General features: G+C 39.4%; 3 protein-coding genes and 2 pseudogenes across 5 annotated transcripts; 2 read left to right on the top strand and 3 right to left on the bottom strand.

The window, feature by feature from the left end:
- Positions 1–93,310: 93,310 nt before the first annotated feature.
- On the bottom strand, positions 93,311–111,456 carry AMER1 (APC membrane recruitment protein 1). Its single transcript, XM_081794103.1, has 2 exons — positions 111,263–111,456; positions 93,311–100,137 (listed from the first exon to the last, which is right to left on the bottom strand). The coding sequence occupies exon 2, from the start codon at positions 100,041–100,043 to the stop codon at positions 96,582–96,584; it is 3,462 nt and encodes a 1,153-aa protein (XP_081650229.1). The 5' UTR covers positions 100,044–100,137; positions 111,263–111,456; the 3' UTR covers positions 93,311–96,581.
- Positions 111,457–124,478: 13,022 nt separating this feature from the next.
- ASB12 (ankyrin repeat and SOCS box containing 12) lies at positions 124,479–256,986 on the bottom strand. Of its 3 annotated transcripts, XM_081792929.1 has the most exons (11): positions 254,741–256,986; positions 254,453–254,626; positions 249,915–250,006; positions 246,618–246,780; positions 238,604–238,761; positions 232,961–232,996; positions 232,637–232,805; positions 231,208–231,307; positions 182,020–182,133; positions 125,226–126,075; positions 124,479–124,796 (listed from the first exon to the last, which is right to left on the bottom strand). In XM_081792929.1, the coding sequence occupies exons 9-11, from the start codon at positions 182,050–182,052 to the stop codon at positions 124,663–124,665; spliced, it is 1,017 nt and encodes a 338-aa protein (XP_081649055.1). In that variant the 5' UTR covers positions 182,053–182,133; positions 231,208–231,307; positions 232,637–232,805; positions 232,961–232,996; positions 238,604–238,761; positions 246,618–246,780; positions 249,915–250,006; positions 254,453–254,626; positions 254,741–256,986; the 3' UTR covers positions 124,479–124,662. The 3 variants fall into 3 exon arrangements, with proteins under 3 accessions (XP_081649055.1, XP_081649056.1, XP_081649057.1); XM_081792930.1 differs by lacking the exons at positions 182,020–182,133; positions 231,208–231,307; positions 232,637–232,805; ... (4 more) ...; positions 254,453–254,626; positions 254,741–256,986 and adding exons at positions 127,161–127,319; positions 131,166–131,506; XM_081792931.1 differs by lacking the exons at positions 182,020–182,133; positions 231,208–231,307; positions 232,637–232,805; ... (4 more) ...; positions 254,453–254,626; positions 254,741–256,986 and adding an exon at positions 131,166–131,506.
- On the top strand, positions 218,803–218,927 carry LOC145714813 (U4 spliceosomal RNA; annotated as a pseudogene).
- LOC145713982 (protein kish-A pseudogene) lies at positions 229,815–231,195 on the bottom strand (annotated as a pseudogene).
- A 14,444-nt stretch (positions 256,987–271,430) lies between the features above and the next one.
- On the top strand, positions 271,431–271,892 carry LOC145713781 (profilin-2-like). The gene has a single exon (XM_081792616.1). The coding sequence runs from the start codon at positions 271,431–271,433 to the stop codon at positions 271,890–271,892; it is 462 nt and encodes a 153-aa protein (XP_081648742.1).
- The last annotated feature ends 16,466 nt before the right edge of the window (positions 271,893–288,358 follow it).

Raw genomic sequence — 288,358 nt, 5'->3', positions numbered from 1 at the left:
AACAAAAAAGAGCACTGTGTTTAAATAATACTCTGTACCAGAATATAAACACATTAAACAATTCCAAGCAAATCTGGCCTGGATGAAGTGGGCATTAAGATCCTAAGGGATCTCTGAATAAGCTCCACCAAACCCAAAAGTTCAAAATCCCTAAGCTTGAGCATAAGAGCTAATGAAAGGTGACCTTTCAGCCCAAGCTTCTATTCTTAGACTTGTGTATTAGGAGCAACACTTCACAGAAGACTATGCACGTGGCTTGCTTCTGCACTTCATTTAGATCTCTCTGTATACATCACCTCCTCAGAGAGAACTTTCTTGACCACACTGTCTAAAATACTAAGGTTCTGGGGCGCCTGGGTGGCGCAGTCGGTTAAGCGTCCAACTTCAGCCAGGTCACGATCTCGCGGTCCGTGAGTTCGAGCCCCGCTGTCAGGCTCTGGGCTGATGGCTCGGAGCCTGGAGCCTGTTTCCGATTCTGCGTCTCCCTCTCTCTCTGCCCCTCCCCCGTTCATGCTCTGTCTCTCTCTGTCCCAAAAATAAATAAAAAACGTTGAAAAAAAATTTATAAAATACTAAGGTTCTATCTATGAGTTATCACTCACTGCTCAGATCATACTGGGCCACATTATGGGCAGAAGGAAATGACACAGCCCCTTGCCCTCAGTGTTCCTACAGTTTGCTCTCTCTTTCTCTGACTCTCTCTCTCTCTCTCTCTCACACACACATACATCAAGCAAAATAAGACAGCAGCTTATTAGTACTAAATGATATGGTCCAGCCTAAAAGTGTTATAGGGGTTGACAGAATAAACAAAGAAAGGGTCTCAGAGGTGGAGCTAGTTAGATTTCTTCAAATAGAAAGTGGAATATGATAGATGCACTGAAAGATGAGCAGGAATTTAGGTTTAGGTGGAGGAGACTGTACTAGAATCTGAGCAAAGAGTTTGGACCCTGGAGTTATTTAGTCTTGGGTTAAAAACTGGACTCTTATTTTTACTACCTATATGTACTTTGGGAACTTGCTTTGCCTCCCTAAGCCTTTATTTTCATACATAAAATGGAGAAACTAATAGTATCTACTTCATAATGTGGTTGTGAGTTTAAGGACATGGTAAAGCAGTCAGAAAATCTTACCTATTGTTGCTCTGATCTTCCACACTTTCTAACATTGTTTTCTGTGACGATTTCACTTATCATGACAGCCCCACTCCAGCCACCCTAGGGTTCCTAAAGACACATTTCCACTGTGTAACCCCACACAGGTCTGTCTTCTTGGGAAAATACCTTGGGTTATCAGTGTTCTTTCTGTTCTCCCCTCTTCTTCAAATCTGGCCTGGCCTGTATGCCTTTTACACATGGCTCTATTGCCTAGCTCTTTGATCTGATGAATTAATTTCTAGTGAGAGATCAATATTTTTGAGCTTCCCATCAAGTTTATTTATTTTTTAAATATAATTTATTGTTAAATTGGCTAACATACAGTGTTCACAGTGTGATCTTGGTTTTTGAGGTAGATTCTCATGATTCATCGCTTACATACAACACCCAGTGCTCACCCAACAAGTGTCCTCCTCAATGCTTATCACCCACTTTCCCCTCTCCCTTGCCCCCTCATCCACCCTCAGTTAGTTCTCTGTATTTAAGAGTCTCTTATGGTTTGCCTACCTTCCTCTCTGTTTCTAACTATTTTGTCCCCTTCCCTCCCCCCATGGTCTTTTGTTAAGTTTCTCAAGATCCACATATGAGTGAAAACATATGATATCTGTCCTTCTCTGACTGACTTATTTCACTTAGCATAATACCCTATAGTTCCATCCACGTTGCTGCAAATGGCATGTCTTCATTATTTCTCATTGCCAAGTAGTATTGCATTTTATATATAAACCACATCTTCTTTATCCATTCATCAGTTGATGGACATTTGGGCTCTTTCCATAATTTGGCTATTGTTGAAAGTGCTGCTATAAACATTAGGGTACATGTGCCCCTATGAATCAGCACTCCTGTATCACTTGGATAAATTTCCAGTAGTGCTATTACTGGGTCATAGGGTAGTTCTATCTTTAATTTTTTGAGGAACCTCCACACTGTTTTCCAGAGCAGTTGCACCAGTTTGCACCAACAGTGCAAGAGGGCTCCTGTTTCTCCACATCCCTGCCAGCATCTGTAGTTTCCTGAGTTGTTCATTTTAGCCACTCTGATCGGTGTGAAGTGGTATCTCAGTGTGATTTTGACTTATATTTCACTGATGATGAATGATGTTGAGCATCTTTGCATGTGTCTGTTGGGCATCTGATGTCTTTAGAAAAGTGTCTATTCATGTCTTCTGCCCATTTCTTCACTGGATTATTCGTTTTTTTGGCTATTGAATTTGGTAAGTTCTTTATAGATTTTAGATACTAACCTTTTATACAATATGTCATTTACAAATATCTTTTGCTCATTCTGTTGGTCGCCTTTTAGCTTTGTTGATTGTTTCCTTTGCAGTTCAGAAGCTTTCATCTTGATGAGGTCCCAATAGTTCATTTTTGCTTTTAATTCTCTTGCCTTTAGAGATGTGTCGACCAAGAAATTGCTGTGGCTGAGGTCAAAGAAGTTGTTGCCTGATTTCTCCTCTAGGGTTTTGATGGTTTTCTGTCTCACATTTTAGGTTTTTCATCCATTTTGAGTTTATTTTTGTGTATGGTGTAAGAAAGTAGTCCAGTTTCATTCTTCTGCATGTTGCTGTCCAGTTCTTCCAACACCATTTGTTGAAGAGACTCTTTTTCCCATTGGATACTCTTTCTTGCTTAATCAAAATTAGTTGGCCCTACATTTTTTAGTCCAATTCTGGGGTCTCTATTATATTCCATTCATCTATGTGTCTGCTTTTGTGCCAATACCATACTCTTTTGATGATTACAGCTTTGTAGTAGAGGCTAATGTCTGGGATTGTGATGCCTCCCACTTGTGTTTTCTTTTTCCATATTACTTTGACTATTCAGGGTCTTTTGTGGTTCCACATAAATTTTAGGATTGTTTGTTCTAGTTTTGAGAAAAATGCCAGTGCAATTTTGATTGGGATTTCATTGAATGTGTAGATTGCTTTGAGTAGTACTGAAATTTTAACAATATTTTTTCTTCCAATCCATGAGCAAGGAATGTTTTTCCATTTCTTTGTGTATTCTTCAATTTCCTTCATAAGTTTTCTATAGTTTTCAGGATACAGATCTTTTACATCTTTGGTTAGGTTTATTCCTAGGTATTTTATGGTTCTTGGTACAGTTTTAAATGAGGTCGGTTTCTTGATTTCTCTTTCTGTTGCTTCATTCTTGGTGTATAGAAATGCAACCAATTTCTCTACATTGATTTTGTACCCTGTGACTTTGCTGAATTCATGTCTCAGTTCTAGCAGTCTTTTGGTGGAGTCTTTTGGGGTTTCCATGTACAGTATCATGTTGTCTGCAAAAAGTGAAAGTTTGACTTCTTCTTTGCCAATTTGGATGCCTTTTATTTCATTTTGTTTTCTTATTGTTGATGCTAGAGAGAAATAATTGATAACGACCTCTTCCCAAGTTTTTTTTTTTTTAATATGACTCCTAGACACATAATACTGATCCCCAGAGGCATGTAGAGAAACCTGAGATTTTCCAGAGAGGCTACATATTTCAACATTGGGGTCATGCCCCTGCTGAGTTCCTAGGGACCTATAAGGGCATTGCATTCCAATAACTTCTCTGAAAGACCCCCCTCCAGCTGCTCTTTTCAGGCTATAACTTACTTGCCTCTATTTTCTCCTTTTATCTGTTCTGATTTGGTAACCCAGCTTGGAATAGTTTACTTTAGCACTTCTGATTGTAAACCCCATAAGCCACTGTTGTTCAGAAACCATAAACTCCCTAGCCCAACACCAATATCAGGCCTATATTCCTCCTCGGCCTAGACTGAGCAGAGGAGACACCATAACCTTCAGGCAGACCAGAGTTATGTCTTGTGATCTCCCACTCAGCTTTATTAATTATTCCTTTAAGTCAGATGCAGCAAGCAAACTGTACCATGCTACAGAACTCTCTGACGAAATTGTTCTTGCCCAACCCTGCACCTAAGTAGAGGGTAGCGACAACATTAGAAAGTACTAAAGATAAAAGGTAGCACAAGATATGGTACCTGAAAATGTATCTGGAGTAAATTTTATACGATTAGCGTGGCTTCACCCTATAGCCATTATGAACCAAAATCAGAGGGTATTGGGTTTCTGTTCATGCTAGGAGTTGGCATTTTCCAGGAATTTTTTTTTCCTTTTGGATGATAATCATGACCTACCTATTTGACCCTCAAACAGATGACACACTCATAACAGCCATATAAACAACAATAATAAAAAGAAATAAAACTCACATGGAATTTATTCTGTATGGGGCACTGTACTAAGTACTTAATTATTCATTTGGTATTCACAATTACCCTAGGAAGTAGGCACTTTTATCATCATTATTATCTCCCTTGTACAGTCGAGCAAACTGAGACACAATGAGGTTAAGTTACTTAATCAAGTTCACATACCTAGCAAGTTGTAGAGTTGGGACTAAAAATCAAACAGTGTAATTTGCTTAGCCATGGTCATAATCTCCTAACCTACATAGCCTCTCAACTCTGGCCTCACATGTCCATGAAAGACTCATTAACTAAGAGCCAACATAAATGGACTTACAGAATGAATTGACCAAAGGTTTGTTGAGCAGAGGAACTCTCAAGGCTAAATTACAAGTAAACTAGTATTTCACTTAACATAAAACACTGTATGAGTTTTGGTAGTGAGTGTCTAAGAATTTGTCCATTTCTTCCAGGTTGTCCAGTTTGTTGACATATAATTTTTCATAGTATTCTCTTATAATTTTTTGTATTTCTGTGGTGTGGTTGTGATCTCTCCTCTTTCATTTGTGGTTTTATTTATTTGGGTCCTCTCTCTTTTCTTTTTCAGAAGCCTGGCTAGGCTTTAATCAACTTTGTTTATTCTTTCAAAAACAAATCTATTAGTTTCATTGATCTGTTCTAATGTGTTTTTTTTGGGGGGGTGGTTCTATATCACTTATTTCTGCTCTAATCTTTATTATTTCCTTTCTTCTGCTGGCTTTGGGCTTTATTTTCTGCTCCTTTTCTAGCTCCTTTAGGTGTAAGGTTAGGTTATGTATTTGGGATCACTCTTGCTTCTTGAGACAGGCCTGTTTTGCAATGTATTTTCCTCTTAGGACTGTCTTTGCTGCATCCCAAAGGGTGTGGACTGTCGTGTTTTTATTTTCATTGGCTTCCATGTATTTTTAATATCTTCTTTAATTTCCTGGTTAACCCATTCTTTCTTTAGTAGGATGTTCTTTTGCCCTCATGTATTTGAGGTCTTTTCAAATTTTTTCATTTAGTTAATTTCAAGTTTCATAGCATCATAATCAGAAAATATGCATGGTATGCTCTCAATCTTTTTCTACCTGTTCAAAGCTGATATGTGAAACAATTTGTGGTCTATTCTGAAGAATGTTCCATGTGCACTCGAGAAGAATGTGTATTCGGCTGCTTTCGGATAAAGTGCTCTGAATATATGTGTTAGGTCCATTTTGTCCAGTGTGTCATTCATAGCCATTGTTTCCTTGTTGACTTTCTGCTTAGATGATCTGTCCATACCTGTAAGTGGAGTATTAGAGTCTCCTACTATTATTGTATTATTATCAATTAGTTGCTTTTTGCTTTATGTTTTTTTTTTTGTTAATTGATTTATATATTTGGTTTGTTTCAAGTTGGGGCTATAAATATTTACAATTTTAGCTCTTCTGGATAGACCCCTTAATTATGGTACAATTCCTTTCTTCATCTCTTGTTACAGTCTTTGTTTTAAAATCTAGTTTGGATGATATAAGTATGGGAACTCCGGCTTTTTTTTTTCTTTTGATGTCCATTAGCATAATAGATGGGACTTCATCTCCTCACTTTTAATCTACAGGTGGCCTCAGGTCTGAAATGAATCTCTTGTAGGAAGCATAAATGGATCTCATTTTTTAAATCTCAAACAGGAATAAGCAGAAAGTTTGTACAGACCTATAACAAGCAAAGAAATTGAATTAGTTATAAAAAATCTCCCAAATAATGAGTCCTAGGCCAGATGGCTTCCCAAGGGAAATCTACCAGGTATTTAAAGAAGACATTAATACCTATTCTTCTCAAAATGTTCCAAAAAATATAAATGGAAAGAAAACTTCCAAACTCATTCTATGAAGCCAGCATTACCATGATTCCAAACCCAGACAAAGATTTCACTAAAAAGGACAATTACATATCAATATCCCTGATGAAACTGGATGCAAAAATTCTCAAGAAGATACTAGCAGCTCGAATTCAACAGTGCATTGAAGGAATTATTCACCATGATCAATTGGGATATATTCCTGGGTTGCAAACCAGGTTCAAAATTCTCAAATCAAACAATGTGATACACCACATTAATAAAAAAAGGATAAGACCTATACGATCCTCTCAATAGATGCAGAAATAACATTTGACAAAGTACAGAATCTTTTCTTGATAAAAACCTTGAAAAAAGTAGGGATAGATGAAACATTCCCTAACATCATAAAAGTCATATGTTAAAGGCCCACAGATAATATCCACAACTAGGGAAAACTGAGAGCTTTCCCCATAAGATCAGGAACATGACAGGGATGTCCACTCTCACCACTTTTGTTCAACATAGTATTGGAAGTCCTATCCACATCAACCAGAAAACAAATAGAAATAAAAGGCATCCAAATTGGCAAGGATGAAGTCAAACTTGCCTTCTTCACAGATGACATGATACTCTACATGGAAAACCATAAATATCCATCAGAAAAGTGTTGAGAGCTGATACATGAATTCAGCAAAGTTGCAGGATATATAAAATCGGGTGCATTTCTATACACCAATAATGAAGCAGCAGAAAGTGATATCGAGGAATCTGTCCCATTTACAATTGCACCAAAACCCATAAGATACCTAGGAATAAACCTAACCAAAGAGGTAAAAGATATGTATGCTGAAAACTATAGAAAGTTTATTAAAGAAATTTTTAAAAGACACAAATAAATGGAAAAATATTCCATGCTCATGGATTGTAAGAACAAATATTGTCAAAATGTCGATACTTCCCAAAGCAATCTACATATTTCATGTAATCCTTATCAAAATACCACCAGCATTTTTTACAGAGTGAGAACAAACAATCCTAAAATCTGTATGGAACCAGAAAAGACCCTGAATAGCCAAAGTAATGTTGAAAAAGAAAACCAAAGCTAGAGGCATCACAATTCTAGACTTTAAGCTGTATTACAAATCTGTAGTCATTAAGACAGTATGGTAGTGACACAAAAGCAGACACACAGATCAATGAAATATAACAGAAAGCCCAGAAATGGACCCACAAATATATGGCCAACTAATCTTTCACAAAGCAGGAAAGAGTATCTAATGGAAAAAAGACAGTGTCTTTAGCAAATGGTACTGGGGAAAATGGACAGCGACATGCAGAAGAATGAAACTGGACTACTTTCTTACACCATACACAAAAATAAATTCAAAAGGGATGAACGACCTAAATGTGACACAGGAAACCATCAAAATCCCAGAGGAGAAAACTGGCAGCAACCTTGGTCACAGTAACATCTTACTTGACATGTCTCCAGAAGAAAGGAAAGTAAAAGAAAAAATGAACTATTGGGACCTCATCAAGACAAAAAATTTATGCACAGCAAAGGAAACATTCAACAAAACTAAAAGGCAACTGACAGAATGGGAGAAGATGTTTGTGAATGGTATTTCTGATAAAGGGCTAAGGTACCCAAATATTTACCAAACTCAACCCCCAAAAATCAGTAAAAATGAGCAGAAGACATGAATAGACACTCTTCTAAAGAAGACATCCAGATGGCTAACAGAGATGAAGAAGATATTCCATATCACTCACCATCAGAGAAATACGAATAAAAACCACAATGAGATACTACCTAACACCTGTCAAAATGGCTAAAATTAACAACTCAGGAAACAACAGATGTTGACGAGGATGTGGAGAAAGTGAACACTTTTGCACTGTTGGTAGGAATGCAAACTGGAAAACAGTATGGAGGTTCCTCAAAAAATTAAAAATAGGGCTATCCTATGATCTAGCAATTGCACTACTAAATATTTATCCAAAAGATACAAAAATACTGATTCAAAGGGGCACATGCACCCTGAGGTATGTAGCAGCACTATCAACAAGAGCCACATTACAAAAAGAGCCTAAGTGTCCATAGACTGATGAATGGATAAAGATGTGGTGTATATATACAATGGAATACTATTGGGTGATGAAAAAGAATGAAATCTTGCCATTTGCAACAACATGGATGGAACTAGAGGGTATCGTACTAAGCAAAATAAGTCAGTCATAGAAAGACAAATATCATATTATTTCACTCATGTGTGGAATTGAGAAACACAACAGATTAATATAGGGAAAGTGAAGGAAAAATAAGATGAAAACAGAGGGAGGTCAACCATAAAATACTTTTTTAAAAAACATTTTTTAATGTGTATTCATTTTTTAAAGACAGAGAGACAGAGCGTGAGTGAGGAAGGGGCAGAGAGAGGGGGAGACACAGAATCGGAAGCAGGCTCCAGGCTCTGAACTGTCAGCACAGAGCCTGATTCAGGGTTTGAACTCACAAACCACGAGATCATGACCTAAGCTGAAGTTGGATGCTTAACCGACAGCCATTCAGATGCCCCCATAAGAGATTCTTAAAGGCAGAGAACAAACTGAGGGTTGCTGGAGGGGAAATGGGTGGGGTATGGGTTAAATAGGTGATGGCCATTAAGGAGGACACTTCTTGGGATGAGCACTGGGTGTTATATGTAAGAGAAGAATCATTGGCCCCTAATCCTGAAGCCATGACAATACTGTATGTTAACTAATTTGAATTTCAATTAAAGATATTTAAAAACCTTCATTTAAAAGAAGGAGAGAGGGGCGCCTGGTTGGCTCAGTCAGTTGGGCATCCAACTTCGGCTCAGGTCATGATCTCCCGGTCCGTGGGTTCGAGCCCCATGTCAGGCCCTGTGCTGACAGCTCGGAGCCTGGAGCCTGGAGCCTGCTTCTGCCCCTCCCCGCTTGTGCTGTCTCTCTCTGTCTCAAAAATAAATTTAAAAATTAAAAAAAAAAACATGTTTTTAAAAAAGAGAGAAAACACTGTAGTGTCCAAGAATATTCATATCCACCAGATCTACACCCATTTGCACATACTTAATGTAAAGAGTCCTTATCCATTAAGTCAGGCCCGCACTATGCTAGTGGATTATTTATGCTGTCACACGTTCTTAAATCAAAGAGCATTTATTTCTCCCAAATTCCACAGTGCAGATTAGTTTCACTCCAAATTAACCTTAGTTTTCACAGTATGACATATCTTGGATTTTTAAGATCCTTTTACTCAATAAGTTTATTATACATGTACCATGAGCCAGACACTGCATGTAGTACTGGGCCAGAGATCAGTGCAATAGCCCCAACCCTAGGAGTTAATGGTGTGTCCACACCTCATGTTGAGCACCATGGGTCCTAGGAGAGGCAAAATTTGAAAACCCCAGGAAGGGACCCCTGGGTAGCTCAGTCATTTAAGTGCGCAACTCTTGGTTTCAGCTCAAGTGAACCTTAAGGTTTGTGAGTTTAAGTCCCACATCAGACTCAGTGCTGACAGTGTGGATCATTCTTAGGATTCTCTCTCTCTCTCTCTCTCTCCCAAAAGAAATAAACAAACTTGAAGAAAAAAGAATGTTGTTTAAAAAACAAAGGAAAGAAAGAAAGAAAGAAAGAAAGAAAGAAGAAAGAAAGAAAGAAAAAGGAAACTCCAGGAAGGCAGACTTCTGTATCTGCAATGCCTAGAATATGTTGGGTGCCCAAGTATTTTTTCTTTCTTTCTTTCTTTCTTTCTTTCTTTCTTTCTTTATTTCTTTCTCTTTCTTTCTTTCTTTCCATATTTATTTATAATTTAAATTTTAATTAGTTGACATACAGTGCAATATTGGTTTTAGGAGCAGAATTCAGTGATTCATCATTTAGGTTCTAGGAGTAGAATTCAGTGATTCATCATTTACATACAACACCCAGTGCTCATCACGAGTGCCCTCCTTAGTATCCATCACCCATCTATCCCATCTCCCTCCCACCTCTCTCTGTCAACCCATAGTTTATTCTCTATCATTAAGAGTCTCTTGTGGTTTGTTTCAAACAACTGTTTTTAATGAATGAGCAAGAGCACGATTCAAATGAAATTTTCAAAGTTGTGGTTTCTGTTTATAGAAAACTTACAGTATAACTAGTCAAATATCACATACAAAAAAGACAATATTTATCAAAGTTGATTAATTGACAACCACCGAACTAATGACAAACTAATTGACAAATATAATTCAATTGATTCTAAGGACTTTTATAGCTACACTTTTTTGTTCTCAGAACAATTATGAGATAGGGAGAGACAGGAATTTTTCTCTCTAGGACATAAGTGGAGAAACTGAGACCTAGAGACATGTCGAGTCCAAGGGATTTCAGATGTCATTTATGCAACCACTAACACTGCTCCAATGTCCTTCCCCTATCTCACTCCACAACTATTTGCAAATACTAAATACTGAGGACAAAATTCCTCATTCCACAATGAGGGATCCAAATTAACTCCATAGCATCTCTGACAAGTGATCATTCAGGCTCTGATAGATACATACAGGATTCTATTCACACCAACTGGACTGCTGATCTTTTACTCAATGCTTGTCTTAGTAGACAAATCCTCATTATATGAGGCTGAAGTTTTCCTCTCTATAAACTTCTCTGAGTTCTGGTTTCTACAAATGAGAGAGAAGTGTCTCTCTCTCCTCTATATGCTAGCCCTTGAAATAAATAAAGGGATGTGTCCAAGGTCACTAGAAGTCCTCCCATTCCCACCACCCACCTTATAACTTTGAGACAACAAATATCCTCCCATAGAAATCAGTGATGAGATTCATTCAATAAAATATTTTCTGAGCATTGTGTTAATTAGAGCTCTACCCTCTAAGAGTTGCCAATCTAGTAAGACAAAAAGAAATATAAACTGTTGTAATGTATAGGGTAATTAATGAAATACCTGAAATGTAATGCAGATGAAAGGGAGCTAAAGAGACTGTCTTTTTTCCGTTGGATATTCTTTCCTGCTTTGTCAAAGATTAGTTGGCCATACTTTTGTGGGTCAAATTCTGGAGTCTCTATTCTATTCCATTCTATTCCATTCTATTCAGACAGTCTATGTGTCTGTTTTTGTGCCAATACCATACTCTCTTGATGATTACAGCTTTGTAGTAGAGGCTAAAGTCTGGGATTGTGATGCCTCCCACTTTGGTCTTCTTCAAGATTACTTTGGCTATTTGGGGTCTTTTGTGGTTCCATACAAATTTGAGGATTGCTTGTTCTAGCCTCAAGAAGAATGCTGGTACAATTTTGATTGGGATTGTAATGAATGTGTAGATTGTGTTGAAGTGTTAACATTTTAACAATATTTATTCTTCCAATCCATGAGCAGGGAATGTCTTTCCATTTCTTTATATCTTCTTCAATTACCTGCATAAGCTTTCTATAGTTTTCAGCATACAGATCTTTTACATCTTTGGTTAGATTTATTCCTAGGTATTTTATGCTTCTTGGTGCAATTGTGAATGGGATCAGTTTCTTCATTTGTCTTTCTGTTGCTTCATTGTTAGTGTATAAGAATGCAACTGATTTCTGCACATTGATTTTGTATCCTGCAACTTTGCTGAATTCATGTATCAGTTCTAGCAGACTTTTGGTGGAGTCTATCGGGTTTTCCATGTGTAATATCATGTCATCTGCAAAAAGTGAAAGCTTGACTTCATCTTTGCTAATTTTGATGCCTTTGATTTCCTTTTGTTGTCTGATTGCTGATTGCACTTCCAACACCATGTTAAACAACGTGAGAGTGAACATCCCTATCATGTTCCTGATCTCAGGGGGAAAGCTCTCATTTTTTCCCCATTGAGGATGATGTTAGCTGTGGGCTTTTCATAAATGGCTTTGATGATGTTTAACTATGTTCCTTCTATCCCGACTTTCTTGAGGGTTTTTATTAAGAAAGGATGCTGAATTTTGTCAGATGCTTTTTCTGCATCAATTGACAGGATCATATGGTTCTTATCTTTTCTTTTATTAATGTGGTGTATCACATTGATTCATTTGCGAATGTTGAACCAGCCTTGCAGCCCAGGAATGAATCCCACTTGATCATGGTGTATAATTCTTTTTATATGCTGTTTAATTCGATTTGCTCATATCTTATTGAGAACTTTTGCATCCATATTCATCAGGGGTAATGGCCTGTAGTTCTCTTTTTTGGCTGGGTCTCTGTCTGGTTCAGGAATCAAAGTAATGCTGGATTCATGAATGAGTCTGGAAGTTTTCCTTCCATTTCTATTTTTTGGAACAGCTTGAGAAGGATAGGTATTATCTCTTCTTTAAATGTCTGGTAGAACTCCCCTGGGAAGCCATCTGGTCCTGGACTCTTAATTTTGGGAGATTTTTGATAACTGATTCAATTTCTTTGCTGGCTATGGATCTGTTCAAGTTTTCTATTTCTTCCTGTTTCAGTTTTGGAAGTGTGTGGGTGCTTAGGAATTTGTCCATTTTTTCCAGGTTGTCCAGTTTGTTGGCATATAATTTTTCATAATATTCCCTGATAATTGCTTGTATATCTGAGGGATTGGTTGTAATAATTACATTTTCATCATGATTTTATCCTTTCAGGCCATCTCCTTTTTCTTTTTAGAAGCCTGGCTAGAGGTTTATCAATTTTGTTTATTTTTTTAAAAAAGCAACTCTTGGTTTCATTGATCTGCTCTAGTGTTTTTTTAGATTTTATATTTTTTATTTCTGCTCTGATTTTTATTATTTCTCTTCTTCTGCTGTGTTTGGGGTGTCTTTTCTGTTCTGCTTCTATTTCCTTTAGGTGTGCTGTTAGATTTTGCATTTGGGATTTTTCTTGTTTCTTGAGATAAGCCTGGATTGCAATGTAATTTCCTCTCGCCTGTAACTTAAAGTCTAGTTTGTCTGATATAAGTATGGCTACTTCAGCTTTCTTTTGACTTCCAGTAGCATGATAGTTCTCCATCCCCTCACTTTCAATCCGGAGCTGTCCTCAGGTCTAAAATGAGTCTCTTGTAGACAGCAAATAGATGGGTCTTGTTTTTTTTTTTTTTTTTTTTTTTTTTTTTTATCCATTCTGATACCCTATGTCTTTTGGTTGGAGCATTTAGTCCATTTACATTCAGTGTTACTATAGAAAGATATGGATTTAGAGTCATTGTGATGTCTGTAGGTTTCATGCTTGTAGTGATGTTTCTGGTACTTTTGGTCCTTGCAACATTTCAGTCACAGAGTCCCCCTTAGGATCTCTTGTAAGGCTGGTTTAATAGTGATGAATTCCTTCATTTTTTGTTTGTGATAAAGGTTTCTTTATCTCTCCTTCTATTCTGAATGACAGACTTGCTGGATAAAGGATCTTGGCTGCATATTTTTTTCCATTCATCATATTGAAGATTTCCTGTCATTCCTTCTAGCCTGCCAAGTTTCAGTAGATAGGTATGCTACTACTTTTTTGTGTCTACCTTTGTATGTTAAGGCTCGTTTATCCCTAGCTGCTTTCAGAATTCTCTCTTTATGCTTGTATTTTGCCAGTTTCACTATATGTCATGCAGAAGATTGATTCAAGTTACGTCTGAAGGGAGTTCTCTGTGACTCTTGCATTTCAATGCCTGTTTCCTTCCCCAGGTAGGGCAAGTTCTCAGCTATGATTTGTTCAAGTACACCTTCAGCCCATTTCACTCTCTTCATCTTCCTCTAGAATTCCTATGATACGGACATTGTTCCATTTGAGTGCATCATTTAATTCTCTAATTCTCCCCTCTTAGGATCCTGTGTTTTTTTTAATCTCTCTTTTTCTCAGCTTCCTCTTTTTCAATAATTTTATCTTCTAATTCACCTCTTCTCCCCTTTGCCTCTTCAATCCGCACTATGGCCATCTCCGTTTTATTTTGCACTTTATTTATATCATTTTTTAATTCCTCATGACAATTTTTTAGTCCCTTGATGTCTGTAGCAATAGATTCTCTGCTGTACTATGCTTTTTTTCAAGCCAAGCAATTAATTTTATGGCTATTATTCTAAATTCCTGTTCAGTTATATTGCTTAAATCGGGTTTGATGAATTCATTAGCTGTCGCTTCTTCCTGGAATTTCTTTTGAGGAGAATTCTTCCGTTTTGTCATTTTGGCTAGTTTTATGTCCCTTATGCATTTTAAAAGCTTGTTGTGTTCTCTGCACCTTCAAGAACTGCTATATTAAAGGAGAGTCATACACTGTCCAGGGCCTGACCCTTCAGGAGGTGTTTTGTTCAGAGATCGGTACTTGCTGTTGTTGTGACTTTGGTTATCCTACTCTTAGTGATATTTTGGACCCTCCACCAGGCGTGCTTTGATTTGTTCTTTGGAGTAGCCCTATCTTTTTTCTAGCTTTCCCATTTTCTTCCTAGTAGATTCAGTCTCTTTTCCTCCCAGGGTCTGTTGTTCAAAGTCCTTTGGCTTCTGCATTTCTTTGTTTGAGAGTCGTGGGAAGTATGGATCCCCTTACTTCTCCACCATGTTGGCCACCCGCTGATATTGTTTTTTAGTTAAGGTTTTAATTTTAATTCCACTATTGTTAATATACACTAGTATATTAGCTTAGGTGTACAATATAATGATTCAACAACTCTATACATTAATCAGTGTTCATCATGAGTGTATTCTTTAATCCCCATTAACTATTTACCCATCACCCTGCCCACCTCTGTTCTTGTAATTATCTGTTTGTTCTTTTTAAAAGTTATTTATTCATTTATTTATTTATTTATTTATTTAGGGAGAGACAGAGAGAGAGAGTGAGAGAGCGCATGTGCGAGTTGGGGAGCCAGAGAGAGAGGGAGAGAGATAGAGACTTCCAAGCAGGCTCTGCATTGTCAGTGAGACCGTGAGATTATGACCTGAGCTGAACTTGGACACTCAACCAACTGAGCCACTCAGGCTCCCCAGTTTGTGCTTTATAGTTAAGAGTCTGTTTCTTGGCTTGCCTCTCTCTCTTTTTCCCTTTTGCTTGTTGGTTTTTATTCTTAAATTCCACATATGAATGAAATCATGTATTTGTTTTTCTCTGATATTTCATTTAGCATTATACTCTCTGGCTCCATTTATGTTGTTGCAAATGGCAACATTCTCTTTTTATGGATGAGCAATATTCCATTGTATATATCTATACCACATCTTTATCTGTTCATCTATTGGTGCTGGGCTGCTTCCATAATTGAACTATTGTAAATAATACTGCAGTAAACTTAGGGGAGCATGTATGCCTTGGAATTAGTGTTTTTGTATTTTGGGGTAAATAGTTGTGTGATTATTAGACTGTAGGGTAGTTCTATTTTTTTAATATTATTTATTTACATTCAAGCTAGTTAACATACAATGCAGTATTTGTTTCAAGAGTAGAACCCAGGGATTCATCACTTACATATAACACCCAGTGCTCATCCCGACAAATGCCTTGCTTAATGCCGATCATCCATTTAGCCCATACATCCATCCACCTCCCTTTCATCAACCCTCAGTTTGTTCTCTGTATTTAATAGTCTCTCATGGTTTGCTTCCCTCTCTGTTTTTATCTTACTTTCCCTTACTTTCCTCTATGTTCATCTGTTGTGTTTCTTAAATTCCACATATGAGTGAAATCATATATTTTTGATATCATATGAATTATTTCACTTAACCTAATACACCCTAGCTGCATCTACTTCATTTCTAATGGCAAGATTTTATTTCTGATCACTGAGTAATAGTCTATTGCATATACATACAATATTTACATTTGTTGTATCTTCTTAATGGATAGACCCCTTATTTATGATATAATGTACTTCTTCATCTCTGTTAAAGTCTTTGTATTAAAATCTTGTATTTTTTATATAAGTATGGCTACTCTGGCTTTCTTTTGACCTCCATTAACATGATATATGGTTCTCCATCCCTTCACTTTCAATCTGTAGGTGTCTTCAGGTCTAAAATCTGTCTCATAGGCAGCAAATAGATGGATCTTGTTTTTTTATCAATTCTGATACCCTATGTATTGATTGTAACAATTATTCCATTTACATTCAGACTGATTTTTGAAAGATATGAATTTAGTGTAATTGTTTTACTTATAAAGTTGGTGTTTCTGTTGATATCCCCTGGTCCTTTGTAGTCTTTGTTGCTTTGGTCTTCTTTTTTTCTCCAGTCAGGGAACCCCCCTTAAGATTTCTAACAAGGCTGGTTTAGTGGTCACAAATTCCTTTAGTTTTTGTTTGGGAAACTTTTTATCTCCTCCTTTATTCTAATTTCCAGCTTTGATGGGTAAAGAATTCTTGGCTGCATATTTTTCTCATTCAGTACATTGAATATTTCTTGCCATTACTTTCTGGCCTGCCAAGTTTCGGTGGACAAGTGTGTTGTTAACCTTATGCTTCTATCCTGGTATGTTGAGGACATTTTGTCTCTAGTTGCTTTCAGAATTCTCTATTTTATCTTTGTATTTTGCAAGTTTCAGTATGATATGTCATGGTGTTGACCTGTTTTTGTTGATTTTAGAGGGAGTTCTCTGTGCCTCTTAGACTTGAATGCCTGTTTCCTTCCCTACATTATGAAAGTTCTCAGGTATAATTTGTTGAAATACACCTTCTGCCTTTTCCCACTCTTCTCCTTCTGGGACTCCAATGATACAGATGTTGTTTCATTTTATGGAATCACTAAGTTCTCTAAGTCTCTCCTTGTAATATAATAGTTTCCTTTCCCTCTTTCTTTCAGTTTCATTATTTTCCATAATTTATCTTCTATATCACCTATTCTCTCCTCTGCCTCTTCAATGCTCATTGTGACTGTATTCTGTCAGTTTTGCATCTCAGTAACAGTATATTCTATTTAAGCCTAACTATATCTTAGGTCATTGATCTCTGCAGCAAGGGTTTCTCTGGTGTCTATTCTTTTTTCAAATCTAACTAGTAATATTATGACTTGTTCTAAATTCTTATTAATATATATTTCTTATATCTGCTTTGAATAAATCCCTGGCTGTGATTTCTTCTTGGCCTTTCGAGAAGAATTCCTCCATCTTGTCATTTTGTCTATGTTTCTGTCTTTTGTGTGTTTTGAAAGCTTGTTATGTTTCCCACACCTGAGAGTAATGCTATATTAAAAAGGGATCGTTCGGGGCGCCTGGGTGGCGCAGTCGGTTGAGCGTCCGACTTCAGCCAGGTCACGATCTCGCGGTCCGTGAGTTCGAGCCCCGCGTCAGGCTCTGGGCTGACGGCTCGGAGCCTGGAGCCTGTTTCCGATTCTGTGTCTCCCTCTCTCTCTGCCCCTCCCCCGTTCATGCTCTGCCTCTCTCTGTCCCAAAAATAAATAAAAAACGTTGAAAAAAAATTTAAAAAGGGATCGTTCATATGTGAGGGTTATTTCAACAAACAAATCAAATCTCACCTAGTTAAAGGTCCAAACACTCCACACGGCAAGCAAGGAGGAGCTCAGCAGAGGACTGACTAGTGGGAAAAAGCCACCAAACTGCAACAGGAGAATGTACACAGCATGCACCAGAAACACTTCCTGAAATTTCAGTCCCTGGACAGGGTAATTATATTTTTAGCTTTTTTTGAGGATCCTCCATACTGTTTTCCACAGTGGCTGCACCAGTTTGCATTCCCACCAACAGTGCACAAGAGTTCTTTTTTCTCCATATCCTCACCAACACTCGTTGTGTCTTGTGGTTTGGATTTTAGCCTTTCTGAGACTTATGAGATAATGTCTCATTGTAGTTTTAATTTGCATTTCCTTGATGATGTTGAGTAATGTTCAGCATCTTTTAATGTACCTGTTAGCCATTGTTCTTAATTTTAGCAGGTAATCCACCTGAATAGGTTAAGACAAATAATTCTGACCTGCCTCTGTGGACTGGTTCTAATGCCAATTTAAAGTGTTTGCAATATTATTAAGTTCTGCCCCATGTCTGTGCCACTCAGTGGTCATGATGGTATTTAGGTGGACATCAAACTTCTCAAAGCCTTTACTGTGTTTGCAATTTAGGATCATATCTATACACACAAAGCTCTGGGTTAAGACCATACAATTTATGGGATAAATTTCCTGAACTCCTCTCTATGATTTCTACAATACATTCTAGATCCTAAGAGCTCCACTTCCTGGTTTTCAGAGAAGTAGCATGTGTAGAGGCAACTGGGTGGCTCCGTTGGTTAAGTATCTGACTTCAGCTCAGGTCATGATCTCATGGTTTGTGAATTTGAGCCCCATGTTGAGCTCTGTGCTAACAGCTCTGAGCCTCGAGCCTACTTTGGATACTGTGTATACCTCTCTCTCTGCTCCTCCCCCACTCAGGTTCTGTCTGTTTCTCTCTCTCTCAAAAATAAACATTAAAAGAGTAAGCAGTTTGTGTTAAAAAAAAAACATAGGGAAATCACTGCTCAATAAATATCCTGGTTTCCTTTCCCAATATTCCTACTCCCATTTACTTTGTATTCTCAGAAACCTGCTGCTTCATTAAGTATCTATTGGGTTTTCAGTGGGAAAGACAAAAATCAGTGGAAAAGACAGAATGGAGTATACTTAAACCATCTTAATTGGAACCATAAGTTGATAGATCTTTAACAGGTAAAAAATATAGGGTTTGGTGATGAATTAAGTGTAGGATATGAGGACTAATGAAAGGTTTCTTTGGTATACATCAATGTTTCTGTCATGAGTGACTTGATAGTGTTATCATTAACCAGGATAAGAAGTTTTAATTATAACAGCTTCAAGAAAACAAGCTGCACATTAGCAAAATGGTTCCAAGCTCTTGTTTCTTCATAGAAATATTGAAAAATTAATCAGAAACTGTCTGCATCAGGCTTTTCAGGGTTTAGGGAAAAAAATAAAAGGATTACAGCACCCAAGTGAATTCTGAATAAAAAACAGGCATCTTCAAAATGGCAGGGAAGTTTTGTGGCATTTTTAGTCACTCTTACTCCCATTCACTCTCCAATGTGGCTGTGATTTTGGTCTCAAAGGAGTAGAAGTCTGGTTCCCAGTTTCCTCTCATAAACCATAGGGAGCAGAGAAGATTATTTATAAACTATTGTGTAAGTTTATTCTAACCTACATGGGGGGATACCTGAAGGATAGATACAAGATGCTTACTTGATTTTACCTAATTCAGAACTCAAGTGGAAAAATTAACAGACATTGCATGTAAGAGCTGAAAAGAAGACTATAGACCCTCAGACATATGGAACAAGAGATTATGGCTGGTACATAAAATAGACTATGTAAGGCACAGAGGACATCTTGAAGTGACACTTTTTGGGAAATTAGGACATTCAAAAGCATTCATATGTATGGATAAATTTAGAAAGTGATGCACATGTCCAGGAAAGATAAATACACAAAAAAGACCAGAGAAGACCCTAAGTAGGGTGATCCTTAGATTCAGAGCAAACCTAACTGATTTGTAGGAATGACACAGCACAGGACAAATTCACAATGACTGTGAGAGGTTTGTGTATGTGTGTGTTTAATTCTTTTTTGTTTGTTTGAGCTCTTGGCATTCAAGAAAATTTCTGTCAAAACATAGTGAAACAGAAGCTACAGGAACAAAGACTTCACTTATCACACATATTATAATCTGCAAAAAAGGCTTGAAGAGTTTTTAAAAAGAAAACTACAGTCTTCACTAATTGAATATTTTTTAAAAAGAAAACCATGGGGATGGATGGTGATCTGATGTCCAGATCACCACATAATAGCCAAATGCCAAATTTTCAATGACATAAAAAACAAACAAAATACAACAACCCACAAAGCACAAGAAGACATAAGAAAACAGGCCCATTAAAAACAACAACAACAACTGACAGAAACTGCCATTGTGGGAGACCCAGATATTAGACATACTAAACAAGACTTAAAATGACTATCTCATATATGCTTAAGAACTACAAGAAAGCATGAAAAAATAACTAAAGAAAATCAGGAAAATTATACATATATATGTATATATATATATATATATATATATATATATGGAAAAAGAGAGCGAGAGAGCGAGAGAGAGAGAGAATATCAACCAAGAGATAGACATTATTTTAAAAACTACAAATCTGGAGCTAAAAAGTAAATAATGAAATGAAAAATTTAATATAAGGGATTAACAAAATGAGGAGAGAGAAAAAAGAAACAATCAACTTGAAAAGAGGTCAAAAGGCACAGATAGCAGGAAAAAATGAGCAAAAAGAAAAAAAGGAAAATGAACAGAACCAAAGAGCCACATAGGACCCAACAAGTGGACAAACACATTAATTATGGAAGTCTCAGAAGTAGAAGAGAGAGAAAAAAAGCAGAAAAATTATTTTAAAAAATAATGACTGAAAAATTTCTAAATTTGGGGAACTATAAATCCAAGAATCTCAATGTTGCAATTAAGATAAATTCAGAGACCCACACAAAGTCACACTTTAGAATCAAAGGGTTGAAACTCAAAGAAAAAAAAGAACACTGAAAGGATGATAGAAGTCACTTGCAAAGGGGCCTCTATAAGATTAATATTTTATTTCTCAGCATAAAACTTCAGGCCAGAGGACAGTACTTAAAGAAAAAAAAATAATTATCAACTGAGAATTTTATATCCAGAAGAAATGTCTTTCAAATGTAAGGGAGGAATTAAGATATTCACAGTAAGCAAAAGCTGAGGGATTTATCACTAGACCTGCCATACAACAAATACTAAAGGAAGTCCTTTGGGTTGAAATGAAAAGACTCTAGGGGCACCTGGGTGGCTCATTCATTGAGTGTCCAGCTTTGGCTCAGGTCATGATCTGTCAGTTTGTGAGTTTGAGTACCACATCGAGCTTGCTGCTGTCAGCCTGTCAGAACAGAGCCTGTTTCTGATCCTCTGTCCCCCTCTCTGCTACTCCCCCGCTTGTGCTCTCTTAAAAATAAATAAATATTTTTTAAAAATAAATGAAAAGATGCTAGATAGTAAATCAAAGATCCATGAAGAAAGATACCCCAATAAATGTAAATAAATGGTGAAATATAAAAACCAGAAGTGGGCTAAGATGAAAGAAGAGAAAGGAAGTTTTTTTTTTTCATCTCTCATCACTGAAATGCAGCCATATCAGCACTAAACCATCTTGCAACTAGAAAACTGATTTGAGGATTAACACAACAATCTGCCAATGTGAACCACAGAACTCAGAATGTATGTGGTGCAGAGAGGTGAACTGAGGGGTGGAGAGAGAAGCCAAGTAGGGCAGGGAGCTATTTTTGCTTGAAGAGTGAGGACAGAGATGGGGGCAGAGTATGGGAAAAGCACCCCCCCACACACACATAGAAAGCAGCTGGAGAGAAAGTGGAAGAGCGGAAATAGCCATAAGGGAATGAAAAAAAGGGAGAAAGGAAAAAGGAGAGGTTGTAAATTCCATTAAGACTCTATAAACAGGGGGAGTACAGTGTCTAAAAATCTGCAGCTCAATACCTTGTGATGCTCTGGTGGGAAGGACAAATCCTCAGGAGCAGAGAGCAAGGTCCAAGGGGTCCTTGGGAAACACAGAGAGAGGTGGTTCACCTACTGGCAGGATATTTGGTAGAGGCTGTGTGGCCTCCCCACAGGCAAAGGTCCCACCAGACCCCAGAGAATGACCACATTCTCTGGTGTTGAAGCGGGACATTGGGGGTGAAGCCTTGTACTAGATGTGTGTTGAAATTTGCCCCAATCCCTGAAATGCTGCTGCTACATGATCCCATGAACTTTTTCTGGGACAGGCTGGCACCCGGCCAAAGTGTCTGGGCATTGGCAGTGGCAGGGTTTCATGAACACTCCTGGGGGTGGGCCAACACCTGGGCTTTGCTCAGCAAGACTCTCCACCAGAGGGTCAGAACAGATTAAAGCTGCAGTCCCTCAGAAGTGAGGGGTTGGGAAACGCAGCCCCCCCAAGATAAAAACTGGGAAGAAAGGAGCTGCCTGGCATACTGAAGCCTTGGTCACAGACAGTGTAGAAGTGGGGAGTAGGTGGAAGTCATAGAAAAAGGAGGGGTGCTTGATTGCTGGTCGGGGAGATCACAGAGTTCTGCTACTAGAGACTCAGTAGCTGGGTGATGCCATTTTCACTGCTCCCGTGCATGCACATACATGCCTACATGAGCCACAACAACCCACCCCAGTAAACTAAGCAGCACGAACTGTGGAGAATGTAGCTGTTACACTAAGCCACACCAAGCTGGATCAACCACGCTCTTGAGGAACACAAGTCCCTCCACCTGCTTAGTTTATGGACTATAAAGTGCTTCATAGTTCGACCTCTAGGGGAAACTGGATGTAAATTCAATTATATTTCATTCTGTTTGCTGGTCCATCTATTCATTTTTTTCTTTACATTTTCTTATTCTTGAATACATAAAGAAAGAAACATTTATTTTTATTTTCCACTTTTATTAGAAATATTTTTCTTTAATTATTCTACTATGTTTTTTACTTTTTTGTGAACTCATAAAATTCTATTTTACTTTCATAATTTTATTCTATTTTATTGTATTCATTTTTTTAAATTTTCATATGTTTTCCTTTTTTCCTTTTTTTTCTTTTCTTTTATTTCCCTTTTTTCTCTAATCTATCAAGCTTCTGTCAACAACCAGACCAAAACACACCTAGGCTCTAGCATCCTTTATTTGATTGTTTGTGTTGTTTATAATTTTTTTAATTTTTATTTTTTTAATTTTTATTTTATTAACTCTTTTTCTTCCTTCCAAATGATGAACCAAAGGAATTCACACCAAAAGAAAAAAAACAGGAGGAAATGACAACCAGGGACTTAATCAACACAGATACAAGCAAGATGTCTGAACCAGAATTTAGAATCATGATAATAAAAATACCAGCTGGGGTAGAAAATAGATTACCATCCCTTTCTGGGAAGATAAAAAAGTAAAGCAAGTCAGGATTAAATTAAAAAAATGCTATAACTGAGCTGCAATCTTGGATGGATGTCATGGTGGCAATGATGGATGAAGAAGAGCAGCAAATCAGCAATGTAGAGGATGCACTTTTGAAGAATGATGAAGCAAAAAATGGGGAGACTAAGGCAAAAGAGCACAATATAAGAATTAGAGAACTCAGTGACTTATTAAAAAGGAATAACATCAGAATCATAGGGATCCCAGAGGATTAAGACAGAGAAAAAGGAGTAGAAGTGTTATGTGAGCAAATCATAGCAGAAAACTTTCCTAACCTGGGGAAAGACAGACAACAAAATCCAGGAAGCACACAGAACTCCCTTTAGATTCAACAAAAACTGATCATCAACAAGGCATAACGTACTCAAATTCACAAAATACTCAGGCAAGGAAAGAGTCATAAAAGCAGCAAGTAAAAAAAAGGCCTTAACCTACAAGGGAAGACAAGTATGCAGGATAGGCAGGATATATTCAATGTGATGAATTAGAAAAATATGCAGCCATAAATTCGGTATCCAGCCAGGCTGTCATTCAAAATAGAAAAAGAGATAAAAAGTTTCCCAGACAGAAAAAATTAAAGGAGTTTGTGACCACTGAACCAGCCCTGGAAGAAATGCTAAGGGGGACTCTCTGAGGGAAGAAAAGACAAAAAAATAAAACCAAAGAGACAAAAAGCAACAAAGACCAGGAAGGACCAGAGAACAACACCAGAAACTTCAACTTTACAAGTAATATAATGGCAATAAATTCATATGTTTCAGTACTCACTCTAAATGTCAATGGACTAAATGCCCCAATCAAAAGACACAGAGTAACAGAACGGACAATAAAACAAGATCCTTCTGTATGCTGTCTACCAGAGACCCATTTTAGATGTAAAGACACCTTCAGGTTGAAAGTAAGGGAATGGAAAATCATCTATCATGCTAATGGTCACCAAAAGAAAGCTGAAGTAACCATACTTATAACAGGCAATCTAGATTTTAAAATAGACTGTAGCAAGAGATGAAGAAGGGCATTATTTCATAATCAAGGGGTCTATCCACCAATAAGATCTAACAATTGTAAACATTTATGTTTCAAATGTGGGGGCACCCAAATATATATATCAATAACAAACATAAAGAAACACATTGATAATAATACCTTAATAGTAGAGGACTACAACACCCCACTTACAACAATGGATAGATTATCTAAACAGAAAGTGAAAAAGGAAACAATGGCTTTTAATGATGCACTGGACTGGATGGACTTAACATATATATTCACAACATTTCATCTTAAGGAGTAGAATACATATTCTTCTCCAATGCACATGAAACATTCTCCAGAATAGATTGCATACTGGGACACAAATCAGCCCTCAACAAGTACAAAAAGATTGAGATCATACATGCATAATTTCAGCCACAATGCTATGAAACTCAAAATCAACCATAAGAAAACAAATTGGAAAGATAACAAATACACAGTGACTAAAGAACATCCTACTAAAGAGTGAATGGGCTAACCAATAAGTTAAAGAGGAAATTAAAAAGCACATGGAAGACAATGAAAATAACACCACAGCCCAAAACCTCAGCAACGATGGTCATAAGAGGGAAGTATATAGCAATCCAGGCCTTCCTAGAGAAGGAATAAAAGTCTCAGATACACAACCTAACCTAACACCTTAAAGAGCTGGAAAAAGAACAGCAAAAAAAAAAAAAAAAAAAAAAACCCAAACCAGCAGAAGACAGGAAATAATAAAGATGACAGCAGAAATTCGTGCTATTAACACCAAAAAACAAAAGCAAAAACAAAAACCACAGCAGAACAGATCAATGAAACCAGAAGCTGGTTCTTTGAAAGAATTAAGAAAATTCAGGGGCACCTGGGTGGCTCAGTCAGTTGAGCGACCAACTTCAGCTCAGGTCATGATCTCACGGTTTGTGAATTCGATCCCCACATCGGGCTCTGTGCTGACAGCTCATAGCCTGGAGCCTCCTTTGGATTCTGTGTCTCCCTCTCTCTGCTCCTCCCCCATTCATGCTCTGTCTCTCTCGGTCTCAGAAGTAAATAAACATAAAAAATAATTAAAAAAGAGAAAGAATTAACAAAATTGATAAACCCCTAACCAGTCTGGTCAAAAATAAAAAGGAAAGCACCCAAATAAATTAATCAAGAATGAAAAAGGAGAGATCACAACAAACACAGCAGAAATAAAAATAATAAGAGAATGTTATGAGCAACTATATTCCAATAAAATGGACAATCTGGAGGAAATGGACAAATTCCTAGAAACATATACACTACCAAAACTCAAACAAGAAGAAAAACAAAATTTGAACAGACCCATAACCAGTAAATAAATTGAATTAATAATCAATAATCTCCCCAAAAAACAGAGTCCAGGGCCAGATGGCTTCTCAGGGGAATTCTACCAATCATTTAAAGAAGAGTTAACACCTATTCTTTTGAAGCTGTCCCAAACAATAGAAATTGAAGGAAAACTTACAAATTCATACTATGAAGACAGCATTACCTTGATTCCAAAACCAGACAAAGACGCCACTAAAAAAGAGAACTACAGACCAATTTCCCTGATGAACATGGATGCAAAAATCCTCAACATGATACTAGCCAACCTTATCTATCATTAAATAATGCATTAACACAATTATTACCACAACATGGGATGCAGGGATGGTTCAATATCTGCAAAACAGACAATGTGATACATCACAACAATAAAAGAAAGAACAAGAACCACACGATCCTCTCAAAAGATGCAGAGAAAGCATTTGACACAATACAGCATCTTTTCTTGATAGAAACCCTCAATAAAGTAGGAATAGAAGAATCTTACCTCAAGATCATAAAAGCCATATATGACATATCCACCGATCATATAATCCTCAATGGGGAAAAACTGAGAGCTTTCCTGCTAAGGTCAATAACACGACAGGGTGTCCACTCTCACCACTGTTACTCAAAATAGTATTGGAAGTCTTAGCCTCAGCAATCAGACAACACACAGGAATGAAACTCATTCAAATCGGCCAGGAGGAAGTCAAACTTTCACTCTTTGCAGATGACATGATACTCTATAATGGAAAACCCCAAAAAATTCTACCAAAACAACCTGCTAGAATTTATCCAGGAAATCAGCAAAGTTACAGGATATAAAATCAATGCACAGAAATCGGTTGCATTTCTATACACCAATAATTAAGTGACAGAAAGAGAAATCAAGGAATGGATCCCATTGACAATTGCACCAAAAACCATAAAATACCTAGGAATAAATCTATCCAAAGAGGTGAAAAATCTATACACTGAAAACTATAGAAAGCTTGTGAAAGAAATTGAATAAGACACAAAAAAATGGAAAAAGATTCCATGCACCTGGATAGGAAGAACAAATATTGTTAAAATGTCAATACTACCCAAAGCAATCTACATATTCAATGCAATCCCTATCAATATAACACCAGCATTCTTCACAGTTCTAGACCAAACAATCCTAACATATGTATGGAACCAGAAAAGACCCTTAATAACCAAAGAAATCTTGAAAAAGAAAACCAAAGCTTGACGAATCACAATCCCAGACTTCAAGATGTATTACAAAGCTGTAATCACCTAGACATTATGGTACTGGCACATAATCAGACACTCAGATCAGTGGAACAGAATAGAGATCCCAGAAATGGAACCACAAACATATGGCCAACTAATATTTGACAAAGGAGGAAAGAATATCCAATGGAATAAAGACAGTGACTTTAGCAAATGGTTCTGGGAAAACTGGACAGCCACATGCAGAAAAATGAACCTCGACCATTTTCATACACAATACACAAAAAGAAACTCAAAATGGATGAAACACCTAAATCTAAGAGAGGAAGCCATCAAAATCCTAGAGTAGACAGCAGGCAAAACCTCTTTGACCTTAGCCACAACGTCTTACTCAACATGTCTCCGGAGGCATGGGAAACAAAAGCAAAAAAGAAGTATTGGGACCTCATCAAAATAAAAACCTTCTGAACAGCAAAGGAAACAATCGGCAGAACTAAAAGGCAACTGAGAGAATGGGAGAAGATATTTACAAATGACATATCAGATAAAGGGTTAGTATCCATAATCTGTAAAGAACTTACCAAACTCAACACCCAAAAAACAAATAATCCAGTGAAGAAATGGGCAAAAGACATGAATAGACACTTCTCCAAAGAAGACATCCAGATGGCTAACAGACACATGAAAAAATGCTCAAAATCACTCATCATCAGGGAAATACACATCAAAACCTCATTGAGATACCACCACACAGGTGTCATAATGGCTAAAATAAACAACTCAGGCAGCAATAGATGTTGGCAACTATGCAAAGAGAGAGGCTCTCTTTTGCATTGCTGGTGGGAATGCAAAATAGTGCAGCCACTCTGGAAAACAGTATGGAGGTTCCTCAAAAAACTAAAAATAGAACTACCCTACAACCCAGCAATTACACTACTAGGTATTTATCCAAGGGATACAGTATGCTATTTTGAAGAGCAAATGCACCCGATGTTTATAGCAGCACTTTTGACAATAACCGAAGTATGGAAAGAGTCCAAATGTCCATTGACAGATGAATGGATAAAGAAGATGTGGTATACACACACACACACACACACACACACACACACACAATGGAGTATTACTCAGCAATCAAAAACGAAATTGTGCCATTTACAACTACGTTGCTGGAACTAGAGGATGATACTAAGCAAAATTAGTCAGAGAAAGACAAATATATGACTTCACTCATATGAGAAATTTAAGATACAAAACAGATGAACATAAGTGAAGGTAAGCAAAAATAATATAAAAATGGGGGGGACAAAACATAAGAGACTCTTAAATATAGAGAACAAACAGAGGGTTGCTGGAGGGGTTGTGGGAGTGGGGAATGGGCTACATGGGTAAGGGGAATTAAGGAATATACTCCTGAAATCATTGTTGCACTATATGCTAACTAGGATATAATTTTAAAAATTAATTAATTAATTTAAAAAATAAAAGCCAGCATTATAGTACCTTTGATTTCTAAATATACTGTTTATTTTCTACATGATTTAAAAGACAATAGTATATGGGGTGCCTGTGTGGTTCAGTCAGTTAAGTGTCCAACTTCAGCTCAAGCCATGATCTCACAGCTCGTGAATCAAGCCCTGCATCTGTGCTGTCAGCACAGAGCCTGGAGCCTGCTTTGGATTCTGTGCCTCCCTCTCTCTCTTTCCCTCCCCTACATGTGCAGTCGCTCTCTCTCTCTCTCTCTTTCTCTCTCTCAAAAATAATAAACCTTGAAAATTTAAAAAAAAATAAAAATAAAAGATGATAGTATAAAAATAATGATAAATCTGTTATTAGGCACATAATATGTAAAAATGCAAATTGTGATATCAGTAACATAAAGTGAGACAGAGCTCACCTCCTGTCACTGACACATCAAGGCTACAGCTACATATAATGCAACTCATTCTGAAAATAACCTGAAAACTCCCAAAAAGAAAGATTTTTGAAAGATTATAAGAAAATACTATGAAAAATTGTATGTCAACAAATTGAAAAACCTAGAAGAAATGACTAAATTTTTAGAAACATATGTTTCTAAAACTGAATCAAAAGAAATAGAAAATTGAACAGGTAATTACTAATAATGAAATTGAATCAGTATCCAGAAAACTCCCAACAAACAAAATTCCAGAATCAGATGGCCTCACAGGTGAATTCTACCAAACACTTAAGAATTAATATTAATTCTTCCCAAAATATTCCAAAACAAGAAGATGAAGTAAGTTTCCAAATTCATTCTACAAGGCCAGTATTACCCTGATACCAAAACCAAAGACACATTATAAAGAAAGAAAACTATAGACCAATGTTTCTGATGAACATAGATGCAAAAATCCTCAACAAAATGTTAGCAAAACAAACCCAACAATACATTAAAAATTATTCAACACAATTAAGGTATTCACGTGTATTTCAATATTTGCAAATCAGTCAATGTAACACATCACATTAATAAGTGAAAGGATAAAAATTATATGATCATCTCAATAGATGCAGAAATAGCATTTGACAAAGTATGACATCGGTTAATAATAAAAAATCTCAACAAAGTAGGTTTAGAGGGAAAATATCTCAACAAAGTAAAAGTTATATGTGAAAAACCCCCAGCTAACATCATACTCAATGGTAAACAAGCAAACAAAAATCACAGTTTTTCGACTGCTAACTACATAAAGAGAAGGCCACATTGAAAAGTGTAGTAAGGGAATAGATGCAGTCAAGAACCAAACCCCCAGTATAAGGACCCACAAATAGGAAGTGACTACAGATGCAAAGGTCCCCCTTGAAGAGTGAGGGGATCAAGCACCACATCAGGCACTCCCAGGCCTGGGGGGCTGCACCAAAAGGATGAGCTCCCATAACATCTGACTTTGAAAATGAGTAGGGGGGGCACCTGGGTGGCTTAGTCGGTTAAGCATCTGACTTCAGTTCAGGTCATTATCTCATGGTTCGTGGGTTGGAGCCCCATATCAGTTTCTGTCCTGACAGCTCAGAGCCTGGAGCCAGCTTTGGATTCTGAGTCTCCCTCTCTCTCTGTCCCTCCCCTGCGTGTGCTCTCTCTCTCTCTCTCTCAAAAATAAATAAACATTAAAAATTTTAAAAAAGAAAAGAAAATGAGTGGGGATTAACTCTAGGAGAGTGGGAGGGCTATCGGAAACCAAGAATTTTCTCTTAAAACTCCAGTGTGCTATATCACTCAGTCTGAGACTCAACACAAAGGCAGCAGTTTGAAAAGCACCAGGGTTATACATAAAGGAGATTTATTGACTAATTTTATGGCATGTGTCAGAAGGATCTGTAGGAGCTTTCTGCTCCTAAATGGAAGTACTGGCAGGCACCATTTTTTTGCCTTCATTTAGCCTGGGTGCCTAGATGCTTATGGGAACCAGTTCTAACATTCCCCATCTACTTTGTTATCTCTGTTTGCTCCACTCCAATGCTCACCTGCAGGACTGCCCTACCCAACCCTACAGCCCTGGTGGATGCCCCATCAAAAAAGGCTCCTACACCCAGTGAGCAGCCTAGGTGAGGACCAGTATTCCCCCAAAACATCTTATGCCCCTGGGATTGGGGAGAGCCAGCCCCACCCACAAGCATGCCTACAGCAGATGTGGCCAGGTCTCTGAGACAGCTGTGTTCGACTAACTCTGTCAACCAACATACTACAACAGCTATAGCAGAATCACTCAGCCAGCTGTGCTGGGAGCTAGCCCCATCCACTAATGTAATCACAGTAGTTGCAGCCCAGTGAAAACAAGAGAGTACACACAGCCAATACAAAGGACACCCCCTGGAGCACCTGGTTCTGGTGACAAGAGGAATTGCTCTATTGAGATCCACAGGAAACCTTTTAAATAATGTCACTACATTCAAGACCAGGAGATATAGCTGATTTATCTAATATGTAAAAACAAGCATAGAGTCGACAAAATGAAAACACATGAGTATGTCCCAAACAAACAAATAAAACTAAAACCTCAGGGAAAAAAATGATATGAAACAGAGATAAGCAAAGTCTGATAAACTGTTCAAACTAATGGCCATAAAGATAATAGAATTAAGAGAAGAGTGAATGAATTCATAGTTTCAACAAAGAGATAAAAAATATAAAGAGAACCAATAAGAGCTGAAGAATACAATAACGGAAAGGAAAACTACATTAGAGGAAATCAATAGCAGATAAAAGGATGCAGTAGAACAGGTGACCAACCTGTAAGACAATAATGAAAAGCAGCCAAGCTGAACAGCAAAATGAAAAAAAAAAAAGAATAATACAAGTGAGGATATACTAAGGAATCTGTACAATAACATCAAGTATACTAACATTTGCATTATAGGGGTCCCACAAGAAGAAGAGAAAGACAACGGAGCTGAAAACCTGTTTGAAGAAATAATAGATGAAAACTTCCCTATCCTGGGAAAGGAAACAGGCATCCAGGTCTAGGAAGCACAGACAGCCCCAAACAACACAAACTCTAGGATATCCAAGATGCATGATAATTAAAATGTCAAAAATTAAAGATAAGGAGAAAATATTAAAATCAACAAGGGAAAAGCAAATATTTATGTACAAGAGGGACCTCATAAGGCTATAAGCTGATTTTTCAGCAGAAACTGTGCAAGCAAGAAGGAAGTGGCATGATGTATTCAAAATCTTGAAAAGAAAAAAAAAACAATATTATTCTATCCAGAAAGATTATTGTTCAGAATTGAAGGAGAGATAAAGAGTTTCCCAGACAAATAAAAGTTAAAGTAGTTTGTCACTACAAAACTAGCCTTACAAGAAATGTAAAACAAATTTCTTTAAGCAGAAAAGAAAAGGTCATAACTAGAACTAAGAAAATTGTGAAGGCAAAAAATTTCACTGGTAAAAGCAAAGATATAATAAAGGTAGTAGATCAAACACTTAAAGAGCTAATATAAAGGCTAAAAGACAAAAGTAGTAAAATCAATTATATCTAAAAAAATTAAAGAGATTACATACAATAAAAAATGTAAAATATTATATTCATGAAATGTAGAGGTAGGTGTAAAAATATAGTTCTTTTAGAATTTGTTAAAACTTAAGCAACCATAAATTAAATATAGACTGCTATGTAGATAGGGTGTTATATATAAACATCATGGTACAACAAACCAAAAACCTATAATAGACACACAAAAAATAAAGGGAAAGGAAATCAAGCATAACACTAAAGAGTTATCAAATCACAAGAGAGGAGAGCAAGAGAAGAAAGGAACAGATAAGAACTACAAAAACCATGAGAAAACAATTACAAAATGGGAATAAGTACATGCTTACCTATAATTACTTTAAATGTAAATAGTTTAATGCTCTAATCAAATGATATAGAGTGATCGAATAAATAAAACATAACTTGTCTATATATTGCCTACAAGAGACTCACTTCAGACCTAAAGATATATACAGACTGATACTGAAATAAATAGAAAAAGATATTCTATGCAAATGGAAGGAAAATTATTATATATACCATATATGCCCTATAAGTACAGGGTAGCAGTACTTATATCAGACAAAATTGACTTTAAAATAAAGATCATAACAAGAGACAAAAGAAGGTATTACATAATGATAAAGGGATGAATCCAACAAGATATAACAATTGTAAATATCTATTCACCCAATATAGAAGCATAAAGCCAATATTAGCAGACATAAAGGGAAAACTTGGCAGTAACACAGTAATAGTAGGGGAATTTAGCAGCCCACTTAAGTCAATGGATAGGTCATTCAGACAGAAAATTAATAAGAAACAGTGGACTTGAATAACACATTAGACCAGATGGACCTAACCAATGTATATGGAACATTCCATCAAAAACTGCAGAAGACACATCGTTTTTCAAGTTCACATGGAACATTCTCCAGGACATTATCACATGTTAGGCTAAAAACAAGTCTCAATAGATTGAAAAAGATTGAAATAATAGTAAGCACCTTTTCCAACTACAATAATATGAATTTAGAAGTCAATTAAAGAAAAAAAACAGAAAAAACACAAGCATGTGGAGGCTAAACAACATGCTATTAAAAAAAATGTATCAACAAGAAATCAAAGAGGAAATAAAAAAAAACACCTGGAGACAAATGGAGATACAATGCTCTAAAATCTTTGGGATACAGAAGAGAAGGAGTCAACATGGTGGAACAGCATGGAAGTTTTTTTGTGTGTCTCGTGTCCATGAGATACAGCCAGACCTGAGGATCTGCACAACCTGAACCACAGAATTTAGCAGGTATACAACATGGAGAGGTGAACTGGGGGAGAGAGAATCCATGGAGGGCAGGGAGCTGTTTTTGTGTGCAGAGAGAGGATGGAGACGGGGGTGGAGGGAGAATACGGGGAAAGCACTCCCCCCAAAAAGCAGATGGAGAGAAAGTGGAAACGTGGAAACAGCCACAGGGACCGAACTAAAAAGGGAGAAAGGAGAAATGAGAGGGTTTAAATTCCATTAAGACTCTATAAACAGAGGGAGAGCAGAGTCTGAAACTCTGCAGATTGATACCTGGAGGTGCTCTGGTGGAAAGGGCAAATCCCCAGGAGCAGAGTGAAGTCCAGAGGTCTTTGGGCCACACAGGGAGAGCCAGTTACCCTGCTGGGAGGACACCTGGTAGAGGCTGTGTGTCTCCCCCAAAGGCAAAGGCACCAGTGGACCTGGGAGAACAACCACATTCATTGGTGCTGGAACAAGGTCGATGGGGGTGAAGCCTGGTGCCAAATGTGTGTTGTTAATTGCCATAATCCCTGAAACACTGCTGCTACAAGATCATGTGAACTTTTTCTGCGGTGGGCTGGCAGCCAGCAGCAGTCCCTGGGCATCAGCAGCAGCACTGTCCCATGAAGGTTCCTGGGTGCAGTGGGCACCCGGCCATTGCTCACTAAGACCCTCCTGCATAGAGACAGAATGGGTCAAATATGCAGATCCTCATAAATAAGGGGTCGGGAAAAACATCCGCATCTGAGATAAATCTCAGGAGGCAGGTGCTGCCTGGGGCTTGGTCATGGACAATGTAAAAGCGGGGAGTGGATGGAAGCCAAAGACAAAGGACGGGTGCATGATTGCTGATCAGGGAGAACAGAGTTCTGATACTAGAGACTGGGTAGCTGGATGAAGCCATCTTCAAAACTCCTGCACATGTGCACACACACCTAAAAGCGACACAGCAATCCACCCCCAATAAACTAAGCAGCACCATCTAGTGGAGAATGGAGCCATTTCCACTAAGCCCCGCCAAAGTAGGCCAACCTCACTCTTCAGGAACACAAGTCTCTCCACCTGCTTAGTTTACAGACTATAAAGTGCTTCCTAGTTTGACTTCTAGGGGAAAACGAAGTAGTTTAGGTCATATTTCAGTCTGTTTGCTAGTCCATCATTCAATTTTTTTCCTTTTTTCTCTTTTTCATTTCTTTTTTTTTCTTGAATACAGAAAGAGAAAAAAATTCATTTTTATCTTCAATTTTATTAAAAATCTTTTTATTTAATTTTATTCCACTATATTTTTTTAATTTTGTGTAATTTTTTTCAAATTCTATTTTACTTCCATCATTTCATTGTAATTTACTTCAGTGTAATCATTTTTTTTAATTTTCAAATAATTTCCCTTTTTTTTCTTTCCCCTTTTTCCTCTAAACTATCAAGATTCTTTCAACACCCAGACCAAAGCACACTTAGGATATAGCATCATTTATTCAATTTTCTATCTGTGTGTTTGTTTTCATTTTTTAATTTTAATATTTTTAAAAATTTAATTTCTTTACCTCATTAATTCTTTTTCTCCCTTCAAAATGACAAAATGAAGGAACTCACCCCAAAGGAAAGAGCAGGAAGAAATGGCAGTTGGGGATGTAACCAACACAGATACATGCAAGATGTCTGAACCAGAATTTAGAATCATGATAATAAGAATAACAGCTGGAGTCAAAAATAGGTTAGAATCCCTTTCTGCAGAGATAAAAGAAGTAAAAGTTAGTAAGGATGAAATAAAAAATGCTATAACTGAGCTGCAATCTGGAATGGTTGCCACAGCGGCATGGATGGATGAGACAGAACAGAGAATCAGTGATACAGAGGAAAAACTTATGGAGAATAACGAAGCAGAGAAAAAGAGGGAGAGTAAGACAAAAGAGCATGATTTAAGAATTAGAGAACTCAGTGACTCATTAAAAAGGAACAACATCAGAATCATAGGGGTCCCAGAAGATGAAGAGAGAGAAATAGGGGTAGAAGTGATATGTGAGCAAATCATAGCGGAAAACTTTCCTAACCTGGGGAAAGACACAGACATCAAAATCCAGTAAGGAAAGAGGACTCCCATTAGATTCAACAAAAACAGACCATCAACAAAGCATATCATAGTCAAATTCACAAAATACTCAGGCAGGGAGAGAATCATGAAAGCTACAGGGGAAAAAAAGTCCTAAATCTACAAAGGAAGAAAGATCAGGTTTGCAGCAGACCTATCCACAGAAACATGGCAGGCCAGAAAGGAGTGGCAGGATATATTCAATGTGTTGAATCAGAAAAATATGCAGCCAAGAATTCTTTATCCAGCAAGGCTGTCATTCAAACTTTAGAGAGGGAGAGGGCCAAACCATAAGAGGCTCTTAAAAACTGAGAATAAACTGACAGTTAATGGGGAGTGGGAGGGAGGGGGTGGGTGGATGATGGGCATTGAAGAGGCCACCTGGTGGGATGAGCACTAGGTGTTGTATGGAAACCACTTTAAAAATAAATTTCATATTAAAAAATAGAAGGAGAGATAAAAAGTTTCCCAGACAAACAAAAATTAAAAGAGTTTGTGACCACTGAACCAGCCCTGCAAGAAATGCTAAGGGGGACTCTCTGAGGGGAGAAAAGATGAAAAAACAAACAAAAAAACAACAAATAAGTAAAGAGCAAAAGCAACAAAGACTAGAAAGGACCAAAGAACACCACCAGAAACTCCAACTCTACAAGAAACATAATGGCAATAAATTCATATCTTTCAGTACTCACTCTAAATGTCAATGGACTAAATGCTCCAATCAAAAGACATAGGGTAACAAAATGGATAAAAGAACAAGATGCATTGATATGCTGTTTACAAGAGACCCACTTTAGACCTAAAGCCACCTTCAGATTGAAAGTGGATGGAGAACTATCATTTGAATGGTCAACAAAAGAAGGCCAGAGTAGCCATACTTATATCAGACAATCTAGACTTTAAAATAAAGACTGAATCAAGATGTGAAATGGCATTATATCATAATTAAGGTATCTATCCACCAAGAAGACCTAAAAATTATAAACCTTTATGTGTCAGATATGGGAGCACCCAAATATATAAATCAATCACAAACATAAAGAAAGTCATTGATAATAATACCATAATACTAGGAGCCTTCAACACCCCACTCACAGCAATAGAAAGATCATCCAATCAAAAAATCAACAAGGAAACAATGGCTTTGAATGACCAGATGGACTTAACAGATATATTCAGAACATTTCATCCTAAAGCAGAATATACATTCATCTCCAGTGCACATGGAAAGTTCTCCAGAACAGACCACATGCTGGTACACAAATCAACCCTCAAAAAGTACAAAAAGATTGAGTTCATATCTTCCATATTTTCAGACCACAACACAATGAAACTCGAAATCAACCATAAGAAAAAACTTGGAAAGGTAACAAATATTGGAGACTAAAGAACATCCTTCTGAAAAATGAATGGGCTAACCAAGAAGTTAAAGACGAAATTAAAAAGTACATGGAAGCCAATGAAATTGATAACACCACAACCCAAAACCTCTGGGATGCAGCAAAGGTGGTCATAAGAGGCAAGTATATAGCAATCCAGGCCATCCCAAAGAAGGAAGAAAGGTCTCAGGTACACAACCTAACCTTAAATCTTAAAGAGCTGTAAAAAGAACAGCAAATAAAACCCAAAACCAGCATAATACAGGAAATAATAAAGATTAGAGCAGAAATTAATTCTATAGAAACCAGAAAAAAAAAAAAACCGTAGAACAGGCCAATGAAACAAGAAGCTGGTTCTTTGAAAGAATTAACAAAATTGACAAACCACTAGCCAGTTTGATCAAAAAGGGAAGGACCCAAATAAATAAAATCAAGAATGAAAGAGGAGAGATCACAACCAACACAGCAGAAATAAAAACAATAATAAGAGAATATTATGAGCAATTATACACCAATAAAATGGGAAATCTGGAAAAAATGGACAAATTCTTAGAAACATATAAACTACCAAAACTGAAACAGGAAGAAATAGTAAATTTGAACAGACCAATAACCAGTAAGAAAATCGAGTTAGTAATCAAAAATCTCCCCCAAAAAAACATGAGTGCAGGGCCAGATGGCTTTGCAGGTGAATTCTACCATACATTTAAGGAAGAGTTAACACCTATTCTCTTGAAGCTGTTACAAAAAATAGAAATGGAAGGAAAACTTCCAAACTCTTTCTATGAAGCCAGCATTACCTTGATTCCAAAACCAGACGGAGACCCCACTAAAAAGGAGAACTATAGACCAATTTCCCTGATGAACATGGATGCAAAAATCCTATACAAGATATTAGCCAACCGGATCCAACAATATATTCACAGCAACCAAGTGGAATTAATACCTGGTTTGCAGGGCTGGTTCAATATCCACAAAACAATCAATGTGATTCTTCACATCAATAAAAGCAAGGACAAGAACCGTATGATCCTCTCAATAGATTCAGAGAAAGAATTTGACAAAATACAGCATCCTTTGTTGATAAAAACCCTCAAGAAAGTAGCAATGGAAGGATCATACCTCGAGATCATAAAAGCCATATACGAAAGAACCAACGCTAATATCATCCTCAATGGGGAAAAACTGAGAGCTTTCCCCTTAAAGTCAGGAACAAGACAGGGATGTCCACTCTTACCACTGTTATTCAACATGGTATTGGAAGTCTTAGCCTCTGCAATCAGACAACACAAAGGAATAAAACTCATTCAAATTGGCCAGGAGGAGGTCAAACTTTCACTCTTCACAGATGACATGATACTCTATATAGAAAACCCAAAATATTCCACCAAAAAACTGCTGGAACTGATTCATGAATTCAGCAAATTTGCAGGATATAAAATCAATGCACATAAATCGGTTCCATTCCTATACACGAACAACGAAGCGACAGAAAGAGAAATCAAGGAATCGACCCCACTTACAATTGCACCAAAAACCATAAAATACCTAGGAATAAATCTATCCAAAGAAGTGAAAAATCTATACACTGAAAACTATAGAAAGTTTATGAAAGAAATTGAAGAAGACCCAAAAACATGGAAAAAATATTCCATGCACCTGGATAGAAAGAACAAATATTGTTAAAATAACAATACTACCCAAAGCAATCTACATATTCAATGCAATCCCTATAACACCAGCATTTTTCACAGAGCTAGAACAAATAATTGAAATAGAGATATTAAAAAAATACAAAAGGCCAACAAAGTAAAAGCTGCTTTTTTGATAAGGTAAACAATTTTAACTGGATTCATCAAGAAAAAAAGAAAGTAATCAAATAGATAAAATCAGATATATTAGTGAAGAGAAATAACAATGCACACCACAGAAATACAAAGGATTATAAGAGACTATTATGAAAAATTATTTCCCAACAAATTGGACAACTAGGTAGATGTATATACATTCCTAGAAACATACAACCTTCCAAGATTGAATCAAGAAGAAATAGAAAACCTGAATAGACCGATTATTAGTACAAAACCAAAATAAATCAGCAATCAAAATACTCCCAACACACAAAAGTCCAGGACAAGCTGGCTTCACAGGTGAAATCTACCAAACATTTAAAGAAGAGTTAATACCATCCTTTTTAAACTATTCCAAAATATAAAAGAAAACCTTTCTTCCAAGTTCACTCTACAAGACCAGCATTACTCTGCTACCAAAACCAGACAAAGATAATACAAGAAAAGAAGAAACATACAGGTCAATAACCCTGATGAATATAGACGCAGAATTCCTCAGCAAAATATTTGCAAACTGAATTCAACAATACATTAAATAGAACATTCACCATAATCAAGTGGAATTTATTCCAAGGATGCAAAGTTGATACAATATTCACAGATGGGTAAACATAGTACACCACATTAACAAAATGAAGGCTAAAAATCATATGATTATCTCAATAGATGCAGAAAAACAGTAGACAAAATTCAACACCTTCTCAAAATAAAAAATCTCAACAAAGTGGGTTTAGAAGGAACGTATCTCAACATAATAAAGGCCATATATGACAAACCCACAGCTACCATTATACCCAATGGTAAAAACTGGAAGCTTTCTCTGTAAGATCAGAAACAAGACAAGGCTTTACACTCTCACTACTTTTATTCAACATAACACTTGAAGCCCTAGCCACAGAAATCAGACAGGAAAACTATATAAAAGACATGCAAATTGATAGAAATATGTAAAACTCACGATTTCAGATGACATGATGCTAGATAAAAAAAAAAAAAACCTAAACATTTTACCAGAATGAATGAGTTCAGTAAAGTTGCAAGATACAAAATTCATGTACAGAAATTGCATTTCTAAACACTAATAATGAAATAGCAGAAAGGGAAATTAAGAAAAAAATCTCATTTACAATTTCATGGAAAAAAAAGCTAGAAACAAACTTAACCAAGGAGGTGAAAGAACTGTACTCTGAAAACAATAAGACATTTAGGGGGGATCTAAAATGGCAGTATAGTAGGAGGTCCCTATGCTCATCTCATCCCTAGAGCACAACTAGATAACTAACAAATCATTTTGAATACCCATAAAATCAACCTGACTACTGACAGAACAATCCGAACAACTGGAGGGAAATAAGAGGCCACACTGAGGAAGGTAGGAAGTGCATACAAGTGGTTTGGAAGAGAAACAGATCATGGATGCTGCAGAAGGAAGGGAACCCTCGTTGAGGAGAGAGGCTAGAGAGAGAGAAGCAAACAGAGGAAAGCACAAGTCCCAAAGCCACTGGGTAGGAAAGTAAGAAGGGCTGAATTTCATGAGTTTTTGTAACCAGAACGCTCAAAGACTGGAGTATTAAAGGTTGGAAGGCTTGGATGGGATAGGGTCCTGAGAACACTGCCATACTCCCGGAGAGAAGTCATACAAGCAGCCCCTGGGTAGACTGCACAAATGAGGAGAATTTAAGGTTCACAGGGAGACATTGTTCACTCTCCATGGAGAAAATTGTGAGAGGTGGTATTCCAAGAAATGCCTCTCCAGGGACAAAGGAGCTGGTGGACAGAATTTCTCTCTCCTCCCTCCACTGCATAGACACAGATCCACTTGCTGAGAGCAGCTAACCAGGACACTGGCTGCCTAGTTTGTGTGCTATAGGTCCCATGACCCTGTGTTCTGAAATGACTGCCCTTCCAAGTTTCGCCTCCATCAGTCCTAACATGGTAATAACCTCCCCCAAAAGATTAGCACAGTCTCTCATCACAGAAAATATCTAAATTTTGGAGTTTTAAGCATCATCAGGCTTGGCTTAGTTAGAGCCCAAGGAGCACTGTGCTTCTACTTGAAGGCATAGAGCCTGGAGACAGGCAGGCAGCATTAAAATGACGATCTGAAAAATGCCTAGGGCACATGGGGGAAGATTATTCACTCTTTTGGGAGTGCTTTGCTGAAAGCACCAGGCAAAGAGGCCCCTAACTGGGGACAAAGAACTTGCCTTGTGCCGTTTCCCTCCCTGGCCCCTCAGCGTAAACAAGCTTAATTAAACAGCACAGCACCAACACTGGCTGCCTAAACTTCTACCACAACCTACCTTCCCTGCACTCTTCCAGTACAACTTCTATTAGGCAAGTGTGCTTAACGACCAGTACAGCAGGCTCCTTCCCCAGAAGACCAGCAGAAACCCACACACAAACATGTCTGTTTATCAGAGAGTTCTGTAAGACTTCAGGTCTAGGAAGCAGCATGAAGTGTCACTTAACAAGCAAACCAGAGCACATTTAGTTAAAACTTGCCACAGCTTGGCCAAAGTCCAAACACTTCCCACTTCAGGCAAGTAGAAACTCTGCAGACAACTAGCACGAAGGATAGAGCAGCCAAAACATAGCAGCAGAGTGCACACAGCACACCAGAGACACTCCCTGAAGGCCCAGGCCCTGGACACTATATTACCTCTTCCTCCTAAAACCATGACACTCAGGAGCAGGAAACTTAACAGGTTATTCTAACACAGAGAAAAAGACAGAGACTTAGAAAAACTACCTCAATAGAGGAATTCATCCCAAAGGAAAAACAAGAAAATGTCACAGCCAGAGACCTAATGGAAACAGATAACTCTAATGTACCTCATAGAGATTTAAAAGGAATGATCAAAAGGATATTCACTGGGATTGAGAAAAGAATGGAAGACTTTATGCAGGCCCTTACAGAATGGATAAAAGAGTTAAAAGAAAATCAGGAATGAAAAATGCAATAACTGAGATTCCAAACAAATTATATATAATAAACACAGGATGGAAGAAGTGGAGGAATGAATAAGTGATATAGAATATAAAATAGTGGAAAATAATGAAGCTGAACAAAAGAGAGCAAGAGGAATTATGCATCATGAGAATAGACTAAGGGAACCCAGTGACTCCATTGTATGTAATAACATTCATATAATAGGAGTCCCAGAAGAAGAAAAGAGAGAAAAGGGGGCAGAAAATGTATTTGAGGGAATAATAGTTAAAATCGTCCCTAATCCGAGGGAGGAAATGGACATCCAGATCCAGGAGGCACAGAGAATGCCCATTAAAATAAACAAAAGCAGTTCAACACAAAGACATGTTACAGTTAAACTTGCAAAATATACAGATAAAGAAAAAATCCTAAAAGCATCAAGACAAAAGAAGTCTCTAACCTCCAAAACAGCACCCATAAGTCAACCTGCAGAGCTCTCAACATAAACTGAGCAAGTCAGAAGTGAATGGCATGATATATTCAACATTCTGAATAGGAAAATCTTGCACCAAGAATACACTATCTATGGGGCACCTAGTTGGCTCAGTTGGTTAAACATCTGGCTCTTGATTTTGGCTCAGGTCATTATTTCACGTTTTGTGGGATCAAGCCCTGCATTGGGCTCTAGCTTGGAATTTATTCATTCTCTCTCTCTCTCTCTGTCTCTCTCTCTCTGTCTCCACCCCTCCTCTCTTTCTCTATCTCTCTCTCTCCTTCTCCCCACTCTCTCTCTCTCTCTCAAAATGAATAAATAAACATTTAAAAAATAATACACTATCCAGCAAGGTTATCATTCAGAACAGAAGGAGAGATCAAGAGTTTCATGGCAAACAAAAACTAAAGGAGTTCGTGACCACTAAACCAGCTCTGCAAGAAATATTAAAGGGGACTTTTTCAGTGGGAAAAAAACCCAAAAGCAATAAAGACTAGAAAGAAGCAGAAAAAAAATATCCAGAAACAATGAGAAAACAAGTAATACAAAGGCAGTAAATAAGTATGTCATTAATTACTCTGAATATAAATGTAAAAATGCTCAAATTAAAAAGACATAGGGTGTCAGGATATTTACCCTATAAATGGATGTCAAAAGAAAGCTGATTAGAAATACTTACAAAGGAAAAACTAGATTTTAAACCAAAGACTATAACAAGAGATGAAGGAGGACACTATGTCATAATACAGGGGACTATCCAACAAGAATATCTAACAATTGTAATTTGTGCCACAACATGGAGGACCCACATTTATTTAAAAAATTAATAACAAACATAAAGTAACTCAGTGATAATAATATAATCATAGTAGGGGATTTTAACACTGTGCTTGCAGCAATGGAAATATCATCTTAGTAGAAAATCACCAAGGAGGGGCGCCTGGGTGGCTCAGTCGGTTGGGCGTCCGACTTCAGCTCAGGTCACGATCTGACAGTCTGTGAGTTCAAGCCCCGCGTCGGGCTCTGGGCTGATGGCTCAGAGCCTGGAGCCTGCTTCCGATTCTGTGTCTCCCTCTCTCTCTGCCCCTCCCCCATTCATGCTCTGTCTCTCTCTGTCTCAAAAATAAATAATAAAAAAAAAAAAAAAAAAAGAAAATCACCAAGGAAATAATGGCTTTGAATGACACACTGGACCAAATGGACTTCACAGATACATTCAGAACAATTCATCCTACAGCAAGATAATACACATTCTGTTCAAGTGCACATGGAACATTCTCCAGAACAGATCACATACTAAGTCACAGGTCAGGCCTCAACAAGTCAGGCCTACAAAAGATCAACATCATACCATTCACATTTTCATACAACAACACTATGTATGGCACTTGAAGTCAACTTCAAGAAAAAATTTGGAAAGACCACCAACACATGGAGGGTAAACAATATGCTACTAAAGAATGAATGAGCCAAACAGAAAATCAAAGAAAAAAATTTTAAAAAATGTATGGAAACAATTGAAAATGTAAATGCAGCCCAAAAATTTGGGATACAGCAACAGTGGTCATTGGAGGAAATATATAGCAATACAGACCTACTTCAAGAAGCAAGAAAAATCTCAAATAAACAACCTAACCTTACACATAAAGGAGGTAATAAACTAACATTAAATGTAGGTTAAAGACAGGAGAAGAAAGTAAATTATAAAGATTAGAGCAGAAATAAATGATATAGAAAGTAAAAGAAATAACAATGCAAAAGATCAATGAAACAAGAAGCTGGTTCTGTGAAAAAAATAATAAAATTGATAAACCCTTAGCCAGGTTTATCAAAAAGAAAAGACAATGGAACAAAATAAATAAAATCACAAAGGAAAGAGGAGAAATAAACACTACAGAAATACAAAAAATTATAAGAGAATCTTATGAAAAACTATATGACAACAAATTGGAAAATTTGTAAAAAATGGATAAATTATTAGAAAAACATAAATTACCAAAAATGAAACAGGAAGAAATTTAAAAAAAATGAACAGACTGATAACTAGCAAAGAAAATGAATCAGTAATCAAAATTCTCCCCACAAACAAAAGTCCAGGGCCAGGTGGGTTCAGAGGAGAATTCTACCAAATATTTAAGAAAGAGTTAATACCTATTCTATATAAATAGAAATTGAAGAGAAACTTCCAAATTAAATCTATGAGGCCAGCATTAGCCTGATACCAAAACCAGACAAAGACCCCAATAAAAAGGAGAACTATAGGCCAATATCAGTGTTGAACATGGGTGCAAAGATTTTCAACCAAATACTAGCAAACTGAATCCAATTGTACATTAAATGTATCATTCAACACAATGAAGTGGGATTTATTCCTGGTTGGTTCAATATTCACCAATCAATATGATAAATATGATAAAGCACAATAATAGATGTATAAAAAGGATGTATTTTTGATAGATGTAGAAAAAGGATTTGACAAGTACAGCATCCATTCATGATAAAAACCCTCAAAAAAGTAGGTTCAAGGGAACATACCTCAACATCATAAAGGCCATATACAAAAATTCCACAACTAATATCATCTTCTATTGGGAAAAACTAAGAGCTTTTCCTCTACAGTCAGAAACAAGATAGGAAGGTTCACTCTCACCACTGTTATTTTTCATAGTACTAGAAGTCCTAGACTCAGCAACCAGACAAGAAAAAATATATATAAAGCACCCCAAATAGGAAAGGAAGAAGTCAAACTTTCACTATTTGCAGATGACATGATATTCTGCATCCAAAAAACTAAAATCCAAAAGACTCCACCAAAAAACTACTAGAACTAATGCACAAATTCAGTAAAGTTTCAGGAAATAAATTCAATGCAGAGAAATTGGTTGCCTTTCCATATACCAATTACAAACTAGCAGAAGGAGAAATCAAGGAATCAATCCCATTAACAGTTACACCAAAACCCATAAGATACCTAGTAATAAACCTAACCAAAGAGGTAAAATATCTGTACTCTGAAAATGATAGAACACTGATGAAAGAAACCAAAGATGACAAAGAAATGGAAAAACATTCCATGCTCATGGATTGGAAGAACATATTACTAAAATGCCTATACTATTCAAAGCAGTCCACACATTTAATTCAATCCCTATCAAAATATCAAAAGTTTTTTCACAGAGCTAGAACAAACAATCCTGAAATTTGTATGGAACCACAAAAGACCCTGAAGAGCTGAAGGAAACTTTAAAAAGAAAAACAAAGCTGGGGGTATCACAATCCCAGACTTCAAGTTACATTACCATCAGTGGTGCCCAAGACAGCATGGTTCTGGCACAAAAACAGACACATAGATCAATGGAATAGAATAAAGAACTCAGAAATAAATCCACAACCATATGGTCAATAACCTTCTGCAATGCTGAAAAGAATATTGAATGGAAGAAAAACATCATCCTCAACAAATGGTTTAGGTAAAATGGACAGCAACATGTAGAAGAATGAAACTAAACCACTTTATTATACCATACACCAAAATAAATCAAAATGTAGTAAAGACCTAAATGTGATACAGGAAACCATTATAATCCTAGAGGAGAAAACAGGCAATAGCCGCTTTGATATTGGCCATAGCAACTTCTTACTAGATGTGTCTCCTGGGGCAAGGGAAACAAAAGCAAAACTAAACTATTGGGGCTTCATAAAAACAAAAAGCTTCTGCACAGTAAAGTAAACAATCAACAAAATTAAAAGACAACCTTTGGAATGAGAGGAGATATTTGCAAATGACATATCGTATAAAGGGCTAGTATCCAAAATCTATGAATAACTTACCAAACTCAACACCCAAAAAGCAAATAAACCAGTTAAGAAATGTGAAGAAGACATGAATAGACGCTTTTCCAAAGAAGACATGCACGTGGCTAACAGACACATCAAAAGATGCCCCACATCACTCATCATCAGGGAAATACAAATCAAGACGAGAATGAGATACCGCCTCATACCTGTCAGAATGGCTAAAATTACCAACACAGAAACAACAGCTGTTCGCGAGGATGAACAGAAAGGGGAACGTTCTTGCACTGCTGGTGGGAATTCAAATTGCTGCAGCCACTCTGGAGAACTGTATGGATGTTCCTCAGAAAACTGAAAGTAGTTTTTCCTTTCCCAGGTAGGCTCCCACTTTGTCTCCGGCGTGTGGCCAGTGGCTGTAAGAGGAGTCCAGCTGGGGCAGGTTAGAATTGCTGCAGCTCCATGAGCTCCTGAAGCAGAGACGGTGGAATCAGAGGGCTTAGGCAACTGCCTATTTTGCCTGGTTGCATTGTGGAAAGGTGAAAAGATCCAAGTTTACTACTGATAGTTCTGTGTTAGATCATCCATTAAAAGGAACATATAGGAGGAGCAGCCCATTAGCAAAGCAGAGCCCCCAAGTATGGCTTGCAAAATCGGAGGGGCCAGGTGGAGTGTGTTCAGACAGTAAGCGAGAATTAACATCTGGAAGGTCATAAGCTAACATCTCTGCTCGGAGACCAGGAGGGCTACAGGACAACGGGAGGGAGAGATGTTGAGCCCCGGAAACAGAGCTCAGGTTGGTGGGGAACAAAGGTGCTCCCCAGCGCCATCTCCCTTGCCCATCCCCCAGCCAAAATTCCAAAAGGAACCAGTTCCTGTCAGGGAACTTGCTTGCACGGCACAAACACCCAACACTGTGCTTCTGCGGATCCATCCCTCCGGCAGCGGATCTGACACACTCCCATTGCCACAGGGCCCCTCCTGAACTGGATCACCAAAGGAAAAGTGAGCTGAGCATGCCCCTCCCATCCCTGTGCACCTTGCCTATCCACCCCAGCTAATACGCAAGATCCCCAGCACCACAAGCCTGGCAATGTGCAAGTAGCGAAGATGGGCCACACCACCCCACAGTGAATCCCGCCCCTAGGACAGGGGAAGAGAAGGTACACACCAGTCTGACTGTGGCCACAGCGGTGGGCTGGAGGCAGACATCAGGTCTGACTGCAGCCCCCCCCCACCAACGCAAGTTACTCAAGACAGCACAGAGGAAGTGCCCCGCAGTTCTGCACCACTCCAGGGACTCTCCAAAATGACAAAACAGAAGAACTCCCCTCAAAAGAATCTCCAGGAAATAACAACAGCTAATGAACTGATCAAAAAGGATTTAAGCAATATAAAAGAAAGTGAATTTAGAATAATAGTCATGGGAAGATGGCGGCGTAGGAGGACGCGGGGCTCACAGCGCGTCTGGCCGATCACTTAGATTCCACCTACACCTGCCTAAAGAACCCAGAAAACCGCCAGAGGATTAGCAGAAGGGAGTCTCCGGAGTCAAGCGCAGACCAGAGGCCCACAGAAGAGGGTAGGAAGGGCGGCGAGGCGGTGCGCGCTCCACGGACTGGCGGGAGGGAGCCGGGGCGGAGGGGCGGCTCGCAGGCCAAGCAGAGCCCCCGAGTCTGGCTGGCAAAAGCGGAGGGGCCGGACAGACTGTGTTCCGACAGCAAGCGCGACTTAGCGTCTGGGAGGTCATAAGTTAACAGCTCTGCTCGGAAAGCGGGAAGGCTGGAGGACAAAGGGAGGGAGAGCTGCTGAGCCCCCGGACGGCAGAGCTCAGCTTGGCGGGGAACAAAGGCGCCAGCGCCATCTCCCCCGCCCATCCCCCAGCCAAAATCCCAAAGGGAACCAGTTCCTGCCAGGGAACTTGCTCGCTCCGCGCAAACACCCAACTCTGTGCTTCTGCGGAGCCAAACCTCCGGCAGCGGCTCTGACTCCCTCCCGCTGCCACAGGGCTCCTCCTGAAGTGGATCACCTAAGGAGAAGCGAGCTAAGCCTGCCCCTCCAGCCCCCGTGCATCTTGCCTACCCACCCCAGCTAATACGCCAGATCCCCAGCAACACAAGCCTGGCAGTGTGCAAGTAGCCCAGACGGGACACGCCACCCCACAGTGAATCCCGCCCCTAGGAGAGGGGAAGAGAAGGCACACACCAGTCTGACTGTGGCCCCAGCAGTGGGCTGGGGCAGACATCGGGTCGGACTGCGGCCCCGCCCACTACCTCCAGTTATACACCACAGCACAGGGGAAGTGCCCTGCAGGTCCTCACCACGCAAGGGACTCTTCAAAATGACCAAACGGAAGAATTCCCCTCAGAAGAATCTCCAGGAAATAACAACAGCTAATGAACTGATCAAAAAGGATTTAAATAATATAACAGAAAGTGAATTTAGAATAATAGTCATAAAATTAATCGCTGGGCTTGAAAACAGTATACAGGACAGCAGAGAATCTCTTGCCACAAAGATCGAGGGACTAAGGAACAGTCACGAGGAGCTGAAAAACGCTTTAAACGAATTGCAAAACAAAATGGAATCCACGATGGCTCGGCTTGAAGAGGCAGAGGAGAGAATAGGTGAACTAGAAGATAAAGTTATGGAGAAAGAGGAAGCTGAAAGAAAGAGAGATAAAAAAATCCAGGAGTATGAGGGGAAAATTAGAGAACTAAGTGATACACTAAAAAAAAATAATATACGCATAATTGGTATCCCAGAGGAGGAAGAGAGAGGGAAGGGTGCTGAAGGGGTACTTGAAGAAATTATAGCTGAGAACTTCCCTGAACTGGGGAAGGAAAAAGGCATTGAAATCCAAGAGGCACAGAGAACTCCCTTCAGACGTAACTTGAATCGATCTTCTGCACGACATATCATAGTGAAACTGGCAAAATACAAGGATAAAGAGAAAATTCTGAAAGCAGCAAGGGATAAACGTGCCCTCACATATAAAGGGAGACCTATAAGACTCGTGACTGATCTCTCCTTTGAAACTTGGCAGGCCAGAAAGGCTTGGCACGATATCTACAGTGTGCTAAACAGAAAAAATATGCAGCTGAGAATCCTTTATCCAGCAAGTCTGTCATTTAGAATAGAAGGAGAGATAAAGGTCTTCCCAAACAAACAAAAACTGAAGGAATTTGTCACCACGAAACCAGCCCTACAAGAGATCCTAAGGGGGATCCTGTGAGACAAAGTACCAGAGACATCACTACAAGCATAAAACATACAGACATCACAATGACTCTAAACCCATATCTTTCTATAATAACACTGAATGTAAATGGATTAAATGCGCCAACCAAAAGACATAGGGTATCAGAATGGATAAAAAAACAAGACCCATCTATTTGCTGTCTACAAGAGACTCATTTTAGATCTGAGGACACCTTTAGATTGAGAGTGAGGGGATGGAGAACTATTTATCATGCTCCTGGAAGCCAAAAGAAAGCTGGAGTAGCCATACTTATATCAGACAAACTAGACTTTAAATTAAAGGCTGTAACAAGAGATGAAGAAGGGCATTATATAATAATCACAGGGTCTATCCACCAGGAAGAGCTAACTATTATAAATGTCTATGCGCCAAATACCCGAGCCCCCAGATATATAAAACAATTACTCATAAACATAAGCAACCTCATTGATAAGAATGTGGTCATTGCAGGGGACTTTAACACCCCACTTACAGAAATGGATAGATCATCTAGACACACAGTCAATAAAGAAACAAGGGCCCTGAATGATACATTGGATCAGATGGACTTGACAGATCTATTTAGAACTCTGCATCCCAAAGCAACAGAATATACTTTCTTCTCGAGTGCACATGGAACATTCTCCAAGATAGATCATATACTGGGTCACAAAACAGCCCTTCATAAGTTTACAAGAATTGAAATTATACCATGCATACTTTCAGACCACAATGCTATGAAGCTTGAAATCAACCACAGGAAAAAGTCTGGAAAACCTCCAAAAGCATGGAGGTTAAAGAACACCCTACTAACGAATGAGTGGGTCAACCAGGCAATTAGAGAAGAAATTAAAACATATATGGAAACAAACGAAAATGAAAATACAACAATCCAAACGCTTTGGGATGCAGCGAAGGCAGTCCTGAGAGGAAAATACATTGCAATCCAGGCCTATCTCAAGAAACAAGAAAAATCCCAAATACAAAATCTAACAGCACACCTAAAGGAAATAGAAGCAGAACAGCAAAGGCAGCCTAAACCCAGCAGAAGAAGAGAAATAATAAAGATCAGAGCAGAAATAAACAATATAGAATCTAAAAAAACTGTAGAGCAGATCAACGAAACCAAGAGTTGGTTTTTTGAAAAAATAAACAAAATTGACAAACCTCTAGCCAGGCTTCTCAAAAAGAAAAGGGAGATGACCCAAATTGATAAAATCATGAATGAAAATGGAATGATTACAACCAATCCCTCAGAGATACAAACAATTATCAGGGAATACTATGAAAAATTATATGCCAGCAAATCGGACAACCTGGAAGAAATGGACAAATTTCTAAACACCCACACTCTTCCAAAACTCAATCAGGAGGAAATAGAAAGCTTGAACAGACCCATAACCAGCGAAGAAATTGAATCAGTTATCAAAAATCTCCCAACAAATAAGAGTCCAGGACCAGATGGCTTCCCAGGGGAGTTCTACCAGACATTTAAAGCAGAGATAATACCTATCCTTCTCAAGCTATTCCAAGAAATAGAAAGGGAAGGAAAACTTCCAGACTCATTCTATGAAGCCAGTATTACTTTGATTCCTAAACCAGACAGAGACCCAGTAAAAAAAGAGAACTACAGGCCAATATCCCTGATGAATATGGATGCAAAAATTCTTAATAAGATACTAGCTAATCGAATTCAACAGCATATAAAAAGAATTATTCACCATGATCAAGTGGGATTCATTCCTGGGATGCAGGGCTGGTTCAACATTCGCAAATCGATCAACGTGATACATCACATTAACAAAAAAAAAAGAGAAGAACCATATGATCCTGTCAATCGATGCAGAAAAGGCCTTTGACAAAATCCAGCACCCTTTCTTAATAAAAACCCTTGAGAAAGTCGGGATAGAAGGAACATACTTAAAGATCATAAAGGCCATTTATGAAAAGCCCACAGCTAACATCATCCTCAACGGGGAAAAACTGAGAGCTTCTTCCCTGAGATCAGGAACACGACAGGGATGCCCACTGTCACCGCTGCTGTTTAATATAGTGCTGGAAGTTCTAGCATCAGCAATCAGACAACAAAAGGAAATCAAAGGCATCAAAATTGGCAAAGATGAAGTCAAGCTTTCGCTTTTTGCAGATGACATGATATTATACATGGAAAATCCGATAGACTCCACCAAAAGTCTGCTAGAACTGATACATGAATTCAGCAAAGTTGCAGGATACAAAATCAATGTGCAGAAATCAGTTGCATTCTTATACACTAACAATGAAGCAACAGAAAGACAAATGAAGAAACTGATCCCATTCACAATTGCACCAAGAAGCATAAAATACCTAGGAATAAATCTAACCAAAGATGTAAAAGATCTGTATGCTGAAAACTATAGAAAGCTTATGCAGGTAATTGAAGAAGATATAAAGAAATGGAAAGACATTCCCTGCTCATGGATTGGAAGAATAAATATTGTCAAAATGTCAATACTACCCAAAGCTATCTACACATTCAATGCAATCCCAATCAAAATTGCACCAGCATTCTTCTCGAAACTAGAACAAGCAATCCTAAAATTCTTATGGAACCACAAAAGGCCCCGAATAGCCAAAGTAATTTTGAAGAAGAAGACCAAAGCAGGAGGCATCACAATCCCAGACTTTAACCTCTACTACAAAGCTGTCATCATCAAGACAGCATGGTATTGGCATAAAAACAGACACATAGACCAATGGAATAGAATAGAAACCCCAGAACTAGACCCACAAACGTATGGCCAACTCATCTTTGACAAAGCAGGAAAGAACATCCAATGGAAAAAAGACAATCTCTTTAACAAATGGTGCTGGGAGAACTGGACAGCAACATGCAGAAGGTTGAAACTAGACCACTTTCTCACACCATTCACAAAAATAAACTCAAAATGGATAAAGGACCTGAATGTGAGACAGGAAACCATCAAAACCTTAGAGGAGAAAGCAGGAAAAGACCTCTCTGACCTCAGCCGTAGCAATCTCTTACTCGGCACATCCCCAAAGGCAAGGGAATTAAAAGCAAAAGTGAATTACTGGGATCTTATGAAGATAAAAAGCTTCTGCACAGCAAAGGAAACAACCAACAAAACTAAAAGGCAACCAACGGAATGGGAAAAGATATTTGCAAATGACACATCGGACAAAGGGCTAGTATCCAAAATCTATAAAGAGCTCATCAAACTCCACACCCGAAAAACAAATAACCCAGTGAAGAAATGGGCAGAAAACATGAATAGACACTTCTCTAAAGAAGACATCCGGATGGCCAACAGGCACATGAAAAGATGTTCAACGTCGCTCCTTATCAGGGAAATACAAATCAAAACCACACTCAGATACCACCTCACGCCAGTCAGAGTGGCCAAAATGAAGAAATCAGGAGACTATAGATGCTGGAGAGGATGTGGAGAAACAGGAACCCTCTTGCACTGTTGGTGGGAATGCAAATTGGTGCAGCCGCTCTGGAAAGCAGTGTGGAGGTTCCTCAGAAAATTAAAAATAGACCTACCCTATGACCCAGCAATAGCACTGCTAGGAATTTATCCAAGGGATACAGGAGTACTGATGCATAGGGGCACCTGTACCCCAATGTTTATAGCGGCACTCTCAACAATAGCCAAATTATGGAAAGAGCCTAAATGTCCATCAACTGATGAATGGATAAAGAAATTGTGGTTTATATACACAATGGAATACTACGTGGCAATGAGAAAAAATGAAATATGGCCTTTTGTAGCAACATGGATGGAACTGGAGAGTGTGATGCTAAGTGAAATAAGCCATATAGAGAAAGACAGATACCATATGGTTTCACTCTTATGTGGATCCTGAGAAACATAACAGAAACCCATGGGGGAGGGGAAGGAAAAAAAAAAAAAAAAAAAGAGGTTAGAGTGGGAGAGAGCCAAAGCATTAGAGACTGTTAAAAACTGAGAACAAACTGAGGGTTGATGGGGGGTGGGAGGGAGGGCAGGGTGGGTGATGGGTATTGAGGAGGGCACCTTTTGGGATAGCACTGGGTGTTGTATGGAAACCAATTTGACAGTAAATTTCATATATTAAAAAAAATAAAAAATAAAAAAAAAAAAAAAAAAAAAAAAAGAATAATAGTCATAAAATGAATCGCTGGGCTGGAAAACAGTATACAAGACATAAGAGAATCTATTGCTACAGAGATCAAGGGACTAAAGAACAGCCAGAAGGAGCTAAAAATGCTATAAATGAGCTGCAAAATAAAATGGAGACAACCACAGCTCAGATTGTAGATGCAGAGGAGAGAATAGGTGAACTGGAAGATAAAATTATGGAAAAAGAGGAAGTTGAGAAAAAGACAGTTAAAAAAAATCCAGGAGTATGAGGGGAAAATTAGAGAACTAAGTGATGCACTAAAGAGAAATAATATATGCATAATTGGTATTCCAGAGGAGGAAGAGAGAGGGAAAGCTGCTAAAGGTGTACTTGAAGAAATAATAGCTGAGAACTTCCCTGATCTGAGGAAGGAAACAGGCATTGAAATCCAAGAGGCACAGAGAACGCCCTTCAGACATAACTTGAATTGATCTTCAGCACGACATATCATAGTGAAACAGGCAAAATACAAGGATAAAGAGAAAATTCTGAAAGCAGCTAGGGATAAACGTGCTCTAACATATAAAGGGAGACCGATAAGACTCATGACGGATCTCTCTACTCAAACTTGGCACACCAGAAAGGAATGGCAGGAAATCTTCAATATGATGAACAGGAAAAAAAAATGCAGCCGAGAATCCTTTATCCAGCAAATGTGTCATTTAGAATAGAAGGAGAGATAAAGGTCTTCCCAAACAAACAAAAACTGAAGGAATTCGTCACCACTAAATCAGCCCTACAAGAGATCCTAAGGGGGATCCTGTGAGACAAAGTATCAGAGACATCACTACAAGCATGAAACCTACGGACATCAAAATGATTCTAAACTCATATCTTCTATAATGACACTGAATGTAAATGGACTAAATGCACCAACCAAAAGACATAGAGTATCAGAATGGATAAAAAAAACAAGACCCATCTATTTGCTGTCTACAAGAGACTCATTTTAGACCTGAGGACACCTTCAGATTGAAAGTGAGGGGATGGAGAACTATTTATAATGCTACTGGAAGTCAAAACAGAGCTGGAGTAGCCATACTTATATCAGAAAAACTAGACTTTAAATTAAAGGCCGTAACAAGAGATGAAGAAGGGTATTATATAATAATTACAGGGTCTATCCATCAGGAAAAGCTAACAATTATAAATGTCTATCCACCAAATACAGGAGCCCCCAAATATATAAAATGATTAGTCAAAAATATAAGCAACCTTATTCACAAGAATGTGGTAATTGCAGGGGACTTACCACGCTTACAATAATGGATAGATCAACTAGACACAGAATCAATAAAGAAACAAGGACCCTGAATGATACATTAGATCAGATGGACTTGACAGATATATTTAGAACTCTGCATCCCAAAGCAACAGAATATACTTTCTTCTCGAGTGCACATGGAACATTCTCCAAGATAAATCACATATTGGGTCACAAAACAGCCCTTCATAAGTATACAAGAATTGAGATCATACCATGCATACTTTCAGACCACAATGCTATGAAGCTTGAAATCAACCACAGGAAAAAGTCTGGAAAACCTCCAAAAGCATAGAGGTTAAAGAACACCCTACTAAAGAATGAATGGGTCAATCAGGCAATTCGAGAAGAAATTTAAAAATATATGGAAACAAACGAAAATGAAAATACAACAATCCAAATGCTTTGGGATGCAGTGAAGGCAGTCCTGAGAGGAAAATACTTTGCAATCCAGGCCTATCTCAAGAAACAAGAAAAATCCCAAATACAAAATCTAACAGCACACCTAAAGGAAATAGAAGCAGAACAGCAAAGACACCCCAAACCCAGCAGAAGAAGAGAAATAATAAAGATTAGAGCAGAAATAAACAATATAGAATCTAAAAAAACTGTAGAGCAGATCAATGAAACCAAGAGTTGTTTTTTTGAAAAAAAACACACAAAATTGATACACCTGTATCCAGCCTTCTCAAAAAGAAAAGGGAGATGACCCAAATGATAAAATCATGAATGAAAATGGGATTATTACAACCAATCCCTCAGAAATACAAGCAATTATCAGGGAGTACTATGAAAAACTATATGCCAACAAACTGGACAACCTGGAACAAATGGACAAATTCCTAAACACCCACACACTTCCAAAACGCAATCAGGAGGAAATAGAAAGTTTGAACAGACCCATAACCAGGAAGGAAATTGAATCAGTTATCAAACATCTCCCAACAAATAAGAGTCCAGGACCAAATGGCTTCCCAGGGGAGTTCTACCAGATGTTTAAAGCAGAGACAATACCTATCCTTCTCAAGCTATTCCAAACAATAGAAAGGGAAGGAAAACTTCCAGACTCATTCTATGAAGCCAGTATTACTTTGATTCCTAAACCAGACAGAGACCCAGTAAAAAAAGAGAACTACAGACCAATATCCCTGATGAATATGGATGCAAAAATTCTCAATAAGATACTAGCAAATCGAATTCAACAGCTTATAAAAAGAATTATTCACCATGATCAAGTGGGATTCATTCCTCGGCTGCAGGGCGGGTTCAATATTCGCAAATGAATCAATGTGATACATCACATTAATAAAAGAAAAGATAAGAACCATATGATCCTGTCAATCGATGCAGAAAAAGCATTTGACAAAATTCAGCATCGATTCTTCATAAAAACCCTCGAGAAAGTCGGGAAAGAAGGAAGATACTTAAAGATCATAAAAGCCATTTATGAAAAGCCCACAGCTAACATCATCCTCAATGGGCAAAAACTGAGAGCTTTTTCCCTGAGATCAGGAACACGAAGAGATGTCCACTGTCACCACTGTTGTTTAACCTAGTGTTGGAAGTTCTAGCATCAGCAATCAGACAACAAAAGGAAATCAAAAGCATCAAAATTGACAAAGATGAAGTCAAGCTTTCGCTTTTTGCAGATGACATGATATTATACATGGAAAATCCGATAGACTCCACCAAAAGTCTGCTAGAACTGATACATGAATTCAGCAAAGTTGCAGGATACAAAATCAATGCACAGAAATCAGTTGCATTCTTCTACACTAATAATGAAGCAACAGAAAGACAAATAAAGAAACTGATCCCATTCACAATTGCCCCAAGAAGCATAAAATACCTAGGAATAAATCTAACCAAAGATGTAAAAGATCTGTATGCTGAAAACTATAGAAAGCTTATGAAGGAAGTTGAAGAAGATATAAAGAAATGGAAAGACATTCCCTGCTCATGGATTGGAAGAATAAATGTTGTCAAAATGTCAATACTACCCAAAGCTATCTACACATTCAATGCAATCCCAATCAAAATTGCACCAGCATTCTTCTTGAAGCTAGAACAAGCAATCCTAAAATTCGTATGGAACCACAAAAGGCCCCGGATAGCCACAGTAATTTTGAAGAAGAAGACCAAAGCAGGAGGCATCACAATCCCAGACCACTACAAAGCTGTAATCATCAAGACAGCATGGTATTGGCACAAAAACAGACACATAGACCAATGGAATAGAATAGAAACCCCAGAATTGGACCCACAAAAGTATGGCCAACTAATCTTTGACAAAGCAGGAAAGAATATCCAATGGAAAAAAGACAGTCTCTTTAACAAATGGTGCTGGGAGAACTGGACAGCAACATGCAGAAGGTTGAAACTAGACCACTTTCTCACACCATTCACAAAAACAAACTCAAAAATGGATAAAGGACCTGAATGTGAGACAGGAAACCATCAAAACCCTGAGAAGAAAACAGGAAAAGACCTTTCTGACCTCACCCTCAGCAATTTCCTACTTGATACATCCCGAAAGGCAAGGGAATTAAAAGCAAAAATGAACTATTGGGACCTCATGAAGATAAAAATTTCTGCACAGCAAAGGAAACAATCAACAAAACTAAAAGGCAACCAAAGGAATGGGAAAAGATGTTTGCAAATGACATATCGGATAAAGGCTAGTATCCAAAATCTATAAAGAGCTCACCAAACTCTACACCTGAAAAACAAATAATCCAGTGAAGAAATGGGCAGAAAGCACGAATAGACACTTCTCTAAAGAAGACATCCGGATGGCCAACAGGCACATGAAAAGATGCTTCAACGTCGCTCCTCATCAGGGAAATACAAATCAAAACCACACTCAGATATCACCTCACGCCAGAGTGGCCAAAATGAACAAATCAGGATACTATAGATGCTGGAGAGGATGTGGAGAAATGGGAACCCTCTTGCACTGTTGGTGGGAATGCAAACTGGTGCAGCCACTCTGGAAAACAGTGTGGAGTTTCCCCAAAATATTAAAAATAGATCTACCCTATGACCCAGCAATAGCACTGCTAGGAATTTACCCAAGGGATACAGGAGTGCTGATGCATAGGGGCACTTGTACCCCAATGTTTATAGCAGCACTCTGAACAATAGCCAAATTATGGAAAGAGCCTAAATGTCCATCAACTGATGAATGGATAAAGAAATTGTGGTTTATATACACAATGCAGTACTACATGGCAATGAGAAAGAATGAAATATGGCCCTTTGTAGCAACGTGGATGGAACTGGAGAGTGTTCTGCTAAGTGAAGTAAGCCATAGAAAGAAAGACAGATACCATATGTTTTCACTCTTATGTGGATCCTGAGAAACTTAACAGGAACCCATGGGGGAGGGTAAGGAAAAAAAAAAGAGGTTAGAGTGGGAGAGAGCCAAAGCATAAGAGACTCTTAAAAACTGAGAACAAACTGAGGGCTGATGGGGGGGTGGGAGGGAGGGGAGGGTGGGTGATGGGTATTGAGTAGGGCACCTGTTGGGATGAGCACTGGGTGTTGTATGGAAACCAATTAGACAATAAATTTCATATATTTTTAAAAAAAGGAACATATATTGTAAGGTAAGTTGGTGTTCTGTATTTCCTTGAACATTTATTGTGATTCAAAACATTTTACTAATTTTTCCCCAAGAGATTATTTGTTATAATGAATCCAAATTCATTTTTTATTTGAGAAAAAAACTGAAAATAAAGCTACCTTACAATCCAGCAATTGAACTATTAGGTATTTACCCAAAGGATACAAAAATACTGATTCAAAGGGGCACATGCACCACAATGTTTATAGCAGCATTATCAGCAATAGCCAAAGTATGTAGAGATACCAAAAATACATCAACTGATGAATAGATAAAGAAGAAGTAGTACACACACACACACACACACACACACACACACACACATACACACACACTGTAATATTACTCAGCCATCAAAAAGAATGAAATCTTGACATTTGCAATGACATGGATGGAACTAGAATGTATTGTGCTAAGCGAAATAAGTCAATCAGAGAAAGATAAATACCATATGATTTCAATCATATGTGGAATTAAAAAAAAAACAGATGCAAATATGGGAAGGGAGGGCAAAAGAGGAGAGAGAGAAAAAAACCACAAGAGAATCTTAAAAATAGAAACTCATCACCATTTAACCCATCCCCACATCCACCTCCCATCCAGCAACCCTCAGTTTGTTCTCTGTATTTAAGAGACTGTTATGGATTCTCTCACTCTCAATTTTTATCTAATTTTTCCTTCCCTTCATATGTTCAAATGTTGTGTTTCTTAAACTCTATGTATGAGTGAAATCATGTTATTTGTCTTTCTTTGACTTATTTTGCTTAGCATAATACACTCTACTTTCATCCACATTGTTGCAAATGCCAAGATTTCATTCTTTTTCATCACCAAGTAGTATTCCACTGTGTGTGTGTGTGTGTGTGTGTGTGTGTGTGTGTGTGTACACCATATCCTCGTGATCCATTCATCACGAGATGGAACTTTGGCATTTGGGCTCTTTCCATAATTTGGCTATTGTTGATAATGCTCCTATATACATTGGGGTGTATGTGCTCCTTCAAATCTGCATTTTTGTATCCTTTGGATAAATAATTAGTAGTGTAATTGCTGGGTTATAGGGTATTTCTATTTTTCATATTTTGAGGGACCTACATACTGTTTTCCAGAGAGGCTGCCCCAGTTTGGATTCCTACCAGCAGTGCAAAAGTGTTCCACAAAGCTGTAATACAGCTTAAAATCCAGAATTGTGATGCCTTCACCATTAGTTTTCTTTTTCAACATCACTTTGGCTATTCAGGGTCTTTTCTGGTTCCATACAAATTTATTTTATTATTTATTTTATTTTATTTTATTTTTTATATATTATATTTGTATTTTTTATAAAAAAATGTTTAATGTTTATTTATTCTGAACCTGGGATCATGACCTGAGCTGAAACCAAGAGTGGGACACTTAATTGACTGAGCTACCAAGTGTCCCTGGTTCCATACACATTTTAGAATAGTTCCAGCTCTGTGAAGAATTGTGGTGTTATTTTGATAGGGATTACATTGAATGTGTAGATTCTTTTGGGTAATATCGACATTTTAACAATATTTCTTCTTCCAATCCATGAGTATGGAATGTTTTTCCATTTCTTTGTGTCTTCTTTAATTTCTTTCATAAGCTTTCTATACTTGTCAGTGTACAGGTGTTTTACTTCTTTGGTTAGGTTTATTCCAAGGTATCTTATGGTTTTTGGTGAATTTGTAAATTGGATGGATTCCTTCGTTTCTCTCCTTCATTATTGCTGTATAGAAATGCTACCAATTTCTGTATGTTGATTTTATGTCCTGTGACTTTGCTGAAATCACGTATCAGCTCTAGCAGTTTTTTGGTGGAGTCTTTCAGGTTTTCCATGTAAAGGATCATGTCATCTGCAAAGAGTGAAAGTTTGACTTCTTTGCTAATTTGTATGCCTTCTATCCCTTTTTGTTGTCTGATCGCTGAGGCTAGGACTTCCAGTATTATGTTGAACAACAATGATTAAGAGTGGATAGCCCTGTCGTGTTCATGACCTGATTTAGTCACTTTTTCTCTGTTGAGGATTATATTAGCTGTGGGCCTTTCATTTATGGCTTTTATGATGTTAAGGAAAGTTCCTTCTATCCTTACTTTGTTGAAGGTTTTAATCAAGAATGGATGCTATATTTTGTCAAATGCTATTTCTTCATCTATTGAGAGGATCATATGATTTTTATCCTTTCTTTTATTAATGTGGTGTATCACATTGATTTATTTGAGAGTATTAAACCAGGTTTGCAGCCCAGGAATAGATCTCACTTGATCATGGTGAATAATTCTCTGAATGTACTGTTGAATTTGATTTACCTGTATCTTGTTGAGAATTTTTGCATCCAGGAAAATCAGAGATATTGGCCTATAATTCTCCTTTGTCTGGTTTTGGAATCAAGGTAATGCTGGCTTCATAGAATGAGTTTGGAAGTTGTCCTTCCATTTCTTTTTTTGTTTTTTTTTTTTTTGACCAGTTTGAGAATAATAGGTATTAACTTTTCTTTAAATGGCTGGTAGAATTCCCTTGGGAAGCCATCTGGCTCAGTACTCTTATTTGTTGGGAAGTTTTTGATAACTGATTCAATTTCATTGCTGGTTATGGACCTGTTCAAATTTTCTATTTCTTGCTGTTTGAGTTTTGGTTGCTTGGTATATAACTTTTCATAGTATTCTCTTATAATTGTTTGTATTTCTGTGCTGTTGGTTGTGATCTCTCCTCTTTTATTCATGATTTTATCTATTCATGATTATATCTATTTATCTATCTATCCGTGATTTTATCTTATTTTCTTTTTGATAAATCTGGCTAGGAGTTTATCAATTTTGCTTATTCTTTCAATAAACCAGCTTTCAGTTTCATTGGTATGTTCTGCTGTTTTTTTTCTGTTTCTATATCATTTATTTCTGCTCTAATCTTTATGATTTCCCTTCTCCTGGCTTTGGGCTTTATTTTCTGCTCCTTTTGTAGCTCCTTTAGGTTTAATATTAGATTATGTATTTGGGACCTTTCATGCTTCTTAAGATAGGCCTGAATTGCAATGTATTTTCCCCTTAGGACTGTCTTTGCTGTATCCCAAAGGGTTTGGGCTGTCATATTTTCATTTTCATTTTCTTCCATGTATTTTTAACTTTCTTCTTTAATTTCCTGTTCACCCATTTATTCTTTAGTTGGATGTTCTTTAACCTCCATGGTTTGAGGGCTTTCCAAATTTTTTGTTGTTGATTTCAAGTTTCATAGTGTTCTGATCTTAAAATATATATGGTATGATCTCGATGTTTCTGTACCTGTGAATGGATTATTTGTGACCCAATATGTTATTTCGAGAGTGTTGCATGTGTACCCAAGAAGAAAGCATATTCTACTGCTTTAGGATGAAATATTCTGTATATGTCTGTTAAGTCCACCTATTCCAATGTGTCAGTCAAAGCCATTGTTTCCTTGTTGATTTTCTGCCTAGATGATCTGTCCATTGTTGTAAGTGGGTTATTACAGTCTCCTACTATTTTTATATTATTATCAATGAGTTTATTTATGTTTGTTATTAACTGATTTATATAATTGGTTGTTTCAAGTTGGGGTATAAATATTTACAAGTATTAGCTCTTCTTGATGAATATACCCCTTAATTATGATATAATGCCCTCTTCATCTCTTCTTGCAGTCTTTGTTTTAAAATCTAGTTTTTTTCTGTATCAATATGGCTACTATGGCTTTCTTTTGCCCTCCATTAGATGATAGATGGTTTCCATCCCCTAGCTTTCAATCTGCAGGTGTCTTTAGGTCTAAAATCATTGTCTTGAAGGCAGCATATCGATGGACATTTTTTTTCTATCCATTCTAATACCCTGTGTCTTTTTATTGGAGCATTTAGTCCATTTACATTCAGAGTGATTATTGAAAAATATGAATTTAGTGCCACTGTGTTATCTGTAGTGTTGATGTTTCTGATGATATTCTCTAGTCTTTTGAAGTCTTTGTTGCTTTGGTCTTTATTTTTTTTTCTCCATTCAGTGAACCCCCCTTAGAATTTCTTGCAGGGCTGGTTCAGTGGTCATAAAGTCCTTTAGTTTTTGTTTTTTGGGAAAGTCTTTATCTCTCCTATTCTGAATGACAGCCTTGCTGGATAAAGGATTTTTGACTGCATATTTTTCCTATTCAGCACATTGAATATTTCCTGTCATTCACTTCTGGCCTGCCAAAGTTCAGTAAATAGGTCTGCTACTAAACTTATGTGTCTATCTTTATATGTTAAGAACAATTTGTCAATGGCTGCTTTCAGAATTCTCTCTTTATCTTTGTATATTGTTTCACTATGATATGTCATGGTGTTGATCTGATTTTGTTCATTTTGAAAGGAGTTCTCTGCCTCTTGCACTTGGATGCCTGTTTCCTTCCCAAGATTAGAGAAGTTATCAGCTATAATTTGTTCAAATAAACTTTATGCCCCTTTTTCTTGCTCTTCTTTTTCTGGGGTCCCTGTGATATAGATATTGTTTCATTTCATGGAATCACTTAGTTCCCTAAGTCTTCCCTAGTGATCTAGTAACTTCAGTTTCCTCCTTTTTTCAGCTTCATTATTTTCTATAATTTTCTATTTCACCTATTCTCTCCTCTCCTTCTTCAATCCTCATTTACACTGTATCTAGTTTATTTTGCATCTCAGTTATAGGATTTTTTAAATATATCTGACGAGTTCTTAGGCCTTTGATCTCTGCATCAAGTGTTTCTGTATGCTTTTTTTTCAAGCCCAAATAGTAATCTATGACTGTTGTTCTAAATTCTTGTACAGATATATTGTTTATATATGTTTGAGCAAACCTCTGTGATTTCTTACTGACCTTTCTTTTTGGGGAGAATTCCTCTGTCTGGTCATTTTGTCTAAGTTTCTGTCTTTTGTGTGTTTTAATTTTTTTTTTTTTTTTCAACGTTTTTTATTTATTTTTGGGACAGAGAGAGACAGAGCATGAACGGGGGAGGGGCAGAGAGAGAGGGAGACACAGAATCGGAAACAGGCTCCAGGCTCCGAGCCATCAGCCCAGAGCCGGACGCGGGGCTCGAACTCACGGACCGCGAGATCGTGACCTGGCTGAAGTCGGACGCTTAACCGACTGCGCCACCCAGGCGCCCCCTTTTGTGTGTTTTAAAAGCTTGCTATGTTTCTTGCACCTGAGAGTACTGCTATATTAAAAAGGTGTTATACACTGTCCATGGCCTGGCATCAGCAAGTGTTTCTGGTGTATGCTGTGTGCACTCTGCTGTTGCATTTTGGCTGCTTTGGTGCTTTGGCTTGTCAGTCGTCTGCAAATATCCTCCTTGCTTGAAATGGTGGAGTGTTTGTACCTTTAACTAGGTGTGCTTTGAAATTTTTTTAAGTAACCCTGGGGGAAAAAGGTAGCCTGATCCCAAGAAGAGAGAAAAGGAAATGGAACAAAAAGAAAAACCACAGAGTATCAAAAAAATATAAGGCTTATTCCAAAGAAAAAGAAAGGAAAAATAGGAAAAAAGGCAGAAGAAAAGAAAAAGTAAGGAAAAATAAAAGAATAAAAAAAAAGCCTGATCCAAAAAAATTGAAAAGAAAACAAAAAACACAAAACAAAATAAATAAGGAACTATAATCCTGATTCCAAAAGAGGAGTAGAAAAAGAAGGGGAAAAAAAGAGTTGTTTATTAGTGCCAGTAGGGTATGGGTATGGCTGTGCTGGTCTAGAGGAGAGGCTGGCTGTGTTGACTGAGTCAGTGTTGCCTCAGTAAATAAGCAGTTGCCAGGCACGGAGGGGTAGGATTTGGTGTAAGTGGGTGTTTTCTCCACTGGGAGCCACTAAGTTGCTCTCCAAAGTCCCACCATGTTGGCATTGGGGGGAGGGGGTAATGCTGCCACCCCAACAGCTCATCCCGACTGGGCATCTCAACCCCCTCTGTTCAGGAAGCCGTCACAGGATAGCAAGGGAAGTCAGCTTGCTCTGTGCCAACATTCTCTTGCATTTTTTAATTTGGTGTGTGGCTAGGATTCAAAACTCAAAATCTCAAAGGACCCAGCATGGGTCCTCCGGGGTATAGCCTCTCTACCCTGCTGATGAAAGGCCTTTCTTTGGTTGGCACTTTCAGGGTCCTTTGTCCTTGGAGAGGCAATAAACACCCTTCCAAATAGTACTGCAAGAAGGTCAATGTTCTTTCCTAGTGCACCCTGGAGATCAGAGACCACTACACCATGCTATGCACCCCAGGGCCAGCTCCCTTTTCCCCATTAACATGCACCACACCTTTCGTCTGGAGAAAGTCATTCACTTTCAAAACCTCAGAGTTTGTACTCGAAAAGCTGTTTGCATAAAAGAACTGGGACACTCAGTATTTCTTCTCCACAGTACATGTTCCAGAGAGGCTTTCCTCTTGTGCTAACTTGATGTCACACTTTCTCAGCTTCTCTCTTTCCCCTTTCTGTCTCCATGGAAAGGGTTTCCTCCCCTCCATTGTGCCACCATTTTTCTCTCCCCCAATTCACATCCATGCACCTTGCATCTACCAAACTTTCTCTTTTCAAGTGTGGAGATCCTTCTGCCACTCCACAGATCAATTTCCTGAGTTTTTCAAGTAATCTGATGTTAATATAGCTGTGTTTAAGGGAGAAGGAAATCCCAGGGTCCCCCTGCTTCTCTGCCATCTTAACTCCCTTTCCCTGCCTGTCATTTTTTTTAATTTGGTTTCATACGTCTTTGTTCTTCCATTGCTGTGTATTTTTAGTTAAGTGATACATTTTTAATTCCCTCTGTAATTTAATTTATTACATGTTTTTGTTTTATTTTCTTAGAGATTTGTCTAATGATTAGAAATAATTTTTATTAATACCAACTTTAATAGTTTATAAAAATTTTGTTCCTATATCACTTCATCTTCCTTCCATTATGTTACTATCAAAAATTACATCTTGGGACGCCTAGTTGGCTCAGTTGGTTAAGCATCCCACTTTGGCTCAGGTCATGATCTTGTGGTCTGTGAGTTCAAGGCCTACATCAGGCTCTGTGTTGACAACTCAGAGCCCGGAGTCTGCTTCAGATTTTGTCTCCCTCTCTCTCTGCCCCTCCCCTGCTTTAACTCTGTCTCTTTCTCTCTCAAAAATAATTAAATATTTAAAAATTACATCTTTATACATTATGTGACTATAATAGATTTATAATCATAGATTTATACTTACTGCTTTATGCAGCTGCATTTATGTCACATAGGAATAAAACTTCAGAATTTCTATTGGTTTCTTTTTATAATTTCTACCTATGTTTCTATAATTTACTTCTTCAGACATGTTTTTTATTCGCCATTTGAACATATTTAAAATATGAATTTAAAGTATTTGTTTAGCAAATCTCATATCTAGGTTTCTTCAGGGACAGTTTCTATCAACTGCTTTTTATCCTCTGTGTACAGGCCATACTGTCTTTTGTCTTTACATGTCTTCTATTTTTTAAATTAAAATTTGGTATTTTAAATAATGTAATGTGGCTACTCTGAAAATTGGATTTTCCTTGCAATTGTTGCTGCTTATGGTAATTGTTGTTCGTTTGTGTGTTTTTGTGTCTGTGTGTGAATTTCATGTGCTATTTTTGTAAAGTTTGTGTGTAGCCACTGAAGTCTCTGTTCAGTTTGCATAGTGGTGAGATAATGATTAGACAGCAATTTCCTCAAATGCCTGGAATCAATAAATACCCTTAATCTGTGCCAAAGGGTGCTGTATGTTGGGGCATGCCTTCAACATTCAGCCAAGCAGTTTAAAACTGTACTTAACTTTCAGTTCCTACTTGTATGGAGCTTCAAGATCAGCTAGAGGTGAGATCCTAGGACCTTCTCAGGTCTTACCTGAGTATTCACAGAGCCCTAGGTATCTGTGTAGCTATCTAGAGCTTTAGGAATACATTGGAGCTTTCGAAGTCCCTATGTACATCTCATTCCTCAGCTATTCCTTTAATCTTTTGGTTAGTCTACTGTTTGGAATAGACATTACCCATTATCTTGGCAAGTTGTCTGTGATTGTTTTCAACAAACACCTGCCCCCTCCAAGAGAGAAGTTTGTTTTGTCTTGTTTTGTTTTGTTTTATTACTGAGATCTGAGTAAGTCTTGTAAGGGGGATCTTTCGGAAACTACCAGACAAGTGAGATAATAACAATTATTTGACAATAAGGCCTTTTGAGAGAGGCTGCCTAGGTATTTGGCACTGCGGGCTGTTATTTGTTAAGGTTATTGAGTAATAAGAGTAGAGGCTAGAACTAGGATAAGTTAAAGTACTACAAAGCTCACTATTCTTTTTTTTAATTTTTTTTAACGTTTATTTATTTTTGAGACAGAGAGAGACAGAGCATGAATGGGGGGGGGGGGGAGATGCAGAGAGAGAGGGAGACACAGAATCGGAAGCAGGCTCCAGGCTCTGAGCCATCAGCCCAGAGCCCGACGCGGGGCTCGAACTCATGGACCGCGAGATCATGATCTGAGCTGAAGTCGGACGCTTAACCGACTGAGCCACCCAGGCACCCCCAAAGCTCACTATTCTTAATGAGATTTAGTTGTATTGTTTGCATAAACACTATCTGGGTGGCTGAAAGCCTTTGATTAACTTCCTGTGTTCTGAAAAAGTTCATTCTGAAAAATTTTACCCAGGCTTTACATTGCCTTTATGGAGGAACACATTTTTGGAGGTCCTTACTGCCCACCCTTTTAGCTGACATTGTCCCATGCAATTACCCTTTGAATTGATTGAGAAGAAGAAATAAACAAATATGTAATTATGGTGTCTATTGTTATTACTGATATAGTTACATTTATTGGTGTTCATTTTTCATGTGGATTATAATTAGTATCTGGTGTCACTTTTCTTTCAGCCTGAAGAACTTCCCTCAGTATTTTTTATAAGGGATGTCTTCAAGCAATAAATTATCTCGGTTTTTGTTTTTCTGGGAGTGTCTTAATTTCTCCTTCATTTTCGATGGATAACATTGCTATATATACAACCTTGTTTAACAATTAATTTTCTTTATTTATTGAAGTATAATTGACATAAAATGTTATTAGTTTCAAGTGTATGACATATTGATTCAACAATTCTAAACGTTATTTTCATTCCACATTTTGACTATGTCATCCCACTGCCTCCATAGTTTCTCAGAAGTCAGCTGTTTTCCTTCTGATTTTCCTGTGTATGATGAATCACTTTTTTTCTTGCTCTTTTAAAGAGTCTTTCTTTGTCTTTGTTTTTTGGAGGTTTGATTATAATATGTTTTGGCTTTTTAAAACTTATTATACATAAAATTCATTTATCATCTTGGATGTACAGATTAACGTTTTTTAAATCAATGTTGGGATAATTTCAGCTATTATTTTTTTTCAAATATTTATTTCTCTTTCTCTTTCTCTTTCCCTTTGCCTTCTGGGACTCCCATTATGTGTACCTTTGATGGTGTCCCACAGGCGTCTTCATTCTTTATTTTTATTTCTCCCTATTCCTCAGACTAGACAATCCCAATTGATCTATTTTCAAGTTTTTTCTCTCTTCTGCCAGTTTAAAGCTTCCACTGAACACCTCTAATAATTTTTTCATTTCAGTTATGTAACTTTTCAACTCCAGAATTTTCATTGGTTCTTTATGAGACTTCCATTCTCCTTACTAACAGTCTCTGTTTAGTGAGACATTTTCCAGTATGTTTCTTTAGATCTATGAACATATTCAAAATAGCTTATTTTAACTCTTTGTCTAATAAGTCCAAAGTTCTTCCTCAGGGACAATTTCTATTGAACACTTTTCTGTGTATAGACATTTTTTGCATGTGTCATGATTTTTTGTTGAAAAATTGGCTTTTTAACAAATATAATGTGCCAACTCTGGAAATCAGATCATCTCTCTTCCACAGGGTTTGTTTTTGTTTATTAGTTTAGTGGCTTTCCTCAACTAACCTCTTTTATATATATGGCCACTGAAGTCTCTGCATGGTTAGCTTAATTGTCAGATAATAATTGGATAGAGATTTCTTTAAGTGACTGGATCTAATTTGTTTTTCAGTTGCTGCCAAGGATCTCAGTGCATATGTTAGAGCAAGCCTTCAACACTTAAGCAGGTAGTTTTCAATTATGCCTTAGTTTTCATGTTCAGCATGTGAAAACCCTCATAATCATCTAGAAGTGAGAGATTAAGGAATTTTAATGTCTTTCCAGTCAAATAAGAATACAGCATAAATAAAACATAAAATTTAAAAAAATTCAATAGAGGAAATCAAAAAAACCAAAAGGTTGTTCCTTGAAAAGTTCAAGAAAATTGGCCAACCTTTGCCTCGAGTGACCAAGAAAAAGAGAAAACTCAAGTTACTAAAATTAGGAATAAAAGAGGGGACATTAGTGCCAATCTTACAGAAATAAGAAGAATTATAAGGGAATACTATGAAAAATCATAAGCCAAAAATTAGATAATCTAGGTGAAATGGAAAATTTTCCATGAAGACACAAAGTACTGAAAACGAGTCAAGAAAAAAAAATAGAAAATCTGAATAAATGTGTTACATGTAAGGAGATTGAATTCATAATCTAAAATCTTATCACAAAGAAAATCTTGGAATGATGTGACGTTCTTAGTGAATTCTGCCAAAAGTTTAAAGATGAAGTAATATCACTCCTCCATAAACTCTTCCAAAAAAAAATGGAAGGGACACCTCTCAACTTATTTTATGATGCCAATACTGATATGATACAAAACTTAGATAAATATATCTCAAGAAAATAAAACTACAGATGAATATCTCTTATGAATATAAACACAAAAATTCTCAAAAAATACTAGCAAGAAAAATCTAGCAGCTTATAAAAAGATTTACACATCATGTCAAAAGTGGAATTTATTCTAGAAATGAGAAGTTAGTTTAACATACAAAACATCAGTCAATGCAATACACCATATAACAAAGGACAAACAACTATCAAATGATCATCTCAATAGACACAGAAAAAACATTTGACAAAATCCAACATTTTCATGACAAAAACATTCAACAAGTTAGGAATAGAGACTTTCTCAAGCTGATAAAATACATCCACCAAAAAACCCAGCTAACATAATGCTCAATGGCCTGCTGAGGAAACAGATAAAACATCTAGTATATAGAGTGGTGAGAACTGGGACTAGAATAAAGGTTGAAGCCATAAGATAGAAGGCTTTAAATGCCAAGTTGAAGAAGTTAGTCTTGATTTCATAAGCAATAGTGACTTCACAAGTGGCATGGACTGAGCAGCTGGGTGATTTCTAAAGAACATTCTGGTGGCAGTAGCTGAGAGTAGAGGTATAGAGCTCAATGGATGCTAGGAATAAAGGCCTGGCCTAGGACCATGGCAGCTGAGATGGATAGGAGGGGCTGTATTCAGGAGATATTTAAGAGATAGAATCAACAGAATTCAGTAACTGATTAGATATAGATACTGAGCGAGAGAAAAGAGACAATGACAACTCTATATAAGAGTCTGACTGGCTGGTAATGTCATTAACTAAAATGTTGAATTCTTTTGGCTTCAGGAAATGGAAAGAGGCAGTATAGCATCATCTGTATATCAATCTTTTGAGACATAAACACTATTACTCTGTTGATAGGCACATTTATTTTCTCAAGGCAAAATTCCTTCCACATTTCCTCATAGAATTTATTTCCAACTGTCATAATTATTCTCCTTTTATTTTCTCTGGATATCCTCTAATTTCTGTCACTCTCAGAATGCAAGACACAAGCAGAGTGGTGAGGGTGGAGTGAAGAGAAATAGTGAGAGTGAGGGAAAGAGAAAGTATATGTTCAGACAATAAGCCTACAACATAAGGATATGGCCTGAATTTTAACCTTTAACTTAGAGGAGACAATGAAACTAAAAATATTTGGTTATCTTACTCCATCAGTACTATGGTTTTCATGTCAGAGCTTTCTCTATTTTGACAAGGAATCAGAGTAAATAGTGGTTTGGACCCTTTAGGGTTAAGTCAAAGACCTAGGAGTTTGGGGCCTAACTCCAGCTTAACCTCAGATAATATAAGAGGTCATGGGAAATCTTCCATTCCAGGTACTCTTCACTGCTATAGATGACATTCCATTAGGTTGAACCATATGAAATTGTCAATACTTGGCTATTTTTGACTGGCACAAATAGCAATATCAGATGGTTCAACTTAGTACCTTTATCTATTATAATTATGTGCTTGCTTACCTTACCACTTTTCCACATTGTATGCATGTATACTCACACACACACACACACACACACACACACACACACACACACTAGATTGGCAGCTCCAGTTCTTGATATCTGAGGGAAAAAAGGCCGATATTTGCAGTGTTTGCTGATTTTCCATGGTGGGTACTACTCTCACCATTGCCTATTTTGTCTAACAATGTGTTGTCACTGAATGGGGAGTTGAAGAGATGTGCACAATTTGCTTTTGATAGCTGGTACAAGCTGGCTCTAGCATACCACTGTTTATTTCCACATATCTTTATAGTACTAAGTTCAGAATCTCAGACTTAGCATGAGAGCAGTAATTGCTTGTCAATTTGAAAGTACAACCTCTTCCTGAAGAATCCAAGCTACACAGATAATGGCAGTAATAATGACAGACATGCCCCCTTCCTTTACAGTTTTCCAAATACTTTTTATATCCATTTCATAGAAGTGATATAGGGTAGGAATTCATATTCTTACCAAATAGAGGAAGAAGCTGAGGTTAAGATGGTGGAGTAGTGAGACTCTGGGCTGGTCTCATCCCTCAAATACAGCTAGATCAATGTCAAATCATTTGAACACCTAGAAAATTGATCTTAGGTTTAACAGAACAGTCTGCATAAGTTGAGGGAGAGAATGCAGCAAGTATGTGGTACAAAGAGGTGAATTGGGGGGTGGGGGGGAAGAGACTTGGTGCCTCCCTCAGAGGGAAGGGAGCCATTTTCACAGAAAATAGAAAGACAGAGGGGGAGAGAGCACAGCACATCAGGTTCACTCAAGAAAACACTCCCCCTAAAAGCAGGTAGAAAGAGTGAAAACACGCAGAGGGGACTCCACAAAAAACTATACCCCAAAACCATTGATGGAGGAAAAAGGAGAGGGTTTTAATACTGCCAGCTTTTTATAAATAGCAGAGCACAGAGTCTGAAGTTCCAGAGGTTAGCCCCTGGTGGTGCTCCAGTGAGGAAGCAGGGTGGATTCCCCAGAGCATGCAACATATCTGAGAAACCCCTTGGTCTCATGGGGAGAAGCAGTGCCCCTTCTTGGAATGCATTTGGTAGAGGTGATTACAGCCTTTCCATGGGCAAAACACCTGGCAGGCATTATCAAGTCACCATGTTCACCCATATAGGAACAAAGAAACCAGCTGAGGGTAGCAAATGCTGGCGCTGGCTCTGTGTTATGATTTACCATAAACTCTAACCTGCCACTGCACGGTGGCATGACCATTTCCTGGGACAAGCCAACCCTGGCCACTGTGTGACAAGACCCTCTCCCAGATCACTGGGCATCAAAACCACGGGGGTGGGGGTGTGGTGACTGAAGTGTGCAGGTTTGAAACACAGCTGTGCCTGAGATAAAACTCTGTAGAGAGGCACTTCCTGGTAGGTGGACAGCGGACAGGGGGAAGGTGGGAAGCTGACAGAAATGGTGGACACAGGAGGGGTGATTGATCACACATCTGGGAGGGCCTGAGCTTCCCACTCTAGGACTACAGAGTAGGGTGAAGCTATTTTCACCATTAGCCCACCAACACTGATAGACCTCAGTGAGCTAAACAGTGCCACCAAGTGGAGAATGGAGCCATTACAGGAAGCCCTGCACCTGGTGCCCTCCAGCACATCTCCACTAGGGCAAGTTTCCCTGAGAATCAGAGCATCAGGTCCCTCTGCCAGAAGACCAGCACAAATACCTTCTACCTGCTTAGTCTACTGACCATAGAGTGCTGCAATGTTTCAGTAATAAGGGAAACTGGATCTAGCTTCATTTGGATTTTTTTGTTTGTTCATGTGATTTTTCATTTTTGTTGTTTTTGTGGTTTTGTTTTTGTTGTTTATCTTTTCTTTTGTTTCTTGGATATAGAAAGAGCAAAATGTAAAATTTGTTTTATATTTTTTTATTTATTTTTCTTTCTTCTTATCTCTTTTCTCTTTTTTCTATCAAGCATCTCTTAACAAGCAGACCAAAGCACACCTAAGATCTAGTTTACCGTATTGATTGTTTAAACGTCTTTAATTGTTATTTCATTCTATTTTTATTGTTTTTCTTCCTCCAAAATGATAAGATGGAGGAAATCGCCTCAAAAGAAAGAACAAGAAGAAATGATGGCCAGGGACTTAATCAGTGCATATATAAGTAAGGTGTCTGAAATAGAACTGAAAAGAACAATTATAGGGGCGCCTAGGTAGCTCAGTTGGTTAGACGTCCAACTCTTGATTTCAGCTCAGGTCATGATCTCATCATTCATGTATTTGATCCCTGCATCAGGCTCCACACTACCAGTGCAGAACCTTCTTGGGATTCTTTCTCTCCCTCTCTCTATGCCTCTCCCCTACCCTTCTTCTTTCTCAAAATAAACAAATATACTAAAATAAAATAAAATAAGACAACAATTATAAACATACTATCTGGGCTTGGAAAAAGCATAACACCAGAGAATCCCTTTCTGTAGAGACAAAATAACGAAAATCTAGTAAGGCCAAAATTATAAATGCTATAACCGAGATGCAAACTCAAGTGGAGGCCATAAAAATGAGGATGGACAAGGCAGAGAAGCAAATTAGCTCCATAGAAGATAAAATGATGTAAAATAATGAGGCTGAAACAAAAGCGAAACAAAGGTCAAGGAACACAAAGGGAGACTTAACCAAATTCAGTGATTTGTTAAAACATAGTAACATTCATATAATGAGTCCCAGAAGATGAGGAAAGAGAAAAGGGGAAGAAACCTTATGTAAGCAAATTATAGATGAAAACTTTCCTAATCTGAGGAAGGACACAAACATAACAATCCAGGAAGCACAGAGAACTCCCATTAAACTCAACAAAAGCTGGCCATCACCAAGACATATCATAGTCAAATTCACAAAATACTGAGATGAGGAAGAATCATGAAAGCAGCAAGGGAAAAAAGTCTTTAACCTACAAGGGTATCTACAAGATCAGCTATGCATCAGGTCTGTCCAAAGAAACTTGTCAGGCTAGAAAGGAGTGGCAAGATATATTCAACATGCTGAAGGGAAAAAAAAATATGCAACCAGGAATATTCTATCCAGCAAAGCTGTCATTGAAAATAGGAGGAGAGATAAAGAGATTCCCAGACAAAAACAAAACAAAACAAAACAAAAAGCCAAAAAGTCAGGAGTTTCTGACCACAAAACCAACCCTGCAAGAAATTTTAAGGGAGACTCTTTGAGTGGAAGGGAAAAAAAGCAACAAAGACTGGAAAGGACCAGAGGGCCTGACCAGAAAGACCAACTCTACAGGTAATACAATGGCACTAATTCATATCTTTCAATAATCACTCTGAATGTAAATGCTCCAATCAAAAAACATAGTGTATCAGAATGGATAAAAAAAGACCCATCTATATGCTGCCTACAAGAAACTCATTATAGACCTAAAGACATATGTAGATTGAAAGTGAGGGAATGGAGAACTATCTGTCATGCTAATGGTTGTCAAAATAAAACAGGAAGTTATTTCATACATATTTCATAAAAACTAGATTTTAAAGGAAAGACTGTACCAAGAGATGAAGAAGGACACTGTATCATAATTAAGTGGTCTATCCGTCAAGAAGATCTAACAATTGTAAATATTTATGCCCCCAACTTGAAACACCCAAATATATAAACCAATTAATCATAAACATAAAGAAACTCATTGATAATAATACCATAATAGTAGAGGACTTTAATACCCCACTTACACCAATGGGCAGAAAATCTAAGCACAAAATCAACAAGGAAAAAAGGGCTTTGAAGGAAACACTGGACTGGATGGACTTAACAGATATATTCAGAACATTTTATCTTAAAGCAGAAGAATACACATTCTTCTTCAGTGCACATGAAACTTTCTCCAGAATAGATCACATACTGGGTCACAAATCAGCCCTCGAGAATTACAAAAATATTGAGATCATACCATTCATATTTTCAGATCACAATGCAATGAAACTTAAAGTCAACCAGAAGAAAATATTTGGAAAGCCCTCAAATACATGGAGGTTAAAGAAAATCATACTAAAGAATAAATGGGTTAACCAGTTAATTAAAGAAGAAATAAAAAAAAATACATGGAATCAAATTAAAATGAAAACACAACAGTTTTGCAATTCAGGCCTATCTCAAGAAGCAAATACAAAACTTAACCTTACAATTAAGGGAACTAGAAAAGGAACAGCAAATAAAACCTAAGCCAGCAGAAGAAGGGAAATAATAAAGATTAGAGGAGAAATAAATGATATAGAAACAACAACAATAACAACAACAACAACAACAGTAGAACAGATCAATGAAACTAAAAGCTGGTTCTTTGAAAGAATTAACAAAATGAGTAAACCACTAGCCAGACTTACCAAAAAAGAGAGGACCCAAAGAGATAAAATCACAAGTGAAAAAGGAGAGATCACAACCAACAACACAGAAATACAAACACTCATAACAGAATACTATGAAAAAGTATATGCCAACAAATCGTGTAATGTCGAAGAAATGGATAAATTTCTAGAAACTCACAAACTACTAAATGGAAACAGGAAGAAATACAAAATTTGAACAGACCCATAGCCAGCAAGGAAATTGAATCAGTAATCAAAAATCTCCCAAAAAAGGGTGCTGGCCCAGATCCTTCCCAGCAGAATTCTACCAGATATTTAAAGAAGAATTAATACTTATTCTTCTCAAACTATTCCAACAATTAGAAACAGAAGGAAAAGTTCCAAATTCATTCTATGAATCCAGCATTACCTTGATTCCAAAGGCAGACAAAGGCCCCACTAAAAAGGAGAATTACAGGGCAATATCCCTGATGAACCTGGATGCAGTAATTCTCAACAATATATTAACAAATTGAATTCAATAGCTCACTAAAAGAATTATTCACCATGATCAAGTGGGATTTATTCCTGGGCTGTATGGGTGGTTTAATATTTCCAAATCAATCAACATGTTACACCACACTAACAAAAGGAAGGATAAGAACCATATGATCCTGTCAATAGGTGCAGAAAAAGCATTTGACAAAATACAACATCCATTCTTGATAAAAACTCTCAACAAAGTAGGGATAGATGGAAAATACCTCACCATCATAAAGACCATATATGAAAGGCTCACAGCTAATATATCATCAATGGGGAAAAACAGAGAGCCTTTACCTTATGGTCAGGAACAAAACAAGGATGCCCATTCTCATCATTACTATTTAACATAGTACTGGAAGTCTTAGCCTCAGCAATTAGACAACAAAAAGAAAAGAAATCCAAGTTGGCAAGGAAGAAGGCAAACTTTCACTCTTCACAGACAACATGATATTTTATGTACAAAATCCGAAAGACTCCACAAAAACAAAAACAAAAAAACTGCTAGAACTAACACATGAATTCAGCAAAGTCACATGATACAAAATCAATGTGTGCAAATCTGTTGCATTTCTATCCAATAATGAAGCTGCAGAAGATAAATCAAGGAATTGATCCCATTTGCAATTGCACCCAAAATCATAAGACAACTAGGAATAAATGTAAATAAAGAGGGAAAAGAACCAAACTCTGAAAACTATAAAAACACTTATGAAAGAAATTGAAGAGGACACAAAGAAATGGAAAAGCATTCCATGCTCATGGATTGGAACAATAAACATTGTTAAAATGTCTATACAACCCAAAGCAATCTACACATTTAATTCAATCCCTATCAAAACACCACCAGGTTTTTCAGAGCTAGAATGAACAATACTAAAATTTGTATGGAACCACAAAGGACTCCAAATAGCCAAAGCAATTCTGAAAAAGAAAAACAAAACTGGAGGAATCACAATTCTAGATTTCAAAACTGTAGTCATCGAGACAGTATGATACTGGCACAAAAACTGACATATACATCAGTGGAATAGAAGAGAGAACCCAGAAATGGACCCACAACTACATGGTCAACTCATCTTTGATAAAGCAGCAAAGAATATCCAGTGGAAAAAGATAATTTCTTCAACAAATGGTGTTGGGAAAACTGGACAGCAACATACAAAAGAAGAAATGAGCTTTCTTACACCACACACAAAAATAAATTCAAAATGGATGAAAGATCTAAATGTGAGACATAAAACCATCAAAATCCTAGAGGAGAACACAGGCAGCAACCTCTTTGACCTTGGCGGCAACAACATCTTATTAGATATGTTGCTAAAGGCAAGGGAAAGAAAAGCAAACATGAACTATTGGGATTTCATCAACATAAAAACTACTGTACAACAAAGGAAATAATCAACAAAACTAAAGGCAGCCTATGGGAAAGAGAAGATATTTGTAAATGACATATCAGATAAAGGGTTAGTATCCATAATCTATAAAAAACCTATCAAACTCAACACCCAGAAAACAAACAACCCAGATAAAAATGGGCAGAAGACATGAATAGACACTTTTCCAAAGAATACATCTAGATGGCTAAGAGACACATGAAAGGATGTTCCACATCACTCATCATCAGGGAAATACAAACCAAAACCATTAAGAGATACTACCTAACACTCGTCAGAACAGCTACAATTAACAACACAAGAAGCCACAGGTGTTGGATAGGATGTGGAGAAAGGGGCACCCTCTTGCACTTTTGGTGGGAATGCAAACTGGTGCAGCCACTCTGGAGAACAATATGGAGGTTCCCCAAAAACACTAAAAATAGAACTGCTCTAAGACCCAGAAATTGAACTATTAAGGATTTACCCAAAGGATAGAAAAATGCAGAATTGAAGGGTTATATCCACCTCTATGTTTATAGCAGCATTATCAACAATAGTCAAACTATGGAGAGAGCCCAAATACCCATCAACTGATGAATGGATAAAGAAGAAGTGGTGGGGGCGCCTGGGTGGCTCAGTCGGTTGAGCGTCCAACTTCGGCTCAGGTCACAATCTCGCGGTCCGTGAGTTCGAGCCCCGCGTCAGGCTCTGGGCTGATGACTCAGAGCCTGGAGCCTGCTTCCGATTCTGTGTCTCCCTCTCTCTCTGACCCTCCCCCATTCATGCTCTGTCTCTCTCTGTCTCAAAAAATAAATTAAAAAACATTAAAAAAATTTTTTTTTAAAAAGAAGTGGTATAGATATAGATAGATAGATGGGTAGATAGATAGATAGACAGATAGAGATAGATGATAGGTAGATAGATAGAGGAATATTACTCAGTCATCAAAAATAATGTTATCTTGCCATTTGCCATGACATGGATGGAGCTAGAATGTATTATGCTAAGCAAAATAAGTCAATCCAACAAAGACAAATGCCATATGATTTCACCCATGTGTGGAATTCAAGAAACAAAATAGATTACCATATGGGTGGGGAGAGAAGACAGGGAAACAAACCACAAGAGACTCTTAATGATAAAGAATAAACTATGGGTTGCTGGAGGAAGGTGGATAGCAGATGGGCTAGATGGGTGATGGGTACCAAGGAGGGCACTTGTGATGAGCACTCAGTGTTTTTATAAATGCGGAATCACTGAATTCTACTCCTGAAACAAATAATTCACTGTATGTTAACTAAAATTAAGAAAAAAAAAAAAAAAAACCCTGAGGCCCACAGAAGTGAGAGGATTGCCCAAGGTCACACAATCATGAACAAACCAAAACCAGAAAGGCAGGTCTCATATATAACTACCAGGAGAGCAGGCAGACACTCCTCCTACTGCTGGGCTCTACTCACTGAAACTCAGGTCCACTTTGACCTATAGAGATGATACTCACTGATTCTTGAGCCAAGGGATGGGACACTACAGAGCATTTCTATCAACTTCCCATAATCACTCTGAGTAGTGGCTGCCATGAGCATAACCAGATAAGGAGGAAGCCACATGAAGCCATCTGTATTTTGTATGGTCCTCTGCCAAAGCCAAGAACATGCTCAGCCTTGGTATTAAGAAAGAGACAGAGAGACAGAGATAGGGAGAGACAGAGAGAGAGAAAGATAGAAAAAGGCCATTAGACAGAGAGAGTTCAAGAGATTGAGAGACTCAGGCAGAGAAACAGACTGAGGAGTTGAGAAAATCAAGAGAGCGAATTCCTTTAAGCATGGCAATTTTTAAAAATTTGCAAGCACATACACACATCAAAAATAAAACTCTAAAGTCACTGTGTCTAATGACTGGGTTGTCACAGTGTAGGGTCTTGCTGCTGGCAAGTACAAATGGCTTTTCACAGGTTCCTCACAGACAATCAGTGCCAAAGTATTTGAATAATGTTACCACCTTGCATTTCTATAGCCTTTTACAATTTCTAAAAAGTTCTCTCACATCTGGCATCTACTGCATTCTCCAGTAGGAAAAAATGAAGACTGTCCCCACTGTAGCACAGGACTGGTGGGAAGGAGGCTGCAGGCATTACTGGTCCCAACTAGGTGAGAAAACATGCTCAAGGCTGGGGAGAGACCTATCAAAGTTCTCAAGACTTGCATGTTAAACACTGGCTGTTCCCAGCACAGGACTGCCCCAAGCCATTTTTTCAACTTCGAGGTGAGCAGAGTCCCTCTTCAGCTTAGCCCACCTAAGCCTAGCTCCAGAAGTGACAATTAGAAATACCCTATAAATGCTTGACTTTAAGGCTGGGCTACCCTGAAAGCAGCCCTCAAGGTAGGGACCCTGAGGAAAGAATTTGGTGAATCCTCTGTTTGCACCTTGTATGCAGATACAGCTCAATTGCCAGCACAAAAAGCTGATGGAAACTCATAAAAGCCTAGCCAGGCACCAAGAACCAGCCATTATTATCTCCTTCCCACTCATCTATTTGATCCCACTGTTCCTCACTTTCCTCTTCATTTTGCACCTGGGCTTCTCTTGACACCTTAGGCTCCTTACTTGGATGATGGTTTTACTCCCGATTATGCATCTTAGACCTGAACCTGCTTGTTCAGGTACAGCCTCATGCAGGTATTCTGGCTCCAGGTGTTTACAATTTCTGGTAAAAGAAACACTTGCCACCCATTATCTTTGAAGTCTTCATTCCCACCTCTTCTTGGGGTGAGACATTGGACCATGAGCCTGGATATTGACAGCCTTGGCTCTTCTGGGACTCTTGTGTACAGCCACTAACAGACACTCACAGAACTTAACAAGAAAAGCATGATGGGACCCATAATATTACTTTCCAAGTTGCTGAGGTCTCCACACATGGTGACCAGGTTAACTGGATTCTCTCCTACTACAAGGCCCACACCTACTAAAAATATAAAGTGAGGCTGCCTATGTGCCAGGGATACAACGCACAATGACAGCTAAGATTGTCCATCATATGGGCAGGGCCTGCATGGGCCAGACACTGGACAGAGGCTTTATGCATATCATTGCTAATTCCCACAAGTATAGATTATTTCTTCCATTTACAGATAAAGATGTTGAGGCTTACAGAAAGTCTCACTTATTGATGGTCACATAGCTGTTAGTTCTAGAGTCAAGAATAGGACCAAGGTCTGTTTGACTTCAAATATTTAAAAAAATTAGTTTATTTATTTTTGAGAGAAAGAGAGAGCAGGTGGAGGGTCAGAGAGAGAGAGAGATAGAGGTAGAGAGAGAATCCCAAGAAGGTTCCACGTTGTCAGTGCAGAGCCCGAAGCAGGGCTCAAACCCATAAACCATGAGATCAAGACTGGAGCCGAAATCAAGAGTCAGATGCTTAACCGACTGAGCCACTCAGGTGTTCCATTGACTTCAAAATTCTTAATACCCCTCAGACTCTAACAGAATTCCAGGAGTAATGACAAAGGGCCTGTGAATTTGTTCAAAGAGTTCACACTTAGCACACTAAAATGAATGGAAATACCTTCTCTGTGGTGATAACTGTTTAATGTTTGTGAACAAAGATTTTTTTCAAAAATATTTTCAGTGTTAAAAGGATATTAGAGGACATCAAGGAAAGCAATCTCTCCATACCCCTCTGCGTAAGTTAGGCCACACTTGAGAAACTGTGTCTTGTTCTGAGACCCACACTTGAAGAGGGCCACAAACACTGGAGTGTGTTCAGGAGGGAGTAGAGAAGGCTGGGGAGGGGGCTGAGATCCAGGACACATGAGGAAAGTTGGAATGGCCTAGAACTGTTTGTCCTGGAATGAGATGACTTCGGGTGACATAAGACAGATCACATCAAAATCTGCTCCCATCTAATTCAGGACAAGAGCCAAAGTCTTTACAATGGTCTAGAAGGCCCTTTTCCAACTCCCTAATCCCAACATTACCTCTGTGACCTTATCTCCCATGACGTTCTCCTCACTAATTCCACTTTATCTACACTGTACTCCTGGTTGTTCCTGGTATACATTATCTGCTCTTATCTCAGGGCTTTATTTAGCCCCTCTCCCAAATGTGACCTGCTCACTGAGTCTCTCTTGACCATTCTATTTAAATTGCAGCCTCAACCTCCTGTCTCTCCTCCTATACTTTATTTGTCTCCATTGTACATATCACCATCTGACATACTATGCTTTGTTTATTTATTTGGTTTATTGTATGCCCACCCTCCCGCAAAAACAAGTAAGCCCCATGAAACTAGGGGTGTTTATCACTCTTGTTCATTGTTGCACACTCAGCACCTAGAATAGAACCAGGAATATAATAGATACTCAATATTTGTTGAACCAAATAGCACAATCTCTGCCTTCAGATCTGGAAGTGTTGTTATAGGACAGACAGTAGATAGAAGACAGGATCCATGTGGTTCCAAGGAACTAACCTATGCCAATAGCAGCATATAAGAAAGAACATATTAGTGGATGGCTGCATACAAAAGAATGACACTGGACCACTTTCTAACACCATACACAAAAATAAACTAAAAATGGATTAAAGACCTAAACATAAGACCTGAAACCATAAAAATCCTAGAAGAGAACATAGGCAGTAATTTCTCTGACACTGGGCATAGCAACATTTCCCTAGATATGTCTCTTAAGGGAAACAATTGAGACTATTGAGACTATGTCAAAATAAAATATTTTGCACAGTGAAGGAAACCATCTACAGAAAAAAGTCAATCTGCTAAATGGGAGAGGATATTTGCAAATGATATATCCAATAAGGGGTTAGTACCCAAAAAATATAAAGAACTTGTACAACTCAACACCAAAAAACAAACAATCCAATTGAAAGATGGGCAGAGGACATGAATAGACTTTTTTTTTCAAAGAAGACATACAGAACAACAATAGACACATGAAAAGATGCTCAACATCACTCATCATCAGGGAAATACAAATCAAAACCACAATGAGATATCACCTCACACCTGTGAGAATGGCTAAAGTCAACAACACAAGAAATAACAAATGTTGGCAAGAATATGGAGAAACAGGAACTCTTGTGCACTGTTGGTGGGAATATAAATTGATATAGCCACTGTGGAAATAGTATGGAGGTTCCTTAAAAAATTAAAAATAGAAATACATATGATCCAGTAATTGCACTACTAGATATTTATCCAAAGAAAACAAAAACACTAATTTGAAAAGTTATATGCACCTCCCTGTTTATTGCAGTATTTTTTACAATAGTCAAGATATGGAAGCAACTTATGTGTTCACTATAGATAAATGGATAAAGACGTAGTGTATATGTATAATGGAATATTATGAACCCATAAAAAGGGTGAGTTCTTGCCATTTGTGACAACATGGATTGACCTTCTAGGTATTATACTACGTGAAATATGTTAGACTGAGTAAGACAAATACCATATGATTTTACTTATATATGGAATCTAAAAACAAAATAAATGAATAAAAATATAAATCCAGAATCAGACCTATAACTATAGACAACAAACTGATGCTTGCAAGAGGGAAAGGGGGTGGGAGATTGGATAAAATGGGTGAAGAGGAGTGTGAGATGAGGCTTCTAGTTATGGAATAAATAATGCATGGGAATAAAAGTTACAGCATAGGGAATATAGTCAATGATATTGTAATAGTGTTGTATGATAACAGATGGTAGTTATACTGGTGGGAAGCAAAGCATAGCATATAAAGATGTTGAATTACTATGTTGTATACCTGAAACTAATGTAACATTGTGTGATAACTTGGGAAAATGAATAAAATTTTACACCATAAGATGGCTGATGGGACTAAAATAGGCTCTGGTCTCTGGCTTGGAGGCCCCACTTTTGGGTTCTTCTTGCCCTGTTTGCTGCACACACGAAAACCCGCCACAGATATGGAAGCTGACAAATATTAATTACCCTTCTTCCCTTCATTCGGAGCTCAGATCTTTGGAGAAACGGGTCACCTCTGAGCCCACCAGTGTTAAATAAATCTCTGATCCACCAAGATCTCCAAGTGCCGCTTGGTTTTTCCACCAGCGTTCCAGCCTGGTTCCATAATACATTTGGTTCTCTGACCAGGAAAACCAATTGCGCTGGCCCATTGTTGCCACCAGTTTGGGAGAATGGCGAGGAGGTGACAGAAGGAGGAATCACAAGGGAGAAGGCACGCCCAGCCTGAATTTTGGCATTCTCCCACTCAGTTGCTTCAGGCCGGCCCCACTCCTCTGTTCCTGCTGGACTCGAGGAGACTTGGCAGGTGAGGACCTAGACCTGACATCAGAACTGGTAAGACTGGGGCCCAATCTAGTCAGGCCCACTCACAAGAGTGGAAGGGGGACCTGATCACTCCCTGGAGACCTCAGTGGTCTCCCAGGTAGGAATTCTGTGGGAGGGAATGTAATAACCTCTGGTGTATATGTGAGTGTGAATGTGCGACTCAGTCTAGCTTGCCTGCTGAGTTAGATTCTGTGGCTCCACGGGCGGGCACCCTCAAGGTCCCCAAAAGCCAACGGAGTCTGAGTGGGCCCATCTGTGATTCCGAGGTGAATGGCACACATTCTGTGGTGGCATCGGAATAGTTTCCAATCATAAGTCACAAAGCTGAGACTTATGGCTAAGTTCAGCTAAGTTCCTTCAGGATACAGCCAGATGGGCATCTGACTGGTCTCCTCATTAGAGGGGCACCCCTATCCCACTGTCTGTCTTTGTTACTACACCTCACGGGAACATTATGGGGTCAGGACAGAGCAAAGAAGGGGTTTTGGGAGACTATGGAATTAAGATACCCCCCGGCATGTTAAGGACCCTATGTGAGTTAGAATGGCCCACTTTTGGTGTAGGAGGGCCCTCTGAGGGAACCTTGGATGTCCCAGTGGTTCGTTGCATCTTGCATGTTGTCTCTAGAGACCCAGGTCACCCTGATCAATTTCCATACATCGACTCCTGGCTTGAAATTGCCCAAAATCCTCCGCCTTGGGTGCAATTCATCCATAGCAAGCAGAGCCAGGCAAAGGTTTTAACTGCTTTATCTGGAGACTCACCCAGGGAGCCAAAGAAGCAACCCACCAATCCCCTAGTGTTTGGAGGAGACCTGGAGGAAGATCCCATCTTTCTGCCACCTTATGACTCACCGGGTTCCCTTCTCCCTGCCCCTGAGCTTGAAACTCCTCCCCCATCTGTCTTTCCTCTGCCACTACCGCAGCCCATCTCTCCTCCCTTCCCAGACTCAGAGAACCCTCCCCCACAAGGACCAGTGGCCAGATTGCACGTTGGGCCAGGCACAGGCACTCTCCAGTTGCCGGTCTACATCCGCCAGTACCAAGAGGCTCTCCTCCAGGGGATCAGAGCAGGGGCTGAGAAGCCCATGAATATGCCCAGCAACAAGGGGATTCCCCCGGGGATTATTATTAGAGGCTATGCGAGGCTTACACCCCATTTGCTCCAGAGGCACAAGAGAGCCAGGACAAAAGGACAGGAAAGGTCTAGCCGCCCAAAGGGGGGAGGCCCAGAACCTCCTTAGTAAGGGGTCAATGAGCCTACTGCAAGGAAAAAGGACATCAAAAGAATAAATGTCCCAACAGGGGAAGTCCCAGAAACCCAGCCAATATCAGGAGGAACCTCGAGAAGGAGACCTTATTGGTCTTGCCAAGATAGAATCAGACCAAAGGGGACACTGCCTCTCTCTCCCTGTTCCTCTGCCTAATAGATGTGAGGGATTCTCCCTTATTTCCCAGGTTAACAACTTAATTGGAGCCAACTGTGGTTAGTCTACCTCGGGATAGGGACTTTAAGGAATGTTCCCAAGCAGTTGCTGAAACTCTATTTGTTTCTGGGAAATTCCCTGTCTTCTCTGGCCTGATGTGGACTCCATATTTCCACTTTGGTGGAAAAACCATGGCGTCTGCTCCTCTGAGTTAAGGTTTTGAATTAGGTTTTCCTTCTCTGCCTTCTACTGGCACCTTGCCTCTTCTGCCTGCCCCTCCCCCTGCTGTTTCTGCACCAACTTGGGTGTGATATACATAACTGGTTCCTATACCCACCTCAGTGCTTCAGGCACCATTGGCTCCTCCTCCCATCCTCAAGGTCAAAGAGTAAAGTGTACCCCCTTGGACATCTAGGTCTTTTCCAAATAGGATGGAGTGAACATAGGTTTGTGATTTTAACTTCTTATTGCAGAGAAATTAAGGCTATTTGGACCTATTGGAAAACATGCTTTGTATTTAATTGGTTCATGAATTTACCATCTAAAAAAATTCTGGTGTAAACACGTCTCAGTTGGTTACTAAGTCCTCAATTGGAGACTAAGGTTTCCTAAGAGTTAAAATTCTGCTATGTGTACTTAAGACTGATGGAAATAAGCAACCCATATGTAGGAAAGTAGGAGGTATGTAAGAAAGATATAAGGAATGGAAATACATTTTTGTTAAGGGTAGAAGAAAGTAATTTTGTCCTAAATGAGATTGGTTTTTTGGAGAGAAATGGCTTTGGGGCAAAGTTTGAAGGCAAAGGAAAGTTGTAGAAGGTTCATGGAGATCTTTGGAAAGGAATTTTGTGTGTGCTCACGATGGACTAAGGTTGGGATGAATGGAATTTTAAAAGTTCACTGGTATAAGGTTGAAATTCTGCTTTTCTCTCTGCTCAAATGACAAAGTTTTCTTGGACTGTTGATCTGCTCTTGATGAGACAATGCAAACAAAGGTTTGTCTTCTGGGAAAACCAAAGTTTTAGGTCTCATCTTTATCAGGTCTTTGATTCTTTAGTTAAAACTTTTCAATGTTAAAGGATCTAGGTTTTGGTAACAACTATATAATGCTACACATTCACCTTTAGGATCTTTTATTGCCACCTTGGTTGAATAAAGTTTTAACATTTGTAATAATCTGTAATCCTATTTAGGATGTACTTATAACTTCCTAAGGTTTTAACAAACTTCCCAGGATTTGAATGGTAAGTGAAGTCTTTTTGACCAATTAGGCCCTTTTATTTGGGATGCTAAGTTACTTGGAAGATCACGGTCGTACCATGGTAAAGCTTAGGTTGCATTGCACAGGTAAATGTTGTAACTGCCAAAATAGATATGCAATTCCTAAAGTTTTAGTGTTTTGGTATAAGGTCATCACTTAATATTCTGATTACTTGAAGTGCTATGTGTCACAGAAATAACAAATTTCTTTGTCAATTGCATCATAATGAACTCTCATCAGATCTTTAACAATGTCTATTTCTGAGATTTTGTCATTTATAATTGTTCTTATTCTCTCACAAAACGTGTTTCTTTTTCAAGGAGATTTACAAAAAGGACTTTGGGGACAAATAGAGGTATTCAACAGCTTTAAGATTAATACTAAAATGGGTGAGAATTTCCAGAACTAAAAAGCTACATTCAAATTGAACAAGAATTAGGAACATGGGATTAAGTGAACTGAGGGAGATTATAGTTTTGTGATTCTTGTTGCAAATATTGCTGGTTCTCTAATGTTTCCTCTTCCAGACTAAGGAAACTTTCTCTTAAGATATCTATGATATACAGAAATGTCATATGCATTTGTAAACTGCAGAATTTATCTTTTCTCTCTACATAACTCCCCTGAAATTCAAAAACTCTCAGTGAGTATTCTTTCTTTCATGGCAATTACAATTGTTTGCATAAGTTCAATAAGCATCTATTCATCTTGTAACAGGTCAGCATTGGAAATACTGATTATTTTACCAAGGCTTTGACTGGAATGTCATATTTGAGAGTGACATTCATAGACTCCGATATGGCCAGGCAGCTTTAAGGAACTAAGGTTGGCTTTATGAAACATGGAGCCATAAAGCCCCTTGGAAATGTTGGCCTGATACCTTGCTTACAGAGTTCCCGGCAGCCTCACCAGGTGAGTAAAGAAGGTCACTTCCTGGTGGGTTCAGGAACCTCAGGATATCTTGGGGATCTCATGAAGAGGAATTCGCCCAATTCCACAGGTATTGCAGGCCTGTCTGACGGCAAGTATTTGGCGTGGCTTCTGGCCTGGAGAGGCTACTAAAAGTTCAACCCAGAGATTCCTTATAAAAGATTCCAGCAAAGCAAACTTTAAAAGATCCTCATGATCAATCGCTATTCTTGTAAATAATTAGGCCTGGTTTGTTAAGCCTGGACTTGTTCTACAAATGCATTGGTCTCAATTTGGCTGTCTCTGGAAAGGGGGATTTTTAGAGAGAAAAACTATGTTTCCACAATGTACCTATAGGGATGTTAAATTCTAGTTCTGATTGTCTGTAAATGTTTGTTGTTTGCCTAAACTAGACAACTGGAGGTAAACTTCAGAAAATTTGTCATGGTATTTCATGTGTAGACAATCTTCTGTGCTTGTTATTCTGTGGGGATAATAATAAGACTCCATGGACATGTGATTAAACAACTGGAAAACACGGTGGATCTCTAAATATGCAAACCATATCTTCCCTAAACCTGATCTGACAGTTACCAGAAACCCGCCCCTTTCGAAAACTTGGAGGTGGACTTTACAGACATACAACCAAATAGTGGATTCAGTTTCAGGTATCATCCCATGGGTCCACCACTCCAGAGCTAAGAAGGCCAACTCAGAGGAACCCTCAACCTGGCAAAGTGATCCAGATCCAGTCAACCCGCTTAAATTGACCCTCAAAAAGACACTGATCCCTGAGATCTCCAGCCCTGCTCCAGCCACACCCTGGAAGTTGGCTGGCCTGTGCACAGCAGAAACTTGAGGAATCAACATATGGACTGAGCCCAGGGGTTCGGATGCAACTCTGCCAGCCCTTGCCCCTTAGTGGTGTCATAGCCCTGATCTTGCTTCTTGCTGTTGGGCTAATAGAGACTGCACCAACAAGCTGGATATGGAATGGATGGCAGACTCCCTGGTAACCTTACAAAGCCAAATAAACTCCCTGGCAGTAGTGTCCCTCCAAAATAGGTGAGCCCTCAACCTCCTCACTTCAGAAAAAGGAGGGACTTGTATATTTCTGGGGGAGGAATGTTGCTATTTTGTAAACCAGTCAGGGATAGTCAGGACTAAGTTTAAGGAACTCAAGGAAAGAATTCAACTTAGACAACAGGAAAATATCAGTCAATGGAGAGGATGGGATCTCACACACTGGGCATCCTGGCTCCCTGCCCTGGCAGGGCCCCTCCTTTCCAGAATTTTACTTGTGACCATCGGCCCCCATATACTAAATACCCTGGTACGTTTTATTGAAAACACTGTTGCTCACCAAACTGTAGCACATATCTTAGCCCTGCGAGGGTACCCACCCCTAGAGCTAAAAAGTGATGTCAAATAAAAGATTTTTTTAAAGGCATCAAAGGGGGGAATGTTGGGGAAATCAATAAAATTTTACACCATAAGATGGCTGATGGGACTAAAACAGGCTCTGGTCTCTGGCTTGGAGGCCCCTCTTCTGGTTCTTCTTGCCCTGTTTGCAGTGTGCACAAAAACCTGCCATAGTTATGGAAGCTGACGACTATAAATTACCCTTCCCCCCTTCATTCGGAGCTCAGATCTTTGGAGAAACTGTCTCCTCTGAGCCCTCCAGTGTTAAATAAATCTCTGATCCACCAAGATCTCTGAGTGCCGCTTGGTTTTTCCGCCAGCGTTCCAGCCTGGTTCCATAACAAACTATACTTAAATAAAGAAAAAAATAATTTAAAAAAGAAGGCACATCCTAGGCATTAAAACTTCCCCAGGAATCTATGCCAGTGGAAGTGAGAGGAAAAAGGACAGCTGGTGTAGGAAGAATTTAAGCATCAAAAAGTTAAGGGTAAGGAAAGGACTGCAGTTTGAGATTCTATGTTCTCCAAGACCCTCATTTACAGATGAGTAATCTGAAGCTCTTAGAAACCACCCAATTTTCCATCAGTTGCAGACAGAGCAGAGACTAATGTCTTGGTGTCCTGAATTCTAGGATAGTGATTTTTTTTTTTCAATAAGGCAGCATTTTTGTGGCAGAGTAATTTCTGGAAATACATTTGTTTGTGTCTGTTGTTCCTCTATGTCCTCACTCCCCATTCCCCTGCACCTTGGTGGTAACCAGGTTCTTGACAGACCTCTTTCAAGAGGGATTTCAGCATAGAAAGCAGAAGCAGGCTGAAGTGACCAAACCTATCATTCTTTTATAAAAGCCTAAAACCCCCATTGAGAACATACTGTCATAAAGGAGAAGGAAGAGGCACTGAAAAGCCCAAAGAGAAAAAAAAGAGAGAGAGAGAGATCCCTACCTCTCCCAGCCCCACCTAGAAAGGAAGAGTCTGGGAGCACTATGAACTCAAGCACTACATAGTGTAGTTCCTCAAGGATGGAGGGAGATGCCTCTAATGTACCCAGAGGGAGGTAGAATTTAAGTCCCTAGGGCTCTCAGCTTCCCCTCTCCCACTGCTGGTATAGAAGATGAGGGTGTCAGTGGTGATTGGAATAAGTTAGAGATTAGTTGCCCTTGCCCTAATTTCTTGGTACCACAAGTGCCCCCTGAATTCTAGTGCCACACTTGAATAGGCCTCCAGTCACAACTGACATGGAATTTTCTGCTTCTCTGTTAGGATGGGATGGGGAGTTTGAAGTCCTAATTTAGTTACAAAACAAAATGAAACAAAGCAAAATAAAAGGAATACTTATTGCCTACATACATCTGAGTTTATAGACAGAGATAGATGCACATTCCATTTTTGTTTTGTTGAAGAACATTACTTTTAATCATGGCATTTGTGGCCAGGCAGAGCACCCATTTCCTGTTAGCAATGGGTACTGCACAGGAGCCCTTGGGAAATCTCATCAGATGTTCCACGTACTAGGAGAACAATATAGGAAATGTGCTCAGGTATCCTGAGAGAGAAGGTGGAAAAGCAAGAAACTGAAAAAACAGAGAACAGCCTTCAAGAGTCCATCAGATGGCAGTTATTGAATGAGACTATTTCCCACTGTGGCCATTAAGTGGTTTATAATTAAGTAACTCTTCATGAGGCGGTGCTCCAATTGATGGTGGAGGTCTGAGAAGTGGGAGGCCTGTTCTCCAGGCATCTAAGTGCTCATGTTTATTGACTCACTCTGCTATTCATCATATTCATCTTGTTCAGCCTTTCCCAGGCTGCTTATTAGCAGGTTTAAGTGGGCCTACCTGGCTGGGAACAATTCTCAGAGATCCAAGTCTGGGGGTGGGAGTGGGGGAAGGGAGTCCCTCCCTGGACTGACAAAGGCCTCTGATCTTGGCTTAGAGCTGGGAGATCTGCCTGGACACAGTGGAATAAGAAGGTATCCAAAGGTCTCCTTCAGCTTTAGGATGCTCTCACTTTGGGCCTGCTGCTGGGGGCATTTCTGGGATCCACCATGGCCATCCCTGATGGGCAGCTAACTAGAAGCTTCACTACAAGTGTGATAGGAAATGCAGGAGATTTAGAGTCCAGTTAGCTGGCTGTGTGAAATTTGCCAAGGGTCTTAACCTTTCTGAGGCTCAGTTTTCTCATCTTAAAATGTGCATAACAATAATGTTAACCTCATAGAGTTAAGGTATGGATTACACAAGATAGTGTGGCACATATCAATGATATTATTAATTCGGTGTTTGAGGAATTATTAATAGTAATCTTTCTCTTCCACCACATCTTCTATCCCTACCTTCTCTCTTTCTCACTTTGACTCACAGTCAATGTTCTGTATTACCAAGTCATTTCACTTGTCTATGGCTCCATTCCTACCTTGGTAAAGTGGGGATGAGATCATCTGCTCTGCCCACCTGTTTCAGGGGCCTTTTAAAAAGATAATGGAGATGGAAGGAAGTTGCAGATTAGAAAGTGCTACCCTCAGGTCGCTTGCTTTTATTAGCTAGGTCTGAATCCCAGAAGCCATGCAGCTCAGCTGAAGTGTAGGAATTATACAGAGAAAGAACGTGGTCAGTAAGGCCCAAGCCCGATGTGGGTGGGGACAGTGGGGAGCTAGCAGCTTGTCTGCAGCATCCCCCAAAATGCTTGTACAAAGGTATCTAATCTGTTGGGTCTACATATGCTCTAAACAGAAACTAAGAACAAAGGCAGTCTGTTCACTAGGTACAACCCCAGCCCTTAAGCAGACCAAAGAACAGCACTGGAGCTGATCAAGGTGGTTTCCTTAGTTATCTAAGGAAGGTATTAGGAGGTTACCTCCACCAACATCCCCTTCCAGTATTGCAAAGGACTCCCCAGAGGATCACAGTGAAGGCAGACATCAGTTACAGCAGAACGGGAGGAGCTCTTACCAATCATCTTGTTCAGCAGGTGCAATGTACCAGAATCATGTGGGGGCACGCACCACAGAAAAGAACTCCACTCCAGGCTAACTGAGCTAGAAGGGGGTGGGGAGTGCTGAACTTTGGCAGTTGAAAAGGTTCCATGGGTTACTCTATGGTAGCCCAATCTTCTGACCTGCATATGGAAACTAGTCTAGTCAAATCTATGCCCATGCCACCCATATATTGTTGATGGAGAAACTGAGACTCAGAAGAAGAGTTTTGCCCAAGCCCAGCTGATGATGAGGGATGAAAATTAGGGCAGAAATCTAGGCCTCCCATACTACACAACCCCTTGAATTTCCATTGGATGTAATAAGGTCTTCCTAGATCTTGCTCCAAAATTTCTCTGAACAACCATGGCCCTCTTCCTTCCATGAGCAGTCCATGACAGAGAATTCAACTTCTATGAATTATTAACTCCCATTCCAGGAGGTTCTCTTGTTTCTCTCATTAAACTGCTTTTATTTTGGCTTTTCTTGATTCATGAGGTACTGGGGGCCACCAAACTTTTCTGCTAGTCTGGGAAAGGATCCCAAGGGGCTTTCTTATGTGTCTTTGGCAGCACAGTCTACAGTCTATAGCAGTTTCAAGCAGCTACTATTTCAGACCTTCTGGCTTGGACATGGCAATTGGGAAGAACTCAAGGGAGCCCACTAGCAGGTGTCAGAAGCCCTTTCTTATCAGGAGCGAAGGGTGAGACACATGCTTCCCACTCAGCCCCACACCTGAATAGGTGGAGCAGGCAGCTGCCCAGCCAGTATCTCTGTCCATAAACTTGGGTAAAGAATGCCTGCCATTCCTGCAGCTTGGCTGGAGAATCCCACCATTTAGACAAATCCTTTTCATGAAGCCATCAGTAGTAGGTCCACACCTCTACCTCCTGGCTGATGGAGATGCCAGCACACTTGCATGAACTGAGGCCAGTTTTAGAAGTGCTAGTAAACCCCTGGAAGTTCTCAAAATGTGCAAAGTGTGATGGAGAGTTTACCAACACAGCATCAGAGAGATGCAGGCATGACTTGGATAAAGAACTGAAGTTTCCTCTACTTTTAGTTTCAGCTCTGGCTTCTATTTCCCCTGCTGGGTGATTCCCACCCCCCATCAACCTCCTTGCTTTCTCCATTTCCCTTCAAGGCTAAACCCAACAACCATGGGTCATGGCATGCTGCTGTGGAACAAACCAGAAAAATTCACTTTTTTTTGACTGGGGGGGGGGGTTCTTCTTGAACCCAGTTTATTAGCATTCAGCAAAAGAAATATATATTATTACAAATAGGCAGTGTATCAAGATATCCAGGTGTCAAGGAGAGCTAGGATTGGAGAGGTCACAATCCAGACAATCCTGTGATGTCTCAAGGAATAGGGAAGGGGAAGCTAGGGTATTCACAGGGGCCATGCTCCCCATTTTACACTGGGAGAGAAAAAACTCTTATACATGGGGTGGGGATGTACTGCAGTTACCAATTTCTTCCCTCTGTCCTCTAGCCATTTTATTTAATGTGACCTAAATATACATTCCTGGTTTCTTCTACACCCTGCCCCTATATACAGCAGGGGAAATAAGCACCAATAGTAACAAGAATAATAATTAAATAAAGCCCTGCCTCTCAGTAGGCCCAACCATCACACATATACATGCCACGTGGATTTTCTTCTTTGGAGTGACTGTAGGATACAAAAGTGGGAATCAGACCAGCAAGCCATCACCCTGATGGTCACTGTTCCCCGAAATACCATTTGTATGTGAACTGGAGCAGGACAGGGCAGGAGGGGATGGTGATAGGGGGATAAATACCCCCAAAGCAGCAAGAGGGGTCAAGGAGTTTCCCAACATCTCTTCTGGCAAATGTCACAATCAACTGAGCTCTTGGGAAGTCCCATGCAAGGATTTCCTCAATGAGATGTCTAATTCCTAGTGGTTAAAGCATCATTGTCCTCTGTCTCCCCAGCTTCTTAGGGAGAAAGGACATGATAGAAACCCCATGTCCTTCCCACTGGGTGGAAAATGCCCCCAAAATGCTTCCTTTGGAGAAACTCAACATGGCAAATAGTACAACATGGGTACTCTGATTTCAAAATGAAAGCACAAAATATAAAAAAGGAGGGAGAGAAAAAGAGGGAGAGTGAGAGATGGGTACTTTCAAAAGGTCTACACATGGGGAAGGGGCAGGGCCCAAAAGAAAAAATAAAGCCATAAAACAATATGCTATTTACCAGGTTCCTCATGCCTGAAACATCTGGCATTTGTCATAGTACCTGGGCATATTTGCCGTTCCTGTGAAGGAGGGAGGGGGTGGACAGTAAGATACATTGGGGTGAAGGGAGAGGAAAGAGGGAGGGCCCTAGGCAGTTGAGATGCCAGCCCTCTGCACAAGCAGCAACAATTTTTGTGTCATCTTTGTTTTGTTTAAAACTATAAACAGCACCGCTTAAAAATAAATCAGAAAAGAACAATTGATAAACATTGTTTTCCATGAATATAAAATGCAAACAATACAAAAATAGATAATTGACTTTTGATATATATATATATATATATATACATATATATATATACATATATATGTATATATATATACACACACATATATATACATATATGTATATATGTGTGTATATATATATATATATATATATATATATATATATATATATATATAAAACAACTCGGATGCAACATACACATGGGTAAACTTGAAGTCTCCCTGCTAAATCCCCCATGCCTCCCTCTAGCTATTGGGCCCAGGGGCCAAGGGCAGGTGGCATGGTGGCACTGGGAAGGGTGGGAGAGTTGCTGGCAGCAGGATGACAGGAACACACCTTGGGTGTAGGAAGCTACTTCCCTGCTTGGTACAGCACTGAGGAGGGAGAGAGACTAGTGTTGACCAAAGTCTTTGGCCCAGAAGATTCATGGACAGGTGCCCAAGCTGAGTGCCCCAAATCAGGGCTTCCTTGAAGGCACTAAATCACGGAGAGACTGGTGGCCCTTAAAGAAGCCTGATAGGTGACCTTCTCTATCCACAATCATTGTTTCTCCAAGGACTGGTCTCATCTGACAATTCTCAGGATCAGAGCTGTCTGGTACTAAAAGAGCCTTCTGGGTAGCAAGATGATGGCAGACACCTCCTCTCAAGTCATATCTTCCCATGAAATCACATCCACAAGCATTATCCCAGGACCTTGCAATGCAGATATGGTATTCATCTGGTCACAGCCTAAGAGATTTGGACTTGACATCAACACCTTTAATAGTCTGGGGCATATTTGCTGTCAGTCAAGCAAGCACTAGTTATCTTTGGGAAGAGGCCTGGAGTTTGATTGGTTCTCCCAGTATCACCCTGTGCTGCCATTCCATGTCCCCAGCCATATCTTCCTTCCTTTTCTAGGCTGTAGCTGGTATTTGGCCACAAACTGCTTGGATCCAGAGTGAGAGTCAAAGGAGCATGCTTCTGCAGCCATGCACCTTGACTATCCCACTTCTGGTGGTGAGTATTGTGTCCTTGGGCTGGCTAGGACACTGAAAGGACTTGAAGGCAGTAATGTCCAAACCATGAGGTGTTGCTCAGTTCTAGGCCCTACTCTGTGCTATGTGACCTTCCAAAGCCAAGCAATGTGTGTCAGGACTATGACTTCTCCCCTCAGGGGCAGCATGTCTTGTTGCCCTCTTTTCACTGAGGGCAGCCCTCTGCCCTTGGCCAAAGGCTGACCACCTACTTTTTCTTTTCATGGGCTGGTGGCCCAGTAGACTCTGAAGGCTGGTGATGGCTCTACTACCTGCTATGGCCAGCACAGTCCACATACAGATAGGAGCTTGAACTGCCCTGAAGGACAAGCAGAGAGAGAGGAGGCAAGTAGCAGGGTTTCCCTTGTTGTAAACGCATTTGGTGTACTTTCTGCCAAACAGCCAGGCCTACTTCAGCCCTACCCTCCCAGGGAAACTTCGGTAAAAGGCCAAATGGTTGGAATTTGGGCATTTCTCTTCTGGAATGCTGTGCTTGGGGTGAGGAGGGCCTTCCTCATGCTCTTTCTTTCTCTAACTCCATGAGGGATGTATTTCTTCACAATACAGACAGAGTTAGCCCGAAGAGCTGGTCTGGGTCTCTTGAGCAGTGCTGTTGGTGTCATGCCAACTTTTGTGGTGCTTCCAGGTGTGTAGCTTCTATCAGATAGATTTACTCTTTGTGGGAAGGAGCACTACCAACCCCAATCTGAGAAATGGTGACAAAGACCAGCACAAACACATTCCTTGGCCAAGGGGAAGTTTCCCATAAAGTCACCTTGACTCAGGGGGCCAACAGCCTCTGTTCCCAAGAGCCCTGTTGACCTTCTAACAGGCATGGAGATAAGCGGAGCCAGGGTTGGGGGGCAAAGATTATAATTTGGGTCAACACAACCAGGCAAAACATGTTCTATATTCTATTTCCAATAAAAAAATTAAAAGGAACCCTCTCTTACTGGTGATTAATGAGAGGTTGAGCCAGGTTAGATTAGCCTTTTGCAATGCCTTCCTGACAGCAACTCTTCCACACCAGCATTTCCAAGCTAGTTAAACATGAAAACTGTGGGTACAGAAGGGAGTGTACCATTCACTCCATATAGGGCTGCAATTCCCATGCAAAACAGAAACCTGCAGCTTGGCAGAGTGAGGACAGATCACAGTCTTTCCTCTCATGAAGGTCAGTCCTTTGAGGATGCTAATTGGAAAATGAAAGTTCTTTAGAGAGACCAGAACAGCAGCCTAGATGCCTTTGGTATCCTGTCTCTTGGGAGTGCTAGCCTGGTGCCTCTGAGCCTCTTTATAGCAACCAAATGAAGGGGTGGGCAAGGCTTAAGGAAATTTTGCTTTTTGGGGAGAAGGAATTTTCTCTTCTAAGAAGCTAGGCTTCCTTGAGCTTTGTAATGTCTAAAATTCTCCCCTGACAACTGGGACAAATGGAACTCCTTTTCCTATTCTTCCCCTGAAACCCACAAAAAACCCAACCCCCTATAGCCAAGCTTAGTTTAGGTTACTTCTCTCCCTGTGTCTCAATTAAAAGACTATGTCCCTTGTGATGAGATTATGAAAATTTCCTTTGGATACAAAAAAAAAAATCAAAAGTGTCTGCAACTCAGGCAGTCACAAGCTTAAGAGAGGAAGAAGGAAAAAAAATCCTATCATTCCACAACTCAAGACTTATGGCAGTATCTACGACAGAACCCTATTTTGCCTTCTGTTTCCAAATGGATGAATTTGATCACTCCATTAAGGGGATTAGAATTTTTTCCTTCAACCCAAGTTATCATAGGCCACGTTAAAAGGCCCCCATCTGGTTACGATGCCAAAGTCTACAGCAATAGGCAGTAAGACACATGCTACTTGATCCTCTCTAAGGGCAGCTAGCTGGGGTGAACAGATTATATAATCATCTGATGTAATGGTGGCAGCTATGCCAAGACTGAAGGGAGTGGGGGTGGAGAGGATCTGTACCATTATTTCACATTGTTAATAGCAAACAAGCCCTCTGTCCTTAAGTGGGAAGCAATGCAGACCTGGCTGCTCATCAGTGGTGCATCATTCACTGTGTGTAGGGGGGGTGGCAGGGATATTAACGGGTCAGCCTGTGTCAAGGATGCATGCTATGTATATAATCACTAACTGGGCAACTGGAATAGTCACAAAAGTACAGCATCTCAAATCCTGCATGGGCAACAAGAAACCCCAAAAGGGAAAACTGGAGCACAGAGCAGCAGTAGCCTCCCAGGGCAGATGTACTCAAGCTGAATGTGGCCACAGATTGGCAGAAGAGGGAAGTGGGAAAACAAAGCCAAAAACTCATAGGAGCTTTCCTTGGCCAAAAGGATTTTCAAGTTAAATAGCAACCCCCACCCCCCACCCCTCTGCTCAACCCCTGATCCCCAATCACATGCTTAGGCCCCATGCCCCTACTCCAGAATAGATGATGACTACTCAGCTAGGTTTCCATTCACAGCAGTGGAGGAGTAGCTGGTGGCGAGATAGGCACCTTGCTCAGCCCTCTCCTTTGACAGGTCAAGGCTGGAAGCCCTGTAGTGAATGGGTTGAGGCTGTTGGGGCTCAGGCTGGACCCTGGACAGCTGAGGGATGCCATGAGTGATGCCCACAGGCTTGGCCTGGGACAGAGGGCTGGGGTTGAAGCCTCCAGAACTGGAGGAGCAACTGGGCTCATCAATAGGCAACAGCCTATCTTGAGGCCTGGCTCTCATACTCTGAGAGGCCTGTGGCTGCAGGTTATAACAAGGGACCATGGGAAGTGGTAGGTGTGAAGGCCGAGCTAGCTGAGGCCTGGATATCCCAGGTACCCTTAGCTCTGGCCCTGATACTGAGAGCAACATTGACATGGCCACAGGAGGTATGCAACAGGTTGTCTGCCCATATGGAGATGGGCCAGAAGACTCATCCAATTGGCTGGGACTTATCCAGGCAGGGCCTGGCCCCATTGGGAGAGGACAGGGAGCCCAGGCAAGCCAGTCGTAGGCCGCTGGTGGTTCAGTATAAAGGGACAAAGGACTGTCTCGTCCCCATTCTTCTCCTTCCCCCTCCCCTCCTCCTCCTCCTCCTCCTCCTCCTTCTTCTTTTTCTTCTTCTTCTTCATTTGAATCTTCCTGCTGAAACTGAAGCTCATCAGACACCGTGTATCCCTGGGCCAGGTGGGAATTTGAGAGCTCCAGCTCCAGGGTCTCTGCAGTGTCCAGAGAGCGGCTTCTCCTGTTGAGGGCCATGGCAGCAGGTGGAGGTCGAGGGTGCATGCCAGGCAGTCCCAAGTACCGAGGGAGACTGCTCACACCCCAGGGCAGACCTTGGTAGAATCGGCTGTGGTAGTTGGTGAATGTGTGTTTCTGGTAGTAGCCCAGCTCAAAAGCTTCCAAGGAGGCTGCAAGGTCTTCATCATTCTGGAACTCAGGATTCTCTTCACACTTGCCTTCCCCATCCCGTTCCACATCAGCAATGTCAAAGGTCACCATAGGGGGTAGCTCAGGGAGGTTTTGAGTGAAGGATGAGTCAGAGTCAGAGTCAGAGCTGCAGGACATGCTGGAGAAGAGGTTTCCACTGCTGGTGAACTCCACAAGGGCCTGTGAGAAACTCACAGTGGCATTCCCTTCCTTCTCAACCTCTTCTTCCTCTGGATCCTCAGGGGGTGAATAAGTAGGGTAAGCCTTCCTGGGAGATCCTCCAAAATTTGCTTCTTGCATGTCTGGCTCAAACATAGCATCACTTTGGAAGAGCTGCATTAGACAGGTACTTTGATCTTTCTTGGAGCAGATTCCCTCAAAACGTTTCTCTAGAGGACGGAAGTCCCTCCAGTCTGGTTCACTGCCTGCAGTGGTAGGGAAAGCTGAGGTGGTTCCCCGGTGGGAAGTCTGAGAGGCCCCTGATGTCCCTGCCACTAGGCCCATCACTGATGGGCCTAAGGGCCTCATCTGATATTCCATGATGGGCTTCTCTTGCCAGGCCTGAACCTCCCGGACTTGAGCCTCTTGAGCATGGGCCTCTCGGGCATGTGCTTCCCTAGCACAGGTCTCCCTGGCATAGGCCTCTCGGGCTTGGGCCTCTTTGACATGAGATTCTCGGGCATGGGTCTCCCTGGCATGAGTTTCTTGGGTATAAGACTCCCTGGTGTGAGCCTCTCGGGCACGTGCCTCCTGAGCCTCTTGGACCTCGAGCTGCTCTCGCCGAAGCTCCCAATATAACAACTGTTTCTGGATGGTCACTAGCCGTTCTTCCTCTGTCTCCATTGCCCCAGGTGGCCGAGAGGAAGAAAAGGGCTCAAAGTTCAAGAAGGGGTCAAATTTTTCAGAGCTGCGACCATGGAGGTCATAAAGACAGTCATCCAGAGGTGGGGAGGCCTCAAGACTATCATCTGGCTCATAGAACTCATACAGGGCATCTCCACTGTAGCTATCTCGGGGTAGGCAATCCCTGCGGACAAGCCCTAAGGTCTCACCTGAATCACCCTCAAATCCAGGTGTTGTGGAGTCATAATAACCCTCATCACTATTGGGGGCAGACTCTTGCTGGTCACTCTGAGGAGTCAAAAGGTCCCCAGGGGCTAAGCCAGGATAAGATCGAACTGAGTCAAGGAGCATGTATCCATGCTCTCCTGGAGATGTGATGGGATGGTAGCCTAAATGCAGATTGGGTCTTGGGTACATCTGGGCACTTTCCCACAGATACTCTAAGTCATAATCTTCTTCCTCCTTGACATCCTCTTCTTCTTCCTCTAATTCTACCTCCTCATCCTCCTCTTCTTCCTCATCATCATCATCTGGCAAGGCCATCTCCTCCCCACCTCCTTGGTAGGTCACCAGGCAGGAACTTCTCTTGGTCCCATCTCGATTTGCCCTCTGGCCTCCAGAGGCCATGCTGTCTGTCATACTGTCCATGTCCTGCTCAGCTATGATGTCACCACAACCTGTCAGTGAGTCAAAACTTTTCAGGGATGTGACATCTCCAAACAGGAGGCTCAGCTGGTCCCCCACAGGGCCATTTGGTGGATTTACCTCTTCTGCTACCAATTTCTCCCCTGTTTTTGGACTGTGGGGCTCCTCTGGGCCACTGGCTTCAGAGGCACACTTGGACTGCAGAAGTGCTGAGGTAAAGCCCTCCATGGGTTTTTCTGTATCTTTACAAGCTGTCTTCTCAGTGACTGCTGGAGAAGACTCTGGTACTAAAGAAACTTTTGACTCAGGGGCATCTTGGGTTTTGGCATTTTCCTTTCTGCGGGCTTGGAGGATATCCCCAGCACAGGGCAGAAGGGCTGAGCTTACACGTTCATGAGGCCTGGCTCTGGCCCCTTCAGACCCCTTGGTCCCTAGCTTATTTTGTTCAGCCCCAGAGACCTTGCTTTTCCGGTGACGGCGGATACTGCTGAAAAAACCTTTCAGGCCTTTCTTTGGCTTGGGCACAGAGGGAACCTTCTCAGTCCCAGCTTTGTCTGTCGCTCCAGCCACAGATGTTTTGCTTTTGGAGCCTGTCTCCAAAACCCCATGGGCACTCTGGGAACTGGGAAGTTGGCAAGGTGATTCAGGCAAAGGTAAGGCAAATCTGGTTCCTTCACTGACAATGTCTTCAGGGCCATGGGCTGCTTCAGTCAGGCCATCAAGGGTCTTGCTCTTGCTAAGACCCTTCTTGGAGATGCCTTTCCCAGAACCTTTGCTTCGCCCCCCTCCAAAGAAACTAGGCAGGGTACAGATACCCTTCCTGCCACCAAAAAGTTTCATGGCAGTTTTCTTCAGCCTACCTGGGCCAGATGAGGGTGGCTCTGACACTGGCTCTTCTGTCATCTCAGCTGCATTGTTCTTGGCTCCTTTCTCTGCCCGTTGGTCCTGGGTGTCCATAGAGGCTGCTGCTCCCTTGGCCTGAGAAGCTTCATCCTTTCCAGTCTCCATGGTTATGGGGACAACTCAGGTATGTTCAGCTAAAAAAGCAGTCCTTTGGCTTCCAGGCACTGTTATCATCCGTCAGGAAGCATCACAGTTGGACCTAGAGGAGATGAGAGAAACAAAGATAGAGAGAGTGTACTGCTAAGCAAGCGTCCAGGCTATGTTTGTTTTCACAGGTGTCTTTTATTTCAGGCTTAAGTGGAACAAGAAAGAAAGTAAAAGAAAATGTATGAAAAACCTTAATGCAACCCATATGGTTGGCTTGCTGGGCCAGCCTCCCCTGGGCCCCAAGGCAACATAACCCTGAACAACAGGCAGCCATCACCCCAACCCCTCACTAGGTCCACTCCCTTCAGGCCACCCTAAGCTCAGGAGAGCACTGGGCAGGAGGAACTGCAGTTGTGGGAAATGCCCAGTTGTGCTATTGACTGCAGGAGTAGTTATCAAAAGGGGTAGGAAGGGGGAGGTAGGAAAGGCAACAGGAAGGTCAGCTAGGATGACACAGAATTTTTGCCAAACAGCCCATTCAGTCCTAACTGGGCTCTTCAAGATTCAGGCCTCAATTTCACATTAGTCTGGGTTCTCACAGATATTTTTCGTGGGGTTAGAAAGAAAAGTAGACCTGAAGTTCCACTTCTTCCCCACAGGCTCCCTAAATTGTAGCATGCCCATGTTCAGACTGTCAGAAGCCCAGAGTAGGAGCCTCACAGGCCCACATTCCAGAGCTATAATCCAGGATCTGCTAAAAAGGCATGGTGGCCTCTGGGCAAGGCACTCTATGGACTTCAGTACCCTTGGTCCAAAAGGCCCAGCAATACTTCCCCTTCATAGTGGTTATGTGAGGGGTGGGTCTAGGTCAGACTCTCTATTGACTGTCCTACTGGGAAAAAAATAATGTGGTTCTTGGTAACTGGAAACCCCAATTTCCATTTTAGAACCATGAGGCAAACTATGTCTTCTCTACTCCCCTCATTATTTTGGCTCCCATCTAGTTCCCTATCTAGAAAGGGAACTCCTTGAAGACATAACTCCACGTGATTCACATTCCTGGTCTGTAAGTAAGGCTCTCAATAGCAATTAAATAAGTAAACCTGGTACAAGGCACACCCTTCTGGTCTAGGCTCCCAAATTCTCCAAATATCCAAATGCCACAGAGATGGAATAAAGACTATCCATCACACACACCCCAACACATGTCCCCCACCCCAAGTCTGATATATTCATTCTAGTGACTGAAGCTGGTTGACAGATGGATCAGTGACCAGCCTGCTAAAACTCATGACCTCTCCCTGGAAAGTTCCTTACCACTGTTTCCCTTCTCTGTAGGGTAGCCACAAGCAGACAGGGAGCTAAGGAAGGAGGGGAGGCAGAACAACTGCTGGGAGCCAGAAAGAGACAGACAAGCATTGCTGGTGTCCCTGGAGTAGTTTGCCAGCACATCAGCCCTGTAATTGGTTGCAACAGTAATAAGACTCACACATTCACCTGCAGTAGAAGACTAGGGACCAGCTTTGGGGTGGAGAGAGACTGGTAGCTAACTAGCCCCTGAAGTCATTGGAAGAACCCTCCTGGAGCCCTGATCCTGTCCTTCAAACATGAATTTTGCTCCCTGTGCCTTGCTTGACTTGACACTTGAATCATCAGTGTGATCCCAACTCCCATCAGGAGCACTCTGCATAACTGAAATATTAAACTTGGAGCAAGATAATGGCTGGTTATCCAGAAAATAGAAGAGAAAAAAATATCTGATCCCTTCTCTGCAGAGATGTGTATTGTCATTTACTCAGTTTTTTTTTCCTAGATGACATATTTTTACATGATATTGTTTTACCTCAGCCCTGCAACTGATAGCCTTACAATAGACAATGCCATCCCCCACAAATATACAATCATGCATACACACACAACCACTCAGAGTCCTTTCCTCAGGGGTCATATGGGAATAGGGGCCCTATCATCTATGTGAATTCCACACTTTTCAAATAACAGATTTTGTTTCAGCCCTGAAATTATTGACAGTGTTGTCATTATGGTGCTAGACATGGAATAGCAGGAGTGGAGTTGTTTATGAAATTGTATTCCCCTCTGTGGAATTTATGAAACAAACCTCTTCTGAACATTTGGTAAGTGATAGACATTAAGCTCAGTTCTACAAGGTAGCCAGTGCTTTGGGGGGAGTTCCTAGGCTAATAGGGAGAGGGTACTATATATAACAGTCTGAAGGCACAACATAATACAAGCCTTAAAGAAGAGCCCCCATTATTGTTTAAGATGCATGATGGAGTATCATTATTTATACCTTGTTATCATACCCCACTATAAATCTGAAAAGCAGAAAGACACCCCCCTGGGTTCAGAAAAGCTGCATTGAGGAGGAGGCATTCAATCTAGGCTTTTTCAGACAGGATTGAGTAAAAATGACAATGATTTAGAGGGAGGGATGAAGGAGACTAGTAAGTGTGGCTGGGCATGAAGGAAGACCAAGGGCCAAGTGAAAAACCTCATGGATCCAACCATCCTTGTGGATAGAAGGCTGAATTGTCCTGCTGGGTTTAGGGATGGAATTCTTATGAACAGAGAAATTCTGCACATTGAATCTTAAAGAGAGCTGCTTTTCAGAACCTTGATGCCTTGGCTGGAGGGAAATTCCTAGGGCCTTCTCTTACCTTTGCTATTTTGCTTCTCTGGGGTAAAGGCCAGCATACTACTTTCTACATCATTTACTTCCCTGCCACAGGAATCTGCAATGTGTTGTGGAAGAAGACATGGGCTGCAGGGCTGGGTTACAGACCATGCCAGGGGACTCTGAACAAGCCAAGGTACCCCTCTTAGGCTTGGACACTTGTGACATGGAGATCACTACAGTGGTATGAGAATTAGATGGGATAATGGACACCACACACATTTTGTAAAGTGCAGTGCAAATGAGAAAGATTGACATTACTGTTATTACCACCTTCCAGGTCAGATCCCACTTTCTTAGGAAATAGCAGACCATGTATAAAAGGCCACTTATTTGGGTAAGGAATTCACTGTGGGGAGCCTTAGGGACCAGCTGCCTTGGCCATGCTAAGGAGGAGCCAAGTGTGAGGGGATTTTAAAGACATGAGTGTGGTTTTATACAAAGTCCTCTGTGTATGTGTGGTGGGAGTAGGTGAAGTAGGCAGGGATGTCTCTGGGACTAGGATTCTCTCCCCCCAGCTTCAGGCCCTCCTCCTAACTAGGACCAGGGTCATTTTTGCTGGAAAGGACCAGACTTAAAACTGTGTTGCCTCCCATTTCCCTGCCTTGTCCCTCCCAGGGCCACAAAGCTCCCCACAGATACCCATAATGCCTTAGGTTTCACAACCTGTGTGGCTAAGTTTCAGGTGGAATGTTGGGTAAGGGAACACTCTAAGGCTACTCTGTGGTCCCTCGCAGGGGCTGTTTATTGCAGTTGCTACTATCATTGGTAGGGAGTGGGCTGTGGCCATCTCTGCTCTCAGGCCCAGCCTCAGGCCATGCTGGGACCAGTGGAATGTTGGCTATTAGGGCAGAGATTCTTTCTTCTCCTTTCCTCTCAAAACACAAGCAGGATACAAGCCACAAACTTGCCCCAGGAACACTTCTTAGTGAGAAGGAAACAGCTGCGGCCTGAGCCTTACATATTTTGCTCCCAGCTCAGCTTCCTGGGGCCAGCTGGGCCAACTTAGAATTCAGGAAAGAAGTGTGTGGATTCATGCAGTAGCTCCAGAGGCATGACCTCAACCACTCATAGTTCTCATGACTTCCACCAAGCAGTATCTGGGGCAAGACTACCCTGGGCCCATCTTGCCCATGTGTGTGGGGGGGTAACTAAGGAGGGAGTGATGAGGATAGGGAGCACCCCCCCAAGAGTCAGCCAGTTCTGCACTATAATCAGCTCTGCCTACCTGGGGGAAATCTAGAAAGTTCTTTCAGTTTCCTCACCTGGAAAATGAGGCTACTGAGAGTGTCTACCTCTTAAAACTATTGTAAGGAACCACATCAATGTATTTAAAGTACCAAATAAAATTCATTATATAACAGAGGCTCAAAAACATAGCAATTAATTTTTAAAATATTTTCTTCAAACTATACTTGGACAATTTCTAGAGAAACTACCTCAGTCAGGATTGAGAAGGGTATACTCCAGGCCTTTATGGGTAAGTCACCAAAACTCTTTGGGTCTCAGTTGCCCCAAATGGTAAATGAGGGTGACTATGTAGTTATCTCACAGGAGGCTTTAGCTACTCTTTTAGCCAAACTCAGGGACCCAAACTGTTGCCTCAAGTCAGCTATTGGCTAGTAACTCTGGATTATCTGGGAATTTCAACTAGCTAAGTTCCATAGCATAGGCCAGAAAGGTCAACAATTCAAACTCAGCTAAATGCACCAATACCAAAGGAAATGCAAATGAAGTGTCCTTCACCTAATCATGGCACTTACCAGTTTACAAAGCACTCCCCACTCCCTCATCCCCACCTTGGCCCTTCTTAGCAATCTATTAACCAGTCTAGGTGGGAGGTGGTAACTCCTTGTCACAGAGAAAGAAATTGCCTAGGCTTGGGAAAAGCCTTACCTAAGTTCACACAGTAGGATGGTGACAGAGCCACACCAGCTCCCAGGCCTCTGCAATCCTTATCCCAATGCCATTCTACTGCACTGTGCTAGCTACCAATAGAAGGAGGAAGACTGAGTGCAAGGACTGTGAAGGTTGCCTTCATACCTGAAAGCCGTCATCTCTCCCTCCCATCCCCTGTCCCAGACTAGCTGAGCTTTCTCTGAAGCATTTCCAGTCCTCACTTAACTTCTACTGTTTTGGCCCCACCTAGCACATTCCAGAAAGCTTGCTGACTTCAGAATCCAAGGGCTGCCAATCCAGTCTGTTGCTGCTCTCCTCATCAGCAACTCCATCACCAAACTGTGGAACATGTTCTTTTACTCTCCTTTTCCTTTGGAGATAAGTTTGATGGGCCAAAATAGGTTCAAACAGAAACATGCCATTGGGGACAAAGATGCAGATTTGAGCTATAGTTTAAAGGAAATGACCTATGAGATGATCTGGAACTTGAATCACCCATTTCTAAAGCCCACAGCCAAGGTCCACTCTTAAAACCTTTGTTACCTTTAAGGAGCACCTCCTCTCAAGAAGGTATTCCATAACCTCTAGATGCAGCACAGACCCCAACATGGACCCTCTCACCTTGGCTCCCATTTGCCCACTACCAGCCCCTCAAATGAGTTAATGAGTTAACATACTCAGCATAGGGTAATTCATTCAGGCAGACCTCAGTCTGTTCATTTCTCTCAAATGGACCCTCCTTCGTCTTATAATCACTACAGCTAGCACAGAGCAGAACCTCAAACAACATTGGTTCAACTGAAATCTAATTCAGCTGGAGTTTTTCAGCCCAGAACTAAAATGCCAGCTTCATCCCTTACAGGTAATAAGGTTCGAGAAATTGGCCTAAAATCCCTGAGACTCAAATGCCTTACCTGGAAAATAAAGAAAATGCTACCTATCATGTAGGATCACTGCAAGTATTAGAGATGATAAATGGAAAGGGTAAAATACTCTCTAGTTACTGGCAAATATTCAGTAAAAGGCCACTTGCAGCCACCTTCACCACTCCAGCTCCTCAGCTGCCAGCCCATGTCCTTTGAAGATGACACAAGCCTCTTGTCTGAACTCCCTCTGGTCCTTCCCTGCCACAATGCAGAAATCTCACCCCTTGCCTCTCCTTCTTCCATCTCCTCCACACACTTGCCAGATTCATTTTTACAACCCTAACTTCAGAGCACCACTCCTCTACTAAATTATTCCACACTGCCTACAGGATCAGGGCCAAACCCCTTTACCTGACCTTCAAGACTCACTCTTCCTGCATGCCCCTTGCAGTTCCCTAATCTCACTTCTCTACCCAAATACACAGGGACTTCTCTAGTCTGGGAGATATGGTCACCAAGACACTACTTCTCCCTAGAAATTGGCTTTACCAGTGAGCCTTCTTGATGCCCTACTTTCTCCTTAGGCTGCTGAGGTTCCCTGCCCATTTGCCTACAATGATGGGGTCTCTGGGAGCCAACTTGCTACTCCCCTCTCAGGCTCCCAAATTTCCTTAGAGAGGAATATATCTGAGGTGGGTGCCATGCCTAGATAGTAAGGCTTCTACTATGTCAGTACTAACCCAGCAAGGGTGACACTGGAGACCGGCGCCACCACCCTCCACCCAGTTCAGATGAAGAATAAGAGAGCTAACTCCATGGAAACAGATGTGACAAGGCAGCCAAAGCCTAAAGAGGAACATTTGAGCCAAATGAACAATGGACACCCCTGACTTTCCCATGTGTTCACTCCCCTATATATATCATACCCTATGTGAGAGTCCAGGTAAGAAAACTGAGGCTTGGGAAGGGATCAGAATCAGTGCACTTAGAGGAAGAAAGTTTGAATTGAGTGCTTTATGCTCCTGTGTAACCTTGAGCAAACCCTTTCCTTGTTCTGGGCCTCAGTTTCCCCATATGGAAATGGGAGGTTGAACTAGGGGTCTGCTTACCCCAGGCTGTGTAAGAAGCCAGGAGAAGGGTAGACCTATGACCAGTTTTCTAGTGGCTGAAGAGGAGGCATGGTGGGAGCATGTGATTTTGGGGGTCCTAGGCTTTAGTGGGAGGCCTGCATGCCTAGTTGGTTGGGCTCAGTCTACCACTTCCCTATAGCCCAGCCTCATTACTCATGCCTCCCTCCACAGAATCCCACCCAACATTTTACTTTTTCAAGATGCACTAGGCCTGGCCTGCAAATATTTCTTCTATGTCCAGAAAGGAGGGGGAACAGAACTGGTCTGGCCCAGCTCTCTCTCCCCTGAGAAGAGTTGCAGCCCCCAGCAGGGAGGGCTGAGGAATGCTGTCTGAAGAAGCTGGGTTAGTACTTGCTTCGATGCTCACCAGGGAAAAAAATAAAAAATAAAACAAAACAATAACCTGTAGGAGATGAAAGCATTGAAGGCTCTACAATAAGAACTGCATGTCAAAAGGTCACAAATGTCTCTGCAGCACCACTATGTCTGCCTCTGCTCCCACCAAGCCCCCTTGTACCATTTTCTCCATTGTCCTTGTCATCCCCTAATCCCGAAAGGGAAGGTATGGGGAAGCAATGCATCCTCACCCAGTTGGCACCTGCACCTCCGCAGCGGTTCTGGTTTCCCTAACTTTCTTACTAGAGTTACATTTACACATGCACAGGTTTGAAAAGACCAAGGAGAGGAGATGAAAAGCTCTGTATTATTTAATTCAGAGAACAGAAGTTGGGGGTGGGAAAAATGGTTTAATGCCCATGAAATCTCCAATGGTTTGTTAAGCAGTAGCAATGATGGCCAGCTGCCCCCAACACACACACACACACACACACACACACACACACACACACACACACGTCTGTGCCTGCACACAGGTTTATGTATAGCATGACAGGTTCATATTAGCTTCGAAAAAAAAAAAATTCCTGGCAGTGTGAGATGCATGACCCAGGAATGAATGACACAGGAATGAATGCCTCCTGTGGAGGCTTTACCTTTATTGCCTAGTTTATCTGCCTGGACTGAATTCAAGGCAGAGGAACTGATGGAATAACACTGGGCATGTCCTCTTCTAGCCTCCAGTAGCCTATCTGTAAGTGAGGGGGCTGGAAGCCCCTTTTCCCTCCTTGATTCCACAAGCAACCCAGTGACCTGCCAGGCTGTTATTTATCTCATTTCCTTATTCCCCTGAACCAGCAGAACAGGGCTGCCTCCACCCCCTACACACACATACTTTCAGAGAGTGTAACAGTTCTTGAGGAATTTTTAATGCTTCCACTATACTAGGAGAGAATCACTGGACTGCCAACTTCTTCCAACTACCTCTCCTCCTTCTGAAACTTTCAATCCCCAACAGGCTCCAGACCAAGACTAAGAAGCAAAATAGACATGAAAGGGGAGGTAGAGTTCTCCAGAGAGGGCCCCAAGCTAAACCCAGCACCTTCTCACTCTTGAGGAATGGGTGAGGTGAGATTAGAGGTTGGTTAATGAGATTTTTGTGAAATGGAGGCCACTGGAGATAGTAGGATACAGTGTAAGAGTCCCTGTACAGGAGGCAGCAGCCTATCCCTAAATGCTGTGTGACCTTAGGGAAGTCCCTGTGCTTTCCAGGACTCAGGATTCCCATCTTGTAAGCACAGGAGTCCAAGCCGGTGCTCCCTGAAGGCCTGTCCAGTTGGAAGTTTGGGCATCAGCAGAGATCTGGGGGATACTTAGCCTCCACCACATTTGTATGTAAGCTCTAGAAACCCTCCTTCAATTTCACCCCCTGCAAGGCTGAAGGGAAGCCAACATGATACAACTTTCCTCTAGAGATAGCCTGCCCCTCAGTTCTATGTCCAGACCTAAAAGTGACCCCTTACAGTCCCAACTTACAACATGTTTCCAATCTCTAAGGCCCCTTTCTAAAATCCCATTTTATTATGGCATATTTACACACACACACACACACACACACACACAAATATCAAAACCTCCCAATGTTCCATTCTTCAATGGCCCCTTCCCCCATTTCTCCCAAGATCAGATCCCCATTCCACAGCCTGGCATTTGGTAATCTCCATCTCTGGGCACCAACCTCCTCTCTACCTTAAAGCCATAGAATCTCAACCAGAAAAGACTATATCACATCTCTCAGCCTGCCTACCACCCACCCACTCTCATTCCTAATTTTGCTTTTACCACTACCCTTTGCCTAGCCAAACCCCTCTACTTTCTGAAAGCTTCCAGAGTGATCCCCCTATATATACAGATTTCTCATCTCTCTCCACAGTACTTTGCCTCTAAGCTCATGAATCAGCAATCAAAGATATGTGCAGTCTGGGGTCTGGGCAGTCAAGATCTTGAATTTGTTGTTGAAGGGAAACATCATTATTTTTTTCTTATAGTTGCAACCCATTGCCCTTCTCCATTCTCATTAGGCATACTCAATAAATATCTTATCCTTAAGTATCATTTCTCTAATCACTTTCATATATCAGGACAAGTACATCTTGGAGAAGTAAAAGTCTTCTTGAAAGCTTGACAAAGACAGCAAATCCTTCTGGAGCATTCATAAACTGCTCTGCATGGCTAGGCTTTGAGGGGGTTATGGCTGATTTCAAGGTTTCATTTATCCCTCTGAGGGGTTCTGAGATAACCCAGAAATCCATGATATCAGGGAGACAAAGTAGAGGCAGGGAAACTTAATTATAATTTGACTTCTATTCTAATTTAAGTCTCCAAATGGCCAAGGGACACAGGGAGCCTGGAAGAGTTTTGAGAAAGAAGAGGTTATCATGGGTTTAAAGAGACAGGCAAAAGAGACACCCAGGAGAAGGTGGACCCAGAGCTGAGGCCTGAGAGGGAAAAGAATTTGGGCAGTGTAGGGTGAGTGGGTTTGGGTGTGAGGAGGGGAGTTATATAAGGAAGATATATTAGGTGGCTGTTGGTTCGAGGCAAGGCAGAGAGCATGTCCAGGCCTGAGCTGGAGATGCCCAGCTTCAAATAGAGGGTTGGTTTCTGTTGGTGCCTGGTCAAAGTGGGAAGATATGACTAGAGTGTGGTATCTGCAGTCCTAGCTGGTGTCACAAAGTTCCCAGCTAGCCTTTCCTCAAGTGAGGGATTTAATCCTCTCAAATACCCAGGCTTTGCAGCCCACAGTGTTCTCCACCCTTAGAGGCTGGTCAAAGGTCCGAGAAGAAGAGCCTGCCAGGCCCCTTGGTCACTCCCTCCTTCCAGTTCTTCAGAAAGGCCTAGAGTTTATTGCCAGAAGCATATCCTGGTGCAGTGACTGAGCTGTGGGTGGGGCAGAATGAGGGAAGTTGCACTGGGGGAGAAGGCCCTGCTAAAATGCCCTTAGGTGGGGTGGGGAGTCCAATAGCGCAGTGCCCTCCACCTAGCCCATACCCATGCCAATGCAGCAGGCCAGCAGAGCCAAAGAGTGAAATGTTTAGGTGCTGGAGAAGACTCCCTTTGACCCCATGGGCCTACTAGCCTGACCAAACCGAGGCCTGCTTTGCAGGGCCAGTCCAGTGGCTACCTGGGCACTTAGGCTGTGGAGTGCCTGGAGGGCACAGCCCCTCTTTGCCAGGGAGCCTAGGCAAAGTCCTGCAGTCAGGTGGTCACCAGTGTCAGAGGTGTCTGCAGCAGACAATGACAGCGGCTCACAGGCTGGGTATTTTAAGTAACTGCGAAGTTGGAGGGTTTGGCTGTCTCTTTAGCTTTCTCGCACAGACCCAGACGGTACGTTCTCTACTACAATAATTGCTCCCTTGGCCTCTGGCACATAAATACCCCGCTAACACCACGTTTATCGCTATTTTTAAATGGGCGGCAGGAGAGAAAAAAGCGGCCAGTTCTCTCTTAGGGGATAGGAGGTGAGGCGAGGAGGGAAGACAAAGCGGCCTTGCAGATTTAACCCAAGGACTAGTTTGAGCTGCAGCTCTAACCTACGGTCCAGCAAGAGCTCCGTTGCCAGCCCCCTTGTCCGCGGGGGCGGGCGCCAGATGCGCCTGGAGGCCCAGCAGCAGGGGGTGCGGCTGGTTGGGGCCGCAAGGCTGAGGTTCCTAAGTGGGCAGCCCACAGGCCCAACTGAGCTCCTTGGCAGAGGAGGCACACAGTGTAGATAGCCCAATCCACGCCAAAGCCAGTTTCCGTCGGGCCCAGGCCAGCGCGCCCTCTGCATCCGCAGAGGGGAGAAGGAGGCAGGGGATGAGCAGGGGAGTGAAGGGGCGGCAGCTGGGCCGCTGGGGTGAGCAATATCCACGTAACACAGCTGTTTCAGCTAATGTGCTACAACAAAGCTGCGGAGCTCCCGGCCTACAAATGCACCGCTGGGGGTGCTGGCTGGCGGCTTCCCTGCCCCGGGTCGGTGAAGCAGCACGTGCGGGCCCCATCCCCACCTCCCCCAAGAGCCTGGAGGCATGGCCCAGGCTAGCCTGCCCGCCTGCCCGCCATCTGCACTCCTTCTAGCCGCAGTCGCCTGCGCCCAAGGGACTCTGCTTTGCCCCTCACCGGCCAGTCTTCAGAGCTGGTTCCGAGGGAGAGCGGAGGGCGGCCCAGACGCCGATTGGCCCAGCCCCTGGAACCCTGAAGGCGGTCAGAGCAGAGCACGCGGGACTGCACCGGACGGCGGGCAGGCGGAGGCTACCGGCAACGCGCAATGCTTACCCGGCTCGGTTCGGTTTCCAGCCCGGTTACTGTCTGCTGCGCCGCCCCGGCTGGGGCTGGAGCTTAGGCTTCTGTGGCTGAGATCGCAGCCACTGCTGTTCCTGCCGCCACCGCCGCGGCTGCTCTTCACCTCCTGCACTGGCTCCCCTTCCCCAGGCTTTGGGCAGCTCCCCCATACTCCCTCCCCGCAGACTCCATAGCCACAGGGTGGGGCGTCCGCGCCCTGATAGGCAGGCATGTAGCCCAATCGCCACGGTGGGAAGGCGGGCCCCACCCCGCCCACTGTTTTCCATGGTGTGTTTCCCTTTAAATGCAAATAACCGCGGGCGTGGTGTTGGCTGGAGGCGGAGAGGGTAAAGAACCCCTCGCTGGGACTCCCCATTAAACCCCCCCCCCCCCACCTCCAACACACTGGGCGAGTAATGGTTTGGCGATACGGCGAGCTCGCTGGGTCGGTCCCGCCCGGATGGGGCTCGCTGGAGCCTTGGAGCTCGGTTTTAGTTTTGCATATAGTCCCATTTCCGTGGATGCAGTGTAGTCGTGCTGAGGCGCCCTGGCAGCCACCCGGCAGTTTATTCCAGAGCGAAAGGCGGGCGAGGAGAGGCGGGGCGGAGAGGCTGGGAAACCTGGGGGACTGCAAACCTCTTTGGAGCCTCTCGGGGCCCAACTTTAGGTGTAAAGATAGGCCCCCGTGGCGCGCGCCCAGAGGAGGGACTCACCTGCCAGGAAAGCCAATTGCAGCGTCCATGCCCCGGCTTCTTCCGCCTGTCTGGCCCTTAGGACCATCGAGGTCAGTTTACACCCATTACCGAATGGTCTGCTGCTGCTCTGAGAAGGGAAGGCATTTCCCTGAGGTCACCTAGCCTGCCTGTGACGGTGGCAGACTTGGAATTCAGAACCCAGGATCCTGCCCTAGGCTGTTTCACTTTTCTTTGGAGAGGCCTGGTTCTGTAGTTTGACCCTCACCCAAATTTCTCACCTTTCATGGAACATGAGGGGATCTCCAAGGCCTCTAGAGGGCACCTCAACCTTTTAATGGTAAGCCAGATTTTGTGCAGTTCCCTGCCCCTGAAAAGTCTAGATATTGAGAGAAAAATTGTGTCTAGCCCTAGACTGGAAGTCAAGGCTGAGGGTGGAGTGAGGAGGCCTGTATCAGCCTAGCTGGCTTCTGTGTTTGGGATGTGGCAGGTGGCCAGCCTGAGCTTGGGTCCTTAACTAGCCTGAGGGCATTAAGTGGCACTAGTGGCTGCCAAGGACAAGTGAGCTGAGGCAACAAAGAATCCAGTTCTACCACTAGCTCAAGAATATACAGAAGGCCCTACCCCAAAACTCTGTGAATGTCTAAAAAGGGGTAGGGGATTCAAGTTGAGGAGAGGGAAGGGATTAGAGAAAAATGTCTGCCATTTTTGCATTGCAGGGGGAGTGTTCTCTGCTGCTGGGTCCTGTCTGCCTTGAAAAGATTCAGCTGCTAGAGTGGTAAGAGAAGAACTGTTGCCTCTGCATGTATGAAGCACATAAACTGACATGGCTTGCTAGGACAGAGATCTGGCTCCAGCTCTGCCTCAAATTTGATGTATGACCTTGGCCAGTCCATTTTCCTCTCTGGGCCAGTCTGTCCCCTCATCTCCACAAGCAAGGTGTAAGATTGATCAAGTTCCTTGATCTCTTCCAACTCTGACAGTTGAGCTCAATTCTTTTTATAATATTCCATGATGTTCCATGACAGTCTATACATTTCCAACAAAAATTACACCTTAAACATCAGACCTCCTATTCTGGTTCCAGCTCTAGATAAATGGCAGGGAGTAGGGAGCCACTGGCTCACTGTGTGACTTTGTTGAGCAAGTACCTTCTCACCCCTAGCCTTAGTTTCCCCATCTGGACGGCTGAACTATAATATTTACTTGGAACTGTGTTTTCCTGCTTTGCAAAGTCCTGATTCTCATTTGTTGGACCTGATTTTGGAGGTGTCTTTTTTCCACCACCTCATTCATAGGCTTCCGCAACTCCCTTGTGCCTCTGGTTGCCTACCATTTGTTCATGTTTCACCCAGAACCTTGATTATTTGAAGTAGGCTAAATATTACAATTTGAAAAAGACAGTTTCCAAATCTTAAGCCTAGGGAAACACAGGGCCAGGGTAGTGTTAGCTCTGGGAATAGGGAGAGAGGAGCTGTGCAAGGCAATCAAGTGGTGGGCTTGAAATAACCATGAGGTAAAGAGGTACTGCTGTGCTACTCCTGCTACAGGAATTAGCCCTCCATGTCCTCTTCCCAGCTGCCAAACATTCTGCCATACCAGTTAGCTTTGGGATGAACAGATATTGAACATTGGGCTGAGTCCAAAAGAAATAGTGTTTTAGAAAAACGAAAGTAGTCTTTGGCATGTTAAAAAGGTCTCCCAGCCGTGTGCCCTACTTCTTGGTCCTGATATTTCTAAGTCTCAGGAAAAGATTGTGTTCATGTGAATTAAAGAGGAAAGGGTGGTGGTGGGTGGCGCAGCTCCTTATTTGTATGGTCCACTCCTCTCCAGGGACAGTGTATGGAAAGACCAAGTGTAGGCATAAACTTGTACCTCAAAATGACTTTTCAAAGAGGGAGTCCTCTAGGCCCTGATTGTACATGCTGACAGACACATGATCAACTTGTCTGATCACTACAGGGGCTTGTCGTGGGGGAGCAAGAATAATTGGTCTTAAGTTTCTTTACCTACAAAATGGAGATAATCCCTTTGCTGCCCAGTGTCTTGTGGCTGTAGTGAAAAGCTTATGAGAACAGATGTGCAGGCTGTGTGGAGGTAATTCCATAAACTCAGGTAGACAGACTGGTCCACATGAATACAGTGCTTCTTTCTTTCTTTACTAAATACTCCATGGGTACCTCCTCTATACCAGGCCTTGTGATAGCCATTGAGAAGAGTGGGTAGAATGGTAACATTCTGGGAGAATGGGCGCTCTGTGGATGTAGTTCTGAGAGGAGCTGAAAGCTAGACTAGAAGTCTGGCAGAGGTGATCTGGAGCATTGTAGATGAAGAGCTTCCTTCCTCCCAGGGTGGGGAGTGGTATCAGAGAAACGTTCCATGGAGGGGTGACCTTGATGATTATGTCAAGTCAGAAAAGCAGGGAAAGGATTCCTGCCCAATCCAAAACCCATCAATGTGAGAGGGTGTGGTAGGTTGGGCAAGAGTTAGGATCTGGACATGTGGTGCTGGTGCATATTGGTATAGGAGTAGAGAAAGTATTTGTGTAGGAGAGAAAGAGCTGAAAATTAGGCTAAAAAATGTCTGGGGCCAAATTGTATAAGACCATGACTGTCTGGCTAAAAGACTGATGCTCAGCTAGCTAATTTTGTCCTTCCCAGGGAAGCAATATGTAAAGTACAGTGACTTTGCTACCAGACTGCCTGGACTGGGATGTTGGCCGCACCACTTAGGAGTGGTGTGACCTGGGCAAGTTATTTCACCTCACTGAATCTCCTTTTTCTCTTCTACATAATGGGAATAATAATAGTACCCATGTCACAGAATTGTGGTAAGAATTGAGTATTGGGGTACCTGGGTGGCTCAGTAGGTTGAGCATCTGGCTCTTGACTTTGGCTTAGGTCATGATCTTGCAGATTGTGGGATCAAGCCCTGCACTGGGCTTTGCACTGGCAGTGCAGAGACTGCTGATATTCTCTCTCTCCCTCTCTCTCTCTGCCCCTCCTCCATTTGTGCTCTCTCTCTCAAAAGTAAATAAACTTAAAAAAAAAAAAGAATTGAGTATTTCATGTAAGTACTTAGCACAGAGCCTGCTACATACAAAGCCCTCAATTAAGTGCTAGGTACTGCTGCTTGTTATTATTTTTGTTGATCCAACATATGGATCTTCAGAGTTATAGAACTTACAATATGACTTTGAAACCACTTTTTGATATAAGCACACATGAGTCTATGATTCCTTAAACACAAGTTGATTTTGATTGTGCAGAGCCAGACCAAATTTCCCAGGGCAGAGGGTCTCTTTGTTCATCTTTGTATCTTTAGCACCCAACAGAGAGTTTAGTACAAACTTAATGCTCACCATATATTTGTCGAACATAGTCAAATGAAGCATCTTTGGGTGCAATATTAAGCTTAGTTGCTATCATCCACCAGAATGATGTTGCCACTCTCTGAGCACCTCTGTGTCAAGCTTTGTGTTTGGTGCCACACCCATCATGATGAACCAGACACAGATTCTGGACTCAGGGCACCAGTATAGTGGAGGAGGCCCACAACCCATGAGATCAATGCCCTGCAGCTTCTGATTTAGGCAAGGCAGTGGATGGTGTTGCCATCCACTGAACTGAGAAATATAGGAACAGGATTAAGGAAAATGTAATGATTCTGTTTAGAACATTCTAAATTTGACTTGTCTGAAATCCCACATCCAGGGCTTTGTACTTGCTGTTCCCTCTGCCTACAATGTTTGTTCTCTGAATACTGACATGGTCTGTGCCTCATTTTCTTCAGATGTCTGCTCAAATGGCACCTTATTAGTGAGGCCTTCCCTGGACACTTGAAATATAAAATAGGAATCTCCATTTCTGCCTGCCTTCACTCTCCAATTCCTTAACTGGCCTTTTTTCTTAACTGTAACATATACCACCTCCTGGTATTATGAGTTTTATTTATTTATTTATTTATTTATTTGTTTATTTGTTTATTTATGTCAGTTTTTATTTTTTATTTTTTTCACACTAGGAACAAGGGCTAAGCTCTGAAGCAGGCAGTTTATTAATAAAAATGCATTTTTTCTTTTTAATTGAAGTATAGTTGACATAAATATTATGTTAGTTTTGGGTGCACAACATAGTAATTCAACATTTATATACATTACAAAATGATCATCATGATAAATCTAGTTACAGTTTGTCACCATACAAAGTTAGTACAATATTATTGACTATATATTCGTTATGCTGTAAGTCGTCCCGGTGACTATTTTATTTTATTTTTATTTATTTTTATTTTTTGGAGAAAGAAAGAGCACCAGCAGGGGAGAGGGGAAGAGGGAGAGACAAAATCTTAACTAGGCTCCATGCTCAGTGCGGAGCCCTACACGGGGCTTGATCCCAGAACACTGGGATCATGATGACCTCAGGCGAAATCAAGAGTCCATCACTCAAGCAACGGAGCCACCCAGGTGTCCCAACTTGCTTATTTTATAACTGGGAGTTTGTATCTCTTAATCCCCTTCACCTATTTCACCCATCCCCTAACCCCTGTCCCTTGTGGCAACCAGCAGTTTTCTACATTTATGAATCTGTTTCATTTTGTTTGTTCATTTGTTTTGTTTTTCATATTTTACATATAAGTGAAATAATGATATTTGTCTTTGTCTGATTTGTTTCACTTAGCATAAACTCTGTAGGTCCATCCATGTTTTAAGAGTACACTTAATGTGATGAACACTGAGTAATGTATAGAATTGTTGAATCATAATATTTTACACTTGAAACTAACATAAGACTGCTAATTATACTTTAATAAAAATTAATTTAAAAATAAAGGGAATGAAATTTGTTGTAATTTTTAATTGTATGTTTCCCATTATGATAATGTAATTTTAATGAACAGTGACGATGTATGAAATATGTAAGTAAAATATGTAGTATATCAGATGGCAATATATGGAGAAAAATAGAGCAAGAAAGAAGAACAGGGAGTATTGGTGGGAGGATGCTATTTTAAATAGGGCAGTTGGGATAGGCCTTACCAAAAAGGTGATTATTCAAGCAAATATCTGAGAAAACTGATGGAGAAAACTAGGAGAGTGTCTAGAAGAAGAATATTCCAGGCGAAAGGGACAGTAATTACAAAGACCCTGAGGTGGGAGCATACTGGAATGTTAGAAGAACAGGGCAGCTAGTGCAGCTAGAGCAGAGTATGTGGGGGAAAAGCGGTAGGAGAGGGGGTCAGAAGGGACACAGAAAGCAGATTGTTATGGATTTCTGAACCATTTTAAAGACTTTAGACTTCAGGATTTTGAGCTGAGGAGTGGCATGGTCTTAGTAAAATGTCTAGGGCACTGTAACAGCAAAGGAGGAAGCAATGAGACCAAGAAGGAGGTTCATACAGTGATCTAGGTGAGAGGTGATGGTGACTCAGACCAGGGTAGAGGCAGTGGAAGTGGTGAGAAGTGGTTGAATTTTGGATGTATTTGGAAGATAGAATTGGACAGACTTGGTGATGGCACCTTAGATGAAGGGTATAAGAGAAAGAGAGGAATAAGGAACAAAAGCCCACAAAACCCTGAAAGGGAGGGATTGGCATGGTGAAACCAGAACCAGAAGAGCTGAGTTTCTCAGAAGCCAAGGAAGACACAGGGATTTTATGAAGATGGACGGTATAACTAAGAGTTCCTGTGTCAGATGCTGCCCAGAAGTCCAGCAAGATAAAAGTAGAAAATATGACATTGTATGTTTATCTAGGAAGTCACTGTTGACATGGGGAAAGCCAGTGTGGAGCAGGGATGAGGGTATACACCAGGCTACAGTGGAGTGGCAAGAGAATGGTCTGCAAGGAAAGGGAGAATGTATGTAGCCTTCTTGTTCCAGAAGTTTGACTGCAAAGAGATGGTGGCTAAATGGGGTACTGGGGTTCAGATTTGTTTTTACAAGATGGAAGGATATGAGCTTGCTTATGTGCTTAGGGGAAAAACCAATCAATTTGAAGATACAAGAGACAGGATAACTGACAGGTGGAAGGCCCTGGCTAGGGGTGGGGGATGAGACCCAGAGCTCCTGGAAATGAGTTAGCCTTGATAGAAGGAGGGACCAAGATAAGAGGGAAGGATGGGTGGATGTAGTAGAGTTTGTTGTAATGACAAGTTGAAGATGTCATGCCTAATGACCTCTAGGTATTCTGGGAAGTGGGAGGCAAAGTCCCCAAAGTGAGAGGAAAAGCAAGGAAGCTTGCTAACATTGGACAAGGTTTGAAATAGTTACAGAAGATGGGGAACCTTGGTGGCTCAGTTGGTTGAGTGTCTGATTTCGGCTCAGGTCATGATCTTGCAGTTTGTGAGTTTGAGCCCTGCATTGGGTTCCGTGTTGAGAGCTTGAAGCGTGGAACCTGCTTTGAATTCTGTGTCTCCCTCTCTCTCTGCCCCTCCCCAGCTTATGCTTTGTCTGTCTCTCTCTCAAAAATAAACATTAATTTTTTTTTGAAATAGTTACAGTAGAGAATGGGCAAGTTGATAAAGACATAGCTGGGCTGTCATCCAGGAATGTATGGTGATCTCATTTTCATGAGATTCTGCTTCCTATTTTGTGATCTTGAGCAAGTTACTTAATCTTACTGTGCTTCAGTTTCTTCATCTATAAATTGGAAATGAGTAAAATAAGGTAATTGAATTAAATGAGTTAATCCATGCTTAGTGATTATTGAGCATATTGCCTGGCACATAGTAACTATTCAATGTATATTAACTTTTTAGATTTCTATGATGATTACTTATTTTAATTTCTTCTGTGGTGTTCATCAGTCCAGGCTTAGGAGAGGACAATGGCTTCATCCAGTTTGTTTGGTACTTGGGTGAGAGACTGAAGTGATTGAAAGAACACAGGATCAAAGATGGACAGGGAAGGACATGTATACAGGGGAGGGGGACAAATGGAGAGAAAATAGGAGATCATGTGGTACCTGAAACTCAGAGCCTGGTACCTATTAGGTCTCAATAAATCTTTATTGAGTGAAAGAGTGGGAGAGACTATGGGTGTCAAACCATAGGATTCCAAGAATGTCACTTCTGGAAAAGCAGGTAGTTCTGGCTGGAAAGGGGGACCTGCATTTCCAGGTGAGACCAAAGGAGTGGGGGTAAAATGGAGGTTTTATGGTGTTGTACAAGTCAAAGAGGAACTGCAGGTGAACTTGCCACTGAATCAGATCCTGCCATTACCCCAGCCTCTGCTTTTCTATTGGGAGGAGGTAGCCTGTGCTGTGAGGAGACTGGCAAAGTAAGAGCTATCAAGTAGACTAGTGTCTGGAAGCTAAGTTTTCTGTGACTATAGATGGATAGAGATTAAAAAGTGCCAGGATGAAGCAGATTGCTTGACTGTGGAAGAGAAGGATTTCCCTGGGTAGTTCAGAAACTATTCTAGAAGTAAATGAAGTGATGAGTGCACAAATAATTTATAAGCAGTCAAATGCTCTGGGCTTGCAGGAGGATGGTGAAATTAATGCTGCCAGAATAAATCTAGGAATTATCTAGGTCAATTAATTTATAACAAAAAAGCCAAGGTACACAATGGGTAAAGGACAGTTTCTTTTTTTTTTCCTTTTTTTAGAATTAATGTTTATTTATTATTTTGGAGAAAGAGAGAGACAGAGCACAAACGAGGGAATGGCAGAGAGAGAGGGAGACACATAATCTGAAGCAGGCTCCAGGCTCTGAACTATCAGCACAGAGCCCGATGCAGGGTTCGAGCCCAGAAATTGTGGGATCATGACCTAAGTCAAAGTAAGATGCTCAACTGACTGAGCCATCCAGACACCCCAGGACAGTTTCTTTAATAAATTGTGTTGGGAAAACTGGACAGCCACATAGAAAAGCATAAAACTACACTACTATCTTACACTATACACAAAATTTAATGCAATATGGATTAAAGACTTGAATGTAAGACCTGAAACCATAAAAATCCTAGAAGAAAAACATAGGCAGTAAGCTCCCTGACATAAGTCTTGGTAATGACTCTTTTGGATTTGACACCAAAAGCAAAGTCAACAAAAACAAAAAATAAGTGGGGCTGCATCAAACTAAAAAGCTCTGCACAGCAAAGGAAATTAACAAAGTGAACATTTCATCAACAAAATGAAGTCAACCTACTGAATGGGAGAAAATGTCATATAACTGATAAGGGGTTAATATCCAAAATATATAAAGAACTCATACAACTCAGTAGCAAAAACGAAAACAATATGACTAAAAAAATAGGCAGAAGTTCTGAATAGACATTTTTTTCAAAGAAAACATACAGATGGCCAACAGATACATGAAAAAATTCTCAACATCACAAATCATCAGGGAAATGAAAATCAAAACCAAAATGAGATATCACTTCACACCTGGTTACAATGGCTATTATCAAAAAGGCGAGAAATAAAAGTGTTGGTAAAAATGTAGGGAAAAGGGAACTTGTTGTGCACTGTTGGTGGTAATGTAAATTGCTACAGCCACTATGGAAAATAGTATGTAGTTCCCTCAAAAAATTAAAAATACAACTACCACATGATCCAGAAATTGCAATTTTGTGTATTTATCCAAAGAAAAAGAAAATACAAACTTGAAAAGATCTATGCACCCCTATGTTTAGTACAGCATTATTTACAATAGTCACATCATGGAAGCAACCTAAATGTCCATTGATGGATGACTAAAGAAAATGTATACATATACATACACATATAGCTGAATTCAGCTATAAAAAATGATATCTTGCTATTTGCAGCAACATGGATAGACCTTGAAGGCATTATGCTAAGTAAAATAAGTCAGACACAAAAAGACAAATACCAAATGATCTCCCTTATATGTAGAATCTAAAAATTTTTAAATGAGCTCATATGTACAGAAGACAGATTAGTGGTTTCCAGAGGTGGGAAGTAGAGGGTGATTGAAATGGGTGAAGGGATCAAAAGGTACAAACTTCCAATTATAAAATAAATAATTCATTGGGGATATAATGTACAGCATGGTGACTATAGTTAATAATACTGTATTGAATATTTGAAAGTTGCTAAGAGAGTAGATTTTAAAAGTTATTATCACAAGAAAAGATTTTGTCACTATGTGGTGATGGATGTTAACTAGATATTGTGACCATTTCAAAGTATATACAAATATTCAAGCAATATTGTATACCTGAAACTAATAAAATGTCATGTGTCAATTATATCTCAATTTAAAAATATAATGATGCCAGGGGTGCCTGGGTGGCTCACTCAGTTAAGCATCTAACTTCAGCTCAGGTCATGATCTCACAGTTTGTGAGTTTGAGCCCCGTGTTGGGGTCTGTGCTGACAGCTCAGAGCCTGAAGCCTGTTTTGGATTCTGTGTCTCCTTCTCTCTCTCTGTACCTCCCCGGCTTGCACTCTGTCTCCGTTTCTCTCAAAAATAAATAAACATGAAAAAAAAATAAATAAAAATAAAAATAACTAAAATATAATGACGCCAGATTTTCCCTGGGAAATCAGGGAACACGTTCTCCATATATTCAACAAATCATTCCTATGACTGTGCATACCCCATTCTAAGAATTGAAATCTTTAAGTCTAAGAGACCAGAGCATTCAGGGCCCTTTCCAGTCTAGTCCCCAGCCTATCTCTGGTTCAAATACATTGAACTCAAAACAAACTAAACTGCTTACCCAAACTGGCCTTTTTCCTGCTTCTAGATCTTTGGTCACTGAATTCCTTCCTCTTTTTTCCCTCTCTACTGATTAAAACCCTTTCCACTATTCAAGGCCCAAGATCAAGTACAACCTCTTCCATCAGAATTCCCCTCAAGTTAGAAGTTAAAGGGAATCTCTCTGGTGTCTGAAGTCCAGTGGGCCACTTTGCACTTTGGATCCAGTCTTTGAGGGCCACCTTTATGAATAAAGCAAAAAAATTTTCTCATTGTAGGAGAGAACACAAACTGATCAGTGACAAGAGCAGAGCTGAGCCAACCCCAGGTTCATGGCAATGCCCAGAAGGGAGGAAAAGAGGGAGGGAAGGAAGGAAGGAAGGAAGGAAGGAAGGAAGGAAAGAAAGGGAGGTCAGGAGACAGGGAGAGAGGGAGAGAAGGAGTGAGGGAAGTGGCCTGGTTCACTTGAAAGGATTAAGATATGGCTTCCTGGAAACTGATGGTTGTTGTCAGGGGAAGTGGGAGTATGGTGGTGGTGGGGAGACTGGGTTATCGTATGGGACCAATGCCAACAAGAAACTAAAGGCCAAGGGGGATATTTCACTCCAGGAACAGAGACATCACCTCTGCCTCCTCCTCTTTCTCAGGGCTCCTAGGGAAAGTTGCCTCAGAAGATTCATCATCAGAATTTGAGATGACCCATTCCAACCCCTAGCCTATTATCCAAATGGGAATGGTTAGGCCCAAGGAGGGGAAGAAACTAAGGCACCAGCTCTTGAATTGTCTCTGCTTACCAGCAACACAGGAAGCTGAAAAATAACAGCTAGAGGTATTCTGGAGAGCTGGGCCACCAATAACATGGGAATTGAACTTTGTCAGGTTCTCAGTCTGCTCATCTGAGAAATGAGGCTGAGAGTTCCAGCCCTTCCTTTCTGCCTAGAATTTGCTATGTTCTTACATCCTTATTAAATGCAATTCCTTCGAAATGCCCAGAGTATCTACATGCTTTCATGGGTCAGAGAATCTGTGTTCTAGATGGCACAGGAAAGGCCACCCTGGCTAGGCCCCATTTGAAGGGTGTACTTTCCAAGGGGGCCTATATCAGATAGAGCTGCTGAAGGTGACTCCTAATCCCCAAGGGCTTTAAGGGGATAGGGGACAGAGCCAGGCATGGGGTCCTGGACAACTCATTCCTCAGGAGCCTAGATTGAAATAAAGGTACAAGAGAGCTAGGGCCAACTGCCCTGAAGCCCTGTCTGTGCTTGTAGCCAAATCCTTCAGTTCTCTTGCTTCTTGGAGATAAACAGTTGCATTGTTCTCCAAAACAAGAACGAAAGTCTGGAAGCTGAGTAGGGCAGGATCATGGAGATAGATGATCAATTTTCTTGGCTTCCTAAAGTCTCTCAGGCACTAGGAGCTAGGGAGAGTGAGGAGGTAAGGAGGAGAGAGGCAAGACAGCTCAAGGCCTTATTCCCTTTCCCCTTTTCCTCATAATAGGAGATCATGATATAGAGGAACTGCCAAGGCAGCTCACAGGAAAAGCTCTAAATATATAAAGATTATCTGAGCTCTCCTCCTCCACTCCTTCAACTTGTGTCTCTCTCACTATTTGTCCACATCCCCACTCACAGTTGTGCAGGAGAAACACAAGAAGGTACTGTAGAAGATTTTAGCAAAATAAAGTTGCCTAGATCTGAATTTGGGTGGTTATCTGTGCTGGTCCAGGGCATGTTTGCCTCCTTACCCTGCCCTTCTCCATATCATAGAGGGTGTAGGATGCATTTCCCAGGCTCCCTCATCAATCATCTGGCTGGATTCAACCAATGGGAAGCACTGGTGAAAGATTAGAAAAAATAGAGAAACCATGGTACTTAGCCTCTGCCTTTTGTGCTTCCAGTGGTGTCTCTGCTGTGTCTCTTTTATGGCTCCCAATGTGAATATACTTCCAATTCTGTTGTGTGATACTAGCTCCTGGATTAGATAACACCACTTTCTCCCACTGCCCCTCCATTATGCACCTTTCCCTGCTCTGCCCTATGCAGCAGGAGGTCTGGCCCCTGTTTCCCAGGATCTGATATTAGTTGACTTCTAATTTCTCTCAATGAGAGAGACATTGGAGGCAGACTGAAGGGCACCAATAAGGAAAAGGAAAGGAAATTTCTTCTTTTCTTGTCGTTTGAACAGTGCCTCCCTTTTAGCACCCCTGGACAAGCCTGTGATTCCACTTCCATCAAGTGACCCTTGTCCCTGAACTTTGGACATACCTCCTCCCTCACTCCTCCAGCCTAGGGGTGGTGTTGGTATCCTGCTGTCACTAATCTCTAGGTTACCTTCCCGTCCTTCTTGGCATCTCAACCTCTATATAACCAATTTTTTTCTGCATTAAATTCTATGCCATAAATATTTGGTAGTTTGATTTCCCAATTAGATCTTGACTATAAACTGGACTAGTGGGAATGCAGTCTATGATTCAAGGTGAATTAATGGGAAGATCCTTAGTTACTTGACTCAGAGTAATAGGAGATTGGGTTACAGCCCCAGAGCGGGTGCCTTATAGAAAACAGGAAAGTGAAGGGAGGTACAAGGCTGAGCAAACTGATGCTACTATTCCAATCAACCACTTGAATTCTTTGACCTTGCTTCTAAGGACAACACAGCTCTAAATTTTCTTTGAGATCTTGGAGGAGGTGTGAGCCATTGGATTATTTTTCCCCGCTGTCAGTTGTCAGGACTCCTATGCCTGTCAAATGCCAGATAATTACTATCCTTCCCTTTGGCCAACCAGACCCCTTCCCCCAGTAAACTCCCACCCCCCCACACACACATATAGCAGACATAACATCCACCAGGATTTATTTTGATGAGGATTTTATTGTGGAGGATAATACAGGAGAGCAGCCACCAGGATTTATTTTGATGAGTATCTTATTGTGGAGGATATGGAGTAGCTCCAGGTGAATGGGTGGAGCCCTTCAGCTACCTGGGTCTCCAGGTGGTTTTTGTAGGTATTGTGGGTTTCTGTTAAGGCTGCAAGATTACAGTTGGTGTTTGAGGTAGCTAATCAACACAGGGGGAAGATCCAGCTGGTCAATGGCTTGTGGCTGGCTGGCCTGGTGCAGGGCTCTGCGGATAACTAAACGGGCCTGTGACAGTAGTGACCGTGGAGTGGCTACAGCAAGGAGAAATAGGTCATAAGAAGCATTTCTCAGAGTAATTGTCCCACCCAAGACTGCATCCACCCTGCCCTGGATCCTGCAGCCCTAATTGCTTTCTTCCTTCTAAGAAATCCCCTCACCCCGCCCTGTCCTCAATGCATGGTGCCAATAGGAACACACTGAAGTCTACAGAAGGCATGCTCAAGGCCACAAAACAGTCATTGGCAGGGCCAAAACTAGAAATTCTACTAGTGATATCCTCCACCTTATCTTAGTGATCCTTTCTCTAATAAGAAATCTATAACTTCTCCACTGGGGTCTCAGGAGAGGGAGAAGATGGTATTTTCTCCAATTCATCCCACAAGGATTAGCTTGGGGAGTGATTTGTGACCCTTGGACCTCCAAGCCAGAAGGTCTATAGAGCTAAGTTGCTTGACACTTACCTCGGGCCTGTAGCAGCAATGCAGTGCCTTTATTATCTTGCAAGTTCACGTCCAGGGAGAGAGATGGAAGGTAGATGTTAGCACCGAAATCAATTAGTAGCTGGATGTACTCTGGCTCACAATTATGGTGGAGGCAGATTTCAAGGAGGGTGCGGGGCTGTGGGACACGAGCCAATAGGTGCTGGTCAGTACAGTTGTAGTTGGGGTCTGCCCCATGGAGCAAAAGCAGGCGGAAACAGTCAAGATGCCCATAGACTGCAGCCAAATAGAGGGGGCCAGAACATGAAGCTATGTTTGATGCCCAGACTGGTAGTTTAGCCTTGACATTGGCCTCTGCACCATGGCCTAAGAGTTCCTGAAGGATGGCAGCAGCACCATCACGGGCAGCTGTGAGCACGGGAGAACAGTTGTTGTAGATACTACCACCAGGACAGGCACCAGCTTCCAAAAGCACACGCACACAGTCCAGATGGCCATGACTGACAGCAGTAAAAAGTGGTGTCTGTGCCTTGACATCCAAGCTGTCAACATCAGCACCATGTGCCAGGAGGACCTGCAAACAACTGAGGTGGCCATAAGAAGCAGCCAAGCGCAAGGGTGTCCCAGGAACACCCCAGCCACTTCTACTGTTGATGAAACGTTTGTAACGCTCCTGGCACAAAAGCTGGTGCAAGGTATAGGAGTCGTTGTCATACACTGCTTGATTGAGAGCCTGCTTCTCCCCTGTGTCGGTGTCCTCCTCCTCCTTGTCGTGCTGCAGGAGGGAGAAAATCTTGGTGATGTCCATGAGGTTCATCTTGATTGATTGCAGCAGAACTATTCTCATTATGAGCACAAGGATATGCCAGATCTGTGGGTGACAAATATTGGAGAGAGAATGAGGGCCCACACCAAAAAGCCTGGATGCCAAACCTTACCCCCTCCACCCTTCACCATCAGGCTCTTCACTCATGTGCCTCCTGCTTTTAATTCCTACTTCATCTTACGTTAGGGCTCAGAGATGGCTTCCCAAACACATAAGGCCATTTCACAGCTTGGTGCCTTTGCATATGCTGTTCTACTTGACATTCAAACTCCTACTTCTGGGAAGCCTTCCCTAATCTCCTCCTCCCCATGCTCAGGGATTCCAAAGGATCACACTAGACTTTATCTATGAACTTTCACACTACATTTGCACGTATCTATGCTTCAGTATGTAAACTCCAGGGTAAGGAACGCTGTATCCATCTGTATCCCTCCATTCCCAGTAGGGTCTACATCATTACTGGTGACTTGGTAGAGGCACCTTCCTTAGTTCAGAAAGTGTGGACTAATGAAATGACTCTAGTCTGGCAGTTGCTAGGCCAACAGAATGTTTTTTTTTGTGTATGTGTGTGGTGTCAAGTTGTCATCCCTGAGCATTCTGACATCAGTTTGATGGGGCAGGCACTCAATTCCACCTGTCAGCCTTTTAGATGAAATTCAACCTCCTCATAGTCCTTCATATGTGACCTCCACTCAGACTTAGGTCCCATGCTTCAGGCAACAGAGTTACACAGGAAATAGATGTTGAATGAAATTTACTAATTAAATAAATAGATGCCATTACAAAGAATAGACTTCAAGTAAAATGAAGTCAAAGAGATGGCAGAAAATAGTCATTTCCAGGGCAAATCGTCCTCTTTGGTGGACAACTGGTTTATCCTCCAGGACTACTTCAATACAGAAATCACTTTGATTCCAAGCACCTCCTTGGAACTTATGGACTCCCATCCCTTTAGGTCAAACCTTTTCCCATCCTCTCTGCCACACCCAATTTAGAGCCATGTCTCAACCCTCAACTCTTCTCTCACCATTATCCCCAGGCCTTATAAAATTACCCATGGCCCAGTGACTGACTTAACCCTTTGACCTTACCTGTCTTGTTCCTAGTGCTCAAAAGCCAAAGTCACCCACCTTAGTTTGTAATGTCATCAGGGTAAGCTGGTAGGTTTTCAGAGCTCAAGTCTTCCTTCTCTCCCATACCCTGCAGCCATGGTCTAAGGGCCACACACCTCCTTTTATTCACTGTATACCTCCATCCCTCTTTGTGAGCCTGGGACCTCAGGTACCTACCTCATAGAAAAAAAAATTGTGAGGTGGGTGGGTGGGGTCTCTCTCAGCTTTAGGCCCCTCCTCACCCACTAACATCAACTCCATATATGGTCTTTTTATTCCTTTGAGGTGTGCAATAAGTAGAGGATTTTAGAAATCAGGTAAACCTAAGTTTGCAACTCAGCACCCCAAGTTACTAGCTGAGAAGACATGGGCAAGTCTCTTCTCTTCTTTGGGACTAAGTTTCCTCATCTATAAGACAGAAATGATAATCCCTGCCTCATGGAGCTGCAATATAGTAGGTCTTAAAGGAACTTCCTCTCTCTGCCCCTTCAACCTCCTGACTGGCTCCTTCCCCTCAACCATCTTAGGAAACAAAACACTTCTATGGTTCTTTGTCTTACTCTAGCTAGCTTTATCTTCATCTCTCTCTTTTTCACCAAATATACCAAAGAGCTTTCTACCATCTACTTCTCTCTCATTCATTTCTTCAATTCCTGCAATCTGGCTCCACCCTTCTTCAACCACACAATAAAATAGTTCTTTAAACAGTCACCCTTGTGGTTAAATTTGTTGGCTCCTTCTCTTATCTTTCCTTCTGTGACCTTTCTGGTACACCTGTCCCCACTGGCCACTTTCTCCTACATACTCCTCCATTGGCTTCCTGACCATCACCCTCTCCTGATTTTTCTCCCTTATGTTCTACCCTGAAATAGTTATGCTCCCCTTTGTTCTCTCCTTGATCTTCTTTCCATTCCCAGAGATGCAGCTCTCACTGTAATTCTGATGCTTTCAATTTTATCACTCCAAGCCCCCTAGCTAGCTCTCTTTTCAGCAAAAAAAGTATATATTCACTGAATTTCTTCAGGTCCTTCAAAGTCAGCAGTATCACACTACCACTACCATCACTACCATCAGCAAAGTTAATCCATATCTGTTTCTCACTATCCACCTGGTAAACCAAACCAAAAACCCAAGACTCATCTCAGTCCGCTTATCTCTTTGTCCCACTTTCATCCAATTGCTCATCAAGTCCTATGGATTTTACTTCCTAGAGGCCTCTACAGGCCACCTCCCTCTGACTTGTCCCCATTGCCAGTGCTTTACATAAGCTAGGTAAATCATTTTTTTTGTGTCAACTGTTGTAATAGTTTCCTAGCTAGTTTCCCCTTTTTCTTCACATTATAAAGCAATTGTTTAAAAATACAAATCTGGTCTGTGCCAATCCCATTTTAAATCCCTTAATGGCTCCCCTTTCTTTCAGAGTATAGCCCAGATACTTTGGACTGGCTCACAGATTCTTTATGAGCAAATTTTGGCCAACATCTCCAGGCTCATTTCCTGCTACTCCTCTACTTATACCCCAAGACCCAGCAATAAGGGAAGAGAAATGGTGTCTCTCTGTAAACGTCATGCTTCTTTCTGTCACATGTAGTTCCTTCTGATGGGTTAGTTTCTCCAGAATTTGTGCTCTTATATAACTATAGCAGTCAGGACACTGTATCGTAACTCTTTTAAATGGGTCTGTTTTGCACTCACTGCAGAATGAGAGACCATGTAAAGTAGAGGTAAAACATGGTCTGGAATTCTGCTTCAATTCAAGCTCCACCACTTAGTAGCTGTGTGACCTAGAGCAGATCACTGCAGAATACTCTCTGTGCCTATTTCTTTATCTGTAAAGAGAGGATGATAGTAGTACCTGCTTCAGAGGGTTATTGTTAGGATTACATGAGTTAATATTTAAATTAATAAGTAAATGAGTTAATTGTTTAGGATAGCACCTGAATGTAGTAGTCAGTAACTCAGCAACTGTAGTACCAAGTGATTATTATTACCTAGGTCTCCAATTTCTACTATTGCTCCTTATTTAAAGTCCTATAACCTCAGATCTGGAATGCACCAAATAAATCATTTAATTTAATTCCCTTAGTTTAGAGGTAGAAAACCCAAGGCTCAAAGGAGAGCAGGACATCTTTTCTAAGGTCATATGGCTGTTATTACCCGTTGTCTCATTAGCAGGAACCCAGAACACACCTATAATCTTGGGCTTTTCAAAGCAATTTCACATAGTGGAGCAGGTAATATCATCCCCATTTTGTGGATGAAAACACTGAGGTCTGAGAGGGCAAGGGATTTGTCATGTGCCTTACATCAAGGTAACAGCAGAGTCAGAAATAGAATCCATGTTTCCCTATTGCCCGTCCTGTTCTTTCTATTGCAACTTGAAAAGCAAACACGTGCCCCTTTCCCTTGCCTTAAGCAGTCACATTGCAGCTCCCCAAATCCTCAGCTTTGAGGGTCATGCTGAGTTCCAGGGACTTCACTAATGGAAGGTTTCTTTTACGGATCATTTCTTTTGATAGCAAATAAGGATTCATTTACCCTTTGGTAGGGGAAGGGGAGACTGGTTCCAGGGAGATGAAGAGGGAAAGGAGTATAGAGGGAAATGCTGAGGCTCTCATCAAGGTCATACCAGGAGCCTATAGCAGGGCCCATCTAATGAGCCTCCATAGAGAGATCAAGTCATGGACCCCAGCTGGCTTAGGGATTTGGTGAATTGTGCCTTATTAGGATAAGAAAATCTAATTAATCTATTGTCTAACGTCACCTTGCTGTGGTTATTAAGCTAAGAGTCATTACATGACCATTCTATGCAAGAATCCCTTTCCTGATCCCCAATTTGCAGGGGTTTTAAACCTTTTTTGTGACATTGACCCCTATGGCATTCTGGTTAAGTCTCTTGTCCCCTCTCAGAATGGTTTTTAATACATAAAATAAAGTACATAAGATTAAAGGAAACCAATTATATTGAAGTACAGCTATTTTTTAAAACTGCTTGATATAGTAATAAATGTTCTTTATTAACCCATTAAATACAAATATCTATTAATAATTTCTAAGTGATGATGAACATAAATGACATTTTAGATCTCTTCCACAACTGTAATATGATATGAAATGTCTGGGTTTTTTTTTCTTGTGACCAAATTATAGTAACTGGTAGTACTACTGACATTTGCTGTCTGCATTCATCCTTGAAAAAAAATGGTAGGGGCGCCTGGGTGGCGCAGTCGGTTAAGCGTCCGACTTCAGCCAGGTCACGATCTCGCGGTCCGTGAGTTCGAGCCCCGCGTCAGGCTCTGGGCTGATGGCTCGGAGCCTGGAGCCTGTTTCCGATTCTGTGTCTCCCTCTCTCTCTGCCCCTCCCCCGTTCATGCTCTGTCTCTCTCTGTCCCAAAAATAAATAAAAAACGTTGAAAAAAAAAAATTAAAAAGAAAAAAAATGGTAAATTTCAGTTAGAGATTAGGGGTGAAAAAAGGTAATTCTTTGCTCCATCCATGTTTTATGACCCTTTGAATTCTAAGGCTCTTTTGTGGGTCTATGAATACAAGTTAAGAACTCCTACAGGGGAGTGGCTGGTTTTGGTGGGCCCTAGAACAGTCCTCTAGGCATTACTAGACTATTTTTAAGCTTCATCTTCTTCCCCACAACCTGAGGAGCTCTGCCTTTCTGCCCTTGAGCCCACCCAGATGCACCCCCCAACAAAGACAACACACAGGGACACAAAGACAAATCATTATCTTCTCTGTTTTGTATAGCTGCAATTTCCCTCAAGAAGTGGGTCCATTTGGACCCCAGAGCCTAGGTACACATACTTTCCTGGGGCACAAACAGCAGGAAGCCATCATCATAACCCTCCTTCCCTCTGTGGGCAGATTTCCCTACTAACCTCCCAAGCACCCCCAGAAACCAGATCCAGTGGGAAAACCCTATGAAGGGTGGTGGTTACAGGTCCATGGGCCTGCAATCCTAAGTGTTCGTTCCTCCCTGGCTGCATAATTGGGTTCTAGGCTCCAGATACTCACTGGGCTTCTGCCTGAGGCCACGCTGCCAAGGGTCGCTGCCACTGCTGCCCCTCTTGTGAAGAAAAGGGCCCTGGTGGCCCCTCTGCAGGGAGCCCCTATTTGCCCCGGGGCCTAAGCAGGCAAAGTCCCTTGGTTTCTACTTTTAACAACACTGCCTAAAGGCTAGGCATCAGGGCCATGGGCTAATTTTAGGCTACCCTCCACCTCCACCCCCCTTCCAAGGGCTGTTTTATTTTACCCTTTCTGGGAGCAATCCAAGCAAGAGGAGGGGTGCCATCTGTGGGGAAGTCCTGGAAGGTCTGACTCACAGATAGACAGGTGCTTGGTGAGGCCAGGGCTCAGGCTTCTAGCATGTCCCCGCTTACCCCTCCCCACCATTGAAACAGGCAACACAACCAGGTCCCTGCACTGTGAATGTTCTCACCTAACCACCAAGGAGCCTGAGAAGGCCAGGCTCATCTAGCACATCTCCCTATAGGCCAAGGACTCTTTCCTTTCTCTTCCTAACTTAGCCTCTCTGCATTTCCTTTTTCCATTTTTGAAGGTTCAGCAACATATTGCTCTCCCCTCACCCCACCCTGCCCTCACTCCCAAGAGTGAGGAGGACAGTTGGAAGCAGAGACCTCCATACTGGAACATGTATCAGTAAAGCAGTAAAGTTTAATAAGTTTCAGAAAAACTTGCTCATTTATAAAGGCCTCCCCAATCCAGTAATCCCAGCTCTGTCTAAAGAAAATGCCCACAACTCTTCTCACACCTAAGGCATCAGATATGTTCAACACTGGAAACTTTGTCAAAAGCTCAGCTCTTAAGAGTATCATTTTATCTCGGGGCACCTGGGTGGCTCAGTTGGTTGAGCTTTGGCTAGGTCATGATCTCGTGGTTCATGAGTTCAAGCTCCGCATTGGGCTCTGTGCTGACAGTTCAGAGCCTGGAGCCTGCTTCAGATTCTGTGTCCCCCTCTCTCTCCGCCCCACCCCTGCTTGTGCTCTGTCTCTCTCTTTCAAAAATGAATAAACATTAACAAAATAAAAAAGTATCATTTTATCTCCCTGGTTGCCTTTAAATGAAGGCAGTGCTAGGGAGATACTTTTAGAAATAGTCACATTATCTATTTTAGGTGTCACTCAAAAAGAATCTGGGAGCCAGCTCCCTCTTCCCTCTGGGAAAAAATGCCAGCCTAGCGTTTGGTATACAAACTACACCACAATCTGATCATGCCAAGAAACTATGGAGAAACTAGCAAGTCGCCACTATGTGTAATGTTCTAGATGCAGGAAGAACACACGGAAAAGTAAGACATGTTGTCCCTGAAAAAGCTCACATCCTATTAGGAAAATCAGACATGGAAATAATCATACCTCACATAAATGCAAAAATGCCAGAACTAAAATCTGCCTATGGTTATCCTGCATTCATGTCGATCTCCCAAGGGGAGTTCAGGGGGTTACTGTGGGGTTCTGTCTCCTTACATGCCCCCACAAACAAAATAACTTTAATTTTTCTGCAAAGATATTCCAGTCTACCCAGAACCTGGATCCCCAGACCTCAGAGTCCTTCTATTTCCCTTCCAATGACCAAGGAAGAGAGAGTTTCAATTAGAAAAAATGAAAAGTCAGTGAGGGGACCAGAGCTATGTTGAGATAAAACACTAGCAACCTAGTTTCACATGATTACTTTGATGTTAGAATCTACACATTGAAAGGGAATTTCCACATTTCTGAGAGATGTTCAATTACTTCTGATTAAATGTTTCCAATAACAGGACACTCTCTACATCCAGAAACTGCAAATCTAATTACTTGGCAGCTCAGTTAGTTTTTCTTTCTGCTAAATTTATATTTGCATCTGCAACCCCTGAGGTTGACAGTTGAGCCTATCTTTGCTCACCCTTAAAACCTCAGAGAACATGATCATTTCCTTTGCCCCCAAATAGCCCTTTAGGGATCTGAACTCAGGTGTCCTATCCTTTATGTCACCTTATTTCAGGGAAAACAGTCCAACTCTTTAAACTATTTCTTTCAAGCTGGTATTTACCCAATCCCTTCCTCAGCCATGTCTACCACACTTATGAAGTGATCATGAAGCCTGCTAACACATTGACACCACTGAGGAATTCATAGGATGCCAGATGACTTCTTAAGGAAGTGTAAGAGTATCCCAGTGTGATCAATGAAGATCAGAAGCATCAAAACTAAGCATCTGCTTCAGCTTAGTTTGAGCCAGTGGTCTAGAGCTATTAATTATCATTAAAAAAATTTTTTAATGTTTATGTATTTTTGAGAGGGAGACAGAGCGTGAGCGGGGGAGGGGCAGAGAGAGAGGGAGACACAGAATCCAAAGCAGGCTCCAGACTCTGAGCTGTCAGCACAGATCCCAACACGGGGCTCAAACCCACAGACTGTGAGATCATGACCTGACCTGAAGTTGAATGCTTGACTGAGCTACCTAGGCGCCTCAGCTATTCATTATCTGAGGCCTTGTGCAAACCTCATTAGCAGCCAATAAATAAACTATTATGATGCTAAAGATGAAAGAGTAGGGTATTATTCTTGGGGAAAAATATTAGTCAGAATTTTTTGTAGTAGTAATTTTTATTGAGGTAATTGTATATTCACATGTAGTGTAAAAAATATACAAAGATCTCTTGTACACTTTACTATTTCCCCCAATGGTAACAGTTTGCAAGATTATATAGTACAATATCACAAGTAGGATATTGACATTGATACAATCCACCTATCTTATACAGATTTTACTTGTAGTCATTTGTGTACATATGTATATTTACTGCTATACAACTTTATCACATATATAAATTCTTGTGTATACCACCACAGACAATATAGTTCTGTCACAATAAGGATACCTCATGTTGCCTATTTTTTCATGTTGCCTTTTTATAGCCATATCCACCTTGGTCTCTAACCCTGGCAATCTCTAATCCGTTCTCCATTTCTATAATTTTGTCATTGCAAAATTATATAAGTGAAACCATACCTTTTGGAATTCACTCTTTTTCATCTAGCATGCCCTTGAGATTCATCCAAGTTGCTGTATGTATTAAGTTTGTTTTTGTCACTAAGTGAGATTCTGTGGTATGTATGTTTGTTTAACCACTGACCCAGTGAAGGATATCTAGGTTGTATGTAGTATTTGGCTATTAAGAATAAAGCTTTTATGAAAATCCATGTGCAGGTCTTTATCACAGTAGTTATATTGTAGACTTTATTATCGGGAAGAGTGTAATTAGCTATTTTATAATAGTAAATATATATATAACAAAATTTGCCATTTAAAACATTTTTTTTAATTTAGAGAAGTTTAGGTTTACAGAAAAATTGAGAGGAAAGTATATAGATTTCTCATATACCTTCTACTCCTACACATGAATAGCTTCCTCCATTATCAATATCCCTCACAAGAGTAGGACATTTATAATAACTGATGGACCAAAATTGACACATTTTAAGTCCATAGTTTTCATTAGGGTTCACTCTCAGCATTATACACTCTATAGGTTTGGACAAGCTATAACAATATTTATCCATCATTATGGTACACAGAGTATTTTCACTGCCTCAAAAATTATCTGTGCTCTACCTATTCATTCTACCACCACCCTAAGCACAAGGCTTCAGTGATCTTTTTACTGTCACCATAGTTTTGCATTTTCTACAGTGTCATATAATTAGAATCATGCAGTATGTAGCATTTTTTTAATGTTTAATCATTTTTGAGAGAGACAGAGAGAGACAGAGCACGAGTGGGGAGGATCAGAAGAAGAGGGATACACAGACTTGAAGCAGCTCCAGGCTCTGAGCTATCAGCACAGAGCCTGATGTGGGGCTTGAACCCATGAACCATGAGATCATGACCTGAGTCGAAGTTGGCAACTTAATCGACTGAGCCACCCAGGTGCCCCGGTATGTAGTTTTTTTTAGATTGGCTTCTTTCACTTAGCAATGTGCATTTAAGGTTTTTCCATGTATTTTCAGGGCTTGATATCTCATTTCAATGCTGAAGAATATTCCATTGCCTAGCTATACCAGTTTATTTTTATATTTACCTACTGAAGGACATCTTGGTAGCTTCCAAGTTTGAGCAATTCTGAATAAGGCTGTTCTAAATATCACATGTAGGTTTTTGTGTGGATATAATTTTTCAACTCTTCTGGGTAAATACCAAGAAGTGTGATTGCTGGAATGTATGATAAGAGCATGTTGAGTTTTATAAGAAACTGCCAAATAGTTTTCCAAAGTGGCTATATCGTTTTGCATTCCTACAAGTAATGAATGAGAATTGCTTTTGTTCCACATACTTTTCAGCATTTGGTGTTGTCGATATTCAAAATGTTGGTCATTCTAATAGGTGTGTAGAGGTATCTCATTGTCATATTTTGCATTTGATTGATGACATATGATGTGGAGCATCTTTTCATATGCTTATTTGCCATCTGTGTGCATTCTTTGATGAGGTGTCTGTTATGATAACTGGCCAATTTTTAATTTATTTTCAATTTATTTATTTAAATTCAAATTAGTTAACATACAGTGTAGTATTGGTTTCAGGGGTAGAAACCAGTGATTCATCACTTACATATAACATCCAGTGCTCATACCAACAAGTGCCCTCCTTAATGCCCATCACCCATTTAGCTCACCCCTACCCATCTCCCCTCCAGCAACCCTCGGTTTGTTCTCTTCAAGAGTCTCTTATAGTTTGCCTCCCTGTTTTTATCTAATTTTTCCTTCCCTTTCCCTATGTTCATGTTTTCTTTCTTAAATTCCACATGAGTGAAATCATATGACCCTTGTCTTTCTCTGACTTATTTCACTTACCAAAATACACCCTAGTTCCATCCTCATTGTTGCAAATGGCAAGATTTCTCTTCTTTTCTTTCTTTCTTTCTTTCTTTCTTTCTTTCTTTCTTTCTATCGCTGAATAGTATCCCATTGTATTCCATATATATACCCAACATCTTCTTTATCAGGGGACTGATGAATATCAGTCAATGGACATTTGGACTATTTCCATAATTTGGCTATTGTTGATAGCACTGCTATAAACTTTGGGGTGCATGTGCCCCTCTGAATCAGCATTTTTGTATCCTTTGGATAAATACCTAGGAGTGCAATTGCTGGGCCATTTGGTAGCTCTATTTTTTATTTTTTGAGGGACCTCCATACCATTTTCCAGAGTGGCTGTACTAGTTTGCATTTGCACTAGCAGAGCAAAAATGTTCCCCTTTCTCTGCATCCTTTCCAACTTCTGTTGTTTCCTATTCATCTTAGCCATTCTGAGAAGTGTGAGGTGGTATCGCATTGTGGTTTTGATTTGTATTTCCCTGATGATGAGTGATGTTGAACATCTTTTCATGTTTCTGTTAGCCATTTGAATATCTTCTTTGGAAAATTGTTTATTCATGTCTTCTGCCCATTTCTTAAGTCGATTATTTGTTTTTTGAATGCTGAGTTTGATAAATTCTTTATAGATTTTGGATACTAACCCCTTATCTGATATGTCATTTGCAAATATATTTTCCCATTCTGTTGGTTGTCTTTTAGTTTTGTTGATTGTTTCCTTTGCTGTGCAGAAGCTTTTTATCTTGATGAGATCCCAATAGTTCATTTTTGTTTTTTGTTATTATTTTCCTTGCCTTCAGAGACATATCTAGTAAGAAGTTGCTGCAGCTGACATGGCCCATTTTTAAATTTGTTTTCTTATTGCTGAATTTTAAAAGTTCTTTGTGTAATTCGAATAACAATCCTTCATCAAATGTATCTTTTGCAAATATTATTCCTAGTCCTTGGCTTCTCATTCCCTTAACAGTGTCTTTTGAAGAGTGAAGTCTTTTAATTTTAATGAAGTCCAGCTTGTCAATTATTTCTTTCATGGATTGTGCCTTTGAGATATATATATATATATATAGCTATTGCTATACTAAAAGTCATCTAGGTTTCCTCCTAGGCTGTCTTCTAGGAGATTTGTAGTTTTGTGTTTTACCTGGTCCATGATCCATTTTTAGGTGGCTTTTGTGGAGGGTGTAAGGTCTGTGTCCTGATTTATTTATTTTTTCCTTTTTGCTTGTGGACGTCCTATTGTCCTAGCACCATTTGTTGAAAAGATTATCTTTGTTCCATTGTATTGTATTTGTCAAAGGTCAGTTAATTGTATTTATATGGGTCTATTTCTGGGCTCCCTATTCTGTTCTATTGATCTATTTGTCTATTCTTTTGCCAATAACACATTGTCTCATTTACTATAGCTTTATAGTAAGTCTTGAAATTGAGTGGTGTCAAAAAAAATAAATAAAAATAAAAAAAAAGAAATTGAGTGGTGTCAGTGCTTCAACATTGTTCTTCTTCTTCAATATTGTGTTGATTATTATGGATCTTTTTGCCTTTCTATGTAAATTTTAGAATCAGTTTGTCATTTTCACAAAAATAACTTGCTGGGACTTTGGGCTTGCACTGAATCTATAGATCAAGTTTGGAAGAACTGACATCTTGATAGTATTGTATTTCTGTTTCATTCATGAGAATTTTGTAGTTTTCTTTATGTAGATCTTTTACATATTGTGTACAATCTATCCTTACATATTTCATTATTTTGGGGGTCCTAAGGTAAATGGTTTTGTTTTTACTTTTAACTTATACTTATTCATTGCTGGTATACAGAAAGTGATTAACATTCATATATTAACCTTGTATCCTGCAACCTTGCTATAATTCCTTATTAGTTTCAAGAGTTGTTCTATTCTTTCAGATTTTCTACTTAAAATCCTGTCATCTGCAAACAAAGACTGCTTTATTGTTCCATTTCCAATCTGTATACCTTTAATTTCTTTTATTACTTTATCATTTTACTAGGACTTCCAGTATTGAAAAGGAGTGGCAAGAGGGGATATCCTTGTCTTGTTTCTGATATTAGTGGGAAAGCTTTGAGGTTCTTGCTATGAGGTAAGATGTTAGCTACAGTTTTTTTTTTGTAGATATTCTTTATGAATTTGAGAAAGTTCTCCTGTATTTCTAGTTTACAGAAGTTTTACCCTGAGTATTAGATATTGCCAAATACTTTTTCTGTATCTACTGATATGATGATGTGATTTTTTTAAGCATGTTGCTGTGATGGATTACAATAATTGAATTTTAAATGCTGAACCAGCTAGCTTTTCATGCCAGAATAAACCCCACTTGCTCATGGGGTATAATTCTTTTTACGAATTGTTTGATTTGATATGGTAATATTTTCTTGATGATTTTTACATCTATGTTCATGATAGATATTGGTCTGTAATTTTCTTGTAATGCCTTTGTCTGATTTTGGTGTTAGGGCATCCTGACCTTATAAAATGAGATAAAAAGTGTTCTCCATGCTTCAATTTCTGGGGGAAATTGTAGCGAATTGGTATAATTTCTTCTTAGATGTCTGGTAGAATCTACCACTAAACTTTCTGGGACTGGTGATTTCTGTTTTGGAAGGTTATTAATTCTTGATTCAGCTTCTTAATAGATACAGGCCTATCAGATTGTCTATTTATTCTTGTGTGAATTTTGTAGGGGTTGTTTTTCAAGAAATTCTTCTGTTTCATCCAGATTATTAAATTTATGGGCATAGTGTTGTTCATAATATTTCATTATTATCATTTTAATTTCCAATTAATCATTTGTGTCTTCTTTCTTTTTTGCATAGTTAACATGACTAGAGGTTTAACAACTTTAGTCATCTTTTCAGAGAATTAACTTTCAGTTTTGTGGATTTTCTTTATTATTTTCTGTTTTTGATTTCATAAATTTCTGCTCTAATTTTATTTCTCTTCTTCTCCTTTATTTTTGTTATTATTTTATTTTAACTCAAGTATAGTTAACATACAGTGTTATATTAGTTTCAGGTATACAATAGTGTTTTAGTTTACTCTTCTTTTCCTAGTTTCCTAAGGTAGAATCTTAGGTTATTTATTTTAGATCTTTCTTGTTTTCTAATTCAATGATATAAAGTTTCCCCTAAGTATTACTTTCACAGTGTCCCATAAATTTTGATAAGTTGTATGTTAATTTGCATTTAGTTAGAAATATTTTAAAATTTCTCTTGAGAATTATTCTTTGACCCGTGTGTTGTTTAGTCTCCTAGTATATTGGGCTATTCCAGTTACCTTTTGGTTATCAAATTTTAGTTTAATTATATTGTGTCTGAGAGTATACTCTGATTTCTATTCTTTTCTTAACTTATCCTAGCTTATTTTGTATAATTGATATGCAATCTTATTTAAGTTTAAAGTGTAAAATGTGATAATTTGATACACATATATATTGTAAAATGTTTACCAAGTTAGGTTAGTTAAAACATTTTTCACCTCATATAATTACCATTTTGTTACTGTTATGGTGAGAACATTAATGCTTTACTCTCATAGCAACTTCCAAGTATAAAATGCAGTATTGTTAACTGTAGTTAGCATACTGCACTTTAGATCCCTAAATTTACTCTTATAATTAAAAGCTTTTACATTTTGACCAACATCTCCAAGGATCGTTCAATATTTGCAAATAACTTAACATGATATACTACATTAATAAAAGAAAGGATAAGAACCATATGACCCTCTCAATAGATGGAGAAAAAGCATTTGAAAAAGTGCAGCATGTATTCTTGATAGAAGCCCTCAACGGGGTGCCTGGGTACACTTGGAGATTTTTTTTTTTTTAACTCAAACTTTTCTATACCGAGTCTCCAGTAATATTTCAATTAAATGTTAAGTTTTCCTACCTGCTACTGGTTCCCATGGAGGTTTTTATTCTTGGCTTTCTGCTCTGATAAACTGTGATTCCTCTGTATCTGCATGTCTCTCCAATTTGGGGGAAAGTAGTTTGTCCTGTGATCTAAATTCTCTGATGGATCTTTAAAAAAGCTGTGGATCTTTAGTTTGTTCAACTCTTTTCTTGCTATTTGGATGGAAGTGATGAGTTTCAAGCTCCCTGCATGGTGGAAGAGAAACAAATTCTTTCAGTGTTTTTTAAAATGTCCTTTGAAATTTCCTGTTTGTTCCATGGATTATTTAGAAGTTTGCTTATTGGGGTGCCTGGGTGGCTCAGTCAGTTAAACGTCCAGCTTTAGCTCAGGTCATGATCTTGCAGTTCATGAGTTTGAGCCCCACATCAGACTGTGTTGATAGCTCAGAACCTGAAGGATTCTGTGTCTCCCTCTCTCTCTGACCATCCCTCGCTCATACTCTGTCTCTGTCTCTGTCTCTCTCTCTCTCTCTCTCTCAAAAATAAATAAAAATACATTAAACATTTTTTAAAAAAATTGAAAAAGAAGTGTGCTTATTAATATCAGAGTGGTTAAAGATTTTTACTATTATTTTTCTATTATTGATTTCTAGTTTCACTACACTGTGGTCAGAACACACACTCTGTATGATTACAATTCCTTTAAATTTGTTGAATTTGTTTTATGGCCCAAGATATAGTTTCTTTTGGTATATGTTCTATCAGAGCTTCAAAAGAATATGTACTCTGCTGTTGTGGGATGGCATTCTCAGTATGTCAAATAGATTCTGTTGGTTGATTGTATCTTTCATTTCTATATCCTTGCTGAATTTCTTTCTAGTAGTTTTATCAGTTGCTGAAAGATGGAACTGCAGCCCCCAACTATTGGTTTGGATCTATTTCTTTATTCATATCTATCAATTTTTATTTTATGTATTTTAAATTTCTTTGGTTTGTACATATTTAGGATCATTATGTCTTTCTGGTGGATTAATCCTATACTCATTATATCTTTTATAATAATTTTCTTTGTTATAAAGTATACTTTACTAGATGTAATCTTCTAATCTATGTCTTTTAATTGTTGTATTTAGACCATTTACACTTAAGGTAATTGTTGAAATGCTGAAATGGCTTAAGTTGGCCATTTTATTATTTGTTTCCTTTGGTTCATATTCATGGCTTCCTGTGAGTTACTTGGACACTTTTTAGGATTCCATCTTGATATATTTATAGAGCGTATGTTGTTATATAGTTTCATAGTGGTTGCTCTGGGTATCAAAATATACCTATGTGAATTCTCACAGTTTATGAGTATTAACATTTTACCACTTCTGTGAAGTGTGGAAACTTTACATCCACTTAGGTTCCTTTACCCTCCTGCTTTTTAAATAGCATTGTCATATATCAGATAGTGTTATAATTTTTGTTTCAATTGTCAAATATAATTTATAAAACTCATAAGAAGAATAGTCTACGGTATGTACATACCCATATTTCTGCTTTCTATTGTTCTTTCTTCCTGATGCTCCAATATTTCTTTATTATTTCCTTTATGTTGAAGAGATCTATTTAGCAAGTCTTTAAGAGTAGGTCTGCAAGCAACACATTCTTTTAGTTTTTCTTTATCTGAGGATTTCTTTTCCTATGCATTCCTGAAGGATAGTTTCACTAACTTCAGAATTTGCAGTTGACAGTATTTTCTGTCAGCAGTTGAAAAATGTCCTTTTTTTTCTGGCTTCCACAGTTTAATATGAAAAATTCACTCTCATTTGAATTGGTATACCCCTATAAAATCCTATAGATAATGTGCCATTTCCCTCTGGCTGTTTTCAATATCTTTTGTTTGTCTTTAGCTTTCAAAAGTTTAATTATGATGTCTTCTGGCATAGATTTCTTTGGGTTTATTTTCTTTGGGTTTTACTCAGCTTCTTAAATCTGTAGGTTTGCATCTTTTACCAAATTTGGGATGACCCGCTCTCTCTTTTCCTTCTCTAATTCCAGAAATGTGAATTTTTTTAGTTATTATTGTTACACAGGTTCCTGAGGCTCAGTTAATTTTTTAAGTCAGTTTTCTCTTTTTCAGATTTGTTAAATTTTGTTGATCTGTCCTTAAGTTCATGTATTCTATCTTCTGTTATCGCCATTCTATTGGGATCCTATTCAGAAGATTTTTGTTTTTTTTTTAAATTTCTGTTATTGTGTTTTTCAGTTGTATAATTTCCATTTGGTTCTCTTTTTAAATAACATCTATTTCTTTGCCAAGCCTTTTCATTTTTTCCTTTAAAATAATTTTAATTGCCTAAAAAAACATTTATTTAGTTTTGAGAGAGACGGAGCATGAGCAAGGGAGGGGCATAGAGAGGGAGACACAGAAACTGAAGCAGTCTCCAGACTCTGAGCTGTCATCACAGAGCCCAACGCGGGGCTCAAACCCACGAACCATGAGATCATGACCCGAGGCAAAGTCAGACACTCAACCGACTGAGCCATCCAGGCACCCCTAATTGCCTTTTCAATAGTTTTTATTACAGAAGTTTTAAAATTCTTGTCAGATAACTCTAATATTTGATTCATGTTGGTGTTGATGTAAATTGATTGTCTTTTCTTATTCAGATTGTGACTTTCCTGGCTTTTGGTATTATGGGTGATTTTCTATTACGTCCCAGACATTTTGCTGAGTATGTTAGGAGACTTTGGGTTCTATTTAAATCTTCTGTTTTAGTAGACAGTTACCTTAACTTTAGCATGCAGATCTTGGCCTACTTTTGTCAACTGTGGTTCCACCGGTAATTTAGGTTTTAGAGCCTTTGTGATGCTATTTTAGTCTGCTTGTTTTATTTGGTACCACTGGGGATCCCACTCATTTGTTTGTGCAGCTTCAGAAGGTACAAAGGCTTTCCCTGGGCCTGTTGCCCAGTGTCTCTAACTGGGGAATGGGAGTCTTAGGCCTGCAAAGACAAAGAGGCTTCCTGGCTCGTCCCTTGTTTTGACAGAGTCATCCTTGCCCATGGAGATGGAAATGGCTTTCTGGGAGGAGTGGTTGTTGTGGCAGGGCCACTCTTGTTGATGTCTCTTGGATGCTCAGTGTCTCTGGTTGGGAATGGGCAGAGATGGAGAGCCCTTCCCTTAGCTGATTATTATTAATGGGGGTTACAGTCTTGATTAATCTCCATTGCTGATGTTGCCAATCTCACCACTTGTTAGAGGGACTCCTGTTTGATCTGGGGGGAAAAAGAGCTTACCTGGGCTGCCTCCTGTTGTAAGGTTGGGGGTCATAAAATGTTCCAGCCCTGCACTGCCTTCTACTTTTGGGTTGTTACTCCAGACCTGTGGTCCCAAGTAAGTTCTTTTACCACCTTTCAGTTCTCCTGTGATTTCCTCTTATGTTATATCCAAGGTTTACAGTTGTACTTAAAATGAGCAGTAAGCAATGAGTTTACAACACCCAGTCTGGAACAGAGGTCCAAACAACAGGATTTTATAGTATGAAATTTTGAAGAGAGACAGCATTTTAGAGTCAGTCTTGGGTTCCAATAGCCTATACACTAGCTTGGTGACTCAGACACAGGACTTTACCTATTTAAGCAAGACGAAATATATTTCAAGCTCACAGCTCAAAACCCTGCACAGATGAGCCACTCATTAAGTAGGTATTCAATCTTTTCTAGAAATCACATCATTCAAACTACATGTTTTAGACATAAGTCTACAGAGGCCTAGAGAAAGGAAAGAGCCTTTTAAATGTGCTGTGACTCACATATACCCAAGTGACATTATTTTTTCCAAAGCCCAAAAACATACTGTGTCAATTCTTGGTTATTTGTTTCCTTGCTTGTATATGGTAGTTCTGGTTCAGTTAGACAGGATTTGAAGATTTAAGCTGATAGTACCAACTTATATTTGAAAAATACCTTCAAATTTACAAAATGTTTTTGCATTTATAATTTCTCTTGGTTGCCACAATCTTAGTGTGGGACTGGCAGGGCAAAAGTTATTCCTATTTTGCAAATAAGGACAAACTGTAAGTTGGGAGGATGAGACTCATTCAGAATGATTTCCCACATTTTCTCCTGTGAAATCAGACCCTTACTGGGTGACAGGAGGCTGTGGAAATAGTTGGTTTCAGAATACCTAGCTTTCCATGCCCTTGGCTATAGCTAAACCAGTGGGTTACCTTATGACTACATAAGTAGTAGTCATAAGAGTAGATGGATTCTAAGTTCAGGCTTATATTCCCTACATACTAAAATACTTGAACTTAGAGTCATATTATTCTTAAATAATTTGTTGGTAATAAAAATCCTCCCAGATAAATGAAATTCTCTGTCTGAATAGATCACCTCAGGGAAGGGGGTATCTTAAATCGGAAAGGAGGTTACTGAATTACAATAAAGAGAAATAGGGTGTAGTACAGGAAGGCAAGATTGAATTTGAAGTAGAAGAAAGCTTTAGTTTGGCCAAACAATAGGGATTTGGTTAAATAAACTATAACTCATATAATGAGACACTATGTGACCATTAAAAATGAGATTGATTTATATTTATTGAAATGAAAAGATGTTTAAAATTAAGCAAGAAACTTACATAGGGGTATAGAGTATGACTAGGTTTTCTGTGTGTGAATGTAGATTCTTCTCTGCATAGAGGACTTTGCTGCCTTTTTTTAGTTATTATTTTTTTAAAGTTTATTTATTTTCTGAGAGTGAGAGAGAGAGAGAGAGACAGAGAGAGAGACAGAGAGTGGAAGGGGTACAGAGGGAGAGAGAGACAATCCCAAGCAGGCTCCGCACTATCAGCGCAGAGCCTGATGCAGGATTCGAACTCACAAACCATGAGATCATGACCTGAGCCACAACCGAGTCAGATACTTAACTGACTGAGCCACCCAGGCACCCCTGGTTCTCTATATTCTAAAAACATTCCATAACAAAGATTTCTTCGTTAATTATAAAAGAGAACCATAGTCTAATCCACTTGTTATAAACTGAATGCTGTGTGTCCCCCAAATTCATGTTGAAATTCTACCCTCTGATATGATGGTAGTAGGAGTTGGGGCCTTTAGGAGGTGATTAGGATTAGATGAAATCATAAAGGTGGAACCCTCGTGAATGGGATTAGTGCCATATTAGGAGTTATGAGAGAGCATGCTTCTCTCTCTGCTCTCTATCATGTGACGTTACAAGTGAAATGATAGTGATCTAGAAAGCAGGGTCTTGCCAGATAGCAAATCTGCCAGCAGCATGATCTTGGACTTCCTAGCCTCCAGACTGTAAGAAATGTTTGTTGTTTATAAGCCACCCAATCTCTGGTATTTTTTTTTATAGTAGCCTGGATGGACTAAGACAGAAATTATATTATAACATTATATTGCAAACTAATTGTCTAAAGACAATGTGTCATGAATAGGAAAGAGGTGTATAGAGTTGAGAGGGAAAAGGAAGCCCTAAGAGTAAGAACTGATTAATCAGCAACAATAGGGCTGAAAATAGGAAGAGGCTGACTAATGCATTTTGATTGCCTTTATTTATGTGCCCCACACTTTACCAGATAGTACTTTACATCTTAGCTCAGTTAATCTGTACACCTGCCCTGTGTGGAAGGTACACTTATCACCCCCATTTTTCAGATAAGAACTTTGAGGCTCAGAGAAGGGAAATGACTTACCCAAGGCCATACAGTTAGTAAATGGCAAATCCAGGACTAGAACTCAGGTCTCTCTGTATTCTATCCATTAGAGGCCCTGGACATATGGCTCCCAAAGAGGGAGTCTTTACTGTGGGGCAAGGGGAGATAGCTGGCCTCTTTTTTGGTCTGGAGGAAATAACCCCTGAGTTTATGAGGCTTCATGTGTGAAGATTCTTACTGGGCAGTAGGAGAAGGCCTTGGAAAGGGATAAAGAGCCTGATCCCTGGACAGGTATATCAGTAAGTGTAAATGAATACATTGGTAATCATTCAGACAGTATGGTTTTGTGAGTAAAGTTGGTGTCAGTCTTGTCCTCACAGCTTATCAATGACAGCTATACCATGTATAGCCTTGCACTTGCTGTCAATAGGCAGGCATCCTCTCTGCTACCTATCTTGTTTTATTTTAACATCCACAGGGTATGCTTTAAGCTACCTGAAGATTTTCTGCCTTTATAAGATGGTTCATCTGTTATGACTGGGTCAAGGTGCCTTTTTTTGAAAATATGCCACCTTTCCTTTTATTTGTAGCTATTACACAGCAAACACATATACCTAAAAGATTAGAGGTTTTTAATTTTAGATAAAAAATTGTATCAACAAAACATGTTTAAACTGGAACACAACTGCAGAATGGGGCCAGTGGGCAATTTGGCACAAGATGGAACAAATGGCAGTGAACACCCTGATGAGGGCATAAACCCATTCCCCAGTGGTATGACAGGCTCAAGATAACACAGAAGATGAAGTTTAAAGTCACTTGTATGGTATTTGTCTTTCTCTGACTGACTTATTTCACGTAGGATTATACCCTTTAGATCCATCCATGTTGTTGCAAATGGCAAGGTTTCATTCTTTTTTATGTCTGAGTAATGTTTCATTATATACATGTACACACACAGACACCACTTCTTTATTCATTCATCTGTTGATGGACACTTGGGTTTCTTCCATATCTTGGCTATTATAAATTATGCTGCAATAAACATAGCAGTGCATATATCTTTTAAAAATTAATGTTTTCATTTTCTTTGGGTAAATACCTAGTAGTAGAATTATTGTATCATATGCTTTTATATTTTTAATTTTCTGAGAAACTTCCATACTAAGTGAAATAAATCAGAGAAAGACAAATACCATACGATTTCATTAAATATGTGAAATTTAAGAAACAAAACAAACAAGGAAAAAAAGAGACAAAAACCAGACTATTACAGAAAAATGATTGTTGGTTGCCAGAAGGGAGGCACAGGGTGGGATGGGTGAAATAGGTGAAGGAGATTAAGAGCACACTTATCCTACATTTTTTATCGGATTATTTGAGGTTTGTTGGTGTTGAGTTGTATAAGTTGTTTATATTTTTTAGATACTATAAATCCAATTAAAATGGGCAGAAAACATGAGCAGACATTTCTCCAAAGAAGACATACAGATGGACAACACACATATGAAAAGATGTCCAACATCACTAATCATTAGGGAAATGCAAATCAAAACCACAATGAGATATCACTTCACACCTGTCAGAATGACTAAAATCAAAAACAAGAAACAATTAGTGTTGACGGGGATGTGGAGAAAAAGGAACCCTCATGAACTGTTGGTGGGAAGGCAAACTGGAGCAGCCACTGTGGAAAACAGTATGGAATTTCCTCAAAAAATTAAAAATAGAATTACCATATGATCCAGTAATTCCACTACAGGGTATTTACCCAAAGAGTACAAAAACACTAATTTGAAAGGATATATGCACCCCTATGTTTGTTGCAGCATTATTTACAATAGCCAAATTATGGAAGCAGCACAAGTGTCTACTGATAGATGAATGGATAAAGAAGATGTGGTATACATACACTATGGAATATGACTTAGCCCTTAAAAAATAATTTAACCTTGTCATTTTAAGCTACATGGCTGGATCTAAAGGGTATAATGCTAAGTGAAATAAGTCAGTCAGAGAAAGACAAATACCATATGACTTCCTTTATATGTGGAATTTAAGAAATAAAACAAGCAAAGAAAAAAGGAGACAAACAAACAAAAAAACAAAACCCAGACTCTTAACTATAGAGAACAAATTGATGGTTACCAGAGGGGATATGGTGAAGGGTTGTGGTTGAAATAAGTGAAGGAGATTAAGAGTACACTTATCATGATGAGCAATGAATAATGTATAGAATTGTCAAATCACTATATTGTACACCTGTAACTAATATAACACTGTATATTAACTATACTGGAATTTAAAAAAAGGAATACACTTATTGTGATGAGCACTAACATATAGAATTGTTGAATCATATTGTATACTGAAACTAATATAATACTGTATGTTAATTATACTTGAATTTGAAAAAAGTCATTCATATACACTCTTGTACCTTGGACTTGAACTCAAGTTTAGACTTGAGCTACTGTGACAGTATCATTCTGTAAACCTGAAGTTAAATAAAAGTCAGGTTCTCAAAGAACCTACACAATTTAGATTCTGATTCCTATATCAATTGCATGATGTCCATGCAAGTATGTGGCTAACATTAACACACTGCAGATAACACTAGTCATATATTTGAATCTTACTTCTAAAGCTACCTGATCAATACATCCCAGGGAAAAAGCCAATTGTCCCAACATCACTTTGGTTTGTATCTCTGGCTTAACATGTTCTAAAGTTCTCATTTCCTAAAGTTAGCTGGCATATATTAGTTAGAGGTTTAGCACTAAGAGCTTTTTTTTATTCTTGGATAAAGTCTCTTCATCTGAATCCCCAAATTACCTTTGATACTAGATACTACTAAAGTTACAATACACACATATACAAATACTCTTACTATGAGTTACATTCCAGGAGGACTGGACCTGTTAGCTGTTCCTAAGCCTGAGGCACTATTAACTAAAATACAGAACATGCTCTGTTTCAGAACAAGGATACATGCTCTGCTTTCCTATTGGCATTCATGAAATATAGAAACTACCCTGTCTGCAAATATGAGTGAGGCAGAAATGTGGAGATACTTTATGTGAATGGTGTGGCCAATTGCATGTGAAGTGGGATCAGACACATGTCTTTGAACAGTGATCACCTAATGACTTTGGTGTACATGTTCCCTCCTGACTGGTGAGGAGTGCAATGATGTTTTATCTACAAACAGCAAAGAAGAAGATTCAGGACTTATCTGCCTTGGGGATATATTAAGGGGAGAGAATACCACCCACCATTCTTGACCATTTAAAAGAAAAGAAAACTCAGGACCACATACCCAGAGAAAAGTATTGACAAAGAAAACATACAACTCAAAGCATACTTAAAGAGTTTCTACCAGTGTAAAAGAGCTGCAAAAGAAAATATGCCAGCCACAGTACTGCCTAGAAAAGAGGACCATTTTTGGACCTTATTGGAGCACATGAAATATTAACTGGAATGCTGGTCATCCTGGACCAATATATATTCCTTTTGCTTCACTGGTCAGGTGGATTTCTGTATTACTGTAAATCTTCCCTCCTGACTTCCCCCTACCTTTTCCACAATTGGGAATCTGTGAGGGCTGGTATAGACTCTCTAAAGAATCTGAGTACAAAGACAATAAAATGGTTGAAAGGCAACAGAGCTTTGGAAAAGAAAGAGGCTTTTAGGTCGCCCCCAAAGAATAGAAAATACCAAGGGACAGGGCACTGGATTTAACATGGAAGCTGTTGGTTTCACACAGGCCAAATTCTGAACATGATTTTGTTTAGCCCCAGCAAGACACACAAGGCTAAATTAGCTGCTTTCAAAGTGCACTTGTGTTTGTGAAGATAAGTTACAAATCACAGAGCATGTACACCAACATATGTTTACTTGCACTGACATCTAAAGGAGACATGGACTGCTGTGAATGGTGACAAAACTAATACTTCCTATTTAAGGGGAAGGCACAGGGGTGCCTGGGTAGCTCAGTAAGCTCAGTGTCCGACTCTTGATTTCAGCTCAGGTCATGATCTTGCAGTCCCTGCTATCAAGCCCGTGTCAGGCTCTGTACTGACAGTGCAGAGCCTGCTTGGGATTCTTTCTCTCCTTATCTCTCTCTCTGCCTCTCCTATGCTTTTTTCTCTCTATCAAAATAAATAAATGAACATAAAAAAAGGAGGAAGACACAGACTGTCAGTCTCACAGGCAGCGAAGTAGAGAAGACATGGTCTGTATGGCTTGAAAATTACAACTTTTTTGCCTTGGAAAAGCTTCTATGTGACCATCCAAAGCCTGAAAATAGAACTGCCTTTAAAATGACAACAAACTAAGAGTCCTTTACAACCCCAAACCTTTCCCCTTGTCCTTTATGTCTGTTTGGTGTCACCTAACAGCTAAACCATTTCTTCACATTATATGAAAAAAAATAACCTCATAGGAAAAAACTTAAGGCTTAATCCACATCCACTTTTTGTTTGTTTTTAAATATCTGCATCAAATGTCTGCTCTTAGAAGAAAGCAACCAGATTTGGTTGGAATCCTATCTGCCTGTATCATACATAGAATTCTGGGAGGGAGAGGTCTGAGGGTGGGGAAAAGATTTGGTACAATAGATATCACTAAATCATACACATTGGAAATAAAGAGAGAACGTGAGAACAATCCTCCTAGGTTTAAACCAATATGAAGCATACTATGTCATTTTGAGAAAAGTATTTTTCTTAAAGGTAATTTATATTTCCTATACAATGTTTGGAAAAAAAGGCTAATTTATAAAATCTCATACAAAGATTTCCCAGTGATGTATCAAAGCTTAACAGCATCATGAAAAGATGTTATGTGTTTAACAAAAGCCAGTATGTAACAAAGATCTGACATAGTTACAAATTTCTCTTTCTGCTAAATTAAGGCTAACCTTAAATATTTACTAATTTGGTTTGAAAAATACCACTTAAAAAGACTCAGATTCATTCTGGTTTTAAGTGTTCAGGGAAAGATTTTACTTTCAGTAAAGTATAAGGTGTGTCTCAGACAAAAGGTATCCATGCATGTTGACAGGCAATGACAACTTGGTAGTAATTGAACACAATTTCTAGGGTCACTTTCCAAAGGTACCTATGCCCAATATATGCACCATAAGCTTTACTTGCCCTTTTAGTTCCAGATAGAGTTTCAGTTGTATTTCATACAGCAAACCCTATCCCTGAATTTCTTCATTAAAAAGTCAGACTATTAGCTGTTACTGAGGTTTATTATTTATGATTGTTTTATTTATTACTGTGAGAAATCTGAAATTCTATAAATTAATAACTAATGAACTTAAAAAAAAAGTGTCCAAACAGAATCAGAGTATGGCCACAAGCACAGGTACGGAACCTGCATCTTTAGAAAAGATAATCAGTGACACCCAGGTTTGTCAATTTGTGTAGGGAACAGGCAGAGGTCAGATTAGTGGATGAGACAGTGGCAGGTGGTTAAATGCCTTCTTATTTAAGTGGGACAGTCACATAAGAATGGAATTTCTGCTCAGGGAACTAGAAGGATAGGGCAGTGTGAGAGGGAGTCACATTTCATTCACAATATAGTTACTGTATGAGGGTATGAAATGGAAGTGAGACCATCTTTTTTAGTACCCAGCAACTTTTCTTCAGGAGTCTCCTTTCTATTGCTATGCTTCTAACTATAGATAGCTACTGGATTTTACCAGTGCATAAGTATTTAGATCCCACGGAATTTTTTCATCTCTCAGATATTTCAAATCTAACTGTAAATCAGGAAGGTGTTTAGTGTTCAGAGAAAATGGGGAATTTTCACAAGGTATTCCTTAGTTCCATGTCTGTTATATACAAGCGATAATAGGACATGTTGGGGAATAAAAAATGATAATAATAAAAGACCAAATTGAGCTTATAGATCTTTAGGCTGAAACTGATTCCATGGCCTTTGATCCTAAAAAAAACAAAATAGTATTTTTTTTAATTTTATTTTTACTTTTGAAATACCAGTGTTGCTCTTTATCACTTCTCAGTTTAAAAATGCATGGAAAAAGACCTTCTCACTGTTGATTAACTTTGTTTTAGATATAGGAAATAAGGTTTGGTACTATGTACTGCTCTTGTATAGGTCTGTAGAAATAAATCTCAGACTCTTAAACAACTTTTTATAGGCTTTCTTATAAGAAAAGTAACTAATACAGTGATCCTTTAGAAATATCTATGTTTGCAACTGGATGTGGTAGTAACAGAGATGACTCCTTCATGAAGATATCTATTTTAAACATTTTTTAAATGTTTATTTATTTTTGAGAGACAGAGAGAGCATAAGCAGGGGAGGGGCAGAGAAAGAGAGGGAGACACAGAATCTGGAGGAGGTTCCAGGCTCTGAGCTGCCAGCACAGAGACTGACATGGGGCTCGCACTCAGGAGCCATGAGATCATGACCTGAGACAAAGTTGGATGCTTAACCAACTGAGCCACCCAGGCGCCCCAAGACATCTCTAGTTGAGCTTGAGCCAGATATAAAGTATTTGGAATAGACGTCTTGGGTGAAGACCTGGATTCTGTTGGCAATGGGAGTTCTGAAAATGCTGACAATATGTATAGTACATGACCCAAACTTCGTGAGGCCTATTCTACCCAAGCATGTAGAACTGAGTAAAGCATGACTTTACTTTTTGAATATTCATTCAAAAGGAAAGTGTACAGCAAGCCTATCAACCCCAAAGGGAAAATCCGGTGTTTAATTGACAAGAAATACATCACTTCCCCCAGGAGTATTTGGGTCTCCTCTAAGAATAAACTTTTTCAAATGTGTACAGTAGTACAAGTGATAAACCTACCATATTTTAAAAGTAGTGTCAATTGTGTCTAAAAGTCCACAAGTCTGATGTGATGTTTATAGAAGCAAAACCACTGGTCTTCATAAAAAGACCTAAGAAGAGGCCTGTTTTAGGAAAACTCAGATTCGCACATAGGCCATGTTTAAGCCAGGGTCTAAAGCACTGAGCTTTCCGTTGTCTCCCAAAATGATGCTGAGAGTGCCATTAATCAGTGTTATTAATTCAGATACCACTAACTTGGAATTGATTGCCTTAGAATGTAGTGGATGCAAGTTTATCTATGGGATATCTATGAAAAAGGGAGTTGGCTGAGTATTATGAGACCTAACTGGGGTGTGGGTTGGGGAGAGCAAATGTTATAATTTAAGAAAACTATTTCCTTATATGTTCTAAACCACCAAGCATCCATGCACCCATGCTAACAGTTAAGGATCATTTTGACTTATTTCTCAAGCAAATGTTGGGGTCTCTATTGGGAATAATGTTAGCTTACATCTTACAACTGAACACACCAAAAAGTAAAAGTTCCTTTTAAGCCATTCTGCAAGTCAGTTACCTGCTACACACCATCTCCTTCCTCTCAACAGGGTCTTAATTCTCAACTGTGACAACATTACCACTTTGTTCTCATGCTATAGCAGTGAGGGTGGAAAAGTAGGGGAGGTTGATCATTAAGGAGAATGGAACAGTGGAATCAGCCTACTATCTCAGCTGGAAGGCAACATTTCTCAAGTTAAATCCCATTCTAGAAAAATAATATATTTTTTCTCTTGCCTACATTCTGGGCTGCCTGATATGCATATACTGGTTGCTTAATCAGTAAGGGCCATAAATCACCTTCCAGACTCTTAAGTGGGAGGGGAGTGTCCCAGACTTACCCATTTAAACCAACAGGAAAAGAAGCATAGACTTTTTGGGACAAGGATCATTGTGGGTGCCATAGGTACACCTAGCATGGAAACAGATAAGTAGCTCACCGTTGCTTATAGCAGCCTGCTTCTTTTGTGCTAGCCTTGGAGATACCTGTGTCCCCAAAGATGCCCATGCTCCCAGAGATGCTGATGTTTTCAGAGCAGCCCATAGCCTCAGAGATATCCACATTGCCAGAGATGCCTGTGGCCCCATAGATGCCCCTCGATTCAGAGATGCCCATGTTTCCAGAGAATCCGATATCCCCAGAAATGTTTATGGCCCTGAGGCTGCCTATGATCCCACAACAGTCATGGTGAAAGTCTGCACACTGTCTTTTCACTTGATCCATCTGAGCCTGGAAGCCTCTTCCCTGGATATGGTGCCATTCTCCATCAAGGTGTTCAGGTATCCATCAATACCCATAAAGTCAAGAGGATTGGTCAAAGAACTTCCCAGATGCTGAGATAATAAATTCCCTAATTGAGAGCATGTACAGACTTCTTTTGGTGGCTCATTATGGGCTTGCAGTTTCTGTCACAGGAGCAAGGAATGGTTGAAAAGAATTAGGAATAGGAAAATAAACCTAAGTAAATATCACAATGACCTGCAGGGATCCTGATGCTGTCACTAATATGGTATAATGTAACCTTTTTCCCCCACCTTACCCCCAAACATCTTTTCTTCATTACTTGACATAGTGCTTTAAAAGCCTTACCACTAAAGAAGCATCTTGTATCTATAAAAGTCCTCTTTTCTAATAAATATAATTCTATTACTGGGAGCAGGGAGGGCAAGGGAGAGGATCATTAAGATATATTAAGCACCTCTAAGTGCTGGAGACTTTATATATAGTCTTTTATACTTATATACTTATATACCTTTTATACTTATAATAATTCTGTTGGTTAGGTATTAGCTGTATTTTACAAGTGAGAAACCCGAGAATAGGAGAATTTAAATAAGACTAAAATTCACACATTGTAGAAATGCTAGAGCTGAGATCTGACCCTGCCTCTTAATACCAAGTTCTATCACCTAATACCTCACGCTATCTCCAATGGATATTTTCACTTTCAGGAATAACACAATGACTCAATGATACTTTACAATGGTGATTCTTAACCTTGGGGGGGCATAGACCACCTTGAAAATCTGAAGAAAATAATGAGCTTTCTTCTCAGAAAACTGCATGTATGCACATGTGTGTACATGAGGCAACATACATACAGTTTTAGGTATAATATCAAGGGCTTCATAGATTCCCCCAAAGGTACCTGAGGACACTTATAGTTTCATGGACTCGAGTCAAGAGCTCCAGTTGTAGGGTATAAGCATACCATTTTCATTTTTTTGGAAATTAGAAAATCACACGCATACACACACACACACACACACACACACACACGCAATCGTGATAACCTTTGAAGAAAGGAAATGAATGGGTAGATGGCTAGGGGAGTCTTTTAAACTTTCCATTTTGTATTTTTTTTGTATTCTGCATATTTCAACTTTACATTTGTACTACCTTTCTAAAGCTCTCAACAGGGAAAGTCTTCTGGGAAGGTGGCAAAGTAGGAAGATCCTAAGGTTACCTCATCCCATGGGCACAACTAGATAACAGCCACATCAGTGCAACTAACCCAGAGAGTGACCTGAAGACTGGAAGAACAGATTTTACACTGTTATTCATAGAGAAAAGGCCACATTGGAAGGGGTAGGAGGGGCAGAGATGTTGTGGAGAACCAAGCTCCTGGTGAGACTAACTACAAAAAGGAGCGATATCACAAGAATAGAGAAGAGAGAGGAGCAGACACCACACCAGGCACTCCAGACATAGGGAACCTGAACTGGGAAATAAGGTCCCCAAAACATTTGGCTTTGAAAACAAGTGGTGCTTAACTTCTCAAGTATTTACAATCAGTGGGGCTTAACTCCAGGTAGTTTAAAAATCAGCAGGCTTAGCTCTGGGAAAGCTGAAGGGCTTTAGGAACCAGAGTCCTTACCCTTAAAGAGCCAGTGTAATAAATGTAGCATAGAAGAAGCAGTTTGAAAAGCACTTGGAGTATAAATGATGGAGGCTTATTTACTAATCTCACAACATGCACCAGAGGGGCAGGGATCAGTCAGAGACTCCTCCAAGAACAGAAGAGCTGGCAGGCACCATTTTTCTCTCCCTACTTCCCCATACCCAGAACAGATAGCAAGACACTTGCAGTAACCAGCTGGAAAACCCTCTACCTACCTTGCTAACACCATGCACCCTGCCTCCAAGTTCCCCTGTGGATCCACCCCATCTACCCAACCTACACTTCAGGCATCCTCTAAAGCTACTCTTGCCAAAACAAATCCTGCAAGAAGCCTTGGCAAAGACTGGTGCCACCCCAAAGTAATTCCCAGCCCTGGGGAGAGGGGATCATAACCACCACACACAATAGTTCAAATGCAGGCCCAGCAGACAGACTAGGGGTAGGCATTGGGTTGGATTGTTGGTCTGCTGACCAACAAAAACCTCTCAGGGGACAAGGCAGTGAGAGCATCCTGCAGGTCCATGATATTGCAGCCCCAACAGACAGACTGTGGACAGGCCTCTGGTTGGACTCTAGGCCCTACCCAACAACAAAAACCTCTCAGGGGACAACAGAGGGAGAGCCCCCTGAGGATCAGTGCAACTGAAGTCCCAGAAGAGCGGTTGAGGGTAGTCATCTATTCTGACTGCTGACACCAACCAAGTACAAGCTCACAATGGCCCCAGACTGGCCTCTTAACAGCATAGGTACCAAATCTTGCCCACAACTGGCAAAGTGGGCCTTTGCATCCAACTGGACTAAAGGCAAATGAAGATCAGCTACAACAGTAGGGTACACAAAATACACATAGAGATATCCTGAAGAACTGGCTCTGGTGAATAGGGGGCATTACACTACAGAGCACCACAGGACCTCTTCTTCATAAGGCCACAATTTCAAGATTAGGAGATGCAGCTGACTTTCCTAATGCATGGAAACAGAGAGAAAAAATGAGTCGACAGAAAAACATGTCCCAAATCAAAGAACAAGACAAAACCACAGCAAAAGAACTAATTGAAATGGAGATTGACAATATGCCTGATAAAGAATTCAAAGCAATGGTCATAAAGATACCCACTAGATTTCAGAAAAATTGAAAGATCTCAGTAAGAACTTCAACAAAGAGATAGAAAATATATAAAAAGACTAGTGAGAGATGAATAACTCAATAAGTGAAATAAATACACTAGACAGAATCAACATCAGAGTAGAGGATGCAGAAGAATGGATCAGTGAGCTGGAAGACAGAGTAATGGAAAGTAACCAAGCTGAAGAGCAAAAGGAAAAATTAATAATAAAAAATGAGAATAGGTGGGGCACCTGGGTGGCTCAGTCAGTTAAGTGTCCAACTCTTGATTTTGGTTCAGGTCATGATTTCACAGTTCTTGAGATTGAGCCCCACATCTGGCTCTGCATGTAGTGCAGAGCCTACTTGGGATTTTCTCTCTCCCTCTATCTCTGCCCTTCTCCAGACTTGCTTGCATGCATGTGCATTCGATTTGTCTCTCAAATAAACTTAAAAAGAAATTATTAAAAAATAAAAATTTAAAAATGAGAATAGATTAAGGGAACTCACTGACATCATCAAGTGTAATAACTTTGGCATTTTAGGGATCCAAGAAGGAGAAGAGATGAGAAGGCAGAATATTTATTTGATGAAATAATAGCTGAAAATGTTCCTAATCTGGGGAAGGAAATAGATGTCCAGATCTAGGAAGAACAGAGAGCTCCCAAAAGTATCAGCCCATGGAGGTCCATAGCAAGACACATAATTAAGATGGTAAAAAGTAGTAATAGAATTTTAAAAGCAGTGAGAGAAAACAATTATACACAAGGGAAACCTCATAAGGCTATCAGTTTTTTCAGCAGAAATGCTGAAAACCAGAAAGGAGTGGCATGATATTACCAAAGTGCTAAAAGGAAAAAAAAACTGCAATCTAAAATGCACTGCAAGGTTATCATTCATAATAGAAGGGGAGATACAATATCCCAGACAAACAAAAGTTGAGTTCATCACCAAACCAACATTGCAAGAAACGTTAATGGAAATTCTTTGAATGGAAAAAAAAAAAAAAAAAAGGCCATAATCAGGAGTCAGAAAATTATGGAAGGAAAAAATTTCATGAGTGAATGAACAAAATTAATAGATTAATCACCTACAAAACCAGTGTGGAAGTTAAAGCACACAAAAAAAAAAAAACCCAGTAAACTTAATTATATGTATAAAAGTCAGTCAAGGTATTCACAAAACAAAAGGATGTACAGTATGACATCATATACATAAAATGGGTGTGTGGGGGAGTAAAACTTGAGAGTTTTTGGAATGGGCTCAAATTTAAGTGACCAACAACATAAAATAGACTGCAATATGCATAGGATGTTATATATAAACCTAATGTTAAACACAAATCAAAAACCTATAATAGATACAAAAAAATAGAAAGCAATCCAAGCACATCACTAAAGAAAGCCATAAAACCACAAGAAAGAGAGCACATGAAAAAAGGAATAGAGAAGAACTACAAAAACAACCATAAAATGAGTAACAAAATTGCAGTAAGTACTTACTTATCAATAATTACTTTGAATTTAAATAGACTAAATGCTCCAAGCAAAAGAATACGGTAACTGAATAAGTAAAAAAAGAAAGACCCTGTAATACTGCCTAGAAGAGACTCAGTTCAGACCTAAAGATACATTCTGATTGAAAATGAATGGATAGAAAAATATTTTATCATGCAAATGGAAGAAAAAAGAAAGTTGGGGTAGCAATACTTATTATCGGACAAAATAGGTTTTAAAATAAAGACTATAATAAGAGACAAAGAAGGGCACTACATATGATAAAGGGAACAATCAAACAAGAGGGTATAAAAATTCAAAGTATTTATTTGCTCTACATAGGAAGAGCTAAACACAAAAAGCAACAATTAAAAGACATAAAAGAAGAAATTGGCAGTTATACAATAATAGTAGACTACTTTAGCACCACACTTAAATCAATAGATCATCCAGACAGAAACTTAATAAGGAAACAAGCTTTGAAGAAGACAATGCACCAGATAGACACAAAAGATATATTCATAACATTCCATCCCCAAACAGTGGGATACACATTCTTTTCAAGTGAACATGGAACAGTCTCCAAAACAGATCACATTAGGCTACAAAACAAGTCTTAACATATTCAAAAATATTAAAATCATACGATGCATCTTTTCCAACTACAATGGTATGAAACAAGAAATAAATCACAAAGAAGTCTGGAAAGAACACAAATACATAAAGGATAAATAATATGCTACTAAACAATGAAAGGGCCAACCAAGAAATCAAGGAGGAAATTTAAAAAATACATAGAGATAAAGATGGCAGAACAACATGGAACTTTTTTTTTTCTCTCTCGTCCCTGAAATGCAGCTAGATCAACACCAAACCATCTTGCACACCTAGAAAACTGATCTGAGGATTAACACAACAATCTGTACAACTTAAACCACAGAACTCAGCAGGTATGCAGCATGGAGAGGAGAACTGGGGGAGAGAGAAGCTGCAGAGGGTAGGGAGCTGTTTTTGCTTGTGGAGAAAGGACAGAGACAGGGGGGAAGAGTACAGGAAAAGCACTCCCCCCAAAAGCAGCTGGAGAGAAAGAGAAAGAGTGTACACACCCATAAGGGTTAACAAGAAAAGGAGAAAGGAGAAAGGAGAGGGTTTAAATACCATTAAGACTCTATAAACAGGGGAGCACAGATTCTGAAACTCTGTGGCTGGATAGCTGGCAGACCTCTGGTGGGAAGGGTGAGTCCCCAGGAGGAGACAGCAAGGTAGGTCCACGGGGTCCTCAGGCCACCTGGGAAGAGGCAGTTACCCTGCTAAGAGGACATTTGGTAGAGGCTGCGTGGCCTCCCCACAGGCAGAGAACAGCCATGTTTGCTGGTGTTAGAACAAGGATGTTAAGGGTGAAGCCTGGCACCAGATATGTGTTGTGATTTACCATAATCCCTGAAATGCTGCAGCTACACAATTTTTAGAACTTTTTCTGGGGCAGGCTGGCATCTGGCCACAGTCTCTGGGCATCTGCAGCAGCGCAGTTGTGGGAACATTCCTGGGGTCAGGCAGGAACCCAGCCATTGATTGGCGAGACCCTTCCACAGAGGGTCTGAGTGGGTCAAAGTCGTAGGGCCCTCAGAAATGAGGGGTTTGGAAACACAGCCCCATCTGAGATAAAACTCAGGAGGGAGGTGCCAACTGGCAGGCTGACAGCTTGGTCTCGGACAGTGAAGAAGTGCAGAGTGGATGGAAGCCGGAGACAAATGAAGGGTGCTTGATTGCGGGTCCACGAGAGCACAGAGTTCTGATACTAGAGATTGGGTAGCTGAGTGACACCATTTTCACCCCTCCCACGCATGGGCATACACACAGTGAACACGATCAACAAGGATCCACCCCAGTAAACTAAGCAGCACCAGCTACTGGAGAACAGAGCTGTTACACCAAACCCCATCCAACTGCACCAACCATGCTCTAAAAGAACACCACAAGACTCTGCGCCTACTTAGTTCACAGACTATAAAGTGCTTCATAGTTTGACTGTTAGGGGAAACTGGATGTAATTTCAATCGTATTTCTTTTTTCTAGCTGATCCATCTATTCAATTTTTCTTCCTTTCTTTTCATTTTTTGTTCTCAAATAAAGAGAAAAAAATTATTTTGCATTTTTTATAAAAAAATATTTCTTTTTTTTAAATATAAATTATTGTCAAATTGGTTTCCATACAATACCCAGTGCTCATCCCAACAAGTGCCCTCTTCCCTGCCCATCACCCACTTTCCCCTCTTCCCCACCCCCATCTACCCTTAGTTTGTTCTCATTCCTTAAGAGTCCCTTATGGTTTGCCTCACTCCTCTGTAACGTTTTATTCCCCTTCTCCTCCCCCATTGTCTTATGTTAAGTTTCCTAAGATCCACATATGAGTGAAAATATATAGTATCTGTCTTTCCCTGCCTGGCTTATTTCACTTTGCATAGTAACCTCCAATTCCATCCATTGTGGCAAATGGGCAGATTTCATTCTATCACATTGCCGAGTAGTATTCCATTGTATGTATAAACCACATCTTCATTCATCAGTTGATGGACATTTAGGCTCTATCCATAATTTGGCTATTGAAAGTGCTACTATAAACATTAGTGTACAAGTGCCCCTATGCATCAGCACTCTTGTATCCTTTGGGTAGATTCCTAGCAGTGCTATTCCTGGGTCATAGGGTAATTCTATTTTTAATTTTTTGAGGAACTTTCACACTATTTTCCAGAGCAGCTGCACCAGTTTGCATTCCCACGAGAAGTAAGGAGGGTCCCTTTTCTCTACATCCTCGCCAGAATCTATAGTTACCTGATTTGTGCATTTTACCACTCTGACTGCTGTCAGGTGGTATCTGAGTGTACTGTTGATTTGTATTTCCCTGATGAGGAGTGACATTGAGCATCTTTTCATGTGCCTGTTGGCAATCTGGATGTCTTCTTTAGAGAAGTGTCTATTTATGTCTTCTGCCCATTTCTTCACTGGATTATTTGTTTTTCAGGTGTGGAGTTTGGTAACTTCTTTATAGATTTTAGATACTAGCCCTTTATCGAATACATCATTTGCAAATATCTTTCCCATTCTGTCGGTTGCCTTTTAGTTTTGGTGATTGTTTCCTTTGCACTGCAGAAGCTTTTTACGTTGATGAGGTTCCAATAGTTCATGTTGGCTTTTAATTCCCTTGCCTTTGGAGTGTCAAGTAAGGAATTGCTGTGCCTGAGGTCAAAAAGGTTTTTCCCTGCTTTATCCTCTAGTGTTTTGATGGTTTCCTATGTCACATTCAGGTCCTTCAACCATTTTGAGTTCATTTTTGTGTATGGGGTAAGAAAGTGTTCTAGTTTCATTCTTCTGCATGTTGCTGTCCAGTTTTTCCAGCACCATTTTCTAAAGAGACTGTCATTTTTCCATTGGGTACTCTTTCCTGATTTGTCCAAGATTAGTTGGCCATACATTTGTGGGTCCAATTCTGCGTTCCCTGTTCTATTCCATTGGTCTACGTGTCTGTTTTTGTGCCAATACCATACTGTCTTGATGATTAGACAAACTTGATTAGAGTTTTATACTAGAAGCTAAAGTCTGGGATTGTTATGCCTCCCGCTTTAGTTTTCTTCTTCAATATTACTTTGGCTATTTGGGTTCTTTTGTGATTCCATACAAATTTAGGATTGCTTGTTCTAGCTTTGAGAAGAATGCTGGTGCAATTTTGATTGGTATTGCATCTTTTAAAATATGAAATTTATTGTCAAATTGGTGTCCATACAACACCCAGCGCTCATCCCAAAAGGTGCCCTCCTCAATACCCATCACCCACTCCCCCCTCCCTCCCACCCCTCATCAACCCAGAATTTGTTCTTAGTTTTTAAGAGTCCCTTATGCTTTGGCACTCTCCCTCTCTAACCTTTTTTTTTCTTCCCCTACCCCCATGGACTTCTGTTAAGATTCTCAGGATCCACATAAGAGTGAAAACATATGGTATATGTCTTTCTCTGTATGACTTATTTCACTTAAAATAACACTCTCCAGTTCCATCCACGTTGTTAAAAAAGGCCATATTTCATTCTTTCTCATTGCCAAGTAGTATTCCATTGTGTATATAAACCACAATTTATCCACTCATCAGTTGATGGACATTTAGGCTCTTACCATAATTTGGCTATTGTTGAGAGTGCTGCTATAAACAATGGGGTACAAGTGCCTCTACGCATCAGTACTCCTGTATCCCTTGGGTAAATTCCTAGCAGTTCTATTGCTGGGTCACAGGGTAGGTCTATTTTTAATTTTTTTAGGAACCTCCACACTATTTTCCAGAGTGGCTGCACCAGTGTGCATTCCCATCAAGAGTGCAAGAGGGTTCCTGTTTCTCCACATCCTCTCCAGCATCTATAGTCTCCCGATTTGTTCATTTTATGCACTCTGACTGGCGTGAGGTGGTATCTGAGTGTGGTGTTGATTTGTATTTCCCTGATGAAGAGCGATGTTGAGCTACTTTTCATGTGCCTGTTGGTAATCTGGATGTCTTCTTTAGATAAGTGTCTATTCATGTTTTCTGCCCATTTCTTCAAGGATTATTTGTTTTTCAGGTGTGGAGTTTGGTGAGCTCTTTATAGATTTTGGATACTAGCCCTTTGTCTGATATGTCATTTGCAAATATCTTTTCCCATTCCATTAGTTGCCTTTTATTTTGTTGATTGTTTCCTTTGCAGTGCAGAAGCTTTTTATCTTCATGAGGTCCCAATAGTTCATTTTTGCTTTTAATTCCCTTGCCTTTGGGGATGTGTCAAGTAAGAAATTGCTGCGCCTGAGGTCAGGTTTTTTCCTGCTTTCTCCTCTAGGGTTTTGATGGTTTCCTGTCTCACATTCAGGTCCTTTATACATTTTGAGTTTGTTGTTTTGAATGGTGTAATAAAGTGGTCCAGTTTCATCTTTCTCCATGTTGCTGTCCAGTTCTCCCAGCACCATTGGTTAAAGAGACTGTCTTTTTTCCATTGGATATTCTTTCCTGCTTTGTCAAAGATTAGTTGGCCATACTTTTGTGGGTCTAGTTCTGGGGTTTCTATTGTATTCCGTTGGTCGATGTGTCTGTTTTTGTGCCAATACCATGCTGTCTTGATGTTTACAGCTTTGTAGTAGAGGCTAAAGTCTGGGATTGTGATGCCTCCCATTTTGGTCTTCAAAATTACGTTGGCTATTTTGTGGTTCCATATGAATTTTAGGATTACTTGTTCTAGCTTCGAGAAGAATGCTGGTGCAATTTTGATTGGGATTGCATTGAATGTGTAGATAGCTTTTGGTAGTATTGACATTTTAACAATATGTGTTCTTCCAATCCATGAGTATGGAATGGTTTCCCATTTCTTTATGTCTTCTTCAATTTCCTTCATAAGCTTTCTATAGTTTTCAGAATACGGATCTTTGACATCTTTGGTTAGGTTTATTCCTAGGTATTTTATGGTTCTTGGCTCAAATGGGAATGGGATCAGTTTCTTTATTTGTCTTTCTGTTGCTTCATTATTAGTGTATAAGAATGCAACTGATTTCTGTACATTGATTTTGTATCCTGCGACTTTGCTGAATTCATGTATCATTTCTAGCAGATTTTTGGTGGAGTCTATCGTATTTTCCATGTATAATATCATGTCATCTGCAAAAAGTGAAAGCTTAACTTCATCTTTGCCAATTTTGATTCCTTTGATCTCCTTTTGTAGTCTGATTGCGGATGCTAGAACTTCCAACACTATGGTAAACAACAGCGGTGAGAGTGGACATCCCTGTCGTGTTCCTGATCTCAGGGAGAAAGCTCTCAGTTTTTCCCCATTGATGATGTTCGCTGTGGGCTTTTCATAAATGGCTTTGATGATGTTTAAGTATGTTCCTTCTATCCCGACTTTCTCGAGGGTTTTTATTAAGAAAGGGTGTTGAATTTTGTCAAAGGCCTTTTCTGTATCGATTGACAGGATCATATGGTTCTTATCTTTCTTGTATTAATGTGATGTATCCCATTGATTGATTTGCGAATCTTGAACCAGCCCTGCAACTCAGGAATGAATCCCACTTGATCATGGTGAAAAATTCTTTTTATATGCTGTTGAATTCGATTTGCTAGTATCTTACTGAGAATTTTTGCATCCATATTCATCAAGGATATTGGCCTGTATTTCTCTTTTTTTGCTGGGTCTCTGTCTGGTTTAGGAATTAAAGTAATGCTGGCTTCATAGAATGAGTCTGGAAGTTTTCCTTCCCTTTCTATTTTTTGGAATAGCTTGAGAAGGATAGGTATTATCTCTGCTTTAAATGTATGGTAGAATTCCCCATGGAAGCCATCTGGTCCTGGACTCTTATTTGTTGGGAGTTTTTTTTATTATTATTATTATTTTAACGTTTATATATTGTTGAGACAGAGAGAGACAGAGCATGAATGGGGGAGGGGCAGAGAAAGAGGGCTCCAGGAATGAGCCATCAGCCCAGAGCCCGATGTGAGGCTCGAACTCACGTACTGCGAGATCGTGACCTGAGCTGAAGTTGGGCGCTTAACCGACTGAGCCACCCAGGCGCCCCATGGGAGATTTTTGATAACTGATTCAATTTCTTCGCTGGTTATGGGTCTGTTCAAGCTTTATATTTCCTCCTGATTGAGTTTTGGAAGTGTGTGGGTGCTTAGGAATTTGTCCATTTCTTCCAGGTTGTCCAGTTTGTTGGCATATAATGTTTCATAGTATTCCCTGATAATTGCTTGTATTTCTGAGGGGTTGCTTGTAATAATTCCATTTTCATTCATGATTTTATCTATTTGGGTCATCTCCCTTTTCTTTTTGAGAAGCCTGGCTAGTGGTTTATCAATTTTGTTTATTTTTCCAAAAAACCAACTCTTGGTTTCATTGATCTGCTCTTTTTTTTTTTTTTTTTTAGATTCTATATTGTTTATTTCTGCTCTGATCTTTATTATTTCTCTTCCTCTGCTGCATTTAGGCTGTCTTTGCTGTTCTGCTTCTATTTCCCTTAGGTGTGCTGTTAAATTTTGTATTTGGGATTTTTCTTGTTTCTTGAGATAGGCCTGGATTACAATGTATTTTCCTCTCAGGACTGCCTTCGCTGCATCCCAAAGCATTTGGATTGTTGTCTTTTCAATTTCATTTGTTTCCATATATTTTTTTATTTATTCTCAAATTGCCTGATTGGCCCATGCATTCTTTACTAGGGTGTTCTTCAACCTCCGTGCTTTTGGAGGTTTTCCAGACGTTTTCCTGTGGTTGATTTCAAGCTTGATAGCATTGTGGTCTGAAAGTATGCATGGTATGATCTCAATACTTGTATACTTATGAAGGGCTGTTTTGTGACCCAGTATGTGATCTATCTTGGAGAATGTTCCATGTGCACTCGAGAAGAAAGTATATTCTGTTGCTTTGGGATGCAGAGTTCTAAATATATGTGACAGTCCATCTGACCCAATGTATCATTCAGGGCCCTTGTTTGTTTATTGATCCTGTGTCTAGATGGTATCCATTGTTGTAATTGGAGTGTTAAAGTCCCCTACAATTACCACATTCTTATCAATAAGGTTATGTTTGTGAGTAATTGTTTTACATGTTTGGGGGCTCCTGTATTCGGCACATAGACATTTATAATTGTTAGCTCTTCCTGATGTATAGACCCTGTAATTATTATATAATGCCATTCTTCATCTCTTGTTACAGCCTTTAATTTAAAGTCTATTTTGTCTGATATAAGTATGGCTACTCCAGCTTTCTTTTGACTTCCAGTAGCATGATAGGTAGTTCTCCATCCCCTCACTCTTAATCTGAAGGTGTCCTCAGGTCTAAAATGAGTCTCTTGTAGACAGCAAATAAGTGGGTCTTTTTTTTTTTTCCATTCTGATACCCTATGTCTTTTGGTTGGAGCATTTAATCCATTTACATTCAGTGTTATTATAGAAAGATAATGGGTTTTGAGTCTTTGTGATGTCTATAGGTTTCATGTTTGTAGTGATGTCTCTGGTACTTTGTGGTCTTTGCAACATTTCACTCATAGAATCCCTCTTAGGATCTCTTGTAGGGCTGGTTTAGTGGTGATGAATTCCTTCAGTTTTTGTTTGTTTGGGAAGACCTTTATCTCTCCTTCTATTCTAAATGACAGACTTGCTGGATAAAGGATTCTCAGCTACATATTTTTTCTGTTCATCACATTGAAGAGTTCTTGCCATTCCTTTCTGGCCCGCCCAGTTTCAATAGATAGATCCGTCACTAGTCTTATAGGTCTCCCTTTATATGTTAAAGCATGTTAATCTCTAACTGCTTTCAGAATTTTGTCTTTATCCTTGTATTTTGCCAGGTTCACTATGATATGTCATGCAGAAGATTGATTCAAGTTTCCTCTGAAGGGAGTTCTCTATGCCTCTTGGATTTCATTGCCTTTTTCCTTCCCCAGATCAGGGAAGTTCTCAGCTATGATTTGTTCAAGTACACCTTCAGATCCTTTCTCTCTCTCTTCCTCCCCTGGAATCTCAATTATGCATGTATTATTGCGTTCTATCACATCACTTAGTTTTCTAATTCTCTCCTCATACTCCTGGATTTTCTTTATCTCTCTCTCAGCTGCCTTTTTTTCCATAATTTTATCTTCTAATTCACCTATTTTCTCCTCTGCCTCTTCAATCCGAGCTGTGGTCACCTCCATTTTATTTTGCCGCTCATTTATACCATTTTTTAGCTCCTCGTGACTGTTTCTTAGTCCCTTGATTTCTGTTGCCATAGATTCTCTGCTGTCCTCTATACTTTTTTCAAGCCCAGCGATTAATTTTATGACTATTATTTTAAATTCATTTTCTGTTATATTGTTTAAATCGTTTTTGATCAGTTCGTTATTTGTCACTACTTCCTGGAGTTTCTTTTGAAGAGAACTCTTCCGTTTCGTCATTTTGGATAGTCCCTAGAGTGACGCAGAACTGCAGGCTCTTCCTCTGTGCTGTCTGGAGTAACGTGCGTTGGTGAGTGGGGCCACAGTCAGACTGGTGTGTACCTTATCTTCCCCTTTCCCAGAGGCAGGACTCACTGTGGAGTGGTGTGGCTCCTGTCTGAGCTACTTGCATACTGCCATGCTTGTGGTGCTGCTTCGATGGGATCTGTTGTTTTAGCTGGGGTGGATGTGCAAGGTGCACAGGGGCGGGAGGGGCAGATTCAGCTCACTTTGCCTTTGGTGGTCTGCTTTAGGAGGGGCCCTGTGGCACCAGGAGGGAGGCAGAGCCATAGAGGGATGGATCCACAGAAGCACAGCATTGGGTGTTTGCGCAGTGCAAGAAGTTATGTGACGGGAACTGATTCACTTTGGGATTTTGGCAGGGGGATAAGTGAGGGAGATGGCGCTTCCCAGTGCCTTTGTTCCCCGCCAAGCTGAGCTCTGTCCTCCGGGGCTCAACATCTCTCCCTCCCCTTGTCCTCTCGCCCTACCGCTCTCTGAGCAGATCTGTTGAGTTAGAATATTCCAGATGTTAAGTCCCGCTTGCTGTCAGAACACACTCCATCCGGCCCCTCTGCTTTTGCAAGCCAGACTCGGGGGCTCTGCCTTGCAGGGCAGGCTGCCCCTCCACCTCCCCGGCTCCCTAATGCCAGTCCTTGTAGTGCACACCACCTCTCCGCCCTTCCTACCCTCTTCTGTGAGCCTCTTGTCTATGCTTGGCTCTGGGGAATTCATTCTGCTAGTCATCTGGCGGTCATTTAGGCCAATGTGGGTGGAATCTAAGTGATCAGCAGGACACGGTGAGCCCAGCATCCTTCTACACCGCCATCTTCCACAATGTCACTCCTGATTGGTATTGCATTGAATGTGTAGATTGCTTTGGATAGTATTGACATTTTAACAATATTTATTCTTCCAATCCATGTGATGGAATGCTTTTCCATTTCTTTGTATCTTCTTCAATTTCCTTCATAAGCTTTCTATAGTTTTCAGCATACAGATCTTTTACATCTTTGGTAGGTTTATTCCTAGGTATTTTATGGTTATGTGTGCAATTGGTAACGGGATCAGTTTATTCATTTCTCTTTCTGTTGCTTCATTATTAGTGTATAAAAATTCAACAGATTTATGTACATTAATTTTGTATCCTGCGACTGTGAGAATTCATGTATCTGTTCTAGGAGATACATGAGTATCATGTCTTCTGCGAAAAGTGAAAGTTTCACTTCATCTTTGTCAATTTTGATGCCTTTTATTTCATTTTGTTGTCTGATTACTCATGCTAGGATTTCCAATACTATGTTAAAAAACAGGGGTGAGAGTGGACATCCGTGTTGTGTTCCTGATCTCAGGGGGAAAGCTCTCAGTTTTTCCCCATTATGTTGATATTAGCTCTGGGCTTTTCATAAGTTGCTTCTGTGAGGTTTCAGTATGTTCCTTCTATCCTGACTTTCTTGAGGTTTTTCATCAAGAAAATATGCTGTATTTGTCAAATGCTTTTTCTGCATCTATTGACAGGATCATATGGTTCTGAACTTTTATTTTTTTAATGTGATGTATCACATTGATTGATTTGCGAATATTGAATCAGCTCTACACCCCAAGAATGAATTCTACTTGATCGTAATGGATAATGAATCTAGTTTGATTCACTAGTATCTTGTTGACAATTTTTGCATCCATATTCGTTAGGGATATTGACCTGTAATTCTGTGGGTTTTTTTTTTTTCTTTTTCTGGGTCTCAATCTGGTTTGGAAATCGAAGTATTGCTGGCTTCATAGAATCAGTATGGAAGTTTTCGTTCCATTTTCAGTTTGGAACAGCTTGAGGAGGATAGGAATTAACTCTGCTTTAAATGTCTGGTAGATTTCCCCAGGGAAGCCCTCTGGTCCAGGACTCTTATTTGTTGGGAGATTTTTGATAACTGCTACAATTTCTTCACTACTTACGGGTCTGTTCAAATTTTCTATATCTTCCTGTTTGAGTTTTGGTATTGTGTGGGTGTTTAGGAATTTGTCCATTTCTTCCAGGTTGTCCATTTTCTTCACATATGATTTTTCATAGTATTCCCTGATAATTGTTTGTATTTCTGAGGGATTGGTTGTAATAAATCCATTTTCCTTAGTTATTTTATCTATTTGAGTCTTCTCTCTCTCTCTCTCTCTTTTTTTTTTTTTTTTTTTTTTTTTTTTTTTTTTTTTTGAGAAGCCTGGCTAGAGGTTTATTAATTTTGGTTATTTTTCAAAAAAAACAACTCTTGGTTTCATTGATCTTTTCTACTTTTTTTTTGGATTCTATATTGTTTATTTTTTATCTGATCTTTATTATTTCTCTTCTGCTGGGTTTGGGTTGTCTTTGCTATTCTGCTTCTATTTCCTTTAGGAGTGCTGTTAGATTTTGTATTTGGGATTTTTCTTGTTTCTTGAGATAGGCCTGGATTGCAATGTATTTTCCTCTTAGGAATGCCTTTGCTGCATCCCAAAGGGTTTGGATTGTTGTATTTTCATTTTCATTTGTTTCCATATACCTTTTAATTTCTTCTCTAATTGCCTGGTTGGCCCATTCGTTCTTTACTAGGATGTTCCTTAACCTCCATGCTTTTGGAGGTTTCCCAGACTTTTTCCTGTGGTTGACTTCAAGCTTCACAGCATTAAGATCTGAAAGTGTGCATGGTATCATGGCAATTCTTTTATATTCTTGAGGGCTGTTTGGGGACCCAGTATGTGATCTACCTTGGAGAATGTTACATGTGCACTTTAGAAGAAAGCATATTCTGCTGCTTTGGGATGTAGAGTTCTAAATACATCTGTCAAGTCCATCTGGTGCAATGCATTATTCAGGGCTATTGTTTCTTTAATGATTGTATCTAGATGATCTGTCCATTGCTGTAAGTAGAGTATTAAAGTTCCCTGCAATTACCACATTCTGATCAATAATATTGCTTATGTTTGTGATTGTTCTAAATATTTGGGTGCTCCCAAATTCCTTGCATAGACGTTTATAATTGTTAGCTCTTACTGATCGATAGACCCTGTAATTATTATATAATGCTCTTCTCTATCTCTTGTTACAGCCTTTAATTTAAAGTCTAGTTTGTGTGATGTAAGTATGAGTACTCCAGCTTTCTTTTGACTTCCAGTAGTATGATAGATAGTTCTCCATCCCCTCACTTTCAATCTGAAAGTGTCCTTAGGTCTGAAATGAGTCTCTTGTAGACAGCAAATAGATGGGTCTTTTTTTTTTTTTTTTTTTTTTTTTACCCATTCTGATACCCTATGTCTTTAGATTGGAGCATTTATTCCATTTATATTCAGTGTCATCAGTGAAAGATACGGGTTTAGAGTCATTGTGTTATCTGTAGGTTTCATGCTTGTAGTGATGCCTCTGGTATCTTGTAGTACTTCCAACACTTCCCTCGCAGAATCCCCCTTAGGATCTCTTGAAAGGCTGCTTTAGTGGTGATGAATTCCTTCAGTTTTTGTTTGTTTGGGAAAAACCTTTATTTTTCCTTCTATTCTGAATGACAGGGTTTCTGGATAAAGGATTCTTGGCTGTACATTTCTTTTTTCATTCATCACATTGAAGATTTCCTGTCACTACTTTCTGGCCTGATGATTTTCAGTCGATAGGTCTGCTACTACCCTTGTGTGTCTACCCTTGTATGTTAAGGGCTATTTATCCCTAGCTGCTTTCAGAATTCTCTCTTCAGCCTTGTATTGTGCCAGTGTCATTATGATATGTTGTGCAGAAGATCAATTCAGGTTACGTCTGAAGGGAGTTCTCTGTGCCTCTTGGATTTCAATGTCTGTTTCCTTCCCCAGGTTGGGGAAATTCTCAGCTATGATTTGTTCAAGTATCCCTTCAGCCCCTTTCACTCTCTTCATCTTCCTCTAGATCCTATGATACAGATATTGTTCCATTTGAATGCATCACTTAGTTGTCTAATTCTCCACTCTTGATCCTGTGATTTTTTTATCTCTCTCTAAGCTTCCTCTTTTTCCATAATTTTATCTTCTAATTCAGCTATTCTCCCCTCTGCCTCTTCAGTCTGTGCTGTGGCTACCTCCATTTTATTTTCCACTTCATTTATATATTTTTTTAAAAATTATTATTATTATTTGTTAGTTCCTTTATCTCTGCAGTAGATTCTCTGCTGTCTTCTATGCCTTTTTCAAGCCCAGCGATTAATGTTCTGACTGTTATTATAAATTCTTGTTCAGTTATATGGCTTATATTTGTTTTCATCAATTCTTTAGCTGTTACTTCTTCCTGAAATTTCTTTTGAGGGGAATTCTTCCATTTTATCATTTTGGCTAGTTTTCTGTCCCTTATGAGTGTAAAAATCTTGTTATGTGCTCTGCACCTGCAAGCACTGCTATAGTAAAGGGGGGTCATACACTGTCCAGGGACTGGCCATTTAGGAGGTGTTTTTTGGAGAGTGTTACTTGCTCTCTTTTGTTGTGATTTTGGTTGTTTTATTTCTCTACTCATAGTGATATTTTGGACCCTCAAAACAAAGGTGTGCTTTGATTTGTTCCTTGAGGTAGTGTCTACTTGGCCCCAGTCACTTCAGGTTTGATTATAAATTCCAGGCCCTCTTCTTGGCCCTCCACCAACTCAGCCTCATTGATTCCCTAAAAAATATTTTTCTTAATTTTTTCTAGTTTTTTACTTCTTTCTAATTTTTTAAATTCTAGCATACTTTCATCAGTTCATTTTATCCTATTTTATTGTAGTAATTTTTTAAAAAAATGTTCAAATATTTTCCTTTTTCCCTTTTTCTTTTCTTTCTTTCCCCCTTTTTTCCTTGATTCTATGAAGCTTCTTTCAACAACTGACCAAAACACACCTAGGATCTAGCATCTGTTATTTGATTTTTTGTGTTCTTTTTAGTTTTTAAATTTAATTTTTTTTAGTATTATTAAGTATTTTTCATCCTCCAAAATGACAAAATGAAGCAATTCACCCCAAAAGAAACAACAGGAAGCTATGATAGCCAGGGACTTAATCATATAGATACAAGCAAGATGTCTGAACCAGAATTTAGAATCATGAAAATAAAATACAAAGTGGGGTTGAATCAAAAGCATAGAATGCCTTTCTGCATAGATAGGAAATAAAAGAAGTAAAATCTAGTCAGGACAAAATTAAAAATGGTATAACTGAGCTGTAATCTCGAGTGGATGTCATGGCGACAAGGATGGATGAAGCAGAGCAGAGAATCAGTGATGTAGACTATAAACTTATGAGAGTAATGAAGCAGAAAAAAAAGAGAGAAAGTAGGGCAAAAGAGCACGATATAGGAATTAGAGAACTCGGTGACTCATTATAAAGGAATAACATCCAAATCATAGGGGTCCAGAGGATGAAGAGAGAGGAAAAGGGGTAGAGGTTGATGTGAGCAAATCATAGCTGAAAACTTTTCTAACCCGGGGAAAGACACAGACATCACAATCCAAGCACACAAAACTCCCATTAAATTCAACAAAAATTGACCATCAACAAGGCATATCATAGTCAAATTCACAAAATACACAGAGAAGGAAAGAATAATGAGAGCAGCAAAAGGGAAAAACAGTCTTTAACCTGCAAGTGAAGACAGACAAGGTTTGCGGCAGACCTATCCACAGAAACTTGGCAGGGCAGAAAGGAGTAGCAGGATATATTCATATTCAGTGTACTGAATTGGCAAAGTATGCAGGCACAAATTCTTTACCTAGCCAGGCTGTTGTTCAAAATAGAGATAAAGAGTTTCCCAGACAGACAAAAATTAAACGAGTTCATGACCACTAAACCAGGCCCACAAGGAATTTTAAGGGAGACTCTCTGAGGGGAGAAAAGATGAAACAAAACAAAAAGACCAAAAGCAAAAGACTAGAAAGGCCCAGGGAGCACCAACTCCCTGGGAGGGAAACTCCAACTCTACAGGCAATATAATGGCCATAAATTCATACTTTCAGTACTCACTCTAAATGTCAATGGACTAAAAGCTGCAATCAAAAGACAAAAAGTAACAGAATGGATTAAAAAAAAAAACAAAATACATCTACATGCTGTTTACAAGAGATACATTTTAGACCTAAAGACACCTTCAGATTGAAAGCAAGGGGATGGAGTACCATCTATCATGTTAATGGTCCCCAAAATAAAGCCAGAGTAGCCATACTTATATCAGAAAATCTAGATCTTAAAATAAAGACTATAACAGGATACAAAGAAAGGCATTATATCACAATTAGAGGGTCTGTGCACCAAAAAGTTCCAAGCATTGTAAACATATATGTTCCAAACGTGGTGGGACCCAAATATATAATTCAGCTAATCGCAAACATACAGAAACTCTTTGATAATAATACCATAATAGTAAGGGACTTGAACACCCCACTTACAGTAACGGACAGACCATCTAAACAGAAAATAAAGAAACAAGGCCTTTGAATGAAACACTGGACAAGATGGACTAAACAGATATATTCAGAACATTTTATCTTAAAGTAGCAGAATACACATTCTTCTTGAGTGTTCATGGAACATTCTCCAGAGTATATCACATACTGGGACACAAATCAGCCCTCAACAAATACAAAAAGTTTGAGATCATACTGTACATAATTTCAGACCACAACTCTATGAACCTCAAAATCAACCACAAGAAAATAATTGGAAAGACAACAAACACTTGGAAACGAAAGAACATCCTACTAAAAATGAGTGGGCTAACCAAGAAGTTAAAAGGAAATTGAAAAGGACATGAAAGCCAATGAAAATGATAACACCATAGTGCCAAATCTCTGGGATACAGCAAAGGCGTTCATAAGAGGGAAGTATATAGCTATCCAGGCCTTCCTAAAGAAGGAATAAATGTCTAAGATATGCAACCTAACCTTACACCTTAAAGATCTGGAAAGATAACAGAAAATAAAACCCAAAGCCAGCAGAATATGGGAAATAATAAACTTTAGAGTGGAAATCAATGCTATAGAAATAAACCAAAAAAAAAAAAAAAAAAAGACCAGATCAATGAAAACAGGCCTGGTTCTTTGAAATAATTCACAAAATTGATAAACCCCTAGCCAGTTTGAACAGAAATAAAAATGAAAGTACCCAAATAAATAAATCAAGAATGAAAGAGGAGACACTACAACCAACAATACAGAAATGCAAACAATAATAAGAGAATATTATGAGCAATTGTATGCCAATAAATTGGGCAATATGGAAGAAATTGACAAATTCCTGGAAACATATGAACTACCAAAACTGAAACAAGAAGAAATAGAAAATTTGAACAATCCCATTACCAGTAAATAAATTGAATTTGTAATAAAAAATCTCCCAAAAAAGTGGAGTCCTGGGTGGAATGGCTTTCCAGGGGAATTCTACCAATTCTATCATTTATTTTCAACGTTTTTTTTTTTTATTTTTTTTTTTATTTTTGGGACAGAGAGAGACAGAGCATGAACGGGGGAGGGGCAGAGAGAGAGGGAGACACAGAATCAGAAACAGGCTCCAGGCTCCGAGCCATCAGCCCAGAGCCTGACGCGGGGCTCGAACTCACAGACCGCGAGATCGTGACCTGGCTGAAGTCGGACGCTTAACCGACTGCGCCACCCAGGCGCCCCCGCCAATTCTATCATTTAAAGAAGAGTTAATATTTATACTTTTGAAGCTGTCCCAAAAATAGAAATAAAACTGAAACACACAAACTCATTCTATGAAGCCAGCATTACCTTGATTCCAAACCCACAGACCCTACTAAAAAGGAGAACTACAGACCAATTTCCCTGATAAACATGGATGCAAAAATTCTCAACAAGATACTAGCCAGCTGCATTCAACAACACATTAAAATAATTATTCACCATGACCAAGTGGGATGCAGGGCTGGTTCAATATCCACAAAACAATCAAAGTGATTAATCATGTCAAAAAAAGAAAGGACAAGAACTACATGATCTCAACAGATGCAGATAAAGCATTTAATAAAATACAGTATCCGTTCTTGATAAAAATCCTCAAGAAAGTAGGGATAAAAGGAACATACCTGAAGATGTTAAAAGCCATATATGACAGACACACTGCTAATATCATCATCAATGGGGAAAAACTGACAAGTTTCCCCCTAAGGTCATGAACACAACAGAGATGTCCACTCTCACCACAGTTATTCAACATAGCATTAGAAGTCCTAGCTTCAGCAATGGGACAACACAAAAGAATAAATGGGATCCAAATCAGCAAGGAGGAACTCAAATTTTCACTCTTTGCAGATGACAATATACTCCATATGGAAAACCTAAAAGATTCCAACAAAAAACTGCTATAACTGATCCATGAATTCAGCAAAGTTGCAGGATATAAAATCAATGCACAGAAATCAGTTGAATTTCTATACACCAATAATGAAGGAGCAGAAAGAGAAATCAAGAAATCAATCCCATTTGCAATTGCATCAAGAACCATAAAATACCTAGGAATAAACCTAACCAAAGAGGTGAAAAGTCTATACACTGAAAACTATAGAAAGCTTATGAAAGAAATTGAAGAAGACACAAAAAAAGGAAAAATATTCCATGCTCATGAATTGGAAGAACAAATATTATTAAAATGTCAATATTACACAAAGCAATCTACACATTCAATGCAATTCCTATCAAAATAACAACAGCATTCTTCATGGAGGTAGAAAAAACAATCCTAAAATTTGTACGGAACCAGAAAAAATCCCGAATAGCCAAAGCAACCCTGAAAAAGAAAAACAAAGCTGGAAGTATCACAATCCTGGACTTCAAGCCATATTGCAAAGCTGTAACCAAGACAGTATGGTATTAGCACAAAAACAGACAGTGAGATCAATGGAACAGAATAGAGAATCCAGAAACAGATCCACAAATGTATGGCCAACTAACCTTTGACAAAGCAGGAAAAGAGTATCCGATGGAATAAAGACAGTGTCTCAGCAAATGGTGCTGGAAAAGCTGGACAGTGGCATCAGAAAAATGAACCTGGACCACTTTCCTACACCATACACAAAAATAAACTCACAATGGATAAAAGACCTAAATATAAGGCAGGAAGCCATCAAAATCCGAGAGGAGAAAATAGGCAAAAACCTCTTTGATCTTGGCCTCAGCAACTTCTTACTGAACACATCTCCAGAGGCAAGGGAGACAAAAGCGAAATTGAACTATTGGGACCTCATCAAGATAAAAAGTTTCTGCACAGGGAAGGAAACAATCAGCAAACTAAAAGGCAACCAGTCGAATGGGAGAAGATATTTGCAAATGACATATCAGATAAAGGGTTATTATCAAGAATCTATAAAGAACTTAACACACTCAACACCCAAAAAACAAACAATCCAGTGAAGAAAAGGGCAGAAGACATGAATAGACACTTTTACAAAGAAAAACATCCAAATGGCAAACAGACACGTGAAAAAATATTGAACATCACTCATCATCAGGGTAATACAAATTAAAACCAAAATGAGATACCACCTCACACCAGTCAGAAGGGCTAACATTAACAACTCAGGTAACAGAATTTGGAGAGGATGCAGAGAAAGAGATCTCTTTTGCACTGCTGGTAGGAATGTAATCTGGTGCAGCCACTCTGGAAAACATTATGGAGGTTCCTGAAAAAAATTAAAAATAGAACTACCCTATAACCCAGCAATTGCACTGCTAGGTAGTTATCCAAGGGATAAGGTATACTTATCCAAGGGATACAGGTGTGCTGTTTCAAAGGGGCACATGTACCCCAATGTTTATAGCACTGCTATCCACAATAGCCCAAGTATAAAAAGAGCCCAAATATCTATCAACAGATAAATGAAGAAGATGTGGTATATATATATACAATGTATTATTACTCAAAAATCAAAAAGAATGAAATCTTGCCATTTGCAACAACATGGATGCAACTAGAGGATATTATACTAAGTAAAAATATTGAGCCAGAGAAAGACAAATATCATATGACTTTACTCATATGTGGAATTTAAGATACAAAACAGATGAACATAAGAGAAGGGAAGAAAAAACAATATAAAAACAAGGAGGGGGACAAAACATAAGAGACTCTTAAATACAGAGAACCAACTGAGGGTTACTGGAGGGGTAGTGGGTGGGGGGATGAGTAAATGGGTAAGGGGCATTAATGAAGACACTTGTTGGGATGAGCACTGAGTGTTAAACATAGGGGATGAATCACTGGAATATCCTCCTGAAATCATTGCACTACATGCTAACTAACTTGGATGTAAATTAAAAATAAACAAATAAGTAAATAACTAATGTAAAACAATAAATATTAAAAAATCTCTTAAGATGGTAATTCTCACATTAACTGTTCTTACCACAATATAAATAAAAATTTTAAAAGAAAAACAAATAGAGATAATTGAAACTGAAAAAACAATGGTTCAAAATCGTTGGGATATAGCCAAACCTCTTCTAGTGAGGGAAGATTATAGCAATATACCTCAAGAAGCAAGAAAATTTTCCAATAAACAAACTGACCTAAAAGACTTAGAAAAAGAACAAATGAAGTCAAAGCCAGTAGAAGAAAGGAAATGATAAAGATTATACTAGAAATAAAGGAAATAGAAACAAAAATATATATATAACATATATATAATATATATATATAATATATAATATATATATATATATATATATATATATATATATATAATAGAACACAAAAATGAAACCAGGAAGTGGTTCTTTGAAAAGATCAACAAAATTGAGAAACCTTTACAGACACTCATTTTAATAAGTACTCAAATAAATAAAATCAGACATGAAGGAGGAGAAATAATATCACCACAGGAGTATAAGAGAATATTATGAAAACTTACATGCCAACTAATTAGACAGCCTATAAGAAATAGGTCTATTTTTGTATAAATATATACCCTTCTAAAACTGGAGCAGGAAGAATTAGAAAATTTGAACAGACAGATTACTAGTAACAAAACTGAATCAGTAATCAACAAACTCCCAACAAATAAATGTCCAGAACCAGATATAGTCACAGGTGAATTCTACCAAAAACTTAGAGGTAATATGCATTATTCCCAAGCTATTCCCAAATATACAAGAGGAAGGAAAGCTTCCAAATTCATTATGCAATGCCAGATTTACCCGGATACCAAAACCAAAGACACTACAAAAAAACAAAAAACAAAAAGAAAAAAAAAGAAACTATAGCCAGTAATTTTGATGAATGTAGATGCAAAAATCCTCAAAAAAATTAGCAAATAAAATTCAATAATATATTAAAAAATCATTTATCACATTCAAGTGAAATTTATTCTGGGAATGATTCAATATTCCAAAAGTAGTGTTTAATATTCACAAATCAATGAGCATGATAACCCACATTAACAAAAGAAAGGATAAAAACCATATGATAATTTCAATAGATGCAGGAAAAGCATTTGACAAACTACAACATCCATTTATGATAAACATTCTCAACAAAGTAGGTTTAGAGGGAACATACCTCAATATATTAAAGGCCATATATGAAAAGCCCACAGCTAACTACATAATTGTGAAAAGCTAAGAGTTTTTCATCTAAGATCAGCAAAAAGACAAGGATGTCCACTCTCACCACTTCCATTGAACATAGTACTGGAAGTCCTAGCCATAGCAATCAGACAACAAAAAGAAATAGAATCATCCAAATTGTTAAGGAAAGTGTAAAACTGTCATTATTTGCAAATAATACACACACACACACACACACACACACACACACAAACACACACATACATATAAGATTCCACCAAAAATCTACTAGAACTGATTAATGAATTCGGTGAAGTCACAGCATACAAAATTAATATACAGATATCTGTTGCATTTCTATATACTAGTAATGAAGTAGAAGAAAGAGAAATTAAGAAAATCCCATTTACAATGGCACCAAAAATAATAAAACACCTAGGAATAATTTTAACCTAAAAGATAAAAGATGTGTACTCAAAAAAGTATAAAACACTGATGAAAAAAATTGAAGATGACACAAACACATGGAAAGATATTCCATGTTCATGGATTAGAAGAATTGATATTATTAAAATGTCCTTACTACTCAGAGAAATCTATAGATTTAATGCAATCCTTGTCAAAAATTCCAACAACATTTTTCACAGAACTAGAACAATAATCCTAAAATTTGCATGGAATAAGAAAAGGCCTCAAATAGCAAAAACAATATTGAAAAGAAACAAAGCTCGAGGTATCACAGTCCCAGATTTTGGGATATACTACAAAGCTGTATGGCACTAGCACAAAAACAGACATATAGATCAATGGAATGAAGACAGAAAGCAAAAATAAACCCATACTTATATGGTCAATTAATCTATGAGAAAAGAGGCAAGAACATACAGTGGGGAAGACAGTCTCTTCAATAAATGGCGTACTGGGAAAACTGGACAGCTAAATGCAAAATAATGAAACTGGACCACTTTTTTTTACATTGTACGCAAAAGTAAAATCAAGATGGAGTAAATACCTAAATGTGAGACCTGAAGCCTCCTAGAAGAAAAAATATGCAGTAATTTATTTGACATTGGCCATAGAAACATTTTTCTAGATATGTCTCCTCTGGCAAGGGGAACAAAAGCAAATATAAACTATTGGGACTACACTAAAATAAAAAGCTTTTGCACAATGAAGGAAACTATCAGCAAAACAATAAGGCTACCCACAGAATGGATAAGATATTTGTAAATGATATATCCACTAAGGAGTAAATATCCAAAAGACATAAAGAGCTTATACAACTCAACACCAAAAAACAATCTGATTAAAAAATGGGCAGAGGAAATGAATAGACATTTTTCCAAGGGAGGCATACAGATGGTCAACAGACACATGAAAAGATTCTCAACATTACCAATCATCAGGGAAATGCAAATGAAAACCACAATGAGTTATCACTTTATAGCCATCAGAATGGCTAAAATAAAAAAAGAAATAACAAGCGTTGGTGAGGATGTGGAGAAAAAAGAAACCTTATGCACTGTTGGTGGGAATGCAAATAGGTGCAACCACTGCAGAAGACAGTGTACAGGTTCCTCAAAAAGTTAAGAATAGAATTATGCATGATCCGGTAATTCTACTACTAGGTATTTACCCAAAGAAAATGAAAACACTAATTAAAAAAGACAGACATGCCCCTCTGTTTATTGCAGCATTATTTATAATAGCTATGATGTGGAAGCTACCCAAGTCTCCATCCACAGATCAATGGATGAGGCATGTATGTATGTATATATGTATGTATGTATGTATACATATATGTGTATATGTATATACACACACATACACACACACACATGCTGGAATATTTCTCAGACTAAAAAAATGAAATCTTAACATTTGCAACATGGATGAACCTGGAAGTTATAATGCTAATTTAAATAAGTAAGAAAATAGACAAATTCCACATGATTTCACTGATATGTGAAATTTATGAAATAAAACAAACAAAACAGAGACAAAACAACAGCCTCTGAAATACAGAGAAGAAACTGGTGGTTGCCAGAGGGGAGGTCAGTAGGGTATGAGTAAAATAGATAAAGGGGATTTACAGTACACTTATCTTGATGAGCACTGAGTGATGTGTAGAATTGCTGAATCATGACACTATATACATGAAACTAATATAACCCAGTGTATTATTTATACTTGTATAAAAAATTAAAAAAGCAAAATATAAAAAAATAAAAAGAGTAAAATCAAGCAGCAGGAAAAAGAAACAAAACAAAGAAAGAAAAAAAGGTAGCCACTTTTGTAAAAGGCAGCCACAGGTAGAGTTTCACTACAGCAGTCAACAAAATAAATATAAATAGAAAATTCAAAATTAAAAAATAGAAATGTCATTAGGGTTATCTCAGTGATAATATTATGGTCCACTTTTGTTTTTATTTTATTTATTAAAAAAGGATGTTAATAAATGTTATGTAAATATTTTCAAAGGAAGCATTGCTTACTGTTTAACTTTAGAATCAGAGTGTGATCTGGTTCTGTCTAGAATGAATCTGTTGTTCTCTCAGGAATTAGGCAGGAATAAGTCAAATGGGTCTAGAGTAGGGTACCTGTTCTGGGGGCCTTGTAGAGAAGGCTGCTAATTGCTTAAAGAGGAGGCAGGAAAAAGTATCCTAGGAAAAATTTTCCCTACTTCACAGTTCTGCCTAGGGCTTGGCTTTGCATGGCTGCTTGTTTTTTGGGTTTTTTTCCCCCCTGTGATTTTAAGCCATGCTTTAGTTTTACCTCTTTTTCTTCTTTTTGAAAAATTCAACCAAATTAATTGAATGTTACCTCCCAAGAAGTCATTCAAAAGTTTGGGATCTGATGTAATCACAATGCATTTATTTTCACAGTGAAAGGATATTTGTTTACCTATGGGGAACAGAAAATCTATGCCTTATCTGGCCTAAAGTGGGTTCATGCCAAGTTGCTAACTAGCACACCCTTTCCATTCTCCTTCAAATACACCCTTAGGCACCACTAGATTCCAGAAGATGCTTAGCATTTTCCACATTTTTAAAGGAAATCTCTGTTGCCTGGATTAACCTGTATTAAAAACAGGTGTCTGAGTTTCATTTTGCTAGTGTCATAAAGCAAAACCAATATACATAGAATGACCAGTCAGTGAACATTTTGCAATCTACATGGGAAGGAAATGAGAATTTTTCATAAGGTTTTTCTTATTGGAAATATAACAATTTAATTATTTTTACCAGTACATTCAAGATGTCACACTTACTTATTCTCTTGATGGTAATCAATTCCAGTATGACATCCCTGTCATTCCCTCTTGTTACTACTAATAAATTCCATCCATTCCAAAAGGGAACTAACCCACTTGTTTAATTAGCTGAGTGTGATATTTACCACTTTCTATAGGAATTAAGAAACAGAAATGTGCCTCAGTTCTTTGTAGATAAAGGATATCTAGAAGCCAGAATATGTAACAAGCAGCCAAGAAGCTTCTCACAAGTACCAATACAACTCCAAGTGGGCTGGATCTACCTGGAAGAGGAAAGAGAATCTCTCTTTGAGACATTATTCCTTACCTTTTCTAGTTTGTGCATATCTGACTCCAGCATTTATCTCTGCTTCTTAATTTCCAGGAGGCTGTTAAGCACTGCAGCCCTTTATCAAAGTGGTTATACATACCACACCAGAATCTTGAATAAACAAAAAGAAAAAAATTGGATTAGTTTAGCTGGAGGAATACATTATTGATTTTTTCCTTGTGTTAAGGAAATATTAGTTTGGTAGGTAGGCAGATTTCAAATCTAAGATAATTTTGATGACATTAAAAAGAGTGGTCATGCTCAAAAAGTTAAAAATAGAACTACCCTACCATCTAGTAATCATATTAGTGTTGATTTACCCCAAAAATACAAAACACTAATTAGAAGGGATACATGCACCCCTACATTTATTGTAACATTATTTACAATAGCCAAATTAGGTAAGCAGCCTAAGTATCCATCAGTACATAAATGGATAAAGACGTTGTACATGATGCAATATTATACAACCATAAAAAGAATGACATCTTGGCATTTGTGAAGACATGGATGGAGCTAGAGAGCATAAAGCTAAGCCAAATAAGACACTCAGAGAGAGACAAATACCGTATAGGGAATTTAATAAACAAAACAAATGAGCAAAGGAAAAAAAGAGAGACAAACCAAGAAACAGATTCTTAGCCATAGAGAACAAACAGAATGTTACCAAAGGGGTGGCGTGTGGGGAGGGGGGATGGGTAAAATAGGTGATAGTAACTAAGGAGTGCACTTGTGATTAGTACTGGATGATATATGGAATTGTTGAATCACTATATTGTATACCTGAAACTAATATTATACTGTAGGAATTTTTTAAAAATTAATAAAAGGCATCCAAACAGCAAGGAAGAAGTAAAACTTTCACTATTTGCAGGTGACATGATACTATATATAGAAGACCCAAATGACTCCATCAAAAACTGCTAGAACTGATCAATGAATTCAGTGAAGTTGCAGGATACAAAATCAATGTATGGAAAACTGTTGTATTTCTGAACACCAGTAACAAAGCATCAGAAAGAGAAATAAAGGAGTAAATCCCATTTACAACTGCACCAAACACAATGATACCCAGAATAAACTTGATGAAAGAGGTAAAAGATCTGTACTCTGAAAATTTTAAAACACTGAGGAAAGAATTTGAAGAGGAAATAAACAAATGGAAAAACATTCCATTCTCATGGATTTGAAGAACAAATATTGTTAAAATGTCTATACTGCACAAAGCAATCTATACACTTGATTCAATCCCTATCAAACTACCAACAACTGTTTTCACAGAGCTAGAACAATCTTAAAATTTGTATGGAACCACAAAAGATTCCAAATAGCCAAATTAATCTTGAAAAAGAAGAGCAAAGCTGGAGGCATGACAATTCCAGACCTCAAGATATATTACACAGCTGTAGGAATCAAAACAATATGGTGCTGGCACAAAAACACAATAAATAAATAAATAAATAATATTTAAATAAATAATAAATAAATAAATAAATGCAATAGAATAGAAAGCCCAGAAATGAATCCAAAACTATATGGTCTATTAATCTCTGACAACAAGGAAAGAATATCCAATGAGAAAAAGACAGTCTCTTCAATAAATGGTGTTGGGAAAACTAGGCAGCAACATGCAAAAGAAGGAAACTGGACCACTTTATTATACTACACAGAAATAAATTCACAATGGATTAAAGACCTAAATGTGAGATCTGAAAACATAACAATCCTAGAAAATAAAGGCAGTAATTTCTTTGACATCAGCCATAGCAACTTCTTTCTAGATGTGTCTCCTGAGGCAAAGGAAACAAAAGCAAAAATAAACTACTGGGACTACATCAAAACAAAAACAAAAACAAAAACAAAAAATTCTGCATAGTGAAGGGCAGGCAACCTATAGTATGGGGGAAGATTTTTTCAAATGAAATACCAGATAAAGGGTTAGTATCCAAAGTCTGTAAAGAACTTATCAAACTCAATAACCCAAAAATGAATAATCTAATTTTAAAAAGGTAGAAGACATGAATAGACATTTTTCTAAAGAAGACATACAAAAGGCCAATAAACATATGAAAAGATGCTCAACACTGCTGATTATCAGGGAAATGTAAATCAAAACTACAAAGAGATGTCATCTGACACTTGTCAGAATGGCTAAAATCAATAACACAAGAAACAATAGGTGTAGGCAAGAATGTGGAGAAAGGGGAACCCTTTTGCACTTTTGGTGGGAATGCAAACTGGTGCAGCCACTCTGGAAAACAGTATGGAGATTCCTCAAAAAGTTACAGATGTCTGGGTGGGTCAGTTGGTTAAGTGTCCAACTTCGGTTCAGGTCATGACCTCACTGCTTGGGACTTCGAGCCCTGTGTCGGGCTCTGCGCTGACAGCTCAGAGCCTGAAGTCTGCTCCTGTCAGATTCTGTCTCCCTCTCTCTCTGCCCCTCTCCTTCTCATACTCTATCTCTCTCTCTCAAAAAAAGAAAAAAACATTTTAAAAAGTTACAAATAGAACTACCCTGTGATCCAGTAATTGAATTACTAGGTATTTACTCAAAAGATACAAAATACTAATTGAGAAGGGTATATGCACCCGGATGTTTACAGCAGCATTATCTACAATGGCCAAATTATGGAAGCAGCCCGAGTGTCCATTGACTGAAGAATGGATAAAGACGTGGTGTATTTATATATATATATATATATATATATATATATATATATGATGAAATTTTGCCATTTGCAACACATGGATGGAGCTAGAGAGTATGATGGTAAGTGAATAAGTCAGTCCGAGAAATACTAATACCATATGATTTCACTCATGTGGAACTTAAGAAACAAAATAGATAAGCATAACGGAAGGGAAGGAAAAAAATAAAATAAGATAAAAACAGAGAGGGAGGCACACCACAAGAGATTCTTAACCATAGAGAACAAGCTGAGGGTTGCTGGAGGGGTGGTGTTGGGGGTATGGGCTAAATGGGTGGGGCATTAAGGACAGCACTTGTGATGAGCAATGGGTGTGAAGTAGCAAATCACTAAATTCCACTCCAGAAACCAATTAACAAGAAAAAATTAATTTTTGATAATTATAGATTCACACGCAATTGTAACAAGTAATAGGGAATGAGTGAAACCAGCAAGATGGCAGATAGGAAGTCTCTGGGCCTTGTTCCATGGACACACTAAGTAAACAATATATGGACCAAACTAGCTTTGTGAGAACTCTAGTAACCAGTTAAGAAGATGCAGCAACCAAATGAATGTCAAAGAAAAAGTTGTGCCCACAACGGTAGAAAAATTCATAGTCCTTTTGTTCATCTTGCCCCACCCCCTTCCCAGTGTAGCATGGTGCAATCGGGAAGAAAGCACCCAATTCCCAGTTCTTCCCTCTGGAATATAAGGAAGAGTGGAAGTTGCTTCCAGTGATCTGTCTTGTTTTTGGTAGCCTGAGGGATTAATTTCTATCTCGCCTGACTTGGAGCACTGACTAGAATGGTGACATACTTTGAAGATTGAATGCTACTCAAACCATGTGAGAGAGTGGCAGGTGAGAGCTAGAGGGGTTCTGCAGGCCCACAGTTTCCTGGGGGCAAGAGATTATGGGCAGAGGAATATAAGCATTTTTCTAAGGCTTCTGAGAAGCAGGAGTAAGACTCTTAGGGAAATGAATACCCTTAAAAACAGCTGAGTATATGAGGATTGGGAATAAAAGCACATGCACAAGCCCAGGGAAGATGCATCTCCACAAAAGGTTGGAGTGGGCCCTGAGCTTTGAAACTGGGCTGATTAAAGTGTCTGTATGGAGCCAGTCCTCAAAGACTGGGAGATATAGCTGTTTTTAAATGTCCTAATGTTAAGAAAAGATTATGAGGCATAAACAGCAACAGTGAAAGATAATCCATTCAAAGTAACAAAACAAATATCAGGAGACTGACCTTAAAGAAACACAGGCCTCTCTGCCTTACTTGACAATAAATTTAAAACAATTGCTTTAAGTATGGTCAACAAGCTCAAAGAGAACATGTACAGACAAATAAAATTAGGAACTTGATTTAGGAACAAAATGAGAATATCATCAAAAAGTGGGGAAAAACAGGAATTCTAGAGTTAAAAAAGCACAAAAATTGAAAAATTTACTAGAGTTCAGAAGAATTTAATCAGCAAGAAAAAAAATCAGCAAACCTGAAGACAGATCATTTGAAGTTACTGAATCTAAGGAAAAAAAGGAAAAAAAAAAAGAATAAGGAAAAATGAACAGGCCCTAAATGATATATGGGACACCCTGAAATGTACCAATATAGGCATTATGGGAGTCCTGGATGGAAAAGAGAAACAAAAAAAGGGTAAATAGGTTATCTGACAAAATAATGACCAAACACTCCCAAATTTGAGGAGCGAAATAAATATACAATATAAAGAGCTCAATGATTACCAAGACAAATCAAAAGAAATCCATACTTAGACAAATTAAAATCAAACAATGGTTGTTAAGGACAGAAAGACAATCTTGACAATAGCTAGAGAAAAGCAACTTGTTATGTATGAGACCCACTAAAAGATTATCAGTGGATTTATCGTTAGTACCTTGTAGGGCAGAAGACAGTGGACTGATATATTTAAAGTTCTAAAAGAAAAATACCAGGGGAGAGGAGTTAAGATGGCAGAGAAGTAGGGGGACCTGAATTTCCCTCATCCCTCAAACACAGCTGGATTGAGGTCAGAATACTTGAATACCCAGAAATACAGGCTGCAGAGTAACAGAAAACTCCCCACAGGTGGAAAGAGACAGCTTGGCAGGAAAGAGGTCTGTGTTTGCGAATTGGGAATGATAAAAAGGGCAGCATAGTCAAGGAGGGGGGGGGGAGCCCCTTCTGTGGAAAGACAAAAGGAAGAGAAAGAGAGGCTATGGAAGTGTGGTATTGTATTTGCAGAAGAGAAAACCCTCTCCAGACTACAGACTGGGGAAAGAAAAATACGGAGAGAGCTAGTTTCTACTTTGCAAATAGCATTAGGAACTAAAGATTGGAGTTTTCAGGTGTGCATGACTTTCTCTGGACCAGAGCTATATATGCATGCCTGGAGAGTAGGGCGCTAGCCCAGGACATGGTAGTGATCTTAGGGGTACACTGGGAGAGAATAGTCCCCTCACTTGAGTACTGTGGGAAGAGAGTATATTGCACCCACCCTGCCCAAGGACAAAAGGCCCTGCAGGCACCAGAGGACCTTTGTTGGTTGGGTGCAGTAGCACTACTCCAGAACCAGGTCCACATAGAGAAAGATCCTTTAAGACATCAGGTTTTGAATACCAGCTGAGAGCCTAGGAGGCACAGAAGACTGTGGAGCAGGACAAGCCAGCCGCCTGCCTCCCCGAGGGCTGCCTGAACAGCATGGTTTGAAACAACTGATCCGGAGAGGAGAGAATGGGGTGTCTCCATTTTTTTCCCCATCACCAATATGGTGGAGCTTCAGGGAACAGAACAACAGCCACCAGTGGAGATGGGACCTGCTTACACCAAATCCCACCCATCTGTGCTTGGTAAGTATTATCTACCAGACTGGGACTGACACTGACTGAACCAGACAGCCTCTCTTCCTGACCAGCACAATCACCACTCCCAGGCACCAACTGACATCTGTCCTGTGGTTTTGTATGTTAGTCTGTTTCTTATTCCTCTTTTCTTCTCTTTCCTTTGGAATCAGGCTCATAGATTCTGATTTGATTTATGGCCAATTCCTATTATATATAAATTTGTCTTTTTGCCCCCTTTCTTCCTCTGTTCTGGTTATTTGTTTAATCAGGAATTTTTACTATATTCTTTTTACACCTTTTCTGTACCTTCTTCTTTATTCCCCCCCCCCTATATATATATATGGATTAAGCCTTATAGTTTCTTTGATTCTTTGCCTGATGTTTTTTCTCCCTTTCATTTCTCTCTTTGTATGGAACAAGGCTTCAACCCGCCTCCCCCCCACCATTTTCCAGGATTACAACGTCAATGAACAAATCAAATCACACCTGGTGGAAGGTCAAAAAAATCCAGCACTATGAGCAGAAGGATAGAACAGCCAAAGATGCAACAACAGAGTACATGCAACACACTCCAAAAACACTTCCTGAAGTGCCAGTCCCTGTACAGTATATGATCCTTTTTTAATATAGTAGTACTTGCAGGTGCAAGACATATAACAAGATATTTAAACATGTAAAAGACAGAAACCTAGCCAAATGATGATGTGAAAGAATTCTCCTCAAAATAAATTCCAGGAAGAAATGACAGCCAGAGAATTGCTCAAAACATATACAAACAATATATATGAACAAGAATTTAGAATAATAATCATAAGACTAATAGCTGGGCTTGTAAAAGCATAGAAGACAGCAGAGAATCTACTGCTGTGGAGATGAAAGATCTAGGAAGTAGTCACGATGATTTAAGAAATGTAAATGAGATGCAAAATAAACTACATGCAGTGACAGTGAGGATGGAAGAAGCAGAGGAAAGAATAGGTGAAGTAGAAGATAAAATTATGGAAAATGATGAAGCCGAAGAAAAAAGATAAAAGAAATTACTAGACCATGAGGGGAGAATTAGGAACCTAAGTGAATCAATGAAACAAATTAATATCCGTATCATAGGAGTTCCAGAAGAAAAAGAGAGTAAGAAAGGGGCAGAAGGTTTATTTGAAGAAATTATAGTTGTGAACATCCCTAATCTAGGGAAGGAAATAAATATCCAAGTTCAAGAGGCACAGGTCAAGGTCAACACTATGACATATCATAGTGAAACTGGCAAACTACATAGAAAAAAAAGAGAATTCTGAAAGCAGCTAGGGACAAAATGGGCCTTAACCTACAAGGGTAGACACATAAGAATAAAGCAGACCTGTCCTCTGAAACGTGGCAGGCCAGAAGGTAGTGACAGGAAATATTCAATGTGCTGAGTAGAAAAAAATATGCAGCCAACAATCATTTATACAGCAAGGCTGTCATTCAGAATATAAGGAGAGATAAAAGCTTTCCCAGACAAAAAAAACTAAAGGAGTTCATGACCACTAAACCAGCCCTGCAGGAGATCCTAAGGGAGACTCTGTGAATAGAAAGCAACAAAGACTATAAAGGACCAGAGACATCACTACAAGCATGAAACCTAGAAATAACACAGTGGCACTAAATCCATATCTTTCAATAATCACTCTGAATGTAAATGGACTAAATGCTCCAATCAAAAGACATAGGGTATCAAAATGGATTTAAAAAAAAGAAACAATACCCATATATATGCTGGCAATAAGAGACTCATTTTAGACCTGAGAATACCTGAAGATTGAATGTGAGTGGATGGAGAATGATCTATCATATAACTGAATATTAAAAGAAGGCTCAAGTAGCCATACATATATCAGACAAACTAAATTTTATTTATTTTTTTATTTTTAAAAAATTTTTTTAACGTTTATTTATTTTTGAGACAGAGAGAGACAGAGCATGAATGGGGGAGGGGCAGAGAGAGAGGGAGACACAGAATCGGAAGCAGGCTCCAGGCTCTGAGCCATCAGCCCAGAGCCCAATGTGGGGCTCAAACTCATGGACTGCCAGATAGTGACCTGAACTGAAGTCGGATGCTCAATCGACTGAGCGACCCAGGAGCCCCTGGACAAACTAAATTTTAAAATAAACATTGTAACAAGAGATGAAGAAAGACATTATATCATAATTAAGCAGTCTAACCATCAAGAAGGGCTAACAGGTGTAAATGTTCATGCCCACAATGTGAAAGCACCCAAATTTATAAACCAATTAATCACATACATAAATAGATGTATAGATAATAATACCATGATTGTAGGCGACTTTAATACTCCACTTCCAGCAACAGGAAGATCCTCTAGGCAGAAAATAAGGAAACAACTGCTCTGAATGACACACTGGATCACATGGACTTAACAGATATATTCAGAACTTTTCATCCAAAAGCAGCAGAATAAACATTCTTATCGAGTGCATATGGAATATTCTCCAAAATAGATCACATACTGGGTCACGAAACCTCTCAGTAAATATAAAAGGATTGAGATCATACCACGCATATTTTCAGATTACAATGCTATGAAACTTGAAATCAACCACAAGAAAAAAATTTGGAAAGTCCCCAAATTCATGGAGGTTAAAGAACATCCTACTAAAGAATGAATGGGTCAACAAGGAAATTTAAAAAATGGGGAAGCAAATGAAAATGAAAACATGACAGTGTAAACCCTTTGGGATGCAACAAAAGCAGTCCTAAGAGGAAGGTATATTGCAATCCAAGCCTATCTCAAGAAGCAAGAAAGGTTCCAAATACCTAATCTCACATCTAAAAGGACTAGAAAAACAGCAGCACAGAAAGTCCAAAGCCAGCAGAAGAAAAAAAAATAATAAAGATTATAGCAGAAATAAACAATATAGAATCGAAAAAAAAGAACAGAGCAATGAATCTAAGGGTTGGCTTTTTGAAAGAATAAACAAAATTTATAAACCCATAGCCAGACTTCTCAAAAAGAAAAGGGAGAGGACCCATTTTTTTTTAAAGATGGCAGAGCAGTATAGAAGTTCTCAGCTTATCTCGTCCCTGAAATGCAGTTAGATCAGCACAAAAACCATTTTGCACACTTAGGAAATTGATCTCAGGATTAACATAAAAATCTGCATAATGTGAACCACAGAACATGGTAGGTACATGGTGCAGAGAGGTGAATTTGGAGAGAGAAAAGTCACAGAGGCTAGGGAGCTGTTTTTGCCAAGAGAGGACAGAGAAAGGGGGAGGGTGTAGCACACTAGGATCATGCAAGAATAGCATTGCCCCCAAAAGTAGCTGTGGAGAAAGAGAAAGAGTGAAAAATCTTACAAGGGCCTGAGCAAGAAAACTGTTTCCCAGAACCATTGATCAGGAGAAATGAGAGGGTTTCAAAACCATTAGGATTCTGAGTTGGAAATTCTGGAGCACAATACCAGGCAGTTCTCCGGTGAGGAATCAGGGGGAATCCCCAGGAACAGGCAGCAGGGTCCAAGGGGTCCGTGAACCACATGGAAAGAAGCACTTCCCATGCATGGAGTGCATTTTGTAGAGGACATACGACCTCCCCATAGGAAAAGGTCCCAGACCTGGGAGAGCAGCATTTGCTGGTATTGGGACAAAGACGCCAGAGTGTGGTGAAACCTGGTGTCAGCTGTGTGTTGTTATTTGCCATAATCTCTGAACCTCTGCTGCTGTGATTGCATGGACATTTTCTGGGGCAAGCCCGCACCCAGCCACTGCTCAGAGACACTCTCCCAGAAGGTGGGAACAGGTCCAAGCTGCAGGGTCCTCTGAAGTGAGGGGTTTGGAAACACAGCCCTATCTGAGATGAAACTCTGGAGGGAGGTACTGTCTAGCAGGCTGACATCTTGGGAACAGACAGGGTAGAAGCAAGGAATGAAGAGAAGTCTGAGAAAAAAGAGAGGTGCATGACTGTATATCAGTGAGAGTGCTAAGTTCTTGTGCCAGAGACTAAGGAGCTGGGTGAAGCCATTTCACCTCTCTTGTGAATACACATACACACACACGTGCATGCACGCCACACTGATCCAAGGCAGTAAGCTAAGAAAGGTGACCTAGTGGAGAACAGAGCTGTTACACCAAGTCCTGCCCAACTGCACCCTCCAAACACATCCCCTAGAAGTTCAGCACAAGTCTTTCCACCTGCTTAATGTACAGACTATAGAGTGCTTCATAGTTTCATTTCTATGGGAAACTGGATGTAACTTCATTCAGGTTTCATTTTGTCTGCTGATTAATCCATTTATATTTTTCTTAAATTTTTGCTTCTGTATTTGTTTAAATTATTGTTTTTTTTCCTTTCTTTCCTTTTATTGGATACAGAAAGAAAAACATTTTTTTAAGAAAATAAAAAAAATTTCAAGTATGTTTTTCTTTTCTTTGTAAGTTTTTACTTCTATTTCACTTTCTTCATTGTATTTTATTCTATTTTAATATATCCAGTATTTTAATTTTTAAATTTTTTCTTCCTTTTATTTCTTTTTCTTTTTCCTTTTTTCCTCTATTGCATCAAGCTTTTTTTCAGAAACCAGACCAAAACACACCTAGGATCTAGGTACCTTTATTTTCTATTTTGCATTGTTTTTAATTTTTTTTTAATTTTCACATTTTACTCTATTAATTATTTTCTTCCTCCAAAATGACAAAGGAATTAACCACAAAAGAAAGCACAGGAATAAATGACAGCCAGGGGCTTAATGAACACAGATATAAGCAAGATGTCTGAACTAGAATTTTACCACAATAATAAGAGTAAAAGTTGGCGTTGAAAAAAGCATAGAATCCCTTTCGGCAGAAATAAAAAAGTAAAATCTAGTTAGGACAAAATTAAAATTGTTATTATCAAGAAGCAATGTTGAATGGTTGCCATAGCAACAAGGATGGAAGAAGCAGGCCAGCGAATCAGGGATATAGAAGACAAAATTATGGCAAATAATGAAGCAGAAAAAAGAGGGAAACTAAGGCAAAAGAGCACAATACAAGAATTAGATAACTCAGTGACTTATTAAAAAGGAATAATCTATGATCCGAATCACAGTAGTACAAGAAGAGGAAGAAAGAGAAAAAATGGGAAGAAGGTTTATGTGAGCAAATTATAGTGGAAAACTTTCCCAATCTGGGGAAAGACACAGACATCAAAATCCAAAAAGCACAGGGGCGCCTGGGTGGCGCAGTCGGTTAAGCGTCCGACTTCAGCCAGGTCACGATCTCGCGGTCCGTGAGTTCGAGCCCCGCGTCAGGCTCTGGGCTGATGGCTCGGAGCCTGGAGCCTGTTTCCAATTCTGTGTCTCCCTCTCTCTCTGCCCCTCCCCCGTTCATGCTCTGTCTCTCTCTGTCCCAAAAATAAATAAAAAAAAAAAAATCCAAAAAGCACAGAGAATTCCTATTAGAATCAACAAAAACCAACCATCACCAAGGCATATCATGGTCAAATTCAAAACATACACAGACAAGGAAAGAATTATGAAAGTAAGGGAAAAAAGTCCTTAATCTATAGGGGAAGACAGATCAGGTTCACAGCAGAACTAGCCACAGAAACTTGGCAGGTCACAAAGGAGTGGCAGGATATATTCAATGTGCTAAATGGGGAAAATATGCTGCCAAAAACTCTTTATCCAAAAAGGTTATCATACAAAATAGAAGGAGAGATAAAGAGTTTCCTAGACAAACAAAAACTAAAGTATTTGAGACCAGTAAACCACCCATACAAGAAATTTTAAGGGGGACTTTCTGAGGGGAGACAAGCCAAAACAAACCAAAAAAGACCAAAAGAAACAAAGACTAGAAAGGACCAGAGAACATCAACAGAAACTCCAACACTGCAGGAAACAAAATGGCACTAAATTCATATATTTCAGTGCTCACTTTAAAAATGTCAGTGGACTAGAGGGTTCCGGAAGATGGCGGCGTAGGAGGACGCGGGGCTCACAGCGCGTCCTGCCGATCACTTAGATTCCACCTACACCTGCCTAAAGAACCCAGAAAACCGCCAGAGGATTAGCAGAAGGGAGTCTCCGGAGTCAAGCGCAGACTAGAGGCCCACGGAAGAGGGTAGGAAGGGCAGCGAGGCGGTGCGCGCTCCACGGACTGGCGGGAGGGAGCCGGGGTGGAGGGGCGGCTCGCCGGCCAAGCAGAGCCCCCGAGTCTGGCTGGCAAAAGCGGAGGGGCCGGACAGACTGTGTTCCGACAGCAAGCGCTACTTAGCGTCTGGGAGGTCATAAGTTAACAGCTCTGCTCGGAAAGCGGGAAGGCTGGAAGACAAAGGGAGGGAGAGCTGCTGAGCCCCCGGACGGCAGAGCTCAGCTTGGCGGGGAACAAAGGCGCCAGCGCCATCTCCCCCGCCCATCCCCCAGCCAAAATCCCAAAGGGAACCAGTTCCTGCCAGGGAACTTGCTCGCTCCGCGCAAACACCCAACTCTGTGCTTCTGCGGAGCCAAACCTCCGGCAGCGGCTCTGACTCCCTCCCGCTGCCACAGGGCTCCTCCTGAAGTGGATCACCTAAGGAGAAGCGAGCTAAGCCTGCCCCTCCAGCCCCCGTGCACCTTGCCTACCCACCCCAGCTAATACGCCAGATCCCCAGCAACACAAGCCTGGCAGTGTGCAAGTAGCCCAGACGGGACACGCCACCCCACAGTGAATCCCGCCCCTAGGAGAGGGGAAGACAAGGCACACACCAGTCTGTCTGTGGCCCCAGCAGTGGGCTGGGGGCAGACAACGGGTCGGACTGTGGCCCCGCCCACTAACGCCAGTTATACACCACAGCACAGGGGAAGTGCCCTGCAGGTCCTCACCACGCCAGGGACTCTCCAAAATGACCAAACGGAAGAATTCCCCTCAGAAGAATCTCCAGGAAATAACAACAGCTAATGAACTGATCAAAAAGGATTTAAATAATATAACAGAAAGTGAATTTAGAATAATAGTCATAAAATTAATCGCTGGGCTTGAAAACAGTATACAGCACAGCAGAGAATCTCTTGCCACAAAGATCGAGGGACTAAGGAACAGTCACGAGGAGCTGAAAAACGCTTTAAACGAAATGCAAAACAAAATGGAAACCATGACAGCTCGGCTTGAAGAGGCAGAGGAGAGAATAGGTGAACTAGAAGATAAAGTTATGGAGAAAGAGGAAGCTGAAAGAAAGAGAGATAAAAAAATCCAGGAGTATGAGGGGAAAATTAGAGAACTAAGTGATACACTAAAAAAAAAATAATATACGCATAATTGGTATCCCAGAGGAGGAAGAGAGAGGGAAAGGTGCTGAAGGGGTACTTGAAGAAATTATAGCTGAGAACTTCCCTGATCTGGGGAAGGAAAAAGGCATTGAAATCCAAGAGGCACAGAGAACTCCCTTCAGACGTAACTTGAATCGATCTTCTGCACGACATATCATAGTGAAACTGGCAAAATACAAGGATAAAGAGAAAATTCTGAAAGCAGCAAGGGATAAACGTGCCCTCACATATAAAGGGAGACCTATAAGACTCGTGACTGATCTCTCCTTTGAAACTTGGCAGGCCAGAAAGGCTTGGCACGATATCTACAGTGTGCTAAACAGAAAAAATATGCAGCCGAGAATCCTTTATCCAGCAAGTCTGTCATTTAGAATAGAAGGAGAGATAAAGGTCTTCCCAAACAAACAAAAACTGAAGGAATTTGTCACCACGAAACCAGCCCTACAAGAGATCCTAAGGGGGATCCTGTGAGACAAAGTACCAGAGACATCACTACAAGCATAAAACATACAGACATCACAATGACTCTAAACCCATATCTTTCTATAATAACACTGAATGTAAATGGTTTAATGCGCCAACTAAAAGACATAGGGTATCAGAATGGATAAAAAAACAAGACCCATCTATTTGCTCTCTACAAGAGACTCATTTTAGATCTGAGGACACCTTTAGATTGAGAGTGAGGGGATGGAGAACTATCTATCATGTTCCTGGAAGCCAAAAGAAAGCTGGAGTAGCCATACTTATATCAGACAAACTAGACTTTAAATTAAAGGCTGTAACAAGAGATGAAGAAGGGCATTATATAATAATCACAGGGTCTATCCACCAGGAAGAGCTAACTATTATAAATGTCAATGCGCCAAATACCCGAGCCCCAGATATATAAAACAATTACTCATAAACATAAGCAACCTTATTGATAAGAATGTGGTCATTGCAGGGGACTTTAACACCCCACTTACAGAAATGGATAGATCATCTAGACACACGGTCAATAAAGAAACAAGGGCCCTGAATGATACATTGGATCAGATGGACTTGACAGATCTATTTAGAACTCTGCATCCCAAAGCAACAGAATATACTTTCTTCTCGAGTGCACATGGAACATTCTCCAAGATAGATCATATACTGGGTCACAAAACAGCCCTTCATAAGTTTACAAGAATTGAAATTATACCATGCATACTTTCAGACCACAATGCTATGAAGCTTGAAATCAACCACAGGAAAAAGTCTGGAAAACCTCCAAAAGCATGGAGGTTAAAGAACACCCTACTAACGAATGAGTGGGTCAACCAGGCAATTAGAGAAGAAATTAAAATATATATGGAAACAAACGAAAATGAAAATACAACAATCCAAACGCTTTGGGATGCAGCGAAGGCAGTCCTGAGAGGAAAATACATTTCAATCCAGGCCTATCTCAAGAAACAAGAAAAATCCCAAATACAAAATCTAACAGCACACCTAAAGGAAATAGAAGCAGAACGGCAAAGGCAGCCTAAACCCAGCAGAAGAAGAGAAATAATAAAGATCAGAGCAGAAATAAACAATATAGAATCTAAAAAACTGTAGAGCAGATCAACGAAACCAAGAGTTGGTTTTTTGAAAAAATAAACAAAATTGACAAACCTCTAGCCAGGCTTCTCAAAAAGAAAAGGGAGATGACCCAAATTGATAAAATCATGAATGAAAATGGAATGATTACAACCAATCCCTCAGAGATACAAGCAATTATCAGGGAATACTATGAAAAATTATATGCCAGCAAATTGGACAACCTGGAAGAAATGGACAAATTTCTAAACACCCACACTCTTCCAAAACTCAATCAGGAGGAAATAGAAAGCTTGAACAGACCCATAACCAGCGAAGAAATTGAATCGGTTATCAAAAATCTCCCAACAAATAAGAGTCCAGGACCAGATGGCTTCCCAGGGGAGTTCTACCAGACATTTAAAGCAGAGATAATACCTATCCTTCTCAAGCTATTCCAAGAAATAGAAAGGGAAGGAAAACTTCCAGACTCATTCTATGAAGCCAGTATTCCTTTGATTCCTAAACCAGACAGAGACCCAGTAAAAAAAGAGAACTACAGGCCAATATCCCTGATGAATATGGATGCAAAAATTCTTAATAAGATACTAGCAAATCGAATTCAACAGCATATAAAAAGAATTATTCACCATGATCGAGTGGGATTCATTCCTGGGATGCAGGGCTGGTTCAACATTCGCAAATCAATCAACGTGATACATCACATTACCAAAAAAAAAACAAGAGAAGAAACATATGATCTTGTCAATCGATGCAGAAAAGGCCTTTGACAAAATCCAGCACCCTTTCTTAATAAAAACCCTTGAGAAAGTCGGGATAGAAGGAACATACTTAAAGATCATAAAGGCCATTTATGAAAAGCCCACAGCTAACATCATCCTCAACGGGGAAAAACTGAGAGCTTTTTCCCTGAGATCAGGAACACGACAGGGATGCCCACTGTCACCGCTGCTGTTTAATATAGTGCTGGAAGTTCTAGCATCAGCAATCAGACAACAAAAGGAAATCAAAGGCATCAAAATTGGCAAAGATGAAGTCAAGCTTTCGCTTTTTGCAGATGACATGATATTATACATGGAAAATCCGATAGACTCCACCAAAAGTCTGCTAGAACTGATACATGAATTCAGCAAAGTTGCAGGATACAAAATCAATGTGCAGAAATCAGTTGCATTCTTATACACTAACAATGAAGCAACAGAAAGACAAATGAAGAAACTGATCCCATTCACAATTGCACCAACTAGCATAAAATACCTAGGAATAAATCTAACCAAAGATGTAAAAGATCTGTATGCTGAAAACTATAGAAAGCTTATGCAGGTAATTGAAGAAGATATAAAGAAATGGAAAGACATTCCCTGCTCATGGATTGGAAGAATAAATATTGTCAAAATGTCAATACTACCCAAAGCTATCTACACATTCAATGCAATCCCAATCAAAATTGCACCAGCATTCTTCTCCAAACTAGAACAAGCAATCCTAAAATTCATATGGAACCACAAAAGGCCCCGAATAGCCAAAGTAATTTTGAAGAAGACCAAAGCAGGAGGCATCACAATCCCAGACTTTAACCTCTACTACAAAGCTGTCATCATCAAGACAGCATGGTATTGGCATAAAAACAGACACATAGACCAATGGAATAGAATAGAAACCCCAGAACTAGACCCACAAACGTATGGCCAACTCATCTTTGACAAAGCAGGAAAGAACATCCAATGGAAAAAAGACAGTCTCTTTAACAAATGGTGCTGGGAGAACTGGACAGCAACATGCAGAAGGTTGAAACTAGACCACTTTCTCACACCATTCACAAAAATAAACTCAAAATGGATAAAGGACCTGAATGTGAGACAGGAAACCATCAAAACCTTAGAGGAGAAAGCAGGAAAAGACCTCTCTGACCTCAGCCGTAGCAATCTCTTACTCGGCACATCCCCAAAGGCAAGGGAATTAAAAGCAAAAGTGAATTACTGGGACCTTATGAAGATAAAAAGCTTCTGCACAGCAAAGGAAACAACCAACAAAACTAAAAGGCAACCAACGGAATGGGAAAAGATATTTGCAAATGACACATCGGACAAAGGGCTAGTATCCAAAATCTATAAAGAGCTCATCAAACTCCACACCCAAAAAACAAATAACCCAGTGAAGAAATGGGCAGAAAACATGAATAGACACTTCTCTAAAGAAGACATCCGGATGGCCAACAGGCACATGAAAAGATGTTCAACGTCGCTCCTTATCAGGGAAATACAAATCAAAACCACACTCAGATACCACCTCACGCCAGTCAGAGTGACCAAAATGAAGAAATCAGGAGACTATAGATGCTGGAGAGGATGTGGAGAAACAGGAACCCTCTTGCACTGTTGGTGGGAATGCAAACTGGTGCAGCCGCTCTGGAAAGCAGTGTGGAGGTTCCTCAGAAAATTAAAAATAGACCTACCCTATGACCCAGCAATAGCACTGCTAGGAATTTATCCAAGGGATACAGGAGTACTGATGCATAGGGGCACCTGTACCCCAATGTTTATAGCGGCACTCTCAACAATAGCCAAATTATGGAAAGAGCCTAAATGTCCATCAACTGATGAATGGATAAAGAAATTGTGGTTTATATACACAATGGAATACTACGTGGCAATGAGAAAAAATGAAATATGGCCTTTTGTAGCAACATGGATGGAACTGGAGAGTGTGATGCTAAGTGAAATAAGCCATACAGAGAAAGACAGATACCATATGGTTTCACTCTTATGTGGATCCTGAGAAACATAACAGAAACCCATGGGGGAGGGGAAGGGAAAAAAAAAAAAAAAGAGGTTAGAGTGGGAGAGAGCCAAAGCATAAGAGACTGTTAAAAACTGAGAACAAACTGCGGGTTGATGGGGGGTGGGAGGGAGGGCAGGGTGGGTGATGGGTATTGAGGAGGGAACGTTTTGGGATGAGCACTGGGTGTTGTATGGAAACCAATTTGACAGTAAATTTCATATATTAAAAAAAAAAAGAAAAAAAAAAAAAAAAAAGAAAATCCTGCAGAAAAAAAGGAGCCATTGACTCCAAAAAGGAGTCATTGAAATAGGGTTGACAAATGTAGATAATGAAGCTGGATGATGGCTACATGGGGTTATTAGAATTTTCTCACTACTTTCATATATGTTTAAAATTTTCTACAATAAAAATCTTTTAAAAAAGCAAAAAAAAAAAAATGTCAGTGGACTAAATGCTTCGATGAAAAGACACAGGGTATCAGAATGGACAAGAAAGCAAGACCCATGTATATGCTTCTTACAAGAGACCCATTTTAGACCTAAAGACACCTTCGGATAGAAAGAAAGGGGATGTAAAACAATCTATCATGATTATGGTCACCAAAGGAAACCCAGAGTAGCCACACCTTTAAGAGATAAACCAGATTTTAAAATAATGACTGTACCAAGAAATGAAGAAGGGCATTATAATCATAATTAAGGGGTCTATCCACCTAGAAAATCTAAAAATTATAAACATTTATTTGCCAAATGTGGAACCCCCAAATATATAATCAATTAATCACAAACATAAAGAAACTCATTGATAATAATAACATAATAGTAGGGACATCAACACCCACTTACAGCAAGGGACATATAACCTAAGCAGAAAATATACAAGGAAACAATGGGTTTGAATGACACACAGGACCAGATGGACTTAACAGATATATTCAGAAGATTTCATCCTAAAGCAGCAGAATACACCTTCTTCTCCAGTGCACATGGGACATTCTCCAGAATATATAACATAATGGGTCACAATTCAGCCCTCAACAAGTACAAAAAGTTTGAGATCATACCGTGCATATTTTTAGACCACAACTCTATGAAACTTGAAATCAACCACAAGAGAAAATTTGGAAAGATGACAAACACGTGGAGACTAAAGGACATGCTCCTAAAAAATGAATGTGCTAACCAAGAAGTTAAAGAGGAAATTAATAAGTACATGGTAACCAATGAAAATGAAAACACAACAGTGCAAAACCTCTGGGATGCAGCAAAGGCAGTCATAAGAGGGAAGTATGTAACAATACAGGCCTTCCTAAAGAAGGACGAAAGGTCTCAGATACACAACCTAACCTTAAACCTTAAAGAGCTGGAAAAGAACATCAAATAAAACCCAAAACCAGCAGCAGATTCAAAATAATAAATATTAGAGCAGAAATTACTGATAAAGAAATAAAAAAAAAGAGTAGAACAGATGAAACCAGGAACTGGTTCTTTGAAAGAATTCACAAAATTGATAATCCCCAAGACAGATTGATTAAAAACACAAAACAAAACAAACCAGAAAGAACACAAATAAATAAAAATCATGAATGAAAGAGATCATAACTGACACTGCAGAAATAGAAACAATAATAAGAATATTATGAGCAATTATATGCCAAAAAATTGGGCAATCTGGAAGAAATGGACAAATTCATAGGAAGATATAAATTACCAAAACTGAAAAGGAAACAATAGAAAATTTCAATGGAACCATAACCAGTAAAAATTGAATCAGTAATGAAAAGTCTTCCAACAAAAAAGAATCCAGGGCTGGATGGATTTCCATGGGAATTCTACCAAAAATTTTAAAGAAGAGTTAACACCTATTCTTTTGCAGCTGCTATAAAAAATAGAAATGGAAGGAAAACTTCTCCACTCAATCTTCAAAGCCAGCATTACCTTGATTCCAAAACCAAAGTCCGCACTAAAAAGGAGAACTACAGGCCAATTTCCCTGATGAACATGGATGGAAAAGTTCTCAACAAGATACAGGCGAAACAGATCCAACAATACATTAAAAGGATTATTCAGGTTTCGGGACGAACATGGAGGAGAAGTAGAGGGATCCATACCTCCCATGCCTCTCAAACAAAGAAGGGCTGAAGCCAAAGGACTTTGAACCCTGAGAGTCTGGGAGGAAACGAGACTGCGTCTAAAAAGGAGACACTGGGACAACCTTAATGGGCTATAAGTGGGTGATTAAGAACTGGGGGAGATAAAACAGGCCCCATATGCAGGGAGGGGAGGGATCCCCTTTTGCAGAGAGACAAAAGGAAGAGAAAGAGTGGCTGAGGAAGCTTAGAACTGTATCTGGACAAGAGATAAATCTCAGACTGGGACTGAGAGGGATCCCATCTCTAACTGTGGGGCTTTCCTTGCATTGGGACCGGCTACCCTGTTCGCTCACCTGGGGAGGAGGAGAGCCAATGTCAGGTTCGGTAGGTCAGGAGCAGTCTGCAGTAAGAGAAAACGGCCCCCTCCCTGGAGTGCTGTGAGATAGGACAAAGCCTGCCTGTGTCTGCCACCCCAGGACTCAGTGGCTAGGTCAAGGGCACAGTATGCAGTAGGAGAAAGTGACCCCCCCCTCCCTGGAGTGCTGCGGGATAGGACAAAGCCTGCCTATATCTTCCAACCCTGGGCTAAGTGGCTAGGTCAGGGGCACAGTCCACAGCAGGAGAAGGTGGTCCTCCCTGAAGTGCTGTGGCACAAAGCCAATTGGGACCACATATTGAGCTACACACAGAGGCTCTTCCCCAGTGTCAGAGCTCATGGAGCGGGACTTTGAATCCTAGCCAAGTACCAGGACAGGGGAGTCGGTGGAGCAAGACTGCCCTGTCTGTATGCATGCTACAGTGAGGATGACTCAAACGGAGTCCACCAGTCCATGGAGAAGAGACTGGGGGATCACCATTTCCCCCCGCCCCCACCATCAAGGTGGGGCCTCAGGGATCATTCTGAGGGCCCCACAGTGGAGGCAAGACCAGCCTACACCAAACCACATCCCTCCACACCAGGTAACTATGCATCTACTGGAGCGGGATGGACACTATGGAACCAAATGGCTCCATCCTCCAGACCAGTGCTGCTGCATAACCTGGATTAACTCCAGGACATTTCTCATTGTTTAGATAAATTTCCCTCCCTTTCCTCCTTACTTATGTCTTCCCTCCTCAAAGCTGGTTACTCGGGTTGTTGGTTTGTTTAAGCAGATATATTTAATACATTCCCTTGATATGTGTTCTACACCTACTTCTGTACTTTCCTTTCTCTCTCTCTGGAATAATGAAGCCATGTAGTGTCTCTGTCTGGGTAACTTTATCTTTGTTTCTTTGCCCCCACTTCCTTCTTTATTTTCCTTTCTCTATGGATTAAGCCATTTAGTCTCTCTGCTTGGTCAGTGTTTATTTTCTCCTTGTCCCTGCCCCTGTCATTTCTCTCTTTGTATGTGCTCTTCCATCAGCACCACATATACCCTGTTCTTACAGCTGCTGTTTCTGGATTTTCGCTTTTGGATTTTTTCTTTGTTTCTCTGTTTGTTTTATTTGTGTGTTTGTGTGTTTTTGTTTCCGGTTTGTCATTTTTTTTTCTTTTCCAGGGCTACTTCAAGGAACAAATTAAAAGCACACATCGTGGAGGGTCTAAAACATCACTACAAGTAGAGAAAAAAAAATAACCAAAGTCACAACTATAGAGAGCCAGTAACACACTCCAAAAAACACCTCCTGAATGGCCAGGTCCTGGACAGTGTATGAACCCCCTTTACTATAGCAGTGCTTGCAGGTCCAGAGCACATAAAAAGAATTTTAGACTCATAAGGGACAGAAAACTAGCCAAAATTATGAAACTGAAGAATTCCCCTCAAAAGAAATTCCAGGAAGAAATGACAGCTAAATAATTGATCAACACAGATATAAGCAATATAACTGAACAAGAATTTAGAATAATAGTCATAAAATTAATTGCTGGGCTTGAAAAAGGCATAGAATAGAAGATAGCAGAGAATCTATTGTTGCAGAGATCGAGGAACTAAAAAATAGTCATGAGGAAATAAAAAAAAATGTTACAAATGAGGTACAAAATAAAATGGAGGGGACCACAGCGCAGAACAAAGAGGCAGAGAGGAGAAGAGGTGAATTAGAAGATACAATTATGGAAAAAGAGGAATCTGAGAAAAAGTTTAAAAAAACAGGATCAACAAGGGAGAATTAGAGAACTAAGTGAATGCACTCAAATGAAACAATATCTGTATCATAGGAATTCTAGAAAAAGATGAAGAGGGTGAAAGGCGCTGAAGGTGTACTGGAATAAATCATAGCTGAGAACTTCCCCAACCTGGGGAAGGAAACAGACATTGAAATCCAAGAGGCACAGAGAACTTCCTTCAGACATAACTTGAATTGATCTTCTCCACAACATATCATAGTGACACTGGCATAATACAAGGCTAAAGAGAAAATTCTGAAAGCAGGTATGGATAAACAGGGCTTAACATACAAATGTAGACACACAAGGGTAGAAGCAGACCTATCTACTGAAACTTGGCAGGCAAGAAAGGAATGGCAGGATATCTTCAATGTGATGAACAGGAAAACTGTGCAGCCAAGAATCCTTTATCCAGCAAGCTTGCCATTCAGACTAGAAGGAGAGATAAAGGTATTCTCAAACAAACAAAAATTGAAGGATTTCACCACCCCTAAACCAGCCCTTCAAGAGATCCTAAGTTAATGAATCCTGTGAGTGAAATGTTGCAAGGACCACAAAGTACCAAAATATCACTACAAGCATGGAACCTACAGATAACACAATGACTCTATACCAATATCATTCAATAACAACACTGAATGTAAGTGGATGAAATGCTCCAATCAAAAGATATAGGGTATCAGAATGGATAAAAAAAAAAACAAGACCCATCTATTTGCTGTCTACAAGAGACTCATTTTAGACCTGAGGACACCTACAGATTAAAAGTGAGGTGATTGAGAACTATCCAGTATGTTACTGGAAGTCAAAAGAAAGCTAGAGTAGCCATACTTATATCAGACAAACTAGACTGTAAATTAAATTCAACAAGAGATGAAGAAGGGCATTATATAATAATTACAAGGTCTATCCATCAGGAAGAGCTAACAATTATAAATGTCTATGAAATGAATTCGTGAGTACCCAAAGATATAAAACAATTAATCACAAACATAAGCAATCTTATTGTTAGAATGTGGTAATTGCAGTGGACTTTAATACTGCACTTACAACAATGGACAGATCATCTAGACAGAGAATCATTAAAGAAAATGACCCTGAATGATACATTGGATCAGATGGATTTGACACATATATTTAGAACTCTACGTCCCACAGCAGCAAAATATACTTTCTTATTGAGTGCACATGGAACATTTTCAAAGACAGATCACATAGTGGGTCACAAAACAGCCTTCAATAAATATAAAAGAATTAAGATCATACCATGCACACTTTCAGTCCACAATGTTATGAAACTTGAAATCAACCACAGAAAAAGTATGGAAAACCTCCAAAAGCATGGAGGTCAAAGATCATCCTAGTAAAGAACAAATGGGTCAACCAGGCAATTAGAGAAGACATTTTAAAAAATATGGAAACTGAAAATGAAAATACAATAATCCAAACCCTTTGGGATGCATCAAAGGCATTCCTAATAAGAAAATACATTGCAATCCAGGCCTATCTCAAGAAACAAGAAGAATCCCAAATATAAAATCTAACAACACACCTAAAGAAACTAGAAGCAGAACAGCAAACACACGCCTAACCCAGAAGAAAAGGAGAAATACTAAAGATCAGAGCAATTCTGATTTGGGGGGGATTCTAAGCAATATAGAATCCCCCCCAAAAAACGTAGAACAAATCAATGAAATCAAGGGTTTTTTTTAATATAAACAAAATTGATAAACCTCTACCCAGGCTTCTCAAAAAGAAAAGAGAAAGGACTCAAATAGATAAAATCACAAAAGAAAGTGTATTTATTACAACCAATCCCTCACAAATACATGCAATTATCGGAATACTATGAAAAATTATATGCCAACAAACTGGACAACCTGGAAGAAATAAATAAATACCTAAACACCCACACACTACCAAAACTCAAGTGGGAGGAAATAGAAAAATTTGAACAGACCCATAAATACTGAAGAAATTGTATCAGTTATCAAAAATCTCCCAACAAATAAGATGCCTGGACCAGATGGCTTCCCTGGGGAACTCTACCAGATATTTAAAGCAGAGTGAATACCTATCCTTCTCAAGCTGTTCCAAAAAAATAGAAACGGAAGGAAAATTTCTGGACTCATTCTATGAAGCCAGTATTACTTTGATTCTAAAACCAGACAGAGACCCAAGGGAAAAAAAAGAAAGAACTACAGGCCAATATCCCTGATGAATATGGATGCAAAAATTCTCAACAAGATACTAGCAAATCAAATTCAACAGCATATAAAAAGAATTATTCACCATGATCAAGTGGGATTCATACCTGGGCTGCAGGGCTGGTTCAGTATTTGCAAATCAATCAATGTGATACATCACATTAATACAAGAAAAGATAAGAACCGTATGCTCCTGTCAATTGATGCAGAAAAAGCATTTGACAAAATTCAGCAAACTTTCTTAATAAAAACACTTGAGAAAGTTGGAATAGAAGGAACATAAACATGATAAAAGTCACTTATGAAAAGCCCACAGCTAATATCATCCTCAACGGGGAAAAACTGAGAGCTTTCCCCCTGAGATCAGGAACACGACAGGGATGCCCACTCTCACCGCTGTTGTTTAACATAGTATTGGAAATCCTAGCATCAAGTACCACACAATAAAATGAAATAAAAGGCATAAAAATTGTCAAAGAAGAAGACAAACTTTCACTTTTTGCAAACAACATGACACTCTACATGGAAAACCCAACAGACTCCACCAAAAGTCTCCTAGAACTGATGGATGAATTAAACAAAGTCGCAGAGTAGAAAATTAATGTACAGAAATCAGTTGCATTTTTATACACCAATAATGAAGCAACAGAAAGACAAAGAAACTGATCCCATTCACAATTGCACCAAGAATCATAAAATGCCTAGGAATAAACCTAACTGAAGATGTAAAAGATCTGTATGCTGAAAATTGTAGAAAGCTTATGAAGGAAATTGAAGAAGACACAAAGAAACAGAAAAACATTCCATGCAAATGGATTTGAAGAATATTGTTAAAATGTCAATACTAACGAAAGCAATCTACGCATTCAATGTAATACCAATCAAAATTGCACCAGCATTCTTCTGGAAGCAAGAACAAACAACCCTAAAATTTGTATGGGACAACAAACGACCCTAAATAGCCAAAGTAATATTGAAGAAGAAAACCAAAACAGGAGGCATCACAATCCCAGACTTTAACCTCTACTACAAAGCTGTAAGTATCAAGACAGTATGGTATTGGCAAAAAAAAAAAAAAAAAAAAAAAACATATACACCAATAGAATAAAATAGACACCCCAGAATTGGACCCACAAATCTATGGTTAACTAATCTTTGGCAAAGCAGGAAAGAGTATCTAATGGAAAAACGACAGTCTCTTTAACAAATGGTCCTTGGAGAACTGGACAGAAACATGCAGAAGGTTGAAACTAGAACTTTCTTACACCATACACAAAAATGAACTCAAAATGGATGAAGGACCTGAATGTGACACAGGAAACCATCAAAACCCTAGAGGAGAAAGCAGCAAAAAACCTCTTTGACCTCAGCCACAGCAATTTCTCCCTTGACACATCTCTAATGGCAAGGGAATTAAAATCAAAAATGAACTATTGGGACCTCATCAAGATAAAAAGCTTCTGCACTGCAAAGGAAACAATCAACAAAACTAAAAGGCAACTGATGGAATGGGAAATGATATTTGCAAATGTCGTATCAGATAAATGGTAGTATCTAAAATCTATAGGGAACTCACCAAACTCCACATCCAAAAAACAAATAATCCAGTGAATAAATGGGCAGAAGACATGAATAGATACTTTTCCAAAGAAGACATCTAGATGGTCAACAGACACATGAAAATGTGCTCAATGTCACTCCTCAGTAGGGAAATACAAATCAAAACCGCACTGAGATACCATCTCACACTGGTCAGAGTGGTTAAAATGAACAAATCAGGACACTATAGATGGTGGCGAGGATGTAGAAAAATGGGAACTCTCTTGCACTGTTGGTGGGAATGTAAACTGGTGCAGCAGCTCTGGAAAACAGTGTTGAGGTTCCTCAAAAAATTAAAAATAGATCTACCCTATGACCCAGCAATAGCACTGCTAGGAGTTTATCCAAGGGATACAGGAGTGCTGATGCATAGAGGCACATGTACCCCAATGTTTATAGCAGCACTTTCAACAATAGCCAAATTATAGATAAAGAATATGTGGTTTATATATACAATGGAATACTTCTTGGCAACAAGAAAGAATGAAATCTGACCATTTGCCACAACGTGGATGGAACTGGAGGGTACTATGTTAAGTGAAATAAGTCAGTCAGAGAAAGAAAGATACCATATGTTTTCATTCATATGTGGATCTTGAGAAACTTAACAGAAGACCATGGGGGAGGGGAAGGGGAAAAAAGCTACAGAGGGAGGGAGGCAAACCTTAAGAACCCTTAAATAGTGAGAACAAACTGAGGCTTGATGGGGGTGGGGGAGTGGGGAAAGTGGGTGATGGGCATTGAGGATGGCACTTGTTGGGATCAGCACTGGGTGTTGTATGGAAACCAACTTGACAATAAATTATATTTTAAAGAAAAGAGCCAAACGAGTTAGAAAGGTAACCAAAAATAAGTAAATAAATAAAAAATAAAATAAAATAAAATAAAATAAAGGAATTATTCATCACGATCAAGTGGGATTTATTTCTGGGATGCAGGGACAATTCAATATTTGTAAATCAATCAAGAGATAAAGGCAATTAATAAAACAAAGAATAAGAACCACATGATTCTCTCAATAGATACAGAGAAACCATTTGACCAAATACAGTATCCTGTCTTGATAAAAAAAGAAAAACCCTCAAGAACATAGTGAAAGAAGGATCATATCTCAAGAACATAAACACCATATATGAAAGACTCATGGCAAATATCATCCTCAGTGGGGAAAAATTGAAAGCTTTCCCCCTGAGGTCAGGAACACAAGGATGTAGACTATCACCACTATTATTCGACATAGTGTTGGAAGTCTTAGCCCCCCAAAAATAAAAAGCATCCAAATCAGCAAGGAGGAAGTCAAACTTTTACTCTTCACAGAAAACATGATTCTATGTGGGAAACCCAAAAGACTCCATTAAAAAAACTGCTAGAACTGATACATGAATTCAGCAAAGTCACAGGATATAAAATCAATGTATAGAAAACAGTTGCATTTCTATACAACAGTAAGGAAGCAGCAAAAAGAGAAATCAAGGAATCAATCTCATTTACAATTGCACCAAAAACCATAAAATACCTAGGAATAAACCTAACCAAAGAGGTTAAAAATCTATACAACGAAAAGTATAGACAGCTTATGAAAGAATTTCAAGAAGACACAGGAAAGAGAAAAACATTTCATGCTCTTGGATTCTTAGAATACTGTTAAAATGTTGATACTACCCAAGGCAATCTATATAATCAATGCAATCCCAATCAAAATAACACCAGAACATTTCACAGAGCTAGAATAGACAATCCTAACATTTGTATGGAATCAGAAAAGACCCGGATAGCCAAAGCAATCCTGACAAAGAAAACCAAAGTTGGAGGCATCACAGTTCCGTGTCAGGCCATATTACAAAGCTGTAATCATCAAGACAGTATCGTACTGGCAGAAAAAACAGACATGAAGATCAATAGAACAGAATAGAGAACCCAGAAATGGATCCACAGACCTATAGCCAATTAATCATTGACAAAGCAGGAAAGAAGATCCAATGGAAATAAGACAGTCTCTTCAGCAAGTGGTGCTGGGAAAACTGAAAAACAATATGCAGAAGAATAAAACTGGACCACTTTCTTACACCATAAACAAAAATAAACTCAAAATGGATGAAAGACCTAAATGTAAGACAGGAGGCCATCAAAATCTGAGAGGAGAAAACAGGCAACAACCTCTTTGACTGTGGTCACAGCAACTTCTTACTTGACATGTCTCTGGAGGCAAGGGAAACAAAAGCAAAATTGAACTTTTGGGACCCTGAAAGATAAAAAGCTTCTCTAAGGCGAAGGAAACAATCAACAAAAATAAAAGGCAACCAACAGATTGGGAGAAGATATTTGCCAATGACATATTGGATAAAGGGCTAGTATCCAAAATCTATAAAGAACTCACCAAACTCCACACCTGAAAAACAAATAATCCAGTGAAGAAATGGGCAGAAAACATGAATAGACACCTCTCTAAAGAAGACATCCAGGTGGCCAACAGGCACATGAAAAGATGCTCAACGTCGCTCCTCATCAGGGAAATACAACTCAAAACCACACTGAGATACCACCTTACGCCAGTCAGAGTGGGTAAAATGAACAAATCAGGAGGCTATAGATGCTGGCGAGGATGTGGAGAAATGGGAACCCTCTTGCACTGTTGGTAGAATGCAAATTGGTGCAGCCACTCTGGAAAACAGTGTGGAGGTTCCTCAAAAAATTAAAAATAGATCTACCCTATGACCCAGCAATAGCACTGCTAGGAGTTTACCCAAGGGATACAGGAGTGCTGATGCATAGGGGCACTTGTACCCCAATGTCTATAATAGCACTTTCAACAATAGCCAAATTATGGAAAGAGCCTAAATGTCCATCAACTGATGAATGGATAAAGAAAATGTGGTTTATATACACAATGGAATACTACGTGGCAATGACAAAGAATGAAATATGGCCTTTTGTAGCAATGTGGATGGAACTGGAGAGTATGATGCTAAGTGAAATAAGCCATACAGAGAAAGACAGATACCATATGTTTTCACTCATATGTGGATCCTGAGAAACTTAACAGAAGACCATGGGGGAGGGGAAGGAGGAAAGAGAAAAGTTAGAGAGGGAGGGAGCCAAACCTAAGAGACTCTTAAAAAACTGAGAACCGGGGCGCCTGGGTGGCGCAGTCGGTTAAGCGTCCGACTTCAGCCAGGTCACGATCTCGCGGTCCGTGAGTTCGAGCCCCGCGTCAGGCTCTGGGCTGATGGCTCGGAGCCTGGAGCCTGTTTCCGATTCTGTGTCTCCCTCTCTCTCTGCCCCTCCCCCGTTCATGCTGTCTCTCTCTGTCCCAAAAATAAATAAAAAACGTTGAAAAAAAAAACTGAAAACAAACTGAGGGTAGATGGGGGTGGGAGGGAGGGTAGGGTGGTTGATGGGTAGTGAGGGCATCTGTTGGGAGGAGCACTGGTGTTGTATGGAAAGCAATTTGACAATAAAATTCATATTTAACAAAAAAGGAAATGAGAAGGGAATCAAAGCATGTCACTAAAAAATCAACTAAGCACAAAGGGAGGTAGTAATAGAGAAAGTGAAGGACAAAAAAACCTCAAATACATAAAACATGACAAAATGACAATAAGTACTTTCCTATCAGTAATTACCCCAAATATAAAATTAAACTCTCTAATCAAAAGGCATATATTGACAAACCGATTTTTAAAAATCCTGGATCTAATTATATACTATGAATAAAAGATTCACTTTACATTGAAGAGCATGAATAGTTTGAAAGTAAAACAGTTGAAAAATTATTAATGCATGAACTAACCAAGAGAGAACAGTGGTGCCTGTATTATATCAGAAAAATTATTCTTTAGGTAAAAAACTGTTGCAAGACACAAAGAGACAAATGTTATACATGGACAAAACAGTGACGTCACCAAGGAGATATGACAATTATGAATATATATAACCCAAACATCAAAACTTCAAATTATATAAAGCAAACATTGACAAAACTGAAGGGAGAAACATATAACTTCCCAAAACTGAATAAAGAATTAGAAAACTTGAACAGTTTGATTACTAGATATCAAATCAAATCAGTATTCATAAAACTACCAAGAAACAAAAGTCTATGACTTGATGGTTTTGAAGGTGAATTCTACAAGACATTTAAAGAAGAGTTAATACCCATTCTTTTCAAAATATTTCAAAAAATAGAAGAGGAAGTAAAGCTTCCAATTCATTCTATGAGACTAGCACTACCCTAATACCAAAACCAAAAAAAAAAAAAAAGATACTACAAAACAAAAGCACAACAACAAAGCAAAGATAAAAACACAAACAACTACAGGCCAATTATCTCTGGTAAGCATAGGTGATAAAATCCTCAACAAAATATTAGCAAACCAAGTCAAATAATACATTAAAAATTATTCACCATGATCAACAGGGATTTATTCCAGGGATGAAAGCGTGGTTCAATATTCACAAATCAATCAATATCATATACCAAAGTAACAATAGAAAGGATAAAAACCATGTTATCATATAAATAGATGCATAAAAAAAACTTAACAAAATAGAACATCCATTCATGATTAAAGTTGTCAACAAAGTAGGTCTAGAGGGAACACACCTCAATATATTACAGGCAATATGTGAAAAACCCACAGGTAAAATCATAATAGTAAAAAAAAAAAGTGAGAACTTTCCTTCTAAAGTCAGGAATAAGATAAGGATCTCCACTCTAACCATTTTTATTCATTGTAGTACTGGAAGTCCTAGCCACAGCAATCAGACAACAAAAAGAAATAAAAGGAAGCCAAATTGCTAAGGAAGGAGTAAAACTGTCACTATTTGAATATGGCATGATACTATATATAGAAAACCTGAAACACTTCAACAAAAAAGTCCTAGAACTGATAAATGAATTCAGTAACATCTCAGAATACAAAATTAATATACAGAAATCTGTTGCGTTTCTACATACTAATGAAAGAGCAGAAAGAGAAATTAAGAAAACAATCCTATGTACAACTGCACCAATAAAATAATAAAATACCTAGGAATAAACTTAACAAAGAAGATAAAAGAACTGTACTCAAAAGAAACTGAAGATGACACAAATGGAAAGATATTCCATGAACATGGATTTAAAGAACCAATATTGTTAAAATGTCTATACTACCCAAAGTCATCTATAGATTTAATCCAATCCCTATCAAAATGCCAACAACATTTTCCACAGAACTAGAATAAATCATTCTAAACTTTTATGGAACCACAAAAGACCTCGAATAGTCAAAACAATCTTGAGAAAGTAGAAAATAGCTGAAGATATCACAATTCCAGCTTTCAAGATATACTACAAAGCTGTAGTAATTCCAACACACATTTATTTATTTTTTTTTTAATATATGAAATTTACTGTCAAATTGGTTTCCATACAACACCCAGTGCTCATCCCAAAAGGTGCCCTCCTCCATACCCATCACCCACCCTGCCCTCCCTCCCACCCTGCCCTCCCTCCCACCCCCCATCAACCCTCAGTTTGTTCTCAGTTTTTAACAGTCTCTTATGCTTTGGCTCTCTCCCACTCTAACCTCTTTTTTTTTTTTTTTTTTTTTCCTTCCCCTCCCCCATGGGTTTCTGTTATGTTTCTCAGGATCCACATAAGAGTGAAACCATATGGTATCTGTCTTTCTCTGTATGGCTTATTTCACTTAGCATCACACTCTCCAGTTCCATCCATGTTGCTACAAAAGGCCATATTTCATTTTTTCTCATTGCCACGTAGTATTCCATTGTGTATATAAACCACAATTTCTTTATCCATTCATCAGTTGATGGACATTTAGGCTCTTTCCATAATTTGGCTATTGTTGAGAGTGCCGCTATAAACATTGGGGTACAGGTGCCCCTATGCATCAGTACTCCTGTATCCCTTGGATAAATTCCTAGCAGTGCTATTGCTGGGTCATAGGGTAGGTCTATTTTTAATTTTCTGAGGAACCTCCACACTGCTTTCCAGAGCGGCTGCACCAATTTGCATTCCCACCAACAGTGCAAGAGGGTTCCTGTTTCTCCACATCCTCTCCAGCATCTATAGTCTCCTGATTTCTTCATTTTGGCCACTCTGACTGGCGTGAGGTGGTATCTGAGTGTGGTTTTGATTTGTATTTCCCTGATAAGGAGCGACGTTGAACATCTTTTCATGTGCCTGTTGGCCATCCGGATGTCTTCTTTAGAGAAGTGTCTATTCATGTTTTCTGCCCATTTCTTCACTGGGTTATTTGTTTTTCGGGTGTGGAGTTTGATGAGCTCTTTATAGATTTTGGATACTAGCCCTTTGTCCGATGTGTCATTTGCAAATATCTTTTCCCATTCCGTTGGTTGCCTTTTAGTTTTGTTGGTTGTTTCCTTTGCTGTGCAGAAGCTTTTTATCTTCATAAGGTCCCAGTAATTCACTTTTGCTTTTAATTCCCTTGCCTTTGGGGATGTGCCGAGTAAGAGATTGCTACGGCTGAGGTCAGAGAGGTCTTTTCCTGCTTTCTCCTCTAAGGTTTTGATGGTTTCCTGTCTCACATTCAGGTCCTTTATCCATTTTGAGTTTATTTTTGTGAATGGTGTGAGAAAGTGGTCTAGTTTCAACCTTCTGCATGTTGCTGTCCAGTTCTCCCAGCACCATTTGTTAAAGAGACTGTCTTTTTTCCATTGGATGTTCTTTCCTGCTTTGTCAAAGATGAGTTGGCCATACGTTTGTGGGTCTAGTTCTGGGGTTTCTATTCTATTCCATTGGTCTATGTGTCTGTTTTTATGCCAATACCATGCTGTCTTGATGATGACAGCTTTGTAGTAGAGGCTAAAGTCTGGGATTGTGATGCCTCCTGCTTTGGTCTTCTTCTTCAAAATTACTTTGGCTATTCGGGGCCTTTTGTGGTTCCATATGAATTTTAGGATTGCTTGTTCTAGTTTCGAGAAGAATGCTGGTGCCATTTTGATTGGGATTGCATTGAATGTGTAGATAGCTTTGGGTAGTATTGACATTTTGACAATATTTATTCTTCCAATCCATGAGCAGGGAATGTCTTTCCATTTCTTTATATCTTCTTCAATTACCTGCATAAGCTTTCTATAGTTTTCAGCATACAGATCTTTTACATCTTTGGTTAGATTTATTCCTAGGTATTTTATGCTAGTTGGTGCAATTGTGAATGGGATCAGTTTCTTCATTTGTCTTTCTGTTGCTTCATTGTTAGTGTATAAGAATGCAACTGATTTCTGCACATTGATTTTGTATCCTGCAACTTTGCTGAATTCATGTATCAGTTCTAGCAGACTTTTGGTGGAGTCTATCGGATTTTCCATGTATAATATCATGTCATCTGCAAAAAGCGAAAGCTTGACTTCATCTTTGCCAATTTGGATGCCTTTGATTTCCTTTTGTTGTCTGATTGCTGATTCTAGAACTTCCAACATTATGTTAAACAACAGCAGTGAGTGTGGGCATCCCTGTCGTGTTCCTGATCTCAGGGAAAAAGCTCTCAGTTTTTCCCCGTTGAGGATGATGTTAGCTGTGGGCTTTTCATAAATGGCCTTTATGATCTTTAAGTATGTTCCTTCTATCCCGACTTTCTCAAGGGTTTTTATTAAGAAAGGGTGCTGGATTTTGTCAAAGGCCTTTTCTGCATCGATTGACAGGATCATATGGTTCTTCTCTTTTTTTTTGTTAATGTGATGTATCACGTTGATCGATTTGCGAATGTTGAACCAGCCCTGCATCCCAGGAATGAATCCCACTCGATCATGGTGAATAATTCTTTTGATATGCTGTTGAATTCGATTTGCTAGTATCTTATTAAGAATTTTTGCATCCATATTCATCAGGGATATTGGCCTGTAGTTCTCTTTTTTTACTGGGTCTCTGTCTGGTTTAGGAATCAAAGGAATACTGGCTTCATAGAATGAGTCTGGAAGTTTTCCTTCCCTTTCTATTTCTTGGAATAGCTTGAGAAGGATAGGTATTATCTCTGCTTTAAATGTCTGGTAGAACTCCCCTGGGAAGCCATCTGGTCCTGGACTCTTATTTGTTGGGAGATTTTTGATAACCGATTCAATTTCTTCGCTGGTTATGGGTCTGTTCAAGCTTTCTATTTCCTCCTGATTGAGTTTTGGAAGAGTGTGGGTGTTTAGAAATTTGTCCATTTCTTCCAGGTTGTCCAATTTGCTGGCATATAATTTTTCATAGTATTCCCTGATAATTGTTTGTATCTCTGAGGGATTGGTTGTAATCATTCCATTTTCATTCATGATTTTATCTATTTGGGTCATCTCCCTTTTCTTTTTGAGAAGCCTGGCTAGAGGTTTGTCAATTTTGTTTATTTTTTCAAAAAACCAACTCTTGGTTTCGTTGATCTGCTCTACAGTTTTTTTAGATTCTATATTGTTTATTTCTGCTCTGATCTTTATTATTTCTCTTCTTCTGCTGGGTTTAGGCTGCCTTTGCTGTTCTGCTTCTATTTCCTTTAGGTGTGCTGTTAGGTTTTGTATTTGGGATTTTTCTTGTTTCTTGAGATAGGCCTGGATTGCAATGTATTTTCCTCTCAGGACTGCCTTCGCTGCATCCCAAAGCGTTTGGATTGTTGTATTTTCATTTTCGTTTGTTTCCATATATGTTTTAATTTCTTCTCTAATTGCCTGGTTGACCCACTCATTCGTTAGTAGGGTGTTCTTTAACCTCCATGCTTTTGGAGGTTTTCCAGACTTTTTCCTGTGGTTGATTTCAAGCTTCATAGCATTGTGGTCTGAAAGTATGCATGGTATAATTTCAATTCTTGTAAACTTATGAAGGGCTGTTTTGTGACCCAGTATATGATCTATCTTGGAGAATGTTCCATGTGCACTCGAAAAGAAAGTATATTCTGTTGCTTTGGGATGCAGAGTTCTAAATATATCTGTCAAGTCCATCTGATCCAATGTATCATTCAGGGCCCTTGTTTCTTTATTGACTGTGTGTCTAGATGATCTATCCATTTCTGTAAGTGGGGTGTTAAAGTCCCCTGCAATGACCACATTCTTATCAATAAGGTTGCTTATGTTTATGAGTAATTGTTTTATATATCTGGGGGCTCGGGTATTTGGCGCATAGACATTTATAATAGTTAGCTCTTCCTGGTGGATAGACCCTGTGATTATTATATAATGCCCTTCTTCATCTCTTGTTACAGCCTTTAATTTAAAGTCTAGTTTGTCTGATATAAGTATGGCTACTCCAGCTTTCTTTTGGCTTCCAGGAGCATGATAAATAGTTCTCCATCCCCTCACTCTCAATCTAAAGGTGTCCTCAGATCTAAAATGAGTCTCTTGTAGACAGCAAATAGATGGGTCTTGTTGTTTTATCCATTCTGATACCCTATGTCTTTTAGTTGGCGCATTTAATCCATTTACATTCAGTGTTATTATAGAAAGATATGGGTTTAGAGTCATTGTGATGTCTGTATGTTTTATGCTTGTAGTGATGTCTCTGGTACTTTGTCTCACAGGATCCCCCTTAGGATCTCTTGTAGGGCTGGTTTCGTGGTGACAAATTCCTTCAGTTTTTGTTTGTTTGGGAAGACCTTTATCTCTCCTTCTATTCTAAATGACAGACTTGCTGGATAAAGGATTCTCGGCTGCATATTTTTTCTGTTTAGCACACTGTAGATATCGTGCCAAGCCTTTCTGGCCTGCCAAGTTTCAAAGGAGAGATCAGTCACGAGTCTTATAGGTCTCCCTTTATATGTGAGGGCACGTTTATCCCTTGCTGCTTTCAGAATTTTCTCTTTATCCTTGTATTTTGCCAGTTTCACTATGATATGTCGTGCAGAAGATCGATTCAAGTTACGTCTGAAGGGAGTTCTCTGTGCCTCTTGGATTTCAATGCCTTTTTCCTTCCCCAGTTCAGGGAAGTTCTCAGCTATAATTTGTTCAAGTACCCCTTCAGCACCTTTCCCTCTCTCTTCCTCCTCTGGGATACCAATTATGCGTATATTATTTTTTTTTAGTGTATCACTTAGTTCTCTAATTTTCCCCTCATACTCCTGGATTTTTTTATCTCTCTTTCTTTCAGCTTCCTCTTTCTCCATAACTTTATCTTCTAGTTCACCTATTCTCTCCTCTGCCTCTTCAAGCCGAGCTGTCATGGTTTCCATTTTGTTTTGCATTTCGTTTAAAGCGTTTTTCAGCTCCTCGTGACTGTTCCTTAGTCCCTCGATCTTTGTGGCAAGAGATTCTCTGCTGTGCTGTATACTGTTTTCAAGCCCAGCGATTAATTTTATGACTATTATTCTAAATTCACTTTCTGTTATATTATTTAAATCCTTTTTGATCAGTTCATTAGCTGTTGTTATTTCCTGGAGATTCTTCTGAGGGGAATTCTTCCGTTTGGTCATTTTGGAGAGTCCCTGGCGTGGTGAGGACCTGCAGTGCACTTCCCCTGTGCTGTGGTGTATAACTGGAGTTAGTGGGCGGGGCCGCAGTCCGACCCGATGTCTGCCCCCAGCCCACTGCTGGGGCCAGAGTCAGACTGGTGTGTGCCTTGTCTTCCCCTCTCCTAGGGGCGGGATTCACTGTGGGGTGGCGTGTCCCGTCTGGGCTACTTGCACACTGCCAGGCTTGTGTTGCTGGGGATCTGGCGTATTAGCTGGGGTGGGTAGGCAAGGTGCACGGGGGCTGGAGGGGCAGGCTTAGCTCGCTTCTCCTTAGGTGATCCACTTCAGGAGGAGCCCTGTGGCAGCGGGAGGGAGTCAGAGCCGCTGCCGGAGGTTTGGCTCCGCAGAAGCACAGAGTTGGGTGTTTGCGCGGAGCGAGCAAGTTCCCTGGCAGGAACTGGTTCCCTTTGGGATTTTGGCTGGGGGATGGGCGGGGGAGATGGCGCTGGCGCCTTTGTTCCCCGCCAAGCTGAGCTCTGCCGTCCGGGGGCTCAGCAGCTCTCCCTCCCTTTGTCCTCCAGCCTTCCCGCTTTCCGAGCAGAGCTGTTAACTTATGACCTCCCAGACGCTAAGTCGCGCTTGCTGTCGGAACACAGTCCGTCCGGCCCCTCCGCTTTTGCCAGCCAGACTCGGGGGCTCTGCTTGGCCGGCGAGCTGCCCCTCCGCCCCGGCTCCCTCCCGCCAGTCCGTGGAGCGCGCACCGCCTCGCCGCCCTTCCTACCCTCTTCCGTGGGCCTCTCGTCTGCGCTTGACTCCGGAGACTCCCTTCTGCTAATCCTCTGGCGGTTTTCTGGGTTCTTTAGGCAGGTGTAGGTGGAATCTAAGTGATCGGCAGGACGCGCTGTGAGCCCCGCGTCCTCCTACGCCGCCATCTTCCCAGGATCCTTTTTTACAATTTTATAACAGCTTTGCTCTCCATTTCGGTCCCTTTCGAGTGCTGGAAGTTCAATGGAAGTTGGCCGGAAGATGTGGGCCCGCTTCAGATTCCCAAATCTGGGAAGCCAATCTGATGATTTCGCCTGTACTTCCTTCCTTCCCCTCAGGCTTCCTGGGTCTGGAAGCTGCCAGCAGGAGCTGTCCTCCGAGCGTGGTGCTGCAGGTGTAGTCCCAACACACATTTATAGAAAAATTAACATCAGCTTTGTACAGTGGCAGTATCATAGCCAATGAGGTTTATCTGAGGTGCGATTATTGCTAATAGAAGAATTAACATCAGTACTTTTGAAACTCTTCAAAAAAATTGAAGAAGAGGAAACATTTCCTATCTCATTATTGAGGTCATCATTAGCCTAATATCAAAGCCAATCAGAGACACTCCAATAAAACTACAGCCATGGCACCTGGGTGGTTCAGTCAGTTAAGCGTCTGACTTGATTTTGGCTCAGGTCATGGTCTCATGCCCCTAAGGTCAAACCCCACATCAGGCTCCATGCCCGGCATGGATTCTTTTTCTCCCCCTGCCCCTACCCTAATCTCTCTCTCAAAAAATATATAAAACTACAAGTGGATTTTTAAAATATTTTTTTAATTTGAATTTTAGTCACCTATCATAAATTGCACTATTGGTTTCAGGAGAACAATTCAGTGATTCACACTTACATACAACACCTAGTACACATCACAACATGTGCCCTCCTTAATATCCATCACCATCTAGCCCCTCTCCCACCCACCTCCTTCCATCAATCCTTAGTTTGTTTTCTATTATTAAGAGTCTCTTGTCTTCTCTTTCCCCCACCTTCCCATATGTTCCTAAATTCCACATATGAGTGAAATCATATGGTATTTGCCTTTCTCTGATTGAGTTATTTCACTTAGCCTAATACATTCTAGTTCCATCCATGTCGTTGCAAATGGAAAGATTTCATTTCTTTCATGGCTGAGTAATATTCCAGTGTGTGTGTGTGTGTGTGTACACAAACACACATATATACCACATCTTCTTTATCCATTCATTAGTCAATGGACATTTGGGCACTCTCCATAGTTTGGCTACTGTTGATAAAGTTGTTATAAACATTGGGGTGCATGTACCACTTCAAATCTCTATTTTTGTATCCTTTGGATAAATACCTAATAGTTAAATTGCTGGGTCATGGGGTAGTCCTATTTTTAGTTTTTTGAGGGACCTCCATACTGTTCTCCAGAGTGGCTGAACCAGTTAGCATTCCCTTCAAAAGGGCAAGAGGGTTTTCTTTTCTCCACATTCTTTCCAACACCAGTTGTTTCTTGTATTGTTAATTTTAGCCATTCTGACAAGTGTGAGGTGTTTTCTCATCCAAGTTTGGATTTGTATTTCCCTGATGATGAGTGATATTGAGCATCTTTTTCTATGTCTGTTAGCCACCTGGATGTCTTCTATGGAAAAGTGTCTATTCATGTCTTCTGCCCATTTCTTAACTGGGTTGTTTTTTGAGTGTTGAGTTTGGTAAGTTCTTTCTAGATTTTGGATACTATCCTTTATCAGATATGTCACTTGCAAATATCTTCTCCCATTTTGCAGGCTGCCTTTTAGTTTTGTTGATTGTTTCCTTCACTGTGCAAAAGCTTTTTATCTTGATAAATACCTAAAAGTTCATGTTTGCTTTTGTTTCCCTTGCCTCCAGAAATGTGTCTAGTAAAAAGTTGCTCCAGCCGAGGTAAAAGAGGTTGCTGTGTTCTTGTCTATGATTTTGATGATTTCCTGTCTCACATTTAAGCCTTTCAATCATTTTGAATTTATATTTGTGTATGGTATAAGAAAGTGGTCCAGTTTCATTCTGCATGTCGCCACCCAATTTTCCCAACACCATTTATTGAAGAGAGAGTCTTTTTTTCCATTTGATATTCTTTCCTGCTTTGTAGAACTTTAGTTGACCATATAGTTGTGGGTCTATTTCTGGGTTTTCTATTCCATTCTATTGATCTATGTGTCTGTTTTTGTGACAGTGCCATACTGTCTTGATGACTATAGCTTTGTTATAATATAGCTTGAAATCCAGAATTGTGATGCCTTCATGTTTCTCTTTTTCAGGATTGCTTTGGCTATCTGGGGTCTTTTGTGGTTTCATACAAATTTTAAGATTGTTTGTTCTAGCTCTGCGAAAAATACTGGTGTTATTTTGATAGGGATTGCATTGAATGTATAGATTGCTTTGAGTAGTATTGATTGACATTTTAACAACATTTGTACTTCCAATCCATAAGCATAGAATGTTTTCCCATTTCTTTGTGTCCTCTTTAATTTCTCTCATATGTGTTTTAGTTTCCAGTGTACAGATCTTTTGCCTCTTTGGTTAGGTTCATTCCTAGGTATCTTATGGATTTTGGTTCAACTGTAAATGGAATCAATTGATTTCTTTTTCTGCTGCTTCATTATTGGTGGATAGAAATGCAACAGATTTCTCTATGTCGGGTGTGTCATGTAACTTTGCTGAATTCATGCATTAGTTGTAGCAGTTTTTTGGTGGAGTCATTGGGTTCTCCATGCAGAGTATCATGCTATCTATGAAGAGTGAAAGTTTCACTTCTTCCTTCCTGATTTGGATGCATTTTATTTCTTTTTGTTGTCAGATTGCCGAGGCTAGGGCTTTCAGTATTATGTTGAACAACAGTGGTGGAAGCAGACATCACTGCATGTTCCTGACCTTAGAGTAAAAGGTCTCAGTTTTTCTGCATTGAGTATGATATTAGCTGCGGGTCTTTGGTATGTGGCTTTTATGATGTTGATGTACTTTCCCTCTCTCCCTAGTTTGCTGAGTGTTTTTTTCTCAAGAGTGGATGCTGTACATTGTGAAATGCTTTTTTTGCATCTATTGAGAGGACTGTATGGTTCTTATCATTTATTTCTATGATATATCACATTGATAGATTTGTGAATATTGAACCACCCTTGCAACCCAGGAATAAATCACCATTGATTGTGGTGAATAATTGTTTTAATGTAGTGCTGGATTTGATTTGCTAGTATTTTCTTGAGGATTTTTGCATCCATATTGATAAGGGATATTGGCCTGTAATTAGACCCACTAAAATTGGAGTTTTTGGTTTTTGAATCAAGGTAATGGTGGCTTTGTAGAATAAGTTTAGAAGTTTTCCTTCCATTTCTATTTTTTTGGAAGTTTCAGAAGAGTAGGTATTAATTCCTTTTAAATATATGTTAGAATTCCCCTGTGAAGCCATCAGGCCCTGGACTCCTGTTTGTTGTGAGATTTTTGATTATGGATTAAATTTCTTTGCTGGTATGGGTCCATTAAAATTTTATATTTCTTCCTGTTTCAGTTTTGTGGTTTATATATTTCTAAGAATTGATCCATTACTTCCACATTGCCCAATTTGTTGGCATATAATTGCTCATAATATTCTCTTATAAATGTTTGTATTTTGGTGGTGTTGGTTATTATCTCTACTTTTTCATTCATGATTTTATTTATTGGGTTCTTTCTCATTTCTTTTTGATAAGTGTGGCTAAGGCTTTATAAATTTTTTTTTAAATTCTTTCAAAGAATCAGCTCCTAGTTTCATGGATCTGTTCTACTAATTGACTTTTTTTCTATTGTTTTGTATTCTCTATTTTGTTCAAAAATGCTCTAAACTTTATTATTCCTTCTGCTTGATTTGATTTTAGTATGTTCTTTTTTTATTTTACTCTTAAGGTGAAAAGTTAAATTGTTGATTTGTAGTGTTGTTTCTTTTTAAATGTAAGTATTTATACCTAACATATTACTGCTAAGCACTGCTTTTGCTGCATAAGTTTTGATATCTTGTGTTTTTGTTTCCATTTATATCCATGTATTTTCTAATTTCTGTTAACATTTTTGTTCATTAAACTTAACAATAAAAGTGGTTAGAAGACTGTTCATTTCAAGATATCTTGAGAAGGAATATCAATATCATATCTTGGTCTTTAGACTCTCACTTCTCTAATGTATTACCATACAGTGAGAATAAAAATAAAACAAAACCCAAAGAAATAGATCAGTAGATTTGCTTTCTCAGTGAGGCATGAAATGTAAAAGTTATTAGCCCCTAACTTCTTTTCTCTGAAGTTTTTTTTAAACATTTTTGTCTCATAATGGAATTTTTCAGGTTTTTATTTTTATCTTATTTGTTATTCAAACATAATCAATATACAGTGTTATATTACTTTTAGGAGTACAATAAAATGATTTGACAATTCTATAAACTGCTCAGTGCTCATCAAGATGAGTGCATTTTTAATCTCCTTTATCTATTTCACCCATCCCCTGCTTCCCCTTTGATAACCACCAGTATTTTCTCTGTATTTAAGAGACAGGTTTTGTTGTTGTTGTATCTTTTTTTCCCTTTATTTGTATGTTGTTTCTTAAATTGCACATATAAGTGAAATCATATGGTATTTTTCTTTCTCTGACTGACATATTTCACTTAGTATGACACCGTCTGGGCCTATCCATATTGGTACAAATGACAAGATTTCATTCCTTTTCATGCCCGAGTAATATCCCATTCTGTATATGTGTGTGTGTGTGTGTGTGTGTGTGTGTGTGTGTACCACATCTCATTTATCCATTCATCTATAGATACACACTTGATTTTATCGGTATTTGGGCTATTGTAAATGACACTGCAGTACACATATCTTATTGAATTAGTGTACTGTTTTCCTTGGGTAAATACCCAATAGTGAGATTACTTGATGATGTTAATTCTCATTTTAACTTTTTGAGGAAACTCCATGTTTTCCAAAGTGGCCACACTAATTTGCATTGGTTGATTTTGTGTATTTGAACCGTTCTGTCATTCTAGAACTAAATTCCACTTGGTCATGGTGCATAATCCTTGTATTATGCTGTTGAATATTTTTTGCTAGTACCGTATTGAGGAAATTTGCATCAGTAGTCATAAGAGATATTGGAGACAGCAGTTAAGATGGCAGTGGAGTAGGGAGATCCTAAGTGTGGGGAATAAGCTTAGGAATCCCCCGGGTTTACACCAATGTGTTAACAAGGCATAAAAAGTACAAAGCCATAGGATGCTCACACCCGAGTTTGGGTAAACAAGATTAGCACCCCAAGAATAAGGAGATCAAAAGGCACCCCAGGATAGAGAGGGGATGCAAATGCACCCCATAATAGAGAGGGGGTGCAGAACCCCCACAATAGAGAGGGAGGGGCAAAGGCCCCAAAATAGAAAGGGGTGCAAGTGTACCCAATACAAAGATATGTGAGGTAAGCAAGATTAGGTGTTCAGTGCAGAAGCATCCCCCAATTTAGTACCACAGCAGAAAGCTGCTTTCACAGTATAGACCACTGCAATGCAGGTGAAGCAGCCCAGAGTGGAAATGGTTAACAAAAGAAAAGGTGCCTTGTTAACCCTGAGGTTATTTCCTCTCCTACCTTATCCCCTAGGCTAGCTAAGAAAAACAGACACAGCACCTCCTGTCTGCATTACCAACCATCTGCCCATCTGCCCAGTGCCAGGATTTTGTTTTATACTGAACCAAACCCCAAGCACCATATATCTTCAAACCCCCCTTTTCCCTCACATCCCCAAGTTAATGTTCACAGTTTGTCTCTTTGTGCATGCCTATCACATTTGTAAGCCTTCTGACCCTAATAAATATGGGGCAAGGACCCTTATTCAGGGCTCTTGTCTTTTCCCAGGTATTCGCCATCTCTCACTTTTTATTCTGTGTCCCGCCCTCTTGCTAGACAAGACAGAACTTTAGACCTAGAGTCTATGATACCTAAGCTTGTCTTGTCCTTGAACACAGCTAGATAGTTATCAAATCATTCTGAACACCAAAGAAAAAAATTGGAATTTTGAGAGAACAGAAGTGCAAGACTACACGAGAAAAGCAATCACCTTTTGGAAGTAGGAGGTGCAAAGAATTTACTGCGGGAAATGTTGCTTAGGGTAGGGCCACGGGGAGGGAGCCTACTTGCAGAGGCTACCACAAAGTAATATAAGCAGCAGAGTGCAAAATCTGAACTTTTAGCTTTCCACTGTGGGGCATGTGCCTGCCTTAAAGGTGCTCAGGTGGTGAAGTGGGGCAGAATCTCAGGAGTGACAGCATGGTATGAGGATCCCTTAGGTGACAAGAAAGACGTGTCCCACCAATATGCCGTGCTGCTTACAGGCTTAAGAGAGGGGACTTGCTCTAGCTGAGGACAGTAAGCAGGGATGCCAGTTTTCTCCTGTTTTGAAATAAATTCTAAACAGCTGTAAACATATGTCACTTTTTTTTCAGGGGCCAGAAAAGGCATGGCAAGACTCTCCCTCAGGAACAGTGCAGGTCCATGCCATAGGAATCCCTAAAATTTGGAATTTTGCAACTCAGTTGCATGCCTGAGATAAAGAAGCTTGGACACAGGCAGGATGAACATAGGGTTCTGACAGAAACCAATGACAAAAGAGGGGTGATTAATTAACCTTATATGAGGCTTCCCTGAAGAGTGGGGGGCATGAACTTTCAGCTCTGGGGCTATAGAGCAGGGCACTGCCACATTCATTATGCCCTTCAGACTTGAAAGCATTCAGGGAGCAAACTGACCCCAACTAATGGTAGCCAGAGCCACTTAAACCAAGCCCTGCCCCCCTGCACCTTGTTTCCATGGAAACAAGTCAGCCTGAGAATTAGTGCAGCAGGCCCCTCACCCAGAAGACTAGCACAAACAACTTGCTTGCATGAATTCTAATGATCATAGACTTCAGCTCAAGGTGAAATAAGATCTAACTTCCATTATACTCTTATTCTTTATTTTCTATTATTATTTGTCTCACTTATTTTCTTATTTTCTCAACTCTTTTTTTAAATTTTGCAGTTATTATTTTTTTATGTGTGCATATATTATTTTATTTTATTTTATTTTATTATTTAATTTTTGGAATAATATTCTTTTAACAAGCAGGCCAAAACACACCCAGGTTGTAGTTTGTTTGTTTCTTTGTGTTTTTGGTTTTTGTTTTTTCTTTATCTTTTTTTTTTTTTTTCCTTTCTTCTTTTCTTTTCTGGAAAAAAAAGACAAGGAGAAACTCACCCCAAAAGAAAAAAACAGAAAGTTGAACTCATGGTCAGTGATTTAATCAACATGGATATAAGATGTCTGAGCTAGAATTTAAAACCATTTACAGGGATACTAGCTGGGGTTGAAAAAAGCATAGAAGACATCAGAGAATCCCTTTCTGCAGAGGTAAAAGAACTAAAATATAGTCAGAATGAAAGTGCTATAACTGAGATGTAATCTTGAATAGATGTCATGATGGTGAGGATGGACGAAGCAGAGCAGCACATCAGTGACAGAGACGATAAAATTATACAGAATAATGAGGGTGAGAAGAGGGGGAAAAGGCACAAGATCACGAAGGAAGACTTACAAAACTCTGTAACTTATTAAAAAGGAATAACATTCATATCATAGGAGTGAATGAGAGAGAAAAGAAGATGAGGAGAGAGAAAAAGGGGCTGAAGTTTAATGTGAGCAAATTATAGCTGAAAACTTCCCTAATCAGGGGAAGGGCACAGACATCAAAATCCAAGAAGCACAGAGAACTCCCATTAAATTCAATAAATGCTGACCATCACCAAGGCATATCACAGTCAAATTCATAAAATACACAGACAAGGAAAGAATTATGAAAGCAGCATGGGAAACAATCCTTAACCTACAAGGAAAGACAGATGAGTTTCACAGCAGAGCTGTCCACAGAAACTTGGCGGGCCAGAAAGGAGAGGCAGGATCTATTCAACACACTAAATGGGAAAAAACATGCCGCCAAGAATTCTTTATCCAGCAAGGATGTGATTCAGAATAGAAGAAGAGTTACAGTTTTCCAGACAAAAACCCTAAAGGAGTTTGTGACCACTAAAGTAGCCCTGCAAGAAATTTTAAGGGGGACTCTTTGGAGGAAAAACAAACAAAAGACCAAAAGCAAAGACTAGACATGACCAGAGAACATCACCAGAAACACCAACTATACAGGCAACATAATGGCACTAAATTCATGTCTTTCAATAACCACTCTGAATTCTACCAGACATGTAAATTTTTAAATGTTTTTATTTTATTTTATTTTTGAGACAGAGAAAGAGAGAGATAGAGAGGCAGAAAGAGAGGGAGACACAGAAACTGAAGCAGGCTCCATGTTCTGAGCTGTCAGCACAGAGCCTGACACAGGGCTCGAACCCATGAACCATGAGATCATGACCTGTGCCAAAGTCCACTGCATAAACAACTTAGTCACCCAGGTGCCCCTTCCAGACATTTAAAGAAAAATTAATACCTATTCTACTCAAATTGTTTCAAAAAATATAAATGGAAGGAAAACGTCCAAACTCATTCTACAAAGCCAGCATTAACTTGATTCCAAAACCAAAAAAAAAGTCCACACTGAAAGGGATATTGTTACAGAACAATATCCCTGATGAACTTTGATGCAAACTTTCTCAATGAGACACTAGCAAATCAAATTCAACAGTACATTAAAAGAATTATTTATCATGATCAGGTTGGATTTACTTCTGAGCTGCACGGCTGGTTCAATATTCACAAATCAGTCAATGTGATACACCACATTAATAAATGAAAGGATAAGAACCATATCATTCTTTCAATAGATTCAGAAAAAGCATTTGACAAAACATAGCGTCAATTCTTGATTTAAAAAAAACACACAAGAAAGTAGGAATAAAATGAACATACCTCAACATCATAAAGGTCATATATGAAAGACCCACAGCCAATATCATCCTCAATGGGGAAAACCTGAAAGCCTTTCCCCTATGGTCAGGAACAAGACAAAGATGTTCACTCTCCCCATTACTATTTAACATAGTACTGGAAGTCAGAACCTCAGCAATCAGAGAACAAAAATAAATAAATAAATAGCATACAAATTTGCATGAAAGAAGTCAAACTTTCACTATTTGCAGATGACATGATACTCTATGTAGAAAATCCAAAATACGTTTTTACTCTTTCTGATTCTTTTTTTTTCCCTGACTAGATAATTGTCTTTGACTTATCTTTGTTTTAATTGACTCTTATTTTTAGTCTAGTCTGCTGTTGAAGCTCAGTTCAGTCACTATATTCTTTAGCTTTAGGATTTCTGTTTTCCTTTTTTTAATTTATTTTGAGATAAAAAGAGACAGTACAAGTGGGGGAGGGGCATAAAGAGTGGGAGAGAGACAGAATCCCAAGCAGGTTCTGTGCTGCCAGCACAGACATGGGGGTCAAACTCATGAAACTGTGAGATCATAATCTGAGCCGAAACCAAGAGTTGGATGTTTAACTGACTAAGCCACCCAGGTGCCCCTCTGTTTTTTTGTTTTGTTTTGTTTTGTTTTTGTTTTTTTGTTTTTTTATGATTTGTTTCTTTATTATATCTCTCATTTTCATGGATTGTTTTCCTATTTCCATACAGTTGTTTGTATGTTCTTTCTTGTTCATTGAGCTTCTTTAAGAGGGTTGGTTTCTTTTCTGTATTTCATGTCAGTTTATAGATCTCCATTTGTTCTTTAATTGAAATATAATTGACACCTAATATTATATTTGTTTCATCAATAGAACATAGTGATTTCACAAGTCTATACATTATGCTGTGCCTACCACAAATGTGCTATCATCTGTCATAATATAATGCTATTACAATACCATTGATTATATTCCCTATGCTGCCCCTTTTATACACATGGCATGCATTCCATAAGTGGAAGTCTCTATGTTTGACTCTCCTTCATCCATTTAGCCCATCCCCCATCCTTCTTCCTTGTGGCAACCTATAGTTTTTTTATTTTTCAAGATTGTTTTGGCTATTCAGAGTCCCTTGAATTTCCAAGTGAATTTTAGGATGGAATTTTTCTTTCTGTAGAAACACCATTGAGATATTAAAGAGATTGTTTTATATCCATAGATCACTTAAGTAGTACTGCCATCTTAACAGCACAATTGGCCCTTGAACAAGGAGGTAGGGATGTCCTCCCTCCAATTAACAGTCAAATATCTGCATATAACTTGACTTCCCAAAAATTTAACTAGTAGTAGCCTACTATTGATTGGAAGCCTTATCAATAGGTATTTAGTTGATTAACATATTTTTGTGTCATAAATATTATATATTCTACTCTTAAAGAAAGCTAAACAAAAAAAATGCTATTAAGATAATCATAAGAAAGAGGAGACACATTTATAATACTGTAGATGTATTTATTGAAAAAATTGCATATAAATGGACCCATGCAGTTCAAATTCATGTTGTTAAAGGGTCAAGTGTATTGTCTCTCAATCTATGAATAGGAAACATCTTTCTGTTTATGTGTATCTTACTTAGCGACATTTTATAGTTTTCTGTGTCCAAGTTTATTGCCATCTTGGTTACATTTATTCGTAAGTATTTTATTCTTTTTGAAATATTGGAAATAGAATTGTTTTCTTATTTACATTTCTGGATGGTTTAGTGTTAGTACATAGAAATGCAACTGATTTTTTTTGTGTGTCATTTTGAATGCTGAAGCTTTGCTGAATTAATTAGTTCTAAAGTTTTTTTGTGGAATATTTAAGGTTTTCTACATATAAGATCATGTTGTATGCACCAAAGGTAATTTTACTTCTTTCTTTCAATTTAAAAGCCTCTAATTTATTTTTGCTACCTAATTGCTTTGACTAGGACCTCCAGTTTTATCTTTCCTTAAAGGGCCAAGAGTGGGAATCCTTGTCTTTCTCCTAAGAGAAAATGCTTTCAGACTTTTATCATTCATATAACACCTTGATTACATTGAGGTACTGTCCTTTTATTGCTATTAAGTTTAGTGTTCAATCGTGAAAGTGAGTTTAATTTTATCAAATGCTTTTCCTGATGACTGTGTGTTTTCCCCCCAATGACTCGGTCAATGTAGTGTATTACATTGATTGATTTTGTGTATGTTGAACCATTCTTGCATTCTAGAACTAAATCCTACTTGGCCATAGTAACTTAAACCTTTCTTTTCTTTTCTTTTTTTTGAAAATTATTGAAGGTCTTTCTTTATATCAAAACTCAAAGACCCTTACCATCATCTACTGAGTTATACAACAGATTCTAGTTCAAATTGACACACAAAAAGTAAACTAGATTTAAAGTGTTGTATTTAAAAACAAACAAAAAATACAGTTTGCCTTGTGAGGCAATTAAAATAAGTGGAGCCCTGACACTATAAAGAATTAGAAACACATACAGGATAATTATTCTGTCTTATTTAGAGAATTACAGTTAGCTGGTCAGATTTATGTTTAAGATATTTATCCATACTCATCCAGACTTTTCAGAGGCTACTATACTAGTCTACTATTCTAAATTCTTTTATGTTAAATATGAACACTTTCCAAATACTACTGTTAAGTCACATCTCATTTATCTTCCTCCTTATTAACTGCATAGGCTTGTCTTAAATAGTTGAAACATCTGTAATATACTACAGAGTTTGCTTAGAGGTACTCTGTTAATATACTCGTGTGGCCAGAGAAAAAACAAGCATTATTAAATATGAATGCAATCCTTAATAACACAATTGAACATTTTTTTCAATGAAAAAGTCCAGAAAGAAGGTCTCATTCTATAAAGATTTATCATTTATAAGTCACAGTGAAAGGAACTTGAGTGATTTACCAAGTTTTCTACTATATACATTAGAGATACCTCACTAAAAACTGGTATCTCACACAACAGAATAACATTTGCTGAATGTAATACTGTAGTGACAGTACTGAGGTTGATTGTTAGAGACATGGGTTCAATAACAAAAATCAAAAATAACAGCTGGAAATTTATCTCATTCAATGTTCAGAGATAAAAGGGTTAAACATTAATTCCATTATTTTCTGCAGATTTCTTTTTTTATACTGAAATCTGATTGCAATTAAATTCTGATATTTTTCCAAGCTACTGTATGAAGAAGATGCTGAAGGCCATCACTATACAGCATATTGCAACATAAAGACTCGTCCATTCACCAATTCTGGCACACTTGCAAAATATACCCAACAATCCAGTTTTATTTCTGTTCAGGGGGCTGTATGCCAAGGATAGGATATAAGCACAGGTACATATAAACAGGAATATTACTTACAGTCAAAAGACTCTGAAAATTGGAAATGGCAGACATAGTGAGACTGGCAAAGCTCAGACTCCACCAAAAAATTTGCTAGAACTAATACAGTAGTATGTGAATTCAGCAAAGTTGCAGGATATAAAATCAATGTGCAGAAATCTGTTGCATTTCTATACACATTCACCACTGAAAACACCAAATAATATCTATTCATATAACAATTTCACCTGAAGAACTGAGGGCCAGCTGAACAGCTTCTACATAATAAAAGACAGAACAAGCAAAAAAGAACACTAAGATAGATGGAGGCATGGTAACAAAGGGAACCCATACACCTGATACTGTATAAACTGCAGTGAAGAGGGATAGTACTGAGGGACTGGGAATAGATTCTTCTGTCCTTGGTCACACACACACACACACACACACACAAACACACACAAGGATGAAGTTTAATAGATTAACTAGAATATAAAAGGGACAGCACTAGAACTCACCAAATGGCAGAGGACCTGTGAAAACGTTCTCCAGACCAAAGGGACTGTCTCGCTGCCTCAGGAGCCCTGGGTCTGCAAGCCCACACCATGCCCAGTCATTCTGGGGCACAGAAAAAAAAATCTATGCTTTGAACATGTGGAGAGCTGCAGGAATATTCTCTGAGTCAGAGGGACCAGTTTGTTGCCTCAGCAAGCCCTGGTCCACAAGCCCAGAGTTATCAGCAGCTCCGGTAACTATAGGGCACAGAAAAAAAAAGCCACATTTTTCTCTTCTCTTCTTTCTTTAAAAGCTATAGCTTCAAAGAGCAACTAGTGTATAAAAGAGCCAGCCCTAGAACTCTGCCAAATGGCCAGGGGAGCTGCTGGAATGCTCTCTGGGTAGGAGATGACAGACACGGTCTACACTCCTTTTTTCATCTTGAAATCACACACAAGTGCACAGTTCCAGCACCCTAACTGGCCTGTACCCTCAGTGAGCCTGGGGCTCATAGCGCATACAAGTCTCAGCCTTCTCACCAAGATGGCCACAGGGTAGTGCATACTGGGACACTTCTGGTTGGTGCTCACTATATCACCAACCTTCACACCAAAGTGACACAGGTGCAAAGCACCCCAGAATACTCCAGGCCACACCACTTTGGCTTCAGTTGGCTTGCTGAGGCACCCTTGGTGCAGAATGCTCCAAAACCACTTGGCTGACAGCTAATTTAGATCCAACAGCCCTGCCAGGTTGCCACTGTGCAGAGCAAAACCCAGAGCATACTTGCATCAGTTTCAGCCACCCTGCCAGGGTAACCCTATGTGGAGCACCCCAGAACACACTAGAGTTGGCTCCAGTTGCCCAGCCAGGGCAACCTCCTTGTTGAGCACGTTGTGACACACCAGCTTGCATCCAAGTCAGCTTCAGTTGTCCTGACAGTTCAACTTCACTGTGAAGAGCCCAGGGACTACTTGGCTTGCAACCGCTTCAGCTTCAGCTGTCCTTCCAGGACATATTTTTTGCAAGAGCCCAGGGACCACACCACCCCACACCCATTTTAGCTTTAGCTGTCCTGCCAGGGTACCCCTATGCAGAACACCCAGGACCACTCAGCTTTTACACTGCCTCAGCTACAGCTTCCCTCTCAGGGCAACCTCTGTGTAGAGAGCCCTGTAATACACTGGTTTATATCCATTTCTGCTAATTCTGTTAAGGTGACCTCTGCATATAGTTTCAGATATCTGGCCATGGTACCCTCTGTGCAAAGAGCTTGGGGACTTGCCCACACACTGCTGAGCTCCCAGACCACATATTTCTTCAGCTCTAGCTTCCCATCCAGGACAACCCCTGCATGGAGCACCCAGGGGCATCCTGGCTTGCACCCACTTCAGCTTCAACTGTCCTGCCAGGGACAGAACATCAGAACACCTCAGCATACATTGACTTTACCTGTCCTGAGAGGGTGGTGGCTGTGTGGAAAGTCCCAGGACACCCAGACCATACCAGCCACAGTTCCAGCCAGCCAGCAAAAGTCACCAAGCACACACAGTCTACATAGGGGATGACCATACACAAGATCATTACTTCAAGTTTAGGAGAAGTAGCTGTTCCACATAATCTGTAGAAACAAACACAGAAACTCAATCAAAATGGAGAGACAGAAGAAGCTTCAAAAGAAAGAATAAAACAAAACCTCAGAAATATTATAAGTGAAAGAGAGATAAGCAATATATCTAATAAAGAATTTAAAGTAATGATCTTAAAGGTGCTCACCTGGCTGGAGAGAAGAGTAGATGAACTCAGTAAGACCTTCAATAAAAACATAGGAAATATAATTAAAAAAATAACCAATCAGAAGTGAAGAATACAATAACTAAAATAAGAAACACACTGGAGGGAATCAAGAGTAGACTAATGCATACAGAAAGATGTATCAATGATCTGGAAGACAGGGTAATGGAAAACACCCAGGCTGAACAGCAAGACAAGAAAATAATATTTAAGAATGAGGATAGGTTGAAGGATCTCTTGAACAACAAATGAACAAACATTTTCATTACACAGATTCCAGAAGAAGCAGAGAGAGTGAAAGGGGCAGAAAACTTATTTGAAGAAATAATAGCTGAAAATTTCCCTAACCTAAGGAGGTAAATAGTTATCCAGGTCCAAGAAGCACAGGGTTCCAAACAAGATCAACCCAAGGAGGTTCACACTATGACACATAATAATTAAAATTTCAAAGTTTAAAGGAAAAGAGAATTCTTAAAGCAGCAAGAGAGAAGCAAAAAGTCAATAAATAACTAATGGGTCAATGAAAAAATCATGAAATTAAAAAAATAGATGGAGATAAACGAAAATGGAAACATAATGGTGCAAAACCTTTGGGATGCTGAAAAGCAGTTCTAAGAGAAAAATATACAGCATTACAGGTCTACCTCAAGAAACAAGAAAGAGGTCAAATCAACAGCTACCTTTACACCTAAAGGAATTTTTTTAAGAAGGGCAAACAAAGCCCAAAGTGAGTGCAAGGAAGGAAATAATAAAAATTACAACAGAAATAAATGACATAAACAATTTAAAATAAAAAAAATCAATGAAACAAAGAACAGGTTCTAGAAAAACATAAACAAAATTGAAAAACCCACATCCAGACTCATAAAACAAAAGACAATAAGAGAAAAGAGGAGAAATGACCCAAGTAAATAAAGTCTGAAGAAAAAGAAATTAACAACTGACACCACAGTAATACAAAGAATTATGAGAATACTATGAAAAATTATATAGCAGCAAATTAGACAACCTAGAACATGTGGATAAATTCCTAAAAACATAAAAAGCTTCCATAACTGAATTAGGAAGAAAAAGAAAATCATAACAGATTACTAGTAAAAAAAAAAATGAATTGGTAATTTTAAAAATATACTAAAAAATAAAAGTCCAGGACCAGATGAAGTCACAGGAGAATTCTACTGAACATTTAAAGAAGAGTTAATACTTTTCTCCCCAAACTATTCCAAGAAATAGGGTAAGAAGGAAAGCTTCCAGATACATTCCACAAGGCTAGCATTACCCTGATAACAAAACCAAAGACACCATAAAAAAAAAACAAAACTGCAGGCCAATATTCCTGATGAAAACAGACGCAAAAATCCTCAACAAAAATCAGAAAACTGCATTCAACAATATATTAAAAGGATCATTCACCATGATTGAGTGGGATTTATTCCAGGGATTCAAGGATGATTCAATATTCTCAAATCACTCAATGTGATAAATCACATCAACAAAATGAAGGATGAAAATCATATGATCATCTAAATAGATGCAGAAAAAAACCTGAAAAAATATAACATCCATTCATGATAAAAACTCTCAATAAAGTGGGTTTAGAAAGAACGTACCTCAATATAACAAAGGCCGTATTGAAAAACCCACAGCTAACATCTTACTGGTGGAAAAGTGACAGCTTTTCCTCTAACATCAGAAAAAAGACAAAGATGTCTACTCTCGCCACTTTTATTAAACATAGTACTGGAAGTTTTAGCTGCAGCAATCAAACAAGAAATTAGAGGCATCCATATTAAAAAAGAAGTTGTTAAATTGTCATTATTTGCAGATGACATGTAGTATACATTGAAAATCCTATAATACAAAATCAAATACTTACTAGAAGTAGTGAATTAATTCTATAAAATTTCAGGATACAAAATTAATACCCAGATATCAGTATCATTTCTATATACTAATAATGAAGTAGCAGAAAGAAAAAGAAAACAATTCCATTTACAATTGTATCAAAATAATAAAATAACTTTCTAGAAATAAACTAAATCAAAAGGTAAAAGAACTGTATCCTGAAAAACATAAACATTGATGAAAAATTGAATTTGACATAAACAATAGAAATATATTCCATGCTCATGTATTGGAAGAATATTGTTAAAATCTTACTACCACCCAACACAATCTACAGATTTAATGCAATCCCTATCAAAATACCAAAAGCATTTTTCACAAAACTAGAACAAATAATCCTGAAAATAGTATGCAACCCAAATTGACAAAGCAATCTTGAGAAACAAGAGCAAACCTGGAAGTATCACAATTCTGGGCCAAAATATATACCACAAAGGTATAGTAAATAAAACTGTATGGTATTGGCACAAAAACAGACACATACCTGAATAGAATAGAGAACTCAGAAAAAATCCCACACTTATAATGGTCAATTAATCTATGACAAAGAAGGCAATAGTATACAATGGGGAAGAACAGTGTCTTCAAAAAAAAGGTGCTGGGACTGTTGGTGGGAATGCAAACTGGTGCAGCCACTCTGGAAAACAGTGTGGAGGTTCCTCAGAAAATTAAAAATAGATCTACCCTATGACCCAGCAATAGCACTGCTAGGAATTTACCCAAGGGATACAGGAGTGCTGATGCATAGGGGCACTTGTACCCCAATGTTTAGAGCAGCACTTTCAACTATAGCCAAATTATGGAAAGAGCCTAAATGTCCATCAACTGATGAATGGATAAAGAAATTGTGGTTTATATATACAATGGAATACTACGTGGCAATGAGAAAGAATGAAATATGTCCTTTTGTAGCAACGTGGATGGAACTGGAGAGTGTGATGCTAAGTGAAATAAGCCATACAGAGAAAGACAGATACCATATGCTTTCACTCTTATGTGGATCCTGAGAAACTTAACAGAAACCCATGGGGGAGGGGAAGGAAAAAAAAAAAAGAGGTTAGAGTGGGAGAGAGCCAAAGCATAAGAGACTCTTAAAACCTGAGGACAAACTGAGGGTTGATGGGGGGTGGGAGAGAGGGGAAGGTAGGTGATGGGTATTGAAGAGGGCGTCTTTTAGGATGAGCACTGGGTGTTGTATGGAAACCAATTTGACAATAAATTTCAGGTATTAAAATAAATAAATAAATAAATAAATAAATAAATAAATAAAAGTTTTAAAAATAAATAAATAAAGTCAATATTCTCAGAATGCAGCACATTTGAAAAAGACCCATCCTCTTACCTGGACTTAGACTTTGGAGAAGTGGGTCATACAAACAGAAATAAATGGAACTTCCATTTCAACTCAGAAGCCTACATGTATCTAAGGTGCCAACGTAGATATTTCAGACCTAATTTGGGTAACTTAGACACATATTTGAATGGAAAGAATTCACCTCATCTCTACTTAGTCTTGTCAAGTGTGACACTAATAAGCCACCTCACCAATAGCCCTGCTAAGTGACAGCTTACCAATCTCCTTTCTACTAGATATTAAAAACTGTATTACCAGAAAGGCACAATTACTGTCTTTTTATGATAGTAAAATGCTGGAAATAAAGATCCAACAATTCATAGATAGCACTTAAACATCAATGACTCCCTATGCAGAAAATTATCACAAAAGGCCTAATTGCCATCCTTAGATAGTCCTGCTTGCAAGGCTAGACCTTTGCCTGGTGCCTGGGAACCTGGATTTTGGAAGTGTTCCCACCATTCCCTAACTGATAATAGTGATTCTCTGCGTAAACTGTACAAATAATGTGGTTTATTCTTTGCTGAACACTTGCTTTCCTTCTGGGCATCAGGAACTTTGGTACACACTAAACAGAGAGTGCCTATGTGACCAGGCCCCAATAAAAATCCTGGGCACTGATTCTCCAATAAGCTTCCTTAGTAAATGACAGTTTTCATATATTGTCACAATTTGGTGCTAGAGAAATTAGGCATGTGACTCCACTGGGAAAGGACTCTGAAGCTCATGCCTATTTTTTTTTTTTCTGGACTTCACCTGTTTTCTCTTTGATGATTTTGTTTTATATTCTTTTGCTATAATAAATCACAGCCACAAGTGTAACTACACGTTGAGTCCTGTGAGCCTAGTGAATCACTAAACCTGAGGGATGGTCTTGGAAATCTCTAACACATTCCTAGACTTCTATTTTGGCCCAGAGATCTTTCTTAATATCCAGAATCAAATGTTTGATATCAAATACTTGATATCTGTTAATCACCCTGAACTCAAGTCTAAAACTGAAGACAGTGTGTTTCCCTCTTCTTATGTTCCTTATCTTGGCTAACATATCCATTATCCACTTGGTCATTCAAGCCAGAAAGCAGGAAACCTGGGATGCATACTAAACTCCCTCTATCTCCCAGCCACATTAATCTGTCACCAGGTTCTTTCAATTCTACCACCTATCTCTTAAAACCATGTCATCCTCTCCATCTATAGTTATTGCCTTAGTTCAGGTTTTCATCACCTCTCATATCATTCTCCTGCATTCTTAGCTCAAGCAAATTCTCCACACCAATACCAAAGTTATCTTTCTAAAACACAAATATACTTACATGCCCTTCTAGCTTAAAATATTCTAGTGGCTCCTGTCTTCAGGATAATGTTCGAATTCCTTAATTAGGCCATGAAGCCCTTCATGACCTGGATTCACTTCCTGACTTTCTTCTTTCTCTCCGTATATAAATTAGGATAGATTTCCTTCTCCAGACTATTTCCCAAAGCATCAAGCTGTTTCTGGCTTCACAGTCTGAATTCCATATCCTTCATCTATGCTCCCATAGCACCCTATGCTTTAGACTATGAAAACTCTGATTCAGTGTCTTCAGTGAAGTAGGTACTTAATAAATGCTGGTTGAATGGCTTAATGTTAAATGAAAAGGAGAGATTATAAATGATTTTTCTCTTTTTTCAAAAAGTTGTTTATAGATTTGAATACTAGCCCTTTGTCTGATATGTCATTTGCAAATATCTTTTCCCATTCCATCGGTTGCCTTTTAGTTTTGTTGATTGTTTCCTTTGCAGTGCAGATTTTTATCTTCATGAGGTCCCAACAGTTCGTTTTTGCTTTTAATTCCCTTGCCTTTGGGGATGTATCAACTAAGAAATTGCTGCGGCTGAGGTCAGAGAGGTTTTTTCCTGCTTTCTTCTCTAGGGTTTTGATGGTTTCCTGTCTCACATTCAGGTCCTTTATCCATTTTGAGTTTATTTTTGTAGCAACGTGGATGGAACTGGAGAGTGTTATGCTAAGTGAAATAAGGCATACAGAGAAAGACAGATACCACACGTTTTAACCTTATGTGGATCCTGAGAAACTTAACTGAAGACCATAGGGGAGGGGAAGGGAAGGGAAAAAAAAAAAGGTTAGAGAGGGAGAGAGCCAAAACATAAGAGACTTTTAAAAACTGAGAACAAATGGAGAATTTATGGGGGGTGGGAGGGAGGAGAGGGTGGGTGATGGGTATTGAGGAGGGCACCTGTTGGGATGAGCACTGGGTGTTGTATGGAAACCAATTTGACAATAAATTTCATATTAAAAAAAATTGTTTGCTGATATTCTTCTGGCTTAATTAAATGGATCAAAAGGAAAACAATGACAAAAATACCTCATAGTTTCTGTTGGTTTCTGTTATGATCCAGTACCTGTTGGGTATTCCCATACGCCCAAAGTCTGATATTGGGTCAATCAGTTTCCACCCATTTTCCTTCATCTATTTTGAGGATTTGGGATTATAAGAAAAAGCATACAGATCTTCAGGTAATGCTGGAGGAGATAAACATGAAAACAAAGTAATAATGAGTGAAACTTAAAGAACAAATAATGCTAAAAAAAGTCTAGATTTCCTATTCCTAAAGGGAATGTGAATGAAACAGGGCAATGACTTGTGTACAAGGTTGGCTTTATGTGAGGAATAAGAACTGGAATATTGCTTCAAAGCCTTATTTTAAAAATGTTTTAATTTTTTGTGATACTAATACAAAGCAGGAACATACTTCCTGGTTTCCTGTGAATTGCTGGATAATGGACTGAACCAAAACTTTAGGGTTTCACATGCTGGGAAAGTGGTCCTTACCAAAAGTTTTTAACTGAGCTTCAATGACTTAATTGCTTTGCTTATTGTAACATGTTGCAAAACATTTACAGTGTTCTTGTATTCCAATTGTTAGGCCAATACCTGCTTCTGGTTGATAAATGGCCATTTTTTCTCTTCTTCCTGTCAACCCCACTTCCTCCCTTCACAAGATTAAACATTCAATCAATAATGCATCTGACCAATTTATGTGGCAAGAACTTTTCCAGAAATGGATAGAATCTGCCAATGCCTTATAAGGTGTTGAGTTGACTGACAGTTAACCTCTATCAATAAAATTCCAGCAAATTCTGAGGAAAGTGTGGAAGAAAATGGGAGGGAAGACACAAAAGCATGGAAATTCCACAGAATAAAATCAGAGGTAGCTTATGAGTTAGCCACATAGGCATAGGGCTGGGGGATGAGACTATGAGACTGGATGAAACAGGGATAGCTGCATTATTAAGGACTCTGAAAAACTGCCCTAGTCTTCTGAATGGAACTGAATGGAGGGATAGGAACAGTGGGACAAACATAAAGCTTGCAAGACAATAGGAAACAAATTTTGATCCAAAGCAATCTTCCTGAATTGACAAATAATTTATAAGTTGATACTTAAAAGGAGGGAGGGAGAGAGAAGACAATAACATCTATTACACATCTATATACCAAGTAGAGAGTAAAATGCACAAATGCATCTAAACTTCCAAACAACACCCATAGGGAGCTTACACTATCACAACTTTTTTTAAAGATTATCTGTGGTCAATAAAGAAAAAACCTACATATATTAAAAAAAAAGATTATAGAGTTACTAGGAAGATGGCGGCATAGGAGGACGCTGGACTCACTGCACGTCCTGCTGATCACTTAGATTCCACCTACACCTGCCTAAATAACCCAGAAAACCACCAGAAGACTAGCAGAACGGAGTCTCTGGAGTCAAGAGCAGAAGAGAGGCCCACGGAAGAGGGTAGGAAGGGCAGAGAGGCCGTGCGCGCTCCACGGACTGGTGGGAGGGAGCCGGGGCAGAGGGGCAGCCTGCTGGGAAGCAGAGCCCCTAGTCTGGCTTGCAGAAGCGGAGAGGCCAGATGGAGTGTGTTCCCACAGCAAGCAGGACTTAGAATCTGGGAGGTCATAAGTTAACAGCTCTGCTCCGAAAGCGGGAAGGCTGGAGGACAAAGGGAGGGAGAGTTGCTGAGCCCCGGGACAACAGAGCTCAGTTTGGCTGGGAACAAAGGCACTCGCCAGCGCCATCTCCCTCACCCATCACCCAGCCAAAATCCCAAAGGGAACCAGTTCCTGCCAGGGAACGTGCTCGCTCTGCCCAAACACCCAACGCTGTGCTTCTGTGGAGCCACCCCTCTGGCAGCGGGTCTGACTCCCTCCTGTTGCCACAGGGCCCCTCCTGAAGTGATCACCTAAGGAGAAGCAAGCTAAGCCTGCCTCTCCTACCCCCGAGCACCTTGCCTACCCACCCCAGCTAATACGCCAGATCCCCAGCACCACAAGCCTGGCAGTGTGCAAGTGGCCCAGACAGGCCACACCACCCCACAGTGAATCCCACCCCTAGGAGAGGGGAAGAGAAGGCACACACCAGTCTGACTGTGGCCCCAGCGGTGGGCTGGGGGCAGACATCAGGTCTGACTGCGGACCTGCCCACCAACACCAGTTATACACCACAGCACAGGGGAAGTGCCCTGCAGGTCCGCACCACTCCAAGGACTATCCAAAATGACCAAACGGAAGAATTCCCCTCAAAAGAATCTCCAGGAAATAACAACAGCTAATGAACTGATCAAAAAGGATTTAAATGATATAACAGAAAGTTAATTTAGAATAATAGTCATAAAATGAAGCACTGGGCTTGAAAAGAGTATAGAGGACGGCAGAGAATCTCTTGCTACAGTGATCAAGGGACTAAGGAACAGTCAGGAGGAGCTGAAAACTGCTTTAAACGAGATGCGAAATAAAATGGAAACGTCCACGGCTCGGATTGAAGAGGCAGAGGAGAGAATAGGTGAACTAGAAGATAAAACTATGGAAAAAGAGGAAGCTGAGAAAAAGAGAGATAAAAAAATCCAGGAGTATGAGGGGAAAATTAGAGAATTAAGTGATACAGTAAAAAGAAATAATATACGCATAATTGGTATCCCAGAGGAGGAAGAGAGAGGGAAAGGTGCTGAAGGGGTACTTGAAGAAATAAGGCTGAGAACTTCCCTGAACTGGGGAAGGAAAAAGGCATTGAAATCCAAGAGGCACAGAGAACTCCCTTCAGATGTAACTTGAATCGATCTTCTGCACGACATATCATAGTCAAACTGGCAAAATACAAGGACAAAGAGGAAATTCTGAAAGCAACAAGGGATAAATGTGCCCTAACATATAAAGGGAGACCTATAAGACTCGTGACTGATCTCTCTACTGAAACTTGGCAGGCCAGAAATGATTGGCACGAGATCTTCAATGTGATGAACAGAAAAAATATGCAGCCAAGAATCCTTTATCCAACAAGTCTGTCATTTAGAATATAAGGAGAGATAAAGGTCTTCCCAAGCAAACAAAAACTGAAGGAATTCGTCACCACTAAACCAGCCCTACAAGAGATCCTAAGGGGGATCCTGTGAGACAAAGTACCAGAGACATCGCTACAAGCATAAAACATACAGACATCACAATGACTCTAAACCCGTATCTTTCTATAATAACACTAAATGTAAATGGACTAAATGCACCAACCAAAAGACATAGGGTATCAGCATGGATAAAAAAACAAGACCCATCTATTTGCTGTCTACAAGAGACTCATTTTAGACCTGAGGACACCTTTAGATTGAGAGTGAAGGGATGGAGAATTATCATGCTACTGGAAGCCAAAAGAAAGCTGGAGTAGCCATACTTATATCAGACAAACTAGACTTTAAATTAAAGGCTGTAACAAGAGACCAAGAAGGGCATTATATAATAATTACAGGGTCTATCCATCAGGAAGAGCTAACAGTTATAAATGTCTATGCGCCGAATTCGGGAGCCCCTAAATGTATAAAACAATTACTCATAAATATAAGCAACCTTATTGATAAGAATGTGGTCATTGCAGGGGACTTTAACACTCCACTTACTGAAATGGATAGATCATCTAGACACACGGTCAATAAAGAAACAAGGGCCCTGAATGATACATTGGATCAGATGGACTTGACAGATATATTTAGAACTCTGCATCCCAAAGCAACACAATATACTTTCTTCTCGAGTGCACATGGAACAGTCTCCAAGATAGATCATATACTGGGTCACAAAACAGCCCTTCATAAGTATACAAGAATTGAAATTATACCATGAATACTTTCAGACCACAATGCTATGAAGCTTGAAATCAACCACAGGAAAAAGTCTGGAAAACCTCCAAAAGCATGGGAGTTAAAGAACACCCTACTAAAGAATGAGTGGGTGAACCAGGCAATTAGAGAAGAAATTAAAAAATATATGGAAACAAACGAAAATGAAAATACAACAATCCAAACACTTTGGGATGCAGCAAAGGCAGTCCTGAGAGGAAAATACATTGCAATCCAGGCCTATGTCAAGAAACAAGAAAAATCCCAAATACAAAATCTAACAGCACACCTCCAGGAAATAGAGGCAGAAGAGCAAAGGCAGCCTAAACCCAGCAGAAGAAGAGAAATAACAAAGATCAGAGCAGAAATAAACAATATAGAATCTACAAAAGCTGTAGAGCAGATCAATGAAACCAAGAGTTGGTTTTTTGAAAAAATAAACAAAATTGACAAACCTCTAGCCAGGCTTCTCAAAAAGAAAAGGGAGATGACCCAAATAGATAAAACCATGAAAGAAAATGGAATTATTACAACCAATCCCTCAGAGATTCAAGCAATTATCAGGGAATACTATGAAAACTTATATGCCAACAAACTGGACAACCTGGAAGAAACAGACAAATTCCTAAACACCCACACTCTTCCAAAACTCAATCAGGAGGAAATAGAAAGCTTGAACAGACCCACAACCAGCGAGGAAACTGGATCAGTTATCAAAAATCTCCCAACAAATAAGAGCCCAGGACCAGATGGCTTCCCAGGGGAGTTCTACCAGACGTTTAAAGCAGAGATAATACCTATCCTTCTCAAGCTATTCCGAACCATAGAAAGGGAAGGAAAACTTCCAGACTCATTCTATGAAGCCAGTATTACTTTGATTCCTAAACCAGACAGAGACCCAGTAAAAAAAGAGAACTACAGGCCAATATCCCTGATGAATATGGATGCAAAAATTCTCAATAAGATACTAGCAAATCGAATTCAACAGCATATAAAAAGAATTATTCACCATGATCAAGTGGGATTCATTCCTGGGATGCAGGGCTGGTTCAACATTCGCAAATCAATCAACGTGATACATCACATTAATAAAAGAAAAGATAAGAACCATATGATCCTGTCAATCGATACAGAAAAGGCCTTTGACAAAATTCAACACCCTTTCTTAATAAAAACCCTTGAGAAAGTCGGGATAGAAGGAACATACTTAAACATTATAAAAGCCATTTATGAAAAGCCCACAGCTAACATCATCCTCAACGGGGAAAAACTGAGAGCTTTTTCCCTGAGATCAGGAACACGACAGGGATGCCCACTGTCACCGCTGTTGTTTAACATAGTGTTGGAAGTTCTAGCATCAGCAATCAGACAACAAAAGGAAATCAAAGGCATCAAATTTGGCAAAAATGAAGTCAAGCCTTCACTTTTTGCAGATGACATGATACTATACATGGAAAATCCGATAGACTCCACCAAAAGTCTGCTAGAACTGATACATGAATTGAGCAAAGTTGCAGGATACAAAATCAATGTACAGAAATCAGTTGCATTCTTATACACTAATAATGAAGCAAAAGAAAGACAAATAAAGAGACTGATCCCATTCACAATTGCACCAAGAAGCATAAAATACCTAGGAATAAATCTAACCAAAGATGTAAAAGATCAGTATGCTGAAAACTATAGAAAGCTTATGAAGGAAATTGAAGAAGATATAAAGAAATGGAAAAACATTCCCTGCTCATGGATTGGAAGAATAAATATTGTCAAAATGTCAATACTACCCAAAGATATCTACACATTCAATGCAATCCCAATCAAAATTGCACCAGCATTCTTCTCGAAACTAGAACAAGCAATCCTAAAATTCATATGGAACCACAAGAGTCCCCGAATAGCCAAAGCAATTCTGAAGAAGAAGACCAAAGCACGAGGCATCACAATCCAGACTTTAGCCTCTACTACAAAGCTGTCATCATCAAGACAGCATGGTATTGGCACAAAAACAGACACATAGACCAATGGAATAGAATAGAAACCCCAGAACCAGACCCACAAATGTATGGCCAACTAATCTTTGACAAAGCAGGAAAGAACATCCAATGGAAAAAAGACAATCTCTTTAACAAATGGTGCTGGGAGAACTGGACAGCAACATGCAGAAGGTTGAAACTAGACCACTTTCTCACACCATTCACAAAAATAAACTCAAAATGGATAAAGGACCTGCATGTGAGACAGGAAACCATCAAAACCCTAGAGGAGAAAGCAGGAAAAGACCTCTCTGACCTCAGCCATAGCAATCTCTTACTCGACACATCCCCAAAGGCAACGGAATTAAAAGCAAAAATGAATTACTGGGACCTTATGAAGATAAAAAGCTTCTGCACAGCAAAGGAAACAACCAACAAAACTAAAAGCCAACCAACGGAATGGGAAAAGATATTTGCAAATGACATATCAGACAAAGGGCTAGTATCCAAAATCTATAAAGAGCTCACCAAACTCCACACCCGTAAAACAAATAAACCAGTGAAGAAATGGGTAGAAAACATTAATAGACACTTCTCTAAAGAAGACATACGGATGGCCAACAGGCACATGAAAAGATGCTCAACGTCGCTCCTCATCAGGGAAATACAAATCAAAACCACACTCAGATATCACCTCACGCCAGTCAGAGTGGCCAAAATGAACAAATCAGGAGACTATAGATGCTGGAGAGGATGTGGAGAAATGGGAACCCTCTTGCACTGTTGGTAGGAATGCAAATTGGTGTAGCCACTCTGGAAACCAGTGTGGAGGTTTCTCAGAAAATTAAAAATAGACCTACCCTATGACCCAGCAATAGCACTGCTAGTAATTTACCCAAGGGATACAGGAGTACTGATGCATAGGGGCACTTGTACCCCAATGTTTAGAGCAGCACTCTGAACAATAGCCAAACTATGGAAAGAGCCTAAATGTCCATCAACTGATGAATGGATAAAGAAATTGTGGTTTATATACACAATGGAGTACTACATGGCAATGAGAAAGAACGAAATATGGCCCTTTGTAGCAACGTGGATGGAACTGGAGAGTGTGATGCTAAGTGAAATAAGCCATACAGAGAAAGACAGATACCATATGGTTTCACTCTTATGTGGATCCTGAGAAACTTAACAGAAGACCATGGGGGAGGGGAAGGAAAAAAAAAAGAGGTTAGAGTGGGAGAGAGCCAAAGCATAAGAGACTGTTAAAAACTGAGAACAAACTGAGGGTTGATGGGGGGTGGGAGGGAGGGGAGGGTGGGTGATGGGTATTGAGGAGGGCACCTTTTGGGTTGAGCACTGGGTGTTGTATGGAAACCATTTTGACAATAATTTTCATATATTGAAAAAAAAAAGATTATATGTGTTTTTTTGATTTTTAAGTTTGAGAGAGTGCATGTATGTGCAAGTGGGGGAGGGGCAGAGATAGAGGGAGAGTGAATCCCAAGCAGGCACCACACTGTCAGTGCAGAGCCCCACGCAGGGCTCAAACTCACCAACCATGAGATCACGACTCAAGCCTAAATCAAGAATCGAATGCTCAACCAACTTAGCTACCCAGGCACCCCAAGATTATATGTGCTTTTATTTTTTTAAGTTTTTATTTGAATTCCATTTAGTTAACATACAGTGTTTTATTAGTTTCAGGTATACAAAATAGTAATTCAACACTCCTATACAACACCCAGTGTTCATCACAACTGTACTCCTTAATTCTCATCACCTATTTAACCCATCCCCCCACCCCTCTCCCCTCTGGTAACCATCAGTTTGTTCTCTATAATTAAGAGTCTGTTTCTTGATTGTCTCTCTCCCTCTCTTATTTTTCCCTTTCTTTGTTTTGTCTCTTATATTCCACATGAATGAAATCATATGATATTTGCCTTTCTACGGCTGACTTACTTCATTAAGCCTCATACCCTTTCAGTCCATCCATGTTGTTGCAAATGGAAAGATCTCATCCATTTTTATGACTGAATAACATTCTATTACTACTTTTACAGATGAAGAAGCTGAGTTCAGAGGTTATATATCTTGCCCAAATACCATGAGGCTGGTAAGTAGCAGAGCCCAGATCCAAACTCTGTTCTGTTAACTCCATAGCTCATGATCTATTATACCATTCTAGGGAAAAACAATTAAAATGATTTAGGCTAAAAATACTGTCATACCTACCTGGCTGAGAAAGCTTGAGCAGCAAATTATAAACATCATGGCACACAATGTCAGAGTCTAAAACAAAGTGGGCCACCCAGAAGTTCTTGCAGCGGAGGGTAAGGGGACAGCCCAGGCTAGTGATAGGCAATTTCTCTACATTGGCAATGTGATGCAGTACAATCTACAAAACAGAAAAGAACCAAAATAAATTCACAGACATGCACTAGGTCTATGACTATCAGTGTGGCTTACTTTCATCAATGGTAACAGCATAGCCAGAGATGTGATCATATCTATAGCCTACAACCATCCTTTGTAAATCACAACTGGGTTTCTCACAAACAGAAGTAAACAGTGGTAAATCAATACGAAGCAAGTTGCAGTGTTATAAAACTTCTCTTCTTCTTAGGATTATAAGGCTAACAGGTTTGTGGGTCAATTGAGGTGAACTGGCTCACAGCAGATGGCTTCTAGCATACTATGATGAAGCTTATAATTGTAGAATCATTGACACAGATGAAAAGAGAATTTTTGTTTATTCTACCAAATCTAATTAAAATGATTAATAATTGGTATTGTGCTTTATCGCTTACAAGATAGTCCATGGCCGCAGGACTTAGCTATTTAAGTCCTGTAATAACTCTTTGAGGTATAATCACCCCATTTCAAGAATGAAAGAAACCAGGGCTCTGAGAAGTGAATTCCTTATCACAGGTCACACAGTTAATAAGTGGCACAAATAGGATTTAAGTCACGGCAGTCTAATTCCAAGTCCAGTATTCCTTCTCAAGGAATTCTAAAAAGTCTAGCCTAGGAATTCTAAAAAGTCTAATACCAGGAGAAAATTTTCTCTTCCACATTTTAGATTCTAGTAACAGGAAACAAAGAATGAAGTGGGCAAAAATTTACCTAAGTAACTTAGGAAATTTAGGTAACTTAGGAAATGAGTAGAGAATATAACACTAAGAACTAAAGGAACTATACATAAGTACTGTACTATATAGTTAATAAAGTTATTTCCCATGGGAGTACAGGTTAACTGCTCTGATTAAAAAAGGAGGATGATTAAATCTTCATTCTAGTCACTCCTACCCCTGCTGATGCCAGTAGAAAAGAAATAAATACATGGTAAAAGAAACTGCATCTAAATAATAAAATTCTTTCTTTATACATTCCAAAAGCCATGGAATCATGGTTTTATGCTTTAGTCTTTGATATTCTCCTATCTGTGCCTTTGATGTTTCCTGTAACTAAAAGCCTAGATGCACTCTATTCATTCTCTGTACTCCTTGTCCTGTGACTAGAATGACCTTCTGATCATCATTCACTGTTTTTTATTTTGCTCCACCCCACACACTCCATGCCTCAGCCCCAATTTATTTAGAAATGACATCTCTTCCAGGAAATCTTTCAATCATATGCACCATCTAAGAATGGACCAGGTGGGCGGGGGCATTAATATATTCCTCACAGGTATTTTCCATCTTAATTTCTATCTCAATTGTTTTTTCAAACTCAGTTTCTGCAATGACAGTTTTGGAGGAGTCACAAAAACTACTTATAAGGTAGTAAGAATTAATAGATCAAATTTCAATAAAATCAGATAAAAAAGGAAGATCTATGTTTGGCTAGTAAAACACTGATCATGAAGATTAGGCACCAAGCACAAAACTGCTAAATTGGAAAGTCAATCAGACAAAGTCTGGGAAGAACTACATTAATAGTTCTAATTTAGTAATTATGCCTTCTTTGACATATATAAATAATTACCATAAGTCCTCACTTCCAGATCTAGTCCACGGGTTTGAAATAACACCCAGTAGGAGCAAATCTGGGGATATGTGTGCTGTCTATGAATGCAGGTAGAAAGAAGAAAGGTTCACAGCACAGTATTAAAGAACTGGTTTCCAAAGTTTTAGAAATGGAAGATTCCTTAATAATTACATTAGCTAGCCACCTTATATTACAAATGAAAAATTGAAGCCCAGAGACCAAGAGTCACTTGCTTAAGGCCATACAGCCAGTTAATGGACAGCTGACTCTAGCTAAAACTAGCTCTCCTGATTCTTCTTTTGGCATTCCTTTCATCACAACCAAAGGGAGCAAATTACAACCTCATATGGGGAAAGTTCATGGTATTTTAAAAAGCGAGTGTTAAAATACTTCTTTCATATGTATATTCATATTTTATACTTATATAATACAGCAGTACCCCCCCCCACCTTAACTATAGTTTTGTTTTCCATGGTTTTCATTACCCATGGTCAACTGTAGCCCAGAAGTAGATGATCCTCCTTATGATATATCAGAAGGTCAATAGTAGCCTAACATTATGTCACAATGTCTACATCATTCACCTCACTTCATCTTATCACATAAGCATGTTATTATCCCACATCATCACAAGAAGGGTGAGTACAGTATAAGAAGATATTCTGAGAGAGAAACCACATAAACAAAACTATATTGTTATAATTATTCTATTATTAGTTATTGCTATTAATTTCTTACTGTGCCTAATTTATAAATTAAACTTTACCATAGGTATGTATGTATATGAAAAATCATAGTATACATGGGGCTTGGTACTTTCTGCAGTTTCAGGCATCCACTGGGGGTCTTGGAATATATCCCATGTAGATAAGTGGGGGGGGGGACTACTGTTGTATGTATCATGTGCAAGTCACTGTTTTAAACACTTATTAAGTTTTTTATTCCCATAACAAGGTATTATTATTATCCCTATTTTACACGTGAGAGAAGTGAGACACTAAGAAATTAAATAAGTTGCCTAAGGTTACAAAGGTAATAAATGTTGAAGTTGGGATTTCACCCTGAGCAGACTGGTTCTCAAGTTGGTGATCTTAATCACTATGCTATGCCATATACCAAGTATGTCATACTTGTTATAAACAAGGAGGTCTAAGCATAAATCTGGCTAATGATTAAGATTCAATGATGCTACTTCAGGATGGGGAAGACATAAAGTAATGTTAGGGGTATTTATCTAATTAGAAAACTTTGTTTAAAGGTGCAAAAAGAAACATACATATACACACATGAAAACATAACCTGTCTTAGATCAGAAAGATGGTCAAATAATTGATACCGAAGGTATAGTCAATGGGGCATCTACACCACCTAAGAGCTTTTTAGAAATTTAGAATCTCAGAACTGAGATTCTGCATTTTTAACAAGCACCCAGGTGACACAGATACTGATGGTTCTTGGACCACACTTTATGAGTAGCAAGGTTTTAAATTGTTTCAGGATGCTCACCAACTAGGCTCAGAAAATGAACAGAGAGCACACTACCTAAAAATATTGAGGAAAAATCCCATGTAGCTTTAAATGACTAAGATGACCATAGTCAATAACATCAGGGACAAAGAGTCATGTGATCCAATCTATGAAAAAAAAAACATAAAACAGTTTATTTGAAGAAAAGTTTTTATAGCAATTTAACTGTTACTTGAAATTTCAAGAAACTACCATATTAGAAAGCAAGTAAACACAACTCTTTAGACCCTCTGATACTTCTTCTTGTGAACATACCCATGTTTCTTTCTGGGCTACACCAGAAACCTCTATATATATCAGGTGGGTTGCGGTAAGATATAGAATCCCATCAACAGGTTTCTTACACACATAACAATCCAGTAATTTCACATTTTCTACCTGTTATTTGGGGGGGAAATACTGATTGAATTATCAACTCACTGCCACCTATGATTAAAGTTGGATAATTAAAAGCAGGATAAATGCTCTTAATTTGCTACAAAACTTCTTTCAGGCTTTCTAATTCCCGCCAAGGTAGCAAACTACTATGGTCTGTGTTTCCTAAATCAGCTGTGGAGGAACAAAACTAACACGAAAACATGGATTCTAGGAAGGGTTAAAATTTTAGATGATGTTACCTGATGGGGAAGGTGTGGAAGGAAGATAAATAAAACATAATAGCCTGGTACGTACTTATCTTACTGAGAGAGGTTTCAGTTGTTGTATGCGTAAAAATCAACAGGGGTGAATAACATGATGTTGGATCTTAAGTTAAAGGGTAAGAAAATATGTAACTTTCTATAAAGCAAGAGAAAACAATCTATCCACTGGAAAACAAAAAAGGAAAAAAAATACAAAAAAGAGAGTACCATAAATGAAAAGTAAAAAATGAAATGCCACCTACACTAGTGGTGAGCATAGCATAACATACAGAGTTGTTGAATCACTAAGTCATATACCTTGAACTAATGTAACATTGTGTGTCAACAATAATAAAATTTAAAAAATAATAAAAGTATAATTAATTACAACAAATGTACATGAATTAAACTTACCATTTTTTTTAAACTTCCCAATTAAAAGACAAACTTACATACTGGATTAAAACAAAAGATTCAAACAATATTCAGTCTAAAAAAGACACACTTAAAGAGACATAAACAAACAAACAAAAAGAATGGAAAAGATATATTAAAAAAATAGGAACCAAAACAAAGCTGGAGTAGCATTTTCAACATCTGACAAAATAGAATTAAGTGACAAAGAACAAAAGATGATATACACATCATAAACATATGCATTGTATAATACAGTTTTGAAATCTTGCTTGATGTACTTTGCTTGAAGCAGAACATAAGAGAAAAAAAGAACACTTGGATATTTTAACACTCTACTTAGAAAATAGTAGATCAAAAATACAAAAAAAAAATTAAGAGACATAGAGCACTTGCAGAATACAACTAAAAAGCTCAAGCTATTGGATATACACAGTAGAATTCTATATCCAAAAGAGAACAAAGAATCACTCAAGATAACAAAAAAATTCCAAGAAGGCAACATGATTATGGCTTTAAAGAAAGCCTCAATAAAATCAAAAGTCTCAGTTACACACACTCTATGTTCTCCAAACATAATACAATGACATTACAAATTAACAAAAAAATAAAGGCCAAAAATTACCATGTGATAGCATATTATTGAATTAACCATGGCTTAAAAGAAAATTGTAAACAGAGGCCCCTGGGTGGCTCAATAAGTTAAGTGTCCGACTTTGGGTCAGGTCATGAACTTACGGTTCGTGGGTTCAAGCCCCGCATTGGGTTCTGTGCTGACACCTCAGAGGCTGGAGGCTGGTTAGGATTCTGTGTCTCCCTCTCTTTCTTCCCCTCCCCCACTCATGCTCTGTCTCTCTCTCTCTCTCTCTCTCTCAAAAATAAATAAACATTAAAAGAACAAAAGAAGGCCAACACCAAGACATATTTAAATTTGTAAAATACAGAGATAAGGAAATCATCCTGAGAGCAGCAAGGGAAAAAAAGGCCTTAACCAACAAGGGCGGACAAATAAGTTTCACAGATCTCCCAACAGGAACTTGGCAGGCCAGAAGTGAGTGGCATAATACATTCAACATGCCAAATGGCAAAAATATGGACCCAAGAATACTTTATCCAGCAAGGTTGTCATTCATGATAGAAGGAGAGATCAAGAGTTTCCCAGACAAACAAAATTTAAAGGAGTTTGTGACCACTAAATCAGTCCTGGAAGAAATATTAAAGGAGACCCTTTGAGTGGGAAAGTAAGGCCAAAAGCAACAAAGACTTCAAAGGAACAAAGAAAATCTCCAGAAACACCAACTTTACAGGTAATACAATGACACTAAATTCATATCTATGAATAATCACGCTGAATGTAAATGGACTAAATGCTCCACTCAAAAGACATAGGGTGTCAGAATGGGTTTTTTTTAAAAAAAAAGACCAATTTAAAGAGAGAGACTCATTTTTGAACTAAGAAGACACCTGCCAATTGAAAGTGAGAGGATGGAGAAGCATTTATCATACTAAAGGACATCAAAAGAAAGCCAGAGTAGCCATACCTATATCAGACAAACTAGATTTTAAAACAAAGACAAGAGATGAAGAAGGGCACTATATCATAATAAAGGGGTATATTAAACAAGAAAAATCTAACAATTGCAAATATTTATGCCCCCAGTATTGAAGAACCCAAATGTATAAATCAATTGCAAGCATAAAGGAACTCATAGATAATAATACAAAAACAGCAGGGAACTTTAACACCCCACTTACAACATTGGACATATCAACAAGGAAATAATAGCTTTGACTGACACACTGGACCAGATGGATTTCACAGATACACACAAAACATTTCATCCTAAAGTGGCATGATACACATTCTTTTTAAGTGTACATGGAACATTCTCCAGAATAGATCACATACTGGGGTTACAAATCCACCCTCAACAACTACAAAAAGACTGGGATCATACCATGCATATTTCCAATCACAATGCTATGAAACTTGAAGTCAACCACAAGAAAAACTCAGAAAGACCACAAGTACATGGAGGTTAAAGAGCATTCTACTAATGGGTTAACCAGGAAGAATTAATGGGTTAACCAGGAATTTAAAGACAAAATTTTAAAATACATGGAAGGAAATGAAAATGAAAATGTGACAGTCCAAACCTTTGGGATATAGCAAAGACAGTCACAAGAGGGAAGTATATAGCAATATAGACCTACCTCAAGAAGCAAAAAAGGTCTTAAATACACAACCTAACCTTACATTTAATGGAGCTAGAAAAAAATAGTAAATAAAGTGTAAAGCCAGCAGAAGAAGGGAAATAATAAAGATTAGAGCAGAATTAAAATATACAGAAGCAACAACAACAACAACAACAACAAATGAACAGGTTAATGAAACTAAGAGATAGTTCTTTGAAAGAGTTAATAAAATTGATAAACCCCTAACTAGACTTATCAAAATGAAGAGAAAGGACCCAAATAAATATAATCACAAATGAAAGAGGAGCGATCACAACCAACACCACAGAAACATAAACAATTATAAGAGAATATTATGAAAAAGTATATGCCAACAAATTGGGCAATCTGGAAACAATGGATAAAATCCTAGAAACATATAAACTACCAAAATTGAAACAAGAAGAAACAGAAAAGTTGAACAAATAACCAACCATGAAATTGAATTGGTATTCAAAATCTCCCAACTAACAAAAGTGCAAGGTTAGATGGTTTCCCAAGGGACTTCTACCAGACATTTCAAGAAGAGTTAATACTTATTCTTCTCAAACTCTTTCAAAAATATATAAATGGAAGGAAAATTTAGAAGCTCATTTTATGAGACCATAATTGCCTTGATTGTAAAACCAGACAAAGATCTCACTAAAAAGGAAAATTACAGTCCATCCTGAAAATTACAGTTCATCCCTGATGAACATGGATACAAAAATTCTGAACAAGATACTACCAAATCAAATAGAACAGTACATTAAAAGAATCATTCACCAAGATCGAGTGGGATTTATTCCTGAAATGCAGGGGTGATTCAATATTTCCAAATCAATTAACAGGATACACCACATTAATAAAAGAAAAGAATCATAAGATCTCTCAATAGATGCAGAAAAAGCATTTGACAAAATACAGCATCCATTCTTGTTAAAAACCTTCAACAAAGTAGGGATAGAAGGAACATACCTCAACATCATAAAGGCCATATACAAAAGACCACAGTTATCATCCTCAGTGGGGAAAAACCGAGAGCTTTTTCTCTACAGTCAGGAACAAGACAGCATGTCGACTCTCATCATTGCTATTGAACACAGTACTGGATTCATAGCATCAGCAATTAGACAACAAAAAGAAATATGGTAAAACCTTGGTTTGCAAACATAATTAATTCATTCCTGAAACATGCTTGTAATCCAAAGCACTTGTATATCAAAGTGAATTTCTCCATAAGAAATAATGGAAACTCAAACGATTTGTTCCACAATCCAAAAATATTCATATAAAAATGATTACAATACTGGGTGCCTGGGTGGCTCAGTTGGTTAAGCGGACGACTCTTGATTTCAGCTCAGGTCATGATCTTGCAGTTTGTGGGTTTGAGCCCCACATCAGGCTCTGCACTGACAGTGTGGAGCTGCTTCGGATCCTGTCTGTCTCCTCTGCCCCTCCCCTGCTCATTCTCTCTCTCTCAAAAATAAAAAAAATAAACATTTAAAAATTATTACAAAAATGTAATATAATACAAAATAATAAAGAAAATACAAAATATAAAGAAAAATAAACAAATTAACCTGCACTTACCTTTGGAAATCTTTGTGGCTGGTGTGGGAGAGACAAGAGAAAGGCAGGTTATTGTGTAGGACTATTTTCACTATCACTAATAGAACCACTGCTATCTATTGGCTCAACGGAATCTTTTTCTGCATGGGGCCCACTGAATACACTCACACGGATGTTGACTACAGTACAGTATTAATAAACTTGTCATATACTGTATTTAGTGTATGTGGCAATAAGGCAGCAGAAGAAAGGGTCTATAACTATACTTAGCCTGACCTAGAATGAAGCAATGCATTCCTAAGCTTACTCTTATATGGAAAAGCAAAGGACTGTTCACAGGTGCTTTGAAGTGACAAAAAAAAAAAAAAAAAAATACAGTAGTGCCAGTTGCGGGCACCTTCCAATATTCTGAAAAATCACTGATTTTTGCCAAACACCATGGCCTGAGACTGAGAATCCAAGCATGGGAGACAATCACCCATAATCCTGCAGCAAGAGAGAGAAAGAGAAGAACCATTGGCTCAATTGTGATCCCATGATGTTCGGCATCACATACCACTCGTATTGCAAGACATCATTCATTTATCAAGTTAAAATTTATTATAAATGTTTGCTGGTCTTGCAGAATACTTGCAAAACAAGTTACTTGCAATCCAAGGTTTTACTGTAAAAGCAACCAAACTGGCAAGGAAGAAGTAAAATTTTTGCTATTCGTAGACAACATGATACTCTATGTAGAACACTGAAAAGACTCCACCAAAAAGTTGCTAGAACTGATACATGAATTTAGTAAAGTTGCAGGATACAACGTTAACATACAGAAATCTGTCACATATCTATCTATACACCAATAATGAAGCAGCAGAAAGAGAAACCAAGGAATCTATCCCTTTTACAATTGCACCAAAAACCAAGATACTTAGGAATAAACCTAGTGAAAAAGGTAAAAGATCTGTATTCTGAAAATTACACAACACTTATGACAGAAATTGAAGCGGACACAAAAAAAATGGAAAATTGTTCCATGTTCATGGCCTGGGAGAATATTGTTAAAATGTCTACATTACACAAAGCAATCTACACATTTAATGCAATCAGTATCAAAATATCACCAGAACTTTTCACAGAGCTAGAACAAGCAATCCTAAAATTTGTATGGAAACACAAAAGATCCTGAATAGCCAAAGAAATTCTGAAAAAGAAAAACAAAGCTGGAGGCATCACAATTCTGAACTTCATACTATATTACAAAGGTATAGTCATCAAGACAGTAAGGTACTGGCACAAAAACAGGCAAATAGATCCATGAAACAGAATAGAAAACCCAGAAATTGACCCATTACTATATGGTCAAGTATTTTCAACAAAGCAGGAGAGAATATCCAGTGAGAAAAAAAAGACAGTCTCTTGAACAAGTGGTGTTGGGAAAACTGGAAAGCAACATGCAAAAGAATGAAACTTGATCACTGTTTTACACCATACACAAAAATAAATTCAAAATGGATGAAAGACCTAAATATGAGACAGAAAATCCACCAATATCCTAGAGGAGAACCGAGGCAGCAACCTCTTTGACATCAGCCACAGCAAATTCTTACCAGACATGTCCCCAGAAACAAGGGAAACAAAAGCAAAAATGAACTATTGGGATTTCATCAAGATAAGAAGCTTCTGCACAGCAAAGGAAACAATCAACAAAAATAAAAGGCCGCCTATGGAATGGGAGAAGGTAACAAGATATGCAAATGACATATCTGATAAAGGGTTAGTATCCAGAATCTATAAAGAACTTATCAAACTCAACACCCAAAAAACAAATAACCCAGTTAAGAAATGGGCAGAAGACATGAATAGACATTTTTACAAAGACATCCCGATGGCTAACAGACGCATGAAAAGATGTTCAACACGACTCATCATCAGGGAAATACAAATCAAAACCAGGATGAGACACCACCTCACACCTGTCAGAATGGCTAAAATTAAAAACACAAGAAACAACAGGTGTTGATGAGGATGCAGAGAAACTGGAACCCCTTTGCACTGCTGGTGGGAAATGCAAACTAGTGCAGCCACTCTGAAGAACAGTATGGAGGTTCCTCGAAAAACTGAAAATAGAACTATGCTGTCATCTAGCAATTACATTATCAGTTATTTATCCAAAGGATACAAAACTACAGATTTGAAGGGGTACATGCACTCCAATGTTTATAGAACATTATCAACAATAGCTATGGAGAAAGACAAAATGTCTACCAAATGATGGATGGATAAAGATGTGGTTTAGATATACAATGTAGTATTACTCATTGTATGTATATGTATATATATATATATATATATATATATATACTTATATATATATAATTATATATTATATATTATAATATATATTATATTATATATTATATATATTATTATTGTATTATATAATATATATTATATATTATATATAATATATAATATAAATATTATATATTATATATAGTATTTAAATTATATAATTATAATAATATAATAATATAATATTATATATATAATTATATATATAATATATATATTATATATTATATATATACTTATATATATATTATATATAATATATATAATATATAATTACTCATTACTCAGCCATCAAAAAGAATGATCTGGCATTGCAAAAGCATTGCTAAAAAGTTGTCATTTGCAATGATGTAGATGGAGCTAGAATGTATTATGCTAAGCGAAATAAGTCAACCAGAGAAACACAAATACCATATGATTTCACACATATGTGGAATTTAGGCAACAAAACAGATGAACATATGGGAAGGGAGGAGGAAGATTAAGAGAGGGTAATAAACCACAAGAGACTCTTAATGATAGAGAACAAACTAAGGGTTGACGGTGGGAGGAGGGTGAGTGATGGGCTAAATAGATGATGGCTTTTAAGGAGGGCACTTGTGAGAAGCACTGGTTGTTGTATGTAAATGATGAATCACTGAATTCTACTCCTGAAATCAATACTGCACTGTGTGTTAACAATTAATGTAAAAAATAAGAAGTTGTGGTATACAACGGAGTATTACTCAGCTAATATAAAAGAATGAAATCTTGCCATTTGCAAAGATGTGTGTGGAGCTAGAGAATATTATTCTAAGAGAGGTAAGTCAGTCAGAGAAAGACAAATACCATATGATTTCACTCATATGTGGAATTAAAAAAAAAACAGATGAACATGGGGGGAAAAGAGAGGCAAAGTAGGAAACAGACTCTTAACTATAGAGAACAAAATTAGGGTTACTGGAGGGGAGGTGGGCATGGGAATAAGTTAAATAGATGATGGGTATTAAGTAGGGCACCTGTTGTGATGAGCACTGGCTGTTGTATATAGCTGATGAATCACTGAATTCTACACTTCAAACTGATAATACACTGTATGTTAACTAACAAATTTAAATAAAAACGTGAAAAAGAAAAAAAATGGTGTGGGGGGAAACTGGATATTCACATGCAAAGGAAAAATGGTGGGCCTATACATACACAAAAATTAATTCAAAATGGATTACAAACTTAAATGTAAGACCAAAAAGTATAAAACTCCCAGAATAAAATATAAGGAAATAGCTTTAAGACACTGGATTTGGCAATTATTTCTTAGATATGAATCCAAAAGCACAGGCAATGAAAGTAAAAACAGAAAAATACGACTACATCAAACTTAAAAACTTCTGTGCATCAGAAGAAACACCAGAGTGAAAAAGTAACCTACAGAATAGAAAATATTTGCAAATCATATATCTGAAAAATGGTTACTATGCAGAACATATTAAAGAACTCAACCACAAAAATAACTTGATTTTAAAAATCAGCAAAGGACCTGAATAGACAATTCTCCATAGAAGATACACAAGTGACCACACAGCATATAAAATATGCTCAAAATCACTAACCATAAGAGAAATTCAAATCAAAACCATGAGATAGCACCTCACACCCATTAGGATGGGCACTATAAAGAGAACATAAAATAACAAGTGTTGATAAGGATACAAAGAAGGTGGAACCTTCTAAAATATTGGAAATGTAAAATAGTGCAGCCATTATGAAAAATGGTGTAGAAGTTTCTCAAAAAATAATAATAGAATTATCATTTAATCTAGCAATCCCACTTCTGGATTTATATCCAAAATAATTCAATCAGGATCTTGAAGACATAATTGCACACCCATGTTCACTGCAGCATTATTCACAATAGACAAAACATACAAACAAGATCAATGTTCACAGATAGATGAACAAAGAAAATGTGGTATTTACATACAGTATTATGTAGCCTTAAAAAAGGACATCTTGCCACATGCCACAATATGGATGACATTATGCTAAGTGAAATAAGCCAGTCATAAAAGGACAAATACTGTTATTCTACTCACATGAAAGACCTATAGTAATCAAATTCTAAAGAAACAGAAAGTAGAAAGATTGATGACATTAGTTGGGAGGAGCTGGGAGAGGAAATTAGTGTTTAGTAAATATATAGTTTGTGTTGTGAGATGAAAAAGTTCTAGAGATCTGTTGCACAATGTGAATATATTTAATACTACCAAACTGTACACTTAAATATTGTTAAAATGATAAATTTTAAAGTTATGTTTTTTAACACACACACACACAATCTCTTTTCCAATCCCAAGAAAATCTAGTCTTATTACTTTCCTGTATAGGCTAGGAAGGCATTTATTTCCAGCACAGAGTCACTCTTGCTAGAGGTACAGATATAGAAGTTGGCTAAAGGGTGGCTGGAGAAAAAGGAGGAAGGGAAAGACAGCAAGAAATATCCAACTACAAAAGAGAGGGAGGAAAGACAAGGCTAGAGAAGGAATAAGTGAAAAGCCAGACTTTGAAGGCCCAGTGTAAGATAAAAGAAAAAGAATTATTAAAACCCAGAACACATTTTAAGGCCAAAAACCCAAGTGGAGAAGCTGCTATGGTCTGAATGTTTGTGTCCTCCCTCAAAATTCATACATTGAAATTATAATGCCCAATGTGATGGTATTTGCAGGTGAGGCCTTTGGGAGGTAATTTAGGTCATGAGAGCAGACTCCTCATAAATAGGATTAGTGGAATTAGTGCCTTTGTAAGAGAGGCTCCAGAGAGATTCCTTGCCCTCTTCTCCCATGTGAAGGGGGAAGTAGGCAGTCTGCAACCCAGAAGAGGAACTTTACCAGAACCCAGCTATACTAGCAACCTAATCTTAGACTTCCAGCCTCTAACACTAAAAGAAATAAACTCATATTTATAAGCCACCCAGTCTCTGGGACTATATTATAGCAGTCCAAAAGGACTAAGAAGAAAAACAAAGAATCCACAGTAATATTCAGACACAGAACAAGAAGGGTAGAACAGAGGGGTAGAAAATGTTTATGGAAAAACTGCAAAGTAATGGTGTAAGAGAAACATGAGTGCATACTATTTCCTTTCCTGAGGGGAAGTCTGAGGTAGGTACTTGGTAATCTGTATACAGGAGGCTATGTAAACTTGATGATAATAGTTTGTTAAAATCATGTGATGACTTTAGCCAATTGAACTAGTTAAATGCAAAGTAGGCTTTCTATTGCCACAGGAACATACTTATGTTTAGGTTAATGGAAGAAATCAGTGCCAATTATAATAGGAGTTCATTCTTTCACACTGAGTGGTCAAGAGGTGAGGAGTAGAAATTGAAACTATAAAGCATCTTTAGCTTAAATGGCAGAAGATCTCAACAAGAGAAAAAAGCCACTCAAGAAGTTCCTGCTAAGGCCCAAGTCACTACTTAACAGAAGGTTACAATGCCATGTATGAAGGATACTATATGCCTCTTAGAGGATAGTTCCTGAGGAATCCTTGGAGGAGAGGGAAACTGTTGATATGGAAACCATTCATATGGACTTCCTCTATGCTCCATGCTGCAGGGAATCTGTGTCTATTAGTATGTAGAAACTTCTAGAAGACCTGCAATTATTCAGACCTTCCCCTTCTCTACTCATGGGCACCAGTGTCCCCTCTGGTTCTGAGACAGCGTGGTAAGATGGCTCCTCTGCCTAACATGGTTTTATACCACAGAAACCTAGGTCCCATAGCATGTGTATGTGTGTGTGCATGTATGTGCATGTGTAGAGTGGGGGAAAGAGGGAAGAAGAGAGTTGGGGGAAAGAGAAAAAAAGGGGGGAAGGGAGAGGAAAAAAGAGAAAGGGGAGAAAAAAAGGAAGAAGGAGAGAGAGAAAGAAAAAAGGAAAAGGGGAGAGGGAGAGCAAAGAGAAGGTGAGAGATGAGGAGGAGATAGAGAAAGGGTTAGAAAAGACAGTAACCATCACTAGGTACTAAATAGACTCTATTTCCCAGGCAGGCCACCCAATTGTTTTGTTGGTTTTGTACTCCTGGGCTATAGACAGAGCACCCTGACATTTATAAGATCTTTGCTTTTGGAGAAGCTGTGGACCATAAACCATATTGTTTTGTTGTTGTTGTTGCTGCTGTTGTTGTTGTTGTTGTTGTTGTTTCACTTCTCTTCTAGAAAGGGAGGAAATCAGGTACACTTCAGAGGTCTCTGAATCCATTTACTTTCTTAGTTTCCACAACTATTGGTAATAATTGGATATGCTGCAAAAATAAATAAATAAAAGATGAGACATCTGGTTCCAGGAGGACCAACAATGTGATGATATGCATCAGTTTTACACATGTCCCACATAAGCTCTGCCCTGTGTGGCATCACCTCTGACAGCAGACAGCATTCATCATTGAAACAACTGTTGCACCCTGCATATATTAAAAAAGCTTTCTCCTACTTTCATAACAAGCATCTCTGATTTAAATCTCTTCTTTAAGTAAATAAGTAAGAAAATATATAACGGGTCAAGAGGGAGAAAAGGAAAAAGTGAAGGGTAAATTAAGTCTTTTGTGTCAACACTCACAAGGTCTTTGAAGCAAATGATTAAAATGCAATGTAGGGGGCACCTGGGTGGCTCAGTCAATCAAGTGTCTGACTTTAGCTCAGGTCATAATCTTGTGGTTTGTGAATTTGAGCCCCGCATCAGGCTCTGTGCTAACAGCTTGGAGCCTGGAGCTTGCTTCAAATTCTGTGTGTCTCCCTCTCTGCCCCACTCCCCACTCACACTGTCTCTCTCTCTCTCAAAAATAAACATTAAAAAAATAATAAAATAAATTGCAACCCAGACTAGCCTTGAATATTTTCTCCTCACACCCTATTTTTCAGCACCTCTCCAATTAAAGCAAATTCAAGACTCAGAAAGGAATGCTGCATTTCACAGTCTACATTATTAAGTGCTGGAAGCACTTAAGAGTTAGAATGAACCTTTCAGATTGACACCAGCACTTCTCAAAGTATGTTCTATAAACTCTAGTCCACAGGATGTTAATAGGCATACACGCATGCACACACATACACAGTTCCATGGTCAGTTTAGGGAAATACTGGGTTTAACAAATATAAACAAGTTTCTTTATTGGAAGGTTTCTTAGAGACTTTAACAGGTGAAAATTAACTATGAATCACCACATATTCTACCTTAGATCTCTTTTTTATTTTTTTAAACAACTTATCTTGTGGACCAGTGGTCAGCAGGAACAAAGTTTAGGACATGCTGGTATAATCCAATCTGCTCATTTTACAGTGCAGGGGTTAAGAGCACAGACTTTTAGGTCACAGACTATCTGCTTCATTTTCTGGCTTTCAGAAAGTTACTTAAGCTTCCTGGGTCTTGATTTCTTTTTCTTTAAAATGAGGATAGTAGTATTGTTGTGGGTGTTAAATGAACACACAAATATGTAATATTTATGTAAAACACTTAGAATAGTGTTGGGCACATAGTAATTGCTCAATAAAAGTTTTAATATTATTTTACCCACTAGGATAATGAAGCCTAAGGTCACACAGCATGTGACCATATCACACAGCATGTGAGCATATAAGAACTGGGACCAGAACCCAGGTCTCTTGACTCCCTATCCATCCTGGGTTCCTCAAATAATAAAAAGGACTTTGAAGTTTATTGAAAAAAATCTTTCTAAAGCATATAAGTATTGTACCACAAAACCATAAAATGATATCTAAAAATATAAAAACCCTCCAAAAAAATCCCAGTGGTTTCTAGAGGTAATAGCTTAGTTGGGGTTTCCCAAGTATAAAGTGAGGTCAAAGGAGAAGGCTTTGGTGCTGAGGAAAACTATTCCAATGCCTATAAAATAGTGCCCAAAATGCCAGACCACTGCCATTCCTGGGTAGCCTCTCTCTTTGCACGGTAGTACCAGGATCCTTTCTGGATGCTCAGGAACATATCCCTCTTTGAGCCAGGCTGATCTCTGACACCTCCCAGGACTAACATATACTAAAGCCTCTACTATTGTTTGGCTCTGATGAAAGAGAAGGGAATACACAGTTATACAGTTACGAAGCACTTAATATTTGCCAGGCTCCTATCATACTTTATCTTAATCTTCATCATAGTCCCAAGAAGTAGATATTTCCCCCATTTTACAAATGAGGAAACTGAGACTCAGAACATTTGAGTGATCTTCCCAATAACTCAGAGCTAAGAAATAATACATCTAGAATTCAAACCCAGCTCTGTGTTCACATTTTTCCACTACATTACACTATTTCCTAAATTGAAGGGATCAAAATGAAGACAACTAGATTTGGACTTTTGAGAAATGAAAGGGGACTACAATCCTTGCCTCTAGAAATCACATTTACTTGATAATGAAAAAGACTTTGCCCAGTTTTATCTTGATTTATTTTGACCTGCCTCTTTCCCAAATGAATTTGAAGTAGTATATAGTAAAAAACAGATCTACAATTAGGTTATTAGAACAGAAAATCAAAGTAATGAAGAGGAGGAGGAAGCAATTACACCAAGTGCAAGTGCTAATGTAGTTACTATGACAGAACACTAAATCTGGTTATCAGTCTCTTGGCAGTCAAGCCAAAAATTATCTGCTTTTAGGAAAGTTTCATATGAATTATAATCTTGAGAGCAGGTAGGGTAGCTTGAAAAGCACTTTGTAAACAATAAAGTACTATAAAGATTTATTATTATTATTATTATTATTATTATCCAGAATAGCATTATCTGGCACTTCCAATTATTTTGGCTATTGTTTCAAAGATAATTTCACACAATTTTTCATAGTCTGAACCTGCCATGTATACTAAACAACAAAAAGACAATTCTGGCTCTGCCACTAGTTCGATGATTGACCTTGAATGAGAAACTTCACAATCTGAGCCTCAGCTTCCACATTTGAGACATGAGAGGTTTGGAGTACCACCAGATGATCTTATTTATTTCCCTCTTCATTTATTTATTTGTTAGTAGTTTTATTGAACTTACCATAAAATTCACTTGTTTTAAGTGTAAAATTTACTGATTTTTTAGTAAATTTTAAGAGTTGTATAACCATCACCACAATATGTAAGTTTAGAACATTTACATCATGCCAGAAAGAAACTGTATCCCCATTCCTCATTAAGATCATTTAACAGTTCCTTCTAACTTTTATATTCTGTGTTTCTAGACTTACAAAGCTTTAGCAGCTCTTTGCTACCTATACACTTGACCCTTGAACAACATTGGGGGTTAGGGGCACCAAACCCCACACAGCTGAAAATCCACATACAATTTTTGACTCCCCCAAAGCTTTACTACTGGAAGCCTTACCAATAATATAAACAGTTAACACATATTTTGTATGCTACGTGCATTATACACTGCATTGTTACAATAAAGTAAGCTAGAGAAAATAAAATGCTATTAAGAAAATCATAAGGAAGAGAAAATACATTTATAATACTGTATTGTATTTATCGGGAAGAAAATCAGCATGTAAGTGGACCCACACAATTCAAACCTATGTTGTTCAAGGGTCACTTGTAGAAGCTGGTTCAAGCTCCTCAGTATAACATTCAAGCCTCTACAGTCTACAACACCTATCTCTCTGTTCCTCTCACTCCCTTCCTTTGCCCTAATAAGTTACCTTCCTCTGAGTTTATGGCCCTGCAGTTCCCTCGGTAGGGAGTCCCTCTCACCTCCCCAGTCTCTCAAGAGTAAAATCCTATTTATTATTCAGACTCAGTCTAAATGCCGCTCTTGCATAAAACTTTTTTCATTGCATACTCCACACTCATCTGAAAGTAGACCTTATTTGCCTCTAAATTCCAATACCATTTCATTTGTCCGTCTCATGAAAGCTCTCACTTTCATTTGTGGATCTTATACTTAATATCTCATCATCTTATTTGATTAAGAGATCTTAGAAGGCAGTTAATTGTTGTATCTAAGATAGCTATGTATCCCTAACAACTCCCAATGTTACATTTTGTAAATAACAGCAATTAATGATGGTGATAATTGATAGCTAAATTAAGTAGCTAATTACAATGTGCCAGGCACTGTTCTAAGCATTTTTATAAATATTAACTCATTTAATTCCTATAAAAACCCTGTGAGATAGGTACTATTATTATTACCACCATTTTACAGATATAGAAATTGAGGCACAGAGAAGGTACTCACTTGCCAGGATTGCAAAATTAAGTAGCAGAGTTGACATTTGCATTCAGACACTCTGGCTTTAAAACATACCCTCTTAACCACTACAGTACATTTCCAAGCTCAATAAATAAATGAAACTCAATAAATGTTAACTGAAAAAATCCTAATTTATAAGGTTCCATCCTGGGAAGGAAAAGTAATTAAGAATTCTAAGTGCTAACTGACATAGAAGTAAAAAAGACAAATTCTGATTCAGATGGGAGAGTCACTGAACTTTTGGGTAGGCCCCAAGGTGCTACAAAAGCCACTGTTAAATCCTAAACTTAAAAATAAACTTAAAAATAGTTTCTCTCTCATGCATAGGTGGTGAGAGTGCAAAATTGGTAGTATCTACTCCAGGTGAATATCTGCATATCCTATGATCCAGAAATTTTATTCCTGTGTATATTCCAATAAAATTGCATGTAAGTATCCACCAAAAGAGTGTTATTACTTGTAACAGCCAAAACCAGAAATTCCCCAACAGAAAAATGGATAAATCACATGTGGCATGTGAACAAAATGAAATACTATATAGCAATGAGAATGATCTATAACTGTAAGGAATAATATGCATCAATCTTTCAAACACAATGTTGAGCAAAAGAGTATGTACTATATGAATCCATTTATATTAAGTATTTAAAAGGGCAAAACTAATCTATTCTGTTAGAAGCCAGGATAGTGGTTACCCTTGGAAGGAGTATGGAGTAGAAGAGGAATGAGGGAATTTCTAGTAATGTTCCGTTTCTTGATCTGGGGGCTGGTTACATGGGTGTGTGCCATTTGTGAACATGTATGGAGTATAAATTTATAAACTTTTCTGTATATGTTACATTTCAGTAGCTTTTGAAAATATCTTTCGAAGAGAAGAAAAAGACAAGAGCCAAAACTAAAAGTCACTTTTGCACTTGACATATAGAACTAATGACTGACATGCTCATGGTTATCTCTTTGTCCTAAAATGGACAAATGTCTCTCCCTTTTGTGGATATAATGAGTTAATTAGAGAGGCCTTCTTAATCCCTAGCCATTAGTGCAACCCTAATCTTTCCCAGACTCATAATAATAAAGAAAAAACACAGATTTGTGGCAGCATACCACTTGTGGGAACTCAGCTCTGCTGGATACCAAATGGAATGTCAGTTTTATTTAAAGAACTAAGTCTTCATTTGGAGTTTTTATTTGTATTCCAAGAGTCACAATACTATCTGCAGGACAAATGGAGTCTGGCAATGATGCCAACTAAAGTTTTCTCAAGCATTAACCCCATCTCCACAACAGTCTGAAACTGAGCACACCTATCTTTACCAGGCAACTCACTTCACCTCTATGGTTCTCAGTTTCCACATCTGTAACACAGGAATAATAATAGTACCACCCATATAGGTTGATGTAAGGACTGAAGACCTATTTCATGTAAAGCATTTAACAAAGTACCTGCTACATAGTTAAATATTCAATGTATTACCTGCTATTATTATTTTGATACAGGTGGGATAATGGCATCTTCTCCCTTACCATACAGCTAGCCCAGTATATACTTTTAATCTCCCAACATGAAGATTTTAATATTCTAACACTCAAGCACAAGGGCAGTTCATTTAATATTTTAATATTTTAACACTCAAGCACAAAGGCAATTCTGCCTCCCTGCTCTCTCTCAGGTCGAATCAGAAAAAGGGAGTAATTTTCAACTAGGCAAGTAGGGTGGCCCAAGGTTAAGTGGGTTGGGAAAAGAGGGAGTTTGGATAGCAGAAACCCCTTTGCTTTGATGATGCTACCTTCCTATATCATGCCAGAGAATCTGGTGCAGATGACATGACCTGTAGAAGAAGGAACCCAGAAAAAGGTAGGGCTGGATACTATAAGGGATGTGATTATGTTCAACAGAGAAAGGACCTAAAGAAGGAAAGGAGAGGTTTGAAAGTTATATTTCCCATTTTGCCCATCAGACAACATAATAATCTTTTTTTTTAATTTTTTTTTAATGTTTATTTATTTTTGAGACAGAGGAAGACAGAGCGTGAACAGGGGAGGGTCAGAGAGAGGGAGACACAGAATCTGAAGCAGGCTCCAGGCTCCGAGCTATCAGCATAGAGCCCGATGCGGGGCTTGAACTCACGGAGTGTGAGATCATGACCTGAGCCGAAGTCGGATGCTTAACCAACTGAGCCACCCAGGCGCCCCCATAATAATCTTAAATTAACATTTTTCTAGTTACAAAAAGCTTTCACACACATCTTTTTATTTAATCCTCACAACCACCCTGTGAAGTGTGCAGAGAAAAATTTCATTATCCCCATGGGTACAGGAGGAAAGAAAGGCTCAGAGAACTTAAATGATTTGCCCAAAGTCATCAGCTGGTCGCTGGGGGGACAAGCATTCTAATTCAAGTGCTCTGGGTTAAAAAAACATGCCTTTTCAATTAAAACATAGGGGACTTTTTAGTTTTTTTAAGCTTTTATTTATTTTTGAAAGAGAGAGAGAGACAGAGCATGAACGGGGGAGGGTCAGACAGAGAGGGAGACACAGAATCCGAAGCAGGCTCCAGGCTCTGAGCTGTCAGCACAAAGCCCGAACATAGTAGACTTTTATGTGAACTTCAGTTAGCCTGGACCAAGTCTGTTATGATTGATAGAAAAAAATAAACAGAGAATAATTGTGAACTCTTTCTTCCCTGACCCTCAGTCTCAAATAGCAGAAAAGAAAACTGACAGGAAGGAGATGGAGTTGGAATAGAAAGAGGCTAGCACTGGGGAGGGAAGAAGTGGGATCTAGAAAAAAAGTAGAAGCGGCTCTAACTGGAGATTGGCTGTAGGCCAAGCAGGTGCCAACAGGTCTGTTGATGCCACCTCTTGGGTTTTTCCTCCTGGTTGAGCAGGGCCAGGTCTACTCTGCTACACCTTCTTCCTTTACCTATAGCCCAGCTTGGGCTGGAGAGATACTGTATCTCCCAAAACCCACAAACGCATACCGGGGAGCTGGATCAGGGGCAGCGGTGGTGATCAACGCAACTGTTGGGACAGGTCAGGGACAGAAGTCAAGAGGAAGGTAGGAAAACGCCAGATAAAGGAAGTAACTATCCGGAAGGCGATGGCATGTGGGGTATTTAAGAAAGGCAGTTACAAGCATGGCGAGTGTGTTAAGAGGCGGGCATAAGGGGGTGTATGAAGTGACTGCTGGGGTGCCGAGAGGAAATGAGGCAGGCAGGCACGCACCCCGCGTCGGGTGAGGAGACGGTTGATGCAGACCACCTCTCCTCCGCGCCGCCGCCCAAAGGCCGGCCCTGAGAAGAATTCAATTTGGTTGAAAGGGGGGTGTGAACCGAGTAGGAGAACGCGGGTCCCAGCGCGGGAAGAGGGCGTCAAAGAACACCCAGAAAAGGTTTGAGAAGGCTCTAGGCTGGAAAGTTAAACAGAGCTCGCGGCCCCCAACCTCTCCTAAATCTCCTTACCTTGGGCACCGTGATATGTTCCACATTCCCACCACCTGAAACACTCAAGGCTCCCGTTGCCGCCACCATTCCTTGCCCAACCCGGGGTCCTGCTGGCGGTATCCCAGTCACGTGATTATCCTATCGCGACACTTCGTCTGTGGCCTCCCTCGCCATTTTGCTTCCTGGCAAATGCCCTTTGTTTAGGGAGCTGACCTTTTTCTTTGGGCTTCAAGTTTGGTCCAGCAGTTAAGTACCAGATTCGAGTACTGCCACCATTCTCACACCCCTTAATGCTATCAGGATCACAGGCACCGATATAATTCTACTATTCTCTAATGTTAACAGTGATGACACCCTGCAGAGATAGCAGGGACATTCCCATGCTGGCAACTGGGTTTCTAAAAAGCTGCCTAGCTATGAGACCTTGGACAAGTCACCATAGAACACTTTCTAAAATGATGTGTAAGTATATCCTCCTCCCACTCCCCTCTTTTACTAGTCTACTATCATTAAGTTAGTTAAGTCCTGGACTATTGCAGTAGCCTCATAACTTTCATCAGCACAGATGTGGGAAAAGGAAAAAAGGCCCACCAGACCACCAGACAGGTGCAGTCATTCAGTGGTATTCTCTGAATCAGACTTGTGATGGAAAAAAGAACAATCTGGGAGTTGGAAAACCTGATATATTATAAATGTTTATTAGTTGTCTCCCCATTTAGGATGTCAGCTTTATGTGGCAGGAATTTTGCTCACTGCTAGATCTCCAAAGTCAAGAAAAGACCTGGCATAGAGTAGGTATTTAATATTTGTTACATAAATAAATTTTCAAAGCCATCCCATATTTTATCTACCATTAACTTCAGCCATTCACCCTAACATTTCCTCTTTATGGCTAATTGATGTCATATCAGAGGAAATTAAGGCACAGACAGTAACTTCCCAAAGGTTGTAGAAAAGTCAAATTGGACCCCCACTAGAGTAGAGACAGCCTGGGGTAAGAGGGAAAACATGAGAAAAGAAAGTATTAGACTCAAAATATTTTCAGTGAAAGGATACTATTATCATCTATTTTCTGTTTGTCTCCCCCATTATGATGTTTTCCATGAGGTTTTTCTATGTTCACTACTGTATCCCAGTGCTTAGAAAAGTACTTGCACGTAGTGAATGCTTGATAAATACTTGCTGAATGGCAAGATAGGAATGAATAATTCTAGACTCACAGCTGGTGTGGACTGGAAGATAAACTTTCTGGAGGGAAAGAATCTGGAGGCAGGGAAACCATGAGGAGGCTATTGTGGTTTCCCAAATAGAACTGGTGAGTCTGTGGGATTTTTGACCTTGTACCTAAAGCTCAGGCCTCAGGGAGATCAACCAACATCTGAAATGCTAGTTGCTGCAGCAAATCTTACTTGTCCTGCTTTATAACCAAACGTCCAACTATATTTTTGTCATAGACTCTAAGTCCAAAGTTCTCTTTTGTCTAACAAAAGAGCGGATGCAGGATTAAAAAGAGATGGCTAATGTCTGGGGAAAAGACAAGAGCCCCGAATAAGGGTCCTTGCCCCATATTTATTCAGATCAGAAGGCTTGCAAATGTGATGGGCATGTACAAAGAGACAAAGAAACTAGGAACATTAACTTGTGGATGTGAGGGGAAAAGAGGGATTTTGAAGATATACAGTGTTTGGAGTTTGGGTCAATATAAAACAAATTCCAGGCACCGGACAGATGGGTATATGGATGTTAACAGCAGACAGGAGGTGAAATGCCTGTTTATCTTTGCCATCCTAGGGGATGAGACAGACAGGGGGAACAACCTCAGGGTTAACACGACACCTTTTCTTTTTTTTAACCATCTCCGATCTGGGCTGCTTTGCCTACAGCGCAGGGGTCCAAAGTCCAGTTCACCAATTTTTACATGCCCTGGCCCTATTCTCCTATGAAAGCAGCTTTCTGCGGTAGTACTAAACTTGGGGTGTTTTCACCCTAAATATCTAATCTTGTTATTCCTATGTATTGAGCACCTTTGCACCGATTCTATTTCAGGCCTTTGACTCTCTCTCTCTATTTTTGGGGGTTCAGCACCCCTCCATATTTTGGGGTGCCTTTGCACCTCCATATTCTTGGCACCTTTGTGCCTCCCTATTCTTGGAGTTCCAATCTGGTTACCCAAACTCGGGTGTGAGCATTTCAGGACCTTGTGTTTCTTTGTGCCTTGTTAACCCATTGGTGTAGGCCCCAGGGGATTCCTAAGCTTATCCCCCACATATTTTTATTGTCCGCTTATGTTCTACTTTGAGTGATTTTCCACTCTTGGGGTTTGGTGTTATTCCCATGGTATCCCAGGGAAGTAGGTGTACTTTGCCCCACCATCTATCTCACTAGCTAGAGTTACAGCCTCAGAAAGCTGCTGCCAAAGGTCACCCATGATGTGATGGATGATGATTATTTAAAAAGTCACTCCTGCTCAAGAGGTAGCTTGATAAATCACAGCAGAGGGCAGGTAGGCCACAACTTCATTCAAGAACTCCTCCACTTTGCTGCTGGGGAGAGACCATCAGAAACAGACTGTATTTTTAGGTTATTTCTGTCTCAGCTTATCAGTCATCTTAAGCCAACTTCTAACAAACTTCTTTTACAGACCAAATTATTAGAAAGCACTTTATTCATCTTTTAGAGACAACTTACTTGAATCATGCAGTGCATAGAGGATATCAGCGAAGAGGTCTGGCAAGACTGCATCATTCTCTTCCTACAGACTGGGATGTGCTGTGATGCAGCGATTATCACCAATTCCCCACCTTGGTTGTTAGCTTCTTACCCTGAAGGCAACTTGTTCCAGTTGACCCAGGAAGAAATTCAGATCTTGCTGGCAAGAGAGGGGAGAGAGAAATTGTTTCTTCAAGGGATCACTCTTGCAGGGACCAAATGCTTGTTGATTCGGGACAACCTTTACACTGAGGGAAACAACACCATGGACCTCCGCACCAAAGGCCAGAGTCGGGGCAGCCAGGAAGTCACTGTAGTTCATATTGAGTCTGTATACCTTGTGATGATGGGACAAAAAGGAACAGAAGGAGAGCCTCTCAACCTTAAGGCTTTTGAGATGGCAAGTTACATCAGAGAGGCCATTCATCAACACATGGCCCATTTCTAACTAAATAAAAAGGAGTTGATGTTTGACCTGGAATTTGAATTCAGTTATCTGTGTTACCTACTAAGTTAACCTGGTCTTGAAGAAAAAGAAAGGGAGATCCCATATCAAGTTTGGAGATGTGTGTGTGTGTGTGTGTGTGTGTGTCAGGGAGGGGTGTTGGGAGGGGGAAGATTGGGAGTAAGTGCTCAGGCATTAGGGCTTCTGGGACTTTCTTACACCTAGAACACCATAACTCCTTTCTCAGAACCTGGAAAAAAATAATAGTAGACTGGGAACTAGGAAATTTTGGTTCTAATCTTAACTTTTTCCTTACTTACTATGATATCTTTCTCTCTCTCTGGGTCTCAGTTTCCTTATCTATATAATGAAGAGCACACTATGTCTCTGAGAATCATTTAATCTCCAAAAATCTGGGATTTTGTAACATCACAAAGATCCTTCAAGGTCCAGCTCAAGTACTACTTCCTTGAAGAAGCTTTTTCTACCTGCCTGGGCCCTTGGGGTTGACAGTGATTTGAATTCCTAACACATTAACTCACTGTGTCATTTGTTTGGCCCTTAATCACACTGCCTAACATTTCTTAGATGACTGTTTTGTGTTCTTGTTTAACTTTTCACACACACATTGGTTTTGTTTCCCACCTTCATTATAATCTTAAAGGGAAGATGGTGTGTCTTCTACTTCTCTATTTGCTTCCTGAGATAACCCAGCACGAGGCTCTGAGGCTCTGACAGAGAAATTGGTTACATGGCTAAAATTACTTATCAGGAAGGGAGAGACTTTCTAAAGTGGAAATTCTACTGGGTATAGTTGATCCAGGGTGTTTGTGGCTAGATTTTCCTCTTTGATTTGTAACTCACCTTTGGGCCACTTATCTGCTCATTGTTCTCACTGTCAGGGTAATTATGGGTGAGAAAGAGCTAAGAAAATACTAACCACTCAATATGGCATGTTGTTAGCAACTCTGGGGAATATGGGATGAGACAAGGCATGAATGAGAAAGATGAGGTTGTGTAATAAACTATAGTGTTTATTTGAAGCTGGTACTTACTTGATCCTACTGTCATCAGTTGCCCAGGAGCAGTGATTATGGATAATCCTCTTCTGTGTTAATTACAAGAACCCACCTCTAAAACACCCCCAACACATACCCTCACAAGCTTGTAAAGGTCAGGGTTTAAACATGGAAGTTGTCAAAATCTCTAAAGCAGTGTTATTCAATACAAATATAATGCTAGTCACATATGTAATTTAAATTTTTTTGGGTAGCCACATTAAAGAAGAAGACAGGTGAACTTAATTTTATGAATATATTTTATTAAACCCAGTATATCCAAAATATTATTATTTAAACATGTAATCAATGAAAATATCACTGATATTTTTTATGTTTTTATACCAAGGCTTGAAAATCTGGTGTGTATTTTACATTTGCAACACATCTCAATTCAGAGAAGCTTCATTTCAAGTGCCCCATAGTCACATGTATCAAGTGGCTACCAAATTTGGCAGCGTGGATTTAGGCCAACCCCCTCCAATGTTTGAAACGCCTCTGCAACATCCTTCACAGTACATCCATCCATTCATTCAACACACTCCATACCAGGCATTGGCTAGGTAATTAAAGGTAAAAAAAAAAAAAGAAAAGAAAAAAGAAAAACAGGTTTCTTAGATAAGATGTTAGTGGGGACAAGATAAGTGAAAAGATAAACTATAGTACCATGAAGTAAATGCTATGAAAAATTTTATTCAAATATGTATTGAGCTGCCACTATGTGTCAGGCACAAAAAAATTATGCCCATGGAGCTCACATTCCAATGGGAGAAATGGATATATGTATCAGGAGATGATAAATGTTACAAAGACAAAGAAGTATAAAGGGGGCTATAGAATGATGGGAGAAACTATTTTAAGCAAGGATGTCAGAGGCAGCTTCTATGGAGAGAAGATATCCGTGCAGAGGCCTAACGAAGTGAAAGAGCGAGTCATGTCGAGAACTGAAGGCAGTGTTTCAGGTGGAGAGAAGAGCTGTTTTTTTTGTTTTTAAATATATGAAATTTACTGTCAAATTGGTTTCCATACAACACCCAGTGCTCATCCCAAAAGGTGCCCTCCTCAATACCCATCACCCACCCTGCCCTCCCTCCCACCCCCCATCAACCCTCAGTTTGTTCTCAGTTTTTAACAGTCTCTTATGCTTTGGCTCTCTCCCACTCTAACCTCTTTTTTTTTTTCCTTCCCCTCCCCCATGATGGATGGATAAAGAAATTGTGGTTTATATACACAATGGAATACTACGTGGCAATGAGAAAAAATGGAATATGGCCTTTTGTAGCAACGTGGAGAAGAGCTGTTTAAAAGCCCTGAGGAAGGAATGTGCCTGATTTGCCGAGGAGCTATCAGGACGCCAATGTGATTGTAGCCTCTCAGGACAATGGCCCTTTCCCTCTCCATCTACAGCATCCTTAAGCGTGGCAGTGAGGCAGCAGATGCTGCCTCCCAGGGTATAACAGAAAATCAGAGCAAAAGCCTTCATCACCCTTCTGGCCCCTCTCTAATGAAATTGCCTTAACTGTTTGGCAGCCACATCATACTGCTGAGTCACATCGAACTTCTAGTTAACTAAACCCCCTAGTACTTATTCATACTGGCTGCTATTAAGAAAAGAGCTTCAAATAGTGGCAAGACAATAAACCAAGGAAAAAATTAAATATGGAAATGGTTTCACTAGAGCCTTAATCTTGGACAAAGCCTCAATGTGGCATGATTTATAGGTGAATTCTTAAGGTAATTGAGCCTTCTACATCATTCTTTGCAGCCTGGATTTCTGAAGCAAAGAGATGTGTGTTCAGGAAACAAGACCGCTGAGGAAAAATGGCATTGCCAGTTAGAGGGTCCCAGACAAATCCTTCATTAGAAGACAAGCTAAAGTATCCAGATGCCCCATTGAAAAAGAAACTTCAGCCCATTAGCGGGCTTTTGCACTAAGAAGTTCTCAGTGAATATACATCTTCCTGGATGATTAAATGAATAACAGACATAACAAATGAATGGATAAAGAAATGATTTTCTAGCCAAGCCCCTTCCTTGGTTGCCTATGGTTTAAATGAGTGGAGAATGAGGGGAGGTTGTTAATGATTCTTCCTTGTCCCTCCTTTTCTCTATTCCCCAGTACCAGTCACTAATTCCCTTGCCTCTAGGCAGTGAAGCAGTTCACTCTGGGAAAACTTTAGCTCTGGCTTTGAGGCTTTAGGTGATTATTATGTTCCTTGCATAAGGTGAGCTCCTTGCCAAATGAATAGTAAACACAATTAATGGTATAGGAATTGAGTCGAAAAAGTCCATTTGGGTGCTATCCTTCCTCATTACCGCATGGAATGTGCATAGTCTCTACCAATTAAGAGTTATACATGCATTATATTCATTTATTTTCTTGTTGGATTGTTTATAAAGGCATGTACAATGAGTTGACAAGCCTTAAATCTGAGAGCCTGAATTCCAGCCCTGAGCTATCATTTATTAGGTATATGAGCCTGGCCTAATCACTTACTTCTATGGGCCTCTGGTTCTTCACCTAGAAAATGGAGATGTTGATAATTGCAGGGTTGGTGTGGAGATCAAATGAAAAACTGAGAACAAAGTGATTTGAAAAGGATAAAATGCTTTAGCTATCAGGTCAGCCATAGGAATGGGTGTGGGGATTTAGAGTCCTCTGTCTCCAGGCAGGTATAGGTACCCCCTACTTTTCAAATTTTCGTGTTATGTAACTCATTTTTATGAAAGACCTATATTAGTACCCATTTTTGCTAACCAATGAAAATCTGAAGATGATTTTCACTTTTACAAAAAAAGATGAAAAACAAAAGTAGTGTTCAACGTTTGTTTTGCAGCAAGCCATTACAGAGAAAGCATGCACCCTGTGTATCAAGAGTAGCGTCGCCAAGCTCTTTCCCTGGAAACTACACTCAGCATCTCAGCATCAAGCTGCCATAGCTTTGAACTGTGTCTGTGTTTCATCTCTATTTATTTTGTGCATCCATTAGCAAGATGTGTCCTAAGGTATCAGAAAAGTCTAAGAGAGAATACTTTTGGGGCGTGGGAATGCTCAGAACTTTTTCTGTATAAATTAATGGTAATTTCTGCTTTGCTTTATGCTATTTTGGCTTATAAAAGGTTTCCTAGTAATACTGTACTCTCAGATAGCAGGGGAAGCCTGTACTTGGAAATGGGGTGTGAGCTGAGCTCCTATGTGTTAACAGCATAGTCTGAAAACTTTGGGTTTAAAGTACCAGTTACAGCAGAGACTTTAACTGATTTTAAAGTGGCCAGGTGTGGGGGTGGAGTAAGAATAAAGTGCTGCCTCTTGTGGAAAGGGTAGAGGCAGTTCTTAAGAACAGCAGCAAGCAGCCTCATTCTTGTGGCCTAGAGGGGAACAGGGTGGCCATTTCATAATAATATAGCACTGAGTGCTTTAGCGTTTATAAAAGGCTTTTGTATTTAATTCATTTATCAAATGTTTACTGAGTGCCTACTATGTACTTACTGTGAACAAGTAAATTATAATACAATGCAAAGTGGAATTAGAGAGTATATTCATTTATTCATTCAAATATTTACTTAGTGCCCACTATGTTTCAGGCACTGTTCTAGGCACGGACAGCACAACAGGTAACAAAATAGAGAAAAACCCATGCTTTCATGGAGTTTTTATTCTAGTCTGGGAGACAGACAATACACAAAATTAAGTAAAATACATAGTGCATCAGATGATAATAAGTGCCAAGAAAGAAAAAAATAATAATAAAGAAAGCAGACAGGAAGCCAGAAAATGCTGGAGCAAAGTATGGAGCTTTATAATTTTAAGTAAGGTAGTTAACGAGTAATGTCTTAGTCCTGTTTGAGCTGCTATAAAAAATACCACAGACTGGGTAGCTTATAAACAGCATAAATATATTTCTTATAGTTCTGGACTCTAGAAAATCCAAAATCAAGGCAGCAGCATGATTGTGTTTTAGTGAGGACCCTTGCCCTGCTTCATATCCTACATCTTCTTTTGTTCTCAAATGGTGGAGGGTCATAGGTAGTTCTGTGGGATATTTTTTATAAGAGCACTAATTCTATTAATGAGTGCTCCACCCTCATGACCCAATCACCTCCTAAAGGCCCACCTACTGGGATGGAGGATCTAAGATGACAGCATAGTAGGAGGACCCTATACTCCTCTCCTCCCTCAAATAGAACTAGATAACCATCAAATCATTCTGAATACTCAAGAAATCAACCTGAGGACTGACAGAACAAACGCCACAACTAGAGGAAGAGGAGAGGCCACATTGAGGAAGATAGGAAGTACAGAGATGTGGCTTGGGGGAGAAATGGATTGAAGGTGCTGCAGCAAGGAGGGAGTGGTGGTCATGGAGAAAAGCAAGAGGAGCATACAGGGGAACACACAAGGAAAACACTTCCTCAAATCTATTGGCTGAGAAAACAAGATGGGCTGATTTCTCTGAGTTCTTGCAATCAGTGGAGCTTAAAGACTACAGTTTTAAAGGTCAGTGGGCTTGGCTGGGATAGAACCCTGAGGGTGCTGCCCTATTTCTGGAGAAAAGGCAGACAAACAATCCTGAGAGAGACTGCACAATCTGAAGAACTTCTGGGGCACATTGTGGGGAGATTATTCGCCCTTCTTTGAGAATGTCCCTGAGAAGTATCTTTCATGGAGAAGCCTCTCTGGGGATACAGGGGTTACCAGGCACCATTTCCCTCCCCACACCCCTCAGCATACATGCAGAAGTACCTACCCAGGACAGTTTGGCCCCAATATTGGCTACATAGCGTACTTGCTCCAAATCTCATGACTCTGAGCTCTGGCATGACTACCCTTCTCAGTCAAACCACCATCAGTCCCAGTGCAGCAAGACCCTCCTCTAGAAGACCAGCATAGGCCCACTCACACTAGGTCCCTAAAGACTAGAGTTTTAAAAGTCAACAAGCATGGCTGGGATAGAGCCTGGAGGGCACTGTGCTGCTCCTGGAGAAAAGGCAGGCAAACAACCCAGAGAGAGAGAATGTGTGTGAAAACAGTGATCACACTGAGGACACTGGACACACGAGGACATACTGAAGTGAGACTATTTGCTCCTCTCAAAGTGCTTTCCTGAGAGCAATAAGCTCAGAGAACCCCCTCCAGGGACAAAGGAGCTTGGTGGCACCATTTCCCTCCCTTGCCCCTCAGCGTGAACCACCTTCAGCACAACAGCAACCAAACTGCCTGCCGAACCTGCTTACAACAGGTACCACACCCCTGGACTCTCCCAGTACTGCCCTTCATTGTCAAGTTTGCCTCAGTCCCAACATAGTGGATGCCTTCCTTAGAAAACCAGCAGAAACCCGTGCTCACACTGTCTCCAAACCAGAGAGTTCTGTAAGGCTTCAGTCCTAGTGGAAATGGCATCAGGTCTCATTTAACAAGAAGACCAGAGCACAACTAGTTAAAACTCTCTGCACTCTGGCCAAGGTCAAAACATTGCCCACAGCAGGCAAGGAAAGCCTCTGGAGACAATTGGCCTGAAAGATACAGCACCCAAAACCTAGCAGCAGAGTGCACTCAGCACACACCAGAGACACTCCATGAAGCAACAGGCCTTGGACACTGTATGATTCTTCTTTATAAAGCCATTACTTTTAGGAGCAGGAAACTCAACAGACTTTCCTAACAGAGAATAAGACAGAGACTTATATAAAAATGCCAAGATGGAAAAATTCATCCCAAATGAAAGAACAAGATAAGGTCACAGCCAACGATCCAAATGAAACAGATATAAGTAATATGCCTGATGGAGATTTTAAAGCAACAGTAATAAGGATACTTACTGGGATTAAGAAAAGAATGGAAGAATTCAGAGAGGCTCTTGACACAGAGACAAAAGAGTTAAAAAATCAGTTAGAAATAAAAAATACAGGGGTGCCTAGGTGCCTTAGTCAGTTGAGGGTCCCACTTTGGCTCAGCTCATGATCTCACGGTTCATTACTTCAAGCCCTGCGTTGGGATCTGTGATGACAGCTCAGAGCCTGGAACTTGCTTTGTGTTTTGTGTCTCCATCTCTCTCTGCCATTTCCTGGCTCATGCTCTGTCTCTTTTTCTCTCTCTCTCTCTCTCTCTCTCTTTCAAAAGTAAATAAAAATTAATTTAAAAAAAGAAAAAATGCAATAACTGAGACTCAAAACAGATTGGATGCAGGGGGCACAAGGATGAAAGAAGTAGAGCAACAAATAAGTGATATAGAAGACAAAATAATGGAAAATAATGAGGCTGAACAAAAGAGAGAAAGAAGAATTATGCGACATGAGAATAGACTTAGGGAAATCATTGACTCCATCACACATAATAGCATTCATATTATAGTATTCCCAGAAGAAGAGAGAGAGAAGGGGACAGAAAAATTATTTGAGGAAATAGTAACTGATAAACTTCCCTAATCTGGGGAAGAAAACAGACACCCAGATCCAGGAGGCAGACAGAACTCCTGTCAAAATCAACAAAAACAAGCCAACACCAAGATATATTTTAATTAAATTTGCAAAATATAGCAATAAAGAAAAAATCCAGAAACCAAGACAAAATAAGTAACTAACTTACAGGGGAAGACCCATAAGGCTAGCTGCAGATCTCTCCAGAGACACTTGGGAAACCAGGAGAGACTGGCATAATATATTCAACATGCTAAATGGGAAAAGTCTGCAGCCAAGAATACTCTATCCAACAAGGATATCATTCAGGATACGAGAGATAGGGGTACCTGAGTAGCTCATTAGGTTAAGAGTACAACTCTTGATTTTGGCTCAGGTCATGGTCTCACATGGTCTCTTACTTGGGATTCTCTCTCTCTCCCTCGTTCTCTGCCCCTCCTCCACTCATTCTCAGATACTCTCTCTCTTTCAATAAATAAATAAATAAATAAATAAATATTAAGAAACAAGCAATATAAGACATAAAGAGTTCACAGACAAAAACTAAAGGAGTTCATGACCACTAAACAAACCCTCAAAGAAATATTAAAGGGGATTCTTTGAGTGGAAAGTAAAGACAAAAGTAACAAAGAAACAAAGGAACATAGAAAATCTCCAGAAACAATGAAAAACAAGTAATAAAATGACACTAAATACATATTTATAAATAGTCTGAATGTAAATGGACTAAATGTTCCAATCAAAAGACATAGGATGTCAAATGGATAAAAAAAAATACCCATCTGTATGTTGTCTCCAAAAGACTCATTTTAGACCTAAAGACACCTGAATATTGAAACTGAGACAATGGAGAAGTATTGATCATGCAAATTGATGTCAAAAGAAAGCTTGACTAGCAATACTTATATCAGACAAACTAAATTTTATTTTTTCTAATTAATTTATTTATTTGGAGAGAATCAGAGAAAGAGTGCAAGTGGGTGGGGGAGGCAGATAGGGAGGGAGAGAGAATCCCAAGTAAGCTCTGCAGAGCCCAACGTGGGACTTGAACTCATGAACTGTGAGATGATGACGTGAGCTGAGATCAAGAGTTGGATGCTTAACCTACTAAGCCACCCAGGCACCCCAGAAAAACTAAATTCTAAACCAAATACTAACAAGAGATGAAGAAGGGCACTATACCATAATAAAGGGGATTATCCACAAAAGGGTCTTACAGTTGTGTATATTTATGCTTCCAACTTGTAAGCACCCAAGTATAGAAATCAATTATTAACAAACATGAAGGACATCACACTAGGAAGAGTTAAGATGGTGGAGTAGTATAGGGACCCTAACCTTGTCTCATCCCTGTAACACAACTAGATCAAGGTCAAACCATTTTTAATACCTAAGAGATTTACCTGAGGATTAACACAACAACCTGCATAATGTGAGCTAGAGAAATTGGCAGGTACACTGTGCAGAGAGGTGAACTGGGGGAGAAAAACCATAGAAGCACAGAGGGTATGGAGTCCTTTTCAAAGAGAGAGGACAGAGGGTGAAAGAAAAAGGGGGATTTCTTGCACATCACGATTGGGCAAGAAAAACACTCCCCCCAAAAATGTAGCTGGAGAGAAAGAAAGAGACAAAACACTCGCGGAGGACTGGACAAGAAATCTGTCTTCCAAAACCATTGACAGTGAGAAAGAAGAGGGTTTCAATATTGCTAGGATTCTATAAAGAATGGAGTGCAGAGTCTGAAGTTTTGGAGCTCAGTGCCTGGCAGTGCTCAGATGAGGAAGTAGGGTGAATCCTCAGGAGCAGGTATAGGGATCTGAGGGATCCATGTGCCACACAGAGAGAAGTTGTTTCCCTGCTTAGAGTGCATTTGGTGAAGGCCATATGGCCTCCCCACAGGCAAAAATCCCGGCTGACACTAGAGAGCTGCCACATTTACTGATATTGGAACAAAGACAACAGAGTGCAACAGAACCTGATGCTGGCTGTGTGTTGGGATTTACCATAACTCTGAGCCTCTGTCACTGTGCAATTGCGTGAACATTTTCTGGGACAAGCTGGCACCTGTCCACTGTTCTGTGAGACCCTCCCTGAGATAATCAGCATGGGTACAAACCGCGGTGGTCTCTGAGGTATGGGGTTTTGAAACACAGATCCATCAGAGATAAAACTCTGGAGGTAGGTGCGACCTGGCAGGCAGACAGCTTGGACACAGACAAGGTAAAGCTTGGGAGTGGACAGAAGCCTAAGACAAAGGAAAAGTGCTTGATTGTATGTCTGTGAAGGCATGAAATTCCCATGCCAGAGACAAGAGAGCTAGGTGAAGCCATTTTCAACTCCAGCGCGTGCACCAGCGCACATACACACATGCATTGACTCCAGTGAACTAAGCAGTGCCACCAAATGGAGAACAGAGTCACTACACCAAGCCCCGCCCACCTGCACTCTCCAGGCACATCCCCAACAAAACCAGCACAAATCCTTCCACCTGCTTAGTCTACAGACTATAGTATGCCACAAAGTTTTAGTTCTAGAAGAAACTAGATGTAACTTCATTCCCGTTTCATTCATTTTGCATGTTTGCTTGTTTTTGCTTATGTTATTGCTTATGTTTTCTTTTTTCTTTCTTTTTCAATATATGAAGATTATTGTCAAATTGGTTTCCATACAGCACCCAGTGCTCATCCCAAAAGGTACCCTCATCAATACCCATCACCCACCCTCCCCCCCCCAACCCCATGAAAACACAGTGTGTTCTCACTCTTGAGTCTCTTATGCTTTGGCTCTCTTCCACTCTAACCTCTTTTTTTTTCTTCCCCTCCCCCATGGGTTTCTGCCAAGTTTCTCAGGATCCACATAAGAGTGAAACCATATGGTATCTGTCTTTCTCTGTATGGCTTATTTCACTTAGCATCACACTCTCCAGTTCCATCCACGTTCCTACAAAGGGCCATATTTCGTTCTTTCTCATTGCCACATAGTACTCCGTTGTGTATATAAACCACAATTTCTTTATCCATTCATCAGTTGATGGACATTTAGGCTCTTTCCATAGTTTGGCTATTGTTGAGAGTGCTGCTCTAAACATTGGGGTACAAGTGCCCCTATGCATCAGTACTCCTGTATCCCTTGAGTAACTTCCTAGCAGTGCTATTGCTGGGTCATAGGGTAGGTCCATTTTTAATTTTCTGAGGAACCTCCACACTGTTTTCCAGAGCGGCTGCACCAATTTGCATTCCCACCAACAGTGCAAGAGGGTTCTGATTTCTCCACATCCTCTCCAGCATCTATAGTCTCCTGATTTGTTCGTTTTGGCCACTCTGACTGGCGTGAGGTGATATCTGAGTGTGGTTTTGATTTGTATTTCCCTGATGAGGAGCGACGTTGAGCATCTTTTCATGTGCCTATTGGCCATCCAGATGTCTTCTTTAGAGAAGTGTCTATTCGTGCTTTCTGCCCATTTCTTCACTGGGTTATTTGTTTTTCGGGTGTGGAGTTTGGTGAGCTCTTTATAGATTTTGGATACTAGCCCTTTTTCCTATATGTCATTTGCAAATATCTTTTCCCATTCTGTTGGTTGCCTTTTAGTTTTGTTGTTTGTTTCCCTTGCTGTGCAGAAGCTTTTTATCTTCATAAGGTCCCAGTAATTCATTTTTGCTTTTAATTCCCTTGCCTTTGGGGATGTGTCAAGTAAGAGATTGCTACGGCTGAGGTCAGAGAGGTCTTTTCCTGCTTTCTCCTCTAGGGTTTTGATGGTTTCCTGTCTCACATGCAGGTCCTTTATCCATTTTGAGTTTATTTTTGTGAATGGTGTGAGAAAGTGGTCTAGTTTCAACCTTCTGCATGTTGCTGTCCAGTTTTCCCAGCACCATTTGTTAAAGAGATTGTCTTTTTTCCATTGGATGTTCTTTCTTGCTTGTTCAAAGATGAGTTGGCCATACGTTTGTGGGTCAAGTTCTGGGGTTTCTATTCTATTCCATTGGTCTATGTGTCTGTTTTTGTGCCAATACCATGCTCTCTTGATGATGACAGCTTTGTAGTAGAGGCTAAAGTCTGGGATTGTGATGCCTCCTGCTTTGGTCTTCTTCTTCAAAAGTACTTTGGCTATTCGGGGCCTTTTGTGGTTCCATGTGAATTTTAGGATTGCTTGTTCTAGTTTCGAGAAGAATGCTGGTGCAAGTTTGATTGGGATTGCATTGAATGTGTAGATAGCCTTGTGTAGTATTGACATTTTGACAATATTTATTCTTCCAATCCATGAGCAGGGAACGTTTTTCCATTTCTTTTTATCTTCTTCAATTTCCTTCATAAGCTTTCTATAGTTTTGAGCATACAGATCTTGTACATCTTTGGTTAGATTTGTTCCTAGGTATTTTATGCTAGTTGGTGCAATTGTGAATGGGATCAGTTTCTTTATTTGTCTTTCTGTTGCTTCATTGTTAAGTGTATAAGAATGCAACTGATTTCTGTACATTGATTTTGTATCCTGCAACTTTGCTGAATTCATGTATCAGTTCTAGCAGACTTTTGGTGGAGTCTGTCGGATTTTCCATGTATAATATCATGTCATCTGCAAAAAGCAAAAGCTTGACTTCATCTTTGCCAATTTTGATGCCTTTGATTTCCTTTTGTTGCCTGATTGCTGATGCTAGAACTTCCAACACTATGTGAAACAACAGCGGTGAGAGTGGGCATCCCTGTCGTGTTCCTGATCTCAGGGAAAAAGCTCTCAGTTTTTCCCCGTTGAGGATGATGTTAGCTGTGGGCTTTTTATAAATGGCTTTTATGATCTTTAAGTATGTTCCTTCTATACCGACTTTCTCAAGGGTTTTTATTAAGAAATGTTGCTGAATGCTGTCAAATGCCTTTTCTGTATCGATTGACAGGATCATATGGTTCTTATCTTTTCTTTTATTAATGTGATGTATCACGTTGATTGATTTGCGAATGTTGAACCAGCCCTGCAGCCCAGGAATGAATCCCACTTGATCATGGTGAATAATTCTTTTTATATGCTGTTGAATTCGATTTGCTAGTATCTTCCTGAGAATTTTTGCATCCATATTTATCAGGGATATTGGCCTGTAGTTCTCTTTTTTTACTGGGTCTCTGTCTGGTTTAGGAATCAAAGTAATACTGGCTTCATAGAATGAGTCTGGAAGTTTTCCTTCCCTTTCTATTTCTTGGAATAGCTTGAGAAGGATAGGTATTATCTCTGCTTTAAACGTCTGGTAGAACTCCCCTGGGAAGCCATCTGGTCCTGGACTCTTATTTGTTGGGATATTTTTGATGACTGATTCAATTTCTTCGCTGGTTATGGGCCTGTTCAACCTTTCTTTTCCTCCTGATTGAGTTTTGGAGGCGTGTGGGTGTTTAGGAATTTGTCCATTTCTTCCAGGTTGTCCAGTTTGTTGGCATATAAGTTTTCATAGTATCCCCTGATAATTGCTTGTATCTCTGAGGGATTGGTTGTAATCATTCCATTTTCATTCATGATTTTATCTATTTGGCTCCTCTCCCTTTTCTTTTTGAGAAGCCTGGCTAGAGGTTTATCAAGTTTGTTTGTTTTTTCAAAAAACCAACTCTTGGTTTCGTTGATCTGCTCTACAGTTTTTTGGATTCTATATTGTTTATTTCTGCTCTGATCTTTATTATTTCTCTTCTTCTGCTGGGTTTAGGCTGCCTTTGCTGTTCTGCTTCTATTTCCTGGAGGTGTGCTGTTAGATTTTGTATTTGGGATTTTTCTTGTTTCTTGAGATAGGCCTGGATTGCAATGCGTTTTCCTCTCAGGACTGCCTTCGCTGCATCCCAAAGCGTTTGGATTGTTGTCTTTTCATTTTCATTTGTTTCCATATATTTTTTAATTTCTTCTCTAATTGCCTGGTTGACCCACTCATTCTTTTGTAGGGTGTTCTTTAACCCCCATGCTTTTGGAGGTTTTCCAAAACCTGATCCAATCTGATCCAATGTTTCATTCAGGGCCCTTGTTTCTTTATTGACCGTGTGTCTAGATGATCTATCCATTGTTGTAAGTGGAGTGTTAAAGTCCCCTGCAATTACCACATTCTTATCAATAAGGTTGCTTATGTTTGTGAGTAATTGTTTTATATATTTGGGGGCTCCTGTATTCGGCGCATAGATATTTATAATTGTTAGCTCTTCCTGATGGATAGACCCTGTGATTATTATACAATGCCCTTCTTCATCTCTTGTTACAGCCTTTAATTTAAAGTCTATTTTGTCTGATAGAAGTATGGCTACTCCAGCTTTCTTTTGACTTCCAGTGACATGATAAATAGTTCTCCATCCCCTCACTCTCAATCTGAAGGTGTCCTCCGGTCTAAAATGAGTCTCTTGTAGACAGCAAATAGATGGGTCTTGTTTTTTTTTATCCATTCTGATACCCTATGTCTTTTGGTTGTCGCATTTAGTCCATTTACGTTCAGTGTTATGATAGAAAGATATGGGTTTAGAGTCATTGTGATGTCCGTAGGTTTCATGCTTGTAGCGATGTCTCTGGTACTTTGCCTCACAGGATCCCCCTTAGGATCTCTTGTAGGGCTGGTTTAGTGGTGACGAATTCCTTCAGTTTTTGTTTGCTTGGGAAGACCTTTATCTCTCCTTCTATTCTAAATGACAGACTTGCTGGATAAAGGATTCTCAGCTGCATTTTTTTCCTGTTCATCACATTGAAGATCTCCTGCCATTCCTTTCTGGCCTGCCAAGTTTCAGTAGAGAGATCGGTCACGAGTCTTATAGGTCTCCCTTTATATGTTAGAGCACGTTTATCTCTAGCTGCTTTCAGAATTTTCTCTTTATCCTTGTATTTTGCCAGTTTCACTATGATATGTCATGCAGAAGACTGATTCAAGTTATGTCTGAAGGGCGTTCTCTGTGCCTCTTGGATTTCAGTGCCTGTTTCCTTCCCCAGATCCGGGAAGTTCTCAGCTATTATTTCTTCAAGTACACCTTCAGCACCTTTCCCTCTCTCTTCCTCCTCTGGAATACCAGTTATGCGTAGATTATTTGTCTTTAGTGCATCACTTAGTTCTCTAATTTTCCCCTCATACTCCTGGATTTTTTTCTCTCTCTTTTTCTCAGCTTCTTCTTTTTCCATAATTTTATCCTCTAGTTCACCTATTCTCTCCTCTGCCTCTTCAATCTGAGCCATAGTTGTCTCCATTTTATTTTGCAGCTCATTGATAACCTTTTTTAGCTCCTCCTGACTGTTCCTTAGTCCCTTGATCACTGTAGCAAGAGATTCTCTGCTGTCCTTTATACTGTTTTCAAGCCCAGCGATTGATGTGATGACTATTATTCTAAATTCACTTTCTGTTATATTGTTTAAATCATTTTTGATCAGTTTGTTAGCTGTTGTTATTTCCTGGTCGTTTTTCTGAGGGGAATTCTTCCGTTTGGTCATTTTGGATAGTCCCTGGAGTGGTGCGGGACTGCGGGGCCCTTCCCCTGTGCTGTCTTGAATAACTTGCATTGGTGGGCGGGGCCGCAGTCAGACCTGATGTCTGCCCCCAGCCCACCGCTGGGGCCACAGTCAGACTGGTGTGTGCCCTCTCTTCCCCTCTCCTAGGGGCGGGATTCACTGTGGGGTGGTGTGGCCCGTCTGGGCTACTTGCACACTGCCAGGCTTGTGGTGCTGGGGATCTGGCGTATTAGCTGGGGTGGGTAGGCAAGGTGCACAGGGCCGGGAAGGGCAGGCTCAGCTCGCTTTTCCTTTGGAGATCTGCTTTGGGAGGGGCCCTGTGGCACCAGGAGGGAGTCAGACCAGCCAGAGGGATGGATCCGCAGAAGCACAGCGTTGGGTGTTTGCGCGGTGCAAGCAAGTTCCCTGGCAGGAACTGGTTCCCTTTGGGATTTTGGCTGGGGGATGGGCGAGGGAGATGGCGCTGGTGAGCTCCTTTGTTCCCCGCCAAGCTGAGCTCTGTCGTCCTGGGCTCAACAACTCTCCCTCCCGTTGTCCTCCAGCCTTCCCGTTCTCCGAGCAGAGCTGTTAGCTTATAACCTTCCAGAGGTCAAGTCCCGCTTGCTGTCGGAACACACTCCGTCCGGCCCCTCCGCTTTTGCAAGCCAGACTCGGGGGCTCTGCTTGGCCGGCGGGCCGCCCCTCCACCCCGGCTCCCTCCTGCCAGTCCGTGTAGCATGCACCGCCTCTCCGCCCTTCCTACCCTCTTCCATGGGCCTCTCGTCTGCTCTTGGCTCCGGAGACTCCGTTCTGCTAGTCTTCTGGCAGTTTTCTGGGTTATTTAGGCAGGTGTAGGTGGAATCTAAGTGATCAGCAGGATGCGCAGTGAGCCCAGCGTCCTCCTACACCGCCATCTTCCCAGCTCATCTCCAGTCGATCTGTTTTCTTTCATAAATTCCACATGTGAGTGAAATCATATGGTAGTTGCCTTTCAGCGAATTAATTTGATTAGCCTAATATACTCTAGTTCCATCTATGTCATTGCAAATGGCAAGATTTCATTCTTTTTGATGAGTGAGTAATATTCCATTGTGTGTGTGTGTGTGTGTGTGTGCGCGCGCGCGCGCGCGCGTGCGTGTACTGTCCTCCTTAATGCCCATCACTTATTTAGCCCATTCCTCCCCACCTCCATCCATCAATCTTCAGTTTTTCTCAATCATTAAGAGTCTCTTATGGTTTGCTTCCCTCTCTTTTTCCTTCTTCTATGTTCATCTGTTTTGTTTCTTAAATTCCAAATATGAGTGAAATCATATGGTATTTTCTTTCTCTGACCGACTTATTTTGCTTAGCATAATACACTATACCTCCTTCCATGTTGTTGCACATGGCAAGATTTCATTCTTTTTGATAGCTGAGTAATATTCCATAATATGTATATTTATACCACATCTTTTTTAAAGTTTATTCATGTATCTTGAGACAGAGAGAGAGAGCACACATGCAAGTAGGGGAGGGACAGAGAGAGAGGGAGAAACAGAGAATCCCAAGCAAGATTCACACTGTCAGTACAGAGC

This window comes from Panthera onca, chromosome X (genome assembly GCF_046562875.1).
Source record: "Panthera onca isolate mPanOnc1 chromosome X, mPanOnc1 haplotype 2, whole genome shotgun sequence".
Classification (NCBI taxonomy): Eukaryota; Metazoa; Chordata; class Mammalia; order Carnivora; family Felidae; genus Panthera; species Panthera onca.
The sequence above is the reverse complement of the archived record's forward strand: the minus strand, read 5'-3'. Positions and strand labels throughout refer to the sequence as shown.

What these genes read in the sequence shown, in the direction of transcription:
- AMER1 (XM_081794103.1), bottom strand. Translation starts at nt 100,043, where the DNA reads ATGGAGACTGGAAAGGATGAAGCTTCTCAGGCCAAGGGAGCAGCAGCC.
- ASB12 (XM_081792929.1), bottom strand. Translation starts at nt 182,052, where the DNA reads ATGCTGGAGTCAGATATGCACAAACTAGAAAAG. An exon ending in ATATGCACAAACTAGAAAAG is followed by an intron (nt 126,076 to 182,019) that starts GTAAGGAATAAT and finishes TGTCACCCACAG; the next exon opens with ATCTGGCATATCCTTGTGCT. An exon ending in ATTGCTGCTACAGGCCCGAG is followed by an intron (nt 124,797 to 125,225) that starts GTAAGTGTCAAG and finishes TCCTTGCTGTAG; the next exon opens with CCACTCCACGGTCACTACTG.
- LOC145713781 (XM_081792616.1), top strand. Translation starts at nt 271,431, where the DNA reads ATGCAGTGCATAGAGGATATCAGCGAAGAGGTCTGGCAAGACTGCATC.